Genomic DNA, 288358 nt, shown 5'->3' on the forward strand with positions numbered 1-288358 from the left:
TGAGTCAGAAGGAGCCACTTCTACAGAGATACTTTACAAGGTAGAACTCTGTGTACATAATTATAATAGAGAGAAAGTGAGAGATTAAGAGACATGTCACAGGGAAAGGATCTATCTTCAGCTGAGCTTTGGAGATGGAATTCAGAGTCAATAAGGCAACAGTGCAGGAAAGCCAATCCCAAAGACAGGATCTGCAGAGGAGATGGCTCTTGCAACACCAGCAGTGAGACCATGTGACCAGTAGAGAGGAGGCCAATGCTTAAGGAGAGTAGAGGCAGTTCAGCATTGGTGAGACCTGCAACAGGGTCCTGGGAGGATTAAAAATGCACAAAAGGCATTTGGAGCTGGATTCTGGAATGAACAGGGTGGAAGTGGAGCCAGTGGTGTTCCTTGAGGTGGCGATGACACGGTTGTGTTTCTTTGTACATGTAAGAGGATGAGCAGCAGCACTGTGTGCTTGCTGGAGATCAGGAGCTCTGGCAGGTGGGGAAGAGAAGGGAGATACTGCCTCTCAACTTGGGTACTGTAAAGGCATGGGTGAGAAAATCAGCAGAGGTGTAATTGAGACAGTGATGTCTGTCGGGGCTGTGCCAGGGAGATTTGCAAACAGAGGGTGTGTGGGAGGAGGAGGAGGAGAGTTCAGGTTCAAGGATGACAATCAAAGAAGTGGGAGGTAAGAGCTGGAGGGGTGGGTTGTCAAGGATGCTCTTCTTGCACAAATGAAGCACTTCTTCCTTTGAGGCATTTAATTGACAGGTAGAACAGAGGCACAGACAAACACTGTTAAAGGAGTGAATTATTCAGTAAACTCCCACTCTCTCCACATGTAATCAGCACCAGCTGCAGCAATAGGAAGTAAGAGCTTGTAAGTGTTCACTGGAATGACACATACCCTGAAGCAGGCAGGTCTTGGGTCTGTATGTTTTATGTGGCACCACAACAAATTAAAACTGGAAGCAAAAGAAGAGAAAATCACACACACACACACACAGAGCCAAGTGTGCACCCCTGACTCATGCAGTGAACTGGAGCTGTCCAATTCATTTCAAAGGTTCAGAGGATAACATTTAGAAGGGGCCATGCAATTCTCAGATCTTTCCCAGGCACTGTTCTCACTGAAGGCAATGAGAGTTCACTGAAACCCAAGGGCTTAAGAATTTATCTCAATGTAAGCATATCATTCTCAAAAGCGCCTGTAACCCATGCAGACAGGCAAACTTCTCTCCTAACAAAAGTGTGAGCACTAAAGGGGCCTGAACTGAGAGGGTCTAATCTGGGTCTCTTAGTGCTTTACAGACATTAATTAAGCCTCACCATGACCCATGAAGTAGATAAGTAGAATTCCCATTTGAAAGCTACTTCAGGCACTGAGAGATTGGATCAATTTTTTTTGTTCAAAAGTGGCTTCTGATGTTGGGTGCCTTTCAAATGCCACAGTTAAGAATCATTGACCCACCCTATTTCTGGAGCTTACTGGATTTGCTCTTTCTCAGAACTGCTTCACATTTACCTGGAGAATCATAGAATTGTAGGACTGGAAGGGACCTCGAGAGGTCATTTAGTTGGTCCCCTGCATTCATGGCAGGAGTACCAAGAATACTAAGGTGTATTTTATTCCCTTGCCTTTTTGTAGGATGAGTGGAAGATCTGATCTGTTTCTCAGAGCATTGCCTCACTCAAGAATTACTTGTGCTGTTAAATGCAAAGAGACAGTCTCCCACTCATGTCTTTGCTACGCTCCCATCCCCATTGTGTGAGGCTTGCTGTGTTTCCATTACTCATAGGGCATGTTTTCCCCCCTAATGCTGGTTTAAATCAAGTGATTTCAGTGGAACCACCCAATTTATACTGAGAATCAGACCCATAATTTGTAGGATATGCCACTGAATCCTGTTGTGATGATCTGCTTGGAAAGCCCCACTATTGTTCCTTTGTATCCATATGCTCACTCCCCATCTCGGGCAAATGCATGGAGGTAAAGCTCCATCATGCTATAATGCTGCCAGTTCTGTTAGGTAGTTTAATGACAAGGCAGGTCAGTCAGCTTATATTGCTCTCAAACTGACTCTCACAAGTGGTAGCATTCTTCACCGGTAGATGGGTGACTACTTTTCGGAGATGCTTAGCACCCAGGACTCCATCTGAAGTCAATATTAGAGGCAGCTGCACAACACCTCTGAAAATCAGGCCCTAGTGCCTTCAGCTCAGGCTCCCAAAATCAGTGCCCACTTTTGAAAAACCTACCCATTACATATATCTGACCGACAATTAAAGCTGAACGAATTTCAAAATTCTAACTTGATCTAATGATCAGATCTTTAGCGTGGATTGTTTACCTTGGCACTTTATTCCAACGTGGACAAGGATACAGCCTGGACAATTTGGGCCCACGTCATGGTCACCCTGTACTAACTACCCTGGTGCACCAGCAGGTGCAGAACTGGCTCTGTCATCTCTGCATCTCCCTCTGCAAAGATCTCCTGTGCAATGTTCTGTGAATAGAAGGGGACGATTCCAGGGAGGTCCGTGCTCAGCTATTGCTGACCTCTGCAGCATCAGTACTGGCAGGATTTCTGTCTGTTATGTTCTGTTTCTAGTCAGTTCGTAGTGAGTGTAGCGGGGCAGTCACCCCACTCTGGCCCTGAAAGGGTTAAAGCCAGCCCTTGGAGAGGGCTGGGGCTGTGAGAAAAGCCTAGGCTGATTGGGAAAACAGCCACAGCTGGGGCCACACCCCAATCAGGCCACAGCTGGCCCTATAAAAGGGCTGTGAGCCAGGAGCTCAGGGAGAGACTCTCTGTCTAGCTTTTGAGAGAGAAGGACTTAGCTGCTGAGTAAGGTAACTAGAGCGGAGCAGGGCTAGGGGAACACCAGAGGAACTGGGGAGCTCCAGCCTGGGAAACCCTGAGGCTGCAGGCCTTGCTAAAGGCCAGGAAAGGTACTGGGGCTACAGAGCGGTAGCCTGGGAATAGGCAGAAGCAGCTAGTTCAACCCCCTTGCTGACGATAAGTGGTTTACAGACTGCAGTCTGCCCCAGTGAGTGGGGACTAGATGGTGACTGGCAGTAGCCACTGAGGCATGGTGGGGATAGAGGGTTGGGGGTTCCCCTGGGAGGGGAGACCCAGCATGTGGGGGAACTGCCAGGGGGCAGCACCCCAAGGTAAAGGGGTACTGGGGTCTGGGAGGGACAGGTGGGGGCCAGAGGCAGGTGAGATACAGGCCTGCAGAGGGCACTCTGGGCTGGAAGAGCTAATTCCTGAGACAACCAGCAGGAAATGCCACACCAGTAAGGTGTCCCCTTGCTACAGTGAGGTTCTCTCTTCCTCCTGCAGTAACACAGTGTTCTGTGTTAGAAACACTGCAGAGGAAAGGTCAAATTTGGGCAAAAAGCTGTTGTCATTAGGCTGAAACATTCATATTGGCTCTGAAATCTTGTTTGTACAAAAACTGGGTCTTGGGCATAATTTGACTTTTCATGGATTGTAAATACGTGACAAAACTATAATAGAAGCTAAGCAACAAATTTTTGCAAGTAGAAACAGTGCGTAAAACAAAAATAATACACTGATTTCCTTAGCCCTTGTTCTTTCTCTGCGCTCTTAATTCTCACGTGACACAGAAAAATATAACATTGTCCCATAAATAAAAAAAAAATTATAATAAGAGCCATTTATATAGACTGTTCTGGCAGGTGTCACCAGGTGCTCCTGCTATGCCGGGTTTCCAAGTATTTAGCATGTGGGTGTTGCTAATTGTCCTGGGTTGTTGGCAGTGGGGAATGAACTGAGGACCTCTGGATCTAAAGGAATGAGACTGAACCTCTACTACCTGAAGTAAAAGACTGTGGTGACCCATATTGGGGTGGACTGCTGAAGCTCAGCAGGAGTGTCCCTGGCTAGCGGGAGTCGCTAATCAACACGGACTTAATCCCTTTGTCCCACTCTGGTGGTGGCTGGGCCACCTAGTGAGACTGATACATCTGCTGCAGCACTGGCTTACAGAGCTGTGCCTTTCAGTTCAGGCACTAGGCAGGGCTCATGCTTAAGATCCAGAGGTCCCAATTTGATCCCCGCTATCAACGACCTTTCCAGGAGCATGATTTTACATGAGCAACTAGTCAGTCTTGGGAAGACATGCAGTGATGGTGTTAGCTTGGGATATGCAAGGTGCTGGCCAGAGGCAGTAGACCTTGGCAAGGGAGCTGTGAAAGCAGCCAGAGAGTTTGCACTCTGCTGTGGTCTCTGATTAGCATCAGTTCTAGAAACAGAGTGGCTCTATGGGAACCAAGTATTGGTGCTCAGCACTGTAGAGATTCTTCAGAGAAAGGCTTGCCTGCATGTTGTTGGAGTCACTTGTGCTCCAGGACTGGTGTGTATGTATAAATAAAACAAGTTGCACTTAAAATATATTCAGATTCCACATTGCTGATTTCTCCTCCACCAGGAAATCAACTGGCAAGGCCCAAAACATCTGCTACTGCATGACAGCTGGGTGACAGTAGTTTCAGAACAGGACACTGGTATCAGGAGAAGGGACAACACTAGCAACCATTGTAAAGAGCCTCAACCCATTTGCCTACATGGAATATGTACCTATACTCATGCTCTAAAACAAATATACCACCAGGCAGTCATTGACTGGAGGCCTTTGATTTTCATTGAAAATATGTAAACATTGTCTATATGGACACTGGTCTGGGACATATCAAAACATATTATAAATCTGAATATCCTCATTATGCTGTTAATTTGTCTATACAAAGTGATAAAAGTTTCAGATTGGAAGGAAGTAGGGGGAGGATTTGATCATTTAGGTCCCAATTCAGCTAAGCATTTAAATCTTTTTATTTAGGAGGTTTTAGTTCCTATTACTATTCATTTAGGAAGTTTTAACAGGTTTATAGATCCTTGCCATGTAAATATCGGGTATGTGCTTATTTTTAAGCAGACAAATAACTCAAGTAGCTGCTTAGGTCCCACTGAAGTCAGTCAGATCAAAACATGTGTTTAAAGTTAAGCTTGTGCTTAAGTTTTTCCCTGAACTGGAATCTTAGTGTAATGTTTTGTTACATAGTTTTGAGGAATTAAAACATATAACTTCTGTTATGTCATGTGTAGCTAAAAAAGAGAACATTCCACTGGTCAGTTTCAGGCAGTTTCAGGTCAGTTTCTTGCTATGTAAAACATGCTGCTAGAAAAATAAAAACAATGATCTTTAAACTTTGGAACACCATCATCTGCTGTGTATAATACTATATCAGAGAAAGGACTGCCCTGTATAGTAGGAGATTGGAAAAAGGAGACACAGGACTGCCCTGTATAGTAGTAGTTCATAAAAAAAGTACTTGTATATACATTTAAATATTTGTATGCATTTAAAATATTTTTTATTTTTAAATAAAAGATAAAAGTTTACTTGAAACAGATGCTGTGAATACCAGCCCTCAGTGGACTATAGGATTTTGTTTTTTATAGCAAGGCAAGTAAAAACATAACAATAATGTCCTCACCCTGCAGTCTTTACTCAACAAGCCATCCTTTTGCATTCAGAAGGAGCAATCCATTGAGTAAGAGCTGTAGGTTTTGGCTCTGTAGAGTAAATAATGACACACAATGCAAGGTAGTGGAGAATCAAGCCCTAAGACCAGAAGCCTGAAAATGATTTCTGTGTTAAAATGAACAGCAACATCAGCAAAGCTGCAAATAACCTGCACATATATTTCCAGCCTCCATTCACCTGGATATTCCAAGAGGATAAAGCAAGAACAGGAAGATTTACATAATTATCTGCATTTTGCAAGATCATATTTATTCTGTTTACCTATCCTGAGTAAACCGCTCGCAGGATCCTATTACATCTTTTGTTGGTGTGATAACTTTGGGCAATAACAGCAACAATCTCAGTTCAGTAAATCAGAGAGCCCTAAATGTACCTGATGCTATTTTGGGAACCAATATTTCAGGTTCATTTGATGTTTGAATGCTACTAGATGGCTCAAAAAATTGGTAATGGGATACAGAGACTATTACCTGCACAGGTCACTGGCTGAAAATCCAATTCACATTGGTAGTGATCAAAAGTTATTCCCATCTTCTGGATGTTCAATGCTCTATAGGAAATAAGGGCCTGTTCCTCTGAGGTGCTGAGCACCCTCAGCTCCCACTATCTTCAGTGGGAGTGCTCACTGTCATAGGAGGTGCTCAGTATCTTGAAGGATCTGGCCCTTCAGTTGGTAGTCTCAATACATTTCCTAGTGTACTAGGGCTAGGTCTTGCTAGATGTTGAACACCTTCAACTACCATTGATTTCAGTGTGAGTTGTGGGCATTCAGCCTTTAGAGGAGCTACTAAGCACCATTAAGGATTGTGACCCTCATGGGCATTAGGAGTGTAATACCCTCTTATTCAGAGAGCTGGTCTCTTTAGAAGCAGGATAATGTCAGGACAGCATGTGGGAAACTTGCCACAGAACAGGCAATGGTGGTACGAGGGGAGGAGGTATGGCCTTTTGGTAAGGTTGGGGTCAGGACTCTGGAGGTCTGTGTTCAATTTCTGCTCTGCTGTAGATATCCGCTGTGACCTCCAGCAAGTATTGTAGGCCCAGAATTTCAAAGGTATTTAGATGCTAGACTTCCAATTATTTCAATGGGAGTTAGGTGCCTAAATACCTTTGGATCTGGGCCTCCGTTCTCCACTGAAAAGTAGGGATAACAACACTTTCCTACCTTCACAGGTGTTATGAGGATAAATACATTAAATATACTCGGCTAATGTAGTGATGGAAATATCCTAGTCTACAGGCTCCAGGCTGTTAATCCATCCCTTTTCACAAGCACTAAAATTCACTTGATGTGTAAAGAAAAAGTCTGAATGCTATCTGTATTTGGTTTTGAAATAGTAAAAAATCACTCTTTATGTCAATACTGTGCCTAGCATAATGAGCCCAATCCCTGACTGGGATCTTTAGGTGCTACTGTTATATGATAACAATTAATAATAAGATTTAGAAATGTTCACAGGTGGTCAGTGTATTTTAAAAGACCTTATTAATATTATTAATTAATTATTGCACTAGACAGTTTGAAACTATTGCAATCTGTTTCCATATCCCATTTCAGTTAGTAAATTAAATTTGCCATTTTGACCTAACACTAATAAAGTGACCTAGAGCTTTTCTACACAGGGAAATTTACCAGCATAACTATACTGATATGAGTCACTATAGTTATACTGGTATAACTTCCCATGAGGACACTCTTATTTTAAAAGGAGTGCCTTTCTCTGGTTTAGCTTATGTTGCTTTGGTATAAATGCAATTAACTAAACTGGAAAAAGGCACTCAGTCTGAAATAAGAGTGTTCTCACAGGGAGTTATACTGGAATAACTATAGCAATGTAATTATACCACTATAGTAATGCTGGTAAATTTCACCATGTAGACAAGCCCTAAGTTGTGTTTCTGCTTGCTGACTGCATGATTTAAAGTTTTTAAACAAGACACTAGTGCACAGATCATTTGAACAAATGATCATTCCTACCACAGGTTTCAGAGTAACAGCCGTGTTAGTCTGTATTCGCAAAAAGAAAAGGAGTACTTGTGGCACCTTAGAGACTAACCAATTTATTAGAGCATAAGCTTTTGTGAGCTACAGCTCACTTCCTCAGCTGTAGCTCACGAAAGCTTATGCTCTAATAAATTGGTTAGTCTCTAAGGTGCCACAAGTACTCCTTTTCTTATTCCTCCCACAGTTCAGGATTTGCAAACACTTTCACAGACAGCTGACCGTTCCCTGAACACTTGAGAGTAATGAGAAACTGCAAATTCTGGCAAATCCAGCTTCATACTCTTATATGCAAAAATATCTGAGTTGAATTTTTATTATTGTTTATCATGGTCATGGCTAGGGACCAACCAACATTGGGACTGCATTGTGCACAAACACATAGCAGACAGTTCCTGCCCCAAATTTAACACTTCACCCAAGTCTACAGATGGAGGGGGAAAGCCCTGAAGAGATTAATACATCAGAATAGTCTTTTCTGTGCTATTCTCCCTCCTTTTTCTCTCCCTTTCTCTGTATAGAATTAATTCCCTTCCCTACCAGTCTTTTCCTCTGTCTGTCTGCGGCAATCTGTCCATTCTCAGTTCCTGTGTGGTTACCCCACTACACTGGATCCAAGCTCCCCTCCCCATACACCCCACGACACTGGATCCAAGCCCCCCCCTAGACCTCACTACACTGGATCCAAACTCCTCCCCAAAACACCCCACTACAGTGGATCCAAGCCCCCTTCCCCATACACCCCACTACACTGGATGCAAGCTCCCCTCCCCATACACCACTGGATCCAAGCCCCTCCGCCATACACCCCACTACACTGGATCCAAGCTCCCGCCATATACACCCCACTACACTGGAACACAGCTCCGCTCCCCGCCAGCCCCGCCCATCCACTGGGGCCCCGCGTCCGGCGGGAGTGCCTCGCGCCGTGGCCCCTGTGCCTTTAACCGCCAAGCTAATCGCCGTGGTAGGCCCAGCCCACCGCCAAGCCTGGATTGGCCGCGTCGCGTCAGGCAGCTCTGCCGCCACCCCTCCTTCTGCCGCCGCCGGGGCGCGGGGCTGGCCTGGCAGCGAGGGACCGGGCAGGGCGACGCTGGAGCCACCCACACCCCGGGCAGAGCAGTACCATGAGCCGGCGATAAGGTAGGAGGGGCAGGGCTGGCCCCAGCCCGGGACTGGGCTCTCCACCGTCCTCCTTCCCGCTCCCACCGCTGCAGCCTGCCCGGCGGGAGCGCCTGCTGCAGAGCCCCGGCTGAGGCGCTGGAACCCGGCAGCCTCCGGGACTGGGCGAGGAGGAGACCTTCGGCCTCGGAGGTAGCAGCAGCCTGGCTGGGCCTACGCAGGGGGGGATACGCAGCTGCCCCTGTGGGCAGGGCTGGGCAGGGTATCGCGTGGGGGGGCTCTGGGTAGCAAGGTATTTATTGGGATGACAGGGCGATGACTGGGGTGGCAGGGGGCTCGGCGCCAGGGTGTGTGTTTGGGGGAGTCTGGGTAACTGAGCTTGTATTGGGGCTCTGGGTTCCCCAAGGGTTTAGGGGACTCTGGGTGGAAGGATTTTTTTTTTGGGGTGGGGGGGTCACTGGCTGTCAGGATTGTTGTAAGGATCTGCTCTGGGCTGGGCGTCTGGAGAGCTGACCGTCAAGGGGACTTTAACGTGGTTGAGGTAGGTGGGAGTTGGAGGAGTGACCTTCCCGTCAAAATTCCCCTTTTGCCATGAGGCAGCCTAATCCACCGCTCTAGGTTGTCTGTCCCCTTGTTCCTGTAGGAGACACGCATATTGATTGCAGCAGTGGAGTTGGGAGGAAGGCTGTATCATGTCTGTCTCTGTAGCTTGTAGTAGCTGAAGCTCACAGGTAGCCAGCCTGCGATGCAGGGAACAGCCCTAGCCGCAACAGGAGAGACTACTTGAAGAACAGCCAGTTTTCATCCCGATATAGATTACGTTGGTCTGTACTTAATGGCACGTACGCTGCGTGCCTGTATGCCACAGCTGAAAGCAGACTTAGTGAACGGTGCTTTATCACGTTTTTGTTTTGTTTTCCACTTAATACTAAGCGGGGTTGGGTGGTTGGCTTCGGGTGAGCAATGAGCGGTTCTGGTCAGATATATCAGGATTGCCATTTTTTTTCTATTAGGCTGGATTCTGATCAGTTCAGATTCAGAAGTCAGTGGAGTTATTCCTGATTTACTTGCCAATGTAACTGAAATTGGAATCTGGTCTGATACTCCTATTCAGTGGATATGTAACCTGACAGGAACACTATTTAAATCTTAAAAACTATCCTATCTTAAAAACAAGTTTCCTGGCCTCTACTGTTAATAACACTTCAAATTATCATTGTTGAAACTTGGAACAAATTAATTTACTCTTCAGTATTGATGGGTTTTTTTGTTTTAGTGCTTTACTCGGTTTGTTCAGGAAAAGTAAGCTTTGTCTGTTGTGCCTTCTGGTTCTCCTGAAATTAATTCTCAGTACTGCTCTGTTAGTGTTCTTCCTCCATTGATGTTCAGTGTTTAAATCCCAGGAAATTATTCTAGTTGGCATTAAAATTGGATTTTGCAACTTAAAAAAAAAAAGAAATATAACAAAGTTCCCTCTAAACGTTTGGTCTAAACTTCTTGCCAGTGTATACCTCATCCACAAATGTGTTCTGAACTATGGCTTGGATTCAAAGAGGCCTGCAGGAGCTTGGTGCCCAGCTCCCATTGAAATTCAGTTGAAATTTGAGTGCCTAGCTCTCTTAATAACCTTTGAAAATCCTAATCCATAAAACCTATCTTCCTATTAGAATGCTTTGTCATACTTGTTTGTCTCCAGACATGCCAATTTCACGATCTTTTTTGTGTGGTTTAAAAAAACAAAACAACCACAATGTCACTGGTTTGCTTTATACAATAAGTTATAACATTAACTGGAATTTAGAAAAACTTTATGTACTTTAAAAAGTGAAAATATTTGTGTAACTTCAGATTATTTTTTAAGAGCAATCAAGTACTCACCCTAAAAATAGAGTATTTGAGAAGTATAAGCATTTTAATTTCAGCAGAAGAAAGTAAAATTAAGGTTTTGTGGAATAAAGAAGTCAGCCTTTAAGTGTTTGTTGTGATATGCCATAATATAAGAGGGGGGGTCACGTGTTTTGATTGACTTTAAGACCTTATTCTGCAAGCTGATCCATTTGGGTGACCCCTCAATGGGCTTCTATGGAGGTACAGTGGTCTGAATGGTTCTGATTGGTGGCTTAAATCTGCCTCTTCCTGTCAAGTTAAAAAATCATAGTAGTAGTATTACTTGACTCTTGTCATGGGCTAAGAACTATTCTCATCTGAATCATATAATTAAATTTGACATTTCAGGTGCAAAGTAAACATATGCTTTATCATATATAGAGAATATGGGAGAATATTTAATGAACACTATTAACTACAATAGGTAAAAACAAACTTTTACTACATAATACATACATCTTAGACTATTAAAAATGAATTTTAAAAACACATTAATGATCTTTATTTTTTATTTCTTTTGGATAAAGAAGTCACTTGCACTTCTATTTTATAGTTAGTTTCATATTCAGATTTTTACCATGTCTGTGTTTGAGTTTCAAATGCTACTATAAAATATTTAGTTTTCTCTGCACAACTGTTTAGACAGTTGTGGGGTGATGTAGATAAAAAGATGTAGTGAGTAGGAAGCGAGACAGGTGATATATACCATTATGGGCAGAAATATTTGATATGTTACATGGCAGTAAGGTGGGTTAGGGGCTTTACTGAAATTTGAAGAGAGCAATATGGAACAAATGGAGGGAGGTAGACAGCGAAGAGAACATAACATCAGAAGAAATATGTAGCAACATATTGGTCTACTGAAAAGGGCAATGATTAGGGAAAAGTGTAATTGCGTCCCTTCGTTAGATGTGAATATTTACTGCTCTAGATTTATAAACATTATATGCTAAAAAGCCTTCTGATAATCAATAACTGTGACTCTGTCAATCCATCTGGACTCCACTCATTCAACCCCTTAGGTGAAATCTGGGAAAAGAGGTAAAGTCTTGCTGCAAGCCCAGAAAGCCAACAACTTTGAGCTGTGTGAGACGTACCGAGGACCGGTTGTGAGCCCAGTAACGAGCCAGCATAGAGGAAGATAGTCTCTGCCCCAATGTGTTTAAAGTGGTGCGTGTGAGATTTAGAATGCAGACATATCCTACAGAGATTGAAGGACCAAACTTCATTCTGTCATAGTCCTTAATATGATACAGGTAGGTAAAAATGGAACTGAGACCTAGTGGGATTTTAAATATGATGGAATAGTTGGAGGAGCAGGCCTGGGGAGGGAGGAGAAACAAAATTAGTTTATTATTGAGGCATAGTTTAGTGGTTACAAGACTGGGAGTCAGGAGATGTGGATTCTGCTTTTGGCCCTGCTGCCCAGGATCACTATTGAGTTTGCAAGTCACTCAAATCTCAGCACCTCCATTTTCCCACAGATGAAATAATGATGGTTGTTTGCCGGCTTAATTAGTGAATGCCTCTCAAGGATATCAGAGTGCTTGAGCGGAAGATGGTATGATCCAAAACACATTTTTCTTCTTAAAAGCTGTACAGCATCACGTGGTGCTTCAGGCAGGACAGTATATTGATGGGAAAGGTGAATAGGGTAATGTAGGAGTATAGAGGTACAATAAAAATAACTTAGTTCAGTGACACCCCTTGTATTTATACACTGTTCTAGGAGGGACTGATTTCTACTTTGCGTATTCAGCAGGAAAGACAAGACTAAAGGATGGAAATGCAGAAGGATTTTATGGAAACTGTTAGGAAGGAGCTGAATATAGTGCAGGTCAGGAGTGTTAGGATTTGTAATTCAGAGGGCAGATGAAGGAAGTAAGAGGGCAGGGTTGGCTCTAGCCCTATAGGTAGTGAGAGACTCTTCCATCTAAGGAAAGGGGTCCCTATGAAAGTCTAAACCTTGATCTAGTATAACTCTTAATAGTGTTTGGCGATCCCAGACTTGCAACTCTGTATGTTCAGCTGACCTTATTCATGTTGCCACCACTTGGATATAAAATGCAAAATGACAGTGTTGTGATGGAGAAATGACAGCTGTAAATTTAGCTCCTTTGATATTTATATGGCGCTAATCATAGGCCTTAATCTATCTGGCCTTTTCAGATTTAAAATTTTCAGCTGCATATTAAACCTGTGGTTTCTTCTGCTTAAACTTTCACTTATGCCCCCTGAAAACGGTCACTTGATTTGATCGCTTCAGTTTTACACTCTCTCTCTATTACTTTGTGTGTGCAAACAGGAAATTACATTAATAAGCACCTTTGATCCTGTAACATTTATATGTACCTAAACCTGGCTCCATTGAGATGTTGGCATCTCTGGAGTGGAGAGTGCAATAATCTCTGAAATGACAAAGAATACTTTTAACACTTGTTTTTAAGACTTTAGTAGAAAAATCCCACATTTAATAAATCACCTAATATTAACTACCTCAGTAGGATGTAATGATTAGTTAGCTCTCTTGGAATTTGAGTCTGGTTTTGTACCATCCAGCTGCTTCAAACAAACCTGCATTTTAGACTTGTTTAGCTATCTGTCTCGTCACTGTATTGTACATGTTTTCCTCCTTCCTTTCTACATTTATATTAGTTTTTATTGGGTAACAAAGAAATATCAAATTGATTAAGTGATGCTGTGTTTGTTGACTACAGTAGCTTGCTTATTGAGAGCAATAGGATTGACTTTCCACCACGTGACTGTAGAACAGAATTAACTATTTCAGTTTTCAGACAGAGAGGTAAACATGAGAACTTTCAAGTATTTATATAATAAAGACCAATTTATTTGAGCATAAGCTTCGGTGAGCTACAGCTCGCTTCATCGGATGCATCTGAATGTATCCGATGAAGTGAGCTGTAGCTCACGAAAGCTTATGCTCAAATAAATTGGTTAGTCTCTAAGGTGCCACAAGTACTCCTTTTCTTTTTGTGAATACAGACTAACATGGCTGCTACTCTGAACCCTGTCATGATAAAGACCCTGATTCAGGAAAGTGCTGAAGTCGGACTGAACTTATTCCCTTGTTTTCGTGGAAGCCTCTGCCATTAACGTAGTACAGTCAATAGGTTTAAAGCAGAGGATTTATCTCTATAATTAGATATTCTGACAACCCAAAAGAATGCTGGTTTAAAGTGAAGCTCTTATCAGTAAAGTTAGGAAACTTTTTTTTTTTTTTTTGGATTATATTGGTTAAGATCCCATTCCAGTTTAAGACTGTGGCATAGTGGTTAGACTGGGAATGGGAACATTTTGAAGGTCAGAGGAGCCCAAGTTACTTAATCTTTGTATGCCTTAGCTTGTTCATGGCAATAATAATACATGGAATGTTGTGATACTTAACTTTATCTGCTTGTGATCCTTAAATCAAAGCTGCTAGAGAAACCACCACAGGTTTTTTTTACCCTCCCCCTCTCCATATATTTGATTTAAAACAGGAGTTAGCAACTTTCCGTGTCCTTATATGCCTCTTTTTCTAAATCCCTTGTTCTTAGAATAGAGTTGAAAGCAAATGGGGCAACATCTTGCATACTGTAAATATGTGATGGAATGAAGCTCTTGGATAGCCAGGAGCGAGGGAAAGAGAGTGATTGTCAGGATGGGCTGTCAGTCACCCGAGAGATGGAAGAAACTTTCCCTTCTCTGCAAAGATTTTTTTTTTTGCTTTTCAATATAAACATCACAATATTAAATGCTAACTGTAAGTTCATAATGCTAATTTTTTCCCTATGTTACAGATGGTGATATACCTATGCAAAAATTTTTTAGTTACTTTAATATTTAACAATAAAATCAAACTAGCAAAAATTTTTATTGTCTGGCAGGTGAAAGTAATTACTGGAGGTTATGTTTAAGTTCTCCCAGAAGAGCCAAAACCATATTGCAGTCTCTGACACAGAGCTACTTTATGTTAGCATTGAGTTCCAATAAATTCTGAGCATTCTAATGCTGCAAAAATTTTGTGAGAAAATCGAAGTATGTCTGGCATGGTATATCAGATCATTTTCATAGTACCATATTTACATGTCTAATTGTTTAGTGAAATAATTAAGGTGTGTCTTCTTCCTCTTCAGTTTGGTGCTGTAGAGTGAGGCTGTTAGAGGCTAACAGCTGAATTTTCCAAAAGTGTCTGCGTGTATTGGGTGTCTAATCTGATGCTTTGTGGTCTCCTTTTAACAGTTACTTAGCATGTGAACTCCCATTTACTTTAATTGGAGTTGTTTGTGATCAGCACCCTTGAAAATGAAGTCCAAGTGTCCCAGGTTGGGTGCCCAAAACTTGAGATACCCAAGGTCAGAGGTTGCTTTTGAAAAATGTCTCAAATGGATTATTGCTGGACCATATTCAGTCTTCTCCCAACCAGAAGATACTGAAAAGTCTGAAATAGAGCAGAAAATTCTTTGAGAACAAAATGCGGCTGGAAGGTTGAACAGTTTCTTGTGAAGTCATGAACAGGGCCAGTCTTGCATGTAGTTTGGCAGAGATGGTCCCTAACCTGCAGAGTTGAGATCTAAACTTATGCAAGTCTGGTGGTAGTCAGATCAGATCTAGAGGTCTGGTTTGAGTTTGTCATTCCTACCTTGGAGGAAGTAGGAGAATAAGACTGGAAAAGAGGGCAATTTAATCCCCAATTTCTTCCCCTCCTGGATCTCCCAACTCCCATCCCTATCTGTTAACTACAAGACCATTCTTTCTCTCTATTGCACCTTAATTCTTTTAAAATATTGTTTGTTGCGAAAACAATACAGGCTACTATACTACTCTCTGGGTCAGTGTTTTAGATGAGAAGAGGTGACTCTGAAGGATAGATAATAAAATATAACAAACATTGGCATTTTTCCCTTAAAGCCCAGAAGGGTGGTATAGATCAGAGGTTCTCAAAATTAATTGCACCATGACCCCCTTCTGACAACAAAAATGATTACAGGACCCCAGGAAGGGGGACCGAAGCCTGAGCCCGCCCAAGTCCTGCCACCTGGGGGCATGGAAAGCAAAGCCAAAGCCCCACTGCCCCAGGTCGAGGGGCCAAAGCCCAAGGGCTTCAGCCTCAGGCAGAGGGCCTGTAACCTGAAGCCCTCAGGCTTGGGCTTTGTCCCTGGGCTCCAACAAGTCTAAGCCAGCCCTGATGACCCCATTAGAATGGGATCATGATGCACTTTGGGGTCCTGACCCACAGTTTGAGAACCGCTGGTGTAGATTAATAGTTTTCATGAACTGGGTTTGTTTGACCTCATTCTACCATCCACTGTCAGTATGGTATGGCTACTGACGGACTCTTTGCCACTCTTCTACCATATTATCATCACCATCCCCAGTGGTGTCAATTAGGTTTTCACCATCACTATTGGGGGTTCTGTTTGTCCAGCCAAGGCAGGATTATTCCCATGGCACTTAAGAAACTGGGCAAGGAAACTGTTGTAAATTTGAGGCCATCCCAAGATGGGCATGGGTCAAGTTTAAGAGAGTTTGTAAAAAGACCTGAAAATGTCTACTGTGCTTAGGAATTGCACATAAATCTGCTAAAGGGTCCACTTCATAGTTAGGGCCCTACCAAATTCATGGTCCATTTTGGTCAATTTCATGATTTCGGCGTCAGGGTGTTGTAATTGTAGAGGTCTTGACCCAAAAAGGAGTTGTAGGAGGGTCGCAAGATTGTTGCCGGGGGGTTGTGGTACTGCTACCCTTACTTCTGTGCTGCTGCTGGTGGCGGCTGCCTGCAGAGCTGGGCAGCTGGAGAGTGGTGGCTACTGGCCAGGAGCCAAGTTTTGAAGGCAGAGCTGCCACCAGCAGCATGCAGAAGTAAGGATATCATGGTATGGTATTGCCCCCCTAACTGCTTTGCTGCTGCCTGCAGAGCTGGGCGCTTAGTCAACAACTGCCGCTCTCCAGCCGCCCAGCTCTGAAGGCAGCAGCACAGAAGTAAGGGTGGCCTGGTATGGTATTGCCACCCTTACTTCTGTGCTGCTGCTGGCAGGGCACCGCCTTCAGAGTTGGGCGCCTGGCCAACAGCTGCTGCTCTCTGGCCACCCAGCTCTGAAGGCAGTGCAGAAGTAAGGGTGGTAATACCATGACTCCCCTAAAATAACCTTGGGGCCCCCCATAACTCCCTTTTGGGTCAGGACCCCCAGTTTGAGAAACACTGGTCTCCTCTGTGAAATCTGCGTAGTGTAGGGTAAAAGTACACAAAAGACCAAATTTCACGATCGGTGATGCGTTTTTCATGGCTTTGAATTTGATAGGGCCCTATTCATAGTGCTAAATAATTCTCAGTGCCAAGGTTTAGTGGCTGCAGAGGACTAAGAGTCAAGATAACTAGGATCTATTTTAGGCTTATCTCCAGAGTTGGGGCAAGTTTCCTTAGTTTAAATTATGATTCACACCCTCTTGGCAGAATTGTTGAGATCTGATTCATGTTTGTGAAGTGCTTTGAAATTGTACTTCTAGCCCCTTCCATCCAAAGTACTATTACTTTAATAAATGTAGCCTATCATTCATGATCTGAAATGAACTCATGGTGTGAAATTAATAATGTAATGCAATAATGTAGTTTTTGTTCTGTTATGATTCAGAAATGGGAATTAATGTTGGGGAATTAAAAAGTCTGTTTTGGCGACCGGATGGAAGAATTATGCTTTGCGGGAAAAGATACTTACATCCTTGGAATGGTGCTAATTTGATAAAAGAATATTTCATATGTAATACTGAAACCAGATAGCATGAAGGTTGCAAGCTGGGTTTGGATTTACTCCTTTTTCACCCTTTTCTGCCTAGGATTTGCAGTTTATAATATATATGATTGTCCACTCTTTAGAAACCCCTCTGAACACCAAAACATATCTCTGTGATTTAAAGACTGAAGAATTCATCCTCTGGCTGAGATCTAAAGCCAAGGTCCAGGCAATTGAGTTCTTTTAAAAACAAAACAATACAAAAGCCTCCAAACAAAACAAAAACACACTCCACTGCCACCATACGAACTTTCTTTTAAGTGGAGCACTTCTAGCCCACAATGGCCTGGCCACATTCCAGGTCAGGTAATTCCATTTTGCCTCCTTAATGTCCCCCTGCAATTTCAACTGACTGGTGTTCTTCACTTTCTGTCCCAACCCTGTTGCATGGTGTTGCTTGTGTTTCACCTCAGGGGTAAATGCATTTCAGTGGTGGATGTAATGATCCTTATGTATCTCTTGCTGTCTTCATAGCTGGGTTGTTAGACCTGATAAGTTAATCTTTGTAAAGAGCTTTGCAGTTCTTACACTGAATTTCCATAGCTCTTTGGCTGTCCTTTTCGCTTTTTTTTTTTTTTTACTTTATGACTTCATGGCTACATTGAAATATTTAAAAAAAATGGGGATGAAAGGGAAATAGTCCTATGATTGAATATTAATCCTTTGACTGTGAGTTGAATAAAATGTTTATTAATAAAAGTTTCATTGTGTCTTTTAGAACACAATGAAGAACATCCAGAACAAATACCATAACTGTCCCTGCAATACCATTATACTATATTTTATGAATATATATTAAAACAGTGCAGCTATTGTATTCATAATTTCCAAAGCATCACAAGAAAGATACTTAGAGGAAAAGGACTAGCTCTGCGTGCGAAGTGATTATCATTTATAGCTCATTGCTTTTTGGTGACAATAGGCCTAGTTCTGCAGGGTGGTCAGTGTCTCATAAGATGTTATAAGCACGCTAACGTACCATGCAGAGCAATTCTTTGGATCGGGGCCATATAGATTAATTGTCTGAAAATACTAATTTTTAAAATGCCACAGTTATAAGAGCAGAAACAGTATTTAACTGTAAGAACTTCTGTTATTTCTGCCATCCTATGCCTTTAAAATGTGCAGAGCTAAATTAATACTTAAGAAACAACAACCCCTACAAATCTGTGCTCCTCTGAGATACTATATGCCAACTTTCAGCCTGGGGCAGACCTTTTTTTGTTTGTTTGTTTTTTAAATGGCCAAGTTATACAACTCCGGATCTGGGCTTGTAATGGAAATGCCAACAGATGCTTAACTGTAGGAATGTTAACTGTGAGTAAACCCCTGTATCTTGAATGCTACTTACTTTACTTCTGACCAGTGACCTTGCCTTTTATTCTCTCCTTGGTGCTTCTTTTTTACTTCTTCTTGTGACTAGATTTCATAGTGATTATAATTAGTGAATATATTGCGTGTGATTTGACAGCCCTGTCAAGTGCTCTGGTACCCATTCTGTAGATGAACATGGGTAGTGGCACTGCAACCTTTCTTTCCACACCTTCTAGGCAAAATGCCTATTGGTGACCTAGCAAGGCCACTTTTAGGAGTGAGTTCAGTCTGCATGGTCCATTCACATCTCATGGTATTGAAGAGGCAATGAAGGACTGATGTCAGTTGTGGTCACTATCTACTAAGAACTGTATAGAAACTTAGTTATTATATTTTGGATGGCTGTTCCATCGCCTACACTACACTTTTAGTCACTATTGACTTGTGATGGATATGAGGTGAAAGTTACTGTATTCCATGAGCAGTCTCCCCTCCCCCTAAAAAAAAAAGGGGGGGGTGGGGGGAGCTGTTCACTTCCCTTTTATATCTTCTTGTTTTGTTGGAAATGGGACTTTGTGAAAGAGACATGAGAATGCATGGATGACATCCTCAGCTGTCAGTCAGTGCTGCTGTGTTATCTGGTGCTGCAAGGCAACTGTTGGTGCCACCTGTGCACAACCCCCTCCTTCCTGCCCCCCCCCCCCGGTGCACAGTTTGGCTCAGCAATTAATAGTCTTGTAGAAACAGCCACACACCTGGTGCATAGAGATGTATGAGTGGATAGTTTTAACAGCACATCTATCAAATAGAGTAATTTTTATGAGCTCTACATTAGAACATTTTATGGTAGATTGCATGCATGGCAATATGTATCAAAGTCTGAATGACCAGCATAATATACATAGGGTAATTGAACAAGGCAGGATGTAGATCTAAGACAATTATTTTATATTGCCCTTGGAGTCCATCTGGTGGCTTTTGCTGTTTAACTTATTGCCAGGCAAATCAAGACATTAAAGCAGTACTGAGAAAGAGTTAGTTGTTTTATTACATAGTATTTCTACTGGGGGTAGGGGAAGAAAATCAGTGGGATGTATTAGTTCGGATGGAAGCTATCAAGTAGCTGAGGCCCTAGGTTTGACCCAGTTTCTTGTAATACTGATTATTTTCCTGCACTGTAGATCTGCATGGCACTTTACAGGCAGATGTATGAGTGGTCTTCTCTTACATAGTCCTGAGTGCCAAATGTGCCGCTAACTTGAATGAGAGTTGAAGGGCTCAGTACTTCTCAGGATTGGACCCAAGGTGCCTGCCAATGAGTGAATGTGGCAAATCATATGAGTAAGGACTGTTGGTGCAAGTAAGGCTTTGCAGGTTCAGTCTCAAATTAGACTAGTTATAAAATATTGTCCGTGAAGGGGAAACAGGGAACTTGCATACATGGTAGCTGATCTTAAATAGTAGAACAGTGATTTTAATACATTATTGTACTGTGACTTCTGCAGACAAACAGGGAAGTAGGATACATATTCCCAGCTACCCTCTTTTATTTTCAACTGTATAGTTGTTCACTATTAGTTCATGGAGACTGTTAGGCTGATTAACATTTGCAAAATGAAATCTGCCTACAAGTTTTACAGCTCCATATGTAGCCAGTCAGAATTCAGAATATGAGCATCTTCTTAATGTAGCAGCCTAGAGGAGTGATTTGATTTGCGAGGATTGGACAGTAGCTCTCTATGCTGGCTGAGGTCCATTTTCTAGTAAAATAAGGGGATCTAGATCTGTTTCACTATATGTTTGTACCTTACATGTATTTGACTGGAGTTATGACATACAGTGGAAAACAATTGCCCTCTGAGTTGAGGGAGGAGGTAGTATGTGCATAAAATGGTTGGCTATGTAGCTCCAAGCATTATTGCCCATTGGAAGCCACCTCTTCACCTGAAGGGCAAGAGTACATTTGGTGAGTGCTGAAAACTCCAGTAAGAATCTAATTTATTTAAACCCTTCAGTGAGCTTTGTTTTTAATTTTAGCTTTAACTTCTTGACTCTGCTTGTATTGGAGAAGACCCATGCTGAGATGGATCATGTAGCTGAGAGAAGAGGGCAACAGTTGCAGGAAAGAAAACATAGCTTCCCCTCTCCTTACCATTGCAATTTTCTTCTTGGAGCTGCTGTAATTGCTTATGGTGTGAAACTCCACTCAGGATGTCACCAGTGCTCTGGCCATTGAGAAAGGGGAGCGGTGGGAGGGTTTTACGAGTCCAACAATAATTATCATCTTGACTATGAGGATTTCTGCCAGTCAGGTCATGAGCAATAGTGCCTGCTGGTCTTTCATAATTTGAACCTATTTATTCCAAGTGGATAGCAAAGCTGCATTTGTTCAGTCCTTCAAATGCATATAGCTAGCTGCTGTGGTTTATTGTGTTGATTGTATTAAAATCTTGTGCTGCACTCTCAGTTCCAGTTGATTTCAGTGGGAGCTGAGCCTGCTCAGCACCTGGTAGATACTCTATAATCAGCCTTCACCATGTTGCCTTTTCAATAAACATGCAGTATACAAAAATGTTTTTGGAAATAGAAGTTATTATGCAAGTGCCCTAGCCTATCATTGAACTGTAATATCTCCTAGTATAACTCACTGTCCTAAGGCTATTAACCCACACCTTGCTTAAAACATGAAGTTAAGGCACACAAACGGAACACAGAAATTCATACCAGCTCCAACTATTGGTCCATCTTGTCTAGTATCCTGTCTTTGACAGGGCCAGCATCTTTCTTTAGAGGAAGGTGCACGAAACCTGTAGTGGAATAATCTGCCCCTAGGAAAGTTTCTTGCCAATTCCTGTTGGCTAGCAGTTGGTTTATACCCTGAAACATTTGGTTTTTATTTGCATTTTTTTAAAAATTGCTATCTACCATAAATGTGGATGTTCTTTTATCTATATGCGTCCAAACCTTCTCTGAATCCTACTGAGCTCTTGGCCTCAATCCTGTCTAGTGACAAGGAGTTCCATGGGCTAATTATGCACTGTGTAAAAAAAAAAAAAAAAAGCACTGTCTTTGTAATGACTCCAGTTGTTACGGTTGTTTCAGCCCTGTGCTCTTTGGTTTCTCAGTGGTGTCTCTTAAGAGTGGAGCCCACGGTCTCTTTAGTCCACAGAGTGCTTGCACCACTCTTTTTTATATACAAGATTCTCTCCCAAAAGTATTAGACAGTACTAATGTTTTATTTTGATTTCAGCATAAAAAAGATTCCTATCTCAGAATTAATAAAACAAATAACTATGGAATATGGGCAGATTATTGAAACAAAATAGACTTAATACTAAGATACAAAAGAAAAACACTGACAGTAAATGAAAGGAGTTTCACATTAGTCCCGTTACTTGGGGCCCAATGGAGGAATGCTAAAACTAGCTAGCAAACAAACATTGTACAAGGCATATTGATAATAGTGGATGAAAACTACTTTTTCTTTGTCTCTGATAGTTTGCTACCACTTCTGCCACCTTACTTAGGATACTAGGGTGGGGGTTGGGGGAAGGTGTTAAAGATCATGTATTTTCTTGGTTCATAAGGAAGAAACGATATCATTTTCTGGGTGACAGGCAGGGCAGCAGTTTTTCATGAATAAGCATTGTTTCTGAACTTCAACATCCCACCCCATTTGCTGATAGTGGAGAGTGCTTGACAATAGAGGACTTTAATCTTCAGGCAAAGTAAGTACTGAAGACCGGTTCAATATCTACTGGTTCCCCTGAGCTTCCTCTTCAGCACCTTGTCTTCTCCACAAGTGTGAACTACAAAACTGCAGGTAACTAACCACTTTGTAACATTAAAAATGCTCAACAGCACAATTAAAAACAGGATCTCTCTACGGGCACTCCTTATTGTTGCTAATCACAACATATAGTTTTAAGACAGGAATTACTTTTTAAAAAAAAAAAATCTAATTCCTGTCTTAAAACTATATGTTGTGATTAGCAACAATGAGTGCCCGTAGAGAGATCCTGTTTTTAATTGTGCTGTTGAGCATTTTTAATGTTACAAAGTGGTTAGTTACCTGTAGTTTTGAGTTTTATATATCTTTGCGAGTTTATAGTAATCTAGTCTGAGAATTTTATGTTCCACATTTTGAATTAAAAACTAAAGGAACATTACTTGGAAATAGATATATTGTTTAAGAGTAAAACATTAATGATTTGCTACTGGGTTATATTTAAAGGCCAGTGCTTGCAAACCCTTACTCTTGTGAGTAATCCTCAGACAAGAAGGCCCACTGATGGACCTCTTTGATCCTTGTTGCATGACTGACTGCAAGTTTTGCATAAGAATGGGCTTGGAAGATCTAGCCTACATTAAGAAACTTGGGGTTTGTCTACACTGGCACTTTGTTGGCAAAACTTTTGTCATTCTGGGGTGTTAACGCCTCCCGCCCCCCCCCCCCGAATGAGCGCTTTGTCAGCAGGATTCAGAGTAGCAGCCATGTTAGCCTGTATCCGCAAAAAGAAAAGGAGTACTTGTGGCACCTTAGAGACTAACAAATAAATTTGTTAGTCTCTAAGGTGCCACAAGTACTCCTTTTTTTTTTTTTTTTTTGGTCAGCAGGAGTACCTCTCCTGCTGACAAAGCCGCTGCTGCTTGTGTGGGGTGGAAATTTTTTGTCAGCAGGAGAGCTCTCTCCTGCTGAGAAATAGCAGCTACACTGCGTGCCTTTTAGCAGCATGGCTGTAGCGGCACAGCCGTTGCTGAAAGCCTCAGAGTGTACCATAGCCTCAGACTTTCTAGCACAGCTGGAGGGATACAGCTGCATGATTATACACTTCCTTATATCTTGTTAATTTACCTATGCCTTAAATATTTATTGATTTTTATTGGAGTTTTTGTTGGTATTCTTTCCTGGCTGGTCATCCTTATGTTGTCAAAGTCCCAGTTTGAATGCTATTTTTAGGTGATCTAACAATTTGCTGCTTTAAAGTAGAGCCAAAGTGTGTGCTCGCTCCCCACTCATCTCTCTATGTAACCCCATAGTTATTGATATAGTTATTAGGGGCATCAGATCAGAATTTGTTCCCTCTTTGGCACACTAACTGGAACATGATAGTCTAAATTGTATTTTCCTACCTGTTGGTTCCTCTGTGCCTCTTCACACACCAGTGAGGGGAAAAAGAAATCAGGTCTTTATTTGTGGGCTAGTTCATCATGGAAGCTACTTATAGAGTTGAAAGGATTTAAAGATAGAATAAGTTAATTTTCTGTACAGGTGAGATGATCGCTATGGAAAGCTTTATCCTATCTGGTTATATTGCAGGAGCCTTTGCCCTACCTTGCTTTAGAGTTATTAGATTGGTGGCTTTTTGCTTGGCTTCATGGGAAGGGAGAGCAAAGGAAGTGTGTGTGTGTGTGTGTCCAGATGCTTCTTTCACCCATGATTCTCCTGAGGTCTGTACTTATCTTGGCGCACCTGTTGTTTTGGGCAGCAGAACTCTGGTCTACGCTACCAACTTATATCAGTATAACTGCATCATGGATTTTCCACACCCCTGAGTGACATAGTTATACCAGCCTAACCCCTGGTGTAGATAGTGCTGTGTTGACAGGAAGGCTTTTCCTGTTGACATAGCTGTCACCTGTCGGGGAGATGAAGTACCTACGCCGACAGGAGAAGCCCTCCTATTGGCATAAGCAGCATCTTCACTAAATGCTACAGTGGTGCAGCTGCAGCGCTGTAAGTGTAGACCAGCCCTGAGCCTCTTTTGTTGAAGTGCGGTGGGGGGTGGGAGAGTGAGAAGGGAAGGCAAAGTCCATCTCTCCAGCACAATAGTTCAAAAGAAATTCCCTGGATGGAAATTTTCTTGTCCCCTACATGGGGAGAGAAGAATCAAGTAGCAGAAAGGCAGGTGGCCCCTTAGCTCACATTTTTACCAATCTTGGGAAATGTTATTCAGTTTTCCTTCTCTCCTTCCCCTTCCTGAGGTAAGGCTACAGTATTTCTGTATACTTGCATTTCATTATCTCAGTATTAGGGCTGAATGTAGATCTGATTGAAGCAAGGAGGATATTGCCTTAAGCACAAAGGGTTGTTTGTTACTTGTAAAACTCCACACACGTTTTTCATTTATTTATTTATTTCCTTCCTGCTGTTCTTAGCACAAGATCCCTTGTTATGTTTTTGAACCTCCTAGAATTGGAATTTAAAGGAGTTTGATGCACACAAGTTTTTATTGATGATCTCTATAATATGCACAAGTCCCATCCCTAGAAAGTGTCAGGCCCATGTGATTCTGCAGCTAGTTTAGCTCTGTTCTGTGTCAAAATCTAGATTCTATTTTAGCAATTCTGCAGCAACATCAGTGTTCAAAGCACTGCATTAGCATTAACTATGTTAAGCTTAACCTCATCCCTGTGAGGTAAGTAAGTATGTTTATCTCCCTGTCTCAGATGTGGAAACGGAAGCACAGCAGCAACTTGCCCAAGGTCCCACAATGAGACTAGAGCAGAGATTGCTTACATCACCAGGAGAGAAATTTTGGTGTAGACACATGCACAACTAGGTTGACCCAAGTCGTCGACTTAGGTTGACCAACTCTGTAGTGTAGATTAAATGCCAGGGTCAGAACTTGGGAAATCCTGGCCCATTAGGCTGTTGGTTCCCAAATTGTGGGCTGTGGACCATGGAGAGCAGGCTGGTCATATGGTGCTGGCTTTTCTCATTTCCCAGCTGACAAATCACATTAAAAGGCTAAGAATCCATTAAATACTGTTCTACAATTACTTTTTCATGTAAGCCATTGCAATAGCTGCCACAAGGATGTGAATGAGAAGAGACATGGCTCATCCAATAATGAATGGGAGAAAAGGTATTCACTAGACAATTTCTTGTTAAATTACTGTCAGTGCTAGGAACAAATTTGAGAATGCTTGCTCAGGAAGACATGGCCTCCAGTTTTGCTTGTGTTTTCTCTGTCCTATCTTGAGATGTATGGCTTGCATTTATTCAATACCAGTTTAGTTTTTTCTCTCTCCCCACCCCCACGTGAGGCCGGAATAACCTTGTGTGATTCATAAACCCTTTGGCAGCAGTGATCCAGGTTAACTGCTGCAATAGCTACTGCTGGTCTGTTTTCAGGTCCTTCATGTTTGGAGTGGGATTGTTAGAACTGCATGGTATTGCGTAGCTAGAACCACAAAAACTGTAGGAATCAGGACAATGATAGCCCATTTAATACAATCTTGGCTTTTCTTTGTCAAACTGTGAATGAAGTTAACCCACCTATGACCAAATACAGTTACAAATCGAGGGACACATTTGTACAAGGAAGGATGGCGGATACTCTGAAGTTAAGGGGAGTTTGCTTGACTGAGGATGATGGCATGTGGGCCATAGTTAATCAGTGGGAGGGCTTGTGAGAGCCAGAGAAGCAGGATTTGGTGCACTGTGTGTGTCCATGACCCATGGGGAGTATTGTAGAATAGTTGACAGTCAGTAACCTTGGCTCATGAGAGATTAAGAGCGAAGAGATTCCTTCCACCCCCATTCTCCTTTACCGCTGTGATTTCTTAAAATAGGTTTATAGTGTAAAATATGTGAATTCCAACTTGCACTAACCTATAAAGAAGCTACTGGTCTGGAGCAGTCTCTCTCTCATGATTCTGCAGCAACTCTTTTTCAGTTACTACCTCGCTGCCTGGGAGGGTTCAGCCTGTGCAGTTCTGTTCTGACTGTTAATCACACAAATGTAGATGGTTCTGTAAATGTGTGTTTTAGTTCACAAAAATAAATAAACCCTTAAAACAACTTTTTTGGAAATGTTTGAGAACTGAAAAAAATGAATGGAATATGTCTTGTCGTTAGATATAAAAGAGCCTTAAAATACTAATCCTGCAGTTTGATAATCCTCTGAATGGCATTAAATCAGAATTATGATTATAAATGTAAAATATGAAAAAAATGTAAGTTAATAGTTCTGTTCTTGTGAAGAAGAATAAAAACAGACAAGGAGGCAAATCTCATTAGGAGGCTCTTGTGTGGTTAAGAATAACTGTTGAGCAAAGACCATGTTAGCTGTATTTTTTCAGTGACCTTTCCTATTTGAACTCTGGCTCCCCTAGAGTAAAAAGTTAGTTACTAATTCAGTGCTGCTCATTTTTATTTGTAGCTTCTTGTAGCTGTTAAATCCCTTTATTTTAAATCATGTCCTTTACACCAGTGGTTCTCAAAGCCGGCCCGCTGCTTGTTCAGGGAAAGCCCCTGGAGGGCTGGACCGGTTTGTTTACTTGCTGCATCCGCAGGTTTGTCCCTTGTGCCACGCCGCTTCCTGCAGCCCCCATTGGCCTGGAGCGGTGAACCGCGGCCAGTGGGAGCTGCAATCAAGCAACGGACCGGCTTTGAGAACCACTGCTTTACATTATTCTCTTTCTTCCTGTATGTGGAGGCCTCTTTCCTAGTTTTGTAGTAGTTGTGGATGAACAAATTATTGGTGTATTTAAAAAAAAATAATTTTCAATTTGTGAAAGCTAGACATCTTCAGTTACATTTTGCCCTGGCTTATTCACTGGGCAAACCATTATTGTTAATGGGGTTGCCTGATTAGTATATAGGGGCAGAATTTGATCTCTGTATATTGTATATTTTTATATGAGAAATATGCCAGTGCTACATGTGCAGTAATTTAGCATGCAAATGATTCTACTTTTTTAAAAGGAAAAAAGAGAAGATTTGAGGTGGATAGTAGCACACACTTTTTGGAAGAAGAACAATTTTTGTATAAAATATTTATGAGCAAGTGCAGGTAGCATTGGACACTGATTAGTCTATTTCAGTATAATCTGTAAGTATGTTTTTTTTAAAGCAAAACTGAAATTTAAGAGTTTTGCTCTATTATCTAAATCTCTTTGGGGGGGGGATACTTGTGTATTACTCACCTAGAGGTAGCTTCACCTTGGTGACCAAGCATCAGAACTGAATAAAATAAAGTTGGTTATAATACAGTTTGGAGACTGTTAGGCTTTGCTTTTTAAAACTTTAAATCCAAAATGGACATTCTATCCTTTCTTGGTTTTTCTATTGGACACTTCACAAAAAAATAAAAAGCTTTTACAACATCCTTTAATTTAATCAGTGAGGCAGGCAGCCCTGTCAACCATAGATTAATCCACTGAAGTTTGAAATAATCTTTCATCAGATTAAAGAGGAGCGGATTGTTTGCTCTTTGCGCAGGAGAACAAGTTGTAATAAAGTTCCACGCACCAGCCGTACCTCCCCTTCCTGCATCACTAAGAAGATTTCACTTTAGTTTATATCTACATTTTGTGTTTAATCTCTTCATACTTTGTTTTTGTACTAGAGTAAATATCTAATACTGGTAGCTCTCTCCATCTGAAGAACACTTTTCAAGCACTAACTAATCCCACATATTACCCCTGTGAGGTAGGTTCATTAATATCATCCCCATTTTAGGGAAGTAAGGCAAGCTAAGTGATTTGATCAAGGCCTGTAAGAGCCTGTCTGGACTAGCATAAAAGTGTGCGAGAGAAAGGTTAGCTGGTCAAGGTCCACGCTATGGGGAGCATGGTGTTTTCACTTCAACCAGTTAATGCGTTTAAAATACAACTTACCAACTATAGCATAGATAGGGTAAGACAGTATGTTTTACCCTATGCATGGTGTCAAGTATCAGGGGGTAGCCGTGTTAGTCTGTATCCTCAAAAACAACATGCATCTGAAGAAGTGAGGTTTTTAACCACAAAAGCTTATGCTCAAATAAATCTGTTAGTCTTTAAGGTGCCACTGGACTCCTTGTTGTCTTACCCTATGTAAATCCTCAGGAAGTTGGGATCAGAGCCAGAACTAGAACTCAGAAATTCCTGTCTCCCATTCCTGTGGTCAATCCACTAGATAGACAATACCTCTCCCTCAAAATGTATTGTCAAAATCCATTACTGCAGGGGCGCTCAAACTTTTTCAGTGTGGTCCACATTTGGATAGTTGGCTCCCAGGTTCACAGCTCCTTGGCAGCCCACGACTTTGAAGGGCCCCAGCTCTGGGGCAGCCCACCACGCAAACTGCCCTGGAGCCAGAGCTCCATCCCCTTTCACAGAGAACTTCAGGACTTCCAGTTTCCATTCTAAAGTTGAACAAAATTGAATTCTGAAATATCCTCTGAAATGAGATTACTTTTCTCCACCCAGCTCTAGTTGTTATATTGTCCTTCTTGGTAAGGTGCTATGTTTGCTTTTTATTTTTCATCTCTGATTTACAGTTTCTTTAAAACTTAGGGGAATTCACAAAGAACTTAATTTAGTGTTAGCTAAATTTGCTTTGTTCTACTTTAATAATGTGTTCATCCAATGCTGGAAAGCTAAAAAAAAAAAAAAGTGTTCTACTTTAATCACATGTTCCTCAAACAAAGTACATTTAGATAACACTAAAAGTTCTTTGTATGAATTTAGAAGAACTTATGAAGGCCTCTAGTACAGTGGTACCTGCACTAAAGATTAGTGGGGGTGACTCTCTCTCTTTTAAAATGTTCCCGTATTTTTCATTGCAGTTTTGTTTGACCTTTGTTTAAAAGCTGTTCTTTATTGGGCAACCCATCTTGCTTGTCTCTTGGGTGATAGTTTGAAACAGCTTTCATTAAAGTAGAATAATGCTTTGCACTTCTATAGAACCTTTCATCTACGAATCTCAGAATTTTCTGAACAATCAAAGAGCTTTACAAACATTCGTTACTTAATACCCATGCTTTTCATTTTCATAGAAAAATAATTCTGCTTTAATGAAGCTCAATAAACTATCCCCTCACGGAGGTGAATATTTTATACCCATTTTACAGGTGGTATTTTTAAGAGCTGTCTTTTTTTTAATAGGTGTTTGGTGTCCCCCCCTCCCCCAATCATCTCTGGGCAAAAATCATACTTTTATGTCTGCATCTTCCTAGTTGGAGTGAAAGGCATTATCTGCCAGGATCAGAGTTCTATATTCTCCTGTAGTAATTGAAGACCTCACTAATTCCTGTGACAAAGTAAGGAGTTACAACTCTGCTTTTTAGGTGTACTTGAGGAAATCAACTTTCCAGAAGAGAAATAGTGCTCTGAACTCAGGTTTTTTTTTTTAAATTCCTCTTAAGTTATCTTTCCTTGATGTATATATTCTTAAAGTACAGCTAAAAGAGAGAGAAACCTTAGGAAGAACGTTGAATTAATTACTTTCCAGTAGAAAATTTTTAAAAAATCAAAATCTTCTACTGAGATAATCCTCCTCTTCCTGAAGTGTGGGGTCTTTAAATAGAAAGATTCTTGGGCAGATCTTCAGCTGGTGTAAATTGCCATGGCTCCATTGACTTCAGTAGAGTTATGATAGTTTACGTCCGCTGAAGTTCTGCTCGAGATAGTTAAGTCCCAGGCAGGCTGTGAAGAGCTACAAAAGGCTTTTACAAAACTGGGTGACTGGGCAACAAAATGGTAGATGAAATTCGATGTTGATAAATGCACAGTAATGCACATTGGAAAACATAATCCCAACTATACTGTGACAAAGTTCCTGCTCTACCTTGGTGGATCTTGCGCTTATTGGCGGATTTGCTCGCCTTGGAGCTTCACGGCAGCCCTCAGCTTGGTCGTTTTTCTGAACCCACAGTCCAGGTCAACTCCTCCTGTGTCTGACCAGGAGTTGGGAGGATTTGGGGAGAACCCGGGCCCACCCTCTACTCTGGGTTCCAGCCCAAGGCCCTGTGGAATGCAGCTGTCTAGAGTGCCTCCTGGAACAGCTGTGCGACAGCTACAACTCACTGGGCTACTTCCCCATGGCCTCCTCCCACACCTTCTTTATCCTCACCATAGGACCTTCCTCCTGGTGTCTGATAATACTTATACACCTCAGTCCACCTTCTCGCTCTCAGCTCCTAGTGCCTCTTCCTCCCAGCTCCTCACATGTACACCACAAACTGAAGTGAGCTCCTTTTTAAAACCCAGGTGTGCTGATTAGCCTGCCTTAATTGATTCTAGCAGCTTCTTGATTGGCTGCAGGTGTTCTAATCAGCCTGTCTTAATTGTCTCCAGAAGGTTCCTGATTGTTCTGGAACCTTCCCTGTTACCTTACCCAGGGAAAAGGGACCTACTTAGCCTGGGGCTAATATCTGCCTTCTATTACTCTCCTATAGCCATCTGGCCTGACCCTGTCACAATACATATAAATGATGGGTCTAAATTAGCGGTTACCACTCAAGAAAGAGATCTTGGAGTCATTATGGATAGTTCTTTGAAAACATCCACTCAATGTGCAGCAGCAGTCAAAAAAGCAAACAGGATGTTGGGAATCAGTAAGAAAGGGATAGATAATAACACAGAAAACATCATTGCCTGTATATAAATCCATATCTTGAATACGGCTTGCAGATATGGTTGCCCCATCTTAAAAAAGATATATTGGAATTGGAAAAGGTTCAGAAAAGGGCAACAAAAATGATAGGGGAATAGAATGGCTTCTGTATGAGGAGAGATTAATAAAACGGACTTTTCAGCTTGGAAAAGAGACGACTAAGGGGGGAGATATGATTGAGGTCTATAAAATCATGACTGGTGTGGAGAAAGTAAATGAGAGAAGGCGTAAATAATACTTCCTTAACAAATGAAATTAATAGCAGGTTTAAAACAAACAAAAGGAAGTATTTCTTCACACAGTGGCAAAGAGTTCCACAGGTTGACTGACTGCAGAGGATGTTGTGAAGGCCAAGACTACAACGGGGTTCAAAAAAGAACTAGATAAGTTCATGGAGGATAGGTCCATCAATGGCTATTAGTCAGGACGGGCAGGGATGGTGTCCCTAGCTTCTGTATGCCAGAAGCTGGAAATGGGCGATAGGGGATGGATCACTTGATGATTACCTGTTCTGGTCATTCCCTCTGGGGGCATCTGGCATTGGCCACTGTCGGGAACACCCTCTAAGAACTGCTCCTATTGCATTAGGAAGGGCAAATCTTCTGGAGATTTAAACACTTGCTCTTGATATCCAGGCATCCCAATGTTTCACAATGTGGTAGGCATATCAGATAAATGACACGACTGGTTTCCACTTTAGGGCTCTGAACCGCCGACGGGAATGCTCGGGTGTTAGCCCCATTCTGACTCTCTCCTTGGTTTTAAACAGTTCCTACTGGTTCATTTGTTCCTTAGGCATTTCAGCTGACACCTCAGCTAAGGGTCCACTGAGCTGCGGTCTCAGCTCTACCCTGTATTGGTCCATAGAGATGCTGTACCCAAGGCAGGCCCTTTTGAAGTTTTCCAAGAAGGCCTCGGTATCATCACCTGTCTTGCAGGTGGGGAACTTTCTGGGATGGGAAGTGGTACCTGGAGAAGGATTGCTAGGGTTTGTTGGTATATTTTGCTGAGCTTTTGCCTTCTCCATCTCCAGTGCATGCTTCCTCTCTTTTTCCTTCTCCTCCAGTTCTTTGGCCCTTGCCGCCATAGCTCTCCTGTGGGCAGCTTCTAGGGCTTTTTCTGCCTCTTTCGCTGCCTCCAGTCTGGCTAACTCCAATTTATGTTGTCTTAGTTTCTGTCATCTTTGCCTCTCTGTTTTTAACTAACTTTACACCAGAGAGTTAGAAATAAAACAAACAAACAAAAAAAAAACTTGGCTTGTAAAATTTTGCTGTGCTGTAATATGATGCCTATATTCTCTGATTGTCAATCTACTGAAAAATCCTAAAAAACCCCCAAACAAACAAAAAAACCACCTTTGTCTCCAGGCAAATAGGCAGAAAACCCCCCCTAGTTGCTCTTAGGTAAAAAATAACAAAACTCTTCAGGTCTGTGAAGACTTGTGAATTTCCCTGCAGGAGGTTTACTGCCCTGCCTTTAGGTAGAGAAAACTCCAGCTCACACAAGACAATTCCCTTTTGTCTCTGCTCTGGCTCCCAAGCAGAGAAAAAAAAAAACTCTAACTGCTTTCAGTTTAAAACCTGCTTTCCAGCAGCCCAAAGGAAAAAAAAAAAATTTCCTTTTCAAATCTGTGTTTCTGGTTCAAAAAAATCTCAGATTGATCTCAAAATGATTTCAAGTTAATCCCATCGCTCTGCCACCATGTCAAGGTTCCTTCCCCCCTCTGAACTCTAAGGTACAGATGTGGGGACCTGCATGAAAACCTCCTAAGTTTACTTTTACCAGCTTAGGTAAAAACTTCCCCAAGGTACAAACTATTTTACCTTTTGCCCTTGGACTTTATCGCTGCCACCACCAAACGTCTAACAGGTATATAATTGGGAAAGAGCCTGTTTGGAAACTTCTTTCCCCCCCAAAATCCTCCCAAATCTTACACCCCCTTTCCTAGGGAAGGTTTGTTAAAGATCCTCACCAATTTGCATAGGTGAACCCTTGGATCCAAACCCTTGGATCTTAAGAACAATGAAAAAGCAATCAGATTCTTAAAAGAAGAATTTTAATAGAAGAAAAAGTAAAAAGAATCACTTCTGTAAAATCAGGATGGTAAATACCGTACAGGGTAATTAGATTCAAAACATAGAGAATCCCTCTAGGCAAAACCTTAAGTTATAAAGACACAAAACCAGGAATCTACATTCCATTCAGCACAGCTTATTTTCTCACCATTTAAAGGAATCAGAATCTAACGCATATCTAGCTAGATTACTTACTAAATTCTAAGACTCCATTCCTGTTCTGTCCCTGGCAAAAGCATCACACAGACAGAGAGAGAGAGGCTTTGTTTCTCCCTCTCCCCAGCTTTTGAAAGTATCTTGTCTCCTCATTGGTCATTTTGGTCAGGTGCCAGCGAGGTTATCCTAGCTTCTTAACCCTTTACAGGTGAAAGGGATTTTCCTCTGGCCAGGAGGGATTTAAAGGTGTTTACCCTTCCGTTTATATTTATGACAAATGTAATGCTCTGTGGTTCTGTTTTAAGGAGGATATTTAATGTCCCAACTTGGAAAAAGACTGTAGACTGAAAAGGTAAAATAAGTTCTGTTTGTCAAGGAATTAAATCTCTTTCCTGATGTGAATAAACGGAGTCCCAGAAATTAGACCAAGAACTTTAATGGTAGATTATTTTTTCTGCATCCCTCCACTAGTGCAGGGTCATTCTCAGCTGAACATATTGGGAGGAGTATTCCAGCCTAGCTTTATGGCAAAGGTAGTGCTGCAAGTTCATTGCTGACTATTTCAGTTAGTGGCTTGATGACACAGTTCATTGCTTAGGTTAAGGCTACAGCCACTTTGACCACAAGTATTTTGTGGAGATTGAGTTTTGTACGCATAGACTGGAGATCTTTAGTTTTTATTCTTTTGGTTGTATTTGGAATTCTGGCTGTTGACAGAGGCTGAATTGATGATAAAGATCTTGTGATTTTGTTTTTCAAAGTGACTGGAGAACACCAGACAACTTCACTTTTGAAGTTGAAGACTATCCTATGTCTCTCAGTGCTGATATGAAGATTCTAGTGAATGTTCTGGAGAACAGAATTCTTGAGAGGAAAAGATGAACCCCAGATCAAGTGGGCTTAGTCAAAAGCTGCACTGGTAATGCAGATGCTTGTAGGCTCTGCCCTATAATTCATGCAGGACAATGTATGCATTTGTCAGTGGCTGCCTTTTGTTACAAGTGATCTAAAAGCTTTCAGGAGGGTGGAGTAGGTTTTATAACTAACCCATACAGTATAGAAATTTGCTTTGAATTCAACATTAAAGTGTTGAATATGCTGCTTTGGTGATGTAGTGGTTCACTGCTCTTCTGTTGTTTTCTATTATACTCTGTTGCTATCAGATCTTTCGTATAGTGTGCGTATGCATGCAAGCATTAAGAAAGTTGCTGTTATAAATTTTTAATCAAATGACACCTACATTTAAAATCACTCACGTTTCAGTATTAGACAGCTCCAATTTTACTTTTGTTTTAAATATATTCAACTGATTAATTTTATACAACTATGAAATAGTAATCTTAATATGTGCTATTATAGGGCTGATATCTAAACTTTTAATGTTCAAGCAGAAATCCTGCTTGCTGCTGTGGATACTTGTTATATTCTTCTTCTGGGTTGTGCTTGTCATTTTGGCAATGTTAAAAAGTAACTTTCTTCTAGCACTGAACAAAGACCTTTATTAGACTAGATGATTGCAGAGCTTCTAGCTGGAAGCTTCCTCTAGCCCTTGTGTTTTAAAGAAAGAGTACTTATTCCCACCAATCTGTTACTATAGAAGTACGAATGGTATGTTAATGGAAAATCTAGCATACTAAACAGGCCTGAATGAGGCATCCTGCTAAAAACTGGCGTCTGTTATGCCATGATAGTAGGGTAACGTAGAAACTGGCTGTCCAAATGGTAACTGTAGCATAAATATATCTAGCTTCTATAGTGCTTTCCACCTTGAAGGGTATCAAAGAGATTCAGAAACATGGAAAAAAGCAGATATCTCTTGAGCTCTACTTCACAGTGGGGAGAGAGAGGTGGCTGACAGCTAGAGATCGGCATCTTTAGAACAATGCAAAAAACCTACAAGATGCTAATGTGGGAAACTGTGTTTTCCAGCTTTTATTTAGCAAGTCAATAACCCCCAAATGTTCCAAAGGTGTTCTTTGGGCCTTAAAATTGTATCTGGGGGCCCAAACTGAAATCCTAGATCGAGTGTAGTAGTGTGCACTGGCTTAGTGTATGACCGTGCTTTCTTTAGTGGCTGGCCCCAGTGACCTGTTGCAAAAGGAGTACTCCTTCAGCTAAAGTGATATAGGCTTATGCTTTTGTGCAGAAGGTCCTAGGTTCAATCCTCGCTGGTGACCATGGTGTCTGTATGAATGTGGCCACAATTTGCCCTTTCAACTGGTTCAGTAAGAACAGGTCAGACTACCTTAAGGCTCCTCAAACTGGGTTACAGTTCAGACCACTTTAGCTGAACTGGTTTTAACCAGTTAAAGAATCTTCCACCATGTAGAGAGGTCAGACTTGAATGCTGTGGCATAGATTGCATCCCTGATGGTTCGACAGAGGAAGCATACAACAAAATTTGCTTATATTTTACTGGTGTATGCAGTATAAAGGGAGAAGTTTTCATTTCTGTTGTACCTTGAAGAAATGTACTGAGTTCAGACAATATTTAGCACAGTGACATGTAAGGAAAATTAGTATTAATGGACAGGGGAGTTAAGGGCCATGTTTTAATAGTATTTGCTCTCTGAAGGACAAAAGTGAAGATTAAGTATCATGCGGTGATATTACTGTTAAAGTACTCAAGTGATTAGTGATTTTATAGTGAAGAATAAAATATGGTTATATCAACATCCCAAAACATGCTCAATGAACTACAAGGCTAGGTTTGTCCTCATTTTAATGTATCTTACAAACTTTAACAATCCTATCTGCCTGACCCTTTTCTAACACGCTACACAGACAAAATATTATAAATTAACTGGCAGAACAGGAAAACAAAATTCAGTGTCTGTTGTATTTTGGAAGAGCTATTGTTCTTGAAGGAAGACTGATGGATTAGAAAAATGGTGCTGCATTGGCTATGAGGTGCAGTTGTGTTTGAACAGCTAATGTGTCTCACTTTCAAATAAAGAATACCTGAAAACAATTTTCTCTTTGTAATTGGCCCATTATTCCTTAACAACAGTATAGGACGCATGACCAGGTCTTCTAGAATCAAGCTGATGGAAAATCCTGATTTGAAATAACCTTGCTTTTAAATATTTCCCATGCCGCTAGCATGGCTCAGGAGCAGAATTTCAAAATATGCCATGAGACAGTCTGTGATACCACAGGGACCTGTGTAGCTGGTTCACCCCCATCCCATTGAAAGTGCAGTGAAGACAGGTCCTTAGTGTAAAGTGTGATGGTCTCAACAAATCTATTCCTCCTCTTCCACCCGTCTTTCATCAGATGTCTGTATGCCAAGACAAGGGACGCAGGTTTAAGGAATGATGGCACATATAAGGCAAAAGAAATCGTTTGAGAGAGCTCAGATTTAACAGGTTAAAAACTTCTTCTTTCCTCTTCAGAAGGGCTGTGAGGGGTAATCTGCATGAAATCCAACCGTGGCATTCAGAATAATCAAATTAGTGTCTTCATGGGCAGCTGGCAGGGACCTACACTTAAAGTGCAGCTGACAGCTCGTAAGGAAAAAAAATTGAAAAGCCTTTTATTTAGAATGTTTATATTTTCTCCTCACTTTTAAATTAAGAGCTTATCTGCTCCTGTTTGTTGCAGTTCATAGCAATGCCAAATATTTTGTTTTCTTGTAGGACATTTGCTGCAGAAGGTTGGAACCATTTGTACAGACTGGTTTGTTGCACACCATTAGTAAGAATTACTCCTGTTGCCTTCAAATAGGATGTTGCATTAAGCAGTGATAACACAATCAGGAATGGTTGGCCTGTTTCAGTATGTCTGAATTGAGTTCCACTACTACCCCTTTTCTCTCAGATGGAAAGGTTATGGAAAATACTGAATTGGACAATTAAATTCCCCTTTGTAACCATTACAGTAAATTTGGCTGTGTTGAAGTTTAAGATAGGTACTGCCTACACTGGTTTTGACCTGCTCTTTCAAATGGTCTGTTAACCCATAAAGTACTGTAGTAAGCTATTTCAGTCAGCCTCCTTTAATAAGTTGCTAGTTTGTGTAGATGTTACTTTCCTTCATGTATAAAGTTAAGCATGAAATAGACACTTTAAGTATCCTTATTTAGAAGATAGCAAAAATAAAATGTTCCCATTGACTTAAAAATATTTTCAAATATATATGGAAGTTCTGAAGATGTAAGTTGAGGTTAATCTCAACATTTAACTTTTTCATGAAGCATTATGAACTGGATCACTGGATCCTGTGCTAGTTTTAGCACAATTAAACGTCACCAAACCCCACTGTGCTAAAGGGGCACTGTTAGGTAACTTTGGACCAAAATATGAGGAGTTTTGTGTGGGTATGTGTGTACATACATGTAAAATATCTAAAAACAGCCTACTCCTTATCGTGGCCTTAAAGGCCTACAGAAATTTTCTTCGTAAAAACAAACCTTTTTAGAAACTGACTGTACTGACTTTCACTTATTTTCTAAAGTGTCTGATTAAAACAATACCAAACTCAGTGACAGAAACAAAGCTTTCAAATAAAAAATAGGAGAGGGAAAATAGTGCATAAAATCAAACACCAGTAGCTAGTTGCTTGGTACTGTTCGGTTTTGGAAAGATCTACATGAGTGAGCTAGGTGCTTTTCAAACACAAGAGAGGGCATTCTCCTCCCAAGAGCTTTTGATGGGATGCTTTTGTCCTGGATGTGGGGGAGAGTAGATCCACAGTGCTGTAAATGGTCACAGATGGAGAGGTTTTGCTAGTTTCTGGGTGAGTGAGTGCTGAAACTAGCACCAATGACTGAATTGTATGAAAGGTGGTTCTTCTCACATCAGTGCTACACTTGGGTCCCCACAGCCTTCTCTTCATGTTCCCAAACTTTCTTATCTTCAGCTTAGAGAGACAGAGTGGCATCTCTTACTGGACCAACTTCTGTTGGTGAGAGAGACAAGCTTTCAAGCCACACAGAGCTCTTCTTCAGGTCTGGGAAAGATACTTGGCTACTGGCCCATAGTTTCTTGTCATCTAAGCTAGTGCCTCAGGCCTTCATGGCCTTATCTTCAGTCCACCGAGTCTTTCCCAGCCTTGAGTGATCTTGCTTTGGCCCTGCTGCTCACCTCTGTCTTTCCTGCTCATCTTGTGGTGCAGTAAATAGGTTACTGTAACTGTGCTGCTACGTCCAACCTTTCCAGACTACTGTACCCCATTCAGGAGTATGATTTGTCCTCTGTACTCCCAAGCTTCACCTCACTTAAAAATTACTTGCTTACAAAATCAGACATAGAAATAAAAAGGTATCACAGCACACTAGTACTGAAAAATTGCTCCCTTTCTCACTTTTACCATATAATTATAAAATCAATTGGAATATAAATATTGTCCTTACATTTCAGTGTATAGTATATAGAGCTGTATAAACAAGTCACTGTCTGTATGAAATGTTAGTTTGTACTGACTTTGCTAGTGCATTTTATGTAGCCTGTTGTAAAACTAGGCAAATATCTAGGTGAGATGATATACCCCTTGGAAGATCTCTGCGTACCCCCAGGGGTACATGTACCCCTGGTTCAGAACCACTGTGCTTGGCTGCCCATACTATCTCCTCTGCCTCAGTTAATGACCAGAAGTTTTGCCTGTTTAATAAATGAAGGATAATTAGAGTAAGCAAAGACTGAACATACAATTTTGGGTTTGCTTATTAATGTAGGACCTATACTTGGCTGGCAGCATCCCTTGTAAGCTGGTGTGGAGGCAAAAGAATACTAAACTGAAGCCATTTGTAACCAGATGACCTGGTTCCACCCTGTGAATCCTGTCTGTTAAAACATCCTTATTGCTGGACTGGAAGTGCATCAAAGTGTTTTTGGTTTTTTTCTTATGAGTTTTTAGAAAGCAACCCAGGTGTGCATTAGTCAGGCTTTCAAGGCAGGCTTGACACTTGGTTAAATATCTTAGTTGATAGGAAAGTGTCCCATTTCTCTTGCATATGAAATCAAGGAAGACTTAATTATTTCAAGTGTTACTGATTGATCCACCTCCACTTCCTACTATCTTGATAGAGACACCGCTTTATGGCCCATCCATCATTTCTGGATAAAGCTGCATGTATTTCACAATGATCATTGAACTGCAGAGCAGAACTAAAGAAAATTAATGAGTGGGTGGTGGTGGGGGGAGGAAATCTCTTCAGTGGCCATTTATTTCTCCGAACTGCTGTTTGCAATCCTGTGTCCTGCTTCTACTTTTTTTTTTTTTTTTTTAACAAAAGTAGAACATCAGTTTTATAGTCTGTCTTAGTGTTCTGACCATTTCACATTAATCTGTCAAATGCAATTCAAAGAGAGAGGGATTTTCTTAGTTGTACAAAGTGTCCAGTTTGTTCCTTTTTTTAAGGCATGTATGTTTCAATACGACACCTGAATTGCCGGTATCTGTGAAGATCTGATTGCTGCTGTTTCACTGTAGTGTATGGAGTCTTCTTATAATTACACTCTAAGAGCCAAATCCTGCTTTCACAACGCATGTGGGTCTCCCAGTGGTCTGCAGGAGCACCAAGTGTCAGAGGTGAGAATTTGGCATTCATGACTAGTAGTGTGAAACTGATTCCACTCAGATCAGGCAGAATCTTGATAGTGAAAGAAACACCTTTCACTATCAACCCTAAAGGCATTTTTTTTTTCCAGAGTTGAGGTTTATAATAAACTTCCTGAAAAGGTTCTGGCCTTGCATCATTGCTTTTCTGCAATTCTGTATGGCTTTAACCTTGTTAAATCATTGATGTTTTTATTAGAGAGCAAAATAAACACATACAGACAATCAGCTCTGTGTGCAGTATGCATGTGCAATGATCTATTTACAGCCAAGACTAGAATAGGTAAATAACCCATTTAGGAATCAAATAGTGCCAACTGTATAGGCTCCACACCTCCATTCTTCTTTTCTGATAAGTCCGTCTGTTTTCTCTGTGCACAAGCTGAAATTTTCAGATTTTAATCCTTACACACTCTCCATCCGGCAAGTGAGAACTCTTTTAAGATGCTGTGTCTGGATGGGGCAGGGCAAACTACTAGAAGTATACACAAAATCTAGTATCTTGCAGGAGGTTTTCTAGTAGTGTTGTGAATAAGAGGGTCTGCTGTAATATTTAGTGTTATGATTGTGGGGATCAGCCTAGGAGGTTTATATTTATGGGGCACCACTTTTGGAGAGAAGGACATTGAATATAAAGATTTAATCTCTGGGGTCTCATTTGGAGATGCTTCTTCCATTTCCCCCCCTCGAGTTGAAATGTTCTGTTTTGTTGTTGAACCAGTTGCCTCTGTGTGGCTGTTCCTTTGTCTCTCATAAATAGACCTTTTACTGGAGCTGCAAAAAGCTTGTTGAAAGGTGCCAAACTGCTGTAGCAGTAGATCCCTTATGGCTCATTGCCAAGACTGAAATATGAAATTGTCTGTCTGTCAGTTTTGAGGGGAGACTGGCGGGGTGGTTGGGGCAAGGATTAAAGCAAAACACAACACACTTCCACTCCTTTCATTATAAAAGTAAAACTTCCCTAGCCCTTCTGCTTGCAAGGAATCCCTCCCACTTGTTCAGTGATGTACACAGAGCCATATCCAGATGGTTATCCTCTGAGTTTATTTAACCACAGGCTCTTATTTTTGATACTACAGTAGGGAATGATAGCTTTTCATTTACAAAGGACAAGGTTTCTCATCCTCTAACCATTAGTTTTAAAGAAGGAAATTTTAAGAGGGCTAGTTCTCCTGAGAATAAAATCTACATGTTAAATGTTAGTATAAGATAGCTTGCTCCTTATGGGCCTTTGGCCAGGGGCTGGCCAAACCTGGTTACTGAAGGAGCCACATGTGCTGCATTAACCTTGATGGGGCCTGACTGAGGATAGCTGATTTCCCCTATAAAGGGCAGCAGGAGGCTGGGGTGGAAGTTCTGAAAGCTGTGGCGGTGTCTGCAGAAAGGTTCCTAGAAGAAAGACCCTGAGATCAGGGTAGTTGCCATATCTAAGAGCACTGGGACTGTGCTGCTAGTACAGGAGGAAGCTTCAGGAATCGGGGCTGGGGATTCCCTACCAGAGAGACATGCACTGAACAGGGATTGGGGCACTAAGGCCAGATTGTATAAGGACTAAATAAATTGGACCCCACAAAGGGAATGTGTTAAATTACCTTTGAACTGGTGGTATGCAGTTCTTAAAGGGCCCTGAAGAGGGGAAACACAGGCAGGTTGCTGCAGAGTGACCTCTGACCACAAGGGGACATGCTGGTGGTGGGAGACCTGTCCCAGTTCTCCACAGTGAAAAGTACGAAATGATGTAATTTTATTTAGGGAGCACAAGAGAAATGGCAGTCACAAGTAGCCTACAATAAATTGATCATTGTCTGTATGTGCAAAAAAGATGGTAAGAACTACCTTGATGCAAGAGAATGATGTGGTTGGGTGGTACAGCTACATGTATATTACAGCCAAGGTATTTAATACACTTTTTTAGGTTAGTCATTGAATTAAAAAAAGTGTATTTAATAATCAGCTATACAGTAAAAGTTATTGAATTTATATCCTCTTCCACATTTCGTGTGTCTTTTCCATAACAAGATTATCACACTTGGTGCAACCAGCTGCCTGACGTATTGACAATGCAATGAACCCACTAAGTTAAAGTAGTGAGCCTAGCAACAGGTAGGAAAAAGTACCAAATATGTCTAACTTCTTCCATAAGGTATTGGCTATATATCCCCAGCAAAAGAGTATGCATGTTAACAGCTGTGTTGTTCAAGGAAAACCCCGAAGGTCTTGTCAATAGTTGCCAGGAAATCTGTAGTCTGATACTTTCACAGGCAAGTAGAAGTTTCCTGAATGGTTAAGATGCAACTCCAACTTTATATTGGTTTTAATGCTCCCCAATTTATATAGTTTCTGGGATGTTTTAAAATTGTGTGTGTGTATATAATATATATATATGTGTGTGTGTGTGTATGTGTGTGTCTTAATAGGGTAGGCCTAATTTTGAGAAGGTAGCTGCTTAGCTGTTTATGAAAATCAGACACCTTTTAGGGTTCCTCAGCTGATCACCTAAAATAGCTAGTTGCTTTTGAAAATCTTGGCTAGAGCGTCTAGGACTTCCAGCAGTTACATATTGTGGAAAATAGAAATGGATGAGGCTTTTTGGGTATTCCAGTTCATCTTTTGGCTGATAGTATTCCATATTTTGTACATCTGTTTGAAACAAAAACCATTGATATCTAGGGGATAGGAGGAAAGAACTTCATTGGCCATTGTTATATCCCCTTAATCTTCTTGATAGTGCAGTAGGGATAGAGATGGTGATTTGTGTTTCACGTATTTAAAAATTTTTCCTTATCCTGCAGAGAATGTCTTTGTGTCTGGTATTTTCCAGCATGCTTCACAATGCCATGTTAGGTGAGCTACCCTTTTCACAAGTTCAATAGAAATATCTCTAGTGGAGTGAAGGAAAGTTAATGTTTGGTCCTGGCAGCATTGTGTAAAAGCAACATCAATTTGCATTTGTGTTTTGTAGCAGCCCTTTGAATGTTCAGCTGGACTCAGTCCAGATACTTCTGTCTGGTTTCATAATACTTCCACGAGAGTATGTCCAAGGTCTAATGTTGGTCATTCAAAGACATACCAGGGTTTGGTCATTTCGCCCTCTTCTTTGCTGTGTCCCAAACTGCATACACCGTCTCCTTTCTTGGCAGTTAATCTGGAGAATGCCCCTTGACCCTCTGCCAGAGTGGGTGTATTGACATCAACAGCAAAGATTGTGTAGGCAGCCACTCTTAATAGAATTAAAAGTTCACTGAGTATGATGTGTGGGATGGGGAGAGAGACTGTTCTTGCAACATACTGTAAAGCTAAACAGTTCCTGGCTCTTAACTGTTGACTGAAGTGGCTGCAGCTGCTGCTTCACTAATGAGTGTCATTTGTTAGTTTTCACATGACTAATATCAAATAATGACCTATTAGACTGAGAAATAAACATTCAAACAGCTTAAAAACAAGTCATCTACAGTCTCTGGCTCAAGCCCACAAACTGAGGGTAGAAATAAGACGACAACAGCAGGGCTGTCAACTCCTGTACATCTAGAGGGTTAGCAGGGCTCATGCTCCAGCCCCATTGCAAAGGGTTTGATCTAAAGCCCGTTGAAGGCAATGGGACTTTACCCACTGACGTCAGTGAGCTCTGGGAGAGAACCAAGAAGTAGACAACGGAGAGATGTGTGGAACTGATAAGGGAAATAAGGACATATTAAAGAGGAATGTCTTGGATAAAGTGAGTTTTCTAGAGTGGAATAAACTGATCTCTTAAAGGATGGGAAAGTACAGAAATGTGGTGGTGGTGGGGTGGGGAAACACAGACTCCAACACTACTATTTTTAGCGCATTAGCTGACTGCCCACCCAGGCGGAGTGCGAATATGCCATTAGATTCCCATTAAAAGACTGTTAATGCCCCTCCCCCTCGCACAAGAGCAGAATGCACTGTCTAGGGCTAAGTGCTGCACAATCAACAGGGACAGGAAACCAGAGTTATGTTGCAGAACTCTAAAAGAAAGGCCTACTGGGTAAGAATTGCAAATCAAACTTGCTACTATCAACTGGATACCAGTGATGACTTTGCTGTGATTGTTCAAGATAAAACTTTGACCCTCCTACCCCACCCTGCAAAGGCACCCAAGTGCAGGCTTGTTTGTCTTGAACCATTTGAGGGATTGAACTGCCAGCCACCAAGCCAAAATGGGGGTTCGGGTTTTGAAACACCCAAGGTCTGAGGTGCAGGGATCAAGCATTTTGGTTCAGGTCCATTTCTCTATTAAATAAACATAACTATTTTACTATTTTGATTTTAAATATCAACCTGTAAACTAGGGAAGGTGGTAAAGGAGTGTTTTTAAGTATCCCAGTCAAAGGGGTATAAAATGTGTTAATTCTTTCTGGTGTTACTCAATATTGGTGCTCATGGTATCTGCTTAAAATAGCAAGCAGACTGTTTGTGGTGATGTTCCTTTAAAAGAAAAAGGAGAAAGAATGTTGGTGTCAGAAGGTTCCCTACAGGTTGGGAAATGGCAGTTTGTTTTAAGCATCTGGAAGAGAAGAGAGAGAGAGAGAGAAAAGGACTCTTCAGGAACAGCAGAGACAAGGAGTAAGGGAGGAAAACTTAATTGGAATTAGGAGATGCCTGAGCAAGAGTCTGAAGAAGGGAAAACTGAGATGGAGAGAGAGCAAATATATAAAATGATTTAAGAAACAAATCAAAGATTAGAGGGGGAGAACAGGCACCTCAGTGGAGGAGAAGAATCTTAAATGTTACCTATTTTATCAGCTTTTTAAAGGGAAAACCTTTGCTGGGAGGCGTGTAGCTAGTGGGAAAGTAGTTGAGAATGTTAATATTGAATAGTTCTTGTGTTGTCTTAAAGAAACTTTTTAAACTTATATTTTTAAAAATTATTTCTCTGCTTATTAAAAAGATGGATGTAGGTGTCAAGATATCGACTAGAAAAATGGTCACAGGTAGGATAAGTTTCAGAGTAACAGCCGTGTTAGTCTGTATTCGCAAAAAGAAAAGGAGTACTTGTGGCACCTTAGAGACTAACCAATTTATTTGAGCATGAGCTTTCGTGAGCTACAGCTCACTTGGAAATTTCTAGTTCTCGCCCTTTCCAAGGTCACAGAGAAACATCTTGTGAATCACCCAAAGACCTTAAAAATATGCCTTTGGAGAGGGAATGTTGAAATATCATCTGCAAATTAGGAAGAACTATTTTAAATAGGGTTATTTCAGATGGGAATACAGGTTTCTTTGTGTCTGATAATGTTTATGGTATCAGCATGCACTGTGTTTGAGGTGTTAATTTTGCCAAGTTCCAGGGAGTTCAGATTTTTTTTGAACAGTGGAACTTGCATTTCAACTACATTATTTTAATATATCGATGACCTCAATAAGGGTGAATAAATACCTTTGAAGCAGACTCATTGTGGTACCCATGATGTTTAGTGAGTCCAGATTAGATCTGGTTTTCTCTGAGGTAATAGAGAGACATTTTAATTATCCATCAGGATTCTGATAATGTCTATAATAAATGAAGTCAATAGACAGGCACTTAAGAATAACATCTCGAAGAATGAAAATCCCTTGACCCTATTACACTGGTGGTCAGTCTTTATATTAAAATTTAAATTACTAATCTGATAGGCTGAATTAACTGCAACTTCACAGAGTGAATTTCATTAGGGCAGTTGATCTGGAGGTTGAAATGAATAGTGCTGGAAGTAAACAGGATCTGCTAAAGGTATGTATATGTGTGGTATGTGACATGCTAAACTGAGCGTAGCCCTCTGCAGTAAGGAGTTGCAGATAGTATTAGTTGGACAAAATAGTCTGAAGGTGTAAGGCCCCATGCATACACTGCATTCAAGAATTTAACTTAAACTGTGCACAAGCACAGTTTAAATTCTTGTGGCAGAAATGAGTTATAAACATAGCTGAATCGGTGTTGGCAGGATCAAACCAGGTTACAGTTCTCTAACCCAGGTGGGGGAATAAGGTAGAAACCTGTCTTTTTGACCCACTTATACCATGGTTTCGCCATACCGTTATAGGTTTCAGTCAATGTAGAAAGAAAATGAATACAGACTAACACGGCTGCTACTCTGAAACCAGTCAATGTAGAGTTAACCTTAAATAGTCTTGCGTAGATGAGGCCAAAGTATAAGCATATCCTGAACATGGGTAATGTCCTGCTGTGTCTTGTAACACCGATGCCAAAGTCTATACTATTTGTGTTGAGAGTGGCATTTAGGAAGGTTTTTTTATAAAATTATATATACTTCATAGATGGAGGTGGGAAAATATCAGCTAATGGAGACTTTCCCTCTTTGGTATGATGATTAGTCAATTGTGGTATAAAATTTTGCTTATTCATTGTATCAAAATTATTTCCAACCCACTTGTTTTGTTAGTAAAATTAATCTGTTTCAGGTAATTAACACTGCATATATTAGCAACTGATATTTAAATAACTTAAACACCAGGCAATTAACACTATATTGTGAATTTGGGATTCTAAATACAGATTGTGCTAATGACCTAACTAAAGAGTAGACTTATTGCTAGTCAAAAATATTGTATAGGAAATAAAATGTTTAAAACAAACCTGAAGTGCAGATTATTTCTTTTGTGTTGCCAGACTCATGATCCAAATGGACGCACATAAAAGATTTAATCTATGGAAGCTAAAAAAAAATGGCAAGGTAATAGTGCCCAAGTGCATTGTTGTTGGAGCACTCACCTCTGATCAACTTGTGAAACTACAGTGGTCAGTCTTAAAAAGTGTTGTCTTGCATAATAGTACCTCATTTGCGTTATTCTGTGTACATCACTGTACTTAACGTAGGAAAAATTGCACATAGTGATATAACATTTACTTTGTCTAAAGTAATTGAAAAGTTTTTAAAGGCAACCACTGTGTATGGGTGTGTACACATGCACTTACAGAATAATTGCAAATTTTTGCCATTTAGGAAAAAACAGTTACCACATGTTGGGGTCAGATGCTGCAGTTTCCCCTATGCTTAGATTAGAAAATAACTTTAAGGAAGCGTTGTTTGCTTGCAAACAATGTCTTTAAGGGTGACCATGGTACTTAAAGATTTTTTTTTTTTTAATTCTTTTATCGGGCAGATAATTCTTTTAACAAACCAGTTAATTTTTTACTTTTCAGTTGCAAATGTATTTTTATCTCCCATCATCTTTCTGAGTTTGGGGTGAGTTTAGTGCATTTGAGAGAAGCTAGGGTCTACAGTTAAGGAAAGTGTAAGAATGTGCTATATGAGAGAACTTGGATTCTGCATTTTTTCATCTTTCAAATGTTGATGTCCCACAATTCATGGTTGAATGGCGTGTGTGCATTCTTTTGCTCCTTTCCTGCATTTGCTATGCCATTCATGTATGTTTTATGCATGATGCAAAACATTAGAACTCAGAAAACCACTGTGGCATACTGATAGATAGATAGATCAGAAAAGGACAATCCAGTGTATGGGGAACTAACTTGGGATTCTGGGGACCTGGGTTCAATTCCTAGCTGTGCCAGTCTTCCTGTGTGACCTTGGCCAAGCTACTTAATTTCTGTGTCTCAGTTCTCCATCTGTAAAATGGGGTTAATAGTACTTCCTTACGTCATAGGCAGAATGTTAGGATAAATACATTTTAAAGATTGTGAGATGTTTAGGTACTTAGAATGCCCTTGACTGCTGTCTCTGAGAGAGGCCTTGTCTACACTACACAGTTAGGTTGACATAAGCTGCCATGCTGTGGAAGGGTCTTCACTTAAATTTGGCTCCTGCTGATGTAAGTGCCTCTCTATGCCGATTTATTAACACCACCTCCCTGATTCGTGTAGAGTCAGTCAGTGTAAGGTTGATGAAGTGTCAATGTAGACACTGTTGCTTACATCAACTGTTACTGGTTCAGGAGCCATCCCACAATGCCCTGCACTGACAATACAATCGATGCAAGCGCTCCTGGTGAGGTCGCACACCTCTGACACAAGGGGCCAAGTGTGTGTGCACACAAGCGATTAATAATGGCAGTGGCTGTATACCAATGTAAATTAGGTCGACATAATTTTTTAGTGTTGCAGGGATAGGAAACCATGTTTCAAAAAACACTATCCCACAAAATGGAAATCCTAAATATATAACGCACTCCTGTTTTCATAAAATAGCTCCATTCCAATAAAGACAACTAACAGTTGTCTGTATAGACACACAGTGTGTGGCAAGCTGGAATGTAAATCTGTGCTGCTCTGGTGTGCTGTGCGCTAGCTAACTATCGTGTGGTCCTTACTGCTGCACACTAAAAGTTTCCTGGTGTGCTTTGATCTACCCTGCTTTTAATCTTAAGCAATCTAAATGCTCATTTAGACAAGCCGTAAATTTGTCCATTGAGAGTTTGTATCTAGAGTAGAGTATTTATGCAGTACAGATTTGCTTGTCTTTGTATGTAAACTGAAAACCATAAAATTTAAACTACTGTTTCGAAGACATTCTCCAGAACTTTGAAACAGAACCCTTAAGAGACGTGTGAAGTGAGCTGTAGCTCATGAAAGCTTATGCTCAAATAAATTGGTTAGTCTCTAAGGTGCCACAAGTACTCCTTTTCTTTTTGCGAATACAGACTAACACGGCTGTTACTCTGAAACCTGTATTTGTCTTGGGCACATTGTCATTTGAAGATCTCACTTGTGAATTGTAAAACTGTGGTTTTAAAACTGATTTTGGCTCATACCTAATGCTGACACATTGTTATTTACCATGTCTCTGCAGAAGAACCTGATAAGTATGCTCTGTTGTGATGGATTTTGAGTGATGAGGACAAGTGTTTCCTGTTGTAGGAAATAGACAAATCTCTTTTCACCTGTTACCAGAGTCTGATTTAAAAGTAAATTGCTAAAGACTAAATGTGTAATTGGGTGTGCTAGCTGCTGCGTGTTAGCTGCTGCGTGTTCATTTATTCATCAAGGAGATGCATAGCACTTGTGTTGAAAGCATTTTGAGTGTCTCCAACAGTCTATGGGATTTGGTGTATTAGAATGAATATGTCCATAAATATGCTGTGGTGTTGTAGCTGTGTCAGTCCCAGGATATTAGAGACTCAAGGTGGACACGGTAATATCTTTTACTGGACTTATGCTAAACAATCTGTTCCACCTTTTATTTAGCTGTGGCACTGTGTGTACATTTCCCAGACCTGAAGAGCAGCTCTGTGTAAGCTCGAAAGCACGCGCGCGCGCGCTCTCTCTCTCTCTCTCTCTCTCACCAACAGAAGTTGGTCCAATAAAAGATATTACATAACCCACCTTGTCCCTCTATCTCTATAAATACACTTATTCAGAGCAAACTCTCCATATGGATTTGGACAGGAAGATGAGTTGTCTAGGGATAAGCACGAATGTATTACCAAATGTAAACCTTACACAGGAAATGCCTTCATGTTAGCTTTCACATCAGCTCTCTAGATTCACTACTTTGAGCCACACGGTGTCCGGAAGAGCTGCCAACTCGCTCAGATTCCAGCAGTTGATGAAAATCTCTCTAATCTGAGGAAACTACAATGCATTGGTGATCTTTCTGAAAACACCATCCTGGCCACCATGGGTGTAAAAGCTCTTTATACCAATATTCCACATGAGGATGGACTACAAGCTGTCAAGAACAGTATCCCTGATGAGGCCAGGGCACACCTGGTGGCTGAGCTTTGTGACTTTGTCCTCACCCACCACCATTTCAGATTTGGAGACAATTTATACCTTCAAGTCAGTGGCACTGCTGTGGTTAACCGCATGGCCCCACAGTATGCCAACATTTTTATGGATGACTTAGAACAACGCTTCCTCAGCTCCCGTCCCCTAGCACCCCTCCTCTGCTTGTGCTTCATTGATGACATCTTCATCATATGGACCCACAGGAAGGAGGCCCTTGAAGAATTCCACCTGGATTTCAACAATTTCCACTCCACCATCAATCTCAGCCTGGACCAGTCCACACAAGAGATCCACTTCCTGGACACTACAGTGCAAATAAGTGATGGTCACATAAACACCACCCTATACCGGAAACCTACTGATTGCTATACTTACCTACATGCCTCCAGCTTCCATCCAGGACACATAACATGATCCATTGTCTACAGCCAAGCCCTAAGATACAACCAAATTTGCTCCAATCCCTCAGACAGAGACAAATACCTACAAGATCTTTATCCAGCATTCTTAAAACTAAAAACCCACCTGGGGAAGTGAGGAAACAGATTGACAGAGCGAGACAGGTACCCAGAAATCACCTACTTCAGGACAGGCCCCACAAGGAAAATAACAGAACACCACTGGCCATCACATACAGCCCCCAGCTAAAACCTCTCCAGCACATTATCAACGATCTACAACCTATCCTGGAAAACGATCCCTCACTCTCCAGACCCTGGGAGGCAGGCCAGTCCTCGCTTACAGACAGCCCCCCAACCTGAAGCAAATACTCACCAGCAACGACACACCACACCATAGAAACACTAACCCAGGAACCAATCCCTTTAGCAAACCTCGTTGCCTGCTCTGTCCCCATATCTACTCTAGCGACACCATCAGAGGACCCAACCACATCAGCCATACCATCAGAGGCTAATTCACCTGCACATCTACTAATGTTATATATGCCAGCAATGCCCCTCTGCCACGTACATTGGCCAAACCGGACCGTCCTTACGTAAAAGAATAAATGGACACAAATCGGACATCAGGAATGGTAACATACAAAAGCCAGTAGGAGAACACTTCAGTCTTCATGGACATTCTATAACAGATTTGAAAGTAGCTATACTTGAACAAAAATATTTCAGAAACAGACTTCAAAGAGAAACAGCAGAATTAAAATTCATTTGCAAATTTAACACTAGTAATTTGGGCTTGAATAGGGACTGGGAGTGGCCGGCTCATTACAAAAGCAGTTTTGCCTTTCCTGGAATTGACACCTCCTCATCTATTGTTGGGAGCGGACTACATCCACCCTGATCGAATTGGTCCTGTCAGCACTGGTTCTCCACTTGTGAGGTAACTCCCTTCTCTTCATGTGTCAGTATATTTATGTCTGCATCTGTAATTTTCACTTCATGCATCTGAAGAAGTGGGGTTTTTACCCATGAAGGCTTATGCTCAAATAAACCTGTTAGTCTTTAAGGAGCCACCGGACTCCTTGTTTCTTTAATACCGTGGTATTCTCCCCTTAGCTTACACACAAGGCTCATCCAGTTGCAAAATATGTGCTCCTACACCTGTAAAAAATCTGTATCTGAGCTTGTGAATAATTGAAGAGAGTTTACACTGTTTAGGGAAACAAGCTATTTGACTGCATATTTTGAAAGTGGAAATAAACAAACTTGGTTATGTGTTTTGATTTCTGGCCTGGAGATAAAGCTATGTTACTTAAATGAAGGACGATTTTTCCTTCCTGTCCGTCCCCGCCTCCAGTAGATTGGTTGGTGGTTTGGGGGGGGAGGGGGGTTGTTTGTTTTTGAGAAGGCAGAGGAATTTGAGGGGGGAGCAGAGAAAAACATTCCACAACAGAGGTGTAAGTCAAAGCAATCTTGCAAATACACTTCTCTAAAGGAGAAGAGGCCTGTGTAAAGTATTCTCGAACATTACCTTCATGGCATGGATTTTCCTCCTCCATCCTCCTACTAAAACAACAAGGGGTCTGGTGGCACCTTAAAGACTAACAGATTTATTTGAGCATAAGCTTTTGTGGGTAAAAACCCCACTTCTTCAGGTGCATGGAGTGAAAATTACAGATGCAGACATAAATATACTGGCACATGAAGAGAAGGGAGTTACCTTACAAGTGGCGATATCCCATTACAGCTATTTAAGTTACTTGCTGCAGTATGCCTCTGACCGAGTCAGTGCATTATAATGTGGATTCTGGCTCCCTGTACTGTAGCTCTATTATCTGACCATGAGGCAGAACTACATTTTTCCTGTCAAACACAGATGAATGTGCTTTCAAGGGTTTGTCTACCCTGTGGACTGTGCACTGATATAACGCCAGCATTGTAGGTATGCTGGTGCAAACCTCTTATACAGCAGCCCATCTACACTAGAAGTGGCTTGCTTACTCCACAATAAACTACAGCAGTGAAATGTTATAGGTTTCTGCATTAGTGCAAAAAAGCCTAAGGTAGACAAATCCCAAATCTTCTTTTAATAAATAAATGGTCAATATAGATATTTAATTTTTAAAAGCACAGAAGTTCTTTTTCAAAGCAGTGTTAGGAGGGGTAAATCTCTTAGCTGATATTGCACCATTATACACTTCAGCCTCAGTTAAACTCTGTATTTCTGTCATGTGACCACAAGAGCCCTTAAAAAGCAAAAGGATCAGTCTTCTTATTTCAACAACAACAACAAAATATAGAAATATAAGGCCCTGTCTTTCTGGCTGTAATTTGTAAGATAACTCAATATGGAGCCTGCCTGAAGCAACTCTGATGATCATATCTATCACCAAGCGGCAGACTTCTGACATTTTAATTGGAGGTAACAAACAGAATCTGAAAATTTTTCCTCTTTTTTTTTTTTTTTTTTCAAGAATTCGGGCTGCTTAAGGTATGAATGTCACTCCAGCTTGAATCATTTTGTTTTTCACATCTGTCTTTGCTCTTAAAATAAATATAAAGGTGAAGGTTAGCCATGGTTATGTGGAGCTCAGGGAACCTTCTTTACCCTTTTTTTAAGGGAAAGAATTGATGGTTTAGACCAGAGTGCAGGGCCAATGCTAGTATTTTATAGAAGGGTAAAGACCAAATAAGGAACATTTACTGAGAGGTATATTGCTTCACATCAATACACTTCAGAAGGTGTATTGCTTCACATCAAATGACTGCTGTTCAGACCGTTGCATAATATTTTTATTGCAGTTCGCTATATAAAAAGATATTTAGTTCAAAGACCTTGTATGTTGGTAGCTTGCTGCTTCTCTTACCAAGGCAAATTATATCTAAGTCTATAGCAAATGAAATCCTTAAGTTCCAAAAATGTGGCCCAGAATGATGAAATTTCTCTCCACTGCAAGATGTGGTATTAAATTATTTATTTTAAAAACTGAAACTGTATATCTCCTTATTGTAACAATAGCCTATTGCTTCAAATATTCGTCAAACCGTGTAAAATGCTGCATGTTCAAGGAGATGGAATGTTAAGGAATATATTAAGTTTCTCAAGGATCTCCCTGTTCCTAAATAGATCAGGTTTCACCAATAGTGTTGTAAGAAGATGCATGAGGTTCTACCAGCCTGTCCTGCAGCAGAAATCTGAGGGAAGGGTCCTCTAGAATCCTGGAGGGGGTGGGTGTGCATGCGTGGGTGCTTTGCTTCCTTCTGCTCTATGATCCGGGATCTTTGTCCCTACTGTGAACCTGATACTTAAAACTGAGAAAAGTAAACTTAAATCATATCTGTATATGGTCCAATAAGTTTAGTTATAACTCCTGTTTCTCTATGGGGTTTGAGTAGCTGATCAAAAACTACTGGTTTTTGGTTTTCATTTTTGGAGGGTCTTGTCCTTCCAATTGGAAGGTAGAATAATGATGATAGAAGCAGTCTTTACGAGGTGTCATTGTAGAACATAATAAGCTCTTCGCTGTTAGAAAAGTGACATAGTTTATGCCACTAGAAATATTTTTTTCTGTCTTTCCCTTTTATGTAGTATGATATTCAGTCAAAATATCCTTGTTTGCTAGCATGGACTATTAAACTTATTGCAAAAGTTAGTTGGTAGCTGTTGGTCTTGTAGGCTAATTTATAGTCTTTGTTTTTGTCCATTGCACTTAAACTTCCACAAAACCTTCTCTCAGATCTTGTTACTCCCTTTTTCTTGGTGTGGCTTTTTCCACCCTCTGGGTCAGTGTTGTTATGTTTTTATGGAGAACTGTTTTTGTTCTTTGCTGTGAGATGTCTAAAACTGTTACGAGTTGTTCACCCCAGTCGTCAATCCATATATTACAAAATCCGTATTCCTGTATGCTACATCTTTGTTTGTTATCCCTTGATGTGAGATTCTTCTGCAGTTGTATGAGCTTTACAGAGGATTCTCTTAATTCTTTGTTCTTTGAGGCTATTCCTTATGTGTATTCCACTGTCGGTAAACATGTGCTCCTTGCAGCCGAGACCAGAGAATTCTTGCAAGCAGTGTGTGTTGGTTTGGTCCACACCTGCACCCTTTTCCTCCCACTGCTCTGCATTGACTGTATAAGGGTCAGTCCAGACTGACTGCCTCTCCTGGTCTTTCTGTCCGCCGCATGGCCTGAGTCGGAATATTCCAGTGTCTGGAGCTACTCCTCTCCCTTCCTGGAAGTGTTTCAAAGTTTTTTATAATTCACAATTTATTGTTAGAGTAATAGCTTTTCCAGTTTAGCTAGCTGTTAGAAAGCCCACCCCAGTGACCCCTCATGGTCTCCCTGCATGGGACTTAAATTATACCCAGGCTATCGGCCTTCAAAACTGGGTCTTGTGTCCCTGCTCCTTTTCAGTCAGTGACAACCACCAATGCTGCCTGTACTGCCTCCGAGAAGCACACATCTCCAAGTGCAGTAATCTACCACTCTTATCCCAGTCAAACAGGCAGGCCTGAGAACTCTGGCTGTGGAAGCACCTTTATGGAATGCACAATGAGGACTCAGACTTGGGACAGAGAACCCTCCGTACATCAGCCAGAGTCACCAAGAAGTGCACCTCCTAGTGCAATATCTCACTCAGGAGTGGGAAAGAGCAGGGCTAAGGACCCTTTGGCTGGGCCTTCTCATGAGACTAGGGGACATTCTCATAAGTATCAAAGCAGATTCTTCCTAGATCTACTAGGAGGAGAGATCCCTCCTGACCATATCCAAGTCAGGTGAGTCTTCATGCCCAGGCCGCAAGGACTTAAGTCTCCTTAAGCCTCATAATCATAAGATGCGTCAGAGCAAGGCTTCTATGGTACCAACTTCTGAATCAACAGTGACACTGACTGCTGTACTGACTCAGACAAAGCACCAGGACCTGGTGGACTGAGAACCATTGGTACCAATGAAAACCAGTTGGTCAGAGATTCATTCATCAATGGTACTCTCATGGCTGTGTAAGGAATGGCTGATTACGAAGGGTCTTCTCTCACTAACTCCAGTTGTACAAGGTGCAATCTTTGAAGGGATTGGTTACTTATACCATCTGGAAGATATCTTCATCCTAGATTCACAGTCTCCTCTGTTATTAGGACTGATTCTCACCAGGGATATTTTAACACCGGCAGGAGTCAGAGACCTGGGAACAAGTCCATCACCCATCCCTACCACTAGCTGAGGCTTTCTATAAATGCCAATGGAGCTGGATCCAACCTTTTAAGCAATGGGAGGGTTGAATGTACCAGTAGCACCATCTTCACCGCTGAGGGAGATCAGCCCAGATAGGGGATAGTCTCCTGGAACCAGCCTCGCCCACACAAGCAGGGGTCCTTTTCCTTGGATTGCCTTGGGGATTGCTGCAACCTACTTTTGACCCCTCATACTGGCCTTACTGGGGCCACGGAACCCATATGCATGTAGTCAACCAGTGTTTTTTGCTAACAGGGAGTCATATTGTGCCTCCTCTTGAAGAGATCAACAAGAACCTCCCCCTGAACCCATGGAGAGGAAGAAGATGAACCAGATCTGCTGGTACTGACAGGTGTATTTGTCTTCCGCACTCAGTGAACCGGTTGCTCCAGTCTCACCATCTCCTCCAGATGATCACCGGGAATTCTAGGAGCTGCTACAGAGAGTAGCAGAAGAGTCCAGATGTTTTTAGAGGAGGTCCAGGACTTGCAACACAAGCTCCTGGATATGTTACAGCCAATGGGATCTAGTTAGGTAGTACTCCTGGTGAACAAAGCCATACTGGAACTGGCTAGTGCTGTATGGCACATATTGGCAACACATGCCCCTATCCCAAGAAGGCAGAAAAGTGGTGCTTCATGTTGAAGGGAGAAGAGTTCTTGTTCACTCATCCTGCCCTGAGCTCCCCGGTTGCCCAGGTGGCCATGGAAAGAACCAGGCAAAACCACCAAAGGGCCACCCTGTAGATGAGACCAAGGTTTATATCTATTAGCCTCCAATGTAGAATTCAGGCTCTCCTGCCTAAGTACAATTTTCTGAATTATTCAGATTCAGAGCTCCCGAACTTTAAGGACAAATTACCCCAGGAAGATGGGTCAATTTCAAGACCTCCTTGGCTATGGCAAGCTAGTGGCCAGAATCTTGATACAAGCTGTGATTGATGCAGCCGATATGACATGATATGACATGTCTCGATATGACATCGAGATCAGTGGCAACTGGCATGTTGATGTGGTGGGAATTGTGGTTTCACTTTTCTGGGTTTCCCAGGGAGGTACAATATACTCTAGAGGACTTGCCCAACCTTTCTAACCAAAATCAGATGTGTCATTGCACTCATTAAAAGATTCCTGGGAAACCCTCCACTCCCTGAGTGTATCAATACACCAGCTCCAAAGAGGAAGTACCAGAACCAGCCTTAAAAATGGAGGCCTTTACTGTAACCCTTCAATCACCAGTACTATTACGAGTTGTCTTGCAAATGGCAGGAGGTACAGAGGTTGATACGCTGCCGCTTCCACTTCAACTACAGCTACCCAACTTCCATCCCCAGGCCCAAAAATACTTCGATGGGACACCTGGGAACTGTGAACCAATGTATTGCCATCTCCACACAATTGTGAGTCCCGCTTTGGTGGATGCCTATCACAATTTCCCCACAACTGGAGGGAGATAACAGGCAAGTGATTGCTGGATACCATCCATTCTGGCTATTTCATTTGAGGTTTTTCTCCCCATCCCCTCTTTTTCAGAGACTACTTCAATGAGGAGATCCTCCTTCAGGAGGTAGCATCTTTCCTCCAACAGGGAGCAATAGAGTGGGTGCTGCCTCAACATTAGGGAAAGGGGCTATATTCAAAATATTTCCTAGTTCCCAAGAAAAAGGGAGGTCCTCAGTCTGTGCTGGCTCAGCATTTTTATTTGCAATCTAAAATTCCCCATGTTTTCCAGGGATATTTTTTTATTGGTCCCATTGTAAAGGGTACATGGTTCATAGCTCTTGACTTGAAAGACATGTGCGTTCATGTGGACATTCACCTTTCCCACAAAAGATTCCATAGGTTTGTGTTGGATGCCAAACACTACCAATACTGGGTACTTCTGTTTGGCCTAGCAACAGCATGCAAGGTCTTCACAAAACTGGCTCAAGCAGGCTCAGAGGTAATTCAGGGATGACTCATCAGGCTTAGATGAAGAGGTAACTCAAAGATTACTCATCATATTTTCCTGTATTTAGATGACTAGCTTCTGAACAGCTGGTCCTGCCTAGAAGTCCTGGCATCAATTATATTGCTACTCCACTTCCTAGCATCCTTGGGATTCTGTGTAAACGAGGAGAAGTCTAACCTGACTCCGAAGCAGACAGTAGAATTTATAGGAGCAGCCCTAGACTGCCAAGGGCTTATCTTCCCACGACAGAGTTCATGCCATGGGCACTCTGATAGACCACGTTACGCACAACACTTGAACATCAGTTTGGATATGCCTTACTTTTTTGGGGCACATAGTGTCATTTACTTATGTGGCTCTCTTATTGCGGATCGGATGCAGATCAAATTTTATATCTGTGCAGGGCTCTATATATCAGAAATACATTATATATAATCAGAATACTTAACAGTGGGGGCTAGAGGGTTCAGATGGCTGTGTGAAATTTCATATTATAAATAAAAGGAGCTTTTCATTCCTAGGGTACTGATGCAGATACAGAATCAGGTCCATAGGATTTGAAGATCATTACTATCTACACCCATTATAGGTAACTTGTGTGAAATTAATTGGTGACCTTAGGGCAGTTCCTAATAACCAGAAACCCATATTGCAGAAATTGCCATCTCCCTTGTTGGCACACATGGCCTCCTACTTTTTCTCTCTAACCCTCAAGAAGTGGTGCCTTCAAGATGGCATGGGAAAGTTTTTGTACTACTAGTATTTAAATTTATTGAGCAGGGGCACAGGCAACTTCAACTTATTGTTCTGGTAATACAGTTACACTTCATGAGCCCCCCCAAAAATCAGATCTACACGGTTTGGCACAATTGATACTGCATAAACAAAAGGTTCAGGACTAGAATGGTAGGAGGGAGTTGGGAGGGAGTGCTTAGGGTTACCATATTTGAACATTCAAAAAAGAGGACACTCCATGGGGGTGAGGTATTTGCTTGTGCCCCCTTGGCCCTGCCCCAACTCCACCCCTTCCCTGCCCCCATTCCAACCCGTTCCCCCTCCTCCCTCCCAGCCTTGCAAAACAGCTGTTTCGCGGCGCAAGTGCTGGGAGCTAGGGGGAAAAAGCGGGCACTCTCTCGAGTGATCAACATTCACTTTCTTTCTCGGATGATCAACTCTTCTTTGGGGAAAAATAATAATGGCAAAATCCCGGACTTTTTTAGATATTTAAAAATTCCTCCTGGACAGTGCTTTAAGAACCAAAAAGCTGGACATGTCCGGGAAAATAGGGATGTATGGTAACCCTAGGAGTGCTGAAGGTCAGGATTGATGTGCATTGGCAGAAGTAAAGTGAGGGACCTGGGACTGTTACAGTGGGGGAGTGTGTGTGGGAAGGAAAGTGGGGAGAGTTGCAGAGAACTGGAATAGTAGGGATACTATAGGTTATGACTGAAATGCATTGACAGAGATGTGGGGGTGTTGTAGGTCAGGATTGCAGTGTGATGGTGGAGCTAGGTAAGAAAACCTGCCCTAGTTCTTACCTGCACTAAGCTTGGCTCAAGTAAAGTGAAAGATTAACAGCACTAACTTCACTGTTAGGATAGAAAGCAGAGCAAACTAAAGATTGGTTAATCAATTTCACATTGTTTGGGTTTCTTGTATGAATCGTCTCAAAAACAATATATCTGTACTTGAGAGTTTGACAGTTGTGCCTTGAAGTATTGATTTCTCCAGCCCCTTTAGAGCCTTTCATTCTTTAGTAACAATCAAATTATGAGCAGGTTTGCAAGCTGTGGTAGATGTCTCTGTATTTTAATTGCAAATACAATGAAACCAAGACCTGTGTTTATTGTTCGCCGATTAATCACTGTGAGGTGTTTGACAGTGTGAACTAATTCTATTTTTCAAACTGAAATATTGTAAGGTTCTTTACACATAAGTAAAAATATGCAAGTTAGGCAATATATACCAGTAACTACTAAGGACACTGGAAAAGTTGTTATTCCAGTGAAGTTGATTTGGATTTTTTGTAAGAACAAAACATTTGCCAGGGTCTTGAATATTCCACACACACCCACCATTGTTTTTTTTTAAAGACTTCTTGTGCATATATCCAGGAGATAAGTACGCTGTGGTCAAGAATGATGACCACCTCCTGATGAGGTTAAAATGGACTTAATTCCATCCTGAGTTCTTCTGGATGGAGGAGCAGCAGTGATGTGATAAGTGTGATTTCTAAAAGCCTTGGTTCAGAACAGACCAGCAAAATAAGCCACTTGGGGAAAATGTTCAACAATAAACCTTCTCTAGCTTCAGTGAAGAAGTAGGCTATTGGCTGGGGAAAACAAGTTTTCTGTCCCTCGGCCCGCGCCGCTTCCTGCAGCTCCCATTGGCTGAGAATGGCAAACTGCGGCCAGTGGGAACTGCGATCGGCCGAACCTGCGGACGTGGCAGGTAAACAAACCGGCCCGGCCCTCCAGGGGCTTTCCCTGTACAAGCGGTGCCCCTAGTTTGGGAACCACTGATCTAAACAGTAAAATATGACTTAGTAATACATGTTTTATTACAAGAGTACATTCTTTGTTAGTGTTCTAACAATGGGCATGAAGTCAAAATCCTATTTGACTCTGGTCTTGCATTCTGAAAACAATATACAGAGTTTCTCAGAAAAGAACTGTTAACTTAGCTGTGTAACAAAGCAAAAAAAAAAAAAAAAGTGGGAGGTAAATCATGGGACACAAGGAATGGGTTTGATCAGTTTTGGTGAAGAACAGAAAAAATTCCCAAAATACTGGGAATAGCACTCCACACCCACTTCTCTCCTAACCTGCATTCTACTGTTTCTGGGGTGGGAGGAACCTTAATATTAATAATTTTCTTGCTATACCAGTTTGCATAATTATCAGTAAAATGCTATTCTGTTACGAAAAGTGAATCTGTAAAACAGACAATATAGGGTTTCACGTTTGTATCTGAGGCCTTGTCTGCATTGCCACTGTACAGCACTGAAACTTTCTTGCTCAGGGCTGTGAAAAAACACTCCCCCTTAGCAATGCAAGTTTCAGGGCTGCAAAGTGGCAGTGCAGACAGTGCACCAACACTGGGAGCCGTGCTCCCAGCACTGGTAGCTACTCCCTTCGTGCAGGTGGGTTTTTTACAGTGTGGGAGAGCTCGCTCCCCCAGCACTGGTGCTGCGACTACACAGCCATGTTAAAGTGCTGCTGCGGCAGTGCTGTAACATTGGTAGCGAAGACATGCCTTTAATTTCCAGAGCAAATTGCTCATGTTACAAGTGAAATAAATAGATAAATAATACAACACATTTTTATATCTTTTTTCCCCCTCCCAACTGCAAATTCACCCTGGTATCTAAAACCTCAGCTGGGTTTTCCATTCTTTTACATTATCACCTGTAATTGCTTCTTCAGACCAAATTTAGCTCCTTATCGGCAGTAGGATTGCACTGCTGTAGCTGCATGGCAAAACTTGGCCTTGCATTTGGAACTTGGTTAACAGTTCTGTGGATGATGTGTAAACCAGAACAGAATCCACCTCCCTCTCCCATAGCCTTTCTGAGTATAACAGCACTTTAAATATCAGCAAAGACTTCTGATTGATTCCACTTGTCAGTTTGATTACAGCATGTTCACAGTGCCTGAAAATAGCTTAGTTACTAAAGTGACAAACGTATTGTCTTGACAATGAAAATAAAGTACTGCCTCATGGGAAATTGCAGAGGTAATATTTTGCCTGACCATTTTGGATGGTGGTCACCAGTGCCTTGGATTCATTTCTTTTTAAAAGTGTGTGTGTTCTAGTTCCCTTTTTTTGCCGTTCTTTTTTTGGTCGGAAAGATGCCTGAATTATCATATGCATGTCATTAGTGGATGTGGTGTGATTAATATACAAAGTGGTGTTGCTAGCAAGTTTGGCTCAGTGGGACTTTATTTTTTAAGTGACCTTGGTGCATAGAACTAGATGTGGAGATCAGTATCTTTGAAACAGATTTGTGATCATTTCTCTCTGAGCTAGTAGAAGTATGTCATAGTGGTGACACATTTAGGCTTCAGAGAATGGAGTCGGTCTGCCTATACTGCAGCACCATCTTCGTTGTATAAGCTAAGGGCTGCTTCTTGTTGAGAGATGTGGAAAGGAGAATTTGTTAGCTCCTAGCATTCAGTGGGGATGGAACTTAAGAAGATTTTTTTTTTTAAACCTCTCCATTCCCCTGTTTCTCCTACACACGCACACCCTCCTTTGCCTTCATTCTCCTCCACCTGCTTTGCTCCCTGTCATTTTCTCTGTGACTGAGTCCCCCTTTTAATCTTTGCATCTGATATGAAAAGCATTGTTATGTGCACTTGGAGAAACTACTTTTTCCTCAAGTTTGTACGTATTTTATGTAAAACATATGTGTGACTTTTTTGAAAATAAATTCTTGGTTACTGTAGAATTTGTTTATTTGTTTCACTTGATAAAGTGCAATTAAATCCAGGGGAATGAAAAGTGCCAGTATGGATATCTGCTGCTCTTAAGTTGCAGACATGCCATATGTAAATAGTTTTTTCTGTGTTTCTCTTAATAGTTGGAAATAAGAGTGGGGTTTGAGGAGAAATCGCCTTTAATTTAGTTCAATATTCTCTCCACAGACCCTGACACATCTCTGGGACCTGCAATGACAAGTCTGAACAGTAGCCATGCAGAGAAAACTGATGAAATGTCTTCAAAGCAGTCTGCCCCAAAAGTGCAGGTTCAGCGATCTGTTTCCCGAGATGTCATCACCATTCACTTCTCGGCATTTGGGAAGGAGGAAGAGGAGGAGGAAGAGGAGTTTAAGGAGTCTCCCAGTGATGAACTGGAAGACCAAAGCATTGTAACAGCACTTGAAGCCAAGGAAGACCTCTGCTTTGAACATGGTGGCCATGATTTTTGTGGTCCAGCTACCTCACATAGCATGGTTGACTCTGCATCCCTCCTACCTTCGTCACCTGTGATTTTGCCAACCGTAAACACTGTAAAGCCATTAGATTCTTCTTCAGCATCGCAAGTATTCGGTGCAGTGCCATTAGTTCCATCGCCCTCATCTGATTCGTATCATGTAGCTAGCTCATCAGGTGTGTTGTCTCCTTTGGAACAGAAAGCCAGCTCGTCATCCTCCCCATTGTCCTCTCCATCCAAGCCAACTGTCTTGTGTAGTGCTTCATCCACTGTTTCTAGTTCAAAGCCTTTTATGAGTTTAGTTAAGTCCCTTTCAACAGATGTAGAACCAAAAGAGCCCACCCCGCCCACAAGACATAGACACTTAATGAAAACTTTAGTGAAGTCTCTGTCCACAGACACATCTAAACAAGAATCTGAAGCTGTATCCTACAAACCTGACTCTAAACTGAACTTACACCTGTTCAAACAATTCACTCAGCCTCGAGTTACAGGTGGCGATTCCAAAACTGCTCCCTCCTCCCCATTAACGTCTCCTTCAGATACTCGTTCTTTTTTTAAAGTACCTGAAATGGAGGCTAAAATTGAAGACACTAAAAGACGCCTTTCAGAAGTCATCTATGAGCCTTTTCAACTCCTCAGCAAAATAATGGGCGACGAAAGTAGTAGCCACAGGCCCAAAGCCTTATCTTCAAGTGCTTCAGAACTCTCAAATCTTTCAAATTTAAATGGCCATTTGGAAACCAATAACAACTATAGCATTAAGGAAGAAGAATGTGATTCTGAAGGGGACTACTACGGAAGCGATTCTACTCTAAATAAAAGTAACCAGTACAAAACTGCTGAGGAACATGTGAAAGACACTGAGACTAATAACTCTCAGTCTGTAAGCACAAAGGACCTAAATTTGAAGACTTCGCTGGTACTGGAAAAATGTTCTTTGTCTGCACTGGCAAGCAAAGAGGATGAAGAGTTTTGTGAACTGTATTCTGAAGACTTTTTTTTAATAGAGGATGAAAGCAAAGTGGAAAAACCCACAGAACCTTTGCTCCAGGCAGAAATAACTGAGGAATATGGTATCGCACTCAGTAGCGAAGATGAAGTTGATTTATGTGTGCAGCAGCCTAAAATACCCGTTAAGACTTTGTACTTCTTTACAATGTTAGTCTATGCTTATCTTATACTCCCTCTCCCTAGCTACTTCTGTGGACTCTTCCTGGGAGTTGCCCTTGGATTTATGATTGCTATCTGTGTGATTTGGCTTCTTACACCAAGTGCTTGTGAATATCACAAACTACATAAAAATCTTAGCAAGCAGTGGAATACAGCATCTCTGGACATCAAGGAACCGGAAATATTGAAGGTGAGATTTCTTACTGGACATACCTTACTCTGGCTAGAAAAACTAACTTAGTTAGCTCATTTGTACCTTAGAATCATATCTATCAGTGAGTGCAACTGAAGTACCCCTTTGGGAGCATGTGGTTTTGGCAATATTAGAAATGATTTAGTAGGCAAGAGTATTCTACTTCAGCTGCCTTAGTGAATTACTTATGCAAGACGAGAGAGCTAACGTTGCATTCAGCTACAGAGAGAAATAGAATAATCACCTCAAAAGGAAAAGGGCAGATATGTTTTGAACTTGTCTTTCAGAATTGCTGAATGGACTTAGTGGCAAAGATTTCTTTTTTAAACATGTTGTGTGTGAAATCCAGTGTGTCTCAGACAGTGTGCTTTGTTTCTTGCGGAATTTGCTGTCCACATTGCAATTCATCTCATGTAGTCAGTCCAGAAAGTTCCAAGAGCACTGTTTTTTTGTTTGCTTGTTTTTTAGTGAAGCTTCCACATTTCCAACATAGAAATAGAGAGAAAACAAACTTACCTCAAATGTCAGATAATTAGGGTGGGAGGAGGAAATGGTAAGTGGAAAATGTCAAGGGGGACAATTTTGGTTGGGGTATGTGTCTCTATTTGAATACTGTGTAAATATCTTGTAATTTATGTATTTTAGTTTGATAATTGCAACCCATCAAATGAGCTAAGACCTGGATTTAAAAAGTTCTAGCACTGCGGCTTTTCTCCTTGTTCAGAGCCCATGTACTCTCTTGCCTTGTTTAATTTACAACTGTACTTTGTCCAGCTGTGACCCTTCTGATCACTCTTTCTATTACTTTGATGTTTTCACTTGGAGTCACGGAATCATCTTTTTACATTGGTGGCCACAATAAAAATAAAAATTGAAAAAGAGTAGGCAATTGGCTAATTGGATAGTTTTAGATAAGAAATTATGTCTGGAATAGAACATAACCTCAAACTTCTCAGTGACAATGAATTTCGCTTGATATCATTTTAACTGATTAAAATCTCAGTATACTGTGAGTCTTTATTTTTAAAGTGACATGTTTCAGAGTAGCAGCCATGTTAGTCTGTATCTGCAAAAAGAAAAGGAATACTTGTGGCACCTTAGACTAACAAATGTATTTGAGTGGAAAATTCCACTGCATGCATCCTATGAAGTGAGCTGTAGCTCACGAAAGCTTATGCTCAAATAAATTGGTTAGTCTCTAAGGTGGCACAAGTACTCCTTTTCTTTTTTAAAAAAATTGTCCATTAACAAGTCAACCCAAAATACTGGTTATAAAAATAATGAATAGGCTGTTGCGAAATGGTGCATATCTCTTGGTGTTCTGAATGGAGTCCATTCCCGTCAGAGGACATAAAAATTTTGCTGCAATGTGTCTGGCTGCACTGGAGAATCGGACTTCCTAGACAAGTTGCTTATTTTTTCCTCTAATTGAAGACTATTCTGTTTTTTAGGTGGATGACAGTTAAAACTCTCTAGAAAGAGTCTACTTATAATATATAATTGATTAAACTAAATACTGATTATTAAAGGAATATAAACCTGGTTGGAGCTCTCTTTTAATCTCTGTTTTTAGTTGTCACATTCAGGAACGTAATGTCATGCTTTAAAAGCCCTTCAGTCAGAGATTTGGGGAAGGGGGAAACAGATTAAAATAGTGAATATTTTTAATGACAAACGGTCTCTTGAATTTTAACTTCAGAATATTTATTAGAACAAGTAAAAAATGTTTTGCTTTTTGGTATGATCTTTATAAGTTCTCTTAGGACTGTTTAGTATTTATGTAACATTCTTCATTCTGTGCTTTTCTTTAGAAGAATGGCTTGGTTTTTTGTAATGATTGATTTTCTTCTGTGTTTTTTGTTTTACTACTTTTCTGTTCCAGTATTTTTTTCTCTGAAGCTGAGACCTTCAGCCTACATGCTATCATGTGCATTTGTATATTTTTCTCACTCTAATTTATAGTGTAAGTTCTTTGGGGTGGAGAGTGTCAGCCTTATGCATCCGATGAAGTGAACTGTAGCTCACGAAATCTTATGCTCAAATAAATTTGTTAGTCTCTAAGGTGGCACACGTACTCCTTTTCTTTTTATCCTTAAGACTGTTCCAGAAACACTTTGTGTTCAATAAGTAATCAGCTCCTTCTTTGCTGTTCTCCGTCTAGTTCTCTTTCTTCTACTTATTGTTTTCTCAGGCTGGGGTCTTCCTCTCAGTCATTCTTGTTCTCTTCAGCGCAGGTGTTCATGTCACTAGCTCGTCATCCCAAGATGCACACTGGCTGACAATTACCTCTTCTCCAACAGGTGACCATAAACAGGACTGTCTGCTCCAGCAGCCCTGAAAGGTATATAATCTGAAGTGTTTGTTATTTTTCTCTTTTTGTGTAAAGCTATGGGGGGGAGGAATTTGGACTTTTTTACAAAATTTATAGTAACCAAAAATACTTTTTTTTTTTATGAAAAGCTGGAAATTTCCGAGGAAAGCAGTTCCCCCAAAATTCTTTTTTTTTAAGTAAAAATAAATAAATAATTTTTTTGAAAGGGAAGGGAGAAGAAGTAATTTCAGTTTTCAACCAGCCCTAGTTCTGGATCCTGAAGTTGAGCAGGCTTGCAGTGCAAACAGATTTGTCGTTGGCCCTTGTAGCCAAACAGTCTTTCGTTTTGTTGTCAGTGGGAGGATAGATATAATCTGGACTCTCAAGAAGTCTTGACTTTAATCACTTTCATTTTTCAAAGCTATGGGGAATGTCACAGTGAAAAGCAAATTTTGTCATGGTCTGTGGTTCTGTGTAATCTGTGGATTATGTCTGTTGGATAGATGTACTGAAGAGTATGATTTAAGGAAAACAGACATTCCCACTTCTTACATTTTATACTGACCTCTTTTGTAAAATGGTTTGAGATCTGTTGATGAAAAGTGCTATGTGAGCTAGGTATTACTGTATCCCTCACTTCCATGAAAGGAGGATGCACACATAAAGTATCAAGGAAAAATCTTGATTTTTATTTTTCATAGCCTGCTAAATGCCTGTCCAAAAAAATTGGAGGTTTTTCTTCTTCATTCAGTAACCACTTTAAAATTAATATTGATATATAAAGACACTGTACTGCCTTGCTAAAACCAGGGATCTAATTTTAAAAAGAAAAACCAGCTTTTAACCAGCTCTGCTGAAGCAGAGGTAGCAAAATGGAAAAACCACTAGCCTAGTCAGAGATGTGGGATGGACGCTTCAGAAAGCTTTTTTTATTCAATTTTCCATGTAAAGTTACATTTTGAAATTCATTAAATCATATGCTATGTGTTTGCATTAGAATGAGCCCAGAAAGATATTTGGAATTTCATGTAAGCTCTTTGAAGAATTTTTATGTATATATTTTGTTTAACTTCCTGGGTTGGTTCCCTGTCTCTGCATGTAATACAGTGTCAGCTTTCACTAGCACACACTGGTAGCCTTTGGCTACTCACTCATTACCTTTTTCTTTTCTTTTTTTAAGCATCTTGGAAGCTTTAGGATTCCCTTTGATCCTGTCTTAGCCTTGGGAAGATTAAACCATTCTAGTCTTGATGGAGCCAGATGGGGGTGTTCCCCAGTTGATAGCTCTCCTGCACCAGTTACTCCAGGAACCTTCTTTGCCATCATTTCATTTCTTGTGGGTTTCATCCTTTGCAGGGTTTTTTATTTAATTCTTGGCATTCAGGCAGATTACCTGAGGGCCATATGATAGTGGTACAAAATATTACACACAACATCTTAATTTTCTATAGTGGTACTTTAGTTTCTAATCAAAGGATAGTGAATATTTTGGATGGCATTGGGTATATATAGTAGGTGTGCCCAGATTTTGCAAAACTGAGAACTTGCTGAGGGTTTGGCAGTAACTAACATGTATAAAATGGTATGTTACTTACCTCAAGAGAGAACATTGCATACTGGGACCTGTAGTTGCTAAGAGTTCCTAAGCTGAAGGCTGCTGAAAACCACATTGTAGAATTCTGTGGCCTACATTTTTGATCTCTCCAGATTAAATGCATCAAATAATGGGGGAAGTGACTAGCATGGTTGTAGCACTTCTGATTTGTTGCCATTTGATTGTAAATGGATGCTAATTTTAGCAAGCTAACATGGAAGCTCTCGACCTTTCTGGTTAAGTAACTAATAAAACAGCATGACATCCACTTGTGTAGCTGATTATATTTGAATGATTTTAGTTTTGATCAGCTCAAGCAAGAGTCACCCACTGAAAATCCATTAACTGCTGAAGCTACTAAACTGTGGTCTTTAAAACAGGTGAGATTAACAGGAATTACCAGTTTTCACTTCAGTCCTAAAAAGAATTCTTACTACCTCTCACAGAAACTCCTCTTTCTAACATTAACCTTCATTCAAAAGCTTCATATGAATAATGGGGAGAGGGTGTTCAGATGCTTGGAAGGCTGTGGGAAGGCTGGATAGCTTCAACCCATGTTTGTTAAACTTTCACAAAGATAGTCTGAGATGCACTGAACCTCTGATTTATAAAAGCATTGCTGGTGTGTTTTTGAGGGTTCATTGATGTCATTTAGCACAGCTGTAGTTCTAAAGGGGATCTGAAGGAGAAGAGAGAAAAGGTACTAGTCAAACTCAAAATGGAAGGCTATTCCAAGAGTAATGATGGACTTGAAAGAAGGTGGGAAGTCAAGTAGAAAAAGAAAATAAGCACAGTAACAGTAGTTGGGAGGAAAAATAGGAAATGAGAGAGGGCAAACATGGGCACGGCTGACGTTTGTGCAGAGCTTGGTGAGAGGCAAGGAGCTTGAATTTGATGTGGTAGAATAGACTAAATATATACAGTTTATTTTGATGATACACATTTAGTCATGAAATTCTCAAGCATTGAATACATGAGTTTAATCTGTTTTGAAATGGCAGTGTTCTTAGCAGGGCCTGAGTTGGCTTCTGTTAAAATAATTTTCCAGTGCTGCATATGATTTAACTTTAAGAGGGTTCTGTTGGTGCGTAGGGGGCACTTTGCATTAGCTTGTTAGCAGTCATACAATGTGCTGTATTGTTAAGTTTCAATGTGCTTATGTGATAGAGTTTCAGTTTTAGGCTGCTGCTGCTGTTCCTAAGCAAAAAGTTCTGTGTACATATTGTTCAAATACTCTCATATGAAGCAGTGACAGGGAAGAGGGATCAACATTAGAGGTGGATTAAACTGGGTGTACTTTGGTCCTCTCAAATCAAAGGTACATTGTATCTGTGTCCTATTTACCTCTGAGAATAAAGTTCATGGTGCAGATGAGGGCTCAGTCCAATAAGGCATTTTAACTAGCACAGACAATGTATTCTGAGTACGGATTGGGGGGGGAACTGTCCTGAATTTTGAATCATTTTAGAATCTAAAATAATAAAGTCTTTGGCCAAATGTTGTATAACTTGATGGGAGATATTAGGGTTCCCCTTTGTCACATGGGAAGATGTCCTTATACCTTAAATAGTTTACTGCAAATGTGAAATTGGGAAATAGGAATTTGAGGATTTTTCCATATGAGCTTTTCAGGGCTGGATCCATCTTGAATACTTCTGGGCTTTGGTGGGCAGGTACACTACTCTCATTTGATCTGGCTAACTTCCAAAAGATCTCACAAAACTAAGTGATTGGGCAACAAAATGGCAAATGAAATTTAATGTGGATAAATGTAAAGTAATGCACATTGGAAATAATAACCCCAACTATACATACAATATGATGGGGGGGCTAATTTAGCTACAACTAATCAGGAGAAAGATCTTGGAGTCTCTGAAGACATCCACGCAGTGTGCAGCGGCAGTCAAAAAAGCAAACGGGATGTTAGGAATCATTAAAAAAGGGATAGTCTCCATCATATTCTCTATCTTATTGCCTTTTATAAATCCATGGTACGCCCACATCTTGAATACTGTGTACAGATGTGGTCCCTTCCTCTCAAAAAAGATATACTGGCATTAGAAAAGGGCAACTAAAATGATTAGCGGTTTGGAATGGGTCCCATATGAGGAGAGATTAAAGAGGCTAGGACTTTTCGGCTTGGAAAGGGGGGACATGATAGAGGTATATAAAATCATGAGTGGTGTAGATAACATAAATAAGGAAAAGTTATTTACTTGTTCCCATAATATAAGAACTAGGGGCCACCAAATGAAATTAATGGGTAGCAGGTTTAAAACAAATAAAAGGAAGTTCTTAACTCAGCGCACAGTCAACCTGTGGAACTCCTTGCCTGAGGAGGTTGTGAAGGCTAAGACTATAACAGGGTTTAAAAGAGAACTGGATAAATTCATGGAGGTTAAGTCCATTAATGGCTATTAGCCAGGATGGGTAAGGAATGGTGTCCCTAGCCTCTGTTTGTCATAGGGTGGAGATGGATGGCAGGAGCAAGATCACTAGATCATTACCTGTTAGGTTCACTCCCTCTGGGGCACCTGGCATTGGCCACTGTCGGCAGACAGGATACTGGGCTAGATGGACCTTTCGTCTGACTCAGTATGGTCATTCTTATGTTCTTATGTACATTTCTCTCTTTGCTGTTCCCTCTTGCACTAGAAGCCATCCTCCTTGCCACCTTGATGACCTACCATCCTACTAATTCTTTATCTTGTCAGTTACTGCTTTCTGAATGACCACTTCATCTGCAAAGCTGCAAGAGCTAGTGAGTAGAAGGTTGGATTACAGTTGATGCTAAACATCCTGAGGTGCATCTATGCCACCTGTTTCTTATCCTGTATTTTGGATTTAGGTAGTACATTTATATGACACGAGGGATATAGGCAAGAGGCTTACCAGACCCATCCAATTCAGCATGATTCATGTATCGCGTATCTGTGGTGAATATTGCTGAATGCTCAGTCTGTTTCAGTGTATTTGCTCTTGATGTTTAAGTTTTGTGTTAATTTGGAAAAACTGTTCTCAACTTCAAATAAACGTTTGGTTTGGGGTCCATGCCTTGGATTAACATGAGCAAAACTACACTAGGATAGTACTTCAGCTTTATTTATATTATGGTATTAACAAAAGTCTATAATAAGGGTCAGGAACTCAATGTGCTAGGTATTCTACAAATAGAGATAGATGTGGCCCCTGCCCCAAACAGCTTAATTTAAGAGCAGACTAGAGAGGGAAGGGCAAAAAACAGGAGTGAAGTGTGAAAGGAGACACAAAGGTAATATTCAGATCGCATGTTTACATAGGTCAAGAATGAGCACAGCTTGATTGTCATTTGGGAAGAAAAAAAAATCTTTGTGGACTTATAATTTTTTTTCCTTTTTGTTACCTACCTATTTTATATAGCTTAAAAGAATACTCAACTGATTCTTTTAAACCTCGTATTTCCAGTAAGGTGGGGTATGTTTTTTGTTTGGGAAGGTTCACATCTGTATTCAGAATGTATTGCTTGAGCAATCTTTAGTCAACCTTAAAAATGATAATCACCTTTACCTGTACTCAATGGGCTATGTGTCAGAGACACCATCTGTTATTAAAGATGTCTTAACTTTGCCAGCATGTCTTATTACATCTATCTTAAAATATGCTCCGTATTAATAATCTAGCCAATGAACAGTTCTGACGGCTTTATATTTCAAGCAATGATACAGGCTTTTTTTAGATGCCTAAGTGGAGAAGGCCAGGTTGGTTAGACCCAGCATTTGACCTGCCTTACTATCTCCTTTAAAAAAAAAACAACAACCCCAAAACTATTCTTCTGTCAATAAAATAATCAACAAAATGTAGTTGTTTATGTTGGACTTGCAAAGTGATTTTCCAGGAATGTTTGATGCTCTAGAGCCAACCAGGGAGCGCACGTTTTTTTTAAAAAAAAATTGTTTGCAGAGCTGGACTGGCAACATTAATGGTATTGCTGATGATGGTATTGTCCAAGTAAGGTAGCAATTGTTACAAAAGAGTCATATTGAAAACCTAAATGAGGATGGGAATCCATGTTTCCAAATGGAAAAGAAGAGCCTTCCCAGGAAAATGACTTTTTTTTTCAGCTGTTCCAGTTGGTTTAAAAAAAGTACTTTGTGTATCTATATATACCTGTACACACACTGTTTTAGATTTCCATTGTTTATAAACAGGACTTCTCAAATGTTTCTTTGAGAAAGTACTGCTGAGAGGTGGGTGAATACCACACACACATTTTGGCAAATATTCACTTCAGTTTTGAAACATTTGCTTTGGCTCTTCATGCCTCTGTGTTCACATTCACAAATATTCTAGAAAATTTTTTATTTGCATGAATAATTGCAAAAAAATAATTTTAAACTCAATTTACTGAAAGTGAACTTTGAATTCCATAATTCAGCAGCAGCACTGCAAATTTTGAATTCTGAAACTTGAACTTTATACTGAAATTGATGATGAAATTCATGCCATATTGGTTAGCTATATGCTGTAAGTCATCCAGTCAGGGAATGGAACAAATACGTTATGTATAAACATAATGCCAATTTTAAATATTGATCATGAAGTATTTCAGTAATCTGAAAACCAAGAGTTGTTTACTGTAAGTCTGCAAATTGCAAATGAGTTTGACTCTTTGCAGACAGTTGATTGGGGGGGGGGAGAAGTACACTTTGCTGAATAATGTATTACAAATTATACATCCAGGGTTAGCCTTATTTGAAGCCTTCCACTCCCTAGGTTTTCAACCAGAACACCCGGTCTAAAAGGGACCCTGGCGGCTCAGATCAGCACTGCCGACCAGGCCATTAAAAATCCAATCGGGGGTGCTGCAGCGCTAAGGCAGGTTACTCCCTACCTGTCCTGGCTGGCACTGTGCTGTGCCCCAGAAGCGGTCAGCAGGTCCGGCTCCTAGGTGGGGGGAAAGAGCCCAGGCCTCTGTGTACTGCCCTGAGCACCGGCTCCTCACGCTTATTGGCTGGGAACTGGCCAATGGGGGCTGGGGGCCGGGGGTGGCGATGCCCGCAGGCGAGAGCAGCGTGTGGAGCCTCCTGGCCCCCCTGCCTAGTACCTGCCAGGATAGGCAGCCTGCCTTAGCCTCCCTGCTGCGCCACTGATCGGGAGCTGCCCGAGATAATCCCACCCCAGAGCCATCACCTCCTCCTGCACCCCCACCTCCTATCTTATCCCTAGCCCCCTCCCGCATTCTGTATCCCTTGGCTCCACCCACCAGCCTGGAGCTCCCTCCTGCACCCCAGTTTGCTCATTCCCAGCCCCACACCATAGCCTGCACCCCCAGCCGGAGCCCTCACCGCCTCCCGCACCCCAGCTCCCTGCCCCAGTCTGGAGCTCCCTCCCACACCCTGAACCCCCAGTTAGAGCCCTCACCCCCTCCCATACCCCAACCCTCTGCCCTAGCCCAGTGAAAGTGAGTGAGGGTTGGGGAAAGGGAGCCACCAAGGGAGGGGGAATGTAGTGAGCGAGGGGCAGGGCTAGGGTGTTCAGTTTTGTGTGACTAGAAAGTTGGCAACCCTACCACTCCCCCACCACACACACAGGAACATTTTTTCTTTCCATCTGTACCTGGTTCAGTCAAAAAACCAACTTGATAAAGTAAAAATACATACAAAAACCCAGGTCCAAAGGTTTATGGTCTTAACATGTTTATCTTCTGAGGGTTCTAGAGAACCCTGGTTTCTGGCCTGGCCACCTCCCACTGAATCAAATTCCTGGGCTGTTTTCACCTTCTGCAATTGCCTCCCCCATTAACTCATCCTGACCCCAAACAGTGCTCAGATGTTTGGGTGCAGCACTCAAGTCAGGCAGCGCTGAGGAGAGATGCTAGTACTGAATCACATTCCTGCCAATAGCAAAAGGATAAAAGGGAATAAATCTTCTGTCTCTCATTGTAGAATCTCTGCTGCTACTTCCCACTATACCACATTCAGGTGGGTTACAGAGAAATTATCCCACACAGGTTCAAGGCAGCTGTTGACTGCCATGTAAAACAGTTGTCAGTCGTAGAGGTAGATCAAAATTTGAAATGCTCTTCTGTATGTTATGTTTTCCTTCCTTTTCTCTTAACTTAAAATGACTAATCTTTGGCTACATGAATACTTAATGTTTGGATTTGGTGAATTAAAAGCAAAAAGAAAAGGAGTACTTGTGGCACCTTAGAGACTAACCAATTTATTTGAGCATGAGCTTTCGTGAGCTATAGGATTAATCTGGGAGTAATTGTCAGTCATGGAGCACAGCTTTGATTTTGACATGTAAATTTTGTCCCTTGAGATGTTGTAAAACTCACCCATAAAAGCAGTTGGAAATTTCAAAATTCCTCCATTTGAAAGCTATTGCTGAAGGGTCTTGGTAAGTATACTGTGTGTATATATGTATACCAGTTGATCAGTTATCTCCTACAGAGTCATTAGGTTTGAAATCTCTGTCATAAACATAGAATTCCCTAGTTTTCACATCCTTTTAAATAAGTATGCAGTAAGTTCAGAAAAACTATTCCTGAAGTAGTGGTGGGGGGGGGAGAGGGAGAGGGATAGCTTGGTGGTTTGAGCATTGGCCTGCTAAACCCAGGGTTGTGAGTTCAATCCTTGAGGGGCCATTTAGGGATCTGGGTCAAAAATTGGGGATTAGTCCTGTCCTGCTTTGAGCAGGGGGTTGGACTAGATGACCTCCTGAGGTCCCTTCCAACCCTGATATTCTATGATTGTAAGTAGATGGTCATCTTTACAATTGAAGATTTTTGGTCTGGCTGAGTCAAAAGAAAGGGTGGCTTTGGGGGTACGACACAATACCAGGCATCAGCAGATCTGGGTTCTTTTCTTGGCGCTGGAGACTCCCCTTGTGTTCTTGAGCAAATCTTTTACCCTTTTTGTGTCAGTTTCCTAATCTATAAAAATTACAGTGCTTACCAAGTGGGTTGCAATGCTATATTTAGTGTTTGTAAAGCATGCTGAAAGCGCATATGGAAGATGCTATCCAAATGCAACATATGTTAGTTGGCCTTCAGCTGTTATCCAGTAAGTATCTGGATAGCAAAAGGAAGTTGAGGTTTAGTTCTAAAAGCAGAAAAGTATGGTGTCTTTTGAACGAGAGGACAGCAAAGAGGTTAGATGTCAGTTTCTATCTACTATAATACAGGTAATATGAATAAAAAAGCCCAAAGCCCCTAATCAGAATAGAAGGGCTCTTTTGCACTAGGCACTGTACAAAAATATATTGTAGTAAAAGGCAGTCCCGACCCCAAAGAATTTACAATCTAATTTATTAGGAAACTGATAGCTTTGGGTGTAGCAAACTTTGGTTTATTGAAGAAAGAATGTATTTTCTGATGGCATTTCATCTATGAAGTAGACTCAGCTTGCAGCACAGAACTGTGCAGAATATGTCCACTGGCTCAGAGTTCCATTTCCTCTTAGGCCTAGGATCTAGCAAAGTAGCCCATGTTCCTTCTGAAGTCAGTTCTTTCAAGTATTTGATCCCCCAAAGCCTTGCATTAATATTGAGTTGGCTGATCTTATGCCTTGAAACACTAGGCTGAGACTCACAGAATGGACCAAATAAGGAGCTAGTGTAACTCATTTCAAGTTAGTGGAGTTACACCAGGGTTGAATTTGGCTAATGTTTCTGGAATTCACTTGGCCACAGTCCATTCACTTGGCCACAGTAACTGATGAAGTTTGATTGCCAGAAGCTAATGGTTCAGTTATGTTGTTGGAGCATAGATAAATGTAGTAAGCCTTTTCTAATTTTTCTTTTTTTTTTTCTTTCTGTTTATGGATGCTAAGCTTTATTCTGTCATGTTTATGCTTTACCTCCGTTAAAGTTCCCTCCCCACTTTGAACTCTGGGGTACAGATGTGGAGACCCGTATGAAAAACCCTCTAAGCTTATTTTTACCAGCTTAGGTTAAAAACTTTCCCAAGGCACAAATCCTTCCCTGTCCTTGGATAAGTACTGCTGCCACCACCGAATGAGTTAGACAAAGATTTAGGAAAAGGACCACTTGGAGTTCCTGTTACCCCAAAATATTTCCCCAAGCCCTTTCACCTCCTTTCCTGGGGAGGCTTGAGAATAATTTACCAACCAGATAGGTAAACAAGGTGAGCACAGACCAGACCCTTGGGTTTTTAGGGCACTAAAAACCCATTAGAGTTTTAAAAAAACAGAACTTTAGTACAAAGAAAAAAAAGTAAAAGAAACACCTCTGTAAAATTAGGATGGAAGGTAATTTTACAGGGTAATAAGATTTAAAACATAGAGGATTTCCCTCTAGGAAAAACTTTAAAGTTACAAAAAACAGGGATAAACCTTCCTTTTAGCACAGGGAAAATTTACGAGCTAAAACAAAAGATACTTTGACGCATTTCCTTGCTATTACACCTAAACTTACAAAAATAGTAGGTATTATTTAGTAGGAGCTGGATTACTTGCTTGGTTTTTCTCTTTGTCTCCTGAGAGAACACACAAAGAGCACAAAGGAAAACCTTCCCCCCTCCCACCTCCTCCTCCTTCCACCCCGCCCCCCCCCGATTTGAAAGTATCTTCTTTTACCATTGGTCCTTTTGGTCAGGTGTCAACCAGGTTATTTGAGCTTCTTAACCTTTTACAGGTAAAGGAAAAATTTTAGGCTACCCTTAGCTGTATGTTTATGACACTCCCCCCAAATCATACCACTGGACAGCCTGCTTCACAGGTAAAAAATAAGCTTAGAGGGTCTTTCATGCAGGTCCCCACATCTGTACCCCAGAGTTCAAAGTGGAGAGGTTCACCTCTTCCACACCACTGTCACTTTTTCCTTTTGTAGTAGACACCTTTAGGCCACTCAGTGTCATCTCCTCCCAGGGCTGTAAACTGACAAACCTTTAATTCTCTGGAATAAAAGGGCTTTAGAGAATTAACATGGTACACTTTAGGCTTTAGGTTTGAGGTGGGGGATGCTATGAGATAGTTAACAGCTCCCAGGCACTCTTGGACCGTGAATGGCCATTCCCATGACGCTTCCATGTCATGGGACTGGAGTGCCTTCAAGACCGTGACCTGGTCCCTACTTTGAAGGAATGCTCTCTGGCATGTTTGTTATACCAGGGTTTTTGTTCTTTTTGAGCATCTTTTAGGTTTTCTTTAGCAAGAGCTAAAGAGGTTCGGAGAGTGTTTTGTAGGTTGTTTACAAAGTCCAGAATGTTAGTTTCTGGAGAAGGCGTAAACCCCTCCCATTGCTGTTTCACCAACTGCAATGGCCCTTTAACCTCACGGCCATATACAAGTTCAAATGGTGAAAACCCTAAACTGGGATGTGGTATGCTTTGTAGGCAAAGAGCAACTGCTGCAACACTAGTTCCCAATTATTGGAGTGCTTATTTACGAATTTACATATCATGGCCCCCAAAGTTTTGTTAAACTTCTCCACCAGGCCATTTGTTTGGTGGTGGTGAGGGTTGGAAAGCAAGTGTTTCACCCCAGGAGCTTTCCACAGGCTTTTTATGGTCCCTGCCAAGAAATTAGTTCCCGAATCTGTAAGGATGTCGGAGGGCCAACCTACCCTGACAAAAATGTCTGTTAATGCCTGGCACACACTTTTAGCCCTGGTGTTGCTTAGAGCTACTGCTTGCGGACATCGGGTGGCAAAATCTATGAAAGTCAATATGTACTGCTTTCCTCTGGGTGTCTTTTTTTTTTTTTTTGGAAAAGGACCCAGAATATCCACAGCTACTTGCTGAAAGAGGACCTTAATGATGTGGAGTGGCTGGAGAGGGGCTTTGACCTGGTCTTGGGGTTTTTCCACTCTCTGGCACACCTCACAAGACTGGACATAAGTAAAAACGTCCTTGCCCATTCCCTCCCAGTGGAATGACTTCCCCAAACGGTCTTTGGTCCTGTTAACCCCAGCATGGTCACCACGATGATCGTGGGCTAAACTTAAGAGCTTTAGCCAGTACTTAGTTGGAACTACCAACTGTCTCTGAGGATGCCAGTCCTCCTGGTGCCCACCAGAAAGAAGGGGTATTTTTGCATAAAAGTCCTTTTTTTTTAAACAACAAACTGGGATTGATTAGAAGAGCTGAGAGGCGGTGGGTTGCTCTGTGCTGCCGTCCAAGCTCCCTGGAGGCTTTTATCTTCTTCCTGCTCGGCCTGGAACTGTTCCCTTGATGCTGGAGACATCATTTCCTCACTGGATGGTGGACTTGGGCTTGGTCCCTCGGGAAGCGATGCAGGGGATGGGGCTGTTTCTGTGGACCATGACCCGCTCTCCGCGGGTGCACTAGGTTGTGGTTCAGGCTCCGGCTGAGCCTCTTGCGCTGGTTTAGCTGCTGCTGCCAGGGCAGGCTTGGTGGTGCCCTCTGGTGTTGGGGTTGTAGACAGGGTTGCAAGCGCTGGACTCAGTGCTGGCAATGGTTCTGGTGCTGGTTGATCTGCCAGTTCCAGTTTTGGGCCTGGCTCTGGCTGGGTCTCTGCGACTGGATCCACTACTGCTGTCGCAGATGTTGGCATGGGGTCCAGTTCCACAATCTCAGTCTGGGTCTCTGGTTACCCAGACGCGGCCCTGGTGTAAGGCTCAGGAACAGGGATAGGTGTGAAGGCTTGCTTAGCATGGCTGCGGGTGACCATTCCCACCCTCTTGGCTAGATTCACAGGGTGGGCCAAGTCTTCCCCCAGCAGCATGGGAATGGGATAATCATCATAGACAGCAAAAATCCACATTCGTGACCAGCCCTTGTACTGGACAGGCAACTTGGCTGTAGGCAAATCAAAAGAGTTTGACTTGAAAGGTTGAATCGTCACTTGGGCCTCTGGGTTGATGAATTTGGGGTCCACTAAGGATCGATGGATAGCTGACACTTGTGCTCCAGTGTTCCTCCATGTGATAACCTTTTTTCCACCCACTCACAGTTTTCCTTTGTTTTGAGGGTATCTGGGAGGCATCTGGGCCTGAGGACCTTCTCTGGTGCAATGAACTGTAATCTGTTGGGGTTCTTGGGGCAGTTGGCCTTTACATGCCCCAGGTCGTTACATTTAAAACATCGCCTAGCTGACTGGTCACTGGGGCAAGGTGGGTTGCTGGAGAATGGTGTAGTGGGACAATAAAGTGTTTGGGTTTTTTTGGGGGGGCGGTGTAGTTGGAGCCTTGGGCTGCCTCCGGTGGTAGGGTGTCGTTTCAGGGTGTTCCTTCTGGTATCCGCCAAAACTGCGACCAGGGTTGTTCCTCTCTTCTGCCTCCACCCGTTTGGTTCCTATTTGCCCCGCCTCTCTGATGGTCTGGGACTGCTCGTATTGATCAGCATAAGAAGCAAGACTTTCTGCTGAGTTCATTTTTTTTTTTTATCCCATAAACACTGTTTTTATATCATTATTGGTTATAGTCAGGAACTGCTCCTGTATAACCAAATCACACATTCCTTCAAAGTAGTTACACCCCTTCCTTTGACCCATTTATCTAACAGATCCTTTATCTGGTTTACATAAGCCACATTACTTAGTCCAGGTCCTCTCTTAAGGGCTCTACATTTTACTCTATATGTTTTAGGTGTAATTTGAAACTGTTTCAAAACCAAATTCTTAAATTTACCATAGTCAGAAGCATCCTCAATAGGCATCTTGTTGAATATGTCCAGAGCTCTGCCAGTCAATTTTGCTACCAATGTGGTCATCTTGTGATTGTCAGGAATTGCATGGAGTGTGCACAGTCTCTCAAAGGTGATGAAATATTTAGCAGTATCACTGGATTAATCATACTGTGGACATAGTCGCTCCCATTTGTGGACTTTTGGGGAAGGATTGTTAGGGTTATCCGGTAGACCCATCTTAGCCCTTTCCAGATTTAAGCGCTTCAGCTCTAACTTTGTCTCAAAGTGTTTTGCCTCCATTTCCATCTCGAAGCGTTTTGCCTCTGCCTCTGCTTCCAAGCGCTTTAAGGTCATTTGCCTTTCATGTTCTTTCTGTCTTTTTTTTAGCTTCAAATCTGGCTAATTTTAGGGTTTTTTTGGATATTACTTTTTGTCATCCTAGCCTTGCGCTTAGCCTAGCCTAACCTGAGAGCTAGAAAGAAAAGGGGGAAAAAAAAAACAACCCAGCTTGTGAATTCCCTTGCTGTAACTTAATTCCTCTGCCTTCAGGCAAAGGAAAAAACAAAAACAAACAAACTCCAGCTGCTCTCAGCTTTAAAAAAAACCAACAACCTCGCTGCTTTCCACGCAGCCAGAAGAAGAAAAAAAAATCCTTTTAATATCCTGAGGTTTGTGCTTCTGGTTCAAAATGATCCCATCTTTACCACCATGTCAAGGTTCCCTCTCCACTCTGAACTCTGGGGTACAGATGTGGGGACCTGCATGAAAGACCCCCTAAACTTATTTTTACCAGCTTAGGTTAAAATCCTTCCCTGTCCTTGGATGAGTACTGCTGCCACCACCAAGTGAGTTAGACAAAGATTTAGGAAGAGGACCTCTTGGAGTTCCTGTTTCCCCCGAAATATTCCCTCAAGGCCCTTCACCCCCTTTCCTGGGGAGGCTTGAGAATAATCTACCAACCAGATAGGTAAACAAGGTGAGCACAGACCAGACCCTTGGGTTTTTAGGGCACTAAAAACCACTTAGAGTCTTAAAAAACAGAACTTTCTTTTACTTTTTTTTCTTTATAATAAACACCTCTGTAAAATTAGGATGGAAGGTAATTTTACAGCGTAATAAGATTTAAAACATAGAGGATTCCCCTCTAGGCCAAACTTTAAAGTTACAAAAAACAGGGATAAACCTTCCTTTTAGCACAGGGAAAATTCACAAGCTAAAACAAAAGATATTCTAACGCATTTCCTTGCTATTACTTCCTATTTTTGTAAATTTAGATGTATCATTTAGTAGGAGCTGGATTACTTGCTTGGTCTCTCTCTCTGTCTCCTGAGAGAACGCACAAACAAAGAGCATAAAGCAAACCTCCCCCTCCCCCCGATTTGAAAGTATCTTTTCCCATTGGTCCTTTTGGTCAGGTGTCAACCAGGTTATTTGAGCTTCTTAACCTTTTACAGGTAAAGGAAAAATGTTAGGCTACCTTTTAGTTGTATGTTTATAACAACATCGTTCACAGATCATTTCATATATTTAATTTGTGCCAGTTCCCCACCCTGTGTGTAGGTTTATAAATTTTTACATCCTTATGCAATGAAGATACGACTTTAAGTCTGGAGATGTAAGCTTTTTTAAAATGGGGGAGAGGAGCACTTTCAGGGACAGATGGCCTTCTGAGCATTTTTAGAAAAAAAGTATTAGAGGGAGATATGTATTCCATTCCTGATAATGCCATTGACTTTTTTTGTGACCTTGGGCAAGTCTTTTTAACCTCCCTGTGCCTCTGTGTCCTCTATTGCTAACTGAATAAGGAGTACTTGTGGCACCTTAAAGACTAATAAATTTATTTGAGCATAAGCTTTCGTAGGCTAAAACCCACTTCATCGGATGCATGCAGTGGAAAATACAGCACTAACTGGCCACCTTTTGTAAAGTGGCTTGATATCCTTTTCTTTATCTTCCCCATTTTATCAAGCAATGTATTCTTTAAATGAATTAATTACGAAAGACTGGAAACAACCTACTAAAGAGGGATTGTTCTGATGAAGACTGCATATCTATCAGATTTTGCAGGCATTTCTGGACCTCATTACTGGGGTATAAAATGAGATCAATTTAGTGCTAATGTCTCCTTATCAATCTCTGTGAAAGTGGTACCAAGTGACTCTTGGAGGAAGTGATGTTTTGAATTCTGGCTCATGTGAAACTGGCTGGCGAGCGTTTTCATTTATGTGCTTGATGGTATCTTTGTGCAGAAAACCTGGTATTTTTGAACACTTTGGTTTGTCAGTCATAAACAGAGTCTGCCTCTTGGAACAGTGTTTTCATGTTAAACTATAACATGCCTAAGATTTCAACTGTATTAAACTGTTATACTGAAATTATCTAATATGTCTGATTGCTTAAGTGTGGTACTAAAGAGCCTGATTCTGCAGTTCTTACAGGAGTAATCCCAATGGTTTCAATAGGACTACAACTCAAGTACGAAGTTGCAGGATTGGGCAAGTGGTAAGGGAATGAAAAAATATATGAAATGTTAGTCCATCTTAACCTAAATGACTTGAATTTCTTGTGAGTGCTCTTTAGAAGTATGCCTTCATAGGAAATTTAGGACAGCTTATGGTACTGGTAAGACAGAGGTCACACAGTTCGTTAAACCAGAAGCTCAACATTTACTGTCTAATGGCCAGGTCCTGTTAGTGTATCTAGCTGTTTTAACAGTATGGCTGCTCTTTCCTAAAAGCAGTTTCACCCAATGTTTAACAAAGCATTTTTCAATTTAGTTATTCTGCTGATAGCCAGACAATTTTTCCTATTCCATCCTCTAAACAAAACTGCTCATCTTTAAAGATGGAGATCATAAGATCACTGTGCATGGCAAACACCTGCGGAGTAGTTTGACTATTCCCATTGTCCTCCCTGAGTTACTAAATTTCTTATTTTAACTGCTTCAGTAGTACCAAAAAACAAACCATACAACCTCCTCAAACAACAATGAAGCCCATTGTTGATGTTCCAATAGCCTGGGATAATGTATCTGTCTCTAATGGATTATGGTGGCGGAATTGCTATATTTAAGCACAGTCCATTAATTTAATTGTTTGGACACATTGCAAAATAGGTTGCAACATGGGTTGAAAATGTGTTCCCATCCCCACTGACTATTTTTCAGAGAGTGGAGGAATTTCAGAGAGTAACTAAATTGCTTTAAAAATATGAGAATTGGAGAAAAGAATCTTGAGGTTTTCACATGTCTTTTGCACTTGTTCTCCACAGGCTTTATTCTAAATTAAACATGCAGACCCCCACCCCCAGCAGATTTATTGATCAGCCAATTAAATTTGAGCTAAAATAGTAGATATTCTGAAAAAACTTCTGCATCAGACATATAGCTTCAGATTAATTAACAAATATTCAAGGATGGTCACTTGACAAAGAATTCTCACTTGACTTCAAGTAATGCAGTTTTTCATATATTCATGGACCTGAATTTATTTGCTGTTAAATACCTTGAAATTTCAATGTAAAAAGAAAACTCTGCTTCCTTACAAGTCAGGAAAACTCAGGACTTGTATACTCAAATATTTTCTTTGGAGGAAGCTGGGGTGTGAATCTTCCCTGTAATAGCCTGTGCACACTAACTGTTTGTGTGGACTCTGCTGATGCACATTAATAGCTCATTAGTGTGGTTTGAGCTACCCTGCTTTGAAACTGGGTTAACATATGGTGTCCACACAGACAGTTAATGTGTGGCAAGCTGGTGCAAGATAGATTGCACCAGCCTGCCGTGAAGTGAAGGTTCATGTAGAGTTGCCCTCAGAGTTTATGTACCGGAAGTATTGTGTTAGACATTATATCTAAAGTGTTGATGTTGGCCTGGATATTAGTTAAGTAATAACTAACTTTAATTTCTTAACTCTTTTTTGTAACTTTGTTCTTTATACTAAACTATGAGTGTGCATAGTACCCATTGTCTTGTATTATACGCTGTTTGCCATTCTCTGTCATTTTATGCAGCAACTAGGTATGGATAAGATTTTTCAAAAGTGACAATTTCTGGGTGCCCAGAGCCTCTGTTTGGGTTATTGAATATAGAGAGAGCAAGCAAGCAAATGATCAGGACAGGATTTTTAGAAGTATTTGTTAGACTAGCTGATTACAGAGTTTATCCAATTATTTTAAACCTAAAGCTGGAGCACATGTCAGAAATCAGTAAAGCTGTGTGGGTCTCTTCTAATTTCATTATCCAGCCATTCTAAGAAAAGAGTCAGGAATATATAAACAGAGGAAAACAAGATGCTGGTTTAATTTTGTCTGATTGCTTTCCAACTAGGTCCATTTCTGCAGAACTGCTGCCTAGTAAGCTCTCATGGGGGAAAGAGGTATTCTGGTATTCTATAATTCTGTGATGGATTTGGCCATGGCTAGAGGGAAGACCTGCCACATGTACAGGACTGCACCCTGAATGAAAGGTTTTCTAGTCTGTTATTGCACCTCTTTGTAAGGTGGACTCTATCAAGACTTTACGGCCAAAGGTTCAGTGGAGATGGGAAGAAGTCTTGATTTTTCTTCCCCCCAAAAAACAAAAACAAAACAAAGTGTGATGGTAGTCTGAGGACATTGGTATGGTGTGAGCTGTCTCTGGTGTTGGTGCGATGTTGGTGAGAGCCACTGCCTCAAAAGCATGCCCGTCTGTATGGTTGTAGGAAGTCCAGAGACAGCTCAAAGATCTGCATTACACTAGAGAACTACTTTGGTGTGGAGGGGAACTTTTACATAAGCCACGTGGATACTATGGTTTGCACAGAGTAACACTCTATGATTGTAGGCAAGTCTTGTGATGTCCTTGTGTTTTGATAATTCCAGCTGGAATTTCTGGATGAAATTCAAAACTCAAGTGAAAACTAGTTGCTGTGTCTGCTCTGAAACTTTTTGGCTTAATAACTTCCAAAAAGGAAGTAGGGTGGGCCCATTACAAACAAACCCTGCTGTGTATACTGTAAATCATCCTGGCGTTACAAACTGTCTCCTTGATGCATTTGTATTTCTGTATGTGAAGGCTGGTTATGTCCAGTGTAAACAAAACCCAAATACAAAATGCTCTAAAAGCCAGTTTAGGTGTTGGTGAAATCTAAAAGCAGACTGTATGTGTTTTAAATTGAAATGTCAGATGTGTGACTTAATGTGGTGGCTACTGAACATATAAAATAGCTTAATTTTCCTCGTGTTTTGTTTGTGGGTATTAGTGAAAATGCAAATAGGTGGTGAAATTTAATATATTCTAGGTACCATTAATTGATTGATTAATTAAAGAGTCCTCAGAAAATTATGTAATGTCTGTCCTGAGAAACTGACTGGCACCGGCTCCCAATGAAGTAAATGGGCCTTAGAATATTGTCCTGTTTTTTGTGTAGGAGAATATTTTTAATTGATTATAGTGCTGCAATAATATATATTGACTCTTTGTATAATGGCTTGGGTAACGTATTTTTAATAGGGTATTCAGAGATGTATGTTCATAGACTTTCTTTTCCTCCTCCCTTTCTCTCTCCATCCCTCCCATGCCCTCCTTCAGTATTGTAAGGATTTCTACTGTGCACATTTCAGGCTTGACTGCAAGGTACTGAGTAGCTTCACTTTCCATTGACTTCACTGAGCACTGAGGATGCTCAAAACCTTGCAGGACTTGGCTCTTAATGCACAAATGCCAGAGTCACTATTAAGGTGTCATCTGGCAGGCTAAGACAAGGAAAACATTAACTTAATGTCTCATGAATGTATGCTCTGGGCAATACACTGCTTCTTTCCTCCTCTGACAAGTGCCTCTGGCTAATCTGGTACCCCAGGTTTGGGAATAGTTACTTAAATATGGAGTAATTTTCACCCATAGATCTCACAGCACTTTATAAAGGTGGGTAAGAAACATTTGTCCCTGTTTATACAGATAAGGAAACAAAAAGGTGCAGAGAGGTTAACTGATTTGCCCAAAGTTTCTCTCACAGCCAGTGCAAGAGATAGGAATAGAATCCTGCTTTCCTGATTTCAGTCTGGTGCCCAATCTATTGCCTCATTGCATTCATCCATGTAATATGTGACATGAGGTGGAAAGGAGTCTGTCTTGCTATAAATGGCTGACAAATATTTATTTAAAATTTTATTTTCATATTATATCAGGTTGCCAATTCAATATCAATTAACAAATATTTCCTTTTCTAGGGATGGATGAATGAAATTTATAATTATGATCCAGAAACGTACCATGCTACATTGACTCATTCTGTCTACGTGCGACTTGAAGGAAGCACATTAAGACTTTCAAAACCCAATAAAAATATTTCCAGAAGGGCTATTTACAATGAGTCTAAGCCTGATGTCACCTACATTGGCCAGAAAATGTATGAGCTTACGGACAGCAAGGTGAGTTCTATTTAGTTATGCTGCTGATTGCTGTATAGTAGTATAGAGAGAGAGACTACCTTTTTACATTATTAGTTGTTTAATTTCTGCTGTCATGAAAATTAAGATTGTTTGTTTATTTACTGATCAGCTTTCAAAGTATTATGCTGGTTTAATCTGCGAGCGTAAAAGGGACAGACATTAGCCAGTGGCTATTTCATACTGAAGACTGATCTATGTTTAATCTTTTTTATGGCTATAAAAATATTAAAACATAAACATTTTTGGGCTGGTGTCTTTTTTTACAGAAGCCTTCTGTTACATTGCCACATAGATGAATCTTGCTATAAAAAGCACAAAACCATCAGGGACAATGTTCAGAGCATCCTCTTGAAAAGTTTAAAAAGGGGACTGTGAGAATAAATCAGTAGCACATAAGCAAAAGGACATTTAAAAACTCAACCCCCATTTTTTTCTCACATAAATATGTAGAGTCCTGAAACTGTGTGATGTGGGAAGATTGAGTATTCTTTCTCATATACATAAAACAATGTGCATATAATATTTTAGAAACCTACTATTAAATTTGCTTGTTTCAAGACCACAAAAGGATTCAGAGCCCAGTCATTTTTGCTGTTGCACAAGTGGAGGGAATACAGATTGCGTGGATGAAGCAGAAGAGAGTGAGAGGTGGGTGGATAGGTGAATGAAAGGGATAACTCTGCTGCATCATGTCTCTTCCCACTACAGTGCTGTGCAAGCTTCCCTCTAGGTAGGTGCACTATGGATTCTGAGTTTCTGTGAATCAAGACAGGAGTGGGAAGAAGTGAGGCTGGAGAAATGATGCCCTACATTGCTCCTCTCCCAAATTTGTGGGGGATCCCAGCATAAAATACAGCTGACTACATCAGCATTATCTTGCATGATATCCCCGTGCATCAGAAGGGATGGTGGCCACAGAAAGGTATTGGCAGCACAGGTGAGGGAGGAACCCATGCTACAGTGGAATCTGGGATTGGGGAAGAGAAGAATAAAGAAAACAGAGGAGGCAATAGGCCTTCATTGATCTCCGAAAAGCTGCATACAGAGGAGGCCCAACTACTTCCATGATAGAAAGATGAGGTAGAAATTTATAAAGATTCCTGTCCTCTTTGCATACTTTCCCTTGCTGGAAACATTTTAACTATAAGACTTTGAAATCACGATTGAGCGGTTTTATAGCTCAGTACAACAGGACTTGGTTGGTGGTTGTTAGTGGTATCTAAAATCTGACCAAAAGAAGCATGAGGTTTTTCTTACAAAATCCATTACAGAGGGACAGTGTGCCCCAAATGTAATAAGCAAATAATGGAATTTAAACTTTTTTACTTTTACTTTTTAAACACACTGTGGGTATCTTGAGCGACGTAGGCCTTTTTAAAGGAACAGTTGAGATAAAAAAAATTTCTTTAAAGAAATCCCTTCTTTCTACTTACATTTGGGTGCTGTTTGCATTTACTCAGCTTGGAATATGACCATCAAAAAGTTTCGCTTTCTGGTTCCTATGCAGTCACACAACCTCAGTATTGCAGATCTCGAGCATTCAAAAATCATGTGTTGGACCCTCAAATGTCATGAGACTTAAATAAATAATTTTGGGGTTTTTTACCTTCTTGCTTCTGAGTCACATTTTCAAGCTTTTTGCACAATCATGAGAGCTGGAAAACTTTTTTTTTTTTAATTAAAGCAGAGATTCTTGTGTATTCATGTGATTCCAGGAGTATAAACTACCTGAGCATGATCCGGTTTAAATTATTCTTATCGCTAAGCCTCTCCATATCATTTGTTAGAAGACTTGGCAAGCATGGGGCCTGTTGATACATCAGTGAGTTGAGCACCCACCACTCCCATTAAACCCAGTGGGAACTGAGGTCGTTCAACACCTTTGAGGTGAAATCTGGCTATTTTCATCACTTAATGCACAATGCTATACATTAATTTATAAGTGGAGAAGATATTGATTCATATGGAATTTCTCTTTTTGTTTTTTGGGTTTTTTGATCTATCTAACCCTCTCACTTTTTATTTCACAGATTTATCTGGTTCCCAAGAGTCTGGCTCGAAAACGAATTTGGAATAAAAAGTATCCTATTTGCATTGAACTTGGAAGGCAAGATGATTTTATGGCTAAGGCCCAGACTGATAAAGAGAACTTAGAAGAAAGGTCGCCAGCAGAGAACTTAGACTTAAGCAGTGAAGAATCTAAGAAACCTCAAGATGGGACAAAGCTGATTGGCCAGAAGGATCAAATACTTTATTTGTTTGGAAGAACCGGTAGGGAGAAGGAGGAATGGTTTAGGAGATTCCTTCTGACTTCCAAGTTAAAGTCTGAAGTGAAGAAGCCTCTCAGTTTATGTGGAAACAAGCCAGGTAACCGGTATCTCTCTTTATTTATTTATTTATTTTTAAATTTACTAAGGTACAGTTTTATAAAGGGAGTTACAATAAGTACAGCAAAGGTTTCCATAAAATGAATGTCTAGCTAGTGTTTGTAATGAACCAATTTAAGCATTAGCTCTTAAAAAGCAAGTCTAAAAATAATCATGCAGAATTAGATATTCCCTAAAATTGTGATTTTAAACAGGTTTTTAAAGATCATCTATTACCAAGATACAATTCTATATGTGGTTGTAACCTCATACATATAAATTGTTACTTTAAATTTTTTCTTTAGTATCAATTTATTTTCATAGTGTAAAGATTTGAATATTGTTACAAAAAGGGTTCAGTCGGCCACCATTGAAGTCCATGAGTTTTTTGCAGCTGACTTCAATGGGTGTGGGAATTAGGTTTATAAGTTTTTACTTATGTTTTCCCCCTTTCCTTTTTGTTAAAATATGAAAAGCCTTCCCATGGGTAGATTCACACTAATACATATTTTTGTCAATGGCCATGTATGCTTACAGTGCTCTTTAAATATGAAATCCTGTTGCCTTAATGTCAGCCACAACTAACAAGAAATGTTATGTAGAGGGACGTGTTCCTAATAAGAACTTTAATGCTTGGGTCAAGTGTTGGATGCTTTTTAATTAATACTTCATTTGGTGTAATCCTAAATTTCCATTCCCTCTCCTTATCATGCGTCCCTATTCCGAATTTTTCCCTTGAAATGTGTAGACAACATCATTTCTGGAACATAGGTATCTGAAATGCAAATTCAAAACTGGTATTTTGTACATTTCTCCTGAGGAATATACATTTCAAATATTCAGATCTTTGGACAATCTATTTATTCCTTATAGTCTAAAATTAAGTATAGTGGGTACTTGCCCTAGGCACTCCCCAACAAAACTATCTGAAAATCGAGCATCTGTTGTACAGGTGACCACAAATGTGCTTGCATATGATTTGGGTAACTGAGGAGTTTGATATCTCCAGTTGCATGCATTATTGCTGGATTTTGAATCATTCTAAGTACTGGCAAATTAGAGTTTAAGGCCATCTAAACATGTCACTATGGAATTGATTGTAGCCTTAAAAGAGTGATGGAGAAGCACTTCTTTGAATTGTGCCTTTTATGAAGTAAATTAAGCACAAATAACCTTGTAGCCATCTGTTTTTAAAAAAAAAAAAAATCTAGCATCAACAAAGTGATGATCATGCCTCATGCTTGATACTCTACAGCTGTCTTTTTTCACGTGGTCTGCTAGTTGCTTTGCTGTTCCCTTCCCTTCACCCTCTGTTAATGGCTGTTATCCCTTCTGCTTTAGGGTTCTTGCCATCACACAGTAGAACCAATAGCCAGTCTGGAATTCTTACTCACAGTCGCAGCAGTAGCAAAGGAAGCGGAGAAGAAATCATGTCTCAGCCTAAACAAAAGGAGCTGGCAGGAAACGTGCGACAGAAAATGCTTTTGGACTACAATCTATACATGGCGAAGTGTGTTCCACAAGAAAATAAAAGCCCTGTGGTTAGTCCAGCCTGTAGTGCAGACAGTAGCCCGACTTCTGTGAAAAAGGTAAAAGCCCTGTGCTTAGTGTACTTCCATGAGACATATTTTAAGGTCCTGTTACTTTTTTGACACTTTATGCTTTAAAAAGTATAGATTGCATAGAAGGGAAAAAAATAAGTTTGGAAAGTGCAGTTCTGTTCTGAATGTGTAAAAATGGCATTGTGAGGATCTGTGTTTGTCCCTTGCTTCCTTATAAAGACATTGTTTCTAACTGCCAGCTCTTTAAACTCAACCTGGGATCTCCAAAGTCCAGTTGTGTTCTTCTGGCTTTTGTGACATCAGTACCAAAAATGATTCTGTAAGCCAAGTTTTCCCTCAGCTGTTCACTTCCTCCAGTGGGCAGTAACACAGGGGTAACTGAGCGTAGCAGAATTAGTCCCATGATAAATATGGAGTTACCTCTTTTGTTGATGGGTGAGCCATGATACCGTCCAGTTCACTCTCCTATAGCTATGCTCATGCTTCAATAGTAAGAGTAGTAAAAAGATCATATCAACTAACTTTTTCGTTTAATGTTAACCAGATCCAACTAAAAACATAATTGGTATGCAGACGTGCTGAAATCAGGAGGGAGTCATTTTTAGAGTTCCTTTTTCAGCCATAAATGCAATTTAGTGCTGAGTAAGGAGAGTTTATTCTCATTAGCTAACCTTTCTTAAGGGAGTTATAAAACATTCAGATATGTCCATGTATCTCCACCATCCCACAGATAAAATTATTTTATAATGAGCCCATCCTCAGATGCATGTAAGTAGGGACTTGTACTGTGATGTTATTTAATACATATTCTGTTTTCAGCTTAGAATGGCCAACAATTCAGTGGACTTTGATAATCTGATGAAGAACTTTGGTCCCCTTAGAGCCACTACACACAGTTGTGCTGCTTAACTCTGCATTTATGATCTCTGGCAGTTTGTGTGTGTGCAATACACTGGACACTTCCATAAACAAACTATTTTCCCTGTTCCTTCCCTCAACCTAAATTATGCTACCTAAAAGCTTCCACTATTCTCTTTTCTAAACTGCATGGGAGTACACTAGGAATAAACACAAATTTGGCTCAGGAACCTGCGATTTAGTTTTTCTATCCATGTTTCAAAAGCTGATTCATCTCTCCAATTCTTTATATCATGTAAGTGTATTTTTCTGTGTATTTTCAAATTCAACCAAAGGAAAGTTGTGGTGTTGTTTTTTTTTTTTTTTTTTTTTTTAATTCATCTAGGATGAAATTGTTGCCACATTGACTCAGATAGGGTCAGGATTTCATCACTGATGTAAATTTCATCTGATGACCTTTTGAGTGTTTGGTTTCCAAGACCAAGAGACATAGTTTCTAATGCAGGAGCCCTTCCAAGAGAGTTAATTGAGTGAAAGCAATGGAACTATCCACTTTTCTATTTAGATTGCAACTTGCTTTCAGATGCAGCCTTCCTTACAAAGACTAAACCATGGGTATTGTGTATTAAGTTTCCATTGATAAATGGTTTGTAAAGGGTTACTGAATGATTAACACATGTTATAACACATACTACTCACATATATATCATGCTTATGAGTGGGTGTTTGTAGATAAACCATGGCTTATCAGGAGCCTTTTCACCTCTTGGACTTTCTAATTGCTCAACTACTTAGTAAAACACCTATTAATCATTCATTTATCCTTAATAAATGGAACCTTAATATAAAGTGTGACCCCAGTTTACTTAATATATATTTTGTGCATGTAAAATAATGTGCACTTCAGGGCCCTCATACAGCTCATAGTTAAGGAGGACCACGTACAGTACATGATATGAGTTGATTTGGGGCTCATTGGCCCTGGCCAGGAGGGATCCTGGCCAATCAATCAACCTCTGAAACAATGATTGGTTGCAATACTGAATCTGACGTGTCAGGCTTAAGTTTATAAATAGGATAACGGTGCTGGCAAGAACTTGGGTCATACAGAATTTAGCAATCCAGCAAATTCTCTTTTTGTATAAAGTCACAGCCCTTGGGAATATTAAGGTTGCAAAGAAATCCTGTTCAGCTGATTTCAGAGCAGCCACTGTTTCTAGCTGGTTGCTGTGCCAAAACAAAAGTTTGAAGCAGGGGGGATAAATAGTAACCTAAAATGGTAAAGGAATGGTTATTTTTTTATGTACGGGGATATACATGTGAAGTATCAACAACACAGAAAATTTAAAAAATAAACAAAGATACTGTGGAGCCAGGGGGAAACCTTGTTGCAGCTAGTGAAACTAATTGCACTTCAAATCAAGTTATCACTTTATCAGAGTCCAGACTTGGGTAACTTGATCCTCTGTCTTGAGCAAAATAACATGCCACCTCCTACGGTCCTAGGCAAGCTGCCATCAGCACTATGCCCCTTTTTAATATGGCAGATTTTAAATGTGTTTAGAGTCACTTATTGTTAAATTGTGGAGCTTCTCAGAGAGCAGAAAATTTATGCATATCTTCTTTATAATTGGCATTTTAGGACCAGCATCTTGGTGCGCATGAAAAAATTATTAGAATGAAACATGTGCCATGCATATTGTCAGTGTCTCAGTTTATCACTGTAAATATACTGTCTGCTGCTGTTTTTTTCCTTATTAAACTTGTTTCTTTTTAATGAGATCTAGAGTAGCATGGAAATGTGCAGTCTACACTGCCTCAGGAAAATCAACTCTGCATCACCTCAAAGCAGAGAAACTAGCATTTAAAGATCAATTTTATTTAATGAAAGTCCCATCAGCGACTCTTAATGCTAGCTTGGCTAATGTATGTTCCATGACAATTTAGAACGTGGGGCTTTTCTTACAATAAAATTCAAATGAGGCTTTTATATAAAAGGAACTTCTTAGAGCATTATTCAGAATATAGTCTCATGAGATTTCTGAGCAAGAACTTTCTCCGTACACCATCCAAGAATTATTAGTTGTATTTGTCAGTTACTTTTTTAATTAAAAAAAAAAGAAGACTAAAAGCTTTCTAATTTTGCATTAATTTTACAAGCAGCTTGGAAATGCATCACTAAACAGTATTGATTGGGAAATGTGGCAGTTACTTTCCTCCTCCTGTAAGTTTAAACATGCACATCAAGATTCAGTTGTCTGAAACAATAAATACATCTGAGATTTCTTTTTAAGCAAGAAATATTGAGTTCAGTTGACAGCTGGGGCAGCCTTTTGTAAGCTTAAGGCATCTCACAGAATGACCATTATCCTCCTGTCCAAATGTTTTAAAATCTCCTACAAGTGAGCCATTTGCCTTATCCTGGAATGTGGGTGTGAAAGTTGATGCACACATTTTTGAAGGGGTGGGGGAATATAATTTCCTTCAAGGAAGCCATTGAGCAAAGCTCCATTAATGAATACATTCTGTTTGAGACACAGCAACTTAACTTCTGCATTCTACTGACGAGAAGTTTCTTTTAACTGGTGGCTCCTAATGGCTCCTCTACAATTCTGCATGTGTATTTGGAGCTCCCTACTCACAATATTATTATGGTAAAAAACCTAGGGGCCCCAGTCATGAATTAGTCAAGTCCTATGACCTGTTTTTTATGCTGGAGGTCAGACTAGATGATCACAATGGTCCCTTTTGGCCTTATCTATGAATCAGGGCCCTATTGTACTAGGCACTGTACAAAACGGTGGTAGATGGTCCCTGCCTGAAGAGCTTACAATCCAAATAACAGGTCAGTTCCTTTTGAGCAACCATTTATTTTAAGTGTACTCAGTCGAAGGACTGACAGTGTTCCTTTGAGCTTCTTGGGAGTAGATTTCGAGGGAGGGGAGGGGAGTATTTATGCACACACTTCTCCCATGAACAATAATAGGAGATACATATATAATACAGTGTGCTGAAAGACTGTGCTTTAGGAGTCTCTTTGAATTAAGTTTTCCTGTACTTCTCCCCATTCTAAACTTTTTATAGAGAAATCACATAAATTCTTTCTCTCCTCTACATAGAGTTCAGACTCCCTGCATCTGAATCTGAAAGTGGAGGTGCGTACGTATTGGCATGTAGCTTCGGTTGGCTCCGCCTTTATAGCTGAAGTCGGAAAGTTGCAATATCCAAATGGATTGTGTCTTCATTTGTTTGAGATTACTCTCAAATGAATCAAGACATGATCCATTCAGATATTGCCACAAAACTTCATTGCTCCAGATATTGCTCCAACTCAGTGGAAAGAAAACCGTATAGTTTCTTCAGACATACAGTCAAATGTCAATGATGTGGGAGATTTGCTTCATGTTTTCTAGGTCATGTTGCATTTTTGTGCTTGAACCCCTGTAACTTTGCAGAGAATTATTCTCTAACCTATTACTCCCCTCCCCCTTTCTTTCTCTCTCTCTCACTGATTCAGTCTTCATCTTTGACAGTATATAGCTCTGGTCATTCCATTAGTGGATTTTTGGACACACAAGTGGAGGAAGAATACAAAGGATTTTCCCTTCTATTGTCTCACATTTTTCTTGTATTTCTTTTTTTCTGATTTAGTTTTGCTTAGCAAAAAAATGTTTAGCTTTGCTTTCAGACTTGATAAGGCAAGTGGGTTTGGGCAGGAAGGAGACCTAAGCACTTGTCAGATTCTTATTTGCTGTGTTGTGGAATTTTGTATCTTTTAGTATGAAAAATGTTGCTTTTGCTGTTAGCATTAAAAATAGTCTGTGTGAATATCTGATAACTTGAATACCTTTTCTGCAAATGACTCCAAATCTGTTTAGTTTAGGTCTCCACTGAGAAATTTTATTGCATTAACAGACACTCACACAAGGGTTAACCATGATTTTGAAGATTATAGTCTTTGTTAAACAGTGTAGACATTATTTTAATATGGGTTAACGAACAGTATGAATTTCCCAGTGTAGACAAGACCTAGAGGAAAATGTTTCTTTAGGCAGTGACTAGATTGTCTAAACTGTGCTCCATAACTGAATGATATGTTTATGTTACCAGTTGCCAGATATCCGAACAGTAGCTGAAGAAGAGGAACAGGAGGCATGGGTAAATGCTTTGGTTGGAAGAATATTTTGGGATTTCTTAGGAGAAAAGTACTGGTCTGATCTTGTGTCCAAGAAGATCCAAATGAAACTCAGCAAAATAAAGGTATCTCTCCTGGGGGGTTTGCACTTCCTATTATCCAGCATAAAAAAGGATATATTTTTTTAGTTTAGTCACATGATTTATAGCGATTTTATTTAAAAATACTTTTTGAAATATCTTGTACTTTGACATAGAGTCTTGAACCCTGTTAATGACAAAAGGAGTAGTTAGATGTAATTCTGCTTTTGCCACAGATTTCAGGGTGCCATCTTGGCCAAGTCACTTAATCTGATTGCAAAATGTAGATAGTAGTAATTGTTTGCTTCACAGGGGTGTGGAAGCTGAATTCGTGGATGTTTGCAAAACACATAGAGGTCCTCTGATAGAGGTGAAAAGTATTACTGTATTAGCATTAAGCAGTAGTATTACAGCATTTTAGGCTTGCTTGACCAACAAATCTCTAAGGCTAATGTTGCAAACCCATTGTGCTATAGTGTATTGGTTCTCTACCCACTGGCACATCTGAACAGGAACCCGCGATGAGGATTCAGGATTTCAGTGAAATGAAAACTGCTTTCAGAAATTGACAACAGGAAGGGGTGGGGACCATATAGTTGTAAATGTGCCCATATGAGCACACTTTAAATTCAGAAATCCATTATAAACAAGGATTCTCTGTGGGAGTAGTGGTAAAGGCAGCAGCTATCTGAAAGGCAAAGGGGTATAATTGTGCTATCTAATGCACAAGCTCAAAAAAGAAAAGGAGAAAGGGTTTTGACTGACTCATGGTCTGCCCCTTGCATTCTCAAACTCTTCCAAATAGCAGCAGCTAATCACAGGTTTGTTCAACAACTGGTGGGGTGGGGTGGGGGTGTTTATCAGTCTGTTCCTAAACACAAAGGAAGGAGTGGACCTGCTGTCACCAGCACTGGAATTTAGCTGCCAAAACCAGCTGTGAGAGAGTGCTCCTTGTACTACTGGAAGTAAGCAGTAAACTAATTCTACCCAGGGCTGTTTCCACAGCCACTGAAGCAAGCTGTTCAAACATCTTGAGAACAGTTTGAGTGCAAAAAATTGGAATGGGGGGGAGAGAGATGAAATGCTGATAAACACCATAAATGTATAGGGCATTGCTCTGTTATAAATATTTGCTGCTATTACAGGCAAAGGTATGCAATATATTTTCTCTCATTTGCTGCCCTTCTACCATTCTGGGCCTTTCACCTCCTTGGCGGTCTGTGCAAATTCAGTCTGCTGGTAACAAAGTTAGCTCCTCTGATGGTTTGGTGTCCTGTGAGGAATGTGTTCATGGTCTCAGTGCCGTCTCTTGTCGGCAGTTGTCCACAGCACAAAAACCTACCCCCCCACAACAGGTCCCCTCGGTGGTCTCAGAAGGATGGCCAAAGATTGCCTTGGGCCGTGGAGAGGGAACTGATCTCTGACTCAGAGACATGATACTTTCTGCTCAGTTTTGGAGGCATATTGCAGGGCAGTGTGGGAATACCTGTACATGGCAGAGGGCTTCACTCTTCAGGGTGGTTTTCTGATTTTGGGGCCTGTGTCTGGTCCCTCATCTGTTCACACATCCAGTCAGAGCTCCTCTAGGTGGAGTCCAGATGATTCCTCTGAACAGTGGGTGTTGTCCAGAGTTCTTTGTTTGGTGTCCTTCTGCTGGTCCCTTGTTTTGACCCTGTGAATTGCCCGTTTCATTCTTTGTCCTCTATTAAGTCCTGGGGTCTGTGGACCCACCCTTATTTTGAGGAGGGTGGGCCTTTTGTTTCAGTGGGCTCCATCCACTGACTCAGGGTTCAAATAAGCCAGTACTCTACTACTCGTGAGCATTAAACTCACAATATTTTTTTTAAAAACACAGGAACTCAAGCTGGATACCCATATCTTTTAAATGCTAATAACTTTAATCAATTCACTTCTTCAGCTAGCTTTTTTTAACCCTTTTGATCTTTTTTGTGAAAGATACTTGCAGTGTTAGGGAAACCTCCGGATCTGCTTTGAATACAAATCTGTTGTACTCACAATATTTCTTATTTCCCCCTTTCAGTTCCCTATGCTTTTTAAAAACCTTCTCATTGGACGTGCTATATTGGTGCAATGTGAAAGGTAGATTGTTAAATTATCCAAAATGGGAGGAAGAGGAGGGGAATTCACAGCAGTGCAGTGACTAGAAAGGCATCTGGGTAGAATATAATGCCAATGACTTAGTGTATTGAAACACTTAATGCATTTATTGCATTATAGTCCCCCACCCAGAATTTATTACTTTTGGTTTAAGGAGCTCTTTTTTATTTACTTTTTTTATGTTACTTTTCTGAAAGCAGTTTTTTAAATAGGAGGAATTATTCTAAACAAACTAGTCTGTATAGCAGTACTGAGTTATACAAGGATATTAAAAAAGCTCTTGCAATAATCCTATTCCTTCTCATCTTTTTTCACATCACTGTAAAAGTAAAGTGGGGGAAACGCGCGATAAATCTTCTGTGCTGCTTCTGGACTTCGTAGGTGGCGTGTGGCTTTCCTCTAATGTCTTAAAAATTATTTTTTTTCATGAGGGAAAGCGTCTGAATGTGCCACAATATCTTCCCAAGCTGCTTCTGGCCGTGTGGCCCAGAAACACCCCATAAATGCCATAGTCTAGTCTTTAATATTTCAAATGTTTTACCTTGTTCAGCAATGACTACATAGTCTGCATGGTGAGGGCCCCAAGCAATGGCATTACCATGTGACTCCCCAAAATAGGGGCCACCTATCACTGGAGAATGGGAAGATGTTGGGCACTTAGTTGCCTCCCTGTTGGGTCCTGGTGCCTTGAATTGCTGAGGTTATTGTAGTCTTCAAATTTGTGCTCAAAGTGTTCTTGTTCAAGGCTGTCCTCACCTTATGTCAAACAGCCCATTTAACCCTCTTCCAAGCCGCAATACTTTATTATATGACCTTTAGAGCAGTCTGATTACTGTGCAACCATCTTAGAACAGTCTCATCCCTGCTGAGCATCTTGATGTTAGGAACTTTCCCTTAATTTGGTTGGCTAAATTGCAGCCTTTTTCATTTCCCTCCCACGCTCCTCCTTCCCTTAATTTCTCCAGGAATCTCAGCAGGAATGTTATTACAGAAAATAATGCATCTGCCAGCTTTGAACTCAGTAATGCTGTCAGTGATGGCCCCAATCTAAACCCAGCAGAAGTTCCTCTTGCCTACATATGGTATTAATCCATGCTGTGATGGGGGGGGGGGGTGTAGATGCTGGTGTAGATGCGCTTTGTCGCCAGGAGAGCGCTATCCTGTCAATGTAATTACTCCAACTAAAGGAGAGGCGGAAGCTGTGTCGGGGGAGACGCTCTCTTGCTGACATAGCACAGAGTAGACAGTGCTTTAAGTCGATGTAACTTACGTGGCTCAGGAGAGTGGCTTTTTCACTCCCCTAAGCAATGTAAGTTACATCAACTTTAGCGGTAGTGTAGACAAGCCCTAAATAATTTCTAATTATGGACTGCTTGAGTGTGTTCATAATGTACTTTCTCACCTACAGAATTTTCTTTGAAATTACTACTCTCCCCTAGTAATTAAAACATCTGTTTAGCAATTTGTCTTGTCCCTTGCCCCAGTGAAGAGATATCTAGGAAGGAGGCAGAGAGGCAAAGTATGTGTACGGTGATTGATGAGCAGCATAGCGCAGGGCAGTGCAAGTTAATGCGTGAGCCTCCAGCAACAAAAATAGAAAAATTAGGGTTCCTTCACCATGTATAACACAGTTTAGGACATGTATGTGTTTGAAATTATATAGGTACTCTCAACACTGGGATTCAGAATGAACGTACCTTTGCATATAGAGTTATATACATTATTAAGATATAAATATGTATTTATATGATTCATATGCTTTCATTCTAAATCCTTATTTTGTATGTTTGTGCATGCGCAGTATATAGTACCAGAGGCATGATGTAGGTTAAAGGGTATAGACCCCAAGCAGAGGTTGCTGTGGATAATAGTAGTGATGGTCTTATTATTTTATAATATCAGCCTAACTGCAGAATTTCTCCACTAAAAATTGTGTAACTGCAGTTGGATAACATGCTCAAAAAAAATAAAAACAAAACCGGATCATTTTAAATCTAGCAAACTGCCAAGTATCTACACTTCATTCTTGGTCGACACCTTTTGTTTGTTTTGACCGATAGAGCATACAGTTCATTTATCAGTCAAATGTGGGATACAAGTGTTTGACAATGTATCAACCTAATGTTGTAGGTTGAAATTTGTATTCTTGATTGGGTGCACGCAACTGATTGAAATGGAAATATTTAAAAATGCATTGGCTCAGAGTTTATAAATGAAGGCATCCGCTAAAATATTATTTTCAGATAAAGGAATGCTAAATCCTAGAATTAAAATTTCTACATATAATCGTACTTTGAGTGTCCTTTTAATTGGTAACTCAGCTAAATGTTTTCTCAAATGTACTATACTTTAACCACCTTCCAAATATCACAGAACACCTGGTCTCTTTATAGTTCCATTAAAATTAACTTGATTATTGTATTCTCTCCTTTCTTCCAGCTGCCATATTTCATGAATGAGCTAGCTCTAACTGAACTTGACATGGGAATAGCGGTGCCGAAGATTCTTCAAGCCTTCAAACCTTCTGTTGATCACAAAGGTAATGAACACTTGGTTTGAACAGGAATTTCTTAGGTTGATGGTAAAAAGAATATTTATTATGCTTTGCTTCTATTGCAGAATTAAAAGGACACTGTCAAGTTATAAAAAATTTATTTTAAAAACACCTTACCCAGTGTTACTGATAACCTTTAAATTTTTGAAACTAACCATGTAGTTACACTGTTTACCATTTGTGACTTGTTTACTTTTTCCATTTCATTACACATAACTAGTTTCACTTGTGCTTATACTCCATTTTTATTTCTCATGTCCTGTTATTGTTCACTGCTACAATAGAGATATAAACATTCTGTAGTACTGGCAACCTAAACTATTTCTACTGAAATATTAAAAAACACAAACAGAACCGCCTCACAACTGTTTCTCTTATGTTTGACAAAACCTTTTTCTAAACAAAGCACAAGATCTGGGCTTAAACTATTTGAGTGCCCCTCTTATTTTTCATTTGGCTACCATACCATTATTAAGAATGGATTTGTAAAGCTGTTGACATTCAGACTGCAGCACTCATAAAGTGCCGTTAGCACTCCAAATATGCTGTATGCCTGAAAAGTTGTACAGAAGACGTAGACTGGGGTAGGAGGCTGGGATCTGGTAAACCTGGGAAAAGCAGCCCGCTTTAAGGGTTCTCTTTAGCAAAACTTATTCTGATAAAAGGCCAACTTCCCTCTTTTTCCAGTTCTACCTTGTGGAACTGCTGAGAGCAGAGTTTGGCCCATGGATTTCAGTATGAGTTTTTTGCTTGAGGGAAGGAGCCCTAAATGAAGGCCCTAGGGGTTTGGCTGTGCAAGGTACTTTTATAGGTGAGCAGCAGGATGAATTTAAGGAAATTATATTCTCTTCCCAACTGAATACCACTAAATTCACAGAATTATAAAAGTAAAGTAAAATTTGAGGAAGTACAAAGTAGTAAAGGGTCCAGCATCTTTTCTTCATGCTCAGAGAATAATTGATTCTGTACCATAGCAGAACCCAGATCTGATTTCTGTTTAAGAGCTGCAGCCTTGTTCTATGAAAACAATGATACAGCAAAATGCTACAACTAATAAACCAGAAAACACACATTGGGTCAGCTCTGAAAAGGGACTTCGTAAAAATAGTATTGTGGGATTTTGTGCTTGTCTTTCAATGTCAAAGGTGATAACTGATGAAGTGATGATTTTCTTACTGCCAGCCCTGGGAGCTGAAACTCAATCTGGGTTCTTTCTGGTTTTACGGATCCCCAAAGCAAGGCATTTGTCATGGCTATGATTTCTGTCACTCTGGTATTTGCATAAAGAGGCAATCCACTCAGATGAAGAATAGCTTAAACATCCTTTTTTGAAAAAAATTCAAAGATTGACAGTGTTACAGGTTGAAAAAAGTCTGTTTTTAGAAGTATTGGATTGTACACTTAAAGAGAGGGGGCAGGTAGGTCTTCGCCTCTCACCTTCTCCCCGTCCCCCCCAGCATAGAAATCTGTTCTGATAGATGAAACTGTTTGTTAGATAGGAACTAGATTTTCATTGTAGCCATTGGGCATGATTTTCAGCTGTCTCCTTTAGCAAATCTTTTCTTTTTAAATTCCACATCTTCTCTTCCCTGTTTTAACTTTGTTGGTGATGTGTTGGAAATGTTTTTGAAGGATATACTTGATCTACAAGGGCTTATTTGACCCAGAGTTTAGAAGGCTCTAATTGGTCTACGGGGAAATGTTCCCTTGAGGGAGCCTGTTTGTTTACCATCCCTCCACATCTGCTTCATAATTTAGTCACTCTTTAAAGCCATTTTCCCTCAGATAGTTGAGCAACAAAGATGTCCGAATAAGAACTTGTTCCAGCTGGCACTCAGTAACCAATGTCTGGATCCTAACCATACCCTGACTAATCATAGTGTGAGTCAGCAAGGATTTTAAATTTCCTCAGTTGTGGGGACTTTGGAGAACATTATAGAGCCTCTAAGTCACAGAGACTGAGTCAGCAAAAGGTTAAACTCCATTTATTTCTACAAACTTCTCAACAGAGTATATTGAAATGGTAGAGCAGGATTGTATCCAGCTTCTTGCTTCTGTACTCGAGAAAGTGCGCAGGTGTTCAGTCAAATTAATTTATAGCCCCAAAGATAATTTTGTTCAAGACTAATCAAATTCTCTTGACAAGAGTTATCCGTTAAATCCACTGGCAGGGTAGATTAGAACACATGACAAGGTTCTATTGCAGGCTCTCCTGCTGACTTGCTGTGTGACTTAGAAAAGTTGCGTACATGCTCTATGCCTCAGTTTCTTAATCTGTGAAACAAATATAATCCCTCACAAAGGCATTAAAGGCTTACGTAATGTTTGAAGTACACTGAAGTCATGGGATAAAAGTAAATACTAAGTAGGTTCCATTAAGCAGAACTTTAGGGAAATACTCCTGAGTAACTGAAATGTCCACCAGTGTCCCTTACCAGGAATAAACATTAAATAAAGATGATAACAATGATATTTTCTCAGAACACAAGGGTGGTGAAACATAGACACACTCATGCATAAGCCAGCCAGTCTCTTCTCCAGTGCTTCTTAGGGGAAATTTAAGTACTAAACTAGCTGATAAATTCCTGACCAGGGTGGGTATTTTCTGTCTTTCTAAACCTTAGTTCCTCTCATTTGTTTGTAAAGGTCAAGTGACGATGGCTTACCGGAGCTGGAGAACTATGGTTTTGATGCTGTGTTTAGCTGCATTTTATTTACTTAACATCATATCCAGATCATCACATTCTGCCCAGCAGAACTTCAGGTCCTGTCTGCGTACAGGTTTTGTACCAGTTTAATTATTTTGATTAGAAGTGTGACTTTTTACCAAAATAATTAAATCAGTACAACAGCCCCTAGTATGGATGCAGTTATTCTGGTGTAGCAGTTATTCTACTAAATTTACATACATAAGCTATACCAATGTATACCAATAACTTTTGTACCAGTATAACTGTATCCACTAGGGCAGTTCTACCACTTTTTAACTCTATTAGTAGAGCTAAAGTGGTATAACTTCATGTTCATGCAAGGCCTTAGAAACAATTATGTTTACCTTCTGATATGAGATTTGGGGTGCTCCCGAGTTGAGAACTGTGCTTCAGGGATTTGCCGAAAGTCAATACACCTGTTCTATTCTAGGAAACTTGGAAGTCGTGATGTGAAGATACACAACTGAGTGGATCTCCTTAGTCTCAGAGTAGTTAGCTGTTTATTTGATCAAGACCTGTCATTTTTTAATTTGAGGTTGAAGATGAGTTTTGTTCCAATGCAGTAAGATAACTGTTGAAGGTGTAGCTTAATCATTTGGAAAAAACAGAATATCCAGCAAGCTCTCCTTTCATCCAAAGGACTAGGATCTTTGAAAAAGCATTTTTGCCAGTTGATTAAGTTGATGCAGATTCTATTTGTAAACGTGGGAAATAACTAACTCTGTCTCTAGGCTAGGATTCCTTGGCTCTACATAAAAATGATGTAAAGTCAGAACTTTTAAACATCTGACAGACTCTTGTATTCAACTCTTTCCTATTTCTTTGCCTAGCTTCTATGTAAAGTTGTTTCATCAATTTCATACCTGATAGTTACTGTCTGAAGTGCTTGGGTGCAATATACAAGATCATCTTGCATCATCTTCTTAAAGGGCTGAGAGTTTGATATATTAAATTAATTTAGTGCAAACTCTGTGATGTCAGACCAAGTTTTGCAATAATTGATACTCACTGAAAATTTTAACACTTATCAGCTGGTTAATGCCATACACACACTTTATGGATGACACTAAAAATTCTGACAGGTTTCAGAGTAGCAGCCGTGTTAGTCTGTATCTGCAAAAAAGAAAAGGAGGACTTGTGGCACCTTAGAGACTAACAAATTTATTTGAGCATAAGCTTTCGTGAACTACAGCTCACTTCATCGGATGAAGCTGTAGCTCACGAAAGTTTATGCTCAAATAAATTTGTTAGTCTCTAAGGTGCCACAAGTCCTCCTTTTCTTTTTACTAAAAATTCTGTTTTCTCAAATCAGTGTAGGAAAGGAGAAGGCCTATAAGCTTTAATGTCCCTCTCAGAAGTGTGAGCAAAATAGTTTTGTTTAGTTTTACGATTTTCTAAAATCTATCATGGAGCAATCTAGAAACATACTAATCACCACCATTGAATCACCGCTGTTTGTTGCATCTAAACACCATCATCTATCTGTGCATCATCTCCCTGTATTATAAACTCTTTTGGGGGCTGGAAAGTTGCCTGTAAAACACCTGGCACACTGAGAGTACACCATTTCCAGGTTTAATAAAGTCCATTTTTTCATTTAACTTAAAGTTTTTGTTCTAAGACAGCAAATAATTTCACTACTGTTGGAAATGGAACTTTTTTTTCCTGATGGAAATAGGGGGAAATACTTTACTGCATCCCAGATTATCTGAGGATTGGAACATATTGCTTGTTCCCTAGTTACAGTTCATCTGTGATCCTATTTCTGCTGAAAGGTAATATTGCTGATTAAGTTTTCAATTTTTTTAGTAGTTTTTCCCCAGTTGTGGGATCTTACTATTTTTAAACTTGAAAATACTTTGAAAGAAGCGAATGTAGTAGACAACTTTATGGTCTGATATTTTCCTTCAAAATTAAGCCACACTTATTGGTGGTAATTATCTCTGGTTTCCCATTTGCAGTAGCTTCCATTATTTTATATTTTTTTGTCTGCTTAGTTAAGGCATTTCTATTTGGCATGTCTTTTGACAGACATAGGTTGACACTACTAATGCCTCTGCTTTTCTGCTTATGTTGCTAATAAAGCCATGGGGAACCGTCTAGCATTGATTCTTCATTAGAAGTGAAGCAATTTTAGATGTGCCCTACTAAGACATACCCAGCAGTAGTTGCTTATGATGGACATGTTGCTTCTTGTATTCTTTTTTGCTACCAGAGACTTGCATGGTTCTGTTTATAATTTTGGTTTTATAGCAGTTGAAATAGCGTCAGAATCAGCGATTATATCATGGTCAGAAATCATGCTTACCAGTATCAGCCTTTTGCAGTTAAAATACTATTATTGACTTCAGAGGTAGGATGGCTAAAACTGTTTAAAGTCATTAAGGGCTAATTTCACAAAACTGAAAACAATTATGAGCCAGGTCAGCTGGGTGGAAAATTTTAATCAGAAAACTCTGAACGGTGATTGGGAATTATTTAAGAACACTCTCTGTATAAACGTCTGACATTTTTCACTGAACTATTTTTTTGTATTTAAAAAATCTTTTCTTAAAGTAACATTACTTTAAATACTTTTGTCATCAATTCTATTCCACATATAGAAGACAGACTGTATACTTGGATCTCTAGTAGTTCTATCTTGAATTACTCCTTTTGTAATTCCATTGATTTCAATGTGGGATGCACATATAAATTAGGGAAGAATTAGACTGCAAAACATGTTGTGACCTAGCTATCCAGTCTAGTGGCAGATATTTGCCTGTCCTCTCCAGTAAAGTTGCAAAGAACTCTCATAAAAGTAGATTGCCAATAAGCTTTATGTTTTGTGCAATGAAAATTGCACTCTGCTGATACTGGTCTCCACGAGTGACAGGTTTATCCCAGGTATGTGCAAGCAAGAACATCATTTACTGTAGAGCAAGGGCGGGGGAGGACAGTTGCCCCCCCCCCCCCCGCAACCCTGGGTTCCCCCACCCACGACATTTCACAGGTGTATATGTTCCATTATGTCTTCTAATCCCTCGCCAACTTTACAGAATATAATGTTCTATATGCTGACACAATTTTACCCTCTTTCTCCAACCATCAAAATTTTTTCTGAAATGATGCCCCTGTCTGAAAGCTGAAAGCAGTTAGTGTACAAAACCCATCAGCATTATTGTGACTTTTAACAGAAATAACTGAACAGAATACAAAAATACATATTACACCCAACCTTGATTAAAAACCAATAAAACTGCATTAACTGCTCCAGTATATTAAACTTTATTTTAAGATTTTGTAGACCGATTCACAGAGAGAGATTCAACAACTTTTTTAATTGGTTTCTAAGAATTTTTATTCTGGAAATGCATGTTTGAATTATTAAGAATCTGTTTGGGCTGCCAGTTCTGACTTAGTACTTCAGTTGTATGTTCTTATCGTTGTAATAAATGCATCGCATTTAAAAGTCAGGAGACAGGTTTTATGAGATTGCTGTGTGTTTTGGTTTACTTTTGTATTTATGACCACACTACCATTCAGTAAAACTAATCCTTTCGGTTTCATGTTTACAGAGTAGTTGCAGCAGACAAGTGTTTATGGTAGGATTTGTAATCCTTGTAATTGCAGTCACGTTGTCAAATTGTGATGTTTTAGTTCCTGCATTTTATTAATTCTTGTAATAAACATGGAATCTCTGCAATAACCTTAATTTAATTCTCTTTTGGCCCTAATTTTAAGGGGATATATGTGAATATGACAACAATCATTGGAAAATATTTTTATTTTTGCATAAGCAATATGAACTTACTTGTCAGTAAGTTTCTTAGCATAAAGGTAATTTAGGCAACTTTCTCAATCAAAATTGGAGTTCTGAATGAAATGTTGTAGTATTATGCTGTTTGAGGCCATTTCATGTAGTCTGCTTTGGGTCTTAAAAATGCAGTGATGTACAATATTTGAAGAACGCTTTCAGAGCCTCTCAAAGTACAAATTTCCAGTAATTGTTGACTTCAAGAAAAGACATTCTGCTCATGTGACTTTCATCATTTGAGCAATTACTGTCATTGACAGAGAAAGCAGCTTTTTAATTTAAACAGTGCTTGTGTTAATATAGCCATAACTTGATAATATGTGCTCTGGTGTTACTGTATCTTCATCAAGGTTAGGCAACAAACAACTTGATGACTAAACTGTACCATGAGGTGGTGGTGGTGGTGGTGGTGGTGAGATGCTATTTTTTTTATATAAATACTAACAAACCAGTCACCGTGAGTAGAAGAGAACATCCTTTCTCTCAGTAATCTGATTAAATTGTTTCCTTAGTTTAATTTAATCTATTGTTAAAACATCATTGAAGTTTGGAGCATGCTGACTCACTGATTACAAAAAGAGTTGCTCTCAGCTGTTCAGACCTGTGATATCTGTTTCCAATGCCATCTTTAATTTCACCAGCAGAAAGCAGAGAGGGAAATTCTGCATAAATTGTCATTTGTTTCCTTGTTTAGAAACATAATGTGAAACAGTCAACTCACATTCATCTGAATTGTGGAGAAATTTTATATTTGTACATGAGGAAACTAAAGACAGTTCGCCTTCAGCATTATTTCTAATTGTATGATGATAGTTGACTGGGTGGCCTGCATCCTGGAGTTTGTGGTTGCAGGGTTGGACTCTGTATATGGCATTTCAGTTTTGCTCATGTGTGTTTGCAGAAAAGAGAATGATAGATACTTTGCATTCACAAAGACCTAAAGTTTCAGAAGTGACTAATGTTCTTAGTGGATTAATTTTTGGTTGCCCAACTTGACACTTCAAAGGGGCCTGATTTTTCTGAGTGTTGAGCACCTCCCCTCTGTATATTGGGGCTTTTTAAGGTATCTCAAATTAGGCACCTAAAATCACTAATCACTTCTGAAAACATAGATCTGAATTTTTTGTATTCAGCCTCTTTAAAAGGTTTTGTTTGAATTTTAAGAGGGCGGTTTTTACTTTTTTTTTTTTTTTTTAAATACTTGAATTATATTCATATTGGTGTGCAGTACATTAGAACACTGCAGCAGGCGAGTGTTTATTATTATTCACATAAGGTAAATCATTAGAGGAAATAAGGCTGTTCAAAGAATTATTTTTTGTATTATGAAGCCTTAATATGAATATATAGAAGTCATATATCTCAAGGGTTGTTTGGGTAAGATCATGCAATACGAGACTGTCTGTCTGATAACTTCTCTGAGGGGCTCTGTCTTGCCATTCAAGAAGGTGTGGTAGTCTCCTTCCCTTGCAGAGGATGTATCAGAGGGTCTTCCCCAGCTCATTTTTTACAGTGGCTTAGAAAGGACTGTAGAGCCAGTAGAGGGAATAATTGTCTAACTTATAGGCAGTTTCATTATTTAGTGTTGATTATGATGATATTGTATAGATTTCTGAGCACCACAGTAGAGCTCGAACTTCACTAGTAATTAAATTAATTAATTACTTGTTTTGGTATTTTATTATCAACTAGTCCAGGGATTCAAACAATTTCAAAATAACTTTTTTTTGTGAAAACTAAACAAAAAGGTTATACTCGTGTATAAAACATGCCCCAAAGTTCTGGAAGTTGAACCATGATGGCATTGTGGTAGTAGTGCAGGCTCGCCACATGGTGTAACTGACACATCTTCATTACCTGCACTTTCCAAGCTGAGTGAAATGTGAAAAGTAAACTGCACAAGTGGTAAAAAGTAAGATATTTTAAAAAATATTTTCCATTTTCAAAAATCTCTGGTCATGTCCGTAACCCTATGAATGCTTTTGTTCCAAAGTTATTTCTAGCTTGACATCACTTTAATATAAAATGATTGTATAAGTTACTCTAAGTTGCAATGTCACATCTTAAAAATTTTAATTTTTTTATTAACAATTCTAGGGCTTTGGATTGATTTGGAAATGTCCTACAACGGGTCTTTTCTAATGACCCTCGAGACCAAAATGAATTTGACCAAACTTGGTAAAGAGCCTCTTGGTGAAGCACTGAAAGTTGGAGAGATTGGCAAAGAAGGGTAAGATATTACTGCCCAAGAAAGAAACCAGACCTGTGTTTAGGAAGGCAGGGCTAATTCTACCCTCAGATGTTACTGCAGTTCAATTCTAGATCAATGGAAGTTGATGTTTGTATCTGAGGACTGAATTTGGCCTTAAGTCTGTAATAACATTTGGAACCAGTTAATTACTTCTGTTTATTGACATTTGATTATCTTCATAAACTAACTTTTTATAACAAGTTAATATACTTTATTATATCAGTTCTTCATTATGTTTAGACAGTAGATTTTTATCTTAAGGTATCTTCCACTTGCATTAAAGCTCTGGTAAATGCTGAAGATAAGTCTGTACACAAGGTATAAATATGCTCTCCAAATAGGACCTATTTTATAAAAAAAAAAAAAAAAAAAAAATGATAAAGATTTTGTAAGCAGAACAAAATACTTTTTTTAAAATCCCAAATCTTAGAACACAGAGACATTTAAATTACAAATAAGTAGATTTGAAAAGACTATTTTTAAAATCAGTTGAATTCATTCATTAATTACCTGATCAGTTCTGATTTCATTATTCTGTATATTTTCTGCAAGAAAAAGACAAATGATGACATTGTGAAATGCTAACTTCTAAAAGGAAGTTAGGAGAACTGTTAGGAAGCTGGGAGAACTGGAGGTCCTGGTGATGTCAAGGAATTATGACGTGATTGGAATAACAGAGACTTGGTGGGATAACTCACATGACTGGAGTACTGTCATGGATGGTTATAAACTGTTCAGGAAGGACAGGCAGGGCAGAAACGGTGGGGGAGTAGCACTGTATGTAAGGGAGCAGTATGACTGCTCAGAGCTCCGGTACGATACTGCAGAAAAACCTGAGTGTCTCTGGATTAAGTTTAGAAGTGTGAGCAACAGGAGTGATGTAGTGGTGGGAGTCTGCTATAGACCACCGGACCAGGGGGATGAGGTGGATGAGGCTTTCTTCCGGCAGCTCGCGGAAGCTACTAGATCGCATGCCCTGGTTCTCATGGGTGACTTTAATTTTCCTGATATCTGCTGGGAGAGCAGTACAGCGGTGCATAGACAATCCAGGAAGTTTTTGGAAAGCGTAGGGGACAATTTCCTGGTGCAAGTGCTAGAGGAGCCAACTAGGGGGGGAGCTTTTCTTGACCTGCTGCTCACAAACCGGGAAGAATTAGTAGGGGAAGCAAAAGTGAATGGGAATCTGGGAGGCAGTGACCATGAGTTGGTTGAGTTCAGGATCCTGACACAGGGAAGAAAGGTAAGCAGCAGGATACGGACCCTGGACTTCAGGAAAGCAGACTTCGACTCCCTGGGGGACTAACATGAAGGGGAAAGGAGTCCAGGAGAGCTGGCTGTATTTCAAGGAATCCCTGTTGAGGTTACAGGGACAAACCATCCCGATGTGTCAAAAGAATAGTAAATATGGCAGGCGACCAGCTTGGCTTAACAGTGAAATCCTAGCGGATCTTAAGCATAAAAAAGAAGCTTACAAGAAGTGGAAGGTTGGACATATGACCAGGGAAGAGTATAAAAATATTGCTCGGGCATGTAGGAATGAAATTAGGAGGGCCAAATCGCACCTGGAGCTGCAGCTAGCGAGAGATGTTAAGAGTAACAAGAAGGGTTTCTTCAGGTATGTTGGCAACAAGAAGAAAGCCAAGGAAAGTGTGGGCCCCTTAATGAATGAGGGAGGCAACCTAGTGATGGAGGATGTGGAAAAAGCTAATGTACTCAATGCTTTTTTTGCCTCTGTCTTCACAAACAAGGTCAGCTCCCAGACTGCTGTGCTGGGCATCACAACATGGGGAATAGGTGGCCAGCCCTCTGTGGAGAAAGAGGTGGTTAGGGACTATTTAGAAAAACTGGACGTGCACAAGTCCATGGGGCCGGATGAGTTGCATCCGAGAGTGCTAAAAGAACTGGCGGCTGTGATTGCAGAGCCATTGGCTATTATCTTTGAAAATTCGTGGCGAACGGGGGAAGTCCCGGATGACTGGAAAAAAGCTAATGTAGTGCCAATCTTTAAAAAAGGGAAGAAGGAGGATCCTGGGAACTACAGGCCAGTCAGCCTCACTTCAGTCCCCGGAAAAATCATGGAGCAGGTCCTCAAAGAATCAATCCTGAAGCACTTAGAGGAGAGGAAAGTGATCAGGAACAATCAGCATGGATTCACCAAGGGAAGGTCATGCCTGACTAATCTAATCGCCTTCTGTGATGAGATTACTGGTTCTGTGGATGAAGGGAAAGCAGTGGATGTATTACATCTTGACTTTAGCAAAGCTTTTGACACGGTCTCCCACAGTATTCTTGTCAGCAAGTTAAGGAAGTATGGGCTGGATGAATGCACCATAAGGTGGGTAGAAAGTTGGCTAGATTGTCGGGCTCAACGGGTAGTGATCAATGGCTCCATGTCTAGTTGGCAGCCAGTGTCAAGTGGAGTGCCCCAGGGGTCGGTCCTGGGGCCGGTTTTGTTCAATATCTTCATAAATGATCTGGAGGATGGTGTGGATTGCACTCTCAGCAAATTTGCGGATGATACTAAACTGGGAGGAGTGGTAGATACGCTGGAGGGCAGGGATAGGATACAGAAGGACCTAGACAAATTGGAGGATTGGGCCAAAAGAAATCTGATGAGGTTCAATAAGGATAAGTGCAGGGTCCTGCAGTTAGGACGGAAGAACCCAATGCACAGCTACAGACTAGGGACCGAATGGCTAGGCAGCAGTTCTGCGGAAAAGGACCTAGGGGTGACAGTGGACAAGAAGCTGGATATGAGTCAGCAGTGTGCCCTTGTTGCCAAGAAGGCCAATGGCATTTTGGGATGTATAAGTAGGGGCATAGTGAGCAGATCGAGGGACGTGATCGTTCCCCTCTATTCGACATTGGTGAGGCCTCATCTGGAGTACTGTGTCCAGTTTTGGGCCCCACACTACAAGAAGGATGTGGATAAATTGGAGAGAGTCCAGCGAAGGGCAACAAAAATGATTAGGGGTCTGGAACACATGACTTATGAGGAGAGGCTGAGGGAACTGGGATTGTTTAGTCTGCAGAAGAGAAGAATGAGGGGGGATTTGATAGCTGCTTTCAACTACCTGAGAGGTAGTTCCAGAGAGGATGGTTCTAGACTATTCTCAGTGGTGGAAGAGGACAGGACAAGGAGTAATGGTCTCAAGTTGCAGTGGGGGAGGTTCAGGTTGGATATTAGGAAAAACTTTTTCACTAGGAGGGTGGTGAAACACTGGAATGCGTTGCCTAGGGAGGTGGTGGAATCTCCTTCCTTAGAAGTTTTTAAGGTGAGGCTTGACAAAGCCCTGGCTGGGATGATTTAATTGGGTATGGGTCCTGCTTTTGAGCAGGGGGTTGGACTAGATGACCTCCTGAGGTCCCTTCCAACCCTGATATTCTATGATTCTATGAAAAGAAAAAATGTTGATAGACTAAAATATAGGTATTTGAACATGTATAAGATCTCCTTCCAGTGTTCTCTTCTTTGACACTGACAAGTAAGAAGTAGAAGGATTTAGTTTAACTGCAAATATTGGATAAATACATTCTCAGTGTAACTCCAATGGCATTGGTAGGCTCCCACTAGAGATTAATTTTGTCCATTCTTGCTGTGAAATTTTTAACATATTCACCACATATTGCAGATACCCAAGTGTATGTAAATTATAAGAACGGCCATACTAGATCAGACCAATGGTCCATCTAGCTGAGTATCTATCCAGTCTTCTGCAAGTGGCCAGTGCCAGGTGGTTCAGAGGGAATGAACAGAACACGCAATCCTCGCCTGTCAACCACTCCTAGCTTCTGGCAGTCAGAGGCTATGGACACCCGGAGCATGGGGTGGCATCCCTGACATCTTGGCTAATAGCCATTGAACTTATCTAATACTTTTTTGAACCCCATTATAGTTTTGGCCTTCACAACATCCCTGACAACAAGTTCCACAGGTTGACTGTGCATTGTGTGAAGAAATACATCCTTTTGCTTGTTTTAAACCTGCTGCCTATTAATTTCATTGGGTGACCCCTGGTTCTTATGTTAAATGAAGGAGTAAATAACACTTTCTTATTTGTTTAGCTGTTTTGACTGCCACTGCACACTGAGTGGATGTTTTTTGCTGTTAGTTTGAGTCTTTGGCTAGTTGCTCTTCAGAGTGTTTTTTGGCCTGACTAATTATACTTGTACACTTGACTTGCCAGAGTTTATGCTCCTTTCTATTTTCCGTTGGATTTCCAGTTTTTAAAGGATACATTTTTGCCTCTAACTGCTTTTTACTTTGTTTAGCAATGGTGGCATTTTTTGGTGGTCTTACTGTTTTGTTTTTTTATTTTGGGATATACATTTAATGTGAGCCTCTTTTATGGTGTTTTTTTTAAAGTTTCCATGCAGCTTGCAGGCATTTCACTTTAATGACTGTATCTTTTTATTTCTGTTTAACTAGTTTCCTCATTTGTGTGTAGTTCCCCTTTCTGAAATTAAATTAGTGAATATTGTGTGAGCATAAACCAATATGGATGTTACATTTTCAAAGACCTTTAGTTATTAAATAGCTCTCAAATTATCCTTGTATAGTAAGTAAGCAAGCAAGCATTAATGCTTAACAAATGGGGGGAAGGTGAGTCAGAGGTGGAGCAACTTGCCTGAGATTACACCACTATGGCAGAACTGAAAGTAGAGCCTAGGTTTTTCTGACACCTATTTTCATCCCTAATCAGTGGCTCTACATGCCATTCTTTTGCAGCTGTCTAGGTATGTGCTGTTTAGGCATTAGACTTGACTTGGATCTTTCATGCACAAAATTCTAAATGCTGAATGTGCCTTTGGTGAGTCCATAGTGGTTTCCCATTTTTCTTCCATAAACACAACGCTCCCATTTGTGCCTGAGAAATCAATACCCTGCACAGTTTCTTCTTTAGACTAGTAGGTATTATGTGGTGCTACTATAACACAAATAATGAATGTGAAAGGATAGCTGCGTCCTGCATGTCAACAGTTCAGATGCTCCTCAGTAACTTTACTGCACAGTGTAAATAAACATGTCCACCTTTTAAAGTCCAATTTTGTATATATAATAGTTCTGTTTACCTCCTCGTTTAAATGAGAAATGCCTCCTAGATAAACTGGCTAGAAATTACATATTGTATCCTATCTAACTTGTATTTGTGCTATTTTTTTTCTTCATTTTTTATAATGTGTTTTGGATTCATCAATCTGTGGATTTGTATTTATCTGGTGAGTGGTATTTGTCAAATATCCAACTAATTTAGCTGTGGAATGTTGATTCTTTTTGTGCTATATAAAACCATTCAATGGGTTTTCTTTCTTTCCTTCTTTAGAAGGAAAAGGAATCTTAATAATGCGCTGAGAGGCTAAGATAATAGGTTAGTCTCAACCTCCTCATTTGCTGTTGCTGCCCCTAGTGTCTCAGTACTATCAAGCCTGGATATAAAGACACCATTTCTGAATCCTTGGAAGCTAAGAATGCTCCTAAATTCATGTGTCCTATGTTAGTTTTGCTGTGTAGTGAAGTAAGACTTTAAGTAGCCACTGGGGTCCTAGAATTTTCATGGTTCAAAGTAACTCTTTTCTCTTCCAGCAACAAACTAGAATGTCATAGTAGTTCCTGAGAAATCACCAGTCCCTGAACGGTAGGCAGACTCCATGATTTAGTGCATATTCACTGCCAACAAATCCAGAAAATATTCTTGAAAATCTAACCTTTTGCTGGTATATAAATAAAACTGTCCCTTAATATTTAATAAAAGCTAATTTGCATGCTTGTGACATAACCTGGTCCATTCTGAAGTATATTAAAGTGAGATTTATAACGGTGCTAAATGACATGACCTGTAAAAATAAAATACAAGCAAAAATATATTAATGACCAAATTCTGAACTGTTGCACAGATAAATCTGGAATCTGAAGTCAGTGGGCTGGATTCTGCTCTGTTTTACTAAAGTTAAATGTGTAGTGACCCCACCAAAGACTGACAAATTACTTTTGATTTACATCAGTGTCACTGACACAAAGATTGTGATCCTAAATATTAAAAGGAGCTTTTCCACAAAATGCCCCCCACCCACCTTGGAAAAAAGCAAACACGTATAGAGATGGAGAATCTGCTTCCCCTCCCTCAAGCCTACAAAAATGTCTCTGTATGGATTTATATCCTTGTAATGAAGGAACAGCCTCTGAAATACAGTGGGCAAACACACTGATTTCACATCTCTTTTTTTAATGTACCATAGTTTGAATTCTCACACAGCAATCGTTTACAGGTAAAGTAAATGTTAATATCAGTAACTAATAATGTATGCTTTGAATTTAGAACTAAAACTGTATTAGCCCCTTCAGATGGCCTTTCCTAAGTGTGTATCGTGTCCAGGGCCAGATGTTCATCAATTTGATGCATACACACTTCCAGTATACTTTTGTTTTTACCATATACAATGGATACCATGTAAAGCTTCTGAAAATTAAATGCGCTATATGAAGCGTATGGACACCTTAGTAGTAGTCACAGTTCAGTTCTGATCTGCACAGCTCATCTTAATTCAAATATTAAAATTAGCACAATGAAGTATTAGTTCAGATTATGTCAGGAGAATTGCTATGACAAATCGAACTGAACTCCATGCTTCTGAATCCAAGTTTGATATAGTTGTCGTCAGTACCCTTCTCTGGAGAAGGTAGATGGTAGTACGGAAAACTACTTCATAACTGTGTGGCGAAATCACTTTAGTACGGATAACCATATTACAATATAATTATCTCCATAGTCGTGCAGGTATTTCTGACAAGCACTTTAAAAATAAAACATAGGCACATAATGGTGTGGCATGGCCTTGCAAAGATTCTCCAACCCAGACCTAATCTGCTCACTTGCCTTTACCATGACAGTAATGAAGAAGTGAGATATTACTTGCCCATCTGAAGAAATCATTCTCTCCAGGCCAGTTATCGACATAAAGTTTTGCAAGACTGGTGTAGCATGAGAAGCAGGATGAACGTCCATCATATCAGGAACATTTTGATCACAATGCTGCTGTCACTATCCTATATATAATACCTTTTTTACCCTTCTCTGGCCACAAAAAAACTAAACAATCACTTCTGAGCAAAACAGACTGGAAAAAGCCATATCCATTCTAAGTAGGGATGGCAAGGAAACATGATAGATTGAAAACTTTCCAATGACTCCTTTTGGAAGCTGAAGTTTCCTGAGTGGTGAAATGTTATCTCTTGGAGCCTGTGTTAACAGACAGCATTGGGATATCTGACTTTTGGCATGAAAGGGTTAAATACTATGAGGAAATCAGAAATACACATAAATAATGAAGCCATCATAAGTATTTCTCATTGAGTGACTCTTTCTTTCAGCATCTTTTCTTCAAGTAGTAGTATTATTACATGTCCAAAATGCTTTACAAATTGTAATCCCTCAAAATGGGAAAATTGAGACAGGGAGATTAAACAACTTGCCAATGCATCACAAAGAGTCAGTGGCAAAACCAGGAGTGGAACTTCAAACCTCCTGGCTCCCAGCAATATGCTTATTCTGCCAGACCACACAGCCTAACACACACACACCTCTTTATTCCATCACTGTCTCCCTATACCACACCTAGCTGTCTGCCAAAGCGGTACTTGTTTTGAGTATGGGTGAGATTTGTATAAACAAGTGGGGAAATCTCAGTTAGCAGTACAGACCATATATAAATGAGTGTAGGCAGTTGACTGAATGTGACCTTTATGGAAGTGCCTTGAGCCAAATCGAGTCTGGAGCTACAACAGCCAAAAAGCTTTCCCCCCTCACCCCCCAAAATAGCTGGAAAAAGACACCTGCCTCATTTGAAAAAGGCAGCAAAACTAGTTAGGTGTAAGTTGCTTTCAGTCCCTCATATTAACAAACATGTCCAGCATTATTCTATCAAAAACAGCATCTTGCATTAATGTTTTGGACAGTACTCTGAAGTGTGTTGGGATATTATCCTGCTGGAGAGCCCTCAGACACAAAATGCAACTCTGAGGCACTGCCAGTGAGCAAAATGTGAAATGGCTATTCTATAAATAAATGACTAGCATGTCTCAGACAGCATACCAGAGATTTCTATATGCAAAGACAGGCAGGCTAATCTACATTTAGAAATGCAATGCAGTCTCCTACACAATATAATTCCTCTTGGTTGTAGTATACTACGTAATAATACAGGGTACAAGTGGCAGTTCAGTGAAATCCCATGCAGTCAGTGCAAGAAGATACTTTGAAAATGGCACTCCCTTCTGTTGTGATCATGTAGTGTGATCCACACATTGTATAATGAGATTGGAGGTCGTCTTTGATGTCACTTAATTTAATGAAGAGAGGATTTGTTGATGTCTTGGCTGGCAGTGTCTCAGTTGTGGGATTATTTTAGGAATGCTCACTGGGACTATTGTGAGAGTGACCTCTTTCAGCTTTGGTGTAGAAGCACTTGGTGTGCATCGCTTTTGGGTGCTCTGATACAAGCAGGGAGCTACAATGGGGTTGTACCTATGAAGAAATCTTTGGGGAAGGTCAAATCCAAACCTTACAACTTGGATCCGTGCTAGTTAAAAAGGAATTTGAGATTATTGCCCTCATTCTTTACGCATGCTCCTAGAGAAGAATGCTGTGTACTGGTGCATTGTACTTGAACTGTCCTTTAGATTGTTGGTGCTCTATACAGCAACCTTAACATCTTCCTCTGCCCACTTATATGGGCCGTGACAATGACTTCAATCAGTGTTCTGCCTGGTTCCTTTGAAAAAGGGAAACATGAGAACAAAACCACAAGAACAAAAATGAAAGAAAACCCAGCTATAAATTGCATGTTCTTAACAAGCTGTGAAATATTACACAACTAAAATGACAATCCTGGGTAATTCCCTCTTGCCCGAAACTTTTGTTTTATAACTGCTTAAAACTCTTGCATTACAAGAGATATATTAATGTCAAAGTGTATTCACCCATATCCTTCCCTAACTTGAATCTGTTGCAAAAAGATTTGGTTTGCATTTGAGCACAAAACTACTCCAAACCTTGAGTCCAGGAATTAGTTGCTATTGTGTAATATTTTGTATCCTGATTAAGATTATTCTTCAAGTAGTTTACCTCTGGGTGCTCCACTTCAGGTGCGCATGACTCTCAAGTGCTGATCAGAGATTTTCAGTTAGCAGTGTCTGTTTGTCCTGCTCATACATCCTATACCTCCTCGTGCCAAATACTGAGGCAATATAGGGATACACAGGCAGATAGCCCTTAGTTTCTTCTCAACCATCTTGGCCTGACATGGAAACCTAGCATGTCTGCCTTGAGCGTGCCTTGGCTTTTCTAATATTTCTGTAGTGGTTAGTATAGTTAATTTAGATAGAGTGAAAGTAGTGGTACCATTACCTGCTTCACCTATGTGTCTAACCATTGTTCGGGCTCCTGACCAGTCGTCTTCTCCTGTCACAACATACAGGTTGTGTGCTTCATCCCAACCTAGCGGTTCTCCGCCTCAGGGCACAGCTTCTTGTTGGTTCATGGGGTAGAATCCTCCTGCTCTACGGAAGTATAACAAGTGTTACTGAATAGTAGGAGGAGATCAACCCACACTATTTATGAGCAGAAATGGAAGAGATTCTTCCATTGGTGGTGGTGGTCTTCTGCCTGATTTGATGCTGCTTTCAGTCATCCTGGATTATCTGTTGGATCTAAAAAAAATCAGGGTTATGTGTTAGTTCAGTTAAGGTCCATTTGGCCACAATATCAGACTTTCATCCTCCAGTGGAAGGATTCTCCATATATGCACATCCGGTATCATCTAGGCTTATTAAAGGTTTGGAGAATCTCTGCCTGTAGATTAGGGACACTACTTGACCTGGGACCTCAACTTGGTACTCAGTTACCTTATGACACCTCCATTCAAACCAATGGCAACCTGTTTCCTGTTGTCTATGAAAATGGTCTTTTTAGTAACTATCACCTAGACCAGTAGGATCAGGAAGATTGGGGACTTGACAGCAGATCGTCCCTTTACAGTGTTCTTTATAGACCAGGTCTCTTCGCGCCCACACCCTAAATTCTTACCTAAGGTTCTGTCGGAGTTCCACCTTAATCCATTCATCTACTGGGGTTTTTCCTGAAGCCACATAGTTCCCTACAAGAATCCTGTTTACGTACCCTGGGTGATAGAAGGGAACCAAGCAATTTAGGAAGTCACCGAGACTCTTCATTTCCTTTCTAAATAGATCTATGGGGTTCTCAGTCTCTAGTCAGAAACGATTGAGATAGATATTGGGATATATTATCACTTACAATGCTGTGGGCATTGCCCCTCACCTCCAAAAGGGTGATAGCACAATCAGCCAGATCTCAGGCAACGTCTACGGCATTACTGAAGAATGTACCGGTATCTGAAATATGTAGGGCTGCTACAAGGGCTTCAGTACATACATTTTTGAAACATTATGCCCTGATCCATGCTGTCATATCCGATGCGACACTTGGTTCTGCAGTACTGTCTTCAATTCTGGACTCGGTTCAAAACTCCCTCCGTCATCTGGGGATACTGCTCGGAAGTCACCTGAAGTGGCGCACCCATGGGGATGCTATTTGAAGAGGAGGAGGTTACTCACTTGGTGCAGTAACGGTTTTTTTGAGATGTGTCCCTCTATGGGTGCTCCAGTACCCAGTCTCCTTCCCCTCTGCTTCAGACTGTTCCTTAGGGGATGTTTTGAGTGAATAAGGAACTAAATGCAGTTTGCCTGTGCATCTCTGTATAGCTTGTTACGTTGCACAAGGAGGCATAGGGCGCATGCATGGGCCAAATGGATGCTGATAACTGAAAATCTCAGATCAAAGGCTTAAGAGGCACATGCACACCAGAAGTGGAGCACCCATCAAGGGACACATCTTGAAGAACCACAGTTACTGTACAAAGTGAGTAACCTCTTTGCTCCACTACCCCCACTCCTCTTAATCCATGATGGACTCTCTTCAGCAGAAATTACACTACTGCCATATACACCAGGTCACTGACTGGATTCCTGTGCCTCACTGGTACAATGAGCTACAACTTTATCAGCCTGCAGAACCATTTTCCCATGGATCCATGAAGGAGGGAAATGCGTGCCACGAGGAGACCAATTGGAAATTGTGCCCCCAGCTAGGGTGGGATGGAGGGAATTCTACAAAAGACTTTTTTAAAAGGAATTTTAGTACCTAGAATCCTTTTTCTTTTTGCCCAGCAGCAAAATTCCTTTATCCTTCCCTTTTAAACTTACATTAGGGAAATTTTATACCTATGTAGCTACATCAACTGTAGCTGCAATGATACAAATTACTAATGTAACCATAGCAATTAATTACAACACTGCAAGTTTCCTTGATGTAGACTGTCTTAAGACCTGATTCTCCAGTGCCCTGCACCTTGTGTAATCACTTACATTCATGCAAAGTGGGTGTAGAATACTATCAATTTCAGATGTGCATGAATACATTATTTCGAGGCCAATGGAGAATCAGGCCCAATGTCCTTTGAAATTCCCATTTAACCTTTTTTCACTTCTCTCTCTAACACCCACTGTGAGGTCTTAGTTTCTAGAGGTGTTGTCTGAGAGGTTGAATATCTTAAGTGCCAACAGTGTGCACAACACATTGCTTTGAACAGATTTCCATTTAAAAAGAATATGTAAGATGCTATGTTACACGCCAGTAAGTGGGTGTATGTGCTGTAAGAGAGCCTGAGTTCATACAACTTGCCCAGATAGAGGCAAAATAAGATAAGGTATAGGAAGAAAAGCAGCCAACAGGAGGCAGTGGGCAGGGTACTTTCCCTTAAACCACCATCTGGGCCTTCAGCATGTAGATTTCACTCAGATTCTCTTAAAATCAAGTAGCCTCCTGTACACTCACCTACCAGTTTGTAATTTACACCGCTTTACACATCATTTCTAAATCTGGCACCCCCCCAATAATTATGGTAGATAGATACAAAGGACCCGTGTGACTCTGATAGTGACCAGGGATAATAGCTTGTGTACATATGTGAAGCATAAACACCATACCTGGTATGGCACAGTATGCTTTTTTTAATCTCCAAAATAAAAACAAACTTCCCATCCTGGAACCTTTAGTCAAAATTTGTGTTGAATAGAGTCCTGTGTTGGCATTCAGTATAAATCTACTTGTCCTGCACAAGATACAGCTGTATAGTCTCATCTCAGCATTTTAAAATTCATGTTTGGGTTTGTTTGTTTTTATAAACTTTTGACATTCTTCATTTTATTCAAACCTTTTGGAAAGCAACTAACACCAACAAGAATGTGTCTGCAAACATATTTAAAGCCATCTCCCATTCCGTTAGGTGGCATGCAAAACAGCCATTCCGTTTTCTGTCTTGCCATACAATAGACTCTCATTTCATGCAGGTTTCAGCTTTACTGAAGAAAAACAGGCTTCTGTGTAAATAATCACGCATATTTAATTCGAGGATTCTGCAACCAATCCCAGTGTGCGTTTGTTTGTTTGTTTTTTTTACTTTCTCTCTCTGGATAGTTATGGAAAGGGAGGGCAATTACAGACAGTTCAGTATAAATATATAGGGCACCACAAGAGCTATCCATGATGAATGGGTGATAATGTCAAGTTTCATATGGAAATTGTTATCTCTGTCTCTTTCAGTTTCAGGCCAAGGGCATATTGCCTTGCAGACAGTGATGAGGAGTCTTCTAGTGCTGGGTCGTCAGAGGAGGAGGATGCTTCTGAGGTGATGGGAGGAGAGAAGCAGCTGACTCCTGGTGCAGAAGGGTGAGGCGTTTACCTGATTTTTTTTTTTTTTTAAAAACATGCTTTGCCAGCTGAAGGATTATGACAACCTTTCATGTTCTGTTCCACTGTAGTGCTTGTCATGGGAAAGGGCATCAGTAAGATGTGTGTATGTGTCCGTCCATCCAACAGCACAACTGAAAAGCAGATGCTTCTGGGATGGAGGGGGGGCAATTGAGTAGCATACTACACAACAAAGGAAGAAAGGGAAATATTGACCAAAACAAATAGCTACTCTTGCAAGTTATCGTAGCAGAAAAGACAGGAGCTTAGTTTCTAATGTATTGTGCAAAATATTTCTGCAGAGTGAACTGCATAGTGCTCAGTTTACATCTGATACTTCCATAACTTATCTGCAGATTTTAAAGACAGCTAAATGTCCCTATCCCACGTTACAGATGTGGTGACTTCACCAAGTTACTTTGAAATTTCTATGGGCTTGTTTACACCTACCAAGGGGTCGACGAGCAATGCACTGGCGGTCAATTTAGCAGGTCTAGTGAAGACCCGCTAAATCGAATGCAGATCGCTCTCCCGTTGACTCCTGTACTCCACTGGATTGAGAAGAGTAGGAGGAGTTGATGGGAGAGCGTCTCCCGTCGACATCACGTAGTGTGGACCCCGCAGTAATTAGGTCTAAGCTACATCAATTTGAGTTACACTATTTACATAACTCAAATTGCGTAGCTTAGATCGAATTTCCCCTGTAGTGTAGACAAGGCCTATGCCTAAGATGTCTCACCCAGTGGCAGAGCCAGGAATAGAACTCCCAGCATCATGGTTAAACCACCAACTAAACCTCAGCTGTCTTAAATACTTTGAGAGGCTGAAAGGCTAGGTCATCTTTGTTGGGGATTGAACCTGTGTCTTTAGAGTTTAGTGACAGGTTTCAGAGTAGCAGCCGTGTTAGTGTGTATTCGCAAAAAGAAAAGGAGTACTTGTGGCACCTTAGAGACTAACAAATTTTTTGCATCCGATGAAGTGAGCTGTAGCTCATGAAAGCTTATGCTCAAATAAATTTGTTAGTCTCTAAGGTGCCACAAGTCCTCCTTTTCTTTTTAGGATTTAGGAATTTCTAAACTTGATGCTTAAGTAGCATTTGAGCCATAGCTTCTCTTGATCGCTGTCACTTTTTTATTTTCTCCAACGACTTTTAGAGTAGCTTGACTGTGCAGTAGTTCCCTAAAGTGTGTATTTTTAACAGGCAAATCCTTTAAATTTGTATATAGTGGTCTGTCAGAATTATTTATATGTAATATACTTTTACAAATACTTTGGTTTTCCTTTTTGTTCTCTTGGCAATGTTAATTATATGTGATCTGTACTTTTATGTAAATGTAGAAGGAAATCTGATTTGGCCAGAACTCTGTTTCAAGCCTTCGAAAATTTGCACCATGACCACTATAGTATCCAATGAATGGATAACTCTGTTTCTGTTTGGGCTAGATCCACAGCTGGTATAAATCAGGGAATTGAAATTAATGGAGAGATATTGGTTTTATACCAGTTGAGAATTGGCCCATTGTGTTAATAGAGATTAACCCCCCCACACCATCTCATTCAGTGGATGACCTGGGCACTGCAGGAAAGTGGAAGATGCCATCCTTATGGTTTTTATGCAGTGCTCGCATTCCTAGATGTGCTAGGTGTAGAAGGAAGTAGAGATGTACTCTGTCCTTACAACAAAGTGTCTGTCTTGCTAGCATCCCATCTAGACTAGTTGTAGTGGAGAAAAAACAGTCTTTCTGCATATGTGCAGCTAACAGTTCCTGGAGCCTTGCTTCTTCTACTGCCTGGTTCTTCTTTCCTCCTTGGTCCTCCTACCAATAACTCCACACTAAACACAGTAACACTTCCAAAAACCTATAATTAAACAGCTGGGACATGGTGTTTGGTCCCCTTGAGCTCAAGATGTATGTGCACATGCTTCAGTGCATCTGTCTCCTGACAATTTTTGTTAAGATGGTGATATACAAATTTGCACACATCATGCCAACTTACTGTTGACAGTCATGTAAGCATCTTTAGCCATTTTAAAAAAAAATGTCATGCTTCTAGTGCCATCTGGAAAGGAGGTGCACTTGGACTGGATAGAAGAGCCATTAGTCACTTGTAACCAGCTGGGTGCAGACTCTGACATGCATTGCCTGGACACATCAGTGTGAATCTCTGTTTAGGACTTTTATTGAAGACCTTGCAAATCAACATGACTTCAGAGAAAATCTATAAATAATTTAGCAAATGAAATTGGTGATAGTCATAGAAATTGTAGCCCTTTTTTGTGTTGCCATACTGCCCAAAGGGTGCAATCAGAATTGGGGCCCCATCTAGTTGACCCTATGTGAGACACCCAGGAAAAAACTGTAAGTTGTTTGGGCAATCAAGATTGAAAAGACCTCTCATCACCTAGGGCCAGATTTTCAAAGATGTTTATGCACCTACTAGGATTTTCAAAAGCATCTGGGCACCTAACTTCAATTGAAATTAAAATAGGCACTTAGACGCTGTTTTGAAAACTCCAGTAGGCACCTGAATACCTCTGAAAATCTGGCCTAGTCTATTCACCAGATAGTGTAGGATTGTTCCCTAAACTATGACAGATTTTGTGGGTCCTAAAGGAGCTAGGCATCTAATTCTATTAGATCCCTTTTGAAAATCCCAGCGTATGTGTAAAAAAAATTTTTTTTGGAGGAGTGCTTTTAGCATGCCTTGTTTTACATTTCTCAACTGCTGAGGCTTGCACAACACACATTCTCCCTGGCATTCAGCCTACATTTTTCTTCATTTTATTCCAAAGCTTTTAGTGTCAGATCATGGTTTTTACAGCCTGTAGCTCCTACTGTGGTGTTCCTTCATGGAGCATGCAGAGATAAAGAAATTTTTAGGAAAACTAGCTAATTTCTGGGCACATCATTTTGATCATGTATTTTTCTTATTCTACATATGAAGGTATGTTGGAGGACATCGGACAAGTAAGATCATGAGGATTGTGGATAAAATTACCAAGTCAAAATATTTTCAGAAAGCAACAGAGACTGAGTTTATTAAAAAGAAGATTGAAGAGGTATCCAATACTCCACTGTTGCTCACTGTTGAAGTACAAGAGTGTAAAGGAACACTAGCAGTTAACATTCCACCACCACCTACTGACAGAATATGGTAAGTGTAAAGTAAAATAGAAATTGAATTCTTTTAACTGTCAATTTTCCACTTACAATACTAATTTCCCTTATAAAAGACACTGGGTACTTTTATATCTTTGCAGCTATTTGACCATTTTGTAAAATAAAATAAAAATCAGTGTGATTCTTTTTTCCCTTGCCCAGTGTCTTTGAAATGTTTTGCTACAAAATGTGCGTGCCATCATGTCAGAAGCTCTAGTATCAATAGAACCTTCCTCTGCAAACTGCAGAGCATGTCATATGCAAAATAGTTCTAAGAACAAGAAGACAAGGTTAGACACTCATCTGGAATGTATTTTGGAAGAGATGCAATAGGAATTAATATTTGATAGTCACGATAAAAAACTCTCTCCTCTTTGTGTGTGTGCTCTTGAGGTACGGTTTCCGAAGACCTCCCTATCTAGAGCTAAAAGCTCGGCCAAAGCTCGGCGAGAGAGAAGTAACTTTGGTTCATGTGACTGACTGGATAGAAAAGAAACTGGAACAAGAGTTTCAGGTATGTTTCTTTAATAACTTTAAAGACGTTTTTCGTTTAACTAATGAAGGTTGCAGTTCAAAACTGTTCCTTTAATTCCTAGTGCAGACGTAAGAGAAGTGCAGATTTTCAATTTGCAAAAGTGGTCGGCATCCAGCTGAACTACTAGGTGCTGAGCGCTGCTGAAAATCTGGCCAACTGATCAACCCAATGGATATACATTTCCAGGATGGTCCAAAGAGTGGGAGAGTCTCTTGACTATCTATGACACAAACCTATCAGGCAGACTGGCTAGATCAAAATTGCCACCTTGAATTCTGCTTGAAAGGAACTGCAATGAGGTATATGCTGGGCGGGGGTGGGGGGAACAGGCACTTCCCTTTGGCCCTTCATTGAGTAATAAATGAGCAGGGATCTCAGCACTTCCTAATGTCTAATCTGCAATTAATTGGTTTATACTGTGACGGGTTCCCCCATGGGGTGCCACCTGGAATTGGGGTACCGCTGAGCCCTCTGAGCCACCAGCCTGGGGTCTCCCTTACACTCCAGCTGTGACAAACTGCTGACCTGCTGCACCAGCATAAACATAGGTAGGGGACACACCAGCTGCAGTTACATGCGGGCTCTCTGAGTAGCCACTGCACGAACCAACAAGGAAGGCTAAAGCCAAGGTAACTCTCAGCTCCCCAGGCATGCACCCCCCTGGAGCATAAACCCAAAATTATACCATCTTGCGCTGTACAGCATAAGCTCATAGAGCTCGCTCCCCTCCCTCCCCGCAATGTGGAGAGGAATATACAACAGCCTCTCTGAGCTAAGATTCCTGTGCATTTCACTCCAAACTCGATGGCTTAGATTAAAACATAAAATAAATTTATTAACTACAAAAGATAGATTTTAAGTGATAGCAAACAGATCAAAGCAGATTACCTAGCAAATAAACAAAATTGTAACCTAAGTTTAATATACTAGATAGATTGGATATGAACAGCAGAATCTCACCCTAACTGATGGTACAGGCAGACTTGTAGAGGCACAAGCTGCATTAGTTTTACAGCTTGGGTTTCTCAGGTCTTCATACACAGGCAAGAAATCCCTTTAGCCTTGGTCGAGCAGTTCCCCCAGTTCAGTTCTTGTTACTCAGGTGTTACCAGGAATATTTCTGTGTGGGGAGTGAAGAATAACAGATGATGTCACTCCCTGCCTTATATTGCTGTAGCATATGGTGGGAACCTTTTGTTTCAAAACTTGGTTTTCAGACTGGTTTGTGGAAAAATACTGACATCCCAAGATGGAGTCCAGAATCATGTGGCCTGCTCACATGTCCTTGTGCAGTCATAGCAGCTATTACTTACAGGCTGTTTGGAATGTTCACAGGAAGGTTAAGTTATTCCAGGGTCCATTAGCACTGTCTGGCTTCTTCACTGTTGTACCAGAAAGGCTAGTTGTGGGTGTCACCCAGAGTAAGCACGAATGAAATACAGCTACATAGTCAATATTTCTAACTTTAGATACAAAAATGATACATGCATACAAATAGGATATTTGGCAAATCATAACTTTTTCAATGACCCCTCACATGACCTGTTTTGCATAAAATACACACTAATTATGCTATAATCCTATCATACTTACTATGAAGAATATGGGGTATAGTTCACATATTAACCAAACTGTTGTGACTGGTAGGCACTGTGGAGTTTGCATGTACAAATTGCATCAAATTCTGGCCAACCCAGGGAAACCGAAATTGATTTTAAGTGTTACTTACTTTTGAATGATGCTAATCAGAAACCCCAAAATGTTGAATGACACGTTAAACTAAGTTGCATTTAATTTTGCCTTTATTTCACAGAAAATTTTTGTCATGCCAAACATGGATGATGTTTATATTCCTCTAATGCACTCAGCCATGGATCCCCGCTCATCTACGTGCCCTTCAAAAGATCCAGTCACAGAGGCTGCTGATCAACCATGAAATGTGAAGATTTGCAGTGTACAGTATTAAGAAATTTATTTTCATGGTTTTTTAAACTGTGCAGTAGTTTTGTCCTTAACTTGTGCCACATCTTTTTAAAGAGGACTGCCTATAACCATTTCTTTGCGCTCAACATGTCTGGTTATTGTTCCTGTTTACTGCACTTATACAAAGTTTCATTCCATTTATAAGTTGATTTATTTTGTAATGGCTGCTGTCAGGATTTTAACTGAGGTTAAGATGACCTGTTCTGAAGAAAAAAAGAAAATCTAATTGTAATAGATCAAGGAGCTTGATGACACAAATTGTGGTCAGTTTGTGTTCATACATCATGCTGCTGCATCGAAGGGTGGTTCTTTTGCAGTAAAGGAACTGCATGCCAAATCCTCTGGCAGGAACAAATGTATACAACTGGAAGACTATTTTTCTCTCTCAGGCAGTTGGAGGTGTAGAATGAACTGTTTTATGTTCTTTCACTTCTGCAGTCAATCGCTTGTGTCAAGCAATTGAAATATGAAATGCTTTCAGGAGAAAAGAATGTAAATTGGATGTATAGGTAATATTTTGAATCCATTTAGGTGGGGTATACATATTAACTTATTTTTTCATACCAAGTTAGTGCTTTTTTGGGAAGCAAGTAGCCATAAAACACACACTCACAAATATCAGTGAAGGTGGGAATTGGTGGGGTTATTGTGATTTAAGAAAGCATTTGGCAAAGCCATGAGACCAAACCATAGCAAGCCTGCCTCACAGTGAGGTACAATCACCATGGTTTGTGATTAATTCTGAATGTTTAAAGATATGAGCACACATGAAAATGTCTAAAACTGTACATACTTACTAGAAATAGTTACCCTACTTGTCTATGGAGCTTCTAATACAATGAAATAAACTGTGGGATTCTCATAGGAGTTTTTGTTGCTGTGTTTTCCTGAGACACGAGTGTTTACATGCAAAGCATGGGACTAAATTCTGATCAGTGATAGCCATGCATCCCCAGTGACTTCAAATCACCTGATGCTGGTGAGGATTTGTAGCTGTAACTGAAGGGAGATTTTGACATCTGTGTGTTTACTTCAGTTTTGTATGTGAAATAGGAATTCAAGCATTTGAAGTTGTTCAGGCTGATAACCAGTTTGTGATGACAGTTTTAAGGACTGTTTCTGCTAATAAATGGCCAAAACTATGAGAAAAAAACTGCCTTTTTATTTCTATCCTGTGTGGAGATTAAATGTATGCATTAAATCAATAACTATTTGAACACTACATATCTGATATTTAATGTGACTTTTTTCTCAGTGTTGCCAACTGTTCATGCATTTGTCAGAATGTTTGTTTACAAAGGTGAGTTTTGTAGCTCCCCTTTGAATAGCATAATTTGCTTTTTTTCTTTTGAAAAGTAAATTTTTAAGAACTTTGTATATTGTGTTCAGTCCTATTTGTTGTAAATCAGAATGATCTTGTGTAACTTTTGATTATTTACCAGCTCTAAATGAAGCTATCATAGTGAAGATTTTTTTTAAACAGCACCTTGCCTGAAACATCATAAATAAAATTAGCATTTAATATATTTAAAAATTAAGTCTATATTTGAACACCTATTTTTGGTTACTTTTAATTGCAATATTAGCAGGTTATATCTGTTACCTAAACTCCTGTAACCATTCCAGTTTGTGTATACGGTTCTGGTATTGCGCTCATTACTACATCGGCATTATTTGCCTTTCATGAAGTCTGCATGTCTTGTACGCAGGTCTTTTATATGATTTAAATTTCTATGTGCAATAACTAATAAGTCAAAGGACTAGATGCACTAATGTGTAAAGATATCCAGATTTGTTACACAATTGTTATATTGCACTTCCTCATCAAACTATGTGGGTAACTACAATTGGCTGGCTTTGTTTTCTGAAATAAAGTTATCCCATGTCAGACACATTACATAGCTTGTAAGTTATTTCTGCATAATTGTTTGACCAGTAGTTTGTTTGTGCAAGATGTTTTCAAAAGATGTATTTGGGAAGTCACTTTCATGTGGTACCTCCCTGTTACTTTCCTCCAGAAATTCATTTTTATTGTATGTTCAATTCAAGCTGCACTATGAGACTATGGAGACTGATGCTTTAGGGTAAGTGAGTTAAAAAATGTATTGTTCTGGCTTTGAAAATAAAAGCTTTAAAACCAAAGTTTTGAGTTACACACTGCTGTGATGACAGGTTTCAGAGTAGCAGCTGGGTTAGTCTGTATCCGCAAAAAGAAAAATGGTGTGGTTCAAATACTGTTTACACAACTTAATCATTCCTCTGCTAGATCTTCCTTGCAGGAAAACTAGTGAAGCCAAACTTGGGAAAAACACAGATCGTAAAGCTACTATAGAATTAGGAGACAACCAAAATGATGCATGGGAAACAAAAAATTCTTTCCCTATCCACATCTAACATTTATTTCAGTGTGGTAGCATCTACTGCATCTTATTTCACTGTCCAAAAGCTTTGGTCAGTTGTCCTATTAGCCTTATTTCTCTCATAATTAAGATCCTTCCAGAGTTTGAATGCATTTCAGTTTTCACCCACTACTTAAAGCTTAATATTTACCATTTTTATTGCTCATGTAAATCCCCCAGGGGGCAGAGGACTGTTCAGGGGGTATAGGGCAGGGACCACCACCCAGTTCTGCTCTGCCCTTCCCCCTCCACCCTTAAGCCAGCTCTGTATTCTACTGAGCCAACTGTGTAGCAAGCAAGGGGGTACCACAAGTGTAGATTAGACTACATGGGTGCAAGCTGTTCTACCCCCTCATATATAATGCAAAATTGTATATTATACACCACCCCCCTTCAAGTGTGCTATAGCTGATGCTACCTTCATTTTTTCCCATTGAAACCTAGTCACTTGAAGTTGCTGTTTTATAGTCCTTCATCTAAGCATTTGCTAGCCTCTTGGTTTCAAAGCAGCTGGAAGAAATGTACATTTCTGTAAGTACAACCAGTTCCAAGTGTATGGGCCACTTTAGAACAAGCTGCGTTGTAGAAGTAACAGAACTTCCTAGGTAGTCATGGGAAGAGTTAATTCTATGAAGGGTTATGCCTATTCTGCAGTGCCAATGTCCTATGGACAGGACATCAAAAGACAAGTCATGCAGCCAAGGAGAGAGCTTAACTTTAATGAGACAGGTGTTTGTCTTTCCAGTGTCCTCACTGCCAACAGTAGGAGGCCTCTAGGAAGAGGAAATTTCATTCAGCAAAGGAGGAATTTAATTATAGTCTTTAAGATTTAATCAATACAGTAACAGGATTGTTACTTGCTCTTAAAAGAGCCACTCAGATTTTAACTAAGCAGCACCAGTTATGAACAAGCTTTTCCTGTTGCACTGTTGCTTAGCCAGTGAAGCTATGAGTTGGCCACTTCACCAGTTCAAAGACAGTGCTGGAGAGCACAATAAAGAAACAGACAATTTTTTCTCTGTTTTATTAACCGTTCTCCTCACCCTTTACACCGAGCCAATCAGCTGGCCATGGGCCAGCAGGTCTCCAGGGCATAGGTCCCAGGCCGGCTCCCGTCGTGCCTGCAAGGAACAGGCGCCCTGTTAGGATCGCAGCCCGAGCGCAGGGCCCGACTCCTCGGCGACCACAACGCGCGTCTGGGTGCAGGGCCGGGCTCAACCCGCAGCCCAAGAGAAGGCAGGGCGCCATGGCCCGCCTGGGCCAGAGGAACCCGGCGCCGGGGGCTCAGACTCGGCTTCACTTCATCCGCGTCAGAAGTCTAACACGTGTAAGGAGAATCATCACCGCAGCCGGCGCCGGTGGGACGGACACCCCCCCGCCCCAATCCCCAGGGCGGCCGCCTCCCGCCGCGGGCAGAACCCCTCCCCCAACCCCCGCGCCAGACCGACGCCCCCTCGGGCCACCGCCCTCCGTGCCCCCCTCGCCACTGCCGGAGCGGCCGCCGCCCGCCGCGGGCGGGACCCCCCCCAACCCCGCTTCCCTCCCCAACCGCCAGAGCAAACGGCCCGCCCCAAGCCATGGGTCTCCCCCCGCCAGACACCCCCCTTCTCCGAGCCAACGGGACACCTCACCGCGCCCGCCACTAGTCCTCCTCGTCTCCACGGCACACCGACCCGGCCCCATCCACCCCCCATCTCCTCAAGCGGATTTGGGCCCTGCCACCGCCGCTCACCTCCAGCGTTACCCCGACCCCTCTAGGCAGAGCGAAAGGCGGAGCGTCGCCGCCCACCAACATTTATAGTTCGGGCGCCTCAACAGGCACCGCCCCTTCTTATCAGCAACCAATGACATGTAAGTCTCAGGACACACGGCCGTTTGACGTCAGCGGCTGGGTCTCGCGCGATCAGGGCCGGGGGAAGGTGGGGGAATGATGAGGGGGCGGGGCTGTATGGGGCCAGTTAGGCCCAAACCGGAGCGCGCGGGGATTGGTTGGTCTGGGGTTAACCGCATCTAGCTGGTGTGAACCAGAGCACCGTGGGCTAACGGTTCCGTTTCGAAGTAGGCCGGGGCGGGGCCTTGGAAATTGGTTAGTCTCTAAGGTGCCACAAGTACTCCTTTTCTTTTTGGGTTGAACATAGCTGAGCTTGGCTGTACCATGCTGGGCCAAGCCTGGCTGAGTCAGACCAGGTAGCATCGAGCCCACCTGGGACCCGTGGGGGCGCCAGAGCTTGCTTAGATTAACCAGCTCCAAACCCAGTGACCATTGCTCTCTTGATTTCCCCCTCCACCCCCAACAGAGGCATTTATCCTGCCTGCCTTGGGTTAAAAAACACCAGTTCTGAGACCCTGGGAAATAAGCTTTTTAATAGGCGTGGATTTCAGGATTACGATGGCTAAATGAGGAGATGCATAAATCCCACATATTGAACTGTCTTCCCTTCACCTTATTTCCTGTGAACAATCCCTATCTCTGTGGTCAGTTGCCATTATATGTTATCTGTCTTATATAGAAGTCCAGCCATTCTCTGTGCAGAATTTTCATGTTCAGGCCTTTATGTGGATGCTAAGGAGTGTGACCTCATTGTTGTTTGCTGTATGTGTTTAAAGTCCCATGCACACCTAAATAAGTAGGAAAAACAGTAAGGTCGTTTTTCACATACTCATGCTAATCTCTATCAGCAGTTGTACATGTTAAGAACATAAGTTTTAAAACACTTGTAATGTCTAGGATGTGTTTTGCCCAGTAGGGGGACCAGTCACTAACTATCTACAATGGAAACTGGTAAAGTAGATAAAGAGAAGATGGAGATGCACCTCCACTCCAGAATTTGATGTCATTCTAATTTCTCCTTTGTGGGAGTTGATCATTTCTAAATGTACTTTAACTGTGCCCAGAGAAAAGAGTTTTCTTTTTATTAAACATAAAGCATTTTCTAAGCATGCTGTTTTTCATAGCTCTGTTTTTCATAGCTGTTGTACAATGTTGATTCCAGTTTATTTGCTTATTTTTTGCAAGAGTTTCCATATTTTTATTTTTTCATATTCCATATTTTTGAAGACTGTTTTCTCATATGTGAAATTCAAACTTTTGCTGAGCCATTCTAAAAGGTAAATTGTTTTAATATGTACTATATGTGCATGTGAACTACATAGCTGACATCTCTGCATGTATCATTTCAATCTAAAGTGAAATTTAATTTCAGAACATGAATAATAAGAATTATAGGCAATGAACTAATGATGCAAAGATATGAAACAATATATAACAAGTTTAAACATGGAAGGCAATAATATCTGACATTTTAATATCCCTTTTCATCCCAAAGGCTCTGACAGCTCTTTAGAACCATCTACATAGAAACCCACTAAAATGCTGCCATCTCTGGGGTGGAGGGAAGTTGCCAAGAAGCATACATCCCATGGAACAATGGTGGGGTGCGGCAGAAAACTTTAAAGACAGGCAAAGCAGAGCAAATCCCTTTTCTTAAAGAATTACCTCATCCTTCTTGTCTCACGGGATCTTTGAGGCAGTTTTCAAAGAAATAGTACTTCAAGGTCATTTTAAAAATACACGGGTTTTTTGTTTTTGTTTTTTTTTACATCTAGGCTTGCCCACCTTAAGTGGTCATGTGTGCAGTTACTGTATGTACAAATGGAAATGTAGACGTCTAAATACTCATTTGAACAGGCACTTGTAATGGCACACACTAATGAAAATGTGTTACTGGTACTGAAAATGTGGCCGTGCAGAGTATATATATACTTTACTTTTTAAATTCTTATGCAGAGGAGCCCACATCCAAAACAATAAATTGCCTTGAATAAGCGATTGATCAGAGTGTTGAAGCTCTGGTGTGATTTTTGGTTCGAGCACGTATAAAGTATGTAAACTTGCAGTTTAGACCAGTACACCCCACCACCCAAATACTGAAAGAGAGTTTTAACAAGGGAACTGTCAGAGCTGATATATTCTAGGGCAGTGCTTCTCAAGCTTTCTGATGTGGTGGACGGGCAATTCCCACCCCCGCCCTCCAATGTGCGCGCAGACCGGCAGCCGATGGCTCGTGGACCGGCACCGGTTTGCGGACCACCACTTTGAGTAGCACTGCTCTAGATAATATCATGCGATGGGTACATATTTCGAGCTCAACGCACTTTGCGCTAGCTTTGCAGCTCCCACGAAGGAGAGCAGCATTCATGGGAGCTGCAAGGCTAACGGGAAGGTGAGTACAGAACTGTGGCTGTCCCTCTGCATGGGTTCAGGGGGAATCGCCCGTGTCCGCCCGGGCGCAATAAAACGGTGTCCCCGTCTGCAGCTCGGGGCTGGGGGTAAAGTCCCCGTGTCCGCCCTGGCTCAGCCCCCGGGCCTGGCTCCCTCCCAGTCTGCTCCACCTCCTTTGCCGGGGCTGACGTCGGTGGCCTTCCCCGGCCTGGCCCGGCCCGGCTCCGCCCCGCAGGGGCCAGGGGGGCCGGACACGCTGCATCACGGCGCAGCCAGGGAGCCGCTGAGCCGGCCGGGCGCCGCTGAGCCCCCGGTGCAGAACCATGGAGCGGGGCGGCCGCCCCCCGCACCGGGCCCTGCTCCGCCGCTGCCTCCTCAGCTTGGGCGCGTTGCTGCTGGTGCTGGGGCCCAGAGTAAGTGAGCGGCGGCCCCGGGCTCGGGCTCAGCCTCCGCCTCCCCCAGGGCCCGGGGATGGCGGCGCAGGGCGGGGGAGCCCCATGTACACCAGTCAGCCGGGCTGTGAGCAGGGGCCCGGGGGGAGTTAGCCCCCCGCCCCGGGGGCTGGGAGGGGGGAGTTGCCCCCCCGACATCCCTCGCCCACCCGGGGGCTGGGAAGGGGGCATAGAGCGTGGGGACTTGCCCCCGGCACCCCACCCCCCAGGGCTGAGATGGGCGAGTTACCCCATGTATCCCACTGCCCTGGGAGAGGGAGCCCTTCTCTGGTCAGGCTGTGTGCTCCCCCCTCCGCAGGTTTGAGAGCCTTGTCCAGACGGGCACCCAGCTCCCTGGGGCTCTGTCAAGAGTTTGACTGAGGAGAGGGGTATAAAAGAGTGGGGGACCTGGGCATCAGGGCTGGGCACCCCTTGCGGCGGGGGGGGGGGATGAGAGAGAGAGAATTGCTTCAGGCCTGTGAAGGCACTGAAAGTAGGAGTGCTCCCCTGGGCTCAGTGTGTGGGACAGAGATACGGGGAAGTGCCCTCAGCCTGAGGTACAGTGTGAACAGAGAGAGGAGGGAATTGCTTCCCCCCAATTCCACAAGGATACTGTGTGAAGGGAGTTGCACAGAGAGGAGTTGCACTGTGTGAAGGGAATTGCAGCCTTAGCTGTGGGTGTTTATGGGGATATGTAAGGGGGGAGCTGCCATCTGGGTGTGTTTGGCTAGGGCTTGCCAAGAGGTTACTGTAACTTATGTAGGTCACATCTGCAAAGTCAGACAGCTGCCTGCGTCTGCATAATAATAATAATGGCAATAACTTTTATATATCTTTGTAAAGCTGTTTATTTGCCTATTTAAACGTCATTATGTGATCTCCGTTTTCTTCCCCTGAATGCCCAGTGACTCTGTATACGCATGCATGTGGATGACGTTCTTCTCTGTTTCACTTCTGTCCTAAATATGCAGCTGTGTACCCACTTGCTATCTGCCATGATTACCTGTAATACCCTATCTAAATATTTCCTGCATAGATGTGTACATATACTAATTTTCAAACCAAAAATAGAATTAACTTGGCAGCAAGCAGATGGGGTGCTGGTTAGAGAAGCATGAACAAAACTGGTGATGGACAAAATAATGCAGACAAATAAAGCAACTAGGTAGACATGATAAAACATCACAGCTCAGTCCTTTCACTTTTTTTGTTGTATGCGGTCTCCTATCCTCCATCTGTAGATTTCTGTTTAGATTGTAAGCTCTTCAGATCAGAGGCCTTGTCTTCTTATGTTCTGTGAAACACCTAAACACTCATCCGATGAAGTGAGCTTTAGCTCACGAAAGCTTATGCTCAAATAAATTTATTAGTCTCTAAGGTGCCACAAGTCCTCCTTTTCTTTTTGCGGATACAGACTAACACAGCTGCTACTCTGAAACCTAAACACTCTTGATGGTGGAGATAAAAATGATTGTCTCCTACACAACTCAGCCAGTCCACTGCGTTCCCAATTTGCAGCTCATCTGTTACTTTGCTTCCATACTCTCTTGACCAAAAATTGCCAGTTATGCTAAATATGCACTTGGTGACTTTGTGATGTGAACAAATATCTAGAGGGGACTCTTATTCAGAATTTGAAACTTGATCTTTAGGGGGTGAAAAGCAAGTGCACCATGCACTGTCACAAACCCTCTTGAAAAATAATCAGGTTGTGTGTGGATTTGCTCATGCAGTATCATTGGGCATCAAGAGGCTATGGGAAAGAACGTAGCCATGGACTCACCAAGGTAGATAGTGTGTTTAACAAGTGAATTTTTTTTGCAGATAAATTTAACATGGCAATTAGCTTTTGCTACAGAGACAGATGATTTTAAATTATTTGCTTTTAAAAAAATGTGTTTAGATCTATTCTTTAAAAAATCTCATTCCTGAAAAAGAGCCTCTATTTTGTGACCTCCATGGATCCAGTGATAGTGAAAAGGGCCAACTGGCATGCAGTTCTTGGTATCTGAGCTATACCTGAATCTAGGAGAGGGGAGTTTTAAGGTTATGCTTTTTAAGCAAGTATAATGGCGTGCTTGTTGTTCACCTGAGAATACCAATTTGATAGATGGGGTTATAGTTCAGGTTAAGCAAAGCTGGAAGCTTTCTTTTTCCCTACGCAGCTCCACTCCCCTTTTAAAAAGTAAACATGCTTAACTGTGAAACTCTAAAATGTTTCTTACTGTTGCTCAATTAGGAAAAGTGCAAAAGTTGAAAGCATACTGTCAAGATAAACTATCTTAAAAATTTTTGTGTAGTGGTATTACCAAAACAAGGAGCTTATAGAAAAATATCAAATTTGCCTTTCACCATTTAGGATGATTTTTGTATTTTATAGTTTGTATTGAATTTTAGGTATAATTATATGGTTACTTCAAAGGAAAAAAAGATGCAGCTCTCCATTTATGTTGGTTACTTCTTTTATTCTAGTCAGTCTGGACAGTTTATCTATACTGGTGAGTTTTATTGCTTAGCATGTTGCTATTGCATTTGGACCACTGCAGAGGAAAACTTTAAATAGTCTCCTAGTCCCGCACTGTGTTTTAATGTTGAAAAAAAAATCTAAGATTAATAGTAACTTTTGTAAAATTCTTACCATGCCAACACCATCAGAAAAACCTAAATTTTGGGCCTGGCAGCAGGGGTGCAGGAACAGGTTGTACAGTGGGGGTGCTGGGAGCCATTGAACCAAACTGTAAATCCTGTATATGATGGAAACCACTTCAAGCCAGGGGGTGCAGCGGCACCCCTACTTCTAGCACCTATGCCTGGCAGTGTCCGTCTTATAAATGAAACCTGGTCCAAACACACTACATAAGCAAAACCCATTTCATTTCATACTGCTATAGGCCTCAGTCTTGCATGATGATTTGCCTGGGTGGACTGTTGTGCCCATTCAGAGCCCATTGAAATCAACGGGCACTGTATGAGCAAAGTAGTTTGTTTGCTCATGAGGATCACACTGTAGGATTGGGACCATAGTTAATATTAGTGCTTTTTGTATGTAGAAGTTTATAACTTAACTATAATAATTCTTTCCAACCTAAACTTGGCATATATGATTTTGTCCAGGGACAGCCTTTTATTTGTTTTTAGGAAAAAATATTTAGTCACAGTTATGATTATTATCCTTTACAGAAGGAGACACACGCAAGGAGCAATTGTCCAAGGTTGCTTGCACAAATGAGACTAGAACCCAGGTCTCCTGAGTCCCAGTGTAAAGCCCTAGTCACTAGATCACATTAATACTCCTTAGTTACAATTAGGATTGCTGGTGCTGGGCTTGAAATGAAACTCCTTTTCCCTTCTGCTTCCCCTCCCCTTTGCTCCACCCTAAAAATAGGTTAGGCTGTATCGGTTTTATTCACAATCTACAGTTACTTTAAAATTCATCCATATTAACACTATCAAATCATAAGAGATCAGTACAAAACTGTCTATATTTCATCTGTGCTGTAGTGGCTCTGAAAAGGAACTTCCATCCAGTCAGGTAAAGTTGACTTGAAAACAAATATTTTGTAGGTACAATTTTCCCCACACATTGGAAATGTATAGCTTAAATGTATATTACACATGCACAAAACTTAATTAAAGAACATTATTAATGTTACAGCACTCAACTTTAGGAAAATGCCAGAATTATGGTTGCCTGGGCAACCTTAATTTAGCCCCCTTGTACACATGCATTATCATACAGTATTTAATTACATAACCATATACTATTTTTTCCACAGGACCCCTGCCTCATTCAGTGCACAGGATGGATCTGCTCTGAGAATGAATCAGGGTTATGCAATGGAAGAAACTGCTGTCTCTAGGACCCCTGTGTCATTTATTGCAGAAGTTTGGGGGAAAGAACAGAAATTCCATCATATGAACATCCATATGGGTCATCAAGAGAGGTGCAACCTTTAGATCCACCACACAGACCACTGCCACTTGAGCTAACAGAGTAACTGATATCAGTAGTAGGTAGTTATCAGTGATTCACAGTCAAGCTGGAAGAGCATATCAAGTGGGGTCCCCCAGGGATCAGTTCTGTTCAGTATCTTCATCAATGATTTAGATAATGGCATAGAGAGTACACTTACAAAGTTTGTAGATGATACCAAGCTGGAAGGGGTTGCAAGTGCTTTGGAGGATAGGATTAAAAGTCAAAATGATCTGGACAAATGGGAGAAATGGTCTGAAGTAAAGAGGGTGAAATTGAATAAGGACAAATGCAAAGTACTCCAGTTAGGAAGGAACAGTCAGTTGCACACATACAAAATGGGAAATGACTGCCTAGGAAGGAGTACTGCAGAAATGGATCTGGGGGTCATAGTGGATCACAAGCTAGATATGAGTCAACAATGTAACAGTGTTGCAAAAAAACCAAACATCATTCTGGGATGTATTAGCAGGAGTGTTGTGGGCAAGACACAAAAAGTAATTCTTCCACTCTACTCCGCGTTGATTAAGCCTCAACTGGAGTACTGTGTCCAGTTCTGGGCACGACATTTCAGGAAAGATGTGGACAAATTGGAGAAAGTCCAGAGAAGAGCAACAAAAATGATTAAAGGTGTAGCAAACGTGAGGGAAGGTTGGAAAAAATTGGGTTTGTTTAATCTGGAGAAGAGAAGACTGAGAGGGGACAAACCTCTGAGGATAGGACAAGTAGCAATGGGCTTAAGTTGCAGCAAGGGTAATTTAGGCTGGTTATTAGGAGAAACTTCCCAACTGTCAGGGTGTTTAAGCACTGGAATAAATTTCCGAGGGAGGTTGTGGAATCTCCATCATTGGAGATTTTTAAGAGTAGATTAGATAAACACCTGTCAGGGGTGGTTTAGATAATACTTAGTCCTGCCATGAGTGCTGGAGACTGGACTAGATGACCTCTCAAGGTCCCTTCCAGTCGTACGATTCTATGACATGGACCTGCAGTAGAGGGGGATGAGACACTGTGTCAGTAAGTTTCAAAGATATTTGCTGACAGCAGAGGAATAATGAGACTCAGGGAACTTGGGTTCTACTCCAGCCTCTGTAGGGGAACATGCTCTAGTAGGCACAGACTTTTCTGCCCTCTCCCCTCAAGCGTGACCCCTTCTGCCTTATCCCCTCCTACCAATCCTGTCTCTTCCCCACCCCTTGCTCCTTGTCCCAGTCTCTTCACCTTGCCCGTCCCAGTCTCTACTCCTCAGGCTTCTAATCTCAATCTTTTTGCACATCCTAGTCTCACCCCTCTGGTATACCCCTCCCAGTCTCCTCCCCACACCCACGTACAGTCTTCTTGACAAGCCATTCCAAGTTCACCAGGCCCTCAGCTCCTTGTCCTCAGTCTCCTTTCCCAAACAGTCCCCACATCCCAACTCCTTATCCAATTTGTCTTTCTCCTATCCTTGCCTCCAGTCACACCCCACATTCCCCATTTTCATGGACTCCCAGTTCCAATCTCATTCCCTGGGCTCCTTGGCCAATCTGGATATTCTTCCCGCACCCCTCCAGATCCTTGTCCCAATCTCTTTGACCAGCCCATCCAAGTTCTTCCCCTGCACCATGGCTCCCTGTCCGATCTGTTCCCACTCCCTACTTTCACCGACCCACTGGTTCTCAGTCCCAGTCTCCTTGCCCTGCTAGTTTAATTCCTGTCCCTACTTGCTCCCTGTCCCCTCCCTTTCCCTCTCCATCTCCCACTCCCAATCTCGACGCTCAACCAGACCCTGTCCCTGTAGGGGAACATGCTCTAGTAGGCAGACTTTTCTGCCCACTCCCCTCTAGCATGACCCCTTCTGCCTTATCCCCTCTTACCAATCCTGTCTCTTCCCCACCCCTTGCTCCTTGTCCCAGTCTCTTCACCTTGCCAGGTGAAGAAAATGGAAAAGTCTAGAAAACGCAGATCACCCAAATAACTGGACAGACATAGATGAACATATTAAGAAAAAGTAATGGGGACATTCTGCTGTAGAAGTTCATCTGCCCTAATTTCCCAGCCTTTGTCATTTTGTGTGATACCATTGCTGTTGTTTGTCTGTAGTTTATATTTATTTTTTCTTGTATTTTAACATGGCCTTCCTCATTATTTAGGTGACTCAGTGAGCAGTTCTTGGAATTGCCCACACAATAAATGGAAGGACATTATGAGGGAACAACATCTTTGATACAACAGGGGACAGTATAATAGAGTGGCCTATAAATAGTCAGTGGTGCCACAATAAATATTATAGAGCACTGAAATATAACACTGTGTAATTTGAAAGAAAGTGTGTTATGGTGAACTGAGAAGACAAATATATTTAAGAAAGCTAGTTCGTTTAACCCTTTCCTTGTGATCAGTGCTATAGCAGAACACCCTGAATTCTGACTGTTTCCCTTTGAAGCTTATACAGCTCAAAACCAGCAACCTCTTGTTCAGGATAAAATGAGTGTTTAGAACACTGGTATGTCCTCTCCTGTGGGCTGAGTTTTAATGCTCTCTAATAACATACATAAGGTGCAACACCTGCAGCATGTTCTAGAAACTGGAAAACCCCAGCCTTGATCAGATGTTTTCTTCTGAAGCATTTTTTTCTGTCATCAGGCAGTGTTAGTTAAGTTGCCAAACATGCATGAAAACTAAGGTGAGACAGTATAAAGACTTAATGAAAAGAGACATATTTTTTTCAGGTTTATATTGAATAACACCAGTATGTATGGTTTGAATTGCTGATACATTTGGTAGCTCATTGTAATAATTACTGTGTTTATATTCCTTTAGAGGAATAGTAACAAGATTAGACCTGAGAACTGTGGCTTAGTGTACAGATGCGCATATGCATAATTCTGTCCTTACCCTTCCTGGCTCTAGTGTTCTTGTGAATATTTAAACAAGTTCTGTTTCCCCAGGGGGGCCTCAGTCCATTGGCTTTCCTAGGAGTTGATGATGCTCAGCACCTCTCAGAATTTGACCTAAAAAGAGGATAGAATCCTCAATGAGTGGAATTTACATATAGTTCAATACCCTGCCTGCTCCTGGGATGATGTGTATGGACATGTTTTTGTCGTGTGCATGCACGCAATTATGAAGACTCACCAGTGACTAGACACTGCAGTGACGGGGACTCTAGAAATAACTGACAGATAGTTGCTAGAATTTTTTTAAGGTCATAAAGACCACTATATTTTATTTAATTTTCTAAAGAAAGTGTAAATTTAGTAGCTTTATTTATTTTTTTGGTTAGCTTTCCTTTAAGCATCAACTTAATTACTAATGCTGCAAAATCAGTTCATTCTGTTTCACAAAATTGATTTCAGTGGCTTGGTTTTATTATGCACAGTGACTCTCAGCCTGTAGCCAGCAATGTAATTAGAGCACTAGCTGACAAAATCAGCGCCCTGAATCATAGACCACATGTGACAATTATGCTACGTGCTTCCAGTATTGTGCAGATGCTCAATTAAAAAATATATTACTTTGTCCATACCTTGTCTCCTGGAGCACAAGTTATATTTCTTTGCTGTAGTAAAAATGCTTGATTCTGCTCCCATAGAAGTCAGTGGAAATAGGCTTAGACTCTGCTTTTGCTAGAATATCTCCAAATATAAATACACAGTCTTGTTCTGCATTCCATTGAAATAGTGAGTATTGGGTGCCCAAGGAATGCAGGATTTGGTCTTTTGTTAATAGTTTATACTTTCAATAGTTTTGTGTTAGTGCTTTAAACCAGGCTGTAGCAGCGAAGTTGTGAAGATGTATTTAAACCTAGCAAAATGTCAGTGTTTGTTTTTATTCCACCAAACATTGCAAGTTGAATTTACTAACACATTTATAATCTCTTCCAAACGCTTTCTTATTTAAAAAGAAAAAAAGTGGAAATCATTTATTGGTAAGACATGGCATTGTGATTTGCTTACTAACAAGCTGTAAGCTGTTTTATTGAAGTAACAGGTAGCAATATTCAGACTGCTATTCTAGCTCACAGCTAATTCATGGCATCCAAGCTCTTTCAATAAAGCAAAAGGTTTGGGACATATTGTGGATAGATGGAATACTTTTTGGTGTTGTTTACTCGCGCTTGAGGAGTCCCTAATGATAAGCACTCCAATAATACGGCATACTTTTAAGTTACTGAACTAAAACTTTAAGGAATTAGTGGCCTGGTTTTTTTTCAAAACTGCAGCTTCCATTGACTTCAGTAGGATATGGGTGCTTAGCACTTCTGAAATATAGGCCACCTTCTTTAAACAAAGCTAAATTAATGGAGGAAACTATTCTCATAGGAATTTGATCTTCATTAAACCAGTTTTTTTTAGACAAATTTTCTCTCGTCTTAAAAGTGAAGTACTAGAAATAGGGCACTTATCTGATAACCCATACAGAGGTTTCCTAAATGATAGATAGTATCCTGTTTGATACTCGGCTGTGCACAAATACATAAACATATCAGAATTTGTAACACAACTTTATTTTGGCTTTGTTTTAATTCAAATTGGTTTCAACTCATTTCTTTGTTGGTTTGTAATTTATTTATTTATTTCCCTCAAAGAGGTAGTGAGTCTAAGTAAGAGGAGGTTTGTTATGCTAGTGGCAACAAGCACTTAAAAGACCCAGCCCTCTTCCATTATATTCTCAAGAATATTTGTTGAAGCTTAACTTGGTGAAGGCATGGAGAATACCTAGAAATTTGGGTTTCTAGTTAAAATATCAGATAACACCATCATTAGTCACCATCTTTTTAGTTTTTATTTAAAGCAACAATTTCTTGTTTAGAATCAAAAGGAGCAATATAGTTCCTTTAATATTCTAAATCTTTCATGTAATTTTACCACTGGGATGGAAATTCATGGTTAGCAAGGAGCTATCCTGCTGATCAAAATTCATAATTGATTCCACAGAGGGTGGTTTTTTGAAGGAGGACCTAAACCAAGCTTTTCATGTGTTCTGTATAATTATCTTTTCTGCTACCACTAAAGAGGTATAGCTTGGTCTGTCGTCTTGCCTTGTTAATTCTCCATCCTGCCGTATCTCTCGGACAATGTGTTGTATTACATCTCCTTGGACTATGATTGTAATGTGAAATGAGAATCTGTTTCAAGAATTTGTATTGAATTATAGCTATTTAGGCCCCAGTGTTGAAATGAGTTCTGAAGAAGTGGACCCCTATACCTGCAGCTCATCTCAGGATTGGAGCTTTAGTATTTTTTGTGATGGAGCAGTCTGTTTCTCTGGGTACCATCAGGTTAAACTTTGTCTCAAGTTTAGTCTTTGTAAATACAAGTTTTTATAAGATCTCATGTTAATAAAAAAAAATTTTCACTGGGCATTTAAAAAAATTCCAGCTGAGCAGTTTTTTTTGAAAAACAAACAAACATGTCTGTTCAGTGTTTGCAACCCAGACACTGCAGCGTTTGGGTAGTGCTGAAGTACACTAATAAACACAAGTGAAACTGACTTGTCTGTTTTCATCGTCCAATGTGAAGTGCAGAATCCAAGTAAACAACATGAATAATGAAAAATTGGATTTAGACATTTACACATGTTAATTTTTCAATTATCTATTGATATTTACAAATATGCCATGAAGGAATTTAAATTATTAAATCAACTTATTTCTGTTTTATACTAAGCACCTATCAGTTTCTCCAGGTGAGTTGTTTGTGAATAAAGTAGATCTTGTGATGCAGCATTCCTGGCTTCTTTTTTACTAGCTAACTCACCAACGTCAGTAATTTGCAATGGGTCTGTCAGTTTAAAAATCTTAGCTGAAAAATACTGTGCCTTGAATAATTAAAATTAATAGGAGATTTTGAATTATTAAGAGTTGCATATGCTTATGGATTTTTAACTTGTTAATAGGTAAAACAAATAGGGCATTGGAAATAAAGGAACACTGACAAGTGCCTCAAGCCTGAAATAGTTGACTCATCTTCAGGGTTCGGCTCAAGGCTTCATGATCGCACCCTGGATATCTAAGGTGGCTGCTGCAGTGCATAAGAAGCAGCACCACATAAATACCCTTTCAATGGTTTAATATAAACAGAGAATCCTTGAGCAGCTGGAGATTATGCATGGAGAATGAAGGAAGGCTGAAGAAAAAAGCAGGGAGCAAGAGGTGATGGAACAAGGCACCTGGAGCAAGGGAGAACAAAGTTTAACAGGGGCATCATTGTTACAGGATCAGTGGGTTGAAGGGAAGAGAGATATACATGGGACCAAACTCTGCTGTCGCTTACACCTATGTAACTTAGTTGGTTTCAACCTCCTGGGTGTAAGTGAGCAGAAATTGGCCTTTGGAGTCCTGACAATAAGTTCTTCAGTACAGGAGCTTTCTGTGTCCACTTTGCAACCTTAATATTATCTTTTTCAAAATATTAGTCCCAGTTTGAGTTCTGAATTCCAGAAGTAACTGCCATCCTAGTTGTGCAATGTCCGTGCTATGTGCCAGGTTGCAGAAGACTAAGGTCCATTAAAGAACCTGGCATGTTTGCTTCTTGGAGTCTTACCTGTTTGGCGTGTTGGGGAGGAGATTAGGTAGTTGTATCCAACTGCATCCGAAGTAGATTATTTTGTGTGGCTTGACAGCCAGTGTAAAAACATCCCACACTAGTATCCGAAGAGGCTGTGCAGCCATTGGTTTCTTCTCAACACAGTCTCTCACACCTTTCTTCATTTAATCTGAAAATATGTAAAAGTTAATAGATCATACATACTTAGAATATAAGCCTGTTCTGAGTGAAAATCTGCTTCAACGCTGCTATTATTTTAGTTATTTTATTTAGTGCTTGTGAACAGGGTTAGATTGACAGCCATGCAGACTAAAGCGCCCACCTTATTCACTGAACCTTGGATGAGAGAGGGGGTATAGAAGGCACATAGCCCCTGGTTATCCCTGTCGCTGAACCAGGAAGCGATGTCAGGTTTCTACCTGACTAAAAGGGAACTGGCTGTGTGGGTGTGAGATTATTCCCTCCCCCTTCCAGTTATACTACACCCAACCGATTAAGATGAGAGTGCAGATTGCTGCTAGAATTTCATGATCTGATTAATACTTCAGAACTTTCTGGGTCATATGCTGTGCAGGTGACAGACATTAGTCTGGTTTGTGGTAGAAAGTTGTGTGAATACCTCCTTCAGTTATGGTCTCCCCTCTCTCCTTTCATCTTTAAACTCAGTAACGATCTGAAGGCTAAAAGTAAGAAGATACTTTCATGCTTCCCATTTGCAGAGTGTGCAGAAAGAACTCTTTGCACATTAACTACTTTCCATTCCTTTCCAGGTACAACTGATCGTGTAAAATAGCTGAGAGTTTAAAGAAAATATTGATTTTTGGTATACCAACAAGCAGTTTAGGTGTCTTGTTTAGTTCACAATTCATATGGCCATGACAAAGTAACACTTCAGTTCCCTGTTTCTTAAGTACTGTTTTTTAAAACAATACATACCTTCCAAACATCATTATGGTTGCAATTATAATTTGTCATGGTGAATTCTGGGAAATTTTTTGTATTAGTTGTGGGAAAGTTAGAGAGACAAGGTGGGTGAGGTAATATATTTTCCTGGACCCACTTCTGGTGATAAGAGATGCAAGCTTTTGAGCCACACAAAGTCAGAAGTTATGGGAATGTTAGTGTACAGGAATTGGGTAGTATCCATTTAAATATTTTGGAAGCCCTCTCATGGGTTTCCCTGTCTTCTGTTGTGGAAGCTACCAGAACCTAACTCTGGGGGGTAGTCTCTGGGGCGGGGGGTGTTCCTCATATTCTTAACGTTGTGTAAAGAGTAGATACAACAGAAATCCATGGACACGCTATGTTTTTTTTAAGCAATCCCTATAGGCAAAGGCTTTGCAAAATTTGCAAATGGTCTGGCTTTGTGGTGCCTTCTATAGGCTAGGCACGGCACCTGCTATATAGTGGCTGCTGCAACCCTTCCTCTTGTATAGTTGTGTTTGTGGTACTGCACCTTGTTTAAATAGTTTAGAACTAGTGGGTTATACAGGCATAACTCTTGTACTCTGAAAGCTGCAACAAGGGCAGTAGGTGTAAAACTGCAGGTGTACCAGGCCACCTACTACAATGCCTGATTTCTCCTTTGTTCAGAATCTTATAGATGAATATATTGTTCACCCATCATGACATCTAGGCATCAAGAAAAGTCCTGTGATTTATCTGGAGCTACAGTGATGCCTTCCAACTTCCCATCCGTGCCGTGATGTGGTGAAGATAACCAATTTCTCTAATTGTTTGCACTTGTATAGTAGTTTTCATTATAAGATTTCAAAACTCTAAGGCTGTGAAGCATTTTCTGGGCTGGTCCTCTTCCTCCTATCCACAGTACTGCAGCCTTAGTAGTAGAGGAACATTTCAATATATTTGAGTTCCTCTCTTGTATGTGGAGACTCCTCAGGAGTTGTGCTGCATCTCCAGGTATTGTTTCTGAGTCTAATCATTTAGATTCTTGCACACTGTGGTAAAATGGCTTTATTAGGTTTTGATCTTATTTGTTTTTCTCTTCCTGTTGGTGTTGCCTTTATCTGTACGAAGCCACAATAAAGCTGTAAGGAACTGACTCAGACCTGAAAACCCCAAGCTGCTAATGGCACCAGCTGTTCAAAAGTTAGAAGCTTTCTGTGGCAAATGATGGTGCCAGCCAGCGTAAGGGGCTGAAGCAGCTGAATATCCCCTGCTGAGAAAACATGCTGAATATCCCCAGTGTGTCTTTTGTAACCGAAATATAGGTGTAATTATTCAAACACTGCTTTTATGAATTTGTATAGTGAGTAACTCTCCCTATACTCAAAAATCCAGTGGTGATATCAGGGCTTGTCTGCATTACAGCTGCAGAGCCATAGCATAGACGCTTGCTGCAACAATGGAAGGTTTTTCCATCACTGTAGTTAATCCACCCTCTTGAGAGATGGTGGCCAGGTCAATGGAAGAACTCATAAGAACGGCCATACTGGGTCAGACCAAAGGTCCATCTAGCCCAGTATACTGTTTTCCCGACAGTGGCCAATGCCAGGTGCCCCAGGGGGAATGAACAGAACAGGTAATCATCAAGTGATCCATTCCTTGTTTCCCATTCCCAGCTTCTGGCAAACAAAGGCTAGGGACATCATCCCTGCCCATCTTGGCTAATAGCCATTAATAGACCTATTCTCCATTAATTTATGTAGTTCTTTTTGAACACTGTTATAGTCTTTGCCTTCTCAACATCCTCTGGCAAGGAATTCCACAGGTTGACTGTGCGTTGTGTAAAAAAATACTTCCTTTTGTTTGTTTTTAAACCTGCTGCCTATTAATTTCATTTGGTGACCCCTAGTTCTTGTGGTATGAGAAGGAGTAAATAACTCTTCCTTATTTGCTTTCTCTATACCAGTCATGATTTTATAGACCTCAGTCATATTCCCCCCTTAGTCTCTTTTCCAAGCTGAAATAAAGTCTGGATGGTAGCCAGGGAGCAGCTAAAGTGACTCTGGTGTGTCTCAGTCTGTATAAGATAGCAGTCGGGCTGGCATGCAAGGAGCTGGGCTGCCATTCTGCCTTCATTACTGTGGGGAGGTTTGTGCTAAAACGCAAATTTTGTATTGTGCCCTAATGATGGTCAGACTCTTCTTCCCCTAATCTCTGGAGAGAAAGACTTTGATAGTTGAGGTCCTTCACCCTCTCCTCTTTCCATATTCTCTCCTTTATTGAAGGTGTTGATCCATGATCAGTTCTGCAGCCTGACTGTGTTTCTCCTAGTTATTAGTAATGGCCCCTACAGGAATTTCCTGCATATGTTTATTTTTTACAGTGATGATACATACTAGATTCACTTCTTAAAAGAAGACAGGAAGTGAAAATGCTGGTTGGGGAACTAGCTGAATCTGTGAGATGATAAATGCTTGTTCAGAGAGTGAGTAGTTTAGAAGAGCAGAGTTAATCTGTGTAGAGTCTGAAGAGAGATTTGTTGCTTGAGCCATTTTATTCGTGGCCAAATTCCAACTCTATTTGTTACATTCTGCCTACCTCAATCCTACCTGCAGTTTTGGATGGCTACAATAATCTTCACTTCCTGTCTTTAACAACTGTGTTTCACCCCAGAGATAACTGCATTTTAGTAGTGGGATAAAGTAATATCTGTTTGAATACCATTTTGTTTGTGAAGTGCTTTGGGATCTTTTGGGGATAAAAGGTTCTATGTAAAGATAGAATGTTATTTCTTCCTTTTTGAAGGAAGCCATTTGTTGGGAAGGAAAAATAAAATGCACAGCCACATAAGTGGGGAATAACTGGCTAGGTGGCAATACTGCTGAAAAGGGTTTGGGGGTTCTAGTGGATCACAGATTGAATGAGTCAACAATGTGATGCAGTTGTAAAAAAGGCTAATATCATTCTGAAGTGTATTAATGGGAGTGTCGTGTGTAAGACATGGGAGATAATTGCCCCGTTCTGATAACTGGAGTAGGCAAGAGTCTGAGTTAGCAAGTGGATAAAGTGGACATACACGCAGGTTGTTTAAAATTTATAGTTCAGTGGTTGTCTCCTTAAACAAACCACCACAGGTGTCCAGTATGAGCTTATCTTTTATTAGTTAACCTGCTACATACAGTTGGGCAACATCTGGCATATGAGGATGATACGTAATTAAGTTCAATTAACTTGATGGGCACGGTTTGTTTATGTGGTTCATAGATAATTCAGAACTGGAACATTTATTTAATTTCATAGGTTCACCTGTGATGCTTTGTTTTCTTTTTTTTTTAAACAGCGCAGTGCCCTGCGGATGCTGACAAAAGCTTATGCTCTAATAAATTTGTTAGTCTCTAACGTGCCACAAGTACTCCTGTTCTTTTGATGAATGATGGATCACTCAGTACAACAAAAAATGTTTGAATTTCTATTTAATTTGTTACGAACAGTTTTAAAGAATGTTTGAACAAATTAAATTGCTCATCTGTTTTTTTTTTAAAAAGACCTCTGTTGTGTTTTGATGCTTTTTAGTGCTTTAAGTATACACTAGCTTAAATGTACATTAGCTGTTTAACATTTTTAGATGTAGGAAGAATGAATACCTGACGTACAGAAGTAAGAAACTTCTTGCTTTCTTTCAGTTTGCACACCAGAGACTGCTAACTGAGAACTAGGTGCTGCCGTTCATTAATCATTGGAGGTAAAATACCTAGTGAAATGGAGTAAGATATTATATAGTATCTGTCCTATTTAAAGTACATCAGAGTGATTTCCAAAGCTGTTAGATACTAGTAGCTCTTAGTGCTATGGTAGCTATTCAGACATTATACATTCTGCAGCTAGTTACTTGAACACAGAGTCCTGGACTTTAGAATCTGTATTATCAAGATAGGGAAAGTTGCTCAGGATACTTGGATAATATATCCCAGAGTCTCTCATTTTTTATTTTTCCTTAAAGTAACGTGAGATCTTTAACTTTATACTTTAGGCTGTCCATGTCAGACAGAAAGGCCCTTGATTTAATATACCACCTGAAGGATGGGCACCCTTAATAAACAGTACATCACCTTCACCCTAGAACTGCATTACAGTTATTGCGTTTGAGCTAAAGTTTTTGGTATGGAATTAAATTCCTAAATTTCTGGCCCAGAAGAGAAAATGCTACTGTATCAGCTGTACCAATATTGGAAAGAAAGTGATATCTGGTGATTAGAGCAAGAGATTGGGAGTCAGGTCTCCTGACTTCTGCTTCTGGGCTTGCCACTGATTTATGTGACCAAGAGAAAATCACTTTACCTCTCTGTGGTTGTTTACCCGTTTGTAAAATGCATATTTAAAAACGGTTACATACCTCACAGCAGTGATAGGCTTAATTATCTTTTGTGACGTCTGTGAGGATTTCCAGATGAAAGGTACTATTACAAAGTATTATTGTGCAAATGATGATATTCAGAAAATTAACCTCCCTTAAATTTATAGGGTTGATTAAAATTCACTAGTTTTTGTTTTCAGAGTAAGTTTATTCATGAGAATAAGAACAAATGGCTTTAAATATTAACTCTTTGTTAATTATACAGTATCAAAATGGTTAAAAATACTAATGTAGCTTGCCTGATTGCATGAACATCTCTTGGAAGACATACGGCTGTGTTTTTTAAATTTTTGCTGATGAATATTGTCAGTTAGATCTCGAGCAAATCCCCTCCAAAACAAATATCACAGATTAACTCACATCTTTTATTGATTTTCCTGTTGGGGAGGAAGAATTTGACTTCATGGGAATGAGAAACAAACATAAGCGTTTCTGTTCTGTTAGTGCCATTTGTTTGCTGAATCTTTAGGCAAACCAGAAAGTTAGATCTGGTTATGCCAGACCAGAATGTCCTGAATTTATGAATGATGATGATGATCCATAGAAAGAAAATAGTTTGGAATTAAATTGCACTATAGTCCTAATGCTGCAGGAAAAGTCTGAAGCCTGAAAAAATAACACCGTAAGAGAGAGAACAACACGTACTGTAGGTTTCACATAACTTGGTGGAAAAAATGTTCAGAGTTACGGAGGGTTTCAACTGCTTCTGTAACAGTCGTTCTGTCTCCTATTTTTTTGACTTGGTGTGGGAAAGTACCTGTGTAAACAAGGATGGAGTGGTGTCTAGTGTTTGACTCCTGCATTCTATTCCTAGTGCTGCCACTGACTTGCAGTGTGATATTGAACAAATTATTTAGGGGGTTTTTTGCCTCAGTTTACCAAACAAAATAATTGGGAACCAATAACCTATTTCAAGTCCTGAAAGATCTGGCACATACCCTGACCACACATCATAAAAACCTGCCAAAAAAAATTAATTCCTTGTTGAACATTAATAAAAACCCCAACATGATTATCTGTACTGCATATTAAGCAACAATGAACAATAGAAGGGCAGGTTATTTTAAAAAGTGGAATCCTGCTGTGGGACAGGAGATATATGGGTGAGGTCTTTGATCTTTCTGTAGAAGCACCTTAGATGGCTGTCTTGCTGCTGCATAATCTTGTCCATAAAATATATACAAAAAATGTTTTGTGAAACTAACATCCTACAAACCTAATACCCATACACATATTTACATGAAATTTAAATTTTAAAAAGCAAATAAATTCCAGTGTAAGCACTTTGTTTTATTAGATTGATAGCACTGGACTATATTGTCAAAACCTAAAAGTGAAACTTACAATAAACAAAAATGAAATTGATTGGTCTTTTTACTTTTGCATTTCTTAGCTTGAAAAATGTTAAATAGTATAATAATGAAAAGCAATTAGATTTTTCACACTTTGTCTTATGGTGCTATTGCTGATGAAGGTAAGAATAGTGTGGGGAGGTAATTTTTTTTTTCTTTAATGTGATTCTCTTTCAATCTTTTTTGTGTGTGTCCAATTTATTATTGTATAGTTTTTAAAAATGCTCCTTTGACTTCACTGAAGTAGGGTAAGGCCTACATTTTCAAAAATGACTAGTGATTTTGGGTGTCCAGCTGTGACATGTTAGAGGCCAGATTTTTCAGAGGGCAGCTGCTGACCACTTTCTGAAAATGAAGTCCTTTTAAGCATCTCAAGTTGGGCACCCAAATATTGAGCCACCAAAATTGCTAGTTACTTTGCCCTCTGAAAAATCTGGCCTCTAACATGTCACCCAAAATCAATAGTCACTTTTGAAAATGTATGCCATGCCCTACTTCAGTGAAGTCAAAGGAGCATTTTTAATAACTATGCATTAGATAAAATATTGAAAATAATAAATTGGACAAAAAAAATTGACAGAGAACCACATTAAAGAAAAAAATAACCTTTCAAATCTACTTTTTAAAATTAAAAATTGATGGCTTAAAAAGACTTGCACTGCATTTGTCTGAAAAGCTGTTTTGTATAGTTATGAGAAGCAGCATGGTGGAGTGGATAGGGTAATGGACTGGAAGCCAGAAATACTGTGCTTTATTCCCCGCCTGCTCAGCCACTGATCGTGTGTGGGTGTGTGTAGTGGGGCAAGCCACTGTGCTTAAGTCTCCTTTTTTATAAAATGAGGATATGATATATGTTCATTTTTGTAAATGCTTTGAGATCTGGTGATGAACAGCACTGTATTTAAAAATATTTTCTATTACCTTTAATATTCGGTGTTACTGGTTAAAAGCTCTGGGTCTTGATCTTGCAATGATCACATCCACATGGAACCTCTGCTACAGAGTTCAATCCACAAAACAGTGATAGCTCCAACAGACTCTGGGTGGAATCTTTAGATCAAGATGCACCCTGTCAAGCAGATAGTTTTTCTGTATTGCAAAGCCTGTTAAGATGATGATGCTAGTGCCAAAAATTCATAAAAGCACAGTATGTGGTTCAGTCCTTATTGCACCATTCTCCTCCTCCCCCCTCCCCCCGGGTATTTTCATGGTGGGTTTAGGATATCCTAATCACGTCAGAAAAAGGGTGTGTCAAAACTATGCAACACGACAAGCACTTACAGATACATGTTTTCTTCTTGAACTCCGCCCTGGGGCAAACTGGTCTGCACAGAATCAATAGCAGGCAAGGCATGGGCAGTGTATTCCCAGTCTCTAGGCAGGATATGCACATGTGCTGTTCTCGTTAATGTTTTACAGTTTAATCAAAAAAGGGTGTTCCATTTTTATTCTGATGTGTTCTGCTCAAATTTGTGCCAGAGTTTCTATTATAAATCTCTCCAGACTAACATCCATTGCACTAGGTCTTCGCTCGTGAGCAACTTAGCTTATTCTAAGTCACTTTAAAGGATGTGACTTTAAAATTAAAATGTATTCGTTTAAGATTAGATTTTATACTTGTGTATTTTATAAGTGAAGAGATCTGTTCAATCCAGAGACACCTCTGTGTATCTTCTGGTGCTGGTTCTCTTCAGATGTAGCTGAATAAAACTGGTTTCAGACTTATGGGGCCATGTGAGCCAGCCCCCCACCAGAACCACAGCACAGACCTACTCAGACATTTGCACCATGTTTACGCCAGTGCAATTCCACTGGAGTAGCTGGTGATTTACACAGTATGAGACCAAATGATTATTTGTACAGTATTTGAAGAGGAAACATGCTGCATAAATGCTAACTGCTATAAGTAGGAAAAGACCAAAAGACGATGAACTTAAGAATTAGGGACGCTTCTTGATTTCAAAAAAACTTGTCATAATTTTTGCAAGATGATTCAGATGCCCTGTCTTTAAAATGTAGCTCCTCTTCCTGCTGTGTTGCAGTTCATTTTATTTGTGTGGAAAGATGCTTTTAAACTGAATATTGATTATTGACATCATTTGCCTTACACACTTTCAGACCAGCATGAGAGAGGCTGCTATTAAGTGCCCCTTGTTGAACAAGTATTACAAAGTTTGGTCTATAATGCAGGGTATAAATATATTATTTAACTGGAAATGTCTTTTGTCTAAACATTAGGCCCCTTGTAGCTTTTATTATTTGACTGAGTTTGTAACTATGTTTAAGCACTGATATATTTTTCCTTCCTCTGCACCTACAGCAGTTTATCTCCGATCCCTGTTTTCAGGGCTGTTATTGATTTGTACTTTTAACTGTTTTTTGAGTTTAAATCAAGCTGTGCCTTAAATATTCATGATTGCTGTAATGCAACATGCATGCTCACTGTATTACTATATCAGTGGGTGGTACCTAGGAGTTAGTTAAGTATTACTTTATAATATACTGCTGTATAATGAGAAAAGAACTAGGGTATATTACTGCAGAATTGGTCTGTTCTGAAAAATCCATAATTTTCCAAGGAGAGAGCCACAGGTGAGCCAAAGCTTTTGAGCTTGGCAACTTCATGTTTTGTCCTTCACAAATCCTAATATGGTTAAAACTTTGAATTTATCTAGAATTATTTTTTAAAATTTCAGTCATTGGGTTATCAGTGCACATAGTTTCACCTTACCAACAATAGTAGCTTGAGATTTAAATATAGTTCTGAAACTTCCCAGACAAGGCAGATGGCAGACTGATGGGCAACACAAATACAGTTTACAAACAAGGAAGTTATTTGGGTGATAACTAAAGGCTTGTAACAAAATGTATGTGTTGAGGCTGTTGGTATATATTGGTTCTTTTTGTACCAGGTTGAGAGAGAGGCGTGATTAAATTAAGTTTCTGGTTTAGTCTGCTAGCACCTTTGACCCAACCTCATTGTTTCTGTTATCTTTTTACATAGTTTTGGGATGCCTTGTGATAGAATTACATGTATATAATAGCTAGACTCAAAGACTGTCTATGCTATGAAAATGACAACAAGTAGTAAACAGTTCTCCCGCCTATGCAAACCAGAGTTGAGAATGATTTCTCCACTGGTATCAAAAGGAATAGCAGAGTATAGTACCCCATGTAGGAGAGAATGCTTGACACTATGGGTAAAGTTAATGGTAAAACTTCCATTGAATTTAACAGGGCCAGGATTTCACCCCAAGTGTCTAACACAGCTTGTTTTTGCAGTGTTGATACATCAGGAGGGCTGAGCTCCGGGAGCAGGTATAGCCAAGAGATCTGCTGGGGTCTAAATGAGTGCTGGGATTTTAGATACTTTAGTTTATCTACTGATTGGTGCTAGCCATTCCTCAGTTTCCTATCTGGCAGTGCCATTTCCTCTGTCCTTCAGGTTTACTGGGTGCCCGTGAGTAACATTCATTCATCTCTACTATACACAGCTGCCTAGCAGGGATTTTGTAAAACAGTTTGTCTTGCAGAAAGCAGACTAATCCTTACATGCAAAACCAAAGAATCTTGACTTTTTGCAGCATGACATAATTAAAAGTAACAGATTTTAAAACAAGTTATAATGTAAATTTATGGGCTCTTCTTTTTCAGAGCTATGGAAGCACTAGTTCAGTGACTGTACCAGAAACGCTGTTGTTTGTTTCAACCCTTGATGGAAGTTTGCATGCTGTCAGCAAGAGGACAGGATCAATCAAGTGGGCTTTAAAAGAAGGTGAGTATGAGGTGTCCTCCTATCTTCTGTGGAGTAACTTCAATAACTGTATATATTCAATAACTTTACATAAAATGCTGATACACTTATTTTACCAGGACAATAATGTTCCTCTGATTATGAGTTTTTAAATACTGGCTCACAAGACCTACTTTGTACAAAATTTATCACGGTTTTGTAAAGGATGAACATAGGGGTGCAGAAGCAAAAAAAAATCTTTGAAAAAGATGTAGATACTGAACAACATATTCCTTAGCTCTGCTGTTCTCCTTCTGGACATGACTTGATATCTAACTGCAGCAGTACAGTAATCATGCTGATCTGTATATTTTCACATTTGGATTTTTTTTATATCTGATTTTTTGTTTTTTAATGTTTCAGAACATTTAGGCAGAGGTTATAGATACGATTACTGTACCAAACGTCTCAGTTCAGGCCTGCACATTAGCAATAGTAGTACAGCTTTATTTGCTTTTGGACATAATGTCCCCTTTTTAAAGTTTATTCTTCTGCACTGGGTAAGGTGATTGTGACCTTTTTTTTTTTTTAATGTTTGTTAATGCAAGAATTTTTTAAAAAGAAAAGGAAGACTTGTGGCACCTTAGGGTATGTCTACACTATGAAATTAGGTCGAATTTATAGAAGTTGGTTTTTTTGGAAATCATTTTTAAATAGTCGATTGTGTGTGTCCCCACACAAAATGCTCTAAGTGCATTAAGTGCATTAACTCGACGGAGTGCTTCCACAGTACCGAGGCTAGCATCGACTTCCGGAGTGTTGCACTGTGGGTAGCTATCCCACAGTTCCCGCAGTCTCCGCTGTCCATTGGAATTCTGGGTTGAGATCCCAATGCCTGATGGGGCAAAAAACATTGTCGCGGGTGGTTCTGGGTACATGTCATCAGGCTCTCCTTCCCTCCCTCCCTCTGTGAAAGCAACGGCAGACAATCGTTTCGCGCCTTTTTTCCTGAGTTACCTGTGCAGACGCCGTACCACGACAAGCATGGAGCCCACTCAGCTCGCTGTCACCGTATGTCTCCTGGGTGCTGGCAGATGCGGTACTGCATTGCTACACAGCAGCAGCAACCCATTGCCTTGTGGCAGCAGACGGTACAATAGGACTGGTAGCCGTCATCGTCATGTCCGAGGTGCTCCTGGCCGCGTCGGTCAGGAGCGCCTGGGCAGACATGGGTGCAGGGACTACATTAGGAGTGACTCGACCAGGTCACTCTCTTTAGTCCTGCAGGCAGTCCTATTGTACCATCTTATGGGGAGCAGGCAGGAAATATGGATGGCTAGCAGTCCTATTGTACCATCTTTTGCCGGGCAGGCAGGAGATGAGGATGGCTAGCCGTCCTATTGTACCATCTTCTGCCGAGCAGCCAAGAGATGTGGATGGCTTGCAGTCCTTCTGCACCGTCTGCTGCCAGCCAAAGATGTAAAAGATAGATGGAGTGGATCAAAACAAGAAATAGACCAGATTTGTTTTGTATTCATTTGCACCCCCTCCCTCCCTTCCTCCGTGAAGTCCTGCCTGAAATACGAGAGGGAGGGATAGCTTAGTGGGTTGAGCATTGGCCTGCTAAACCCAGGGTTTTGAGTTCAATCCTTGAGGGGGCCATTCTGTGTGACAGTTGTTTTTGTTTCTCCTTGATGTAAAGCCACCCCCTTTGTTGATTTTAATTCCCTGTAAGCCAACCCTGTAACCACGTTGTCAGTCGCCCCTCCCTCCATCAGAGCAACGGCAGACAATCGTTCCGTGCCTTTTTTCTGTGCAGATGCCATACCATGGCAAGCATGGAGCCCGCTCAGATCACTTTGGCAATTAGGAACACATTAAACACCACACACATTATCCAGCAGTATATGCAGCACAAGAACCTGGCAAAGTGAAACCGGGCAAGTAGGTGACGTCAGCGCGGTGACGAGAGTGATGAGGACATGGATGCAGACTTCTCTCAAAGCATGGGCCCTGGCAATGCAGGCATCATGGTGCTAATGGGGCAGGTTCATGCCGTGGAACGCCGATTCTGGGCCCGGGAAACAAGCACAGACTGGTGGGACCGCATAGTGTTGCAGGTCTGGGATGATTCCCAGTGGCTGCGAAACTTTCACATGCATAAGGGCACTTTCATGGAACTTTGTGACTTGCTTTCCCCTGCCCTGAAGCGCATGAATACCAAGATGAGAGCAGCCCTCACAGTTGAGAAGCGAGTGGCAGTAGCCCTGTGGAAGCTTGCAACGCCAGACAGCTACCGGTCAGTCTGGAATCAATTTGGAGTGGGCAAATCTACTGTGGGGGCTGCTGTGATGCAAGTAGCCTACGCAATCAAAGATCTGCTGATATCAAGGGTAGTGACCCTGGGAAATGTGCAGGTCATAGGGAATCCCATTGCAACAAAGCCATCCACTAACTGTGGTGGGGCCATAGACGGAACCCATATCCCTATCTTGGCACAGGAGCACCAAGCCGGCGAGTACATAAACCGCAAGGGGTACTTTTCAATAGTGCTGCAAGCTCTGGTGGATCACAAGGAACGTTTCACCAACATCAACGTGGGATGGCTGGGAAAGGTACATGACACTCGCATCTTCAGGAACTCTGGTCTGTTTCAAAAACTGCAGGAAGGGACTTTATTCCCAGACCAGAAAATAACCGTTGGGGATGTTGAAATGCCTATAGTTATCCTTGGGGACCCAGCCTACCCCTTAATGCCATGGCTCATGAAGCCGTACACAGGCAGCCTGGACAGTAGTCAGGAGCTGTTCCACTACAGGCTGAGCAAGTGCAGAATGGTGGTAGAATGTGCATTTGGACGTTTAAAAGCGCGCTGGCGCAGTTTACTGACTCGCTTAGACCTCAGCGAAACCAATATTCCCACTGTTATTACTGCTTGCTGTGCACTCCACAATATCTGTGAGAGTAAGGGGGAGCCGTTTATGGCGGGGTGGGAGATTGAGGCAAATCGCCTGGCTGCTGGTTACGCGCAGCCCGACACCAGGGCGGTTAGAAGAGTACAGGAGGGTGCGGTACGCATCAGAGAAGCTTTGAAGACCAGTTTCATGACTGGCCAGGCTACGGTGTGAAAGTTCTGTTTGTTTCTCCTTGATGAAACCCCCTGCCCCTTGGTTCATTCTACTTCCCTGTAAGCTAAGCACCCTCCCCTCCTCCCTTCAATCACCACTTGCAGAGGCAATAAAGTCATTGTTGCTTCACATTCATGCATTCTTTATTAATTCATCACACAAAGAGGGGGATAACTGCCAAGGGGTGGTGGAGGAGAGAAGCACTGGGGGGGGGGTAGTGGAGGAGGGAAGGACAAGGGGACGCAGCACTTTAAAGTTTAAAACTTTAAAACGTATTGAATGCCAGCCTTTTGTTGCTTGGGCAGTCCTCTGCGGTGGAGTTGCTGGGTGGCCGGAGGCCCCCCCACTGCGTTCTTGGGCGTCTGGGTGAGGAGGCTATGGAACTTGGGGAGGAGGGTGGTTGGTTACACAGGGGCTCTAGCGGCGGTCTGTGCTTCTGCTGCCTTTCCTGCAGCTCAACCATACGCTGGAGCACTTTAGTTTGATCCTCCAGCAGCCTCAGCATTGAATCCTGCCTCCTCTCATCATGCTGCCGCCACATTTGAGCTTCAGCCCTCTCTTCAGCCCGCCACCTCTCCTCCCGGTCATTTTGTGCTTTCCTGCACTCTGACATTGTCTGCCTCCACGCATTCGTCTATGCTCTGTCAGTGTGGGAGGACAGCATGAGCTCAGAGAACATTTCAACACGAGTGCGTTTTTTTCACCTTCTAATCTTCACTAGCCTCTGGGAAGAAGAAGATCCTGTGATCCTTGAAACACATGCAGCTGGTGGAGGAAAAAAAAAGGGACAGTGGTATTTAAAAAGACACATTTTACAGACCAATGGGTACACTCTTTCACGGTAAACCTTGCTGTTAACATTACATACACAGCACATGTGCTTTCGTTCCAAGGTTACATTTTGCCTCCCCCCACCACGTGGCTAGCTGCTCACCCCTCCCCGTGGCTAACAGCGGGGAACATTTCTGTTCAGCCACAGGCAAACAGCCCAGCAGGAACGGGCACCTCTGAATGTCCCCTTAAGAAAAGCACCCTATTTCAACCAGGTGACCATGAATGATATCACTCTCCTGAGGATAACACAGAGAGATAAAGAACGGATGTTGTTTGAATGCCAGCAAACATACACTGCAATGCTTTGTTCTACAATGATTCCCGAGTACGTGCTACTGGCCTGGTGTGGTAAAATGTCCTACCGTGGTGGGTGGAATAAGGCTGCCCTCTCCAGAAACTTTTTACAAGGCTCTGGGAGTACATCCAGGAGAGCCGCAAATGCCAGGGCAAATTAATCATTAAACATGCTTGCTTTTAAACCATGTGTAGTATTTTAAAAGGTACCCTCACGAGAGGTCCCTTCTCCGCCTGGCGGGTCCGGGAGGCAGCCTTGGGTGGGTTCGGGGGGCACTGGCTCCAGGTCCAGGGTGAGAAACAGTTCCTGGCTGTCGGGAAAATCGGTTTCTCTGCTTGCTTGCTGTGAGCTATCTACAACTTCATTATCATCATCTTCCTCATCCCCAAAAACTGCTTCTGTGTTGCCTCCATCTCCATTGAAGGAGTCAAACAACACGGCTGGGGTAGTGGTGGCTGAACCCCCTAAAATGGCATGCAGCTCATCATAGAAGTGGCATGTTTGGGGCTGGAGCGGCCGTTCGCCTCTCTGGTTTTCTGTTAGGCTTGCCTCAGCTCCTTAAGTTTCACGTGGCATTGCTTTGGGTCCCTGTTATGGCCTCTGTCCTTCATGCCCTGGGAGATTTTGACAAATGTTTTGGCATTTTGAAAACTGGAACGGAGTTCTGATAGCATGGATTCCTCTCTCCATACAGCAATCAGATCCCGTACCTCCCGTTTGGTCCATGCTGGAGTTCCTGTCTACCTGGCCAGTACATCTGAGTTGAGAGTGCTGTCCAGAGCGGTCACAATAGAGCACTCTGGGCTAGCTCCTGGAGGCCAATACCGTCTAATTGCGTGCACAGTACCCCAAATTCGACCTGGCAAGGCCGATTTAAGCGCTAATCCTCTTGTCGGGGGTGGAGTAAGGAAATTGATTTTTAAGAATCCTTTAAGACGAAAAAAAGGGCTTCATCGTGTGGACGGGTGCAGGGTTAAGTCGATTTAACGCTGCTAAATTCGACCTCAATTCCTGGTGTAGACCAAGGCTAAGAGACTAACAAATTTATTTGAGCATAAGCTTTCGTGAGAGTGAGCTGTAGCTCACGAAAGCTTATGCTCAAATAAATTTGTTAGTCTCTAAGGTGCCCCACAAGTCCTCCTTTTCTTTTTGCGGATACAGACTAACACGGCTGCTACTCTGAAACCTGTCATTATGCAAGGATTTTTTGGTACCTTTGTCCCTTCCAGATTGGATTACACAAAGCACTGCTACAGTACATAGCTTTCCCCACATCCAGCTGTGGGGGAGCATAGCAGGGAATGTATTGCACTAATTCTCTGAATACTGCAATAGCTCTATGGTTGCTTCAGGTGTGATTGAAAGTGTTGAGTCTGATTTATAAAACTGTACACAGATAGGCTTCTGATTACTTGAAAGAGAGTCACTCTCTGTATGTGCCACCATGGCAACTGAGTCATGGTATAAGAATCTTGAGTAGGCACCCAAATACTATGGCATGATAGGTGTCTTATAAGCCTCTAATTAGAATAGAATAGACGTTCCCTGGGGTTCTTCTGCCGATATACTGGGAACTGGAGGCAAAAGATTTGTAGTAGAAGGCTCTTAACCCTGGAATATGCTTCTCCCACTGGTACAATAAAGCCTAAGTCTGTTGACCTAAAGGGCAGGGTATAAAGGTCCTCTCTTGTCTCTGCTGTGTGCCTGAGGGAGATGACACTAGGGATAACACAAGTTTAATGGTTCAGGTCTGTCATAGTTGACGTTGAACAAGCTGTGTGCTAGGGACTGCACACTCTTATAATTTAATACATAAAATAATAAGAAAGAGGCTCTTTTAAGAATAGCTTTTATCAATTTTTTCTTCATGAAAACATGGCATTTAATACAAAATAAAATGGTTGTGGTTGGACTCTGGTGGTTGATTACATGTGAAAGATATATTTGAGATGTAGCCCTTTCTCCTCACCTTTTGGAAATCCATTAGAAAGCAGCTAAATGAAATGCTGTCACAGTGATTGCATCATTCTACTCAGTGTTTGTAAACCAGTTGCCCTTTCAGTCGGCAGGCTGAATTGGTGGCGAAGGACTGTGCTAGTCTAATCTCTGTGGTCCAAACCAGTTCTTCTGTCTTTATGAGACTGTTCATTGTTTGAATGTAGTTCTAGCAAACAAGCAGTTATTTTTATAAGAGCAAAATGAGCACTTTTTAAACCCCTCTTATCCACAGTAGAGTAGGAAATGTTAAGCTAGTGAGCCAGAAATTTCAGGAATCTCAGTTTATGAGTATCCTCACAATTTTCCCCCCCCTATACCAATATTTTCACCCATGTAAATGTCGTACGGAGATCCCCTCTATCCCTGAGCATTCTTGATTAGACAAATGAAAATTACTACTCTCTCAATTCACGATTGCTTTGTGGCTTGTAGCTATATTAATATTAAGAAAAACTTTAACCTATACTGACATAACACAGCATATGTGAATATAAGTGTATAGTACTGTCCTATGTAGAGTTTGACTCGCTTGTATAAACTCAGTGCAGTAGTTGGCCTTTACTTGTAAGCAGTCTTATTAAGGGGAAGAGGTTAGGTGCCTCTGAGGAGGGATGAGGGTACCTAACTAATGAAAATAAGAGAGGACACTAGTTTAAGTCCAGATTGTTTAAGTTACTCTTCCTTATTAAAAAAAAAAAAAAAAGTTGCAAAACACTATTGGGGGTTGGATTTTTTGTTGTTGTGGTACATTAATGCCCTATAGAACTGGATTATCCAGTCTGGTCATGCTAGTTTTATTTTATTGACTGTTTAATATTCTGGATCGTTATCTATGTGCAGTATACCCAACTAGTGTTTTGTGAAGTGCTTATCACCCACCAGTTTGGTTCTATATGACAATGAAAACACAAACCTCACTGCACAAATATATGGTAATAGTCACTAGCATTGGAATTCATTTAAAAACAAGCTGCATTCTTCTGGGTTAGTTTAGTGAACTTGTGAAATCTCAACAGGCAAGGAACTACATGAATGACCTGGGAATTGAATTTGGAAATTAGATTTCTAACTGAAATTGTCATTTCTGAATCTTCCATTGGTTGCTACCAGGTTGGTGAAAAGCCCACATGAAAGATATGTCACAGTTGCTGGGATACCCAACATCAGAGTTGGCTAACCAGCTACCATCCTGCTCTAATGCTGGGTTTAATACCAGAAGAACTGTAATATTAGTACTGAATTTGGCATGTTTACCATATGTCATGCTGTCTGTCTCTGTTAACTATAAGTTTGTAACACATACAAAACTTTCTGTGAAACTTCTAAGTTGCACATACTGCCTGGGTTCTCTGACAGCTGCTTTGTACTCTAGATATCGGAAAATTAAGCATATGTTGTTGTTCACATGACTTGAGATACTCTGGAGGTCGCCTACAGCACAGTGAAATCGTTTATCAGTGACATAGGGTTTTGTTATTACACTTAAGAGGTTAGGTGTTTAGCGTGACCAACTGTATAGTACCTTCTTGTTTAAAAACAAAACAGCCATGTGTCTTCATGTGCTGAAACTCAATATCAGGAAGGGGGGTTATTCACGTTCTAGTAGTGCTTAAACAAACATGAACATCTTTCCATTTATAGTTTGTCCTGATTAGCACTAAAACCTATTACAGGAATGCAAAGTAAATGAACTAGTGCCTCTTATCACCACAATAACCTGTTTGAGTTTCCTGCCCTCATCTAGTGCTGCCAAGAAAGGTGATTTGAATGCTCTGGCTCTCTTCTCCCCATGTGCAGCACAAATCAACTGTCAATAAACAGTGAGAGAGGCAATAGTTTAGAAAGGAAAGCACACACTATTCAGTTATCTGCAGTGTGAACTGTGGGTCAGTTACTGCAAGGTGCTGAGTGCCTTCAGGTTCCATTGGTTTCAGTGGGGAGCTGGTGCTCGGCACTTTGCAGGATTGGGCCCTCAGCGACTGGCCATGTAACTGCTGTTGCATCATCACATGCACTTCACAAAGATGGTCCTAGAGTTAATAGAAAAAAAAATGGTAGTCCCATTCCGGAAGAGCCTTTGTCCCTGCTGGAGCCCCAAACGGTCCAGCCGTAGCATTCTGAGGCTCCAGGGTGTGGACATCACTTCTGAACAAGTCTCTGAAGTGCCATCTCTGATCCAAAAAAGGAGTGGTTAGTTCTGAGCGGTGTGACACGCTTCCTTATCTTCTCCTCTCACCATCGTCAGGACACCAAGCAAGCTTCCTCAGTACTGACAGCCTATCTGCGGAATCCAGAGACTGAGAATCCAACTTGGGTACAATCAGGCCACTGCACCAAACAAAATCATTTAAACAAAGTTACGATTAGGGCAAAATCCAGGCAATGTAAAGTTGCACTTTTCACAAGCTGTTGAGCAGTCTCCATGTTAGCTTGAAAGAGTTGCAGCTCTTTCCATTTTTACTTTTTTTCATACCATTATTGCTCATAAAATGTGAACATTCACCCTTCTGATTGGAATCTGTATCTACAATGTCTTAAGGAACTAATCAATAAAACTCTCCAGATTGAAAGGTCATCTTCTTTCTTTTAAAACGATGGGGCTCTGCAGTTAGAGATGGCATTGCTGCTGATGCTTCTTCTGTGTCACCTCCTTAGTTTGTGTTGCAAGGCTAGGATGCAGCAGTTCAGACTCTATTCTTTATGTTCTTTTGACTAAACATATCTGACAACTATGCAGTATTCTTTCTATAGAAGAAGATGGAATCCATTACCCTCAAGCAGCCAGTAATGAGCCTACGAGTGACTTATTGGGCAGCCTCCTGCTTTGGTCACAAAACTATAATCTGTGCCACAATGAAGGAAAGGAAATCTCTCAGAGCAGGGAAGACTGAGATGGAGAAAAAGTGCAGATGAGAAATCTGAGAGCGTTACAGTAGGCGGCCCAGAGCCAACTGGCAAGATCAGATCTGAAGAATGGTTCTCCCCTGAATGTCATCAATTTAATGGTCTGTATTTTAAAAAGTCTTATGTCAGTGGTCTTTGTTCAGAAGGTGTTTCGTAAGAAGTACTCTCCCCTCCTCCCTCCCCAAAAAGCACTCTGGGCTAGTCTGTTAACATGTGACTTTATGTTAATAAGCAGCATCTTCAGCAGTGAAGAATTTAAGTATGTAGTGTTTCAGGGTGCTATTTTGGGTATATTTTGTCTTTGTCCTTCTCCAGTTTATTTCTATGCATCCTTTGTCGCTGTCCTGGTTGGAACAGTCTCCTTGCCCTTTTGCCCCAAATGATCCTTCTCTTCATTCTCCCTACCTACCTACAATCCACTTCTTCCATGAAGTGTTTTCCAAAGGAATATACAACATGCACAGGTTTGAGGCTATATCTATTGCCAGTGAAGGTTGCTTGCTTGCTTTGTCTTCGCCTTGTCCCACTCGTCAGAGTCAGTGTGAAGACTCTTAGAGTATGTGTGATTGGCACAACTGTTACAAATCAGCCAGCCAGGACAGATGTTCTTGGTTTTCTATCTCCTGAGTGGACAGCTTGCCAGAGCTGACCAGACCCACCTGCCTGATAGAGGCACAGGGTGGTGAAGTAACTTGCCCAAGGTCATCCAGCAGATCAGTGGCAGAGCCAGAAATGGAGCCAGGTCTCCAGAGGCAGAGTCCAACACCCTCTCCATACTGCCTCCCCAGCTAGTATAGAGTGTCTTGTCTAATTTGGAGTGTAAGCTTTTTGGGGCAGGAACTGTATGTTCTTTTCTGCACAATGATGGGCATAGTAACAGTTGTCAATATAAATTATAAAAAGGATCTTGACCCTCCAAAACCTTACTGACCTGACTAGCCCATTGAAGTTAAGGATTCATGAATAGCGCAGGTTTGGGCCTTTTTTTTATTTATATTTCAAGCACTGTTAGTGGGCTCAGGTTGGGATCTATAGATCCTACTGTAAAATAATAATAATTCCGAGCCTTGGAAGATTGTTTGTTTGGTACAGAATTGCAGATCCAAAGATTAAAACCCATAGGGACTTTAGAAAGAGAAACTGTTAAATCCATGAAAGCGATCAATTCCTCTGTCCTTAGCAAACTCTAGAGGACTGTGAGTCAGTGTCTCTAATCTTTTTGAAAAAAGTTGCAACACTTAGCTGGGATGACACACACTTTTTAGCCCAGTCCATTAGTCCACGTCTTCTGATGAGACCCCAGCTCAGAAACCGTTTTTTCCAGTTCATTCCACTGTGGCAGCAACTAATTCAGTTGCTGTTTCAGAATCTGCCACTTCTCCTTTTTCAGTCACTGTTTTCATGTGTTTCTGTTCAACCTAGAGGCACATTAAATGGATGGAAATCGGCAGTGATATCTCATGCATTTAAAAAGAACTGTCAAAGGGCAAATTGCTCCTTAATCTTACTTTTTTATGAGGCAAATAGAGAGAATGTAAAGCGATAGATGTTTGTATACAGCTTTTAGCATTATGCCATTTGCTAGGAATTATTCTCAAATAATACAAATATGGCAGGGTTGTGGTTTTTTTGTTTTTTTTTTTAATTTTTTTTTTTACTTTAAAATCCCAGGCTGTGCCTTCAAAGTGCTGTCTAGAATTATTCCAGACTAATTTAGTCTGTCATTAGTGGGGTCCATCTACAGTACAATACAAGCAGAACTGGGTCAGGGCATTTGACTGCTGCCTGGTTATAATGTTGTTGCCAATGAGATATAACTGGGCCCCATTAATGAGGTAAAACCAGGGGCAATCATTATGTAAATGGACTCCCTGACTTTGTTCTTCTTGTAAGTGGGCCCTCAGAGGGAATCTAGAAGTAACCTCTTATTTCCTAACCCTTTATTTTTCCAGCCGATGGTTTTGTAATAGTAAAGATCTTTTTTGAAAAGAGTTGCGAAACTGGTTAAATGTCAAGGAATAAATTATTTTCTACTCCCGCATCATTAGGGCTATGCACTGAATGACCCCGCCGATCATTTTTTCCATCTCTACTCTGTGAGTTAGCTTTACTTTTGAGGGCTTTGACAGGACTGTGGCAGACGTGCAGCTGCTGTGCTTAATAATCTAGGAATAGTGAGATGTAATTATGTTGTGTAATGGTCAGTGAAGTGTTGTTATATATTGAATTATATGAATGTTTTGATCTAGTGTAATAGGGGCACTGTGCAAAAAAACAAGCAGGAAAGCAGCACAATAGATGTAGATAAGAAAATCTCCCAACAAATATGGGGAGCAATTACAGGACAAGGACATACGTCCAGGCTCCAGTTTGAAGTGAGACAGCTTTGCTAGGTTGGGAGCCTAGTGATCAAAGGGACACTGAACAGTTAAAAAGACTTGTGTGTGTGTGGGGGGGGAAATAGGGGGGTAGTTGTCAGTTGCTGTCCAGGGAGAAAGGCTGACACAGAGAGAGGCTGGAGTTTGAAGGAGCTGGGTCTTTCCTAGGTTCGGGGAATGGTGAGCCTCAGGCAGAAGCAGGCATGCATCTAGACGGGTTTATTGTTTTAAGATCCATTTTCTCTTAAATACTTTGGTTCTAAATAAATAATATGTTTCTTTAAGGAAGCTGTCTGTTTACTAGTTACTGCTGTCATTGTTCCCAGAGGAAATGGAACTGTAGGCATGAAGATAAGTCAGGCCTGCAGAGGTAATCACGGTTGATCACAGGGAACTGCAGCCCAGGGTCTGGTCTGAGAGTGGAAGAATTACGTGATTCCACCCCAAGAGAGAAGTGATGGCTCGAGGCCCAAGACCTGAGGGGGGTGCACTCAAAGAGCCTAGTAAATGTGACAGGGCCTTCTTCATTTTAGCCCATTAGGTAGAAAAAGCTTGACTTCAGTTCTGGTAGGCTAGTCTTCTTTATTTTACTAGTCTGCTTGTGCTAACATTGGAGCTACCAGAAGATGAGATATCAACCAAACCACATGACAGAGAGTAAGAAAAGTTCGCCCTCTTTCATGTGAAGAAAGTTTCACAAAGGCATTTAAACTTTAGTTAAAGATAATGTAAGTGTTACGGAAATCAGAAAATTTGTTTCAACGGATGAATTGAGACAAGTGGATGTGCACAGCCAGTCTTTCTGGATAGACTGTATTACGGGTAAAGGAACAGAAAAGATGTTCCTCAGTCAGGTTATGCTCTGCTGCAGGCAGCCTCTGGAGTGAAAATGAATCAGATCTGTATTTTTGATACATAGGCAGCTGTTTCTTATGGTTCATATGGGACATTTAGGCAATGTTCTAGGAGGCCATTAATGGGATTGGTGTTTGGTTTTGTTTTTTGTGCAGTAAGTACTACAAAATTTCATGCCCCTTAAGTAGAACATCTTAATCTAGTCCACCTGCCTTGCTAATTTTGACTATTTACTAAATTAAATTACCATCACTGAGGGGGTAAGTAAAAGGTGGAATCACTAGTTCCTTTTCTTTGAGATAGAGCTTGAAATCACGATGCCAGGAAAGAAAGTTTTAAGAACTTTCTCACAGTCGTGGTGATATCTTTATAAGGATCTAACTGAAGTACTAGACAACATACTTTTTACATCACAGTAGAGCTCATTATTTTCATAGCATTACAAGACTTTCTTTCCATATTTGGGGACATGCAACAGGAAAGATTGATTGAGGAAGGTGAGATGACATGAATTGGATTTCTGGTGTTGTGAGATTGTTCAGTATCTTGAAGGGAATACTATTGGTTGATGAAATTGTCATGATTGACACTCTTCTCTAACAGCTTCACAAAGTTCTGAGCTTAAGGGGTGTGTGTGTGTGTGTGTGTAAGTGTAAGAGACAACATAAGAGATAGGAACACACACATGTTCCTTCTCTTATATTGCTTAGTTATAGTTGGTAGATAAAATCGCAGCATATTCTTGGGTTAAGAGACCTTAGGTAGTAGGAAAGGGGGAGGGGAGCTTTACTTTGAGCTGAGCCTTGAAGCGCATGCCTCTTGAGGAGGTTCTCCAGCATTACAAGATGAGTTGAACTCAAGGTCTTTTAGTCCACAAATGCTTTATGGAACTTACGCTGTTTGTAATTGAATTCTTCTAATTTTTTTGTGGGGAGAGAAGATCTACAACTCTCTTTGCCTAAGGTTGTGGACAAGCCAGATGCAGACACTCCATATTAGAATCTAACCTTCCGACCGTTCCTGCAGCTGTACATTAGCTGAAAAACCCGAAATACTAATCTATACAAAGAAAAAGCACCACATCCTTTCCTGTTCCATTTAGAAGCAAGTTGTAAAGTAACACATAATGATGGATTTTGGCAGTAAGATTAGAGCAACCTTTAAATTAAAGGTGACGTTTGGAATTATCTTTGAGTGCATGCTATAGTATGTCAGTAAATAGTGTAATAGAAAAGTTGAAACTTGATTCAGATCTCACCAGTTATACACCATGTTTGTCAATGGGCTTACTCCTCACATTCAGATAAATAAGAGACCCTTAGACTAAAAATGTCTGAAAAGTTTAAAGGAAGAGTTGAGGCAAGAAATAGTCACCAAAGACCTTGTCTAGAGTAGGGAGTAAGTGATTTTTAAAATGCATAATGTTGTACTGAGTTTAATAAAAACCCAAAAAACAAATATACCATTTCAAAACCAAAGTGTACAGGTTTATCATCGTGAGCGATCACTTGAGGAAGTGATGATCATAGATAGGGCTTTTGGCAGCATTGCTCAAGTACTGTTGCTGAAGATAGACTGACAATATAAATCTTTTGAAATTACCAAAGGCAGCTTATGTCGTCCCACATCAGAAATTTCTGTACATAATCAGTTCATCAAGAACTTGCAAAGTCACTTGGTGTGTGCCTCAAGCAGTGCTTGTAACATTTAAATTAAAGTTTGACTTAACAGAAGCGTTTGCCATTTACTGCTGATTTATGATGCTCTCATATCACCAAATAACAATTTTTTCCCCTTCTTGTGAGGTCATTGTGGCTATAAATACCTTAGCTTATGGTGATCCTATCTCTTTCTCCCTTTAGTCTGTCTCACCTGGATTCAGATGGACACTTATGGTTTCTGATCACTCTTCACTTCACAGGGGTCTTTATTTTTTTATTGTTGAGTTGAACCAAACCCTACATCAGGCATCTCATGCTTTTTCTTTGCTATGCGTCTTCAGTGAGGAGCTGATTGGGAAATCAGCTTCCCACAGCTCCCATTAGCCGGGAATGGCGAACCGCGGCCACTGGGAACTGTGAGCGGCCATAGCAGCGGACGCTCAGGTAAACAAAGCATCTCGCGACCCGACAGGGACTTACCCTGGACAAGCCACGAACCAAGTTTGGGAACCCCTGTATTAGATGGATTTAGATGGAAAGTTTACAGAGGATAACAAGCTGGGAGGGGTTGCAAGTGCTTTGGAGGATAGGATTAAAATTCAGAATGATCTGGACAAACTGGAGAAATGGTCTGAAGTAAATAGGATGAAATTCAATAAGGACAAATGCAGAGTATTCCAGTTAGGAAGGAACAATCAGTTGCACACATACAAAATAGGAAATGATTGCCTAGGAAGGAGTACTGTGGAAAGGAATCTGGGGGTCATAGTGGACCATAAGCTAAATATGAGTCAACAATGTGACACTGTTGCAAAAAAAGTGAACATTAGTTGGGGATCAGTCCCGCTTTGAGCAGGGGGTTGGACTAGATGACCTCCTGAGGTCCCTTCCAACCCTGATATTCTATGATTCTGTGAACATCATTCCGGGATGTATTAGTAGGAGTGTTGTAAGTAAGACATGAGAAATAATTCTCCTGCTCTACGCCGTGCTGATTAGGCCTCAACTGGAGTATTGCATCCAGTTCTGGGCGCCACATTTCAGGAAAGATGTTGACAAATTGGAGAAAGTCCAGAGAAGAGCAACAAAAATGATTAAAGGTCTAGAAAACATGACCTATGAGGGAAGATTGAAAAAATTGGGTTTGTTCAGACCATTTTCTCCCCCGAACAGATGGAAAGGAGTTGTTGCAGTTTGTTGTTCTATGTAGTTGGGTGGAAAAATTATTCTGATAGAGCAGCTAAGTGATTCCTAGTTGTACTATTTCAAAGGTCTTTGAAACGTAATTGCTTTTGGGGCTCATGGGTCCACAACAAATCAGATATAGCAGTACATTATATTGCCAACTCTAGCTCTTGTCTAAACACTATCCCTGTCCTGCCGCGACCAACCATAATAGCTATGATAGTTCATCTTTAAGTAAATGATTGATTTAAGGAGGTAGTGTCCTGGTTTCTGCTTTCCATGACATACACAGGCTTCTGCAGTGGTTCTCAAACTATTGTACTGATGACCCATCTGAGTGCAACCCCCCCGCCCCTTATAAATTAAAAACACTTTTTAAAAATATATTTAACACCATTATAAATGCTGGAGGCAAAGCGGGATTTGGGGTGGAGGCTGACAGCTCGTGACCCCCCCATCTAATAACCTCATGACCCCATGAGGGGTCCTGACCCCCAGTTTGAGAACCCCTGGACTAGTGTGTAGGGAGCATCAACACTTTATTGCCATGGCCTCCCTGGGCGATCTAATCTACAAGTGTAACATTGCTAAACAGCATAACAGAGTGCTGGCTTCACACCCATGAATTGGGTTTCTTCCAGAAGCTTTACGTGCTTTTGAATTAAATTGCTCTGTCTGCTTTAAGAAAGAACCTACTCAGTCATCTTTTAGGTTTCAAAAAGCAAACAAAACTCTGGATCCTGTTGTATTTTGAACTCCGTTGCTCTGTGGGGCTGTTTAGTGGAATGGAAGAAATGGCTGAAGGTGTGGGGGAAGCTCTGCTACTGTTCTTTAGATCTAGCAGTGTGTGCACTGCAATACATGGGGAGTGGAGGGACTTCAGGGGGTCCACAGGCACCCTGAATCATGAGTCTGTTGCCCTTATCTTGCATAGCTCTGCTATTACTGTAGTGTATTTGAAATCTCTAGTACATGTGCCAGCTTCCCAATCCAAGTCTCTCAGAAGTGAATGTTTGAGCCCTTATTTCCTTCCTCTTGCATCATTTTGTTTCTGTGTGTGACGAGAGAACTGGTGTAAAAGATAAATAAGAGTTGCTTTTGGCAGTAGCTTGTTTGGTCTGTTTAATCTGTTTTCTTTATTGATTGAATTATTTTAAATTTTTATCTTTTGGGAGCAAGAACCTGTTGTGATCCCTACCTTCTGGTTTATTTAAGGAACTTTCTTACAGATGAGGGTGGAGGATGCATGCTTTGTGCACACAGTCCTCTTTCAAATGCTGCACACAAGAGTATATGCTGCACACTTGGGTATCTCTGTTGGTACCAGTATTGTGAACCCCAGGCCTTCAAATCTCAGGCCCCTCAAAGAGTATGAGGGAGAGCCTAAAAAAATCAGAAGATTAAAAAAACAAGCAGCTCAACCTTTTTTTTTTTAATGTGCCTGCTTGTGAGAGCTTTTAGGAATCATGTTTTCAAGCTTTCCTCTGCATCCAAAAGGTCGAAAAATTTCCTTTTTAAAATGAAAGCTGTAATTGTCACGGAATCCCAGGGAATCCGGGATCGGGCTTCAAGAAAAATACTAAACACTGCAAGACGTGTAGTAAAATTGTGAGAGCTGGCAATGCTGAGGTGGTGAATAATGGACATTTGGGGAAGTTTCACTGGAGAAATCATTTACATGAACTTTTCCTAAAGTGTTCAGATGATCCTTTCTGTCACAGACAGGTGTGAAGGAGGTTCTTGGGACACTGTGGCTTTTTTTCAGTGACATTTTAATTTGGTATATTATTCCATATCCCATATATTTTCCCTTGGAGTAGGATGTTTAAGTCTCTATCTGCTTCCTGCTTAAATCAGTGGCTGTGTTGCTGTTGTTTTCAATGGGAGCAGAACCAAGTCCTCGGTTTACAAGTTGCATCATAAATTAAGTGTGAAGTTTGCTAAGGAAGTATATGCTTGCCTGCCTGCTTAGACACAGAATAGTGAGTGATCATAAAAAACAGATGAAAGAGGCATTAAGCAGGCCCTTTTGCATTCAGACATTAAGATTTATATTCTCCTCTCTCTAGTCTCCATGACCCGATAACGTTAATGAGTGTTTAAATAAAATTGATGGTGGAATCCTGTCATTGTGGCTGCTTGGGAATTCTGATCAGCTTCCTTCTGGGCAGCCAAGGACCAGACACAAAGGAAGTTGTTTTTAGAAGAAGAGGTAGTTTTTTGCACTCTAGAAAGGTGCCTTTACATGCAGTGTAGTGTGCTTGTGGCCAAGGAAAGATACAGAGATGACTCATGACATGATGTGACGCTGCTGCTTCATGCAAATCCCCCTCTGTTGATGGTTTTGGGAGTTACGTATTGAGAATGAGGAGTGCGGGATAGGACTGAGTACAAAGGTAGCTTTAGAAGGAGCAAAAGTGCCCTGCTGATGCTTACAGAGGTATACAATAACTTACAAGCCCTGTTTGCATTATCAGATGGGTGCTATGTTATGATGCTATACATTCCTATGGATGACTCCCTTAAACATCCAGCGTGGCTCGCAAAATGGTCAATCCTGGGGTTGGTGTGAGTTCATGACTTTTAATTGCCTATACATTGACTCCCGCATGTTCTGTTTGTGCAGATCCTGTACTCCAGGTGCCAACACACGTGGAAGAGTAAGTCTCTCTTTCTCTGTTTACTTCAGCCCTCTATTGCTTGTTTGATTTTTCACTGACGTCATGAAGTTTGGTTTTAGTTTAAAATAGGGAACTGTCAAAATACCGCAGGTAACCAGACATGGGATTAAAGATTAAAAACTTTCCCTGTTTGTAGGATTCAAATGAAATGTCCTTCCTTCAGACTGTTTCTCTCCAAAAACCATGCTTGGAACACCTGTCTGGAACACAAGCAGGTTGACCATGCCTATTTCAGGATCACTGACTTGAACAGCCTGGGAAATAGCATAACCTGCTGGGGAACAGTGTTCAGATTCTAAACCTTTAGTTTCAGTACCTTATCTCAGTGGTTCTCAAACTGTGGGTCGGGGCCCCATTTTAATGGGGTCACCAGAGCCAAAGTCTGAGCCCAACAGCTTGAGGGCTTCAGCCCTGGGTGGCAGGGCTCAGGTTAAAGGTCCCCTGCCTGGGGCTGAAGTGCTTGGGCTTTGGCCCCTCCACACCCAGGGCAGTGGGGCTTGGGCAGGCTTTTTTGTCCTCCAGCTTTTGAGCCGCTTTTGTTTGTATATGTTACTGCTGGTTTTATTGCCACTATATATAAATTAGATTTGAACTATGATCCCTATACTGCAAGGCATTGTATTCATACTGGTCAACCCAGCTTCAGTTGGGCTAGGAACACTATTGACAATAGTTTAGGTTTAATAGGCTGTGCCCGTTCTGATATTCATTCTCTTTGATGTTCAATTAATAAGTGTTTCGAACAACCAGATATTCTAAAGTCAACAAGCAGATGTCAAATGGTCTTCACCAGGACACACACACTGACCATTGCTGCTTATTGGTTTGGTGACAAGTGTAATGTGTTCAATTTATTTATAATCACTATTTAACTCATAGGCCAGCATTTCTTCCAGACCCAAACGATGGCAGTTTATATACACTTGGTGGCAAAAATAATGAAGGCTTAACTGTGAGTATATTTTGGTAGTGTCTAATCTGTCTACACATGCGCCCTAATTAGATTGCACAAAGGGTAGGTCCCTAAATTACTTTCCCAACTATCTGCTTTCCTGACAGCATTGTAAAGTTCTGCAAGCTGCCCACATTTTGAATCATTTACTGGAAACAAGTATTTCTTGGGAAGGCCTGACAACATTGGCTAGTAAACGCTGTTCAGTGCCAGTACCAATTTTAGGATACAAATTCCTGGAATGACAACATTCGAGTTGCACTGCTTTCTGGTTCAAAGGGCCATCCTGTAGTTTAGGACAGGCAACATTTACAGCCTTCCTTGTGAGCTACAGAAAACCCCTTTGGCTTGAGGATACCAACAAAAGGCAGACCCGTTTGACCCACCTTTGATATTTTTGTAGCACTTGCTAATGTAATGATGATGATAACACCACTTCTTTAGCACTCTCCAGATATTAAGTAATCCTCATAGCATCCTGGGAGGGAGAGGTATCCAGTACAGCACACACAGTTATGGCCTGAAAAAAATAAAATTTTTAGCAGTCCTATTGAGAAGTCCAACCCATATTAGGATAAATGTGGATTCTGTGCTGTCTCAAATAGCAGGTGCTGTTATAGCACTTAGAAAGCAGGTTAAACTGTGAACCCTTCCAAAATATTTGCATCGAAATCGTCAACCCCGCAGATGTCAGCTGAACACTTGAGTAAAACAACAGCTTTATGATGAAACTCAGATAAAATGTTTGGCTTCCCACAAGTTTCTTTTCCTGGCAGCCGCTATGACTTCCTTTTAGAACTTTAACATTTTTTTTTTATTTTTGAACAGAGAAGTATCTACTGACAGATTTTTTTCCTAATGCACCCAGATACGTGGCCTTAATTTGTGTTTGTATTTTTGGTGTTCTTTGTGGGTAGATCTAGGTAGCAATCGGTCCTGAACATCATGTTTCCTTTCACCTGTTAATCTCCTCAGGTAAAAATATTCGGGTTGGATGCATCATTGTAGATGTTCCATGTAGATGGAAGTAATTTCACTGTTTAAAGTCCTGGCCTCTCTTGTATTTGTGCTTCTTCAAACTTCTGTTTGTCACTTTTCTCTTCCTGATGAAGGCCTCTTAAAATCCTGGAAGGTTGTTCACCAAGTATGTAGATGTGATACGTGCCCAGGAGCATTATAGAATTTGGCGATCATAATAATTCATTGCCTTTTTAATAACATGGTTTGTATGAAGATCACTGAGCTTTGCAAATGCTAATGTTGCACCCTTGCAAGGCAGGTAAATATATGTATACTCATTAACAGATGGGGGAATTAAAGCACAGTGTTGGGACATGGTGCACAAGTCGGTGGTAGAGTTAGGAATAAAACCCAGGAGTCCTGGCCTCCAGTCTTCTGTGCTATAAATATTTCCTCCATTCCTGTTACATTTCTAGTAAAACACTGAGAAGTCCCCACATGAGCTGTATTGGTACCCTGTTCCCTTGAACACAACTGGGAAAATCACACTAATTTCAAAGTGTAAAAATGTTATGATTTAAATGAGCTTTTTCATTTTTTTTTCTAGAAACTTCCATTTACAATCCCCGAGCTAGTGCAAGCATCACCCTGTCGCAGTTCAGATGGGATTCTGTACATGGGTAAGTTCTAGTTAATCTCTCCATGGGTTAACTGATTTAGAAGATTGCAACATTACTCAACAGCAACCGACAAATACAAACTGCCTAAACCAGACAGAGCTCTCTTGCATGAAAATGTCATCTCAGCCTTGGCTGTTAATTAAAGCCTTTCGTAATATTTTCTGATAGAGAATCTTGCACTTACTGACATGTGAAGATAAAAAGTCAACTGCTTTCCCTTAGAAGGAGAATAGCTTCTCAAACCACTGCATTGCCTTTTTAAAAAAAAAAAAAAAAAAGTTACTCTCCCACTACAGAAAATATAATTAACTTTATTCTGTGACACAAAAACATATTTAGCTCAGTTATATGGTATATTTAATCACCTTCTCATGCTTATAAATATACTTGCCTCAGCCAGCCAAAGGCCTCTGCCTACATTACAACTATAACTGAGTCAGGAAATCGAGTTACAACATGGTTCTAAGTTGTGGTGTAGGCGAGATCGAACTGGGGTACTGTCCTGGACGGTTCAGATCTGAAGCCTGGTTACATGGTCATGGCTAGGTTGAATCTACACTACAGCTTTTAACCATGTTGTAATCAGATCTCCTGATTCATTAATAATTAGCAAAAAGAAAAGGAGTACAGTGAGCTGTAGCTCACGAAAGCTTATGCTCAAATAAATTGGTTAGTCTCTAAGATGCCACAAGTACTCCTTTTCTTTTTGCGAATACAGACTAACACGGCTGTTACTCTGAAACCTGTCATTAATAGTTAGGGGGATTTACATTATTCTGCCTGGTTGGCATCTTTGGAGATGACACCACATCTGTTAAGACCTGGAGGAAATCTGCACTCTCTCCCTACCTTCTAGGTCTCCAGTTCACATCGCTCTGTTGAAAACTGTTGGGGGGGGAAAGCAGGTAAACTATTTGATATTTCTAAACTAGGCTGCTACAGACTGTGGCTCTGATATTTGGGTTATTAGGACTAAAATCCCTTATCAATTTGGAATCATGGAATCATAGGGTTAGAAGGGACCGCAAGGGTCATCTAGTTTAACTCTCTGCCAAGATGCAGGATTTGGTATGTCTAAAACATCCAAGACAGATGACTCCAGTCTCCTTTTGAAAATCTCCAGCGAAGGAGCTTCCACAACCTCCCTAGGCAGTCTGTTCCATTGTCCTACTGTTCCTACATGTGTAGAAACTGATAATTCCTTCCCACCATACTGTGCTACAACAAACAGCACCTCCGTCTTCTTCCTCTCCTAGCATAAGGATTTTCAATCCTCAAAACTCTCTTCAGTAACCATTTGCCAATTGGATAGTGTGAATGTGATAACCTTATTTTACATGATAGTGCTTATAAAGATGTCATAGAAATGTTGTCACTATGCTTGCCAGTACCTGCTAGGAGTCAGTAACGTTAAATGAGGGGACAACAGTGTTGTTTGGTTTCTAGTTTTGGTTATTGTCCGAAATTATTTTGTTTAACAAAAAAAAACTTTTAAACATTTTCCATGAAAAAAATCCCAAACTATGGGCCCACTACAGAACTACTTCTCAAATCAAAAAAGCTTTTTCTAAGAGCTTGGATTTTGTATCTGAGTAATTTTCAGACTGAACAGTAATGCAGTTTAACTGGTGATTTCAGGAAAGAAGCAAGATATTTGGTATGTGATAGACCTCGTCACTGGGGAGAAACAGCAAACCTTAACGTCTTCATTTGCAGAAAGCCTTTGTCCATCAACATCCCTCCTGTATCTTGGGCGAACCGGTAAGACACTTTTCCCTCTACCACTTAAAAGAAAGTTTTTGGCTTTTTGGGTTCATTTTAAACCTAGTGCAGGCCCACAAAGGATAACCTTGTGATAATAAACTCAGGTTTGTTTAATCTCCTAGAATAACTTCTGGAGGTGGTGGCTTTACAATGTACACAGAAAAAATGATTTGCCTTCAGAGAGCAATGGAGATGTGCCATTTTATACATTCACAGACTAATGTGTGGTTTCTGCATATAGTGGTGTTTGTGTAAGTGATTCCTGGGGCTGACTCCCAAGCAAAGTGGCTTTTAAATTCTATTAATTCAATGATGTACCATGCTAGCAGCTTTGTAGCCCTGGTTGCATCTGAAGTTTTTGGTCCCCATGAATAAATGGGTTGGGGAAATGGAGAGACAGCAGCTGTCATACTGAAAATACAAATGCTCCGTTCTAGGTGAAGAGGATTAAAATAGACCAAAGACCTATATTTGGGATGCCTCTCTGTAGGCTGTGTTTACAGATTTGCCATTAGATCTGTAGATTAATCTGTTTTTAAAACTATTTTTTAAAATGATCTTTATTGCGAAAATTCTGTTACAGAACATATTGCACCTAATTTTTAAATGCAGGGACTGGTTGTAGATAAAATTAGGTAGGAAGGCTACAGAAGAAGTCTTGGAGGAAGAAGCACAAAGAGCTGATAACATGGATTGGAGCACTGCCTACTGCTTTTTGTCTTCTGAGCTTCCTTTTGAGTAGTAGATTTCAGTGGAACAGAAATTAGTTTTGTCTTTAAGTTCCATGAGGTGTGACTATATCTCTTAGAGCCAGGAAAAACCTGAAAGAAGGCTAAAAACATGAAAAGCAGGATGTGTGTTGTCCTGAGAAGTGTCCGGCATGATGGGTGACTAGTTCTGTTGTCTCAAAGGATTATTTACACAGAGTGTGTATTTTTTTAACAGAATACACTATTACAATGTATGATACCAAAAATAAGGAGCTCCGATGGAATGCCACCTACTTTGATTATGCAGCCACTGTACCTGATGAAGATGTGAAATACAGTAAGAACTTTGATCTTGTCCTTTGCATTTTTTTTCACTTTGCTATAGCTCCAATATCCTGACATTTTTCTCTGCAATGGGCAGAACCAGCTCCTCCCTCCCCCTGCCTCTGTATCTACACACTGATCTTTTTAAGTTGCTCTGCCCTACCCCCTTCCCTTCTCCCTCCTTTTACCCTCCCTCCCCCCTCCCCAATTCAGCCACATAGTCCTGGAGTCGCTTCTTCAATCTGATGGGAATCCTTTAACTTGTCCAATCAGGGAAAGGATGGCCCTACTGCTCTGGCACAGATTTTTTTGTGTGACCTTGGGCAAGTCACCTAATCTCTCAGTACCTCAGTTTCCATAGCTGTAAAATGGGATGATAATTCCCTGCTACATAAAGAGGTTGAAAAGCTTAAATCATGTTTGTAAAGCTTGTTTACATCATCAGTTGGACATCACTAGAGAGATACAAAATATTATTAGCGTTGATACTATTGATAATGATTTGCACTTCCACCTGACAATCTCAACAAGTGTAATAGTGCAAAATAATATGACTATTAGAGTAGGACAGTAATTATGTATGAAGAATACAGTGTATCCTCCCTAGAATTACAGTGCCTGCTGTTTGAGCACAGAATGAATGATGATGATAACGTTTGTTTACAGCTATTGTGAGGAAGGGGAAATTTTGGAAGAGATAACTATTAGGGCTAAGTTTATTAAAAACAGTGGGGCTTCATGTGGATCAGGAAAATGGCTCTGCCTGGTTGTGATCTAGAGAGAATAACTTTAAAACACACATGAAATTTGAAACTTGTCCTGTGGTATGGAAGAGAGCATCAGGTAAGTGAGTTAGAAATAAAAACAAGAACCTTCTAGTTCTGATTCCTAGTGGATATTTCTTCACCTTGCAAAACTATTGCACAATGGGAGCGAGCCCCCAAATTATGGTAAATCGCAAACTTTACATGGAATCAGTTACCTTCCCTTTCATCTTATTGGGAAATGTCTGCTGCTTTTCAGTGCTGATACTGTGTTTTTTTAAAACAAACAAACAAATGTTTGACTCTGGAATAAGTAGCATTTAAATCCCAATGTCACTGGGATTTCCCTGTAAATCTTGAATATTTCAGCCTAATTTATCAATGTCAAAGTTGTTTCTAATGGAAGTAATCAAAAAGAAATGTGCATGACATGGTTATGCTCTTTCATTCCCAGTTAAGGCCCCAGTCCTGCAATGCGATAATTCATTGACTCAGGGGGGCTGTGTGCAGGTGCTGGGGCCTGCCCAAGCATACTGTGTTGCGGGATTGGGCTGTCTATATTTTCTGAATCTGGTCATTTAAAATAGAGCGCAGAAGAACTTTCAGCCTCTTAGCTGGGAATTCCCGGTTATACAGAAGTGCGTTGTCTTGTAATGTGTGTTTGGAGATACTGTGGTTTATATGATGATTATTCTGTATGTAGAGAAGAGGCAGGTCTGCAAGTCCTTAGAAGTATATGCTGAGGAGCCAAACTAAACAATATATTATTTCTACTGGTGAGAGAGAAGAACGTATTTACATCAGGATAATTTCGAGAACTCTTTAGCCCTAGTGAGTGGCTCGTCTTTTTCAATATAAAATGAACCAGTTTAAGGGCTTGTCCACACAGAGACTTAGTGTGTGAGGCAAGCCAAGGTGTGAATCTACAGCGCAGTAGCTTGCTGTGCACTAACTGGCCATGCAGACCCTGCTGCCATGCACTAGCGCATAGTAGCAGGGTCCACACAGCCAGTTAGCGTGCAGTGAATGCACTATAGATTCACACTCTGGCTTGCCATGGATTACGTCTTCTTGTAGACGAGCCCTAACAGATTTTAGTAGCTCATTTAAGGTTCAAGTACTGTCAATGTATGTGTGTTACTATAGCCATGAATAAGCAGGAGACTCAAATAACCTCGTGTATTTGTATGTTTTAGAAATGTCCCACTTTGTATCTAACGGAGACGGGCTGGTGGTGACTGTGGATAGTGAGTCTGGGGATGTGCTGTGGATTCAGAATTATGGTTCCCCGGTGGTAGCTTTTTACATCTGGCAGCGTGAAGGACTACGGAAAGTAATGCACACAAATGTGGGAATAGAAACGCTGCGCTACCTGACCTTCATGTCTGGGGAGGTTGGACGCATCACTAAGTGGAAGTATCCTTTCCCAAAGGAAACGGAGACCAAGAGCAAGTTGACGTGAGTATAAATATTATAGTGAGAATAAAAGTTATAAGTATTGTTTTCAGAGTCTGACTGATGGTGCTTTGCAGTACTCTAATTAGAAATTGTGTTTCTATTCAATTACTTAATAGAGCTGCTGTTCTATAAATTGCAAGATAGTAGAAGGAGAGAATACATAATTGGCTCCTTGCTCTTCAACATTTACTGAACATTGTGTTTGTACAGGAATAAATAAATGCTGATCATGCCAGTGACTCAAATTGAAGTGTCTAAAACAGTGCATGACCAACTTTGTAACTCAGGTGGTAAAAACAGCCATTTGGAACTTTCTCCCTAACTTTTGTTGTTGTTCTAGACCTACGCTCTATGTAGGAAAATACTCAACGAGCTTGTATGCATCTCCATCAATGGTGCATGAAGGAGTGGCTATTGTGGTAAGTTAGATACTTCAGGACTTTGATACCATGTTTTGAAAAGCCCACTTTCTAGTATTAGGCATGGTTCTGTGCTGAACAGTTGAGAATTAATCCTTTATCAGGTCTCCCAATGTCTGGAGTATTTAGGCCCATCTCTAGTTATCATTTAAGGCTGTTTGTCCTGGCAAAACATTGGAAAACTCACAGCTTTGTCATAGCAAAAAATGCAAGTGTCAGTTTCAGCTGGGAAAAAAATATATATATATTTTTCAAATATACGGAGTGGTTTTTATTTTAAAATCTGCTAAGTACTTAAATTCATTCAAATGAGAAATAGACATAATACACACAGAATATAGATACAATGATTCTTTGTGTTATGGATTATTTAGTGATTCTCGATCTTGTTGTGATAAAGCATAATATGCTTTCCTAAATTACATGGTTTGATTGATATCTTGTCACTGTTCAACATTTCCCAACTATAAAGGATAGGAATGCTGTACAGAAGACTTTTTGTGGGTAAGAAGCCCTGCACTGGTTACACTCCATTCATATTTGGAAAGGGATCTTCACAGCCATAAGGACTACAATCTTAGTTAAATAATAAAAGCAGTTCACAGAGGACTGCTGAGCAACTAGGACTTTTAAAGTAACAAATTACAAATCAAGGAAGCCACAGAAAACCATGAAAATTTGACAGTGCAACCTTCTTTCAAGAATGGTTTCCAGTGCTGTAAGTAATATTCAGTTATAGCTAGTCAGGAAGTGTCTCTGGCTGAGCTGGGACGGAAACTCTCTCACATCTGAACCAGAGCATGTGAGTTCAAGTAACGTATCAAGGCTGTTTCTACCACTATTCACAACGTGTTGTGGTTATTGATGTTAAACTTGCCACCCAGTTCATACTGTTGAAAGCACCAACATTATGATGAGATGTTAAAGCAAGTTTTTGTTTGCTGGATTGTGGCTAGCCTGGGAGGAAGGTAAAGATCCTTTTTCCTATTTTTTTTTTAAAACAAGGTGGGGGGAGGCAACCCCACCTCCTAAGCAAGACTCCTTCTCTCAGTAATGCAGGATCTAACATCCAAGGCTGTGTGAACTATGGCTGAGGGTATAATGGCTCTCATGTTTACGTGCAGTTACTGCATTGCTGGCATGTAACTTGTTGCTTGCTAACACTCTCTGCCCCTACGGTATGAGAGGCATGGTATATGAAGTAAACCCCAAATTAAGGTGGAGCTTCCCACCTGTAATTTAGCAATAAAATATTTTGAGTTTAACATTTACTTAATTCCAAGGGAAAGCTTGTGGCATTTCTAATATGACTTTTGAGTTATGTCCCGTCTTTTGTCCGAGTTAAACTGGTAAATTCTGTGAGGCTTTGTAAAGTGTTGTGGAGAGAGAGAGTGCTTTGTTAACTGTAAAATAAATCTCTGTCTTTTTAGCCCCGTGGTCGAGCCATACCTCTGTTAGAGGGCCCCAAAACAGAAGGAGTTACTATTGAAGACAATGGCGAGTGTGTTATCACTCCTAGTACGGATCTAAAATTTTCAGCAGGATTGAAAGAAAAGAAACTCAACTACTGGAGGAACCACTGGCTGTTAATAGGTACCAGGAAGTCAGTAATATTCCACCTGCTCTCTGTTGCACTGTCCTCTGGTGGACAAAAGCAATAATCCAAACTGAGATTATTGTTACCATATACAAAGTATTTTAAATTACATCCAAAACCACTACATTAAAAGATGCAAAGTCAAGCATTCAAAAGTTAGAGGATGCCAGAAATAAGTTTGCCTTACCACCCTAATTTGGCCCCCTTATGCATATGCATTATGATACAGTTTTTAATTACGTGATCATATCCTGTATTTTCCAAAGGCCCCTGTCTCATTCAGTGCACAGGATGGGCAATGCTCACTGAAAGGGTAGTTATTCAATATTTATTTTCAACAAGAGACAAAATCAGGGTCCAAATCTGCAGCCAGAGCCTGAGCACAAGTCCTGCTGAAGTCTGGCCATAATCAATACGTGCAGGTTTAGAGCCTTTAAGAGCAAGAGCATTGCTTCACTTCAAAGGGCATGTCACAGTTTTCAGATATATACCCAAATCTTCCAAGCTTTGGGTCATTCCACAGGGACAGTGCTCTGGCATTAAGGTACATATAAGACAGCCTCATTTCATTCTAAACTGTCATAAACCACAGTATCTCCAAACACACATTACAAGACAGCACACTCCTGTATAACTGGGAATTCCCAGCTAAGAGGCTGAAAGTTCTTCTGCGCTCTATTCTGTGATGGCCTCAAGCCATTTTATTAATGCAAATAAGCCCTGAGTATTGCTTCTTGGCAGAGATACCAAAATCAAGCATGTTTGCCCTAAAAAGTAACAATTCTTGTAACAAATGTTGTTTTATTTAAAGGACACCATGAAACACCATTATCAGCCCCTACAAAAATCCTGGAGAAATTTCCAAGCAGTTTGCCTAAACCGCATGAAAATGTGATTCCAGCTGACTCTGAAAAAGCCAGTTTTGAGGAGGTTTGTGAATAACCTGATCATATTACTGAATAACTGAAGAAGCCATTGGAAAATTACAGGGGAGGGAAATGAAAATTTTGGGAGAACTTGGACTCTGTAGGAAAAAGTGGAGGGAATTTTCCCAAGTTCTTTGTGGAAGTGCAGCACAGTACCCTCCCATGGGGTGTCATTGGCATTATTCTGTGTTATAGAACTCTTGATATCAGACTTAAAGCTGAGTCCTGCTTTCCTTGCACATACAAAACTCCCATTGTCTTCAGTGGAAATAGTCCATTGAATGAATGAACTGCAGGGTCCTCAGAAGATTGACCAATTTTGCTGTGAGCCACCATTACATCCAAGAGAGTCTTGCACATCATTAAGCTTTTAAGAAATGGTCCCGCATTGAAATGTACTGTACTAACAGCTGTACTAGCATATATAACATACATTATCTATTGAGACTTTGAACTGATGGAGTCTTCTGTGTTTCCTAGGTTATTGGTATAGTTGAAGGTTCCTCAAAAGAATTGCCTCCTACCATTCCAAAGGACATTGAAGAGAAGCCCAGTCCACCTGTACCTCGGCCAGAGGCTCCCGTAGATTCCATGCTGAAAGACATGGCCACAATCATCCTGAGCACCTTTTTGTTTGTGGGCTGGGTAGCATTTGTCATCACCTGTCCAATGGTAATGCTGATTGAGCTTGATATTCTAGTGAATTCTGAGAAAGGGCTGTAATGTTTGGCAGCCTAGCCTGGTAAAGATGATGCAGGAGTTGGGGAGGAAAAGAGTCACGACTTCATAAAAGAAGGGCAATTCTGCTTTCTCCATTAGCTATCAGTAATAACTGTTATCACCACGATAACTCACAGATATGCAATCTGATAACTAAGGCTACTGCATGTTTGATGTGGCAGTGATTTCTGTGACACACACCATTACACTTGAGACTTTTCCTATTCCACCTACAAGACTCTTCCATGGATTTTTGCCCATAGTTATTTTGTGTGTGTGTTGCTTGCTTTTTTGGTCATGATCCAAAGACCATTGAATTTACCAGAAGATCCCCGCCCCCATCCACTTCTCTGATCTTTGGATCAGGCCTTGTACCCTTTTACTGTTTAACGGTAGCTATTCAGTCTAAAGATGTTTTTCTAAGGGAAAATAAACTTCAGACTAATGGCATTTTTTGCTACAACAAACAACCAGCCTGAGTCATCAACCATGCTTTAAAAATGTATAATAAGGTAGAGAACAGTTTGGGTTACAGAGACTCTTTAACTGCCTTTCCAGAAATAAGTTAGGAGTCTGGCAATGAGAAGTTTTTCACTTAGAGGATAGTAGAATCTGCCTTTTCTGGATGCTGAGCCATGGACATGCCACCTTGTCTGCATGTCTATTGAGATTTTTATTCCTTCACTGCTGTGGTGTTAAGATCATCTCTTTCCTTCTGAAGAGTACGCAGCAACAGCAACTGCCCTTCAGTGCCCCCAGCGATCTCCCCCCAGAGGCAGACTTTTTGGACACCTCCTATGTGCAGATGGAGAGTTCAGCTACCAGCACACCCAACATGTCTCCCAAAGCATCAAACCACTCAGCGTATTCCAACCTCTCTGGCTCTGACACTGGGAGATGTCTCTCCACTGAGCAGGAAGAGGGAGGTAACGTTAATCTAACTTCTTTCATCGTATGTCCCAATAAGAATTCAAATCAGAAAGTTTGTAACATTGCCCTCACTGCCAAAGGTAACAAAGCACAACAAGGGGTGGGGGGACGACAAACATAGGATATTGACAATATTTCATAGATTAAGACCTGAAGGAACCAGTGTGACCTTCTGTTGTATAACACAGGCCAGAGAACTTCCTCCTTTGATTCCTGCAGCAAGCCCAGGATTTCTGGTTGAGCTAGAACAACTCCTAGAAAGACATCTGGTCTTGAATCCTGATTTTTGGGATTCATGTCCACCATTGGGTATATTCTCTCCATCCCTATTCTTGAGCTCTTCTAGTGAGAGGCGACTTTTCAAATTCTTTTTTCAATGCTGACCACAAGTTTTTGTCATTTTAGGCTTAATCCTACCACTGACTTCACTAGAAGGTTTGCCTGGGTCAGGAGTGCAGGATTGGGCTGCTCATGGGCCATGTGCTCATTGGCATATTTGAAGTGGGTTGGCGGCCTCAGTCCAGACCCTAATGCAGAAAAATCCAGCTTATTTAAAAAAATTGTTATATTGGCATTAATAGAAGCCAAGAATTGAGTGGACCACGGAAACTGGACTCTCCCCTCGCCTCTGCATGTTGTCTGTGGTCCCTCCAGGGAAGTAAGTTCCACCACGAGGGCAGCACAGTGCCTGCACCCACTCTGCAGCGCTGTCAGTTCGGTACCTTCCACCAATGCTACATTCACATAAGCATTTTAAAAACTGGAAAGGGCTTCTTGTCTCCTAAAAGCTGCTTGTCTCATGTATGTCCCCAGCCATGACCTTTTGTCAAAATTCCAAAGGGCTCCAGCCCCACTGGGGCTGTCCTGATCTGTGCACAGAATGTTCGAAATCATGAATTGGATAGTCTGGTGTCCAGCCACCCACGTGTAGTTTGCATGCCCAAATCTGAATGTCAGCCTGTACAAAAACTTATCAGCAATGTATATGGAGTTTTGAAAGCCTGGCCCTAGATCTCGTCCCTCCCTCTTTCTTAGTTCTCAGTGTTGTGCATTTAAACTTGAAAGAGGAGGTTTTACATACCAACTCCATATGGATATGCAACTGCAAAGTGCTGACTTTTAAAATCTGCCTTAAATTAATCCTTCTGCTGCTTATTTTTGTTCAGATGAGGACACACGCATAGTAATGGTCGGCAAGATTTCATTTAGCCCGAAAAACGTACTGGGACATGGAGCTGAAGGAACAATTGTTTACAGGTACAAGACAATCCATGCATTTGATTTTAGAGCCCAATTAATGCCCCAGTATTTTTTTGAATATTTTAAAAAAAATTCTTATGGTCTAATATGAATGGAAACATTCCCATGGGACTTTTAAAAGTAAGCACTCTGTCCGTGTGTGTGTGTGTGCGTCTCTTTTCTGCAGTGTCCCTTCACTAACAAAAATCCAGGGTTATGTCGTCATTTGTAAATGTTTGTTTGAAATGAAAGCATTGAACAGAAGCACCTTGTCCAATACTGGAGAAGTGCTTTTTAAATCTATCTGTGTGAAATGTGTTCCATGTAACCCACCTATCTCAGTGCACAAACTGACTCTAAGAGGTTTCTCTGCTATACGGTTCACTGTCTACAGAGGGACATTTGATAACAGAGATGTGGCGGTGAAAAGAATTCTCCCTGAATGCTTCAGCTTTGCTGACCGCGAAGTGCAGCTGCTGCGTGAGTCGGACGAGCACCCCAACGTGATCCGCTATTTCTGCACTGAGAAGGACAGGCAGTTTCAGTACATTGCCATAGAGCTCTGTGCTGCCACCTTACAGGAGGTAACAGGTCACTTACAAACATAAAAAATTGCTAAAGCAAAGAGCTTTGGCTGTGGGGTAAAGGCAGAGAGAAAAAACAGGCTGTGAAAGGCTTCTCAATGGCAGACTCTAAACTCTGCTCTGAGTCTGCAGTTCAGGCACCTGTTCTATGCAGACAACATTTCTGATGTTACCCAAATCACCATCTGTAATTGGTTATTTACTTTTACAACATAGTCGTTTGCTGTATGTGTAGTTAAGAGGCTTTCCTCCTTGTATCATCATCCCTTCAGTGTTATCACAGTCCAGGGTGAACCTGAGACAGCCCAATTTACTGTAATACTCTGGTATCCCAGAAGCAAAGAACACAGCCTCATGGGCTATAAACAATTGCTGTTTTCCTTCTATCTTGTAATCAGCAACTGTAATAAGGAGAAGGGGTATGGCATTAGTGTCCCAGTGCTTGCCAGTGCTTGGGTGGTAAAACAGAAGAAGAAAACTTTTTCTTACCCTTCTTCCTCCCTGGCTTCCTCTGCCCAGACAACATTCCTTTTCCCCCTTTGCTGTGTGTTCCTGCCATTTGGCTTCCCAGCCCTCCCCAGGTCTCTGATATAAGAGAAGGGTCTATTGAACCTTCTATATGTGTTCTTGAAAAAGGCTCCTTCTCAGTCACTCTGTATCTCCCACCATGCGTAAGGCATCTGCTGCCCTCACTAGTAGCCTCTCTAAAATGTTGCTTCTTAAGGCTTTAGCTTGTCCTGAGAGCCGCCTTTTAAAGAAGCCCAGCAGCGTGAGTGTGGAGGTGGCGCATGTGCTAAGGAAAGCTTTGTGGGGGGAAGTGAGGCAAGGGCTTTGCTTAGCCTGGTGTGAGTAAGATGCTGGACACCTTGGCCTACCGACTTTCAGCCTCCACTGGGCAGTGCTAATGAGCAGCATTTGCTCAGAATTAAATTCCTGTTGAAAGGTTTCTCTGAGCTAGGATAAAACCTAAACATAATTATGTTCCTTTTAAAAACCAGGCCATCTAGGGAAACTGACGAGTAAAAGCTCCAGCTATCTTGGGCTCTCACTGTGGAAATAAGGGAGATTTAATACTGAGCGGTAGAGTAGAAAGCTAATGCTGTGCCAGTTTTTAAAAATAGTAAATGGGATGTCTTGGTAATTATAGGCCTGTCAGCCTGACATTGATCCCGGGCAAGTTAATGGAGCTCCTGATACTGGACTCAATTAATAAGAGGATGATGTAATTAATGCAAATCAGCATGAGCTTAGGGAAAATAGGTCCTGTCAAACTAACTTGATTTTTTTTTTTTTTTTTTGGATGAAATTACAAGTGTGGTTGATAAAGGTAATAGTGTTGACGTAATATACTTAGACTTCTGTAAAGTATTTGACTTGGTTGCTTAGGATCACAGGTACCCACACACATTGTAATTAAAAAAACTAGAACAATATAAAATGTACTTGGCACACATTAAATGGATTAAAAATTGGCTAACAAATAGATCTCAAAATGTAATTGGAAATTCTCTTCAAGTGGGTGTTTTTTCAACCAGATCTTGCAGGGATTGGTTCTTGGCCCTATGCTATTTAACATTTTTATCAATGACCTAGAAGAAAACATAAAAGTCATCACTGATAAAGTTTGCAGATGACACACAATTTGGGGGATTAAGAGGACAGGTCACCTATTCAGAGCAATCTGGGTCACTTGGTAAACTAGGTGCAAGCAAACAGTATGCATTTTAATATGACTAAATGTAAATGTATACACCTAGGAATAAAGAATATAGCCATACTTACAGAATGGGAGACTTCATCCTGCAAAGCCGTGATTCTGGAAAAGATCTGGGGGTCCTGGCTGAACATGAACTCCCAGTATAACGCTGTGGCCAAAAGAGCTAATGCAATCCGGGGATACATAAAAAGGGGAATCTTAAGTCGGAATAGACAAGATATTTTACCATTATATTTGGCAGTGGTGTAACTGCTGCTGGAATACTGCATCCAATTCTGTTGTCCACAATTTGAGAATGATATTGATAAATTAGAGAGGGTTCGAAGAAGAGCCACAGGAATGATTAGAGGATTAGGAAACATGCGATATAGTGGTAGACTCAAAGAGCTCAATCCATTTAGCTTAATAAAGAGAAGATTAACGGGTGAGCTGATGACCGTGTATAAGTATCCATATAGGGAACAGATATTTAAGAATGGTCTTTTAATCTAGTAGAGCAGGTATAAAATGATCCAATGGCTTGAAGTTGAAGCCAGTCAAATTCAGACTGGAAATAAGGTATAAATTTTTAATGGTAAGAGTAATTAGCCATTGGAACAATTTACCAAGGGTCGTGTGGGATTCTCCATCACTGACCATTTTAAATCATGATTGCCTGTTTGTCGAAAAGATCTGCTCCAAGAATTATTTTAGGTTTCAGAGTAACAGCCGTGTTAGTCTGTATTTGCAAAAAGAAAAGGAGTACTTGTGGCACCTTAGAGACTAACCAATTTATTTGAGCATGAGCTTTCGTGAGCTACAGCTCACTTCATCCGATGAAGCTCACGAAAGCTCATGCTCAAATAAATTGGTTAGTCTCTAAGGTGCCACAAGTCCTCCTTTTCTTTTTAAGAATTATTTTGGGGAAGTTCTGTGGCCTGTGCTACACAGGTCAGACTACTATGAGTATGTACAAATAGCTGGGTTTTTGCTTTGGTGCCCAAACTGGGGGGAAAAAATTTAGCTGAGTGAAACCCAAAACACAAAGTTTAATTTAATTTTAGGGGGAGCAGGAGTTAACCTTTTTAAAAATAAAATTGCAGTAAAATTCTAAATGAAAGGGGATTTTGAATGGAAAAATCATAACGTTATGTTTTGAAAATGTCAAAACTCATACACTTTGTTTTTTTTTTCAGAATTATTTTTTCAGGTGGGGGTGGAGTTTGACCCAAACCAGCAAATTTGACTCAAAGACACAAAGTTTCAGTCTGCATTTTTGGCAAAAATAAATAAATGCTGGGCTGAAAAAATTCACTCTGCTGATTTACTGGGCAGTCTATTGCTCTTCGCTTTTATTTGGGATCCCCTTGTAAATAAAAGTCCTTCATTTGAAGAGCATGCTGGAGTGGATCAGCACATGGGCTCTCTGCGCAACAGGCTTGTGGAATTTTAGTACAGTATGATGTCTTAAAGTTCCCCTTTGTCTGTGGGATAGACTATAACCAGCTCTCATTAGATTGGGTAGAATTTACTTCTGTTGAGGGAGCTTTTCAGTGGCCTGGGATCTATGTAGAGACCAGTGTACAAAGAACATGCTGGGGTTTTAGGCTTACTTTCTGTTTTCCCTTATATAATGTATAGTATGTGGAGCAGAAGGACTTCAGTCGCCATGGCTTACAGCCCATTAACCTACTGCAACAGACGACATCTGGTCTTGCTTATCTACACTCTCTCAATATTGGTAAGAAGGCCCTTCGTTTCAATTTCAGGTTACTGTATGTTTTATTGGTTAAGAAGCAAAATAAGTCAGCCTGGTGCAGGGAGCTATGGCAGCCATGTAGTTTATTGCTGGGTGGCTGGGAGAAGTGGAGACCACTCATTCTTTTTCTTTCCTTTTTTAAATAACAATGCCATTCCATGATGCCCATTCACGAGTGGCCATGATAGAGCAGCACTGGGAACCAGGAAATCTAGCTTCATTCCCAGCTCTTCCACAGACTTGTATGTGACACAACCCCTCTATGCCTCAGTTTTCCCTAGCTGTAAAATGGGGATGATACTTCCCTGCTATATTAGCTTTTGCTTTGAGCTTCTCAGCTGCTGTAGAAGTCGAATATAACAAATGATGGCTTTGGAATACCTGGGGATGTGTGGAGGTGGTGATGGCTCTAACAAGAACTTGCAAGATTTGAAAGAAATGGGGTAGAATAGGCATCCCAAATGAATAGGCAACAAGTGCCTTGAGCTTAAGCCTATAGATCCCTGACCGTTAACAAAAACTGCTTCAGTAATGTGAAAGGATTTCATTCCAAATAAATAAAACAATTAAAAATGCTCTTGGTGCTACCCGGTGTCAGTTAATTGGTGTTTGTATTAGTCCACAGGGATTTGAAACCTCATAATATCCTAATTTCAATGCCCAATGCCCATGGCAAGGTCAAAGCCATGATTTCAGACTTCGGCCTGTGTAAGAAGCTGGCAGTGGGCAGGCACAGTTTTAGCCGTCAGTCTGGTGTGCCAGGCACTGAAGGGTGGATCGCTCCAGAGATGCTGAGTGAAGATTGCAAAGAGAACCCTGTAAGTCAATCACATTTGTTCTTGTTCCGAGGGTTAGGGAAGTTCCATGGAGTGGGATTGGCAAGTGTCACACTGTTGCAGTCAGACCTTTACATCCACAGTTCATTGCCTCTTCATTCAAGCTAGTTTGGAACTAAAATGTCTGTGGACTAATTTTCAGAGGTTCTGAACACAACTAGCTCTTGTTGAAGGCTGAACTTTCTGATTAGTGGGCTATTACTGTATTATCCTGTTCCATATTTTGTAGTCCTAGTGAAATCAAAGTGATCACCCAAGGGGCCACCAAAAATCAGTTACTTACTCATGGTGGCCTTTAGCAATAGAATGGGATTGTACTAGAAAAGTGGGGATATTTTAAGTGGTCACTTAAGACAGGAGATGTTCTTGGAGGTGGGTTTAGTGCAGGATTTGCCATGTTCTAATTATTTTAGAATATTGTGGAGAGAAGTGTGATTATAGAAACTTCTGTTGTTCCCTCAGATGCACAACTGACTTGTGAAGTTGACCCAAAGTATTGAATAAACTATATTGTAATGTTGCTTATAAACCATATGTTCATTTGCAGACATACACTGTGGACATCTTTTCGGCTGGCTGTGTCTTCTATTACGTGGTATCTGAAGGCAGTCATCCCTTTGGCAAATCCCTGCAGCGGCAAGCCAACATTCTACTCGGTGTTTACAGTCTGGACTCCTTAAATTCAGAGAAGCATGGTAAGTAGGTGGATGTTTTCCTACTCTGTTAAATGTAAAGCACTGCACAGTTTATTCTAGCTCCCAAAACACCAGTGGAAATGGTCTGAGACCTATGAATCACCATGACCCCAAAGTTGCAAATGTGAAGTACAAGCACCTGAAGTAATTATATGGGAAGCTCCTTTTCACAACTTAGAAGCCCTTAAAACTATTGACTTTACTGTCCAAAAGCGTATGAAATTCCAGGTGATTGCAAAGTTTTGAGCCCTCCAAGCTTTACTGTGATAGTTTTAAGAGGAATTTCATGTAAATCCAGGATGTTAAAAAGATTGAACTGACCTTTGCTCTTAGCTGTACTGATTCAACCCCAATGACTTTCTGGTGGGTTGCACAGACTATAAATCAGGGCAGGATTTGGCCTGTTTTTTGTAGGCTGAGCATCCAACTGGAAATTCTAAATCTCTGACAAACTCGAAGGTGTCGTGATGGCTTCTTAAAGACTGAAAACAACTTTAACTGTTTCAGACAGTCTGGGAATAATCACCCTTTTTCTCGTAGAGGACATAGTCGCTCGTGACTTAATAGAGCAGATGATAAACATGGATCCTCAGAAACGTCCATCTGCCAGCTGTGTGCTGAAGCACCCATTCTTTTGGGATCTAGAAAGACAGCTCCAGTTTTTTCAGGTCTGTCTTGTCAATTTTTTATTTTGTCCAGGATGAAACATTCTGCATACGTTTTTAAAATCTTATACTCTAAAACTTCAAGTTTAAAGTCTTTGAGATAGTTGCATGTAGAATCAGCAGTTGATGAACGTGCAATGTAAGGAACAAAGAAGTGAGGTTGTGTGCTTAGTCAGTGCAGGTAAGAAAATGTCCAGCCCTTTGGAGGGTTTCAGTCCAGTGAGCATGTTGGGTTTTCTATGTTGAAAGAACTCTAGCAGATAGCTCCTGACTACCAATCCTATGTTCAGTCCAATTACATTGTACTGTCTCACAGCAGCAAGCAGCCATTTTTCAGGACACCCTTTAATCTGGCAGAGGGTGGCAATTTGTAATTGGGAGGGTGGGGAGTGGGTAGGAGTTGGAAGTAAAAATACAGCATTTGAAGTAACTTGAACATTTCTTACAGGATGTGAGTGACCGAATAGAAAAAGAATCTCTAGATGGTCCCATAGTCAAGCAGTTAGAGAGAGGAGGGAGAAAGGTGGTAAAAATGGACTGGAGAGAGCACATCACGGTTCCCCTTCAGACAGGTAACTGAGATTATATTCCATAATAATGTAAGGGAATTACAAGCTATTATCCCTAATCTGCATGTACAGGAAGGCAGCAATGCCATTGTCTTTCAGATTTGTTACATGAGAACTTGGCCTGCAACTGAAGTACTGAATTGTTCTAAATTAAAAAGTACATATACGTACACCTGCGCTGCGCACACACGCGTGCACACACACATATATAACCCTATTTTAGAACACAAAAAACAAGAGTGTGGCCATTTCAGGCCCTATTTTCCGTTGTTTACTTACCAGGCTTTAGCGGTATTTACATTTTACTTTTTAAGAGCAGAGATGATACAGTTCAAAAATCACACGGGTCACACATGCATCAAACTGTTTAATATTCTGCATTGTCAATATGCCTCCTGCACTGATTTTTTTCCTTTAGTGTTTGAAAAAGGTTATAATACTTCAGATCCTGATGTACCTGGCCAGAACAGTACAAACAGCTCTCTCACGTGTTTTGGCTGCAAGTATGGGAGATAGCAACAGATCAGCTCCCTGGAGGACTTTGTACACATCAGTTAATTTAAAAAAAACAAACAAACACAGCCTATTTGCTTTTGCAGATCTTCGAAAATTCAGATCCTATAAAGGGGGCTCAGTACGGGATCTTCTGCGGGCGATGAGAAATAAGGTAAAGGGGGGTGTGTGTGTGAACCAGCATCAAACCACCTTATAATCTGTACCACGTAAAACTTTAGCCACCCATACCTGTCATATTCTCCATCCCTCTTTAGAAGTATAAACAGCATTTTAAATTACTTGAATGTTACCCTTTCTGTTTCCACCTAAACCATCTTTTTATTGGCTTATCTTAGGTGGTGGTCCACCTTACTGCCAACAATCCACCACCACTATAAACTGACACTTGTCATTTAGTAAGTCTTCTTTGGCCACTAAACTGCTTCTTGTTCATGGGGATCTCTTTAGTATGTTGCATAGAGGAAGAAAGTGAATACCCTATAAAGAATGCTCTTCTGTATCTTTTTTTTTTTCCCTAGAAACATCATTACAGAGAACTGCCTCTGGAAGTGCAGGAGACGCTGGGCTCTATCCCAGACTATTTTGTATGTTATTTCACGTCTCGTTTCCCTCGCCTTCTCCTTCACACCTACCAAGCAATGCAAATCTGCAGCCGGGAACGACTCTTTCAGCATTATTATAGTCAGGATTCTGCAGAGCAGAGACTTCCAGGAGATACCATTTGAGAGGGTGGAGATGGGGCTCCCTTCTCTGTGATGAACATTCCAAGCATAAGGCTGTGAAATTGGCCTACCTTTAGCAGGGACAAGTGGGATCATCAAGGAGTAAAATGTCTCTTTGAAGAAACCAAGCTTCCAAACGTGCCTTATGTTGTGTCTGCGCTGAAGCAGGAAAAGGACAATAGGAGCACAAGGAATGAGAGCTAACTTCAGAAAAGCATTGAACCAAGCTGGTGGAGTTATCCTAAGGCAGCTTTTAAGAAAGAAAGTGAAAATGGAGTGCAAACAGCTATGTGTAAACATCATTCTGCTGTTGAACATACTTACATTGTACTTGATTTTATAATTCATATATTTCACTGCACAGAATCAAACACAGTGACTGAAACCATATCGTTACTAGGCATGAGGATCTGGAAAAGGAGCCTTTTAGTTGTAGCGAACCATCCAAACCTGCTGTTGCACTACTGCCATATTCTGCATTTGAAACAGTGTCTTAGATACAATACACTGATTGTAAAGGGAATAATCTGAAAATATCCAAAACCTGTAAAGAGAATGTAATTTCTAATTAATCAGTGCAACCCTTGAATATTAGTCCCCAATTCTTGGGTAGATACAATGCCATCCGATACATTACTGATTGGAAAAATCGGTCAGTTCTATTTACTTCACAAGTGCAAGACTGCATGCCATGGGGTTTTGAGAGATCAGCCAAATGTTCACAGAAAGGCAATGACAGTATTTGGCTTAGATCACAGTATTAAAAACTAAGGTATACTGTAATTTGGAGAAGCATATTCAGATGTCCGTTTCTAGTTTCTTTGTAGGAAAGAGGCCAATTGGTGTGTTGGATACAGTAACTGGCTAAAATTGTTCCTTCCTTTCTTCTTAAGAAGGTCTTCAGTTACTGAGCCAGAGGCAATGTGACCTTGTAGCGGGAAAGGGATCTAAATATGAATTGCTCTAAAGAACAGTGAAATTATGGACCACATTTTTAATTGGTGAACGAAAGTAGTAATAAGCAATGGAACCTGAGTTCCTGTATGTCTGGATTGATAATGATGTCTAAGGTGAAGCTTTTATATACATTTTCTTTACATTTGAAAGGATGCAGTATTCCTTTTCAGTGGCCCTAAAGCTGTGACAAGCATTAAATGTGTGAACAGCATTAAGAAATGCTGGGTTCTGATGTAATACATGTGTATTATTCTTTTACAATATATTTATTTAACATATTTATATTTATTTAATTTTTACTACAAAGTGGTATCAAATTTAAGTGGTACAAGTATAAAGCATGCCAAATACTTTAAAAAAAAACCCTTCTAGTGTTTTCTGTTAACCACTTTTTAATAACTGGAAGAGGAAAAGCTATACTGCATCTTTCAATGGAACTAATTTGTCTATTCTTGTTAATGGGTAAATCACGTGGACAGGGAAGCTTTTAATTGGTCTGACTGTGCCATTGTGTCGTAAACTAGTAAATTATTGACGGTTACTTGTGTGACTGGGCATTGCTATGGGGTGTGTGTTTTTTCTTTTTCTAATGCAGTCACCTTTCTAAAGCTTACATTTGGGGGAGTTTCCTAGTTTTACATTGTATGAAATCAGATGTCAAGGTAAGATGCCAAATTGTGCAAGTTACATGTTTTTAAAGCTTGAAAAAATGGTAGTTTTACCTAAGATGATTCAAAGTTTATTTCATATTTTTATACCTCTAATGTACAGTTCTTTTATAATTCTACTAAATAATGACTTGTACTCAATAATAAATACAAATAGGTTTAGAGACTGAGGCGTGTTCCCCTCTTTTAGTGAAAGTGGCTGTTCGCTCATTGCAGCCTGGGAAGATGGGTAGGACTAGAAAGGAAGCTATGCACTGTCTGCCGCTGACCTTCATGGGACTAGCCTGGCTTTTGGGGGGGAAAGAGTCTGAAAACCCGTGTTAAAGGTAACCAAGCAAAAAGGGCAAGGGGGAAGATTTTGCCTTTTTTTTTTTTTTTTTAAACTCCACTGAGCAAGGCGTCAGGTTTCTGAGATAGATACAGGGGCTGGGTAGGGTATGTTCATATTTACTCCTCAATAAAGAGCTAAAGGTAACCCCTGCTTGTGCCATACTGTTAAGAGTTTTTATGCTGCAACCACTAGGCCAATAAACATTTGAGTTTGACATTCCATCCACCAGAGGGCAGTGGAGACATGCACAGAGAACACAGGAAATTATAGACGAATCATTAATTGCAGTGTTTTAGAAGCCTTGAAAAGCATTCTTTTCCTGCAATTCAAAATTCACTTAGCTATTGTACTAAAATCAGAGATGGGTCGAGAAGGTGTTTATTTTATCCACTGCTCCATTCTTCGTAGTGGTTCAGGGAAGTGACTTTGAGTGTGTCTATTGTTAACATGGGTTCAGTTCCATTTTGTGATGTTAGGAGCCCTGCTGTCAGTCACTGGCTGTTGCAACTGCTTTAAGCACTGTGTCAGCTTAGACCCGTTCTGGGCAGTTACATGACACTGTTTAGAAAGGTGTCGGCAGCTGGTGGCCCATCTATTCCAGGATTCCTAATATTGCAAATACCAGTGCAGCAGAACTGGTGCCATGTTGCAAACTTTCCCAACTAGTACAAATATTTCTTGGTCTGCAAGCACCTCTGAAAGTCATTCCTGCTTTAACCTCGGGAGACCTGGATTCAGCTCCCTGCTCCCTTCCACAGATTTCCTCTGTGACCTTGAGCAAGTCATTTAGTCTCTCTCTGTATCTCAGTTCCCCTTAGTTCTGCCCTTCTTCACAGGGATGTTGAGGATAAATACAATAAGATTATTAAGTGCTCAAGTACTCCTGTAATAGGAGCTAGGAACAATAAACAGATGTGCTCAGAGGCTAACTAAAATGATCTTTGTCTCAAGTATCCCCATCACTTCGTAAGGCCATAAGAAAAAACAATGAGTGAGCTCACACCAACATGGTGTCCATCAAAAATAGTCAGGGAGAGATGTGGATTGGAGCCTGTTTGCCTGACATCTTCCACCTCCAGGAGCTAAAACAAAAGGTAAACACGAGAGTAGCATTGAGAGGTAGCCAATTTACAGAAGAATATATCACAAACAAGACTTGATTCTTGGAACACACATTTACTCTTACTAGAAGAGGTGGTGGTACAACAAACACAGGTAGAGTTGTTGTCTGTTTTTCATTCCCCTCTAGAGTTAGGCGGGGGCCATGTGAAGCAGTTTGTTTATGTACACAGGGATGTCCCTTGAGTCCTCCTGAGAGACCTTGATGGAACATTCATGGAGGCACTCTGCAATCCTCTCCTGAAGGATTCTTGGGACGGCAGCCTTATTTCTTCCTCCATAGACACTTCCCTACGCCACTCTGCGATGACTTCGTCAGGCACCATTGCAAGTAACAGGCTAGCAGCATATGGGCCCAGACGGCTTCGGGACACCAGCAGCAGCTTCTCTGTGCTTTTGTTACTCTCAGGAGCGAGATATCGGCTAAAATCACCACCCCCTGTGGAAAACAGTGCCAGTATTCAGTGTCGTTGCCCTATATGTGTACCCATGGAAATAGGCTAAAATGTTATTGCTTCATACAACTGAACAATTCCTCCCACACCTCTGCTGGGCCATACGCACCATGGCTGGGACTAGCGATGGTGCTGGGCACAAGCACTCTGAAGCTGAAGTGTCAATAAGCATGTCTTGTTTAAAATTTAAGGGACCGAGTAAAGGGGGTTCCAAAACTTAACTTTTGCTTCCAGTTGTGACTATAGACATGATACCTGTGTGTGTCTTATCTGTAGCTGCTGCCATTGTGGCCTTAAGGGAGCCTTCCACCACACCCATGGAATATCTGAGCCAAATGAGGAGACGAAAGAAGAGAATACTGGAGGACATATTCCCTGAGAGCCTGGAAGCTTGTGCTGCATCAAACCGTGAACAGAGGGGCCTGGAGTTCCCTCTTACTGCTGCATGGCCAGAGTCGGAACGCCTGTTCCTTGGTGCTCTTAGCTTGCTATGTGTACTGTGTTTTCACTTGTTTTTTCCTTGTACGTAGTTTTGTTTGTTTTGTTTTTTTCTTTCTCTAGTTGTAATTAGTTATCCGTTCATAGTTGTTAGTTAGCGTTTTGGACTTTCCTTCCCTTTGCAGGACTCTTCCCCAGCCCGGGCACTATGCCCAGGCAAGACCGGTTTAAGTACTGCGCTTCGTGCCGTCACTCCTTCTCTGGGAGTGACTAGCACCAACGTTGCCTCCACTGCTTGGGCAAAGACCATATCGCCGCTTGCTGCTCCATTTGCTGATCGTTCCCGGCTTGGGAGCTTTGCCTCATGGAAGAAGCGATGCAGCCACATGCCCCTTCGGATCCAGTGCATTTAGTAATGTTGTATTACACCACTGGGTTTGGCTCTGCTGGCTACAGTCTCAAGCTCAACAGAGTGAAAGCTCCCTCTGCCACTTGTTTCAGATCTCGAGTCTCTAAGAACACATGAAGACTAAGGAAAGTAACACATACATTCACTAGAACAACTTCTTTAATAAAATTGCTAAAAGTTACCAACAATGAATATCCAAGCAGAGATAAATCCTACTATATCTATGCACTTATTATAGCTATAGTCATACTCATATCCTCCTAGACAGTCTGAGAGTTTGCTGGGTCTCTCATGGATTGATCATCAGTAGACGGAGGGTTCCTGCTGGAGTTTTCCCAGGGGGAGCTCAATTTTCCCAATCTGGGCACCCTCTTTTATAATGTGATTCTGACTATACCTCATATCCTGTGCATGTGTGTGAAAGTGTCAGCCTTCTTTTCCCTAATTGTATTGTGTCCCCTGAGAATATTGGGGTACCCTGTTTTCCATAGGTTGTGTATAGTTCCTTTTATGCTCAGCACTGACGCACAACTTGTATCCAGTGGTTAAGGAACATGTTAAAAAAAAAAAAAAAAAAAAAAGTACCTCTAGGGCATTTTGTAATCTAAAATTAATCTTGCAGCTAATTTTTTGCAATACCACTCATTGCTACAATTTTTAATCTTGTGGCATCAGGTTATTCTTCAGTCATTTACTTACATCAAGCATTTCTTAACTCTAAGGGCTAATCTAAACTCATACCGGCCTCAGGCTGTAGGCCTTGTGTTTCAGCCCTGCTTAGTTAGATACCTCATACAGATTCGTCTCTTCCAACTACTAACCAATCTTATACTTCTATAATCCTAACATTATACCACCCACAATAAATGAATGATAAAATAATTGGCTACAATTAGAAAGTCAATGGAGAGCTCCATTTTAGCACCTCCTTTTACTTACTTACTTACCCACCCACGCATTCCAGGTGGCAGCAGGGGCTGAATTCCTCCCACTACCACTCCATACTATGGGACAGGAAGGAAAACCACAGCTTCACCTATACTGGCCTGCGAGAGCCATGGTTGCTGTAGGGTAGCCGAAATGGCCATAAATGTTCTTTCCCCTTGTTAAATTCTTTTCTGTTCTTTTATTTCAGAAGTTTTTATTGTAGTTGGTTTTTAGTTGCAACATAGCACTTGTGCACTGGTTTGGGTACACAATAAAAATCTATTTTTTTGGAGACACGCATCTTTATTACTTCACAACATATGCTGTGAAAGGCTATTGAAAGCATGTTATTGTGCAGGCTGATGGAACGCAGAGGAGCAGTGACAAACTGTGTAATAATTATAAAGGTACAGCAAGCACCACAAAATTAATAGGTGCATTAATAAAGGTATACCAAGCACCACAATCAGCCCCCAAACAGTCTGGGCCAGGTAAAGTACAGGCCTCCACACCGCATTAAGGAAAGTCTCTTTCAATTTCAAGCACTTCCTCAGCCACATAGCACTGTGTTAAGCTCTTTTAAAGCTCTTGTATCTGACTGTTTGAACTCAGAGGCCCTCTGCCCTGGCTGCACCCTTCCCCCACCTTGCCTCACAGATCTCATGCAGGACACAATAGGCAGCTATAACCACTGGGATATCTTTGGTGTTCCTTACTAACAAGACTGGATCAGAATGACAGCATCCCTTCAGCTTACCAAAAGCATGTTCAACTGTCCTGCACCTGCTGACTGACTCTTTCCTTGGTGCTGTCGAGGTGGCTGGTGTGGAGTTTGATGAGTGAGGGGAGCAGGAGGTAGGCTGGGTCCCCTGGGATTACTGTTGCCATTTCAACACTGCCCTTGGTAACCCACAGGTCAGGAAAGAATGTCACTGTTTGCAGCTTTCTGAATAGCCCCTGTGGTCTTAAAGATATGCGCCTCATGCAATGTCTGTGACCAGCCAACGCAGATGTTGGTGAAGCATCCCTAGTGATCCACCAATGATTGCCTAACCATAGAAAAGCAGCCCTTCCTGTGCATGCACACTGTGGCAAAGTGGGTTGGTTTCAAAATTGGGCTACGTGTACCAGCTGTGGCCCCAGCTCAGTTCAGGAACCCCATTGCTGTGACTCCATCCATTATGTCCTGCATTTTACTGAGCGTCACAGATCTGCATAGCGGAAGGTGGATGCATGGCCCTGCACACCTGCATGACAATGGTCCCCACTGTGGCTTTTCAAACTCCAAAATGATTGCCCACTGACCAGTAGCAATTGGGCATGGCAAGCTTCTGAGTCCCAACTCCCGTCTCGACTGTCAGTGCAGCTGTCACGCGGGCATCCCTGCGCTGAAGGCCTGGCGTGAGCGCAGCACCCCATGCCAGCTCCCTGGCCTTTCCCTTCAGCCACTGCTCGTCAGCCCAAACCCACCTTACGCTGTGAGCCCCCACCACGCTGCTCATGTCTCGGGCCCAGGCGTGGCACCCAGTCTACAGCTGCTCTGCGAAGGCCACCAACCCCCCACGGAATTGGTTTTCGCTGTGGCCTACAGCAGCGTGGCCTCTGGGAGCCAGCGGGGTGGGGGTCGGGGGGGGGGGGGCGCTGTGCAAGAAAAGCAAACATCTGCAGCGCCCAGAGGTTGGTAGGGGTAAGCAGACCCGCTAGCTGAGCCCACAGCCGTGACTGGGGGGCGAGGGGGGGGGTCTTTAAACCCAGTTTAAAGTGCAGGGGCTTCCCCAACACAGTGACTGGCACCCATTACAGGGCGGCTGCTTGTCTCCCAGCCGGCGCGAGAGGAAGGGTAGCGAAGGACGCAGAAAAGCAGCAGCTTTAGGAGCGGCCAGGCGGGTGCGAGCCGAGCGCTGGGACCAAGCCGGGGGCCGACCATAGCCCGGGTCAGGCTCGGGAACAGGCGCAAGCTGGGCGCTGAGCAGCGGCTGGGAAGCGCAAGTGAAAGCCGCGAGGAGGAGGAGGAGGAGGAGGAGGGGGGGCTGGTCTTTTTAGCGCCATTTATTTTTAACTGCGTGTGGGAGGGCGTGACATGGTCGGCAGCCGCTTGGCTCGCTCCCCACCCGCCCTTCTGGGCGCGTCAGAGCCGGGCGAGTCCGCCGCCGCGGGGTGCTGCCCAGCCCCGAGACCGGCTGCAAACCCGCGGACGGGGCACTCGGCGGCGGGTGAGGCAGCCCCGGGCGCTGGAGCGGCAGGGGGCTTTGGGGAAGCGTCGCCCCCGCCCTGCCGGGGCAGCTGCTGGGCGGCTCCCCGGGAAGAGTCACGCGGGGCCGTGCGGCCCGGCCCGGCCCGGTCCGGGGAATTCCAGCGCGGGGGCCCCCGTTGCCAGAGGCGCCGAGCCCCGGCGGCCCAGCCCGGGTCTCTCCCCGGTGCCTGGTCCCTGGCAGTCAAATGGCGGAACCGGGCACTGAGCACCGTCCCCATCCTCTGCACCAGCCCTGGGCCTATGGGGCGAAATAGGGCTGTGCCCCGGGCTTTGCTGCAGGCGACATTGGGGGCTGGGCTAAGGGCCATTAACCCCCCCTCCCCATTGGGCTGACCCCGACCCCACTTCGGGTGGTCTCTGGAGCCCATCCCCTCACCTGGCAAACAACCCACAAACGCCTCCATTTCCACGGTCGAGCTTTGCTGCCCCCTCGTGGCGAGCTTTAGCCAGGACTGTCAAAAATAACTTTCGTTTCCTCAAGTGCTCTGGCTGCCTCGTCAGCTCCCCTTGCGCGGCCGCCGTGGACGTGACGTTCCCCCTCTACTCCCGGGGAAGGGGTTTCACTGCACCAGGCCCCCCACCGAGGGGCTGTGAAGCGCTCACCTAAAAAGAATTTTTTTTGTAAGTATTTGTACAGCCTTGGAGTTGCTTTTGCAAAATAATTCGGGGGAGGGGTGTGATTGCATAGATAGCAGCTACTCCTCGCTCTCTCACATCTGTTCCAGGGTCTTGCTGTTTACTTAAATGTGTGCATTTGTTCCCCATTCCTTTTTAAGCCCCTATCACCAATCTCTCCCACCCGTCCCAATAGCCCGCTGACCCTTCTCCCCTGTCTCCTTCACAGGCATTGGACCATCCTTCTCCAGTTCTATACTCACCTCTCCATCTACTCTCCATCAAAGTTATAGGAGCAAGGGTTTCTCATCTCTCCAAAAACAAGGCTGGTTCAAATCAGGGGCCCTGCTTAACTTGCCTTTTTGCTGCAGGCTCTCTCTTTATTCACTCTAAGGATTCTTCTGCCTTTAAACCTGAATTCACATCCCTGAAGCAGGTAAGAGCCTGGAATTGCCACTAAGGAACTGGATCTCAGGTGTGTAGAAACCTTGCACTACAGGGTATTTGCCACCAGGAACAAGCTGGGATGTGAACTCATTTTTTACACAGACAGCACAGCCCCTTGTCTAAAATATAAGCCAGGGAAGTAGGGCTGGGACTGTATTTGATAGCTAACTATGCATAGACTTTCTCAAGAAACCTGTGGAATTAACTGCCAAAACCCCTGGTTAAAGTGGCAGTCAGGTTGCCCAGCACAGCCTCCTGCCCTTCCAACTTCCAGAAAGTTGAGTGCCCCCCATGCTTAAACCTCTGAAACCCAGGAAATGCAAAATGTTTAAGGGCTACCTCAGGGTGCGCTTGTATCTACAGGGCAGCACATATGGCTGTCACACCCACCAAGTCACTGGGTCGCTAAGGTGGTTTAACACTGCTGAGGTTGCTATTAAGTTGCATTGCTTTTGTTTGGTTTTGTTCCTTGGTTACAATGCAAAGTGGATGAAGCTGGAGTGTGTATTGTCTTATTTAGCCTAGCAAAGTTAAGGCTGAGGGGATAGGATTGCTGACTGTGAAAACACCAGGGAGGGAGAAGGGATCTTTAAACTTGAGGACTGGTGTCTATAAACTGGCCATGAATACATTTAGGCTGGAAATTAGAAGGTTTCTCACCACCAACAGAGGTCCTGGACCCCCCCCCCCAACAGGAATAGCAGGAGCAAACAATCGTAATAAAAGTTTTAAAAGTTTTAAAATGGAACTTGATACTTTTATGAACAGGATTATACAATGGGGTGGCCTGTGCTAGCCAGGGACTGGCCTCAATGACCCAGATGGTCCCTTCCAGTCCTATGAATTGATTTTCAGTACCTGTTGGAGGTGTCAGAGTGCATTAGCACAGTCCTATAGGCAGTATGAAGGCAATGAGGCATGGAGATGACTCTTCTCTTCTGATGTCTATGATTGTAAGGTTTTGGGTGGCTGGCTGTGTGCTTCTGCAACCTGAACTGTCACTAAAAAAAGGGGAAAATTTTTTCTAACAGTTTAGGCTTATCTGTATGGGCCATTTTAATCCAGCCCTTGAGCTCCCGCTGAGGAGCAGGGTTTGGGGCTTGCCCCGCTCCGAGGCTCCAGTCAGGGAGCGTGGTGGTGGTGATGGGGCACTCCACACAGCTCCTGAAAGCAGCGGCATGGCCCTCCCTGGCTCCTATGCATAGGAGTAGCGGGGGGCTCCACTCTGCACGCTGCCCCCGCCCCAAGCACCACACCCACAGCTCCCATTGGCCGGGAACTGCAGCCAATGAGAGCTTCAGGGGTGGTGCCTGAGGACAGGGCAGCATGCACAGCCGCCTGGCCGCGCCTCGGTGAAGGAGCCAGAGAAGAGACATGCCGCTGCTTCCAGGAGCTGCTTGAGGTAAGCGCCGCCCAGAGCCTGTGCCCCTGAGCCAACCCCGGACCTCAGCCCTTATCCCCCTCCCACCCTCCGAACCCCTCGATCCCAGCCTGCAGCACCCTCCTGCACCCCAAACCCCTCATCCCCAGCCCCACCCCAGAGCCCACACCTCCAGCTGGACCCTTCCCCTTGGAACACACTATAGCATACACCCCTCTGGTTGCACACTAACTCATCATCTAGCCAAGCCCTAAAACTCACCATGGGATGCCAATCAGCCCCAATGATAATTTCTTCCTACCCATAGGCAAGCGTCTCGCAAATGAGAAAATGTATCCAGCTCACTTTCTTGGAGATGCAGATGCAGTGAGATGAGCAGGAGGTTCTGTGATACAGGAGATTAGTCAAGGATTAAGTCCTGTCTATGTAGCACTATTTGAGAGGTGGACCCATTATCACTGTCGTTATCAATATTAATTTGGCTTCATTAACATGCCATGTTTGGCTAAGAAAGAGGTGGAATGGGGGAAATCTAAGGTGTTTTCCCAATTTTGCAAGCTACAGGCTGTTTGAGTGCAGCACTTGGGAGACAGGTTACTTAGCCCTGGTCCGCACTACAAACTGATGTTGCTATAACTATATCATTCAGACTATAACTACGTCGGATCCACACCCCTGAGTGAGGCAGTTATACCAACCTAACTCCCGGTGTAGACAGCGCGATCTCAGCAGAAGAGCTTCTCCCGTCAACACAGTTACCGCGTCCTGGTCAGGTGGAGTACCTATGCTGACAGGAGAAGCTCTCCCATTGATGTATATAGTGTCTTCAGTAAGAGCTACAGTGGCAGGCTGCAGTGCTGTAAGTATAGACAAGCCCTCAGGGAAACAAGGTGGATGAGGTTGTATCTTTTATTGGACCAACTTCTGCTGGTGAGAGAGACAAGTTTTCAAGCTTACACAGAGCTCTTCATGTCTTGGAAACTTAACCAGAGTGTCACAGCTAAATACAAGATGAAATAGATTGTTTAGCATAAGTAGTTAACCCATATTTCAAGGTATCATTCAAGGTGAAATGGCCTGTTAAGGCCTCTCCAGTCAAAGGGGGGAAAGGGGAGGGAGGAAACAGCTGGAGGGGAGTTAGTGGGTTATAGATTGTTGTAATGAGCATTAAATCCAGTGTCTCTATTCAGTCCATGATTTTTAGTGTCTAGAGAGAGTTACGAATTTAAGCTCCCAAGTTCATGACTAATGAGTTATGTTATTTTCTATGCATTACTGGATTTATTTTCCACCACTTTTATGTCAGACTATGAAAAGCAGAGTGCTAGATGGCAATCCAAGATTTTGAAAATGAAGAAATAATGTACATAAAAAGACAAATGGTGCAAAAAATTAATTACAGTATAGATAGAGTAAATCTGGATTACGTGGAAATGATTTTCTGAAACACATGAATGTATGTTTTCTTCTACTTTAGATCTTCATTTATCAGCAGGGGGATAAACCCACTTCAAGAGAAAATGGGTATGTACCTTGCTTTTAAGATATTTCCCCATAATTATTTTTAAACATATAAGTACAAGTAAATGGTTTACTGTATGGTACACAACTGTGAATCTTCTCAACAGCCCTGCAAGGTGGGTAAATAGGTATTATTCCCACTTTACAGATTGGGAAACTCAGACCCACAATGGCTCAGTGACTTGCCCAAGACTAGACAGCAAATGAGTGAGAGTTGGAATCAGAATGTAGGAGTTCCTGATCCCCAGTTTTATACTCAATCCACCAACCCACGCATACATGCGCATGCTCGCTCTCAAGGAGGATTATAACTACAAGAACACAGCATGCTGAATTGCTCAGGGTGACCTCACGTTTTTTCTGATTTATTATTATTTATTTTTATTAAAACTTATTTTATTCTTAGACTACAAAACGTTACCTTTGGCTGAATGGAATGAGTGTCACGTCAGAGACTGGCTAGAGTCCATTGGAATAAAAGAAGAATATGTGAAAAAGCTATGGGAGGAAGAAGTAACAGGTCCAGTGCTTAGAAAAATAGATGAATCTTTTCTCAAAAGCATTGGTATGAAAAAAGGCCAAATCCATGTACTTATATGTGAAAGAAATGAACTTTTGGAATGTTTGAACAAAAAAGCAGGTATAGGGCAAGCAGATAATCCCAGTTTTAAGACTCCAGAAATCTTGAGTGACACTGGTAGAACAACTAATGCTCAGGGGAAAAAAATGAAAATCAGGAATTCTAACATGCCTACAACAGCTAATGTACCAGCTGAAAAGAGAGAGTGTAGCTTGAAGAACATCCAAATCACACGGCCTAAAAATGTACCAAGTTCTCAAGTAACTTTTCACCAGCATGCAGCTTCCGAAACAGACATCTCTGGTCCACTAGAAGAGTCTAGCAGGGAAGACACAGAAAAATCAGTGTCTACTTTTGGCAGGACAGAAAATGGAAAAAGTCATTCAATGCATAAAAAAAGAGTTGAAGCTTTAACTCTGAGCAGATTTCGACCATTTGGCACTCAAGATATTAATTTTAAGTATGTGAAAAACACAGTCCTTTCTCCTGAAACAGGAGTCATTGATTTGATCACCCCTTGCCATGAATACAAATCCTTTGCAATTGCTGCGGAACTAGACAGACCACTGCTTGAAGCAAAGTTTGCCTTTGAAGTGATTCGATTTGGCTCAGCCTGCATGAATATCCGAAGTAATGGAACGATACACTTTGGTGTCATGGACAGGTTTGAAGGTGACAAGGATTATGAACATGGGCAGATAATAGGTGTGCCAGTCAGACACAGAGACATCTATGTTGATGCATTGGATAAAAACATTGCAAAATGTTTCAATGCATCTGACCAAGAAGCTGCAAGAATATGCATTCACCCTCCTGTTTTTATTGAAGTGATTGAGAAGGACATTCAAGACCAACGCTTTGTGGTGGAGGTTGACATTGAACCATCATCCAGTACAGTGAAGGGGAAGATTTTTCAAGTACGCTTACCTAGATTTAATGAAAACAGCAATAAGACAATATGTGAAAAAAATTCAGTTCTCTATCAAAGACTTAAGGCCAATTCTGAACCTCTAAAGAATGAAGAACAGTTAGTGGATTTTATTCAGGGTTTACAAGAGAGGGATATTAGAAGAGAAATGGCTGAGTCCTCCAGTAATGAAGACCTCATAGAAACTTCACAAGATTTAGGACGTAAGTTATTAGTCCTATTAAATGATGGCAAGAACTATATAGATGACTACCTGAGTTACATCCTTGTCACAAACAGATGCAGAAAGGAAGATCTTAAGTCTGTCAAGTTTTTAATGCGCATGAATATTTTCTGTGTGTTTGATTTTGATGAGGATTCCAATGTGTCAGGTTTATATGCCAAGTACAAAGAGCATCATGCAACACATTTGCATTTTTTGCAAAATTATGCCAATGAAAGCAAGATGAACACCACTGAATTTAAAAAACATTTGGGCCTAGATGTTTACACCAGCTGGATATTTTGCAATGGACGCAGTGACTTCCTTGGTGATGAAAAACCTTGTGATGAAAATACTTGGATTAGAACTAAAAAGAAGTATCTTAAGAAAGCCATTTCATTTATCTGTGATGAAATCCTTCCAAAGGGATCTTTTGTGGTACTTTTCCTACTATCATCACCTGTGGAGAAGCCAATTGTAGACACCTTCCAGGAATTCTACACAGAAATGAATGGTATAGATTATATCATGTGCATTGCAGAGTCCAAAGAAAATTATGAGAAGTGGGCTAACCTAGCTCAGGCATCTTGTAGCATTGAGACACTAGAACAGAGGAGCATTGTAGGCATGAAGCTAAGTCACGTAGATGCCACTATTCAAAACATGATGCCATCTACAGTATGTCTCAGACGTTTACCAGTTTCCACAAGAGGTCTGTGTGTGCTTCCAACATTGGAAGAAGAGAAAATGTTTTCCCTTGAAATACTGTGTACAAATCAATGTGATGATATCAAACTGGATCTTCTGAGCACAAAAGAAATACAAGAGATAGAACAAACATTTTACCAAGGTAGAAAAGTCAGCTGGAAAAATTTCTGGCTTGCTGATAAAGGGGGCTGTGGAGATGTCATTGAACGTGATGCCTGCAGAGATGTTCATAAAATCTTAGATGGTATTTTGCACGAGAACAGAATCAGGTGGTCTGTGACTAAACTACAAATATTTCATCAACCTGGAAGCGGAGGAAGCACCATTGCAAGGCAAGTACTATGGAAAAGAAGAAAGGATTTAAGATGTGCTGTGGTCAGATCTTCATATCCAGTTGCAACTGTCTCCCAACATGCAGTTAATTTTAGAGAATATGATGAAAATGACATGAAGAATTCTCTCCCAGTCCTCCTCCTTGTTGAAGACTACGATGAAGATTATCTAGATGAATTAAAGAATGATTTAATGGATGCAATGGCAGCTCGAAGGGGTCATTCATCCAAGCCTTGTTTCATCCTCATGGGCTGTAAACGATCTAATGTCCCTGAAAAGCTTTGCAAAGCTTCTCCCCTCGATACAGTTGCTGTCACTCACAAACTCTCAGACCAAGAGAAACACCTGTTTAAAACCAAAATTGAAAAGCTTGAAGAGCAGAAAGACTTCAAGCCTGAATTTATGATTACGTTTGTCTTGATGAGTAAGGAGTTTAAGGAAACATATGTCACAGAGTTTGTAGAGCACTGGAAGGAAGGCATAGACCTTTCCTCCCATGTTACTAGTTTGATGAAGTATGTTGCTTTGCTCAATTCCTATGTACATGGTTCATATATTTCATTATCACACTGTGAAGCTTTTCTAGGGCTCGGGGCATATACAGAAAAGAGAGAGTATGATTTCAAAAACAACTTAAGTGAACAGGCAAGACTTATTTTCATTGAATTAAGAGCAAATACCACCTATATTTCATGTGTTCAAATAATACATCACCTGGTTGCTAAGGAAATTCTGCATCAACTCTCAGGAAGTGAGCCTCAAAGTCAAATTGCAATGAATCTTCTCCAGGAAAAAATGCTTTTTCAGCACAGATTTGGACGGGAAGAGTTCATAAAATTCATCAGAGATCTGTTCATACGACGTGACAAGAAAAGCAGGGGAGACAATACTGACAGCCTCTTCTCTCCATTCATTGAGCATGTCTGTAAGGTTGAAAACTGTGAAAAAGCTATAGAGGTTTTAAAAACTGCATACGAATGCCTGGGAAAAGATGCCTACTTTGCCCAGCAGCTTGCTCGATTGCATTACCATCATGAGAAATTTGAGGATGCAGAATATTGGGCAGGGGTAGCCAAATCTTATTTGCCATATGATTCTTTTATTTTGGATACAGAAGGTCAAGTGTACAGGAAATGGTTTAGTTCTACTGTGGACAAAGAGACAGATGGGGCCACGCCTGGTGAAGTCATTGAGATGATAGAAATTGCCCTTAAAGCTATGAAATGCTTCAGGGCTGCACAACAGGCTGCAAAGTCAGAGATCGACAACATGAACAATGCCGGATATTTTGGAGAGGTTGAAGTGGGATGTCGTCTACTAAAATTTCTGTCTACACTTGAGGTATTTCCCAGAAACACAAAAGGGGAACATCCTGAGCTTGTGCGTTATTTGCTAACAGACTACATTCCTGAGGAAATTAAAAAACCCTGGGGAAAGCTTCACAGTTGTTTAAAAGGCTTACGCCAGAAAATTTATAATGCTCTGGAATGGATTTCAGAAGACCTAAGTTACTTCCAAACAGATAAAAACCAGAACAAAGAAAATGAGGCAGAGGAGAAGGAAGAACAAGTTTACAATCCCAGAAAGTGGTTGAAAAGACAGTCTGAGGTGTATGCTAAGTTCTTTACCTCAGAGTATCCTATGGGAGAAAACAAAGCCGGACCTGAAACCCAACTCGTCACACGTATGAACATTTATAAGTATGGTGGTGGCAGTGTCACTACCATACTTTCATTGTTTTCAGATTCAAAGGATGAGAGGTCAGTTAAGAAGCTAGAAAAAATAATTAGCTTATATGCAGAAGACCCACAGAAAGGAAGCTTGGAGGACATTGATCTCATCAATTATATTTTGTGTCACATCACACTAGCATGTTTATCTCCTGGATCTTCCAAACTTCTTCCTTTTGAAACACTTAGAGAACTCAGCAATAGATTCTTTAAACAGAGAAGAACAGCATTTCCAGCAAGTGCCCATTTTTTGCTCACCTTACTGTACTGGCCAGATGATGCATTAGACAGAGAATCTAATCCGGATAAAAATGATATTCTCATAGCTGCTCTTCAGTCCATGAAGCACTTGTATGACATCAAGATGAAAAACGTTGCTCCAAGAAAAAAGAGAATCTACACACATTTTTTCCTGGGAAAAGGCAATGGTCTAGGAAAGTTTGTACACAAAACTAGGATTGATAAATTAATTGATGGCTCCCTAAATGAACGACGAATGAAGTGGCTACATGGAGATGTATGGAAAATAGGCAAAGTTCATAGTGTCTTAAAAAGAGTGAATGGCTGGACAGAAAAGGGGAAAGTATGTGCACGGGGTCATGTTGGGCAGATTCATATTTTGCCTTTACATTTTGATTCAGTGCCTCCAGGAAATGAAAATGTGACATTTTATTTAGGATTTTCATTTAGTGGGCTCGTTGCCTATGACATTCAGGTAAAAAAATAAAACAATTTGCTCCAAAAAATAAGGTACTTAGTGCATTAAGTTGAAATTCCCACTAGACTCAAAACATTGCAAGGTATTAAAGTTTTTTTCCTGTTATGTTCTTTTCAGAACATAACAGGAAAAAAAAAGTCCACTGTCCAAAATGAGAACTAAATCTTTCTCTTAGAGCAAGTACAACTCTGACATAGTGTCATTAGTATCAACTGCCATATGCAATTTTCAAGTCATTGTTTTGTATCTGAATACTTTGTTTCAATGTAGCTGTCATGATTCAATTCCCCCTTAGGAAATTTTTAAGTTATTGTCTCTTGGAAAGGATGAAGAAAACTGGATATTCAACATAGAGAGGCTTCATCCTTTATTTGTATAAACTGAAATGATATGTAAGTTTTCATATCAATAACACAAACTTAGAAACAAAATATGACCCAGCACTTATAAGAAGAAGAGTAGTGATGGATCTGCTCCAAAATCTTGAATGCTAGGAAACCCTTTAAAATCTGTAATCATGGTGACTGAACTATTTTTGGTCATAGATTCATAGAAGATTAGGGTTGGAAGAGACCTCAGGATGTCAGCTAGTCCAACCCCCTGCTCAAAGCAAGTCCAACACCATGTAAATCATCCCAGCCAGGGCTTTGTCAAGCTGGGCCTTAAAAACCTCTAAGGACGGCGATTCCACCACCTCCCTAGGTAACCCATTCCAGTGCTCCACAACCCTCCTAGTGAAAAAGTTTTTCCTAATATCCAACCTAGACCTCCCCCACTGCAACTTGTTCTGTCATCTGCCATCACTGAGAACAGCCTATCTCCATCTTCTTTGGAATCCCCCCTTCAGGTAGTTGAAGGCTGCTATCAAATCCCCCCCTCACTCTTCTGCAGACTAAATAAACCCAGTTCCCTCAACCTCTCCTCATAACTCATATGCCCCAGCCCCCCTTGCTTTTAAAATTAGTTTGCTTCATCAGTTAAGAGACAGCAGCAGATTATTATTGCAGTCCTTGCTTTCAACTATGTGCAGGCAACTGGCTGGAATAAATGGAACCTATTAATATGCTTTTTAGATTGCCTTACATCTGTATTAGTTCCTTTCACCCACTAGTAAAATAATGTAGTTATATTTAAGAGTTTAACAGCAGTAGTGTTCAACAACAGAAAAAGAGAAAGTAAAGAAGAATCCTGTATCTGATATTAACATCTAGTGGAATTTCAGGAGGCGGACTGAATGGAACTGGAATTTAAGTAGGTCTAACAACTCTGTTGTAACCCCCTCTAACTCTTATGCAGAATATCCTGGGAACTGTAATGGTCATGTATAGTCAAGTTTTGTTGTTGGTTTTTTTTGTGGTGTTTGAAAGCCCAGAAGAAAGTAAGTAATTGTTTATCAATATGGAGCCAAATTCACCACTAGACTGAACATGTACCAACTTAAGTGACATCAATACTAGTCTTTACTGCAGTATGTGGACAGCAGATTCCACAGTAGTTAATACAGGTAATTAATTTTCCTTTTTTGACTTAGTAAATGAATTATTGGCAGATACAATCTTGGCTGTAATTAATTGCAACCTATACTTTGGTTTTGATCTTTTCAGGAAAAGTAAGAGGGAAGATTATATTTTAAGGTGACCCATATAAAGTACTTATGTATATTACCATATATAGATAGGTATATTATCATGCCATTTATAGTATAAGGAAAAAGCTAGCAGTATGGTGATCATATACAGATTAATGGTGTATGTCTTTTTTAATCTGTATTTATAAGTATTTTAACATTTTATAATTTTGGATTTAGTTTTAAGTTTTATTGTGATACTTATTGGTTTTTGCAGATTGGCCCACAGGTAAGTCATGGAATCATAAAAATGTAGAGCTGGAAGGGACCTTGAGAGGCCATCTACTCCAGCCACCCATGCTGAGGCAGGACCAAGTAAACCTAGACCATCCCTGACAGCTGTTTGTCCAACTTATTCTTAAAAACCTCCAATAATGGGGATTCCACAGCCTCCCTTGGAATCCTATTCCAGAGCTTAATTACTCTTATAGTTAGAAAGGTTTTCTTAATATCTAACCTAAATCTCCATTGGTGCAGTTTAAGCCCGTTGCTTCTTGTTCTACCTCCACTGGACATGGAGAACAATTGATAGCTATTAATAAACTATCTCTACCATACCAGTTATGTATATTACTATAGTACCATAATTATTCAGCACACTTCATCCATTGTATAGTACCAGGCACACTAGCTGTGAAAGTTATCTGTATTAAATAACCAAATTCAATAAAGCAACAAAACATCTGTTGATTTTGGAGAGGAGAAATATAGTAGTTTGAAGATTTTTTTTTTTAAAAAGAGAAGCATCATTACAATTTTACGAAGTTTGTCTATGGTAAGAAACTAAACTGAAGAAGTTCTAACACGGTGGAAGGCTAAATTCTTTAAGAAACTGTACTGCTTATTGTTACATCCTCCTGTTACTTAGTTTTAGGATTTACATGTATACTGATTTCCTAATGTAATTTGTTTGAACATATAGTTTTTATATTTTAACTTATTAATTTTGAAAAGACAAACACTGAGCACAAGTATCTTAATTGTACTGATTCATTGTCTGTTTTTATTGCACTTACTACAATACAGTGACTTCTATAAAGAATTCTTGGAGTTTGCATTTTGCTTCTTTCACAATTATTGCATTGTTACTACCTCACAAACATCCATGGAAGACTAAAATATCACTTGCTGTTAGTTTGACAAAAGAACCCTTTAACAGAAACCTAATTTGAGCTCTCTCTCACATATAAGACAGAGGGTAGTTAGATGAAAGGTTTCCCTAAAAAGGATGTTAGAGATACTCATTGACTAGGTACAACTAGTTAATATAAAAGTAGCTGAAAACTAAGCTCCTATTTTCCTATAAGCACTGATGAAGCCCAACTCCTCTGCTCAAAGTTTGGAAGAAGAAAGCTACAAAATGGGGATTGTTACAAAGGGCTTTTTAAAATTCATCTTATTTAATTTTACCTTACTATAAAAACCCATGCTGCATGCTTCTCCCTGCCTCCCACTGCCAAACAGCCACAAAGTGTTCCATGTTATTTAAACTGTAGAAATTGATTTAAATTCTCTTGGTAGAGACTTGAAAGGGTTAAACAGTTGGAGACTTGGAAGTTCTGGTGAATTTGTCTACAAGTCTGGGAGAGAGATAAGTCACTGTACACAGGTGCAGTAAGTCTGCTACTAAATATGCTCTGGGCCATTAAGGGGGCTTTTTGTGTCACTGTAGCCATATCCTCCCTGCCTGATCATCTTCATGACTTTGGGTATCAGGAGAAAGGCATAAAGTCGACCTTGAGACCAAGACACGCAGTAAGTATTCTGGAGGGACCCTGGCTGGCACCTGCTCTGGAACAGAAGAGAGGGTATTTGTTATTCTTGTTGGTGTTCAATAGATTTATTGTGGGGAAGGCCTATCTCTAAGAATGGAGTCCTTCAGCTACCAACCCTGACTGGCTGAGTACTGTCCATTAAGGTAATCTGTGAGACCGCTGTTTGTTCTTCTTCAATTGATTGTACAGGATGCGTGTATACCTATAGTGGAATGGACATGTGCAAAGATATTGGACATTTTCCCCCCTCAGCAGTACCCAAACGCGTGGCGTGAATGCCCTGTTGCCACACACCACTGTGTGCTGGTGTAAGAGAGCAGAGCTTCCCCCAACCCACCAGAATTCCTTCTTACTACCAGTGACAGTCGTCGGAGCGATCCAGGCTTGTTAATTCAAGTGCTTCCCTCACTACTTTCTACATATAGATCCTGTTTGTTGTAAAATAGTAGTTAGTTAGTTTTAGACAGTTTTAGTGCTAATTTTCTGGTTTTGATCTCTTTTTGACTCCTTTTTTTCTCTTGGTACCAGAATGGTGCATCATTCATTGGGGTTTAAGTCCTGCTGAATCTGTATGAAACCCATGCTGGTCAGTGACCTGCACCCAGCCTGCTCAAAACGTTAGTGACAAATGTTACATTTGCAAAGCGTTCAAGCCTCACTCAAGAAAAAAGATAGGCCGGTGAGGGTTAAGTGCTTCCTTATGGAGGCAGCATTTCACTCCCCTCAGAGGTGTCACATGGGGAAGGCGCCCTAAATACATCAGCTTCAGTGCAGAACCACTGGAGGCGTCTTTGGCTCCTTGGGACTGTTCCTTGGTACTAAAGAAAAAGCTTAGGCCTTCTGAAGGTTCAGTTCCTCTCTTGACCATAGGTGCCGACTTCACCGCTTTCCCCTGGGTGCCTGACCCTGCCTCTGCTCTCACTTCATCCCTTCCATATGGCCCTGGCCCAGCCCCGCCTCTTGCCACCCCTGGCCTGCCCCCTTTTCCCAAAGTCCCTGCCCCAACTCCGCCTCCTCCCTGCCCCTATTCCAACTCCTTCCCCAAATCCCCGCCAGCTGTTTGGTGGCGGCCGCGGGGAAGCGCTGGGAGGTAGGTGGAGGAACAGGGACTCGGCGCGCTCGAGGGAGGGGAGCTTGGCTGCCAGTGGGTGCAGAGCACCCACTAATTTTTCCCCGTGGGTGCTCCAGCCCCGGAGCACCCATGGAGTTGGCAGCTATGCTCTTGACTGCATTGGTACCAAAGCCAGACAAAGGCAGAGACTTGACAAAGCATTTGGGCAAGAGACACATCCCCCCCAGAATGCTCGCCATCTCCCAGGAGGGGATAATAGCTTCCAGAGCTGGTGCCAGGTCTGACAAGGCCATCCACTGAATGACACTTGGCCAGCAGACAATGCTGATCCCAACCCTCCTGGAGATGTATGCAGCTGCATGAGTCTTATTTAGCCCCTTGGTACTAATATCGCTGGCAGTGGAAGGTGTGCAGCTGGTACCGATGTCCATTGCTCATACCTCACCATATTGAGCTCCTACAGTGCCACAACCCAAGCCTTTGCAAAAGCCCATGTTGACAAGAGGAAAGCCTCCCATGATTTCCCTGGTACTGCCATCTCCAGGCTCAGGTTACCTCTCCCTGGTTCCATCTGGATCTGCCCTTGCAATGGCAGAAGCATCTGACTCTCCTTCCTCAGACTCAGAGGTGTGGTGCTCTGTCTCCCACCCAGGATGGGGAACATAAGTCATTGGGACCATGGGTCATACAGCATCCCCAGCACTGGGCCTCGTCTAAGGATCAACAAGCTGGGCAAGGATGGGTCCCGGGCCCATATCAGTAGCCAGTCTGGATGCCATGGGGCATTCCCCTCCAACTAGGACCTCCCCTCAACCATCTCGCTCACTGAGAGTTCACCAGAGGCACTGTTACCAAAAAGCATCATTCCCTGGTACCCAGTATCAAGACTAGTACCAAGCAGCCAGCAGCCACTCAGGCACCTTCCCTGCCACAAGCCACAGACCAACCAACACCTCAGATGCATGTTGCATCCTCCTCACCAGATGAGGCTGTTGAGCTGTCCAAGTGACTCATCACCGCCAGAGGACCACACTGCTCATCGAGATCTTTTTAAAAGAGTGGCTTCTGGACTTGACATTCAGGCAGAAGAGGTGCGTGAAAGCTCTCACAAGTTGGTGGACATCCTAGTATCAGCAACCCCAGTCAGGGTTGCTCTACCAATTAATGAAGCCATCATGAAACCAGTCAAGGCTTTTTGGCAGACACCCTTCTCCCTTCCCCCCAAAGCAAAATGAGCTGAAAAGAGGTACTTCATCTTCTCTAGGGCATTTGAACATATTTACTCTTACTCCACCGCCCTGCCCCCTGGCTCTCTTGTGATGGCAGCTGCCAATGATCAGGAAAGACAGGGGCAATAAACTTCCATGCTGAAAAGCAAAGATTCAAAGAGGCTGAATCTGTTTGGTTGCAAGCTTTCTTCTTCAGGAAGCCTGCAACTCAGGATTGCAACCGACACATTCTTGTGAGTCGATATGACTTCACCCTCTAGGAGAGCATTATAAAATCTAAAAACAATGTACCAGAGGACTGTAGACAAGAATTTGCAGTAATGGTGGATGAAGGTAAGAGGACTTCCCTCCAGGGGGGTTTGGATAGTGCAGACTCGGTTGCTCAAACCATGGCAAAAGCAATTACTATAAGGGGTTCACGGTTGCAGTTGTCTGGTTTACCTCTAGAGGACTAACCAGGAGCTTCTTTTTGAAGGTCCCTCACTGTTTTCAGAGAAAATGGATGACAGGCTTCATAGCCTTAAGGATTCTAGGGCAACACTCAAATCCCTTCAGATCTATACCCCAGCATAAAAAAGAAAACAGTATGATCCACAGCAGCTATACAAATACTATTATGCGCCTCGATCCCAAGATCCACTCAGGAAACAGGGCAGAGATTATAGGAGGTGCCGTCCACCACCCTCCTCTTCAGCATCAGTGAGCTCATCCCATCCAGCCGCCTTGTCCAAACAGGCATTTTGATGGGTTTGTTAAGGACAGTGTACTAGTCACCATGGCTCCATTTGTTCCCCATTCTTTGTTTATCAATTTCTTATCCCACTGCCTAAATGCTTAGGCCCACATAGCATCAGAACAGTGGATCTTAAGCATGGTGAAACTGATGTATGCCATCCAGTTTATTTCTGCCCGACCCCAACCCCTTTCTCCATCCCTCTTCAGGGACCATTCTCATGAGATTGCCCTTCAACGTGTATTCTTCAGGCCATAGAGGAAGTCCTGTTGTATCTCAGGGAAAAGGGCTCCTATTCCTGCTACTTCCTGATCCCCAAGACGATCTCATGCCTAATTTAGATTTAAAAGATTGGTACGCTGCCCTCAGTTTAAAGGATGCTTAACTCCATGTTGCAATATGCCACGACTGTGGAAAGTCTCTCAGATTTGTGGTGAACGGCTGCCATTATCAATTTACTGTGCTTCTCTTTGGTCTGTTAGCTGCTCCTCAAGTGTTCACAAGGTGCAGGGCAATTGTGGCAGCTCACTTATGAAAATTAGGTGACCACATGTTCCCATACCTAGACGACTGCTTGGCCAGAGGTTGGTCTGAGGCTCAAATCCTATCCAGCATATCCAGTAACCTGTCCACATTCAATGCACTGGGGATCCTAGTAAATTGAGACAAATCAATCCTGAAACGGGTAAAGACAATAGAATTCATCGGGGCAGTCTTTAGAGTCCATGAAGGCCAATGCCTTTCTTCCACAAGCCAGGTTTGAAACTTTATAGGACCTAGTGCTGCAACTGAGCATATATCCTCTCACAACAGTATGCAGCTGCCTCAGTCTTCTGGGTCACAGGGCAGCATGTACCTATGTTGATCAGTACGCCAGACTACACTTTCCCTTTCTCCCCCCGCTTCCAACCCTACCTCTAGTCACATAAGAATCTTCTCTGGGTTGGGGAGCTCATAGGAGGTACCTGTAGACTCAAGATCTTTGGTCGTCTCAAGATCTGGAGACTCATATAAATGTCAAGGAGTTAAGAGCAATACATCTAGCTTGCTTGGCCTTCCTCCCTAACACAGTGGGAAAAAAATCTATTAATTCTGACAGACAATTAGGCAACCCTGTTTTATATAAACAGGCAAGGAGAAGCACAGTCAAACCCACTGTGCCAGGAGGCAATTCACCTCTGGGACTTCTGTATAACCAGCTCAGTTCATATCAGAGCTGCTTGCCCTTTGGGGAAACAGAACACATTAGTGGATCAGCTGCGCAGATCCTTCTCTGATCACCACAAGTGGTCCAGATATGGTCAGGTCCATCTTTCATCTCTGGGGGAAAAATGTCATCAGTTCTATTCACAGGAAGGGCTCAGCCCAGGCTCGCTGACAGATGCTTGTCTCTTAGCCTGGAAGAAATCCCTCCTGTATGCTTTCCTGCCGATTCCTTTACCTTCCAGGGTCATCTTCAAAGTGAAACAAGACCTGTTCACCTCATCCTCCTAGCACTGACATGGCCTCGTCAACACTGGTACGCGACCCTACTATTCTTGTCGGTCAAGCCTCCTGTGTCTCCAGTTGGATCCAGATGTAATTTCCCAGGACCACAGGTGCTTGCTCCATCCTAGTCTCTGAGTTGTCCATCTGATGGAGTGAGTACTTCATGGCTGAGACCTTTTGAAAGGTCCCGCTTGAAGGATGTTCAGAAAGTGCTTCTGAATAGCAGAAAACACACAACTAGAAACACTTACCTGGCTAATTTCAGGTTTCAGAGTAACAACTGTGTTAGTCTGTATTCGCAAAAAGAAAAGGAGTACTTGTGGCACCTTAGAGACCAACCAATTTATTTGAGCATAAGCTTTTGTGAGCTACAGCTCACTTCATCGGATGCATACTGTGGAAAGTTTAGAAGATCTTATTATATACACACAAAGCATGAAAAAATACCTCCTCCCACCCCACTCTCCTGCTGGTAATAGCTTATCTAAAGCGATCACTCTCCTTACATTGTGTATGATAATCAAGGTGGGCCATTTCCAGCACAAATCCAGGTTTTCTCACCCCCCCCCCCCCCACACACAAACTCACTCTCCTGCTGGTAATAGCTTATCTAAAGTGACCACTCTCCTTACATTGCGTATGATAATCAAGGTGGGCCATTTCCAGCACAAATCCAGGGTTTAACAAGAACGTCTGGGGGGGCGGGGTAGGAAAAAACAAGGGGATTATTAAACATTATTAAGGATCTACAACCTATCCTGAAGGATGACCCAACACTCTCACAAATCTTGGGAGACAGGCCAGTCCTTGCCTACAGACAGCCCCTCAACCTGAAGCAAATACTCACCAGCAACCACATACCACACAACAGAACCACTAACCCAGGAACCTATCCTTGCAACAAAGCCCTTTGCCAACTGTGCCCACATATCTATTCAGGGGACACCATCACAGGGCCTAATAACATCAGCCACACTATCAGAAGCTCGTTCACCTGCACATCCACCAATGTGATATATGCCATCATGTGCCAGCAATGCCCCTCTGCCATGTACATTGGTCAAACTGGACAGTCTCTACGTAAAAGAATAAATGGACACAAATCAGATGTCAAGAATTATGATGTAAGCAGTGTCAGGATGAGCTCCACCCTGACATCTGGTGGTGAGGTGTGGCAAGTTGTGGAAAAGAACTTCAGGGGCCGATCTCATTTGCATAGGCACACCCACCACGCCTAGAATGAGACCATAGCTGCCCAAATGGTCACTTTGGCTGCTGTGGGATCCCCAGTGTCTCTGTTATTGGGGCAGGAAGAATAAATTGTTATTACCCTGATTATGGGAACTGTGCTTGGAACTGTACGTGGCCTTTTGTTACGATGGAGGGATTCACCATCATCTAAGTAGCACTCGCTAGGCAAGGGTCATGGATTCCAAAACTGTGTGACTGGAGAGAGGCTGGGGACAAGTATTAATACTTGGTGGCATGGGCCCCTTGGTGAGGGCCTTACATGCTGATTGCACTTCCTCCTCTCTCCACTGTGGAATATCAGAGCTAATTTTGATTTCATTAGAAGTCTAGTTATAGGCTGCTGAGCTCACTTTGGGCTGACAGTGCACCAGCACTGGGGCTCCCCTACTATAAGCTGAATTCACCTAAGAGCTGAAATCACTGAGTGTTGTGTTAAGTAGTGGGGGAGCCTGAAGATATATTGTGGAGCAGTTTGCGGGACGGCTGGTGAAGCAGTTCGACACGGAGCAGTGTGTGGATGGCAGGAGCTGCTTGTGGGCCGTGGAGCTGAGTGAAGGAGTTCGTGGGGCGGCTGGTGGAGTGGAGCGCAGCTGAGCAAAGGAGTTCGTGGGGCGGCTGGTGGAGCGGAGTGCAGCTGCGCGAAGGAGTTTTGTGGGGCGGCTGGCGGAGCAGAGCGGAGCGCCGCTATGGAGCTATGGGGCGGTCAGCTTCAGATCACGTAAGGTGCCTCTTACCCCCGTCCCATTTCCACCCAGGTTGGGAGGTAAAGCTCCGCCGATAAACTTTCGAACTCTGGGGCTGCCCTGACCAGGGACAGAGACTTTTGGGGCATTGGACTTTTGGGGTTGCTGGACTCAAGAACCAAAGGGAAAAGGGCATGCCCCAATTTGCCTGGGGTGGGGTTGTTTTTGCTCATGGGTTGTGTTATGAATCCGGTTGGTGGTGTTTCCCCAACATAATGCCACATTGTTTCTCTCTCTTATTAAAAGACTTTTGCTACACTCAGACTATGTGCTTGCGAGAGGGGAAGTATTGCCTCTTGGAGGCGCCCAGCGGGGGTGGTATATATTTGTCCCAGGTCACTGGGTGGGGGCTCGAGCCGGTTTGCATTGTGTTGTTGGAATGGAACCCCTAGATATTGAACCCAGCCCTTGTTGCTGCCAACTCTGACGGGCAGAAGGGTTACATTTTTGGGGGCTCGTCCGGGATCGCCTGGGTCAGTACCCCTCGCAAGCACCTGTTGAGTGATCCACTACATTGGGAAACAATTTATATTTTTTTTGTTTGTGCTTATATTTTGAGGAAATTACTGTTTGTATAATGGCTAATATGTCAGGTTTGTTGGGCCCTGGCTCAGCAGCTTCTAGCTCGGAGGCTGCAGCCTCGGCTGATGATTGGACAAAAGCTCTGGGGCAAATATTGGAAAAGGTTGTGCTGCCCCATGCTGAGTCAGACTCTTGTCGTAAGTTAAGATTATTTGCTGGGGAGGAGGAGTTTGAACCCTGGTTAGAGCATACCACTGAAATGCTGTAAGAGTGGGCTGTACCAGATGCAGAAAAGCGAAGATGCCTTATAGAGAGCCTTGGCGGCCCAGCATTAGATGTGATTCGCACCCTGAAGCTCATTGACCCTGGGGTCAGTGTGAAGGACTGCCTAGAGGCCCTTGAACACAACTTTGGGAGCGTAGAGGGCCCTGAAGACAGCTACTGTAAGTTCCTTAATTCCCGACAACAAAAGGGCGAGAAGGCTTCAGCCTACATACAGAGACTGGAGAGACTGCTTCAGAGAGCTGTCATGAGGGGAGCAGTGACTGCTGAGCAGATGGATCAGACCAGACTGGCTCAAATTGTAAGAGGAACTCAGTATCAGAACCCGATTCTACTTCATCTCCGGCTAAGAGAACGACGGGAACATCCCCCAAGTTACTCCCAGCTGATAAAAGAGGTCCGAGAGGAGGAAGAAAGGCAGGCTGCCAGTGAGTTTTGGGAAGCCCAAACATCAGAGCCAGCCAGCACAACACCACTGCAAATGGCCAGTGTACTGATGGTGAGCACCAGAGAGGAACTTGCCCAACAAATGCAGGTCCTGACGGAACGGATAGCTGAGCTGCAAAGTACCGTTGACCGAGTTAAGACTTCTAGGAATAAGAAGCCTCAAACTGTGGCGATTGAGAAGCCCGCACTTAGAGCCACCATCCCCCCCAGGCGAAGGGGGAAAGGTCAATTCTTCTGCTACCGATGTGGTCAGGATGGACACAGTGCTGCCAAGTGCCGTAATGAAGAAAACCCCTCCTTAGTGTATGGAAAGCTGAGGATCAGTTGGGAGAGATCCGGTAGCTGCCAGAAGGTCTGGGGACGGGGACCCCCCAGGTCTGCAGGATTTGAAGATTCCCCCAGAAAAGACTGTCCAGCTGGGATCCCTGCAGGACTGATAGGGCCTCGAGCAGAGGTCATGGTGAGGATCGAAGGGGTGGAGTGTAAAGCAGTGCTTGACACTGGATCTCAAGTGACTATTATATTTCAGTCATTCTACCAACAGATGCTTAGGCACCTGCCTATACAGCCACTGACTGGCCTTGGCCTATGTGGCCTCAGCATGGATGAATACCCCTATCAAGGGTATGTCATAGTGCACCTGGAATTCCCAGAGGAGGTTGCTGGGGTAAGAGAAGAGGTAGACACAGCTGCCTTAATATGCCCTGACCCTAAAGGGACTTCTGATGTGTCTGTGCTGATAGGGACCAACTCCAGTCTCTTCAAGGTACTCGCGGATTACTGCAGAAGGCGGGCTGGGGACCAGTACCTGAATACCCTGATGATCCATACGCTTTGTGCTGAAGCCTATAGGAAAATTGAGAGCGCTAAAAGGGACACATCTGAGCTACCGCTTGGGGCACTGAAGTACGCGGGCACAACCCCCTTAGTAGTGCCTGCAAGGACGGAGCAAGAAGTGCTTGTCATGAGTACCTGTCTGAAAGGCAGTAAAGGGACGTTAGCAATGATAGAGCAGCCGATGGGAGGAGAGCTCCCTGAAGGAGTGCTGGTCCCCAGTGGAGTCATAACCCTACCTGCTGAAGCCCAGGAAAGGGTGACTATACTGATTGCTAATGAAACGAGTCGTGATATTTTTGTGAAGCAAGGACAAAAGATAGCAGACCTCTTTGAGCCTGAGTCGATTGTAAAACCCCAGTATGAAACTCCAGTTCCGGCAATAGACCCAGCAAAGTTTGACTTTGGAGATTCACCAGTGTCCGAGGACTGGAAAGATCGCCTGAGGAAGAAACTTTGTGAAAGATCCAAGGTGTTCTCACTGCATGAGTGGGATGTGGGATGTGCAAAAGGAGTAGAGCACAATATCAGACTACATGACTCTCGACCTTTCAGGGAGAGATCTAGGAAGATTGCTCTCTCTGAGATGGAAGATGTGCGACATCATCTTCAGGAGCTGGCTGCGAATGGCATCATTACAGAGTCCCGCAGCCCATACGCCTCACCCATTGTGGTAGTCCGCAAAAAGAATGGGAAAATCCGGATGTGTATTGACTACCGCACCCTAAACAGCCGTACGGTGGTCGACCAGTACACTATGCCTCGAGTGCAAGACGCCTTAGACTGTTTGCTGGGAAGCCAGTGGTTCTCTGTGTTGGATCTTCGAAGTGGATACTACCAGATCCCTCTGGGAGAAGAAGATAAGGAGAAGACAGCCTTCATCTGCCCATTAGGGTTTTATCAGTTCGAACGCATGCCCCAAGGGATTTCTGGAGCACCTGCCACCTTTCAACGTCTCATGGAGAAAGTTGTGGGAGACATGAATTTACTGCAAGTGTTAGTTTATTTGGATGACCTGATTGTGTTTGGAAGAACCTTAGAGGAGCATGAAGAAAGACTTCTTAAAGTGCTTGATAGGTTGGAGGATTATGGTCTGAAGCTTTCAATTGACAAATGCCAGTTCTGCAGAACCTCAGTGAAGTATGTGGGTCACATTGTGTCCCAAGAAGGTGTGAGTACTGATCCTGATAAAATAGAAGCACTCACTACATGGCCACGTCCAAGTAACTACAGAGAACTCAAGACCTTCCTTGGATTTAGTGGCTACTACCGCAGATTTGTGAAAAACTATGCTACGATTGTAAAGCCTCTGAATGATCTTACCAGGGGACATCAGTCCAGCAAGAACAAATCTAAGTCCAAGAATAAGGGGAGGTCCCCAAAGCCTCCTGTGCAGAGACACAATGGCCCCTTTGCACCATTTGGGCCACGGTGGGATGAGAGATGTGAAAGGGCTTTTCGAGAAATCATTACTTGCCTAACTCATGCTCCAGTCCTAGTTTTTGCTGACCCAAGCAAACCATTTATCCTGCATACTGATGCCAGTTTGGAGGGTCTGGGAGCAGTCCTGTACCAGGAAGTGGAAGGCAAATGTAAACCTGTAGCCTTTGCCAGCCGAGGATTGTCTGATAGTGAAACTCGCTATCCCACCCACAAGCTGGAGTTTTTGGCCTTGAAATGGGCCATCACTGAGAAATTTCGAGACTACTTGTATGGTGCTCAGTTCCAGGTGTGGACAGACAACAATCCACTGACTTATGTGTTAACAAGTGCTAAGCTGGATGCTACAGGGCAGAGATGGGTGGCCGCCTTGGCTAGCTATGAGTTCAGCATTCAGTACCGATCAGGGAGAAGCAATGTAGATGCAGATGCATTGTCCAGGCGTCCGCAGGCTCCAGAAGTTGCTGTGATACCCACAGATGGAGTGAGAGCTATTTGCAGTGTGAGTCGCCGAGAGCCAGAGGCCCGTGAAGACTTTCAGGGATGTGTTGCAGAAGCTTTGGGCCTGCCCCCTGAATGCATGCCTTCTGCTTCGGTGAACTATATTGCATTAGACCAATCTCCTTTGCCCATGCTCAATGCGGCTGACTGGCAAGAAGCCCAGCGGCAAGATATTGACATTCGTGATACACTACTTGCCAAAAGGGAGGGGCGAAGCCCAACTGCGGTTGTCCCACCTAACCTGGAGGATAAACTACTATTGAGAGAATGGACCAAACTAAAACTGATTCAGGGAGTGCTACACCAAATGACCACTGACCCTTTACAAAAACAACGAGCACAACTAGTACTGCCAAAAAAGTACAGAGCCCTGGCCATGAGGGCCCTGCATGATGACTTTGGGCATTTAGGGATGGAGAGGACCCTGGAACTTATTCGTAGTAGGTTCTATTGGCCCCGAATGGCTGAAGATGTTCGCAGGAAATGTGAGACTTGCGCTCGATGTGTTCAAAGGAAAACTCTGCCCACGAGGGCTGCATATCTCAAGAACATCACCAGCAACAAACCTTTGGAGTTGGTATGCATTGATTTCTTGTCTGTAGAGGTAGACAAGAGGAATGTTGGAAACATTCTAGTAGTGACTGACCATTTTACACGGTATGCACAAGCATATCCCACACGTGATCAGAGGGCCACCACTGTTGCTCGAGTATTGTGGGACAAATATTTCTCAGTCTATGGATTCCCGGCTCGGATACACTCTGATCAGGGGCGGGATTTTGAGAGTCACCTTCTGAAGGAGGTGCTGAAGATAGCAGGAATTAAAAAGTCTAGGACAACGCCTTATCACCCCCAAGGTGATCCTCAGCCAGAGAGGTTCAATCGAACCCTATTAGATATGTTGGGAACTTTGCGACCAGAGCAGAAGGCAACCTGGAGCCAGCATGTCGCATTTCTGGTGCATGCCTACAATGCCACAAAGAACGATGCTACGGGAGTCACCCCATATCTCTTGATGTTTGGGCGAGAACCAAGATTACCCATAGACTTGTGCTTTGGTGTATCAGAGGATGGAGATAGCTATGAAACTCATCAACAATATGTATCCCGACTAAGAGAAAAGCTGCGGGATGCTTATCGCTTAGCTACCGCTGCGGCTCGGAAGAACGCAGACCGCAACAAACATCGATATGATGCTAGAGTGCGTTCGCAGGAGCTCCAGCCGGGGGACAGAGTCCTGCTGCGAAATTTGGGTATTGCTGGCAAACACAAGATAGCTGACAGATGGAAGGCAATACCTTACCTGGTGATGGAAAAGCTGGGAGATCTGCCGGTCTACAAGATCAAACCTGAAGACGGTCCAGGGCAAATAAAGACGGTGCATAGAAACCTTTTGCTCCCTGTGGGGGAATTGGTAAGCACCCCTTGTGAGATGGGCCACGGCAGGGCCGCCGGGCAGAACAGAGGTGCTAGACCAAAGCCGCCATCCAACACAGACAGTGGGCCCCCTGCAGCTAACTTACCCCTATTCTGCACATCTGAGAGTGAGTCTGAGGAGGAAGACACAACCCTGGTGTATCCTGGGATGGAGACAAGATTTCAGTCTCGATCAGCTGAACCAAACGAGAGTTTTCCCTCTTCCGCCCTAAACCCAATGGCGGAACTATTTAGGCCCCTTTCTGATACCCCGGTGCTGCTGATGAGACCCCCCTGTGATGACACACACAGGTTATTGGACAATGGGGACAGACAGGTAGAGGATGTCCTGGGCACCTTGGACCCTCCAGCGTTAGAACTAGGAGTGCAGGGGCCTACGCCAGTAGCCGAGGGACCCTCCAGGGAAGCCTCTCCATCCGTCACTCAAGAGGATGTTCCCCTTACTTCGGCAACAGAGATTCTCAATAGACGAGACAGGGTGATAAGACCAGTGAAACGGTTAACTTATGATGCACCTGGGGTGACTAGTGAGGAGCCAATACATTTAGCACACAGGCTTGTGGAAGCTAAAGTGGGCTTCCTGAGGCCCTTTGGAGGAAACCAATGAGTTGGTATAAAGGGAGTGTGATTTGTCGGGACGACAAAGTCTCGGCTGGGGGGAGGATGTAAGCAGTGTCAGGATGAGCTCCACCCTGACATCTGGTGGTGAGGTGTGGCAAGTTGTGGAAAAGAACTTCAGGGGCCGATCTCATTTGCATAGGCACACCCACCACGCCTAGAATGAGACCATAGCTGCCCAAATGGTCACTTTGGCTGCTGTGGGATCCCCAGTGTCTCTGTTATTGGGGCAGGAAGAATAAATTGTTATTACCCTGATTATGGGAACTGTGCTTGGAACTGTACGTGGCCTTTTGTTACGATGGAGGGATTCACCATCATCTAAGTAGCACTCGCTAGGCAAGGGTCATGGATTCCAAAACTGTGTGAATGGAGAGAGGCTGGGGACAAGTATTAATACTTGGTGGCATGGGCCCCTTGGTGAGGGCCTTACATGCTGATTGCACTTCCTCCTCTCTCCAGTGTGGAATATCAGAGCTAATTTTGATTTCATTAGAAGTCTAGTTATAGGCTGCTGAGCTCACTTTGGGCTGACAGTGCACCAGCACTGGGGCTCCCCTACTATAAGCTGAATTCACCTAAGAGCTGAAATCACTGAGTGTTGTGTTAAGTAGTGGGGGAGCCTGAAGATATATTGTGGAGCAGTTTGCGGGACGGCTGGTGAAGCAGTTCGACACGGAGCAGTGTGTGGATGGCAGGAGCTGCTTGTGGGCCGTGGAGCTGAGTGAAGGAGTTCGTGGGGCGGCTGGCGGAGCGGAGCGCAGCTGAGCAAAGGAGTTCGTGGGGCGGCTGGTGGAGCGGAGTGCAGCTGCGCGAAGGAGTTTTGTGGGGCGGCTGGCGGAGCGGAGCGGAGCGCCGCTATGGAGCTATGGGGCGGTCAGCTTCAGATCACGTAAGGTGCCTCTTACCCCCGTCCCATTTCCACCCAGGTTGGGAGGTAAAGCTCCGCCGATAAACTTTCGAACTCTGGGGCTGCCCTGACCAGGGACAGAGACTTTTGGGGCATTGGACTTTTGGGGTTGCTGGACTCAAGAACCAAAGGGAAAAGGGCATGCCCCAATTTGCCTGGGGTGGGGTTGTTTTTGCTCATGGGTTGTGTTATGAATCCGGTTGGTGGTGTTTCCCCAACATAATGCCACATTGTTTCTCTCTCTTATTAAAAGACTTTTGCTACACTCAGACTATGTGCTTGCGAGAGGGGAAGTATTGCCTCTTGGAGGCGCCCAGCGGGGGTGGTATATATTTGTCCCAGGTCACTGGGTGGGGGCTCGAGCCGGTTTGCATTGTGTTGTTGGAATGGAACCCCTAGATATTGAACCCGGCCCTTGTTGCTGCCAACTCTGACGGGCAGAAGGGTTACAATAACATTCGTAAACCAGTCGGAGAACACTTCAATCTCTCTGGTCACACGATTACAGACATGAAAGTTGCTATTTTACAACAAAAAAACATCAAATCCAGACTCCAGCGAGAAACTGCTGAATTGGAATTCATTTGCAAATTGGATACAATTAACTTAGGCTTGAATAGAGACTGGGAGTGGCTTAGTCATTATGCAAGGTAGCCTATTTCCCCTTGTTTTTTCCTACCCCCCCCCCCGGCCAAACATTCTTGTTAAACCCTGGATTTGTGCTGGAAATGGCCCACCTTGATTATCATACACAATGTAAGGAGAGCGATCACTTTAGATAAGCTATTACCAGCAGGAGAGTGAGTTTGGGGTGGGGGGCGGGGTGAGAAAACCTGGATTTGTGCTGGAAATGGCCCAACTTGATTATCATACACATTGTAAGGAGAGCGATCACTTTAGATAAGCTATTACTAGCAGGAGAGTGGGGTGGGAGGAGGTATTTTTTCATGCTTTGTGTGTATATAATAAGATGTTCTAAACTTTCCACAGTATGCATCCGATGAAGTGAGCTGTAGCTCACGAAAGCTTATGCTCAAATAAATTGGTTAGTCTCTAAGGTGCCACAAGTACTCCTTTTCTTTTTACCTGGCTAAGTGGAAGCACTTCTCCATTTGATCTTGCAGGAAAGGGGTCGCTTGAGGACCTTTAGCTGGACTATCTTTTAAAACAGAGCTTGGCTATTAGCTCTATAAGGGTGCAGCTGGCAGCATTTCTGTGGCAATTACCTCAGCCAGAGGGTGGATGAGTTGAGGGCTCTATCAGAGTCTGTCCAGTACAAAGGAATTGAGGCGGGGAGTGAGTGGCTCCCCTCTCTTACACCAGCACACAGTGGTGGGTGGCAATAAAGGGTGCTCAAGCATTCGATGGGTGGGGGTCATAAGCAGCTCCCCACAGCCCATGTCCTTGCCCTGCCCCACCCCGGGCAAGAGGGGCTGCAGCTCCCCACAGCTGCCTGCGCAGCTCTCACCTGGACCAGGCTCCAGCTGGGGGGGGTGCTCGGGGGGGCACAGCACAGCCATGGTAAGAGCAGCGTGGGCAGCTGTGGGCCCTCCACCTGCCCTGGAGGAGGGAGGGACACGGGTTATGGGCAACTGTTGACCCCCCCTCATCCTGGGCAAGTGGAGGGTCTGCGGCTCCCCACAGCTGCCCCCCCCCCAAAAAAAAAACTCTTACCATGGCCTGGCTGCTCACCTACTTTGGGGTCCCAAACCACAGTTTGAAAACCATTCAATTAGAGCACTGCTGCCTCCTGCTGGGTGTGGCTTGAGATTAATGTGACATTTGAACAATAATGGGGGTTTAACAAAAGAACCTTGAACTATGGCTCTTAAAGCAGCTCCCTAGAACTGAGCCTGGGCCCAGAGACACCTCACAGCAAAAGCCTGTTCTGACAAATTGGTGATAGCACCTGTATCATAGGTCTGTACAGCATGCACCCCTGCAACCTGGCTGATGCTACTAGTACTACTGTAATATGTCTAAGCAGGGCAGCTGATACACATGCCCCCCCTGGAACTAGAGACAGATGGGTTCAGGCTAAGATCTGTTTCTAGATGGTATTCTGTGACCTTACTACTGTGTCTGCCTCCCTACATGTGATCCGACAACATCACAGGGCAGGCAGCTGGGGAGAGGTAATTTAAGGAGTAACTAACAACAAAGCTCTCCCTCCTGCCTGAGCATTTTGCTGCCAGCTGCACAGCCACACCCTGACCAATGTTTCAGCAGTGAGGGCATCAATGCCTTCCGCTTCCTGTAGCGGTCATACAGGAAGGTCCCTGCCCAGCCCGCACCCCTTGCCCTCCAGAATGCATCATTAGGCCCTCTTCCCCATAGGCCTCCCAGGCCACCCCCCACCATGCCACTTGAGCTGCCTGCATGACATTCAGCTGGTCCACCTCTAAACTGCGCCCAGAGATTATCTGTACATTTTTGCTTCACGTAAGCCACTTCCTCGCCCTCATGACCCATCTCAACACCACTTGCTGCCATCCATCTGAGGCTGGGTGGTTGGGCGGGCGAGGAATCCACTCTTGTTCCACAGCTAAACTGGGGCAGCTCCTTCATGGAGCCATGAGCATGTGTGTGTGCATGGCATGGGTCTCTCTCTCTCACACACACCCACACCCTGCCCCAACACCTGTTCCTTTTGCTGCAAGAGGGAGACCTTGGTGCTCTGTGGGTTGTGTCAGGTCACAGCGCCTCTTTGGGCTCCTGCAGAACCTCTTACTGAGGGTCCGGCTGCACATCTCCCTGCAATTCCTTATTTATGCACAGTCCAAGGTTTTTCAGCCCATCCCTGTAGTGTACAAACAGTTCCTTGTATTGGAGAACATTTCCTACAAAACACCTGGAGTGTGGGGTTGTTTTTCTGGAAGGGAAGGTTGGTAGGGCGACCCTACATCCTGTTTTGGCTGGGACAGTCCCTTTTTATAAGCCCTGTCTGGCCATCCCGCTTTTTTTTTGGCAAACATGGGCATTTGCTCTTGCCACTGATCTGATCATCAGTTGGTAAGAGCAAAGTAGACAAAAGCGCATTTTTTCCCAAAAAGGTGGGTTGCAACCCCTAGAAGTCACAGGGCTCTGCATGGGCGGGTGGCAGGGATCTTGGGCCAGCCCCATGTGCAGGGGATAGAGGGGGGCCTCGAGCTGGCCCTGTGTGTGGGGGGAGGGGGGCTCGGTCTGGTCCTGCTTGCAGGGGGCTGAAGGGAGGGCCTCGGGCCAGCCCAAGGAGAGCAACAGGGAGGCTTTGGGGGGGGGGGGGGGAATGGGGCCTCAGGCTGGCCCCGCGTGGGCAGGCAGCAAGGGGGTTTGGGCCAGCAGGGAGAGTGGGGGCCTTGGGCTGGCAGGGAGCAGCACTCACACCGGGAGGGGGGCACCTTGGACCAGTCACCCTGGGGGGGGGAGGGGTTCTTTGTATTCCCCCGCCCCCCCCAGGGCTTCATTTGGGAGGGCTAACAGTACAGCCTGCAGCGAAGGGCTGCCTACGCACAAATGTTGTACTGCTTTAACCAGACCAGTACTACCACCCTAGCACGGAGGCAGCTACCTTGATAAAAGGCGCTTATACTGTGATAGCTTATTCCCCTAAGGAAAGGTGTTATAAAGCACCTGAACACCAGCACTGGTTACACATGAGGGTTGTGCAGATTTAGCTATTTCAGTAAGAAAAACCTACATGGTTAAATCAGGCCATAAACTGCATAGACCAGGCCTAAGGCAAGCTAAACAGCTGAGCTCAAAGCTCAACACGGAAGTGTCCCGCTTTGTACTTGATGATTTCTAGCCAGGCTCAGTCTGGTGGGTGGAGACTTGGACAAGTTTCAAGCTCACTTCTGGGGAGAAGCTCTCGCACTCTCTCCCACACACTTTTGGGGACATCAGCCAACATGGGCTACTGTCCAGCCCTGTGATCAGTTCCTCTTTTCACAAACAAATCTCCAACTGTAAAGGGGAAAGTTTCCTCTCTCAGAACTGGCGCTTCCGTGAGTGAGCGAGCAGGCAGCTTCTTCCCCGCTGCAGCCTGAGTAAGGTAAGCCTTCCCTGTAGCACTACTCGAGAGTTGGCTCAAAACTCAGAACCTTGACGTCTTAATTAAATGTAGTTTGGCGGGAAAGGGGCTGGGCATGGTGGATAGGGATGAATATGACGTTCTTTGTGGGTATTTAGTTCTGGGTCACTCAGTGCTAGTGACTCTCCCTAAGGCATAGCAGGGATCAGAAAAATGAAGCCTTGCACTGCAACGGCCATGTTCCCTGAGGCCTATTATCTTCCTTCCGCTCCCAGATTCTGAACCTTTCCTCTCTCGGGGAGGCCTGTTGTTCAGGCAGGAATCTGTTTCTAGGGGCCAATGGCCCCTTCTGCAAGAAGCCTGTGGCAGTGGGCTAAGAGGAAGATTTGCCTGCCAGTTTGTATTCAGTCTGCCTCCCCACTCTCTCTGCAGATTAAATCCCATGGGTGGATCTCTGGGTAATGCAGCCCCCGATGGCGTTATCTTTGCCAGCTAATCGCTCTCTGCCGGGCCCATGATGAATGTCCCCAACCCTAGCATTGCCCCACACAAATACAGAGCCACCCATCCTGTCCCCTTGGAGCAGCTCTGTATTAAACTGCAGGATCAGAATCCACATTGATCCCCACCCCCTTAACTTCCAACACTGATGTTGAGGATCTGGGTTTCTGTCACTCAGGATGGGGAAATTCCACATCTAAGACCCTGATTTGCAAACTTGTTGACCTCCAGAAAACTAGGCCCCCAGGGTTCATGGGTTCTCTATATTCCCTTTTCACATGCAGGAAAACAATCAAACCCATAAGAAAAGATATATAAGCAAGCAGGCAGGCTAGCCCTATGGGCTACAAAACTACTGCAGTCAGTCACTGACAACCCTCCTCCCGCGCATAGTGTGGACTTGGGGAGGGTCCCATTGTGGTACAGAAGCAGCATAATCACTCTACACCACGCTATGATGGTAGTGAAATAGGACTGAGAGCCACTCTGTGGCTGCCAAAACAATCCCTTAGGCTCATAAGCAGTGGATTGTAACATAGGGCAGCCCACGGGGGATTGCTCTAACTTCAGTGGGGGCCAGGATAAAGGTAATTTTTATCCTCCCAGTGGGGTTGGTTCTGATCAGCAACGTAACAACTTAGAAATACATCCAGCTCTTACACTTTGAGGAGCTTTTTAGCCAGGACGGTCAAAAATAACTTGTTTCCTCAAAAACTCTCACTGCATTTTCAGGTCCCATTTTGTGTACTTCAGGGTGTGGGCTGTGACCACTCCCCGCCAAGGAATTAACATTCCCACTTTGCTCAAAGGGAAAGGTTTCATTGAATCAGGCCTCAAACCAAGAGGCTAAGAGATCAGCTAAAAAGAAAAGAACTTTAAAAAGTATTTGTACAATCTAGAGTTGCTTTTGCAAAATAATTTAGGGGGCTATTGATTGCATAGGTAGCAGATACCCATCACACTCTCGCATCTGTTCCAGGGTCTTGCTGTTTACTTAAATGTGTGAATTTGTTCCCCATTCTGTTTTAACCCCTTATCACCAATCTCGCCCACCCCCACACTAGCCTGCTGCCCCTTCTTCGCCCTACCCTTCACAGGAATTGGACCATCTTTCTCCAATCCTATGCTCACGCCTGCTTAACTTGCCTTTTTGCTGCAGGCTGCTCTCTTGATCCACTCTAAGGATTCTTCTGCCTTTAAATCTGAATTCACAGCACATCCTTGAAGCAGGTAGGAGCCTGGAATTGCCACTATGGAACTGGATCTCAGCTGTGTAGAAACCCGCCTCCACTGACCGGGCATGAGAGAGCAGAATTTACCTGTCAGCGTGTGGTACGGAAATGTCTGTGGCTATTATTTATACTTACAAATTTTCCTTGACATATTCTGTCACCTGTTATTCTTTAACTGTCTATTCTATTGTCTCAGTTTGCTTGAGGGACCTTTTATAAATATTTATTTGCAGGCATTATTAAATTTCTGTTTTCTCATTCTCTTGTGTAATTGTATTATTGGGCATTATTTTGCACACTGCACTTTTGGATAAGTTGTTTGTAATATAGGAATAAACTACACCAGTTTAAGGCACCTTTATGCCAAACTAAGTGTGTTAACAGTAAGGAGGGGACAGGATTGTACCACTTTAAAGTATAATGCTATAAAGCAGTATAACTTCTGTAGACAAGGCTCTAGAATGTGGTTTCGCTGATTTACGTGATATAAGCAGCAAAGAGTCGTGTGGCACCTTATAGACTAACAGATGTATTGGAGTGTAAGCTTTTGTGAGCAAATACCCACTTCATCGGATTTCCACTGCATGCCTCCGACGAAGTGGGTATTTGCTCACGAAAGCTTATGCTCCGTCTGTTAGTCTATAAGGTGCCACATGACTCTTTGCTGCTGTTACAGATCCAGACTAACACGGCTACCCCTCTGATACATGATATAACCAGAGTCCCACTGACTTACAAACTTTGCCAACTGACTACAGGAGCAGGACAAGTAATTATTTTTGCTCACTAAGCAAAGCAGCATTAAGCAGGCTCTTAAGAGCCCTCTCTTAATTTGGCACTACGTAAGGTACTGTCCAGAGAAGTGCATTACTGGGGAGAAGACAGAATAAACAGACCTTTGTAAAGGTGAAGAGGTGGAATTCAGACCACACTGTAACAGGTTTAATGCAGTAGTTAAACTTTTAAATTATAATTCTGCCAGCCTTGTGTTGGCTGTTCTGTGGCCTATCTGAAATCTAGTTATCAGAATAGTTTCAGTCCAGCGTTCAAGAAGAGAAATACACACCCAAGAATCAATGGCCAAAAGCCTAAGCTATCTGTTCACCCCTGCAGCTGATCCCTCCAGCACCAAGCTTGGACAGCTACTGCCCCTACTTAGGATGACCAGATGTCCCGATATTTGGGGCTTTTTCTTATATAGGCTCCTATTACCCTCCAATCTCTATCCCAGTTTTTCACACTTGCCCTGCTGTATCTGTTCCAGCTTTTACCAGCTTCCCAAGAAAAAGTAGAATGGAGCGGGCCAGAGGAGGGAATGGCTACTGGCCCTGGTTTATGAGTAAGAGATTCTCACCTTGTGGTTTGTACATTATTAAGTTTATTTTTCCATCCCCTTCATACTGGGGTCTGAAAGACAGAGCTAGATGGCAAACCCAGGTTTAAATTCAGTAAATAACAAACACATAAATGGATCCCTCACATCCCCCCAAAAGTGAGTGAACAATATAGAAACAAATAGTTAAGCTCTTTGTTATGGCTTTCCCCCCCTTTAGATCAGTTTCTGCGCAAGAGGATAAACAACTACTTCTACAAGAAAATGGGTATGTCTCTCTTTTAAGATGTTTGTACTTCTTGGGTAATGGAATTTGCTTTAACAATATTTCCCTTTTGAATATATAACATTTTACTTATCTAATGTGTGGGGCAAACTAGTGAATCTTTTCAGCAGCCCTGGGAGAATGGTAAGGAGGTTGTATCCTCACTGAGGAAGGAACAGACACAGTAGTAATCAGTGATTGCCCCAAGAACAGAGGAAATTAGTGGCACAACTGTAACTAGACCTCAGCACTTGATCCGTAGCTTTTGCCTTCCTCTGAGTCTGCAGCATGGGGTGTGGTTCGCCTGCTGGGATCATTGGGGCACATCTCATCTGATCAAGCCCCTGCCCTGCAGACTTGGGTACCGAGGGCACCTTGGCCTCTCCTGTTTACAACATTGTGTGCCCAGGCATTCTTTTGAGGACTGAAATGCTTTCGTCTTGCTAACATCTCTGAATAATAGAGGGGTAAGTAGGTCAGCATTTTTCAAAGTTTGGGTTGCGACCCAGTACTGTAAGGCACTGTAAGCATGTAAGGCACTGGGTCGCTCTGGTCAGCACCGCCGACCAGGCCATTAAAAGTCCCGTCGGCAGTGCTGCCCAGCTAAGGCAGCCCTAGTGCCTACCTGTTCCAACACCGCACTGTGCCCCAGAAGTGGCCAGCAGCAGGTCCGTGACCATGGGGCTCGGTGTGCTGTCCCTGCCCTGAGCACCAGCTCTGCAGTCCCATTGGCTGGCTGCGGGGGCGGTGCCTGCGGGCAAGAACTGCGCAGACCTGATTGCGTGCCTCTGCCTAGGAGCCGGACCTGCTGCTTCAGGTGCAGCACGGTCGGCAGGGCTAGGACAGGTGGGAAACTTGCCTCTGCACCCCAGCTGCGCTGCTGACCGGGAGGCACTGGAAGTAAGTCCGTGTCCCAACCCTGTGCCCCAATCTCCTGCCCCAGCCCTGAGCCCCCCAAAACCTGGAACCCCTCCCTGCACCCCAAGCCCCTCATCCCTGGCTCCATCCCAGGGCCTGCACCCCCAGCCCACAGCCCTGATCCGCTCCTGCACCCCAACCCCCTGCCCCAGCCCAGAGCCCCCTCCCACACCCTGAACCCCTCATTTCCAACCCCACAGCCCTCACCCCCCGCACCCCAAAGCCCCAGCTCCACTGGGTCATGGGCATCAACCATTTTCTTCAACTAGGTCCCCAGAAAAAGTTTGAAAACCACTGATCTAGGGGACATTTAATGTCTTGTGATATGCAGGTCAGACCAGAAGATGTAACGGTCCCCTTCTGGCCTTAAACTCTAGGATACGATGAAGCTTCACACTGTCTACTAGTCCTTGCAGCTACTCCATACAGTCTCTTCTTAGTTTTTGTCTAGACTAGGATAAAAGGTGCATTGTTAGAAAGTTTTAGCTAAACACAGTGGTCTCCAAAGTGGGGTGCACGGCTCTCCCCGCTCCGTCTTCAGCGGCACGCCAGCGGCAGCTTTTTTTTTTTGCTGCCCTAGAGCTGGCTCTGGGGGTGCGCGATCCAAAAAGTTTGGAGACCACTGAGCTAACATGCTTGAGAAGTCTAGTGTAGACAAGCCAGGCTGCCTTTAACAAAGTCTAAGATAGGGGAGTTAAAACCAGGGCATGGGTGGGTGAAGCCTGGCCTTCAACTCAATGCAATTAGTATATGCTGAAATCCAAATTGCCTTGTCTTCACTAGAGTTTTCAAACATGTTGTTAGCAAACATCACACATTTAACTCTGGGTCTAGACAAGACTTTAAAGAGGACCAGAACACTAATTCAAAGTGCATGGTGTGGTGAAATTAAACAAAAAAAAAAAGAGTAACTCTCCCTGAGTATGCAAAGAGTCCTGTGGCACCTTATAGACTAACAGACGTATTGGAGCATAAGCTTCAGTGGGTGTACACTGCTTTTACAGGTCCAGACTAACATGGCTATCCCTCTGATACTTGCCTCCCTAAGTATGTGCTACTGACACACAATTTCATTTTCAGACTACAAAATGTTACCTTTGGCTGAATGGAATGAGTCTCATGTTAGATGCTGGCTCGAATCTATTGGAATTAAGAAAGAATATGTAGAAAAGCTCTGTGAAGAGGAAGTGACTGGCCCAGTGCTCAAAGAATTAGATGAACCTTTCCTCAAAAGCATGGGTATGAAAAGAGGCCAAATCCACATAATAACACGGAAAAGAAACGAACTTTTGGAACATTTGCACAAAAATGCAGGGGTAGACTCAGCCCAAGCAGATAATCCCAGCATTAAAGCTTCAGAAGTGTTGGGTTCCGATATCACTACCAATGATGATAAAAAGAGAGTAAAAAACAGGAATTCAGCTGTGTCTATGAAGGCTAATGCACCAACTGAAGAGACAGACAGTGATTTAAAAGCCCTCAGCATCACACAGCACGAAAGTTTTCATGTAACATCTTACCAGAAGGGATCTTCAGAAACAGACAACACCGGGGCAGTAGAAAAGATTGGTAAGGAGCACACATTAAAAACAATGTCTACTTTTTGCAGGAGAGGAAGTAGAAAAAGTCATTCCTTACATGAAAATACAGTTGAATCATTAACGCTGAGCAAATTCAGACAATTTAAAAATGAAGACATTAATTTTAAATATGTGAAAAACAGAATTCTTGCTCCGGAAACTGGAATCATAGATTTGATCATTCCTTGCCATGAATACAAATCTTTCACAACTGCTGCGAAGCTGGACAGGCAACGATTGCAAGCAAAGTTTGCCTATGAAGTGATTAGATATGCCTCAGCCTGCATGAATGTTCGAACAAATGGCACAATACACTTTGGTGTAATGGACAGTGTTGAAGACGAGGGCTGGAAACACGGACAGATAGCCGGCATACCGGTAAGAGACAGAGACATCTACGTAGATGCATTAGATTACATTGAAAAATGTTTTGAACCATCTGAACAAGAAGCTGCAAGAAATTGCATTCACCCTCCTATTTTTACTGAAGTGATTCAGAAAGACTCTCAAGAACAATACTTTGTGGTAGAGGTTGACATTGAACCATCATCCAGTACAGTGAAGGGAAAGATCTTTCAAGTACGCTTACCTAGATTTAACGAACACAGTAATAAGGTGATTTTTGACAAAAATCCAGTTCTCCATCAAAGAGTGGGAACAAAGTCTGAGCCTGTAAAGAATGAAGAGCTAGTGGCTTTTATTCAGAGTTTACAAGAGAAGGATGTCAGAAGGGAAAAGGCTGAGTCCTCCAGTAATGAGGACCCTATGGAAATTTCCCAAAATTTAGGGCGGAAGTTATCAGTCCTATTCACTGATGGCAAGAACTATATGAATGATTCTCTATTGTACATTCTTGTCGCAAACAGCTGTGGAAAAGAAGATCTGAAATCTGTCAACTTTTTAATGCGCATGAATATTTTCTGTGTGTTTGATTTTGATGAGGATTCCAATGTGTCAGGTTTATATGCCAAGTACAAAGAGCATCATGAAACAAGGTCACATTTCTTGCAAAATTATTGGAATGAAAGCAAGATGAGCACCACTGAATTTCAAAAACATTTGGGCCTATTTGATCACACCAGCTGGATATTTTGCAATGGACGCAGTGACTTCCGTGGGGATGAAAAATCTTGTGATGAAGACACTTGGATTAGAACGAAAAAGAAGTATCTTAAGAAAGCCATTTCATTTATCTGTGATGAAATCCTTCCAAAGGGATCTTTTGTGGTACTTTTCCTACTATCATCACCTGTGGAGAAGCCAATTGTAGACACCTTCCAGGAATTCTACACAGAAATGAATGGTATGGATTATATCATATGCATTGCAGAGTCCAAAGAAAATTATGAGAAGTGGGCTAACCTAGCTCAGGCATCTTGTAGCATTGAGACACTAGAACAGAGGAGCATTGTGGGCATGAAGCTAAGTCACGTAGATGCCACTATTCAAAACATGATGCCATCTGCAATATGTCCCAGACATTTACCAGTTTCCACAAGAGGTCTGTGTATGCTTCCAACTCTGGAAGAAGAAAAAATGTCTTCCCTTGAAATATTGTGTGCAGATCAATGTGATGATATCAAACTGGATCTTCTGAGCACAAAAGAAATACAAGAGATAGAACAAACATTTTACCAAGGTAGAAAAGTCAGCTGGAAAAATTTCTGGCTTGCTGATAAAGGGAGCTGTGGAGAAGTCATTGAACGGGAGGCCTGTGAAGAGGTTCATAAAATCTTAGATGATATTTTGCATGGGAACAGAATCAGGTATTCTGTGGCTCAACTAAAAATATTTCATCAACCTGGAAGTGGAGGAAGCACCATTGCAAGGCAAGTACTATGGAAAAGAAGAAAGGATTTAAGATGTGCTGTGGTCAAATCTTCATATTCAACTGCAACTGTCTCCAAGCATGCAGTTAATTTTAGAGAATATGATGAAAATGACATAAAGAATTCTCTCCCAGTGATCCTCCTGATTGAGGACTATGATGAAGATTATCTGGATGAATTAAAGAGTGATTTAATGGATGCAATGGCAGCTCGAAGAAGTCATTTTTCCAAGCCTTGTTTCATCCTCTTGGGCTGTAAACGATCTAATGTCCCTGAAAAGCTTTGCAAAGCTTCTCCCCTCGATACAGTTGCCGTCACTCACAAATTGACAGACCAAGAGAAACACCTGTTTAAAACCAAAATTGAAAAACTTAAGAAGCAGAATGACTTCAAGCCTGCATTTATTCTTACGTTTGTCCTAATGAGTGAGGAGTTTAATGAAACATATGTGAGGGAGTTTGTAGAGCACCTGCTGCAAGGCATAGACCTTTCTTCCCCCGTTACTAATTTAATGAGGTATGTTGCTTTGCTCAATTTCTATGTACACAATTCACACATTTCATTATCACACTGTGAAGCTTTTCTAGGGCTCGGGGCATATACAGAAGAGAGAGTGAGAGAGTATGATTTCAAAAATAACTTAAGTGAACAGGCAAGAGTTATTTTTATTGAATTAAGAGAAAATACCACCTGTATTTCATCTATCCATATCATACATTACCTGGTTGCAAAAGAAATTCTGCATCAGCTCTCAAGAAGTCAGCCTCAGAGTCAAATTGCAATGAAACTTCTTCAGGAAAAAGTGCTTTTAAACCATAGATTTGGACGAGAAGAGTTCATGAAGTTCATCAGAGATTTGTTCATACGACGCGACAAGAAGAGCAGGGGAGACAATACTGACAGCCTCTTCTCTCCATTCATTGAGCATGTCTGTAAGGTTGAAGACTGTGAAAAAGCTATAGAGGTTTTAAAAACTGCATACGAATGCCTGGGAAAAGATGCCTTCTTTGCCCAGCAGCTTGCTCGATTGCATTACAATCATGAAAAATTTGAGGATGCAGAATATTGGGCAGGGGTAGCCAAATCTCATTTGCCAAATGATTCTTTTATTTTGGATACAGAAGGTCAAGTGTACAGGAAATGGTTTAGTTTTACTCTGGACAAAAAGATGTATGAGGCCACTCCTGGTGGAGTCATTGAGATGATAGAAACTGCCCTTAAAGCTATGAAATGCTTCAGGGCTGCACAACAGGCTGCAAAGTCAGAGATCGACAGTATGAACAATGCCGGATATTTTGGAGAGGTTGAAGTGGGATGTCGTCTGCTAAAACTCTTGTCTACACTTGAGGTATTTCCCAGAAACACACAAGGGGAACATTCTGAGCTTGTGCGTTATTTGCTAACAGACTATATTCCTGAGAAAATTAAAAAACCCTGGGGAAAGCTTCACAGTCGTTTAAAAGGCTTACGTCAGAACATTTATAATGCTCTGGACTGGATTTCAGAAGATCTAAGTTACTTCCAAACAGATAAAAACCAAGAGAAACAAGATGAGGAGGCAAAAGAGAAGGAAGAACAAGTTTACAATCCCAGAAAGTGGTTGAAAAGACAGTCTGAGGTATATGCTAAGTTCTTTACCTCAGAGTATCCTATGGGAGAAAACAAAGGAGAACCTGAAACTCAACTCCTCAGACGTATGAACATTTATAAGTACGGTGGTGGCAGTGTCACTACCATTCTTTCATTTTTGACAGATTCAAAGGAGATAAGGTCAGTTGAAAAGCTAGAAAAAATAATTAATTTTTACCCAGATGACCCACAGAAAGAGAGGCTAGAGGATACTGATCTCATCAATTACATTTTGTGTCACATTACACTAGCATGTTTATCTCCTGGATCTTCCAAACTTCTTCCTTTTGAAACTCTTAGAGAACTCAGCAATAGATTTTTTAAACAGAGAAGAACAGCATTTCCAGCAAGTGCCCATTTTTTGCTCACCTTACTGTACTGGCCTGATGATGCATTAGACAAAGAACCTAATCCAGATAAAGATGATATTCTCGTATCAGCTCTTCAGACTATGAAACGCATGCATGACATCAAGGTGAAAAATATTGCTCCAAGAAAGAAAAAAATCTACACACATTTTTTCCTGGGAAAGGGAAGTGGTCTAAGAAAGATTATGCACAAGACCAGGATTGATAAATTAATTGGTGGCTCCCTAGATGATCGAAGGTTGAAGTGGCAACATGGTGATGTGTGGAATATAGGTAAAATACGTGATGTTCTAAGAAGGGTTTCAGGTTGGACAGAGAATGGAAAACTGTTTGTACAGGGTCATGTTGGGCAGATTCATATTGTACCTTTACATTATGATTCCGTGCCTCAAGGAAATGAAAATGTGACATTTTATTTAGGATTTTCATTTAATGGGCTTGTTGCTCATGATATTCAAGTCAATAAGTAAAGAAAAAAAACTCTTCCATAGAGTAAGGTACTTGGGTGCATTAAATTGAGAGTACCCACTGTACTTTTAGAAAACTGTGCTAGTCTTACTTGTTACATTCAGAAAACATACATCAAGAAATCAAAGTACATGACACCCAGGAAAAAAAAGAAAGCCCAAAGAATTGTGGGGAGAAGCATAATAACCCTGCTTGAAGATCTAGAAAGTCTGGAAACTTATACTTAAGAAAACCTGTTACCATGAATCACAGTGATTGAATAATTATGGGTCCATTCACTTTTTAAGTTTGTTTTATCAGTGAAAAAAAATTCAAAAGAGTGCAACTCACTAGTATATTAGTTATTGGTAAAACTGAAAAATGCAAGAGAGATAGAGAATGAGAAACCACCGAGGATCATTTGGAGCTATGAGGCCAAATGCACCACAAGACTAAGCAGGTGTTAATGTCAGTTTTATCCTTTCCTCCAAAATCCAGACAGTGGATTCCACAGTTGTTACATTGGGTAATTTAATTTTGCTTCTTGGATACATTAAAAGAATTATAAAATAGAATATAATTTGTAATTGTGTTCTGTAGTTTGGTTTTAGTATTTTCCAAGATGAAGGAAAGAAAATAATTTTAAAGTAAAATTTTAAGCTGTACACATGAACAAAATATGTATCTTAACTATTTAGCATACTTCATTTGTTATATAGTACCACATATTGAATAACCAAATTCAATAGTGCATCAACTCATTTGTCCATTTTTGGGGGGAAGGGGGCAAGAAAATTGGTGGGCAAGAAAAGTAAACATTTGTTTAAAAAAATTTGCTGTACTTTGCAAATCAATTTTTTTTAAAAAAACAGGTAAAATTGGTGAAATAGTGGCTAATCTACCTTAGCAGCTTTCTTTTTAAAATATATTAATAGTTTGAAGTAAAAATACTCTAAGCATCATTACAATTTTTCAAATTTGTCTAAGGTAATACACTAAACATGAGCAGTTCTCACACTGCTAGGTTATGTTTTGTAGAAAGGGCACTCACTGATATATCACCCTCATGTTATGTGGTTTAGGACATGACTTGTATGTTTACTGATTTCATAGTCTTATTTGAACATTAGTACTTTATTTCTATTATAATTTACTAATGTTATATTATCATATTATAAATATCTTTACTGCACCAGTTCATTTTTAATGAGGTATTAAAAAAGCGTACTCTAATGAAGTAACAATACATTATTTTTGGAGTTTGTGTTTTGCTTCTTTTAATATTATTGTATTAACAACTACCTCACTTAAACTTCACTGGAAACTAAAATATCATTTGCATACTGTCTGACTAAACAACCTTTTACATGAATCCCAACTTGTTTATTGAGTTCTTCAACATAGACAGAAGATAAAAGGGCAAACAGATGGAAATTTTTCTGACATACTCAACATCTGATGGCTCTACGTGCAACCACTTAGTTCTGCAGTTCATTTGAAACTATAATCAGCCACTATTTTCCTATACACAAGGATTAAGCCATACTTCTCTGTTCAAAGTCTGGGGAAAGAGGAAAGTTACTTTTAAATTAAAACTGAGATTGTTAGAAAGAGGGCTGTTAAAATCAGCTGACTTTTAAAACTTAATATAACATCCATCATGACAGGTTTCAGAGTAACAGCCGTGTTAGTCTGTATTCGCAAAAAGAAAAGGAGTACTTGTGGCACCTTAGAGACTAACCAATTTATTTGAGCATGAGCTTTCGTGAGTGAGCTGTAGCTCACGAAAGCTCATGCTCAAATAAATTGGTTAGTCTCTAAGGTGCCACAAGTACTCCTTTTCTTTTTATAACATCCATGTTGCATATGAGTGACGACACAAAGCCTGAATTCATTAGAACAATTCAGGATTTAAATGTGTCTACATCACAATCAACTATAAATAATGCTAGACTCTGTTACCTTGTTTAAAGAAGATTGACGCTGAATCTGCAGGAAGTAGTGTTGTACAGAAAATGCTCCAAAGCGATGAGCTCTCTCTTGGGTTCAAGTAGACTTTACGGTTGTATTTGAAATCTTTCCCAGTTATTTTTCTTTCTGCTGCATACAAAGCTATTAGATTTCCAAAATCAAGCATATGTAGTATCAAGGCAACATTGAGAAGGGATAATTGAGAAGCTTTCTTGCTTGGATTTTCTTCCCCAATAATACTCCAAGTGGAGAAGCTGTAGGCTGTTGGAATATCTAACTTGATCACACCTGCTCTGCTTTTTTCAATCAGAAAGGGTTACTTATCTCATAGTAACTGATTCTTTGAGAGGTAGACACATGTGGATCCCACTCATGGTATATGGGCACCTTAGCACAGTAGCGAGGAACATTTTCACTAGTAGTGTCCAGTAGGGGGTTGTGCTCATGTTCCCCCTCCCAGGGGTTTTGAGAGTGCAGCAACCCCAACCACTACTCAGTTCCTTCACTGCCCAGAATCCAAGTATAACTAGAGCTTTTTCTTGCCATATGTTCCTTAATAAGCCTTGGAATTAAAGGAAAAGGAAGGTAAGCACATATCAAATGGTTTAACCAGCAATCATGAAAGTGTCCGCTATGGATCCTGGACTCTTTCTTGCTCGAGAACAAAACTTCAGATGCTTTCTCTTCTGATTAAAAGTGAATGGGTCTATTTGGGGAAAAACCCATCTTCAGAAGATTTGGTCCAGTAATTAATCTTTTAATTCCCATTTGTGATATAAAGTCACTTTTTTGCTTAGTAAGTCTGTTAAACCATCATCAAGACTGATACAATTCTCGATATATCACTCCCACAGATCTATGGCTTCTTGACATAGGAGATCTGATCTTGCACTTCCCTGTTTGTTTATGTAGTAGGCCACTGTGGATTGAGCATGAGAATTTGAATGGAAGAATCTTTGATCAGTGGTATAAACTCTTTGCAAGCTAGATGTATCCATCTCAATTCTAGAATATGTAACTGGCACTCCCAATGAGACCACCAATCATGAGTGTGGATCTGACATATATGTACTCCCCAATCCTTCTTGGATGCATCTGATATCAGAGTTATGGATGGTATTGGAACAGCAAATGGTATTCCTGCACAAACTTTTTTTTTGTTTTAACTGTCCACTTCAGAGTTAAAAACTTGACTTAGAATCATCACTCTCTGTGAAATGTTGTGAATTTTGTAATTGTATATTAACTTGATAAAAGCTTGAAAAGGTCTGAATCACAGATGGCTGAGGCTCCCACCAGAGGAAAGATACAAGCTTAAAATATTGGTTAACCTCACATTTCAGTATTTACAGCAGAAGAGGAATGGGGTGAACCAGGATACTAATTAAGCTTTTATATGTGGCTCATTCAGAGCCTTCTCAGCTACATGTGGCAAGGTTGTTTTAAACTAAGGATGGCAGGGCAAAAAATTGATTATTCAACCAGTTTCACGGGAGAAATCACCTTGTGCTGGCCAGTTGACAGCTGGACTGTAAGAATTAGTGCAGAATTTCTGGAAGCTAAGCAGTTAGGCTCAGATCTCGAAATCCGCTCAGCGTCACAATGCCTAACTTTGGGTGCCCAGAAAAATCAATGGAGTGCAAAGGTGACCTACAAAGCCTGAGTTAGGTACGTAGGGTCCCTGAACAATGGGGGTGGGGAGAGACACACCTAAGAACATGATCCACAAAAGCCAGCATGCTAAACTGGGAGCTGCCTAAGCTGGGTAATGCTGATGAGGGGTTGTGTGCTAAGCCCCACTCCAAGTTCAGCTCCTAGGCTGGGGCTGCAGGGAGGTACCTATTTGTACTAGCAGTTCACAGCAGGGAACCAGTCTCCAGGAGTCACTTTAGATGCCTACGTTGTTTCTAGCAAGAATGAGTTAGGCACCTGCCTTGCTTCATGCAAAATGGGCACACGAGTCAAAGGTACATGATGCCATATGGCCTAGCAATTTGAGACACATCATTACTAATGTCTGAGGGCAATCAATATCCGGAAAGATACTGGAACAACTTATTAATCAAATTGTTCAAACATGAAGGATAAAGTGGAAATAGCCAACACGCACTTATCGAGAACGAGTAACACTAAACCAATCTAATTTCCTTCTACAGGCAAGTCTTCTGCTTCCCACAACATTCTCATATGGAAACTACAGAAATATGGTTTAGATTAAATTACTATAAGAGATGTACAACTGGTTGAAAGACCAGATTCAAAGCATTATCAATGGTTCACAATCAAACTGGGAGGAGATATCAAGTGGTACTGGCCACTGTCGGAAGACAGGATACTGGGCTAGCTGGACCTTTGGCCTGACCCAGCATGGCCGTTCTTATGCAAGTAGGATCCATTTTAGGTTCAGTACTACTTGTGGCGGTTCAATACAAGACAGGACACGGCTTTAGGCAAGCAAGCAGGCTGGTCTGCTGATGGGATTTCCCCTGTCAGCTTTTCCACCTCTTTTATTTCTCTCCCCCCTGCGCATCACATACCCCAACCGACCGCAAAAGGCATCAACAAAGGAAATAATATGACTTTGATTAATATTCCTATTTACTAGCCTCTATCTACTACAATCTTTATTCTCAGGCCTTGAGCTTCGGCCGAGGAAGCTTCCCACGGCTGATGTCCTTATTTTGACTTCCCAGATGGTCCATGTTTTCATGGTCCATGTCCTTGGATAGAACAGAGCAATGTGTGCATTGCTCCTACACAACAGTCAGGGTGTGCCCTGACTGTTTCCAGGTGCATGAATGCTACATGAACCCTTCAACTACTATTCTTTGTTTTCATTAACAACTTGGATGATGTAGTGGAGAGTATGCTTACAAAATTAGCAGATGACATCAAGCTGGATGAGGTTGCAAGCACTCTGAAGGCCAGGACTAGAATTCAGAATTACCTTGATAAATTGAAGATTTGCTCTGAAACCAATAAAGACAGGTGAAAAGTACTAAGGAAGAGAAGTGCACAAATTCAAAATTGGCAATGACTGGCTAGACAGCAGTGCTACAGAAAAGGATCTGGAGGTTACAATGGATCACAAACTGAATGAGTCAACAGTGTGATGCTGTAGCAAAAAAGGCAAATGTCCTTCTGGATAACAGAAGTGTCATATGTAACTGTCACGCTCTACTTGGAAATGGTGAGGCCTCTGCTGAAGTATTATGTCCAGGTTTGGTACATAAGATGTGGACTAATTGGAGAGTCCAGAGGACAGTAACAAAAATTACAAAAGGTTTAAAAGACATAACTTATGAGGAAAGGTTAAAAACTGGACGTGTTTGGTTTTGAGAAAAGATTACTGAGGGTGGACCTGATAAGTCTTCAAATATGTAAAAGACTTACTTTTAGGTACTGCACATCAGTTGTTCGTGTTTAATTATTCTGTGCCAATTTAGTACCCATACCACTCCCGCTAAAAGGATCTTCCCAGTCCTTATTTGGTCAAATATGCCTTAACCTAAAAGCACAGCTGCACTGTTTATTCCAGTATTGTGTCTTACTAACACACGTGTAGTTAAGCAGTTTTGGGAGCTTGTATTAATTTTAATTATCAGTGTTACATTACTGAGACCTACAGAAAACAAAAGAAGCCAGAATTTTTTAAAAAGCTACCAAAAAACACCCCAAAAAATTAGCAAGGCTGAGCACAAAAATCTGATTTGGGTTGTTTGTAGCCTCAAAGACTAATACTTGATTAACATACCCAATTTAAATGTTTTACACAGCTGAGCAGTACGCGTTTGGCATGTTATTGCAGCATATGTCACCTAATATCTCTGCAGATAAACTGTGTCTTTCTTCATTTGCCTGATTTCATTATGCTATTTAAGCTGAAAGTCGGTTGAAAACATACTTTTTTATACTTAAAATGGTTGTGAAGCACTTCAACACAATGTGTTGCGAATTTTAAATTGTTCCTTCAGAGAAAATACACAGGCAACAATTCATTTATTAAATTACTAAGTTTAATCATTAGAGAAAGTCAGAATTAAATAGATACATATTATGGAAGTATATATATCCAATTTCCCATTCCTGAAGAAATATGAGCCTCATAAGAACACACAGAATGCAAGTTTGATTCATTGTTCTTGGTTCCATATGGTCTTCAACACTTCTCTGTCAACTGAATGCTATGAAAATTAAACTGCAGACAGTTACCATTTCTACAGTCAACATGCATTTTACAGAGTTACACACATACTTACCAACCTTTCAGTTTACCCCTCCCTCTTACCAATACTTTTACCATCTGTTACAAGTTTTGTACACGTGCTCACAGATTGATGGGCATATTTTAATGTTCTAAAAACAGTTAACTTGGTCCCATTCACTTCACTTCTTCAAAGAACATGAATTTGGGACACTTTTTAATATCAATACCTGAATGATTGTTGGTTCACAGAAGATAGATAAACTCTTAGTATGGCCTCCAAGTAATTGCCACAGTAAAGTAAAAGATCCAATTGTATGTTAAAGGACAGCTATGACAATGGACCAAAAGCTCAACTTAATATCACTTGTGTAGTAATGACAGGTCTAAAGACTCCCAGTATCCTTTCAGAAAAATCCAAATTTGCTGTGTCAAAGGAAAATGCACTTAGCTCTTTATTATTGAAACAATATTCATATTATGCTGTGGGCTATTTAATTGGCAAAAAAAAAATCTCAGAAAGGTGGCATTTCCACCATAGCTCATTATATTAAAGCAATCGTGAAGCATTGTACTTTTTGGTAATATGAAGCACTAGAGCAGGGGTCGGCAACCTTTCGCACGCGGCCCATCAGGGTAATCCGCTGGCAGGTCGCAAGACAGTTTGTTTACGTTGACCATCCTCAGGCACGACCCCCCCCCCCCCCCGCAGCTCCCTGGGGCTGCGGTTCGCAGTTCCCAGCCAATGGGAGCTGCGGGAAGCCATGGCCAGCACATCCCTGCAGCCTGCTCCTTCCCACAGCTCCCATTGGCCAGGAACAGGGAACTGCGGCCCCAGGGAGCTGCCTGCAGATGGTCAACATAAACAAAACGTCTCGCAGCCTGCCAGCAGATTACCAACCCCTGCACTAGAGGATGGGTGTGGCAAAGGGGAGTGTTCAATACCAAATTGGGGGTACTGTGAAGTAGAAGGTTAAATCATTTCTTTTTTAGCAACCCCTGTAAGCTGACCTTACAGAATATTGCAGTCCAAAGGAACCACTTATTAACAAGGTGAGAGATTTGGTGCCACAAACAGCAACTGGATTCACAATTATTTAAAAAATATCAATTAAAAGGAAAGATTTGTGAACTTTACTACATATAGTCACTGATTTCAAAGTAAGGAATCTGTAGTTTTTACACGTGCACATAACGCCCAGTCATGTTTAGGAGTTATAGGCCAACAGATTAATTTTAAAGCCAATATAAAAGTGACCCGCCAGGTTCCCAAAAGAGAAGTCTGAACAGGCACATCACAAGTGAGAAAGTTGAAGTGCGTGTGCTGCCACTTGCAGGCAAGTGAACATTTAGTCTGAATTCCTGAGCATACAATAAGAGTCCCTGGGTGATGTGTCCTGCTAAAACTACAAAGGTTATCACAGCTCTTAAAACCAGTCAGCATGTTTTCTTCTATAACATAAAAAATTAACATGCTATTACAATTGAGAATGAATTCTTAAAACCTATGCAAGATGTTCAATTCTGAAATCAACTTGGTGGAGCTGTATATATCAGCTTATCATATTGTTATTCAGATTGTTGCTCTAATTAGGTAAATTGAGATGACGACAGTTTCAGTTTCTATTAGACTACCTCCATCCGTTGGCTTTCCTTGATCTTTAATGTGCTGTAGTTTTGGAGTTTATTTTTGTAGAGCACCTAAAAATGGTCACAGTATATTTGTGTACACATACAAAATTTTATCTTCTGAAGTTAATTTCATACAAAATACTCGAGACACTCAGGACACTGCACAACCAAAAAACATCCAAACAATTAAGTCACCTGCTTCAAATTTAAGCAGATAAAGCACACTAAGCAATACTGGAGGGGTGGAAGGAGAAAGTAAAGAGGAATATGAGGGAAAGGCAAGAAATATGGAGTAAACTAAAGTCTCTGAGGAAAACATTTGTAGGAGCTCTTTGAAGTGTAGAAAGGGGCTAAAACGGATTTCAGAGTCTAATCCCATGCACAGGGCCTACTACAGCAAATATATGAGAGTGGGGGTATTAAGTCAGGTGATATTACATATTATCTGTAAACAGAAAATTTAAGTCAAGGTTAAATTACTGCTACAGTATTAGGGGCATGAACACCCAATCCCCAATATAAGCGAATATCAAAATCCTGTATCACCAATTCACTCTGGTAAAATGACTTCTCTTGGTAGTAAGTGAATTACTGAAGAAGTGACCGTTGAATCCACATCCATGTGTCCATTAAGCTTCTCAATACTGCCAAAATGACTATCAAAACTTTTAATCCCCATTTCCGTTAATCAGGTGCTTGTAAATGCATAGTACCCCTAGGTGTAGTTAGAATCACTGTATTTTTTTTAACTGTTAAATTCTACAAATTTACTCACTACTGAAGACAGCAACATATATCCTACACAACAAAGACGTATTTACATTTAGGTGATCAAAAGACTCTCTCCTCATGTATTTAAATGGTATGAACACAGTATTTCAAACAGGAACATCAGGTACTTACAGATTAAACTAACCTGTACTGGCAGTGCTGTGGGATTTTTCTTCTCTACCAGTAAGTAGCAAATGCTGAAATTCTGCTGCTAGTTAACAAAAACACAAGTTGTATTAAATCAAGGAGTTTATCCATAATTGAGTTCTCATTTAAAATTTTTTTTTCAAACCTCAATTGGTACAATGTCCCTTTTTAAAAAAAGAAATGGACTAAAGGCAGCTATAAAATTATGGTTAATTTGCCTTTAAATTTGATTCAAACTTTTCTGACTCATGTACCAGACAAGTGTAATATGATAAATACCTCTTGGACAAACCTGAATGTTAAGGGATTACAAGCTGTAGTTGCAAGAGTGACCCTGTTAAAGAGCACTCAGTGAAAATAGATTGGGTACACTTATTATTTTCTCAAATTTCACCTGCTTCACTGAGGCAATAGAGGTGAAGTTGTTTGTGAAATCAGTTTTACTTTGTCTTGGTGTGTGATTCATAAATCAGGGAACAGAGAAATGGATTCCTTTGAGTATATGTGGGCTGTTCTTAGGTATGATGAAAATTCCCACATTCAAAACCAAGAGGTTGAAGTTGGGACTAGTTAACACAGTTCTAGTAGGAACAGCAGATGTGTAATTCAATTTAAAAAGAATTACTCTTGAAATGTGATTAAAATTTATACTGATATAGCAAAAACAAAAAGGAAACCCTGAGGCAACACATACCTCATCTGACCTAACAACTTCCCTGCCACAACGTGTCTTCTCTCTACACACCCTATAAAGGAGGGGAGAGGGAAAAAATCCCATGGCCTCAAAAATCAGATTTCTTAACTTACTATTCTAGGAAGCCTGAAATGATCATCTATTACATCAAACATGAACTTATACAAGAGAATGCTACACTGTCACCAGCTGTTGGTCTTACCTTTTAATTCCTAGTCAAGACAAACCTTGAGATGAGCTCATTACCAGTGTTTTAAGATGAGTTCAGCACCATTTAAAAATGGTACTATTAAAACTAGAGTTTTCTGCTAGGGAGATAGATGGTTGGAGAAATCAAAAGAACTGGTGCACAGACTTGCAGAGAAGTGTGGAGTATCCCAGCATTCAAGATATACCATCCTACTAGATATAATTTGAATTAAGGCTGAATAAAAAGCCTGGATCTTAACAACACTACACTGTGTCTGATGACCTGAATGAAATGTGGATGTTGTAGTGGAAATCCAACTGGTAGTTCACCTTTTCCTCCTTTACTCTCGGGCTTTACGTGGGGACCATCTGGCCAATCAAGGACTGGTCAGGACTCCTGACTGTGGATCCTTCCACGCCTCTTGAGAAAAAAGTTGGGTTGAGAAGTGAGGCGCACAAATTGTAACCACCCTGAGGAGTCTGTTGTATTTCAAGTCTGTGTTGGCCAAGGGATCAAGAAATTGTGGATTAAAAGTCTGGCTCTCTTGCACAGAGGTCCTCAGTATACGTAGGTCACTTGGCCAGCAATGATGTTGCAGTTAAACTGCAGATACACTAGCAGAAACATGATACCAATATTCATTCTAGCTGTGATTATTCTTATCTACTTCCTATTCTGATGGGGTAGAGATCTGCAGAGAGCTGCCATCTGAGCAATGTATTTTTACTGAATCACAACAGTCAGATGATTAAATGTGTTTTGCACAAACACAAAAACTCAACAAGGTCTATTTCCAAAGCAACTATCCTCAGTTCTTTTCCCACTCCTAAACTAATATCTGGACAAGTTTTTATGGCAAACACGAAAATGGACCACCACTACATTTGTGGCAGAAAGAGGCCACTAAACCCACTAACTGCTTTTCTCCAGATTGGCTATCGCAATGGTTCTTAACCTGTGGCCCAATCAGCACAGAGCTGCAGCCCATGTGACATCCTCACGGTCATACAGGTAGTACTGGATGCAGCCCACAATGGTAAATAGGTTGAGAATCACTGGGCTATAGAAAATCCTAGTTACTTTAATGCAGTGGTTCTCAAACTGTGGGTTGGGACCTCAAAGTGGGTCACGACCCCGTTTTTATGGGGTCGCCAGAGCTGGCATTAGACTTGCTGCGGGGTCCAGGGCTGAAGCCGAAGTCAGAGCCCCACCACCCAGGGCTGAAGCCCTCAAGCTTCGGCTTTGCCTCCTCCTCGGCCTGCCCCATCCCCGGACAGCAGGGGTCAAACTTTGGTTTTGGCTCAGGCTTCGGTCCCCCTGCCTGGGGTCATGTAGTAATTTGTCGTCAAAAGGCAGTCATGATGCAATGGAGTTTGAGAAACCCTGCTTTAGTGAAATCATTTTGAAAATAGACACACTGGAATTAAGTATTTTCCACAGCACTTAAGGGACAGCATTTAATACTAATATACAAAGTGTTCTGTATAAGGCAAACATCACAGCATTCTAAAGCATCCAAGAACTTAACGCATGGCATGTACTTTGCCACTCCTATTATTTACCTTGCATGTAACAAGAGATATGCGCAAGTTCACCTGATTTAGCAGTTTAACATTATAGCATTTCTTGTCCATGAAATATAGGTCCTTGTAGCTTTAAATGGAATAATACCTAATGCTTCCATTAGAATGTAGGAAAGTAAGAGTAATATTTTAAAGTGATTCTTAAGAGCCTTTGGGAAAAGACACGGAAGCCAGAAATGGAGCAACTTTGTGACACACAGGGTATCAGTAAGTTCACACTACTTTGAATTAGGGAATTTCTTGTTTACAATTTAAGTTTTTCCTGGCAATATCCTCCTTAGATCCACACTCAAGGGTGTCAGACAAGCTTCACACTAGGAGCAAGATTTTTTTCTTCAGAACTAGATTTGTGTTCAGAGATCTTTTTGAAACACTTAAGATTGGTCAGTTGATCTAGGAGCTGAGGAAAAACTATTAAATTAAATAATGTAAAGCAGTGTGCCATTATGGGTGGTTAGAAGGAAAGCAAAGCCTCTCTACCTTTTATAGGTCATATATCACCACTGAATATTTAAAGCAAATGCAAACTGCTCTCTTGTTGCTTTCAAATTAATACATGGACATCAACTGTGGCACTGAATTAAGATAATATTGGCATGCCTGCTGAAGTCACTGAGACCTATGAACTTCAAATTTTTACTGAAATCTCAAAACGAGAAACTTTTGAAAATCATAGAACTCCCTTAGAGGGAGGCAGGAACAGGGAGAAAGGGAGAAGCGAAGCTTGTGTCTGAAGACCAACTTGAGATTTCCGATACCACTTGAAATGCATTGAATTGAAAATTACAGCAAAGGAAGCTCAAATACACACAACATCCTACAGAATTATTCTGGAGTGCCACTGAGTACATCTTTCGGAAGTAGATAGCAAAGTGATTAGTCTTCCTCCAGATGAAAGTTTCTACTAGGATTCCAAGAAGTATGTTCTCAAATTTACATGAGAATAACTAGTGCAGAAAAGAAAATATCCCTACAGTGATAGGGGAGGAACGAACTACAGTACTTAGTCTCATTTCACAAGATAGATACAAGAGAATCATCAGGTTTTTTTGGCATGGTGAAGAAACATTTAAATTATATTAAGAGCATTAGCACAACAGAAATAGGAAGTGCAAGTAAGTGATTTCTCATGACCATCTTAAACTAGTATCTTCAAACAATGCAAAGGTGAAAACAAATTGATGGTTTGAGTATGACACTGAACATTTAACTGCCACAAGGAATATATGTTTATTGGATATAACCCAAGTGTGGATCAAAGAAGGATACTCATCTTTGTACAAATGTACACTATGGACAAGGGGGAGGGTATACATTAATCTACATTTGAACATTTCTACTACAAAATACACCTGAAGACTTACCAAACCAAATGCAAATATTTGGATGGAAACTATTTAGTGTCAGTCTATTAAATGGTGATATAAGGCAGACTGAATCAATAATGAATATTAAACACTAAATATCTCTGGCTCTTTTCATTAATTGAGTCTTAACAGAATGATTCAGATACCTGTAGCAACACATACAACACACTACTTATTCAATTCTCTTCTGCAAGAAAACTCTTGCCTGTGACCAGTTTATGCAAATAAGGAGACAAGACAGTGAAGTGACCTAATAAGTGCTCTTACAACTTGAATAAATTTAGTATAAAAATGCTAGTTACTGTAGTATTGTCTTGTAGTGTTATAAATGGTAACATCAAACTGACAGAATAAGGAATATAACACAAATTGCTCAACAATTACTTGAATACAGTTAACATTCAGTGCGTAGGTCTCACAAATTTGGGCATTAGTGAGGATTAGAACTAGTTTCTGGAGCTCACCAGGAAGGATCAGAAACCCAGAAGGGGTTCAGAATGTGAGTGTGGGGAAGTTGGGCAGGAGTTCCAAAGGGGGAAAGCAACAGGGCAGAAGGAACACGTTCCACTCTTGTAGGTGACAGTCAATTGTATTAAAGACAATGTGAGCCACAACCAGACTTGTGAAAGCCATACAAGTTAACCATTACTTAAGGAAACGTTAAAGAAATTGAACGGTTTCTATGGTGCATCAAAAACTGTCTTTAAAAACTCATCTGCTGCAGCAATTTCAAATAACCTAGCAAACATTAATTTTTTTAATTTGAAAATTGTAAGAGTCAAACGCTGCCAAGAGGCAGTCAGATTACACAGGAACAAAACCTATTCTCAGGCTGAAATTGTCTAGGTATCAAATGCTTTCGCAAGAAAAAGGCAAAAGGGCAGTCCGCTCAAACAGTAATTTTAAAATTATTTAAGGATAGTAAAGTTCTCATTTTCTAAATAAGAGTACAGTTTTATCTTCAATACTGTTGATATGGTAACGGTAGTTATTAAACATGTTAAGTTACATTGAAAAATCCCTCAAAATTCGCAATGAATGCCATGATTTTAGAATACATGGTGCAATACACCAAACTTTACAATATTATGCCTTTTTAAAAAAGAGGCTGATGAAAAGGAAATCTTTCAAACTGACATTTTTGCAAAATCTACAACTTCAATTTCTCATTCCTTTTTTCTATTTACCAACTCAAATCTGTATTTCTTCTTTGCAGGGCTCTACATTAATATTTACTCTTCTGGTGTAACTTTCATGGTATAACATGTGAAAACAAAAATGTTAAGTATATCACTATATCCTTCCTTTTATGGAAAATTATTATTCAGGGTTCTATAAATACAGCTAATTTTATGCCTCCAGCTCTGACTAATATTCTTATAATTAATACTGTAGGCCTAATAACTAAACGGATTTAAAGTGTTATGATAAAATTTCTGGATTTCAAGTAAGTAGCATTCAATACATTTCCCCAGAAAAGGCAACAGCATCACCCAACAGATGTGTTCCTATAAGCTACATGTAGTTCCATTATTAAATATTACCGTCAAAAAAATAGTGCATGGAATTTGGAAAAAAGGGAAATGGCTGAAGGATAAAGGGAAAAAAGTTGCATCCACATCGATCTTAAATATCCCTTCCCCCCAACCTCTTCAAAAACACCACAGCCAATAAGTATGAATATTAATATAGAGCCCATCTACCAAAAGATTATAAAAATCCTAAATTAAATTAAATTTAGGGGCCTTCACCAAACTTGCTGCAAGTTTGGGGACATAGATATCCAACAGCCATAAAGCTGTGAAAGCCCCCAGAATGAATAAAATAAATCCCACTTGCCTCAGACTGAACAGGGCAACACTGAGACTCTGCCTCAGCCTGTCCTATGGCAGGGCTATAGGAAGAAGAAAAATTTAAATTTTAGAAAAACATAACCCAATTAAGTGAAAGACATGCATTCAAAATTAACAAAATTCCAGTGATCAAGCAAACAAAAGAAGTTACTGCCTTAGCATTTGTTTGTTAATTCCAAACTAAACCTTTTATACTTTCTGACTATTTTTGAGTTGTACGAAGTTCTGACTTTAGATTACTTCATTTGTAGCTTGATGACTGGAACACAACTCTGTTGTCTATGGGTATTTTTCCCATAACTGATGGCATTTATTGTACTAGTTCACAAAAAGTAATGTTAGGTGAAAATCCCATCAGCCACTGAAAAGTTTACCCTCACCTTAATGTCTTCTGTAGTAGCTAGACCAGTACAATTATTAAGATATTTAGTACCAGACAAAAAAAATTTAAAATAGTTTTAGAAATTGCAACACCAGCTGACAGGCTAGTTTGTTACAGTTTCAACTTCTGTCATCAGAAGTCATTATATTGCCCTTCTCACTGTGTAAACTAAACAAGTCTTGCTTTTTTTCTTTTCGTCTTGTGTTCAGAATTCTTTGGTTTCTGCAAAATAATTTCAGATTATATGCTGTACTTTATCCATTAGTTCACAGAAAAAATTAATTACCATTGACTTGAGTGCACTACACAGGTAATTTGCTCTGCAGCTCCATACACTCGAAATGAGTGCATGCACCATGCAAACCACAGAAGCAGTTGAATACTTTCTAGAAGCTTGTGTCCTCCTGTGCATGCACAGAGCAAGGGTTAATTATTCATTTTAATTATCAGATATGCATCCCATCCTCAAACATATTACCAGTATCTTGAATCTATGATCTGAAATAGAGGAGCAATGATTTGCAAAAAGAGTAAAAGCTAGTCATCAGGAAAGTCTTACTAATCATTCACCAAAGGAAAGAGTTAGTTCACTCACAGATTAGAGACCACAGAAATTAGTTACCTTTGTAAAATCTAATTTAAAAGGTAACCTCTGTGCTGAAGGGTGGTTTAACAACTCAAGAAAGAGATGATATCAAGACTCCTGGTTTATAATTTTGGCTCTTTCAATGATTTGCTGAATGATCTTGGGCAAATCACTTATTTTCTGTCTCTAAAATGGTTAGAATATGTCTACATCACAGGAGTACCATGAGGCTATTTTAAAAATGATTTAGATCTTCTAACGAAAAATGCTTAATCTTTTGCACAAGCATTGACTTTCCTCATCTGTTTCTAAACATTTGCCTAAAAATTATTCACTAAGATGTTTTTAGTGCCTACACCAACATTTGGTTATGTAGTTTGCAAGTCAATCAACCAATCTTATTTAATCATAAATTCTCATTTCACTATGAGATATGGCATGCTAATCTTAGGGGAGGGGATTTAAATGGTTAATCCATATAAAAATTACTTTATCTGAAAGCAGCTTGTCTCCTCAGGAAACTCTACTGCAAGTCTGACACTCTGGACATAAATGAAACGGGAGGCCAGTAAGAGACAGCAAATTCTGTAAGAACATTCCCACTGAAAAAGAAGTGACAGCAACTCAAGGTAGCTGCATTACAGGTCTCCTAGTAGAGGAAACAAAACAGGGAGCGTCTACCTGAGCAGATAACTAAACTTTGCCAAGTATATTTGTAAGAGATTTCATCCATTCAGGTCCTGTTAGGAACAAAATAAAGAGATCTAAATGTTTCCAACCTCTAAGTAGCCAAAATAATATTTGTGAGCTATAAAACGATGCTATCACCTAACCAGCCAAACAGTAACTATTTAAGAAATGGGAACTATTTTGGACTAAAGGACAAATAATGACAATTAGTAGAGCAGATCAAGTGAGCAATGCATGCATTAAGGTTCTTGGGTTTTGGGGTTTTTTTTGACTACTCGTCCTTGAAAAGGGGGGGTGGAATGGTGTAGAGCAGAAAATAAAAGTTTTTTAAAAAATGGATTACAGAACTACAGCAGGGGGAAGGAGGAGAGATATCCTTAGAGCATCATAAGAGCTTGAGAAAAAGCTGGAAGTTCCACAGTTTTTACAGGCTCAATACAAATATCAACCTATTGACATGAATGTTTTTAGGTGAGGTATAAAAAAAAGTCAAACGTGTTAGGATAGCTTTAATGTTTGGGTTTTTTTGAATGATCCTTGGGATTAGAAGAAAGGAATACAGAAGACAACCAGCTTCCATCTGGAATACAACAATGGACATATTAAATTATGATTGTAGAGAAATGGAAAAGTGTGGAGGGAGGGAGGGAGGGAGGGAGGGAGGGAAAAAAAGATAACTGAAAAGTCAAGGCCAGTTCATAATGCATTTCCAAGCAAATTACTGAATGAGTCTGCTTATTTATTCTACATGTTAGCTGACAGATGGCCAGCAGGTAAACGGCGTCTAGTGCCTAGAAAAATGCTTCTTTATGACATCTGGAGAGCTATGGATCTTGCTTAAGATTAATACAAGTTTCTGGAGATTTGCCAGATAAATTTCTAAGTTGTTAAACCAAGGCCATATAACTAGAAATTAAGATGCCAAAGAACCTGAGACACTATATAATGAGTTCCATGGGGCCACATACTCTTCTGGAAGACAGCACAATGTTCTGGATATCTTTAATTTTAAAATTTGCAGACTGAAAAGATGGGGCACGAAAGAAAAGCAATGTGAAGTTCCTGGTACAAACCATAGCTGTAAAAAACCAAAGAACTCTCTTCCAAAAATAAGAATAAGTCACAATGCTTAGTGTTAGAAAAAAAAAAAAACAGGAAAACCTACTACACTGATGACCAAACTAGGGTAAAGGCTGCCAGCCTATGCGATGGAAAAACAAGGGAAAAGAGTACCACCACAACACAAGTGGCACAGATAAGATACAACTTATGGCTGAAACTTGTATTTAAAAGTCGATCTGCAAAGGAAAGCAACATTTGCCATTTTCTGCTTCTTGATGTTTAAAAGACCTGGAAGCCCCCCCATCACAAAAAGTGTTCTCCCCATGTTTGTATTTTTCCATTAGAAATTTAGCTCAACACTGGAAGACTAGTCAACTAAAGTAGTAAGATATACGTCGTATCAAGGAAATTAATCTGAGTAAGAAGGTAAGAGACAAATTCAGATTCAAAATTCTGATTTGTTAACTAAGTAATTAAGACACTTGGGAGAAGAGTCTCAAAGGTTCAACACCCAGGCACTTAATGGGCTGAGAAAACTTTCAATCCACAAGTCATCTTGTGTCCAACAACCACCACCACCCAGAGACAATCAGATTTGTAGTTCCTTATATTTATGGTAAAAGCAGAAAACAAAATCCCATTCTTTGCACATCAGAGAGGCAAAACATGGGCCAAAGGCCTATTTTTCCTTTTTGCAGGTCACTTTCAATACAGTAGCAATAAAATCACTCACTGTGTGTCATGCACCTAAGCTTCTAGAAGTTTTCTCCTGAATGGCTCCTGAGGTTCATGCATTGATGCAGTCACACATCCAAGAAAGTTATCTGAAGAAAGAACTAACAGGATGCATCTGGCACTAGGATTTACATCAGCCAGGGGTCACAATTACATCTTGCTAACATGTGAAAGTGCCAATGTCATCTAAGATTTATTGCGGACAAGAAGAAAGGCCTATTAAAGAAACCTGTACCATTTTAAACAAATTATAAACGATAGATGAGATGTACCCTGTAACTTCATTCCTATTAATAATTTTTTTAAAAGTTAGTTAATAAGTGTACAGGTCTATGTCTACTTGCTTAGGAGACTACAACATGCAGCTAAGTGACAAAGTTCAAACAAGAATTAGAGTATATCAAAAGAGCAGCAGTAAATATGCGTTTATTACACCAATAACTACTGTGGCATGCATCTGTACAAACCTTGCAGGCAGTTGTCCACAGCTGGTCATGAATAAAAAGGCATATAAATTTTTGTCTTGTTTTATTACAATGAAGTTTATAACAGTACAGAAAAGTCACACGACCTTATTGGGTCAGTTTACTTAAACCCTGCAACAGGAGGAACGCTAAATACATTAAATATTGTTACATGTTCAGACTTTTAAATGTACAGGTAGTTGGGAATAGTTACAGCCCTCACCAAGCTAAGTTGGGGACGTGAAGTCCAACAGCACCTGAAGTGCTGTGAAGGCATCACTTTACAAATAGCAACATAATGTTACAGAACTTGCCTTTAAGATGGTATGTTCATGTAATTCCAGCGCCTTCACAATTTAACGAACCATATTTACTATACTTCACTTCTAAAAACCTAGATGAAACATGAAAAAGAAGCCATACAGTATAAATTGCAACATCAGGAAAAGTTCCTGTTTTATTATTCCAAATAAATTTTTCCCATGTAAAATAAGAATGTCCAATAGTTCCTTGCATGTGGGAAGATATTTTTTTTTAAAAGTCACAATGAAGCCTTAACTGACGGAAGCTTGGCTATATTAACAGCACAAGATGAGAAAAGGTTTAATCTCCAAACCTATTAGACTGTGTGTAGTAGCATCAGTAGCGGCCACCTTGCGACATTACAGGAGGTCTCATTCCCATTGGAGGTCGAGGAGGTCCACCTTGGTAAGGGGGCACCATTGGAGGTCCCTGACCATATGGAGGCATCCCTCCAGGAAGGTATCCTGGCATGCCTTGGTGATGAGCACCATACTGACCTATGAACAAAACATTTTAAGATGAAAGTAAAAGTATCTACTAGTTTTCTTTTTTAAAAATGTTATTTTAAAATAAAGCTATTTTAGTGGATTCAAAAGGTTAGAGACAAAGTTAAACATTAAGTTATATTTCTGTAAAAACCCATCCATTTCAAATTAACTGCTGCTTCTAGATTTAAAAAGCTTTCAGTGAACTCAAATGTATTAGGAAAAAGTGTGATTACCATGAGGAGGCATAGGAGGTCTCATTCCCTGTTGCTGTGGAGGAATTCCAGGTTGTGGTGCCATCATACCTCCAAGCGATCCAACTGATGGATTGCCCATGGATACCTGTCCTTGTCGAGGGAGATTACGTTGATATTTGGGCAACTGTGCCCTTCTCTCTTCCTAAAAATACAGCACACATACATGTTTTAACACTCCAGAAAGAGAAAGGTAGTTAAATATTAATTTAAATATTGGTGCAGAATGTCCAGGTACATAAGCCAGAATTTATAAAACTGAAATTGTTACTAAAGGTAGCTTCAAAAATAGAACTAAATTTGCTATTATAAAATTCTCAAGTATATTACCAATAGTATCTCTCTTTCCCAGGAAAGCTACCACATAGTGCAAGTTCAACTATTTCAAACTGCTATACTAATACTGTCAACTCTAATATTTTGCACATAAGGAGCCAATCCTCTCGGGGCTGAAAAAGATGAGACTCAATCTCTTCTTAATACTAAAATTATATGTAAAAAAAATCTCAAATGAACTGGGAATCTAAAGGACAAATCTAAGTCTAACCTGAATTCTAACCTTGCTTAGGAAAGCAGGATGCACTTTGTCTTGAGATTTTTCAGTTCTGAACTTGGAGAAGAGCATCCATATAATTGTTTTTCATATCTGTCAGGAGCACTTCACAATTGCTCAGTCTCACTCATGCCAGGCTGCCTAGCTATGTGTCTGTATAACAGTTAGAACTGTGCCAGATACATCAGCCTGCAGAAGTGAGAGCCAATTAAGGCAAAGCCACACTCAGGAGGGGTTATTCTTAGAGTCAATGCAACAGTTTCACCATTTATAAAGGTATGGTTACGCAGTCTTAACTCTATATTACGTTATTCACCACCTTGAAACTGAAGATATATCCCCTCACATGAATTTCTGATAAATTAATTCAACATATTTTATACTCCTGCCAGCATTAAAGTCATCCTGGGATAGAGAAAAGTATCCTGTTAACCACATAACAATTGCAATGGAAACATGAGTTGCATTGATCAACTTAAGAAAAATGGTTTTAACTTACCAGTGATATATCCTCATCTGGATGGATCAACTTACTGGTTGCACTGGTTGTTGTAAGGGTAGCAGGCTTACTTGTTATAGACGTAGCTGGTTTAGCTGCAGTACTGTTTGTTGTGCTAGTGGTTGAAGCTGTAGACTGTGTATAAGCAGGGAATGTAGGTTTGGGGGGCTCTGTGGTTGTTGCAGGTGTATTATTCAAAGGTTTGAAATCAGTACCCACTGGTCCTGGAACAGCTGCCTGAGCCTGTGAAATAAAAAATTAATCAGTAGAAATACTTACTTTTTAAAATAAGACTCATTTACCTGTTTGATATCTGAAACTTTCCAGTAAGATACACAATTAAAATAAGCTAGTCCAAAGTAATGTTCAGCCTCATCACATAATACTAAAGCAACTGAAAACAAAGACAAAATAAAACCTAGTGCACACACTGTAAGAGTCTAGATGTTGCAAGTCAAAAGCAATAGCTAAAACAAAGGTACAAAATAAAAATTGCATATATATTCTGCTGACTTTCTTGCATAATTTCACCCAAAACATTCAATTTAATACATAAATCCTTTACGGACCACTCTGCTTTAGTAAAGACAAGCTATGCTGAAGTGAATTTCTATTTCTGTTATTACAATTAGTGTACTTTAGCAATCATTAGTGAATACAACTCCAAGTGTTAGCATTCATTAATGAAATTAGATGTTTTGAAAATCTTGGCTTTAACTAAACCTTTCAGCATAAGATGTCTAACGTGTCAGACTTTAAAAATTTAAATTAATTTTGAAGCAGTCTCTCCATAACAAAAACACTGCAATAGTCTTGCAAAGGTCTTTTAAATATCTGTCTACAGCTCTTCCTGAAATTTTAGTCTCATTAATGATTAAAGTGAAAACAAATTTGAGGTCCACTGTGAAACACAAGAGGCTGGAGTCAATACTGTCTGTGCTTAAATTAAATTAGAGACAAGACAACTTTGCTTTAAAAGTAAAATACTACAAAAATGAGTTTCACTTGAGAGAATGCTTTGGCAGTAGCCAGCATACATTTTCAAGTCTCCATTCAACCTTCTAACTGAAGCCAAATGTTTCAATTTTAGAACATAATGCAAATTAGAGTTTCCCTATATTAAGATTAAACAGCATGAACTAAAAAGGTTTCACCATGCATCAAGCTAATCACTGCCCACTAAAATGCATTTTGCTGCTTTCATGCTTTTTTAACCCTTCAGAACCAGGATGTAGTATTTCTCATTTCTTCCCATTATCCAAGAGAAATTGAACACTTCGAAATGTGTATTCCTACAAGATGTAATATACAATTAAGGATTTTGTAGTTTTACCAGCTAAACATAATCAGGAATATAACAGCAATTATCTGAAGATGTTTAGGCAGACAATTTCAGATTTACATAACGGTCCAAAGGGTTAAGTTGCAAAGCAATTCCTTTTTTAAAACTGCAACTTCCTGCGTACTTGTGCTGTGCTAGGAAACAGAGCTTTAGAAGATGCTGACAGATTTTCTGAATTGGATGAAGCTGTACTTGAACTTGTGACAGGTGTCCCCATCTGTAGCATAAAAGAAAGGAAACAGTGAACAGTCTCCAAACAATTGGGTGGAAAATATCCATATGGAAGGATCTCTTATCCAAGGGACGAATTTTTGTAAATGATTATCTTCCATGCAGAAGTCCAAAATGCAAAAAGGACATTATGAAAGTTTCTGCAACATACTTGAAAGCAAGTAAAGAATTAAGGATGTATTCACTTACAACAAATGGCAATGGTCACAAGCCTTAAAAAAGAAAAAAAAAAAAAAAAATCAAGAGGCCACAAGTTGAAATCCTGCTTAAAACAAACCATGACAAGACTTGTGCATTGTGAACTTTAGTGAAAGTTTTGAGAAGTCAAATCTCCATCTGCTGACAGGAAAAAAGTTCAGCCAACCATTCCCCTCCATAAGGGAAGTAATGTCAGAGTGCTTTGTCCATCCCCCACTGCCCCACATCCGCTGATAGAAGTTATACCTAGTTCCTGGGCTGCTATAAGACACTGAAGACAGGGGAAATAAAAAGTGAATAAAAATCCTTTTAAAAAATCAGCAGCCTAGTGTTAAACTGCATTACAATAAAGAGTCAAAACAGGTGAGAAGTTTTATCAATTACTTTTGTAGTATCTTCAATGAGAAGTACTAAGTCACAATGATTTAATTTTATAGTCCATTGTAAGGGACAAGACTAGATAGTTAAGATTCCAGAGTCTCTGAAGGTCACCTTACCTGTCCTGCACTGGGGAAAAGTGGTTTTGTAACTGGAGGCTGTGGGGAGGGTGCTGCTACAGCAGGAGCTGGAGGTCTATTAAGAATGCCTGGTGCTGTCACAGGCTGTGCTTGTGTCATGGGAGGCATACCAGGACGAGGACCAACAGGTGGTGGCATACCTATGAAAATAGGAAAGAATCTGTAATAAAAACTCAAGCACAGGTGAACAGAAATATTCCTTCTGAGTACACTATTCCAGAATGTTTTAAAAACAATATGTGCAGTCTTGACATAGATAAGCCTGTAATGTCAATGTACATTTTATCAGCTTGTAGAGACAGCTGTTTTAGATAGTCACAAATTAAACACATATGCATGTATAATATAAATTAACACACTTACTTATAAGAAAGACTGAAGTTTTGTCACCTCCACCTTACAATTACAGATTCAATTTTGAGACACAGGGAAAGGACAGACAGGAGCTTAGGTACTCCTCCAGCCCCCCAACACAGTTGTACAAGTTCTTTCCTTTTAACTCCACATGCAATTCAGAGAACCTGTGTAAGATTCACTAACTAAACCTAAGCTGCCAACTGCGTGATAAGGCTGCTACGAAGCCTGGACAAACTGTCATTAGTGGAGAATGAACTTTATGGGGCTGGTAGCAAAGTGTTAACTCAGATCAGGCTGTGACTGATTGCTCTGCAGAGGACATGGAAATGGCGCCCTCAGACAGCCAATATTGCAGACTATTAAAAGACCAGGTAAGGCAATCAGAAACATAATTCTTCTGACAGTAGACATATTATACGTAAAAGACCTTTAAATTAAGCAACTTAACTCACTTGCAATACTTAGTAGTTTAAAAAAAAAAAAAGATTTAACCAAACTACTTTTGGACATGTGATTGCCATGGAAGGTTCTCCTAAAACGGTTAGTACAGTTAACAGATGCCCACAATACTGGTTACAAGCGAAACAAGAGAAAGGCTATGAAGCAGTTTTTAAAATCTTATAGTTATGATTTAAAGCAAAGCAACGCTTCAACACAAAGAAACACATTAAAATACTCGATCACCTAAACAAAAAGTCTGGAGAAAATTTGTTGTGTAAAATATAAAGCTTCCTGAAATAAGACAAAAGGGCTCCCCCAAACATAGTGTAATACAGTCAATTCTGGACAGGAATAAACTTATTTTATACAATCTACCTAATGGGTGTGAATCTTCCAGCCTACTCAGTTGAGTTTAGGATCGCAGGTGAGTTTAAGACTGCACCAATTTCAGCCAGCTGTCAGTAACAGCAGTCAAAACAGCGATTTTCTCTTTTCTAGGATCCTGAAGTACCAGTCAGCTGCTTTTCACAGCTGTTTCAGTGTTTAAAAGCTTGAGAGAAAGGATAATGAAAGAGGAAAAACAACTCTCCACATTTTCCCTCTCCAACAAATAAAAGTGTACTATTTAAAAATGTTAGTTTGACACCAAATTCTACCCTTTATCTTTGTGGAAAGCCACTACTGAATTCTAGAAATCTAGTATGAAGTATGGGTAGCATACAGCCCAACTTTTAATCATATGAACCCAAGAACCCCAAGTTAAATAAAAGATATAATTTAGCTCACCACAGTATGAGTTCGACATCACTGACCTACCTGGTGGCATACCAGGCATAAGAGGTGGTATTCCTGGCCCAGGAGGCATCATTCCACCCATTGGCATCATCCTATTAAAATATAAAATAGAGACTAATATGAACACTAATGATCTCCTATTGAGACTATTGGCACACACTAATATTAAGCTAAAGGTGTTGCAAGTAACCTAGTTATTTCCACCAACAGAGGAATTCAAGTGATCTTGACTCAGTAGACAAACCAGTCCCCAATAAAAGAGGTTCCACTGTCAACAGGAAGAGAAACAGTTTTCATGTGGGACTCAATTCCTTAAGGTGACATCAATCAGATTTAATATCAGACTGCCAGGCCTAGTCTCTCCATTAAAAAGGTACTCCAGCATGTCCTTTTCAATTAATTGGCTCAGCTTCAGTGTAAGTGGCCTACTAATAAATTGTATACCAAGTGTAATGCTAAGCTAATTAGTACCCCACTAACAAAATGCCCAAGGAAATTTGTTTAAATCATGCTGTTACACTACCCCTCATTTTTTAAAGACTCCAGGATAACATAAATAACAGTCTAACCTTGAACAATGTGTAAAGAGACAGAGTCAACTTGAAATCAAGTTAGTTATACAAAATATTAGTCAGAAGTTTCAGGTAGTACATATGTCTGAGGTCTCAGGCCAATTTTTGTGAATACACAGCCACATCTTCCTATTTTAAAAAAAAGTTTCTGCTTCCAATGTTGTCTGACAGACAACCAAACAGGTAAAGATGACTACATAAAGTTCCGTCAAATGTACTGAAGAAGGAAACATCAGAAAATCAGTTTACAGTAATTCTGGCTATGCTTTGAACAGCAGAATTTGATTGTGCCTATCTAAGGTCATGGCTTTTTCTCTGTTCTAAGAATAAATTCCTCTCACCTACTGGATATGGTTGAAGTTTCCTCCAATATGGAACACTGGTATCCCAATGGCCCCTCCTACCATCTGTAGCTGCTAAACTCCATTAAAATAAGCTAAAAAGACATTAAATACTGTCCTAATATTACTTTTCAAGGTAAGCAATTTAGTTACCACAGGATTTTATTAAATGGGAGGCAAGGTTTCCACAAGATACCATATGAAGAATGAGGATTCTTAAGCTAGAAACACCTGCAACCAGGCTAGGGAAAGTAGTGAACGCACCCCACAGCATCCAAAGATTCTCTCAGGAACTCTTGGATAAGGGAGGCCCTCCTACTGTTACCATGAAGATGCACTTACAAGAAACAGCAGGGATATTATGTAATGAAATGGACATTTGTTTCTTAGAATCTGAAAAGAACAGGGCTAAAGTACAGTAAGTTAGAACATATTATTTCATTGGCCAAGGCTAGTCTTACTTATCCTGATGTTCCCTTATTTTAAAAAAAAGAACGAGTGGAAATCTGTTTTAGGTTAAGTTAGGCTTTAAACTGGTAACAATGTAAAGTCATAACTACGATCTATAAGATTGTAATTGGTTTGATAGACTAGTGCAGTTTTTTGGCAAATTATGTTCCTTACTATATGGCATAGCATCCATCCAGATTAAAATTTGACAAAGAGCTTTAAGTGCCACTCAGACTAAAAACCAGGGAAAATTGGCAATGTCCTGATGGCAGAATGAAATCCTTCAAGCTATACATTTCAAAATCAAACAGAAAAACACCCACGTAGAATGTAACTGCAATAATCAGACTGATCACCACAGTTTTTTTCTAATTAAAAAATTGTACATGACATTAAGCAGGTTGCTTAAGCTATATATCAATGAATCCTCACTGAAATGTTTTCATTAAAAAAAAAAAAATTAACCACCCACTACTCACAGGGATTGACCAAATGAGGCTGAAGACTGCTGCAAAATGAAAGGTGAAGTAGGAAACAAGACAGCTATTGCAATGTTATCTCCCTTTGTTTTGTCTTATAGATCCAGATGGAGATCCCTTATTATTCTTAACAATGAAAACCTCAAACTGTGCACTACACAAAACCTAGTTACGGAACACTAAAATATTGAGGGGGCTCAATATGACACGTTTCATTTGACATAAAATGGCATAATGAATGTACCTAAATTACATTATTAATTAGATGCTTACATGTTTTCACCGCAAAATGACTGCATGTACTTTCTCTGTTGATGTAATCTGTGAAAATGTATGACAAAAATCAAAAAATCTACCTGTGATTTTCCAAACACATTGTGATAGGGTGTTATGTGTCAACCCCATTAACAATTTAAAAACTCATCTGTACACTCTACAACCAGTCTGTGTAAATCTCATTTAACAAAATCTTAAACTGACTAACAAGCTTGTTCCTGGTTGGATCCACAACTGATGAAAACAAGAGATAACCTTTGATACAATAATGTATATACTCAGCACAAAATTTGACAATGGGTTCATGGAAGGGTTTAAACCAGCAAGTCAAGATTTTACATCCAATTACATTAACTGGGGGGTGGGAGGAGGAGGAGGAGCAACAACACCACCACCACCACATTTGCACATGACCTGCTAAATTTTAGTGACATTTTGATGTTGTGGTATAACCTTCCAGGCCCTATGTTAACTTTAAAATTAACTCAAGTTTATAAACCCCCCAAAGTTCCACAGAGATTTTGATTTTTTCTAAAACAGTTCAGAGCCGCTAATGATAGATTTAGATAGCAAACTGCTAGTGTGCAAAAACCACTGCATGAACATAGGCCAACTGATTAAGCCTACATTTTTACTCACCCAGGTGGCATTCCTGGCATAACTGGAGGCATTCCTGGCATCATTGGTGGAACACCTGCCATCAAGGGTGGTATACCTTTAAATATAAAGTAATTTTTAGATGAGTAATAGATTTATCAGTGTGACACTTCAGACACAAACAAGACTGGATCAACTATTTGTATACAAGCTTTAGAGAAAAATCCTTTTTAACACTGCTTGAAGATATATTTTGCATGAGTTTTCAAGGATGGGGGCAGGTATCATCACTACATTTGGACACGTGATCAGAAAACTGATTTTCTATCACTAAGGGATAGAGACGCTCTTCCTCTTTATATAAGTGTATACATAATCTAGCATTTTGTCAGAAATTTAGCCAGCCTAGAGATAGTAATATCTTACTCTTATATAGCCATTTTTATCAGTAGATCCCAAAGCACTCAATAGTCTTAAATGTAATTCTCCTCGTAACACTTCTGTGAAGTAGGGAAGTATTCGTTTCCCACCTGTAGGGCACAGCAAGGCTAAAGGACTTCCCCCAAGGTGACACAAGAAGTCTGTAGCAGAGCAGGGAACTGAACCCAGGTTTCCCAAGTCTTAGGCTAGTGGTCTAAGCACTTAGAAACTAGGCTCCCTCACTAGGGCATTTTCTCTCCTTGATAGAGCAACTGCTTCCCTAAATGGCAGTTTCCAACCTCAGTGAAATTCTTAAATGGCATCAGGAGACAGGCTAATGAAAGCTTCTCCGATATAGCAGATGTAGGTATGTTCATCACTTTTAGTGTCAAAAAGTCAATTTATATAGTATATAAAAGCAGAAAACTATCAAGGGTAACACAGGTAGGCAATGTGGACAAAAAACCCTGTCTAAGGAATGGAAGTGCAAAATGATGAACAAATTATAGACTCATTAAAAATCTGGAATAGGAATATGTTTAAATACAAAAACTACATTTGGTCATGTTAGAATTGAAACTCAACTAGGCTTTTAAGTGAATAGACACAAAATTAATCCCCTTTATTGCTACTACTTGGAAGGATTTTTTGGAATAAGTTACTCACAACAGAAAGACTATTCTGTCATTAAATAAAAAGAACCTATCAGTGACATTTAGCTTTTCATGTTTATGGATTGTAACGGGTCAGAAGCCAGCCAGTCCTGTTCAATTTATAAGACCCACCTGAGAAGGAGATAGGTGTTTTCTACAAAGGGCTGAGAGGGCTCAGTTGAAGGGGAACTACAGAAAGAAGTCTGGCTCATGTGACTCCCCTGGAGCAGAGAGAGAGGGAAGCAGAATGAAAGGCTTCTGGGCCCCAGCAGCCTGCACTGATTGTGAGTGTGTTACGTTGTGAGCTGTGTTTGAACTAATGAAACAGTGCCCTGGAAGAAGGGCCTGAAGGACTCTGGGAGTGGCAGTGAGCCCCTCCTGGGAAGGCTGGGAGAACCACAGGCAGGTAATTGGCCCAGGAACTGAACGGGAAACAGAGGCAGTAGCTAGCCTGAAGCTAGACCAGAAAGGTGGCATTATGACCATTTTTCCTTGATTGGTACCTCACTTCAGCAATCCTTCTAGCACTATTGTGACATTGCTTAATGTTGTATTTTTTTCAAGAAAGAAGATGTCAAGACATGACTGATGCTTAAGCACAGCTAAGTTATACTGTCATATCTAACAGTGTTGGGAAAGTGACAGACCATCATCCTAGCGTTAAAGTAGCATCTCAATGAAAGTATTTGGTTTTTCCATGTTAGCTTTAAAAGCCTATGTTACCTGGGGGTATTCCTGGTGCACCTGGCACAGGAGGCAATCCCGGTTGTGCCATTGGGGGCATGTATCCCTGTTGCGGCTGTACTGGTTGTGGCTGAAATGAAGTTGAAGCTGTAGATTCATCATCATCATACTCATCAGAATCATCTTGTTGTTTCTTCTTCTGGCTCTCTGCTAAAGAAATGTAATGAACACTGTCAGATAAAGAACAACACAAATCTACACCGTTTAAGAGCATAGGATTTCATCTATTACCTAGGTGTTCTAATTTGAAACTAACTTTTAAACCACCTTGCTGGTAATTTGCAACTATGTATTGAAGGAAGGAAAAATTTTACATAACCCTTCCTCCCTTGTGTTATATGTGTGTATGAGTTGGTAAAGTGGGGCAAGAAACCCTACCAGGATTATTCTTAAGAACTGCCACCTAGGTCTGCATGCCACAGCTTAATCTATGCAGTAGGGAGAGACTAGAACACCAGGGAAGTTCACAAAGGCATTCTTAGCATCCAAGAAGTCCAAACCTCTATTCTATTTATGCTGTTTTTCTTCTATCCACCCTCAAGTCACAGTTCCTGCTATGTAACAGGATAATCCTTTTCCAGACGGGTACTTGCCAAAGCAGTTACCTTTGGCTAGGAGAAAATATCATTAGTCACTTAAGTTGCCAGCAAAGCCTACCAAAGTAGTTACAGAATATATCAACTTCTCTAGCTGAACCAAAATCACTGATGATATTCCTTACCTCCACTACCTAAAGAGCAAGGCAGCTCCACTAATCAAATCTGAATGGCAATGTAAAACCCAGGCCACTAAGGATTTTCCTTCAAACAAATCCTGTTGCTAAACTATTTCCTCAGGACCAGCTTTAAGTCTATATTTAAAGTATTTACTTTCACAGAGCACGAATCCCAACTATTACAATTTTATGGTTTAAACAGAGCTCTGTAAGACACTGCATTTCAGGATCAAAACAGGGCCACTGTAACATTTTAGTTTCACTACTACAGAAATGCAATTTATACATTCATTAAATATTACTTACACCTATGTCATTCATAGTAAATAGGGATAAAGCTATGCACCTCTTTATAGGCTCTAATCTAGTTAACATATTATGGTGAAAATATGATGTAAGTAACTAAACATTCAAGTTTACCCTGAGTTTTTTGTTCAAGTAACCGTCTCCTTTCATCCATGTCTTTTTCTGGAATGCCCTCCATACCATAGATTTCCAGTTCAATGTCCGTTCTTCCAGGAATAGCATTTGGAACAGCATCTATTGTTTCTTTATGCACCTAAACCAAAAAAGTTAGATTCCTTTATTGCAATCAGCTAAGATTTTTGTGACTGATAACATTACTTCTACAGGTTTCAGAGTAACAACCATGTTAGTCTGTATTCGCAAAAAGAAAAGGAGGACTTGTGGCACCTTAGAGACTAACCAATTTATTTAAGCATGAGCTTTCGTGAGTTACAGCTCACTTCATCGGATGCATACTGTGGAAAGTGTAGATCTTTTTATATACACACAAAGCATGAAAAAATACCTCCTCCCACCCCACTCTCCTGCTGGTAATAGCTTATCTAAAGTGACCACTCTCCTTACAATGTGTATGATAATCAAGGTGGGCCATTTCCAGCACCTTGATTATCATACACATTGTAAGGAGAGTGGTCACTTTAGATAAGCTATTACCAGCAGGAGAGTGGGGTGGGAGGAGGTATTGTTTCATGCTTTGTGTGTATATAATAAGATCTTCTACACTTTCCACAGTATGCATCCGATGAAGTGAGCTGTAGCTCACGAAAGCTTATGCTCAAATAAATTGGTTAGTCTCTAAGGTGCCACAAGTAGTCCTTTTCTTATTACTTCTACAGGCAGTGTCAAATCTTACAGATTATTCTGTTAAGGCTATCCATTTTGTCACCTCAACTCAAAACCATAACAAATGCACATATGTTTAGTTAAATAATAATTTTCCTTTTAAAATCTGTAACTAACATCTACTGGCAATGTCTCTCCCAAACAGCTGCAATTTGTGTTGGCCCCTACATGAAAGTGTTTTGAGCAATTTGTTCCATTACATTTATAATACATTTAACGCTTTTTACTCTGTATCAGATTGCTCAATAACCTAACTTTTGGGGGAGGGGAAAGATGTGTCCAGTCATACTTTCGCAAGGAAAAGAAGTGTCTTTTAAACTAAGGGATGCTGCTAAAGATGGGCATGTGCTACTGTACATTATTCACAGTTTAGCTTAGATAAGAACTACATGGTTTATCCCTTTTTTTAATACTACTTTAACTGTCTTTGTAAATACAGCCTCATGAAGAAAAATTTTAGTCTTTGGCTTGGTCTACACTTAAAAGTTAGGTTGACATAGCGACATCTGTCAGGGATGTGAAAAAAACATCCCCGATGGACACAGTTATGTCGACTTACCCCCAGTGTAGACGCAGCTATGTTGATGGCTACCATCATTTGGAGACTTGGTATTCCTATACGGATGGAAAAACCCATCAGTCAGCACAGGCTCTGTCTACACTATGGAGTCATGCCAGCATTATGCAATGTAGCTATACTGGTATAGTCTCTGTAGTTTAAACATATCCAGTAATAGGTTCAGACTAAGAAGTGCATTTTCCCTTGTCAATATAAACTACACAGATGCTAAAGCCATTTTAGGAACTTGTTTTCTGGATTTAAAACCAACTAATACATCCTCCCCAATGTCAAGTGTGAATGAAAGGCCAAGATGATCTATTTAATCTATATGCTATCATGTACATTTGTGACAGCATTACTAAAACCAATGAGTTTATAAAAAGGGATGTATGTTCTTGTATTAGAAATAGAGAAGAGAGACATCAATGTTTCCTAAACAAGGCAACTGTAGCAAAGTTTTATTTGAGATTCTAGCAGTAATAAACAAATAATCTTAAAAAAGTTTTTAATGCAGTATCACTCTAGGGACAAACTGAACATGAGGCAAGTTATGCATATATTTAAAAAAAGCCTTACCTGCATACAATGTATAGCTAAACCAGGTCCTGTATACAGTTTCTTATGACATATATGGCATTTAAAGTGCTTTGCTTTTTGATGCTGTATAAGGATTTTCTCATCATCAAAATCCCTGTTGCAATACCTATTCAAGATTATTAAGGACATTCTGAAGCTTTAAGATTTTTGTATCAAACAGCTTAAAGGAATGGCAACAGGGAAAAAACCAGGGGAGTTAGATCAAGTGTAATACAATTCTGTCAAAAGATTAATTTAAAACGGTGGCTAGGAAACAAAATTTTGGCTGCAGCAAATTGAACTGATCTTTAATGCTGCCTTCAGAGCAGCAGTCAATCCTTTAGGAGACTGAGGGAAGCACCAAGTCTCATTAAATACCAAGGTTTCTCTGATTGTTGTATGCAGCGTAGTTGTAGCCCTGTTGGTCACACAAGGCGAGTGAGGTCTCTCTAAAGTTTCTCTAAGACAGTTTTACGGCCTCTCCCTGCAGAGATGAAGATTTTTTCCATCTCCACGAATCCACACTGTCCCAGCTAGCAGCAGCTTGCTGCGGACAGTGTCATCTATTCCTGCGGAGACTCCTCCGCTCACCCACTACCGCAGGCTCGCTAGGAGCTCGGTGGAGCTGGCGGGGAGGGAATACCAGGACACAAACACCACCCAGCTGAAATTCCAAACAAGGCGGTCGGGAGGCAGAAGGAGCAGGCCGCGTCCCGCAGCGCAGGGAGAGGGGAGAAAGGGAGAGAAAAGCCCGAGCCCAGGCCGCCTCCTGGTGAGGGAAGGAGAGCGCGGGGCGACTCCCGGTGAAGGACGGGGGGTGGGGTGGGGGCGGAAGGAGAGCCCGAGTCACAGGCAGTGAAAAAATGGAGGAAGAAGAAATTGAGCGAATGCGGAGCATCCCGGCCAGGAGATTGGGGGGGGGGGGGGAGCGGAGACTAGGCCACGTTCCGGAGTAACAGAGACCAGGCCGCGCTCTCCCTTTTACCCCCACCCAGTCCCGGCCGGGAAGCCATCCCGTTCTGTGGCAAAGGATATCAGCACCAGGGCTTCAGCTGCTTCTTCTTCTTCCGGCCCATCGCGGTGGCGCTACCGAACGAGAGAAAGGCGAGAAGCAGGCACCAGCCGGAGGCCTTCCAGCGGCCTCTCGTAGGAAGACAAAATGGCCGCGCCGCTTCCTCCTGCCGCCGCCTCCAAGCCCTGGGCTTCCCAGGATGCACAGCAGCAGCAGCCGCCGCGACGGGGCTGTCACGTGACGTCCACCAGGCGCCCTTTGCTTCTGAGTCTCCTAACAAACACCGCGCTTGCTGACGGCCGCCATTTTGTTTCAACCTCCTTTCACGTCCCGCCTAGGGGCGTAGAACCCTCTGTCATGACGCCCTGGTGGCCACAGGGAGCTGATAAGGGTGAGGAGGGAAGGGATTCGGATACCCGCCAGCGAAGAGGTTTAAGGTGCCCACAGGCTTGTTGGACAGGACAGACTGTGCCATTGTGATGTGGCGTCTGTGTGTCACTAGGCAACATCTGCAGGTGCCTGCAGACCCCTATCTGCTGACAAAACAGCACTCCAGAACATCACCACAACCTCATTGCACAGCAGCACCACAGCTTCATTGCAAGGCATCACCATGGTAGCCTGCCACAACCAAAACAGTCCTTTCCCCTGAAAAAATCATCCCCGTCCTCAGGGGTGTTCCGACACCAACACCTCAGGTCAGGCCCTTAACTAAACAAAAACATCATCCCTTCCTCTCAAATGTCAGCACAGCATCACCACATGCCTTCCCCAGGCCGATGCACTGTGTGGTGGCACTGAGGGAAAACGCCATTGTGTCCCCTCAAAATATCAACACAATGTCATGTAGCCTTACTGCACTGATGCACTGTGTCATGGCACTAAGGCAAAACGGGTGGAATCTCGTCCCCTCAAAACAAGGCCTAAGTGGCAAACCTGACAGTCCCAGCAGAGACCAATGAATGAACTATAGAGACTGAACCATCATAGTCACCAAAAGAGGTGGTCACACCAAACTTGTCCTTGAGGCATATTGGCTGAGCTGTTTGGAGAAGCTTGAATCATAGAATATCAGGGTTGCAAGGGACCTCAGGAGGTCATCTAGTCAAACCCCACCCTGGACCAATCCCCCAATTTTTGCCCCAGATCCCTAAGTGGCCCCCTCAAGGATTGAACTGACAACCCTGGATTTAGCAGGCCAATGCTCAAAACACTGAGCTATCTCTCTCTCGCTGTTGGGCAATACCATAGTTGTTCTATGGATAAACAGAGGATGTCATGCTATGGACATAAATTGTACTTTAAAATTCACATATGAAATGGTAATTGACAAGATATGTTTTTTCTTTGCAAAAAAACTTAATTTGCTTATAAAAGTACAGAAGAACTTTGAGGAATACAGAAGAGGATTTTTACCCTCTGCTGTAAAATTTAGGGATTTTCCCGCAAAGGATAAAGTGATTGGTGGATGGGGATTTAAACAGCTTCAGAGTTAATTTTAATTTTAAAATCGATCACTTAAACACATTCAGTAAAACCTTTCCTCTGAGAGAGAGAGGGAGACTGCAAAAGATCCTAAATGAAAGATTCTCCCTCCAAACTGAATGAGGGCAAGTCTGGAATGGGGGCGGGGGAGAGAAATAGATTCAGAGCTGCCACATTGGGACTCTTTGAGTGAGAGAGATTTTAAGATTTGTGCCGAAATTGGAAATATCTCATGGGAATACACACAGCAACATCTTCCATCCCAACAGGGGGAGGCTGTGACACGTGCTCTACAATGCATCTGCCTTCCAGGAACTGAGAGCTGGAGCAGTAGTAGTTCTAGGAAGCGGTGTCAGTGTGAAAGGCAGGAGAGGAAACAAGTGCAGCCGGAACCTGAGTGTTTGTGGCGTGAGCGGAGCAGGAAGACCAGCACCGTACCGCAGGAGACTAGAGGGCGGATTTCGTTGCTACACACGAACAGCTGCTGAGCTGGGGCAAGATGCTGCCATCTCTGCAGGAGTCTGTGGATGGGGAGGAGAGGGAGCTGGAGAGCAGCGAGGAAGGGGGCGGCTCGGCAGAGGAGCGGAGGCCGGAGCGGTACAGTAATAGCTACTACTGTCTGTACAGCTACCAGGGCTACAGGTGAGGGGCTGGATGGATTCCTCCTCCCCAACGCGCTCCACAGGGCCCAGCCTTCTGCTTCTCTCCCCTTTCCTAGGGAAAAGTCCAAAGTGACCTGCAGGTGCCATCTCCCTCCCCTCACACTGCTTCCTGCTGTCAACAGATGATGCAGCTGGAGGGGGAACGAGAGCAGGAGAGAGCGAGGCCGTTGTTAGCTGCCTTTAATTCCGGGAATGGAGGGAGGAGAAGGGAGGGAAGAGGGTGCAAGAGGATGCAGTGAGGGTGGCTGAGACTCCTAACGGTTTGGAGTGTGGTTTCCAAAGAAAGGGGATGTAATCCATCTGGTTAATTACAGCTCATACTCTGGTCCTAGTGGTCTTCATGGCAAAATGGAGGGGGTGAGGGGAGAAAAGCGGTAGATGTGGTATATCTTGACTTCAGTAAAGCTTTTGATATTGTCTTGCATGACCTCATAAACAAACTAGGGAAATGCAACCTCGATGGAGCTACTATAAAGTAGGTGCAAAACTGGTTGGAAAACTGTTCCCAGAGAGTAGTTATCAGTGGTTTACAGTCATGCTGGAAGGGCATAACAAATGGGGTCCTGCAGGGATCAGTTCTGTTCAATATCTTCATCAATGATTTAGATAATGGCAAAGAGAGTACACTTATAAAGTTTGCAGATGACATCAAGCTGGGAGGGGTTATAGGTGCTCTGAGGATAGGATTAAAATTCAAAATGATCTGGATAAACTGGAGAAATGGTCTGAAGTAAATAGGATGAAATTCAATACAGACAAATGCAAAGTACTCCATTTAGGAAGGAACAATAAGTTGCACACCTACAAAATGGGAAATGACTGCCTAGGAAGGAGTACTGCGGAAAGGGATCTGGGGGGTCATAGTGGATCACAAGCTAAGTATGAGTCAACAGTATAACACTGTTGCAAAAAAATCAAACATCATTCTGGGATGTATTAGCAGGAGTGTTGTAAGCAAGACATGAGAAGTAATTCTCCCGCTCTACTCCACGCTAATTAGGCTTCAACTGGAGTATTGTGTCCAGTTCTGGGTGACATATTTCAGGAAAGATGTGGACAAATTGGGAAAAGTCCAGAAAAGAGCAACAAAAATGATTTAAAAGTCTAGAAAACATGGCCTATGAGGGAGGATTGAAAAAATTGAGTTTGTTTAGTCTGGAAAAGAGAAGACTGAGAAGGGACATGATAACAGCTTCAAGTACATAAAAGGTTGTTACAAGAAGGAGGGAGAAGAATTATTCTCCTTAACCCCTGAGGATAGGACAAGAAGCAAGGGAGGTTGAGGTTGGACATTAGGAAAAACTTCCTGTCAGTGAGGTTAAGCACTGGAATAAATTGCTTAGGGAGGTTGTGGAATCTCCACCACTGGAGATTTTTAAGAGCAGGTTAGACAAACACCTGTCAGGAATGGTCTAGATAATACTTAGTCCTGTCATGAGTGCAGGGGACTGGACTAGAGGACCTCTCAAGGTCCCTTCCAATCCTGTTATTCTCTGATTTTATGATAGTGTGTGTGTTTCCACTGCTTTACCACTGTCTAGCTGAGTTTGAGCTCTGGTTAAGTAGGGCTTATTTGTGCAGGGTGAGGAGATGAAAAACAGAAAAATGAATGGGACAATACCAGATTTTGGTGAGGAGTGGATTATTCTCACCCTTCCTTTGGCACCAGAACATACTGTGTTTTGGAGGGACAGCTCCAAATGCAGACTACTCATAAAGAGGGCATCTTGACAGGAAACTAAGGGTTTCCAGATAATGTTCTGGAAAGGTACATGATTGACAGCACTGAAGCTGGAGGTTTTCAGAGCACAGGCAACGGCAGAACTAAGCTTTCCTACATTGGCTACCAAAACCTTAGGTCTGAGAAGGAGTTCACCCTCCCTATCTATTCAGTTCTTAGCTGCTCTACTCCATTTTTTATGTCTCCCCTGGAATAGGGAACAAGTAATTTCTTCCCCTCATCATCGCCCCCTTTGTCCTCCACTCCATAGTACTTTCAAAGGCTGCTTCCATTCTGCACCATCCCCACAATGCTGCTTTCTCCTCTGCCCTGTTTAGTGGTAATAGACCTGTATACATGTTATATGTCCATATTTAATATCAGTCATAAAAATGCCTTGATTTTCAGTTCATCAGAGCAGGCTGTTGACAGTGATGATGGAAGTCCAAGCAGTGCAGCACCAGAAACTCCCTCTGCTGAAGACTTTAGGTAAAACAAACACAGCAGAACCATTTAAGCACCCTCATTTCCCATTCAGTTTCTAATTCAGAGCTTTTGACATCTTCATATTTGGGTAGATACAAAAAGGAAGACAGAGTTAGACAATACATTCCGCATCAGAAGTACAAATCTCCCTGAAAGCTATATTGAATTCACTTGGGCATTTTTTTCTGTTTTTTTTGTTTTGTTTTTTTTTATTAAACACCAAGATGATAATGGACATGTACACCAAATGGAATTTCTGAGTTGGGTGAGTGGAGGCTTACAATAATAGACCAATGCAAATTATACTCCTTGGGTTCACACTCATTTCTTTTATACTACTAGTAATTCTTAGCGTAGCTACATAATTTTAGGTCTTTGAATATAAATAATTAATGAGTCATTGGAGCAGGGGAACGGGAGCTGGGGTCTCCCCTCAGACTGCTACTCTAGTGTCTTGCTATATGTTGTATAAAACAGGAGAGATTGAGAGCGCCTCACATCAGAATATCCCATAGCCCAATGTTTAGAGCACTTTCCTGAAAGATTTAGGAGACCCCTCTTCAAATCCTTTCCCCCACTCCATGAGAGGGGGAATTGAACCTGGGTCTCCCATGTCCCAGGTGAGCACTCAAACCACTGGGATAAAAGTTTCCAAGTGGGCACTACAACCACCTCCTCCTCCAGCCATTTTGTGTGGAGTTAGGTACCTACCTATGCCAGTCTCACAAGAAACACCTTAGATGCCCAAACGAAAGGAGAAGGGTTCCCTGGTTATGAGTCACTACAAGAGACAGGTGTTTGTCTCCCTAAGAAGCCTCCCTGCAGCCTGGATTTAAGCACTTACTTCCCTCAGAGGGCAGAGCTTAGGATACATTCCCTCCTTGGCTTCCTCCAAGGGCTAGCTTAGGTGACTCCTCACCTAGCATGCTCGCTTTTATGAATTACATTCTAAAGGTGCCTATCTCTCCCCATTCTTTGATTAGGGAGCCTCAGCTGACTCAGGCTTTTTGAATTGCAGTGTTATTCCTGTGATTTTGTAGGCACCTAAAAGTTAGGCGCTGTGATGCTTGTTGTCACAATGCTCAAGTCCCTTTGTGAATCTGGGCCTAAGCGACCTGCTATTAAGGGAATCTGGGATTCTTTAATTCTAATATCAATTGACATAATCTAGTGAACAAGACACTGAATACATTTCTGACTTGCCTCAGGTCAGATGATGTGTTAGAGGCAGTGCCAGGAACAGATTCCAGGAGTCCTGGCTCAGCCTCTGCTATAACCATAAGGAAGCAAATATACAACCTACAGCTGGAGTCGGGCAGCTGCCCAGCTAGAGAATTAAAATAGTTTACTCTTTTTCTCACTAAGAATTTTATCTTGTTTTCAAAGCCTGTCCTTGGTGGATACTAACTTACCAGCTGAAGCAGAGACAGAGTTACGCAGTTTTATTGTTAAGCGTCTTATTAAAGGAGCACTTTTTGAGGGGATGGGTAATGTTGCATCTGTGGAGTTGAGGTAAGAGTAAAATGAACTGTTTTTAATTTGTGATAAACATGGGAAATGATAGGAAATGCTGGCAGTCTCACTAAGTTTACTATCTGCTGCTGCATATGAATTTAATCCTGATTGCAGCTAATCAGCCTGTCAAAGCATATGTAAGGCTCCCAGTTTAGTTATGTACCAGTAGCATTTACCTTAGATTTCCTTTAGGTGGCAGTGAAAAACTGCAAACACAGTAAAGTGGTTTTGATCAGGTTGTTCTGATCACACTGTCTGTGCAGTTAACAAGGAGGAAAAGATCTAGGAAGGTTGTATATGTGCTGCTATGTGCAGGTTGAATTGGTGTTAGCAGGTTTTAAAGTAAATCACACACACATATATATGGGGAGAGAGAGAACATATTGTAGTTGACTCTCACTCCTTTACACATAGCCTTTATTTCTAAAGTCAGTTTATCTTTTGAAGCCTTGTTGGAAAATGTGAACAACAGTTCTTTTTTTTATAAAGAAGTTATAAATAGGATAGTTAAAGCTTGCATTTATTTCTGGGATGTACCTCAGTGAAAGGTAATCAGAGTGACATATTACTGTTCTGATCAGGACAGAATTATTTTGATCAAGGTGAAAAACCATAGGGATTCAAAATCCTAATCTTAATCATTATCTGATTATTCACAAATTTATATAAAATGTAGGATAGGAAATCTTGACCCCATTGAAGTCAATGGCAAAATTTCCATTGACTTTAGAAGGGTCAGGATTTCACCTATGGTCAGTGGCTGGTTAATTTCTATTGTGAGATGCAAAATGAAATTCATTTAGAACAATCATTACATTATTTGGCACATCTGCATATGATTAATTCAACTTTTTTTCTGTCTCTAGCATACCAGAATTTCGAGTTGGTTGTTATTACTGTCTTCTCCAACAAGAAAAGCTTCTAGAAACAGCAACAGTGGAAACAAACATCAGCCCTCCAGAGTATGTAACTTGTTTCTTAGGAGGCTCAGAGAAAGGGCTCGAGCTATATCCTTTCCTTAACCTCTCTTTATTTGGGTGTGGGGAAAAGAGCATATGAAAACAACAAGTAGCGTGTTTACCCTGTTAACTTTGAAACCTTTTCCAGCTCTGCTGCCAGTTCCTTGAATTCATTGACTACTAGCCTACTTGTACACATCTTCCAGAGTATAACCAAAAAAGTGATTACCTACTACATGCTAAATTGGCAAAGAGCAAGTCTTAATTTATGTATCTTATTTCCTTAAGAGGATACTTTCAGACTTGAGTTGGACATATATGTTCAAGGCCTGAAGACTAACCTTGATTCAGAGGTAAGATCTAATTCTATGACTGAATTTTTTTAAATGGTAAAGATGACATTTTATGAATTGCTAACCTGATTTTATAGGGCTGATTTGTTAGAGGCGCGCCAATGATCTGAGCAGAAGATACTTAAGTTCTTGTCAAATCAGGCTACAGAATTAGAGAATGTAGAGAGTTCAATACTTTGTCCGGACTCTCAGGGTGTGCAGCAAGGGCACTCACTGAGGACAGAACCCATGTTCTTGCCATGTATCTTGTGGTTACTGGTACATCCCAGAATTTTGGTAGAACACATTCAGTTTTCCATTCAGTTCCCCAAAGTCAAAAGGGTAACCAGTAGACCATTTATCTATCCCAAAGGTTATAAACACTTATGCTAACTTGCTCTAGCTAATCATACAGGATACAAGCCTGTAGGTTCTTTGCATTACAGCAAGGAATATATAATGAAATAATATCTACCGAAATATAAACCAAAACAATATAAACAATCAAGCTAATAAAGAAAAACAGATTGTATAATATAGCAACCTGGCAGGCTAGCCCCATGGGCTACAGGATAAGGATTGATCACTCTGACAAAAAGTTAGTACATGAAAGACCAACATAAACAGGAGGAAATGAGCAACTGTCTATACTGTGAAACAAGTGCGTACACTAAGTGCTGCCCACCATACAAGTTAAACAAATGGAAACATCAGACTTTCTTTCCCAAACACAGTAATCTTAAGGGTTACTTAGGACACTAATAGGTAAATTCACACAGAAGTGTGAATAAATTGACTAAATTCCTTTAAGAAATTATAATAGCATATGGAAAGGTTAGCAATGAGCATTCAGTCCCCTAACTTTTCTAAGCAGTGGTGATAGGTTGATTTGTGTTTTATGTGAATAAACTTGAAAGAAAGAAAAAGTTCAGGGAATGGAACCCAAGTTCTGACTTCCAGTCCTGTTCCCTATCTACTAGACTACACTACTTGCTGATACATGTCAGAATAGATTACAAATATAACATGTCATCTTCTTGTAGAATATAAAGGCTTTCAGAGCTGGTGTTTCATGTCAGTAAGACTTAAGATACCAAGCTAATGATTTTAGCTGATGGTAGTTCAAAATTAGGAAGGAATTGATATCCAAATTGCATGGTTGGAATGGGTTAGCAATATGCTTATTTTTATACCAGACTCAAAGCTTTAATGTTTCAATTTGCTTCAGAAAAGTAACCTGGAGACTTATATTAAACCCTACCTAAGAAGTTGGTTTGAGGACTCTGTATGCCCTATCCAGAGGGTAGTGCAGCTCTTCCAGGAGAAACTCACCTTTTTGTTACATGCTGTAAGTATACATCAAACTAAAACATCTTCTGAACATTTTTCTAGTCAACTCAGTGATCCTGTTATATTGTAAATGTAGCTTGCATTTGGCTTTTCCATTCACCCTGAAGTGAATGAAGAAAACCTCCCCCTTTAGTCAATACAAAGTGAATTTTCTCAGCTGTATTACTAAGCCAGTACGAGCTATTTCATTCACCAGTCAGGAAAATTAACATTTTAAAATTAATAACTTTATAGCTGACTTATTTTAAAATTGAATGCTTAGTGTTCAATTACAATTAGAATGAGAGAGGCAATACAAATTCCATTTTGCTCAGACTAGACAAGGACACTAAGTGTCTATGAAATTCATTTGTAGAAAGATGCTGAGAACAAAAAAATAAGATGAGTTATATACTGCTAGACAATGAATATGAGAAGGATGTGGGCAGAATGGTTAATAGAAGTACAAACATACTTTTCAAAATGTATAAATAGTTGTAATGAATATAGTCTGGAGCACTTATCTAGCATCTGGTACTTACTAGACTATTTGGAAAAGAACTTAACTAGGATCACTTGTTACTCTTTGCTAGTAGTAATAATAATAATAATAATAATGAATATATATAGTAACAGAAGTGAAATATATACAGCCAACAGCAAACAAATTGTTTTTTTTTAAAAGGCTTTGAGTTACACTCCTGTTGAAGTTAAAAATTCAGATGAAAGAATAAAGAAAGATATTCACAGGTAAAGAATATTACACCTAAACAGAGACAATATAGCCTATAAATTGCTTGGCTTATTGTATGATCCCTTTCCTGGTTTTGCTCTTTGAGTGGAAACTAGCAGTTCACAATAGTTTTGTATGTCAGGTTTCTGAGCGCTGCCAGTCTCCAAGGTCTCATTCAGGAAGGTACAATGACCTCCTTGTGTATAGCCATGACTGAGGAACATCACAAATCGGTGGTAATAGACTGTAGTGGACCACAGCCTCAGTTCCATAATGCAGGTAAGATCATGGATGGACATGCTTCCATCAACTTATCCAGCTCATCTTTAGAGAAGGCTCAGCATCTTACAGGATCATACCCAGAAAGTTTTGGGACCTGGCTATCTTGAGAACACCTTTCTTCCCATTTGATATCATACCATATATGATCCACAGAGGCACTTGATTTCTGGTTTAAAAGTGAGAGGTCCTAGAGTCTGGAATTTGCTCAACTCTATGATCTACCAAAACTCAGGTTAGTTAAGCTTCAGATCAACCTGCAGAGCTCACTTTTTCCATCAGGCTTTTGATGAGTGGTATATAGAGGGATGTAGATGGTTAGATAATTATAGTTATTTTGGGCAAGTATTATTCTGTTTTGACAGTTTACTGTAGATTTTAACCTTGTTTGTAGTTTTAAAAGCACCTGGAACTTTGGGAAAGATGTTTCAAAGAAACTGAAAACAAAATCTATTTTCCTGTTATACTAGTTAAAATAGCAAGAAAGGGGGATTAGTTACATTTTCTTTTGTTTTCTCATACACATTCTATCTTTTGAATTTTTATGCTTTTGAATATTTATATCATAGGGCAAACGTTACTGGTGTTAGTTACAATTATTGTGTGAGCGAGATTAAGTACATAATCACATAGTTATGCAGTGCTATGCAGTGCTCTAATGCACGCACACACACTCACTTTTCCTTACCTCCTTTTCTTTGTTCCTAAACGTGTGACAGGAAGCAACAAATTTTGTGACGACTGGATGCAGGCTTTTCTAAATGGTGCTGAAGGTGGAAATCCATTTCTCTTCCGGCAAATATTGGAGAACTTTAAATTGAAGGTAACTTTGTATACGCGTATGCTTGCAGGAGACAGAAGGGTTACTGATTATGCAATTAGTCACTTTTGCATTGATATAGTGATAACTGTGAGAGCTTGCCTCGTTCTTGCTGTACTCAGAGTGGACAAGAACAGAATATCCTGTAAAGGAGACAGACAGATTTAGAAACCAACTTAGTTTTTTCTTAAAACAACCTAACTTTAAAATTACAATAGGAACTCCTATCAAGAGTTGTAGCTAACTGATTTGTCTACTAGTGTATGTAATAAAATTCTTATTGCAGACTCTTCCACTTCTCCAAATTTATGTATTGGCATACCTTCCCTACAGATAAAAGAATGAGGAATATTTTCTGTTTCTGTGTTTATAGGCCATACAAGACACTAACAACCTGAAGAGGTTTATTCGTCAGGCAGAAATGAACCATTATGCCTTGTTTAAGTGTTTTGTGTTTCTAAAGAACTGTGGCAGTGGAGATGTCCTTCTGAAGATTGTTAAAGTGGAGCAAGCAGAAATGCCAGAAGCCAAAAATGTAATAACTGTCCTTGAGGAATTCATGAGAGAAACGGCAGTAGCCTAAAGATCTTAATTTTTGTACTCGCTTTGTGCTATTGTATAAATAATTAATTCCTTCTTTGCAGATCAGAATTCACTATTGCAGAAACTTAAATTATATTTGAAAGCATTCAGTCATTTCAAACTTATTTCACATCTGGGTCTTTTTAGAAAAAGCAGCATGAGATTTGCTTCAGTTTTTGAATATAGTGTATTATACAAATCCAGACATTCTTTTTTCAACACTTATCAGATTCTGCAACTGATCCTCGTTTTTTGTGGACCACACCATTTTGTTTTTTACTATCATGTCATAAGAAAAACTTTCACCCAAATGGCAGTGATAGTTTTAAGCATTTAGAAAATGTTTAACACATAAGAACTAGTAGAGAGGAGCATGGCTAAACATTGAGATCAGATTTATTTAAACAAAAAAGTCATATAAAGAACTACAAACATTTGGATAAATCACATATAGTAAATGAATTAAACATATTCAATTCCGAGAATTTTCTCAGGCAACAAGCCCTATGTTCTTGTTATTTGTTTTCACATCCTTAATTCTAAAATAGAAAATCTGTACTTCTGTGACCAGATTATGTCGTTGATTATGCTTACTGAACTGATTGGTTTTAAACTGAATATAGTCTTTAAAACAAACTTTCCTGGCTTGTATGGAAGGTGTGCCTGGGAGTATACACGTCAAACCAGTCAAGTTATCTGTAAATTGATAGGTCTGATACTCCACTGTCTGTAATCACTGATTTTGCACAGGTGTAAGAATGCTATATCAGAATGGTAGTGTTTTACATCCACCTTGCCTAAGTGTAAATGACTATATAAGCTGCAAGAGATATTACCTATTATCTTTTATTGGACCAACTTCTATCCAAGTTGGTCCAATAAAAAATATTACCTCACCCACTTTGTCTCTCTACTATCCTGGGACTGACAGGGTTACAGCAACACTGCATATATGTTGCAAAGCAGGGGAGAATCAGGCTAAAATTTTTATAAAGATGAATTTAACTTGGTCTTAAGTCTGTATATATATTTCATTTTGAAAATGCATCATTGTACTCCAGCAATGAACTTTCTCACACATGGGAAATACATTTTCTAAACCATAAGTAATGTAGACAGCAGAATCACCGCTTTGGATGCAATAGGAGCCAAAACTAAGGGGACCTTTATCAAGATTATACGGAGGAGGACTGCAAGAATAGTCCTTAGGTAGGCAAAATTCACACGTTTCAAGTGATTAGCTAGGGAATGTAACCTTTGCACATAGTGTGTTTTATCATAACTTGACACTTAATGAACTATCCTGTTATGAAGAGGTCTCCATCACTAACTATACTTGTAATAACCTTACTGAATGAGTCGTGTGACTGCTGTTCGTTTTGAGTGCTGTACATCAAAATTAAAAGGTACATGTTTTCTTGTGCTGTAATCATATTTAATAAAATAAATTTAAAACCTTGATTGTATAGTTTACTTTTTAATTCCAAGAAAGTATTTCCAATGAATGAATACATCTGTTTAGGCTCTATAGCTTATATTATTCTCCTAGCAGTCTCTGGAGGAGTTACAAGTATAGCACCATCATATGACTGGGACAAAGGATGTGTATTGGCAGAGAGGAAAATAAAAGTGGCCTAAAAAGAACCACCAGTTACCACATCACATCACAGGCTGCATGCTGGATCACTGAGGAGTAATAACAGTTTCCTTCAGCATGTTTTATTCATCAATCAGTAAGCCAATACTAGCAGCACTCAATAACCTGTTTTGCTTTCTATGATTTTCATAAAATTTTACAACTTTAGAAAACCGATCCTTCAATGTTCTAACTGGTTCAGGTGCAAGGGATCTCTCCATGCTCAGAAATATATGAGCATCATGAAGAATGGGTTGCTGATTAATGTCTTCATATCCAGCATTGCTAAGGATAAGATTTTGTCATGGACGTCACAGATTTTGTGACTTTCAGAGACCCCCGTGACATTTTCTGCTTCAGCTTTAGCCCCGGGGTGGTGGGGCCAGAGTTGTCAACTGGCAGGGGCCCTGGCGCTCCAAGCCACCACAGGTGGTGGGGACACAGGAGCCTCAGAGCTCTAAGCTGCTTGTCCCAGAGCTGTCAGGCTCTGTGGGTGGTGGGGTCCCTGGAGCTCCAAGCCACTGCAGGCAGTGGGGAGCCCGCATCTCTCAGCTGCTGCACATGGTGAGTGCTGGAGAACAAACTCCCCGCCTCGGGCTTCAGTCATCCCCCTATCAGGCCCCCACACCATTATTTTTAGTAAAAGTCACAGACAGGTCACAGGCGTCCATGAATTTTTATTGCCAGCGACCTGTCTGGTTATTTTTAGTAAAAATAACTATGACAAAATCTTAACCTTAAGCATTACAATCTGCAGTGCAAGAATCTCTAGTTGCCAGGGGATGACTGGTGATGTGAGAAATGAGGCTGCTCCTCACCCACTTTGGATGGAGCACTTGGCTGAAGGCCCCAAGTGGTAATGTCAGGTTTCAGAGTAGCAGCCGTGTTAGTCTGTATTCGCAAAAAGAAAAGGAGGACTTGTGGCACCTTAAAGACTAACAAGTTTATTTGAGCATAAGCTTTCATGAGCTACAGCGTGTATTGCTTGCAGTCAAGGCTGGCCTCAAAATACCCAGTCTAGTAATGGGCAGGTCATTTTGAAGCTCTATAATACAGGTGTTACTGGATTAGCAGCAGACTACATGTGTTGGGGGTAATATACTTTCTCCTTTGTGATACAAGAACAATCTATATTCTGGCTTCTGAGTTACCTTCAGGGCATCTTTAATGGATAGAGTTACCTACACATTTGCTGCCATCCTCATAACTTTATGGCTGGTACAAAGCTATTAAGACAGTTTTCTAGCTCTAGTATCTGAGCCAGGCAGATTTTTCCAGGCCAGGCATTGGGGTGATCACGGTTAGTCACTCCTTTACTGGTGAGAATCACCTGGCACATTCTTCTTTTTGGAGAAAAATTATTCACGCTGTGGTCCTAGCAAGTTCATACTTACCCATATTTAATATATATAGTACCTGTCACACCCTGTAGTTATAAAGCCCAGCTTTATTAGCATTTGCTTGTGAGACTTTGATCTCTTCCACTTGCATAGGCCTTTCTTCCCTGAGCAGCTGCTTACCTCAATTGCAGTCCTATTAAGTTTGCGTCCCATCGCATGT

At 41.3% G+C, this 288358-nt stretch overlaps 6 protein-coding genes and 1 long non-coding RNA gene across 14 annotated transcripts; 5 read left to right on the plus strand and 2 right to left on the minus strand.

Moving 5' to 3' along the window:
• Positions 1-8550: 8550 nt before the first annotated feature.
• On the plus strand, positions 8551-128193 carry TEX2 (testis expressed 2). Of its 2 annotated transcripts, none has more exons than XM_084647109.1 (12): positions 8551-8701; positions 61784-63435; positions 85144-85344; positions 87396-87732; positions 89073-89320; positions 94262-94411; positions 98924-99023; positions 107643-107775; positions 120474-120599; positions 123567-123776; positions 124175-124295; positions 126130-128193. In XM_084647109.1, the coding sequence occupies exons 2-12, from the start codon at positions 61810-61812 to the stop codon at positions 126250-126252; spliced, it is 3375 nt and encodes a 1124-aa protein (XP_084503235.1). In that variant the 5' UTR covers positions 8551-8701; positions 61784-61809; the 3' UTR covers positions 126253-128193. The 2 variants fall into 2 exon arrangements, with proteins under 2 accessions (XP_084503235.1, XP_084503236.1); XM_084647110.1 differs by lacking the exon at positions 8551-8701 and adding an exon at positions 8710-8872.
• A 1204-nt stretch (positions 128194-129397) lies between these two features.
• Positions 129398-130535, minus strand: LOC311530472. Its single transcript, XR_014713999.1, has 2 exons — positions 130431-130535; positions 129398-129819 (listed from the first exon to the last, which is right to left on the minus strand). It is a non-coding gene; the product is annotated as an uncharacterized lncRNA (long non-coding RNA).
• Positions 130536-132810: 2275 nt separating this feature from the next.
• ERN1 (endoplasmic reticulum to nucleus signaling 1) lies at positions 132811-195181 on the plus strand. 2 transcript variants are annotated; one of them, XM_084646894.1, is made up of 22 exons: positions 132811-132921; positions 154181-154301; positions 172124-172157; positions 173058-173130; positions 174698-174770; positions 176409-176531; positions 177480-177581; positions 179529-179790; positions 180131-180209; positions 181640-181802; positions 182618-182736; positions 183213-183404; positions 184174-184378; positions 185549-185639; positions 186016-186205; positions 189543-189642; positions 190279-190478; positions 191044-191191; positions 191732-191859; positions 192305-192428; positions 193025-193092; positions 193460-195181. In XM_084646894.1, the coding sequence occupies exons 1-22, from the start codon at positions 132826-132828 to the stop codon at positions 193664-193666; spliced, it is 2898 nt and encodes a 965-aa protein (XP_084503020.1). In that variant the 5' UTR covers positions 132811-132825; the 3' UTR covers positions 193667-195181. The 2 variants fall into 2 exon arrangements, with proteins under 2 accessions (XP_084503020.1, XP_084503021.1); XM_084646895.1 differs by lacking the exon at positions 132811-132921 and adding an exon at positions 133124-133333.
• A 5861-nt stretch (positions 195182-201042) lies between these two features.
• On the plus strand, positions 201043-212991 carry LOC311530374 (sterile alpha motif domain-containing protein 9-like). Of its 2 annotated transcripts, XR_014713970.1 has the most exons (5): positions 201043-201180; positions 201703-201842; positions 202066-202272; positions 205142-205188; positions 212229-212361. XR_014713970.1 is itself a non-coding variant. In XM_084646893.1 (4 exons), exons 3-4 carry the CDS (start codon positions 205185-205187, stop codon positions 210391-210393), a joined length of 4806 nt encoding a protein of 1601 aa, XP_084503019.1. In that variant the 5' UTR covers positions 201187-201842; positions 202066-202272; positions 205142-205184; the 3' UTR covers positions 210394-212991. The 2 variants fall into 2 exon arrangements, 1 of the variants encoding a protein (XP_084503019.1); XM_084646893.1 differs by lacking the exon at positions 201043-201180 and having other exon boundaries at positions 201187-201842; positions 205592-212991.
• Positions 212992-213690: 699 nt separating this feature from the next.
• LOC311530403 (sterile alpha motif domain-containing protein 9-like) lies at positions 213691-242533 on the plus strand. Of its 5 annotated transcripts, none has more exons than XM_084646975.1 (4): positions 213691-213766; positions 232966-233138; positions 234592-234639; positions 236635-242533. In XM_084646975.1, exons 3-4 carry the CDS (start codon positions 234636-234638, stop codon positions 241428-241430), a joined length of 4800 nt encoding a protein of 1599 aa, XP_084503101.1. In that variant the 5' UTR covers positions 213691-213766; positions 232966-233138; positions 234592-234635; the 3' UTR covers positions 241431-242533. The 5 variants fall into 5 exon arrangements, with proteins under 5 accessions (XP_084503101.1, XP_084503099.1, XP_084503098.1 ...); XM_084646973.1 differs by lacking the exon at positions 213691-213766 and adding an exon at positions 231117-231326 and having other exon boundaries at positions 232966-233148; XM_084646972.1 differs by lacking the exon at positions 213691-213766 and adding an exon at positions 231117-231326.
• A 17151-nt stretch (positions 242534-259684) lies between these two features.
• Positions 259685-274446, minus strand: ZNF207 (zinc finger protein 207). The gene is made up of 13 exons (XM_084648011.1): positions 274284-274446; positions 273249-273375; positions 271382-271520; positions 270226-270396; positions 268472-268547; positions 267830-267877; positions 265736-265806; positions 264101-264261; positions 263299-263391; positions 261833-262075; positions 260763-260925; positions 260355-260538; positions 259685-260132 (listed from the first exon to the last, which is right to left on the minus strand). Exons 1-12 carry the CDS (start codon positions 274322-274324, stop codon positions 260378-260380), a joined length of 1494 nt encoding a protein of 497 aa, XP_084504137.1. The 5' UTR covers positions 274325-274446; the 3' UTR covers positions 259685-260132; positions 260355-260377.
• A 1694-nt stretch (positions 274447-276140) lies between these two features.
• Positions 276141-286606, plus strand: LOC311531099 (protein Njmu-R1). Its single transcript, XM_084648194.1, has 10 exons — positions 276141-276387; positions 278536-278616; positions 280000-280125; positions 280995-281135; positions 281383-281440; positions 282648-282767; positions 283434-283498; positions 283624-283760; positions 284480-284583; positions 284954-286606. The coding sequence occupies exons 1-10, from the start codon at positions 276245-276247 to the stop codon at positions 285161-285163; spliced, it is 1185 nt and encodes a 394-aa protein (XP_084504320.1). The 5' UTR covers positions 276141-276244; the 3' UTR covers positions 285164-286606.
• Positions 286607-288358: the final 1752 nt, after the last annotated feature.

Source organism: Lepidochelys olivacea, assembly GCF_965140295.1.
Source record: "Lepidochelys olivacea isolate rLepOli2 genome assembly, chromosome: 14".
In the NCBI taxonomy this organism is placed as follows: Eukaryota; Metazoa; Chordata; order Testudines; family Cheloniidae; genus Lepidochelys; species Lepidochelys olivacea.

Bases quoted from the DNA above. Each gene is read 5' to 3' on its own strand.
- TEX2 (XM_084647109.1), top strand. From the start codon at position 61,810: ATGACAAGTCTGAACAGTAGCCATGCAGAGAAAACTGATGAAATGTCT. The intron at 99,024-107,642 runs GTAATGAACACT...TAACAATTCTAG, and splicing joins ACCTTCTGTTGATCACAAAG to GGCTTTGGATTGATTTGGAA. The intron at 124,296-126,129 runs GTATGTTTCTTT...TTTATTTCACAG, and splicing joins AACTGGAACAAGAGTTTCAG to AAAATTTTTGTCATGCCAAA.
- ERN1 (XM_084646894.1), top strand. From the start codon at position 132,826: ATGGGTACATATTTCGAGCTCAACGCACTTTGCGCTAGCTTTGCAGCT. The intron at 177,582-179,528 runs GTAAGAACTTTG...TGTATGTTTTAG, and splicing joins TGATGAAGATGTGAAATACA to AAATGTCCCACTTTGTATCT. The intron at 193,093-193,459 runs GTAAAGGGGGGT...TTTTTTCCCTAG, and splicing joins TGCGGGCGATGAGAAATAAG to AAACATCATTACAGAGAACT.
- ZNF207 (XM_084648011.1), bottom strand. From the start codon at position 274,324: ATGGGCCGGAAGAAGAAGAAGCAGCTGAAGCCCTGGTGCTG. The intron at 268,548-270,225 runs GTAACATAGGCT...TTATATTTAAAG, and splicing joins TGCACCAGGAATACCCCCAG to GTATACCACCCTTGATGGCA. The intron at 264,262-265,735 runs GTAGGTCAGTGA...CTATTTTCATAG, and splicing joins TATGCCTGGTATGCCACCAG to GTATGCCACCACCTGTTGGT.
- LOC311531099 (XM_084648194.1), top strand. From the start codon at position 276,245: ATGCTGCCATCTCTGCAGGAGTCTGTGGATGGGGAGGAGAGGGAGCTG. The intron at 276,388-278,535 runs GTGAGGGGCTGG...CTTGATTTTCAG, and splicing joins TACAGCTACCAGGGCTACAG to TTCATCAGAGCAGGCTGTTG. The intron at 280,126-280,994 runs GTAAGAGTAAAA...TTCTGTCTCTAG, and splicing joins GTTGCATCTGTGGAGTTGAG to CATACCAGAATTTCGAGTTG.